We start from the raw sequence: 288,358 nt of genomic DNA on the forward strand, positions 1-288,358 counted from the left end.
CCTTCATTCCACATCTTTACCACTTCCCCTTTTTCAGCAGCATGTCATTTTCGAGTGTGGGGGAGTGTTCCTTTCATTCCTTTCTTTCTTATCACCACGCCATTCATATTCTTTATCATCCATTGCTATTCTTATTCACACTCAACACCTCCCTTATTCCATGTTGTTTTACACCAAGCATAGAATTCAACAGCTGGTAGCAACCACCTCTATTTGTTTTCTAGCATCGCATGAGAACATGCTAATTTTTCAGAGAGGGGGAGGAATTGCTATGCATGATGGATGTTTTCTACTTTCTTCCTTATTTAAGGCATACAATTTCATTTTCACACAGTGCAGAAATTGATTTCCACATATTTTTAAAACTATGAACTCAATTCTTGTAATTTTTGGAAAACACATACGTATCATTAATACAAACCCACACAATTTCAAGAAATATTGGTTCATAAAATTTCGGAAATCATGCACTCTCACCTACAACCATTTTGTTTATATCTCATGATCCATGCATCAAAACGATCTGATTTTTGGATCATAGAAGCCTTCATATATTACAAATCTACTTGCAACATTTCAACAAAATCTGGTTTGTAGTTTTTGGGAAAATGGTTAATGAAGTTTGTTGTTATCTATGTCATATTTTGCTGCAACTCCATACATATAGTTGAATGTCAATGTAAAAATTGTTATGCCTTCATCAAGATTACTAAAAGTGAATATTCATTAATTAAGGAAGAATTCATTTGTTCTATCCATTTCATGAGCTGAGATGAACATATTTTTTATCGCTTGGTTAACACATGGGTTTTTGTCTTTGGGTTGCATGAAGACATGCAATATATTCAGTTTTCGTTGCATGAGGACATGCAACATATTGAGTGTGGGGGTATGTTGGGCCATGAATACGACCACTTTGTAACACTTATTTCATCCATTTTTACTCTTCTCTATTATATCATCTATTATAATTTATCATTTAAATCCATTTTATAAATAATTTATGCTCTCATGAATGAATATTATTTATTCTCCTTTATTTATAATAAATTGATGATTATGCATTATTTTATCAATGATAGTTCTAATAAGTTGGTTATAACATTATTCACCATTTTTAGCCTCCAAGGTAACTTCCAGATTGAAGATTTGATTTTTAAATCTGCCAACTCAGAAATTCGTTGGTTTAAGGAGTGACAGTTTTGCGGTTGAGATTCTGAGCAAATGAAGACGAATTTGAGAAATCCGGAACATGGGTTTTGTCCAGAACGGGCCCAATTAACTTTAACAAAGAACAGTTTGCCCAAATTCGGCTTGTACAGAGAGAAACGTAGGGTTCTTTGAGCACGATTTTATCAGATTTGCTGTTGCGGTCGTCCTCCAAATCTCAGCTGCAAACCCAAATTCGTCTTGATTTTGTTGAGAGATGAAAGGAAATATATTTTCTTGTTGATCATCTGGTTAGAATCAACCCAAATTTGTAAAAGAAATCATGTTGTAATTATCTATGTTATAACTGCTCTCTGATCTTTCTCTATTTAAATGAAAACAAAGATCAGAGAGGGGGAGACTTTAGGATGACTTTGGGGATTCGAATGATGGCGAATTAATGATTTGAATTAGAGATTCAGAAGCAAGGATTCATGATAGGATAGGAGGAAGGAAGGATTGTTTTATGCTGTAAGTCTCAAAGCTTCAACTATTGTAATGATTTCACTATTTAATGATTAATACATAATTTGGGCGTTGCTGTTCACTCTTTTCCTTCTGAAGTAACCCAGCAGCGTCCGCTGGCGGCTAAGGGCCCAGCCTCTGGTGGAGTACGCTGCTGCCGTTGTGTATCATATCTTTACAATTGCTGCTGTATCATTATACTGTGATTTCTGTGTGGATTGTTTATATAGTTTGGTAATCTGACGTATTTGTTATATGTTGTTCCATGCTCTGTTACGACTAATTCATTAATGGTTTCATTCAGGAAGTTTATGTAAGTGACTCTATGTTGCGTAATGAATCTTTTCAGAGTTGATTACATGTTCACTATTTAAACCGACTGTTTCTGTTACAGAGCCTTCATATTGAATATTGTTGTATTGGATTTATCTGAATTCTTATTTGTGGGAATCTGGAGGCAATATCACTCTATCTGGAACATAATCATATTCTCTTGAATCATCAGATTACAATAGTAAGTGTGTTGTGTATATATGATAAATGTTGTTCCATAATTAATTTGTAAATATCTTCTCGTAAAGTAAAGATCATTGGAATTGCTTTTGCCGATTGTTATTTGATTGCGGAATGAGAGTTCAGTTCTAACTCGCGAGATTTAGTTCTTTTAATTGATGTTTCATTTACTGCTATTCTATTTCCTTTTGCTATTTCATTTTACTTTCTGCCATTCCATTTACTTGCAATTGCTGCTTTGGTGTGAGAGAAGGTCTAAAGCTGTAGTAAGCCAGCAAGTCGCTGCTTAGCTCCCAGACCTATGGTCCATGCTCTAATTTCTTTTCCATCAGTTTCTAGAGGGATGGGTTATCACTTCCGCACCCTTGACTGATAAGCTGTCTTTTGTGATTTTATCATTTTGAAGTAATTTAGTCATAGTTTAGCATCCGTCTACTCTTGTGTTCTCTGAACGCTGTACTACTAAACATTACTCTTGAGTAAATAGCCGCCTCAGACTGAGTACACTCTTGAAATAAAAAGTCGTCTCTGGGTTGATAATTAATGTGAAGGTAATTAGGAGTTCAAAAGACACCTTTTTATCGCTCCACACCAGGTACAGTGGGATCTTCCCACCACTGTCACCTTAGGAAGAATCCTAAAGAATATGGTCACTAAGGCTACCAACTGAGACAAATATACCTGGGGGAACAGTCTACGATCTGATACGCACGCAAGGGCAGAGTAGCAAGCTCAATCCCCTTGAAGGCTCCTTGACATAATCCAAGGTTTACCAACAAGTGACCCCAGGCTCCTCGACAATGGTTAATCCGAGGTTTACCGTTTTTAATACGTGAATATCTGGCGTCGTTCCCAATGAGGAAGGATTGATTCCCACACTGGTTTGGACATGATCTCGTGCTTCTCCTTTAAGAGGAGCTTTCCCAGAGCATAAATGCAACAATTGGATTTCTTCCTACCACAAGATACAGCTACTTGTTTGTTTTTATTGTCTTGGAGAGTTAATTACTCTCCTACTCCAAGACACTAGCCTAAGCTAAATTGGTGTATCAGAGCCCTAGAAATAAAATGTTACTAGGTGAATTTTACTTTAAGCGTTAATTTTAGTGGTTGTTGTTTAAGTCAAGAGGTGGCGGAGATGAAATTCGTGGTGTAAAGACTCGACTCGAAATCACTAAAAAGATGCACCTAAGATGATTTAAAAAATCTTTTCTCTTCGATGAACTTCTATACTAAGAAAGAGTTTGAGAATGCAAATACTTTGTAAAGACAAATCTTTCTCAATTAAACAAATTTAAAGAAGAGCTTTTTCCTTTCCAAAGCACTCAAAACGAGACAACTAGTTATTTCACAAAAATTTCCCTTTTCTTTTCAAAGCACCCAATCACTATAAAAACAAACTTTTTCCAAAAGAGATTTTTTTTATATTTTGTAAATAAAACACTTAAAACTAATGAAAATGACTAACTTTGAGAGCTACAAACTATAAAAAGCTACTTGAAGTCAAAGCCTCCTAAAAGTCTTTTTGAGGATGTTTTACTTAGCTAAATGTGAGCTAAGGACTGATTTATGCAGAATCACAATTAGTCAAAAAACAACCAATCTTTCGTTTTCTTTTTTTAAAAATGAAAATTCCAACTTTCAAATACAAGTTTTTCGAAATTTTGAAATGAGAAAACACAAAGCGGATTCCTCAACAAGGGGAGATTTCATAAATGGTCAGACTCATAAGAAGACTAGTAGACACCAAGGTAATCTGAGGTCCCTACTGCTTCTAAGCTCAGAGCCACTACACAACCAAAAACGAAAAACAAACCCAACAAGCAAAATTCCTAGGAATTCCACCTAAAACCCTAACACTAATGAAATTAAACCAAGGAAAGTTTTTGACAGGGAACAAGCAGGTCTGGGCAATGGCTAAAACCTATAAACAAATTCTAAACTGATAAAAAAGAGAAAAAATTAAAATTTTTCAAATTTTTGACAAGGTACGCAGGCAACCTGTTTACACAGGTGCGTCCACGCTCTGTGCACAAAGGAAAAGTGCGTACATGTACACACTGTGCCTAACTCAAAGGGTGCGTACCTCTCCCAAAACTATGAAAAATAAAAACTGACTCAAAATTAACTAAATTCACCCAATCCCACAATCATCAAGTCAAAAACAGAAACAGAAAATACAGTTTCTCAGGTCAAAGTATAAACAAGGAAAACAATCAAGTCCCTAGTATGGTCGCCATTTTGTCGCACGGAATGAGTCGATCTTGCGAACAAGATAGACCTTCCTAGAATCTAAAGAAGACCTAATGACAAGCAAACCAACTAGACACTATCTTTCTCTAAATATGCTTTAATAAACAATAGCAAACAAGTGTTTTTAGGGCCTACCTTTGGTCCAATGCAATCTTGTGGATGCCCTCGCTCCTTTGATCCAAATGAGCTCCTTTTCGCAAATCTGCAAACACAAACAAGGCAAATAAATTAAATAGCACCTGAAAAACCAATTGCATAAAACATATTTAACATGAAAGTCAAGGAGTCCATGAAACAAATAACATAAGATACTTGTTCAGAAAAATGAGTTTGATTGTATTAATTCAAAAGAAGAAGAACTTTACAACCTTTGCCTTGACACTGTACAAGCTCCTCCCAGGGTCCAACAAGATGTCTCCTCTACTTTGACAAGTTTCACTCACTCTCCAATGGAACCAAGAGGTATGTGATCTCTCCTCTCAAGCTCAACCAAAGAGTCTTAATTTCACCAGCGTTTACCCTCAAAATGTTCAACTTCTAACCTCTCTAGTCCTCACCCCAATGCCTGTATTTGTAGTGCAATGGAGGGAAGTTACTAGGTCCTCCTTCAAAGGGATAAAGCCCTCCTTCGAAGGGATAGCTCCTTTAGTCAAGGGATTAGCTCCTTCTCTTTTGGGATGCATGAACCACCTCAGAGCAAACAATCCACGTCAAAATTCCTTCTAGAAAACTCTAGAATTAACCCAAAGTGAGTTTTTTAAGATAAAACTTGCACCTTTTGACTTTCACAGGGGTCCGCACCTACACCGTTAGGGACAGAGTGGGTAGGTACGTAGCTTTTGTACACAGAAGGTGCGGGACCGCAGGTGACCATGAGAGAAAGTGGGGAACCAGAGTTACATTGATTTTTAATGTCTTTCTCCCATTTCCAAAGCTTGATTTGAAGAGCTGAGGTCTTAGACTTGCTTAGGAGGACAATACAAGTGATGATAGACCCATACTGATTGTAAATAATCATAGTGATGATATTTTTGTGTAACAGTACATGTTGTGTTTTACACTATGTATTTGTATCTGTTGTACAATGCAATGGGATAGGTAGGTATGGGATTGTTTGGGCCCTTGTTGTTGATATTTAGGGTTGAGACAATTTAGACACTGGATTCCCTTATTGCTGATATTGAGGGTTGAGGAATTTTAGTCTCTAGATGCCCTTGTTGCTGATATTGAGTGATCCAAAATCTTTTGCTTATACATGTGTTAAAGAATTACATGCATAAATTGTAGCTTAATAGCGAAAACTTAATGTGCACATGAGACAAGAGGAGAAACACATAAAGCATGAAAGAAGACAACAAGACTTGATAACGAAGTTTGTCCAACTTGGACTATGTCTCCCAACCCTGCTCGATCAATGCGGAGGCCTTCATTCATTAAGTGGCATGAAAAAGAAGAGTACAAGAATAAGTTACAAAAAGGAGTCTTATACCTCCATACTGAAAAATGGCTGAAAAATAAAAAACTCTAATGGAGAAACAGATAGCGCCATTTCGTTTGTGGCATCGAGAAGTGCCAAAACCATCTAAAAATTTTCAAATTCTGACAAAGTGAAATTTCACCTCTCCTGCAAAATTCTGCCTCGAACCATGTGCACTGCTTCATCTGCCTCAGCGCACTGAAAAATGCATTTTAAATAAAAATTGGGTGACAGATTTCCCAAGAAAGTTGTTAGCGGAGTTGGTTGTGATCTGGTTTAATAGGGAGGAGGTCGAGAGGTCAAACCCTGCCTCCTCCTTTTACATATAACAAATCCCCCTTTTAAAAATTTCATAACCAATTTTTTTTAAACTTAATGTTTGGTTGGGTCAGGCTTGCCTTTGGTGGCCCGCCCACCGTACCCACCTCCATTTGTTATGGGTTGGGTCTGCGCCCCAAGGGCCAGCCCACCCAACTCCCTCGTTACTCGGGCCATGGTTTTCGTGGATGAAGGTTTACATTAAATGGGTTGGGCCACCCAACTCCCATGCCCTCTTATGTATGGTGACTGTTGGGATGGATCCGTGGAGCGGGGAGTTCTGTAGTGTGAGGTGAGGGACTTGTGGGAGGGGCCAAGGGTCACGGCCCGCCCCTCTACCAATTACTTTATTTTGTGTGGATTTTCTTGGGAGTTGTGGTGGTGAGGTTGGTGGCCTGCCACCCCTTTTTTTATATTTTGTTTTGTTATATAAAACAAAATGTGCGTTTTTGGAAATTTGGTTATGGACCGAAGAGGTCTTTTTAAATAGGCAACGATTTCTCCCAGAATCTAGCCGGACTTGGCCGGATACCATCTACTGGAAAATGACAAATTGTGTCCTCGTTAAACTTACCCAGTCATCAAAAGTCAACCCAACTTTGACTGCTTCTATCTCATTCATCCGAACTCGAATTGGAGTGTCGTTCACACTGTTGGAATCAAGGTGACGAGCACTTCAATATGATGTCAAGTTCATTGCCTTTCCACTACTTTGAATTTTGAGATTTTCCCATGCCACTGTGTCTGAAGATCCACCTAGATCAATCCTCCCCATTGAGGATCTTTTGGACTGCCAAAAGCTTTATCAGTCAATTGGCAAGTGAGGGAATTATTCCCTCACTCTTTCTTTTTCTAGCCATTTTTCCTTGCTAGGGTGCATCCCCTTGAAACCAACTCGAAGGTATTCCACATCTCCTCGTCGTGAAGTCTTGGTTCTTCTGTCAAGGATGATGTCTTCAGGTAACTCATCGAGATACTCTGGTGCAAAGTCATCAACTATAGGAACTATGCCCACCTCCTCGGTGTCCATAATTAATGGTGGCTCATACAACTTTATGTTCTCCACATTCACTATGGAGTACATCTACATATATAATGGAAAATCGAGATAAAAGGCATTGTTTCCAATTTTCTCCAAAATGGTGAATGGACCATACCGGATTGGTCGCAACTTCTTCCCTTCTCCCTTCATCTTGTCCTTACTGATATGGAACCACACTTTGTCGCCCACTTGAAATTGATGGTCGACTTGGTGTTTGTCATGTTGAGCCTTGTAACAAGCTTGACTTTTCTCCAACTGCTCTTGTACTACTTGGTGAATCAACTGGATCCACTGAATGAACTGCTGCGCTTTATCCCTGTCATCACGTCCACTGGAGTCATCTTCCTTTCCAAAGACCATATCAAAAGGGTCTTTTGGTAGGTAGCCAAAACATGTCTCAAATGGTGAATGATGCATAGATGAGTGCACTGCTCGGTTGTAGGAATGCTACACATATGGAAGATGCTCATCCCACAACTTAGGATGTTTCCCACAATAGCCTCGCAACAAGTGTACCACGATGCGGTTTACAACCTCTGTCTGTCCGTCAGTCTGTGGATGGAATGTCGTGCTTCTTTTCAACTTGGTGTCCATCATCTTCCACAAGTTGGTCCAAAAATCTCTGAGAAAGCAAGAGTCCTAATCTAACACAATCGATGTGGGCAACCCAAAATGGACCCAAACATGCTGAAAGAAAAGATGAGCAGTCTGCTCTGCAGTGATCTGCTTTTTACAAGGCATTAAAATACACATCTTACTAAAATGATCAACGACGACATACAAATAGTCATGACTTTTTCTAGACAAAGGCAAACCTCCTACAAAATCCATCGACACACTTTCCCATGGACGACTCGGAATAGGGAGTGGTGTGTAGAGCCTGAGTTTTCTATTAGAGGGCTTTGAAACAGAACACATCACACATCCCTTTACATAGTGAGTCACAATGTTCTTCATATGAGGCCAAAAACAAAATATTTGTACATGACACAAAGTTTTTTCAATACCAAAATGACCAGACACAAGGGAGGTGTGGGCCTCTCGGATTACATGTACCCTTTCTCCTATGGGTATGCACAATTTACCAAGGTGATACAACAGTTTCCCCTGCAAGTGATAGTTGTCCACCTGTGAACCATGGGTTAGTTTTGCATAAATCTCCTTAAAGTCATCATCGTTAGCATATTGTTCAGCATAACTTTCAAAAGATAACGAAGCATTATGCAAAATAATAGAAGCAGAAATAGGAGGGAGAGATAGCATATTGGCCACTTTGTTGCTAGTACCCTTCTTATACTTTATTACCAGATGAAACTGTTGAATAAAACCCATCCACCTGAAACGACGAGATTTTTGCAACTTGGTTTGTGACTGAAGATACTGCAAGGGCTAATGATTCATATGGATGATGGTATCCTTACGGATCAGGTAGTGTTTCCACTTTTTCACACTCTGGACCAAGGCATATAATTCCTTGTCATAAGTGGTATATTTTATCACAGCCTGAGAGAACTTCTCTGAATGGTAACATATCGGCTTCTTTTGTTGCATTAGTACATCTCCCATGACATATCCGATGGCGTCTGTCTCGATCTCAAATTGTTTTTGGAGATCTGGTAAGGCCAAGACAGGTGCGGTGCTGATATTTTCTTTCATTGTTTCGAAGGACTTCTGCTACTTTCCTCCCCATTGAAAGACTTGCTTTACACTTGTCAATGCGTGTAAAGGTGCTGCAATAATAGAGAAATTGGCAATAAATCTCCTCCAATACTGCATTGCACCCAAAAAGTTGCGAACCTCGGTTACACTAGTAGGCTTAGGCCAATTTACAATTGCTTCAACTTTAGAAGGATCAAATTTAAACTGACCGTGACCAACAATATGACCTAGGTAAACCAAAGAGGTTTTCCCAAACTCACACTTTGACAATTTTACATTGATTTTTTCATTTTTCAATACATCAAACACTTTCTTCACATGACATACATGTTCATTCCAACTTCTACTAAAGACAAGGATATCATCTAGATATACAAGAACAAATTCATCAATGAAAGGCCTAAAGAGATCATTCATGACCCTCATGAAAGTGGTTGGAGCGTTGCAAAGTTTGAATGGAATCACCATCCATTTGAACAACCCCTATGTGGTCTTGAAGGCGTTTTCCACGCATCTTGCTCTGCAATTCGGACCTGATGATAACCACTACGCAAATCGAATTTGGTGAAATAGATAGAATTCTTTAACTGATCTAATAATTCATCAATATGGGGAAGAGGGTAACAATTTTTCACCGTGATGTTGTTTAGTGCTTGATAATCCACGCACATCCTCCATGTGCCATCTTTCTTCGGCACTAAGACAATTGGTGAGCCACATGGAGAAGTACTCGGTCAGATGATCCATTGCTTAAATAGTTCCTACACCTGCTTTTTGATCTCCTCCATTTCAATGGTCGACGTCCTATACATGCCAATATTCGGTAAAGGAGCGTCATGCTACAAATGGATCTCATGTTGGATTTCCTTCTTCAAAGGTAATCCCTTTGGTTCCTGAAACATCTCACCATAGTTAAAAATTAATTCACATAATTCCATTTTATGCACATGATCACAACCCTGGAAAGCATCGGATAATTTTGCATCTTTTCCCCTTACAATCATAAGCATCCAACCTTTACTGGAATTCACCAACCTCTTCATTTGTCCTCCACTTACAAGGTTGCCATTGATTTTAGTTTGATGAGCCCTTACAATATATTCTACCCCATCTTTTGTGATTTGGTATTTGTTTTCATGACAAAAGAAGATTGCCTTTCTATCATATAGATATGGACTCCCTAACACCATTCCACAGATATCCAATGGTATCACATCAAGTTTTACCTCATCAACTAACTTAGAAGCAATCACAAATTTAACCTTACACTACTTAGTTACATTTAGTTTTTCTTTATCATGTATCCATCCAAATGGGTAAGGTTTTGGATGTGGTGTAGTTTCCAAGCCTAGCTTCTTTACCAAGGACTCTGAAATTAAGTTTTCTTGGGATCTGGTATCAAATAGAGTTTCCACTTTTGTATGATTTATGATCTCTAATATGAAATAGTTCAATTCCCTTTCATTGATTAGGAAGAGACTCATCTATTGAACTAGTGCCTTCATGTGATTCAGAATTAACATGAGGTGTAGGAGTACCTTTTGTTCCTGCTACTGTGATGAATGCTTCATCTCCTGAATCGGATCCAATGTCTTGCTGCACAGTTGCCATTGTCTTATACTTGCCTTTTCGTCCATACTTCTTTGGTCTCTTTTCCATGTACCATTTCCAACAATGATTGTCGTCATGACCTTCCTTTTTGCAGTGATTGCAATAAGGTCTTTTTCCTTCATCTTTCTTGGTTGATGTCACCCTCTACTCCTTTCCTTTTCCTTTCACTTTGGTTTGCCATTTGGAGGTTTGAAAGGTGGTTTCTTGAAATGATCATCTCTTTCATTTTTGCCCCTGTTCTCAAGATGGATTTCCTTTACACTAGCGGAGTCAATATTAGTTGGTTCAAACAATAATAATGAATGTCTAAGGTAACTATGTAATGATCCAAGATACTTGGTTACTACTTTAGGTGAGTCAAGTGCAATGTCCAAATTAAGTGCCTGTTTTCTAAATTCCTCTTTAAAGCTTTGAACATCCTGACCTCTGCCTTGCCTTAAGTATTTCCAATCCATTAAGGCTTTTTGTTTGTAACCCAAGGGATATAATTGTTCCTTCAATGTAGAAATGAAGTTAGGCCATGAGGAAAGAAGATTACCCACACTCTTACTGCTTCACAATTTTCTCTCCCACCAAACGAGAGCGGTGCTACTCAGCTAAAGAGAGGCCAGTTGGATCTTTGCCTCATCCTCATCGATCTGCTGAATCCTGCAGTATATTTCAATCTGCCTAATCCAGTTATTAAGATTTTTTGCATTACTTTCACCATTAAACATGGGAAGATCAAATTTGACATCTAATCTAAAGAAAGGTTTCTTAGATGCATCCCTTGAATTTCTATGATTATGGTGATGAGAGGAAGGAACTTTCACTCATGGAAAGAGAAGGAGGGGGTTCTTCTCCACCATTTCCATGCACTGAACCTTGTTCTTCTGGTTTTCTCTCTTCTGCTTTCTCCAACCTTGAAAGCAACGGACCAACATTCTCTACCATTGAATAGAAGGTTTGCGGAAATTGTGCTCCTCTTCAAGACGAGCCTCTTCATCTGCCATGTTTCTCCTTCGATGTGCACGCCCCACTTCGGGATCGAAAGACTTTAGTTTCCCTTTGCCTCTTCGGAGCCTATTTCTTGTTAGCATACAAACATGCAATTCACATCTAAAAAAGACCCGCTCTGATACCACTCGATCCAAAATCTTTTTCTTATAGATGTGTTAAAGAATTACATGCATAAATTGTAGCTTAACAGCGAAAAGTTAATGTGCACATGAGACAAGAGGAAAAACACATAAAGCATGAAAGAAGACAACAAGACTTGATAACGGAGTTCGTCCGACTTGGACTACGTCTCTAGGCCCTGCTCAATCAATGGGGAGGCCTTCATTCATTAAGTGGCATGAAAAAGAAGAGTACATGCATCAATTACAAAAAGGAGTCTTATACATCCATATTGAAAAATGGCTAAAAAATACAAAAATTGGATGGAGAAACAGATAGCACCATTGCGTTCGTGGCATTGAGAAGTGCTGAAACCATATAAAATTTGTCAAATTCTGACAAAGTGAAATTTCGCCCCTCCTGCAAAATTCTACCTCGAACCACGTGCACTACCTCCTCTACCTGAGCGCACTGAAAACTGCGTTTTAAATAAAAATTGGGTGACAGATTTCCCAATAAATCTATTAGCAGAGTTGGTTGTGATCTGGTTTAATAGGGAGGAGGTCGGGAGGTCAAACCCCGCCTCCTCCTTTTACATATAACAAATCCCCCTTTTAAAAATTTCATAACAATTTTTTTTTAAACTTAAGGTTTGGTTGGGTCGGGCCCACCTTGGGCGGCCTGCCCATCGTACCCACCTCCGTTTGTTATGGGTTGGGTCCACGCCCCAAGGGCCGGCCCACCCAACTCCCTCGTTACTCGGGCCATGGTTTCCATGGATGAAGGTTTACATTAAATGGGTTGGGCCACCCAACTCTCGTGCCCTTTTATGTATGGTGACCGTTGGGATGGATCCGTGGGAGCGGGGAGTTCTGTAGTGTGAGGTGAGGGACCCGTGGGAGGGGCTGGGGGTCATGGCCCGCCCCTCCACCAATTACTTTATTTTGTGTGGATTCGGTTGGGAGTTGGGGTGGCGGGGTTGGTGGCCCACCACCCCTTTTTTTATATTTTTTTTGTTATATAAAACAAAATGTGTGTTTTTGGAAATTCGTTTATGGACTGGAGGGGTCTTTTTAAACAAGCAACGATTCCCAGAATCGGGCCGGACTTGGTGGGATTCTGTTTGCCGGAAAATGCCAAATTGTGTCCTCATTAAACATGCCCAGTCATCAAAAGTCAACCCAATTTTGACTGCTTCTATCTCCTTCATCCGAACTCGGATTGGAGTGTCATTTGCACTGTTGGAATCAGGGTGACGAGCTCTTTGATCTGATGTCAAGCTCATCACCTTTCCACCACTTTGAATTTTGAGCTTTCCCCATGCCACTGTGTCTGAAGATCCACCTGGATCATTGAGGGTTGAGGCAATTTAGACTTCAGATTCCCTTGTTGCTGATATCGAGGGTTGAGGAAGTTTAGTCTCTAGATGCCCTTGTTTCTGATATTGAGGGAGGAGGCGGTTTAATCTTCAGATTCCCTTATTTTTTTGAGAGAATAGAAGGCATTAGGTGCTTGCTGGGTTTGGAAAACCAAACCAGTGTGTATACATGATTGAAGAGAAGATAAGGCACTGGGTGCTTGTTGGGTTTGGCAAACCAAACCAATTTGTATGCATGTTTAAAGAGAAGAGAAGGCATTGGGTGCTTTCTAGGTTTGGCAACCGATTAAGTGTGTGTATGGAAAGGACAAAGAATAAAGGAAGAAGAAAAGAACCATTTGAAAGATAAGTATCAATCTTTTATTTTAGTTTTAATTATGCATGTGATTTATGATGGTTATATTTTGAGCTAACCAGATGTGATATGTTTATACATAATGATTTGATCGAAGAGATAGTTTGAATTGTTGTGACAGGAAGTAAACACAATTGAAAGTGTACCTTATTGATGGACCGTCAATGAGGTATGATTTGAATTAATTTCAACTCATTTTTAGTTTGATGGAAATTATTTTCTTGGTATAGGAAAGTAGGGAAATGCCTAGTTTGGGTGGTTGAAACCGACTGCAAGAATTAACAGCAGTGGGAAAAGGAATTGGAACATGCAATAGTATGCTAATAAAACATTCACAAGTAGGTCCATTGTGGGACACTAGTACCCAATGGTTTCCATGATTACCATGAGCATGTTATGACCGGTATGATGGTTTTGAGGTAGGGATATGCCTTGGTTTTTGGACCTTCTAATGTGAGGAAACTTGCCAATGGATGGATCACCTGAAGGATTGTGTAGTAGAGAAGGGGATGTCAATGGAACTTGGAAGGTGTGTGACTACACAGAAGGGGGTGAATGGATTTCCCAAGGTACTGTGTAGCAGAGAAGGGAAGGCTAGGTAATGAATTTTATTTGGTCGTTAGCATTACCAGATGGTACCATAATCACATTGGGAGTGTGCCTTGGAACAATGAGTCAATAACTATTCATTGAGGGAATAGGTAGCTAAAGGATCGTAACACTCAACATTGGATGTAGGTTTGATTTTGGTAGTGTATTTTGGAATTCCTTGGAAGGAGGTGAATCCTGGAACTACTTTTGAGGGTGGAGGTGTGAGCCTTTGGATTCCCTTGTTATGGATGCAGGCATCATATCCTTTTATTTATTGGTTAGAGCAAATGTGCATATGTATATATGTGTTTTTTAATTATGAATATTGTATCGAGCTGGATTTATAAAGATCCATGAACAATATGTTTATTTTCTAGTTGAAGCAGATGTGCATAAGTATATGTGGTTGTTATTGTAAATACCATAATGAGTTGTGCTATAAATCTCTAGTAAGCAGTATGTTTGTCATGTTGGTCATGGATTTCAGCAGTTATTTAATGTAAATACTGCATCGAGTTGGGTTATAAAGCTCCATAGGTAGTAAGTTTTATTTTCATTGGTTTGTTCATCATAGGTGTCATAGAACACCAAAGATGGTGTTCCCCTTAGGGGGAGGGGTTTGTCACAACCTCGGGTTAAGTTTCCATGTAAATAAAAATAAGACCAAGGTCATGGGACACATATTCCAAGTTGAATGGTGGGGAAAACATCACATTGCAGGTCACTTTTGGTTTATTAATGGCTATGGAAATTTGCAAAGGAATTCGCTAAGGAAAAGAGTCAAGAAATGGCATTTAATTATGATAAATAAGGAAAATAGAAGAGAAGGAAGGTGAAGAGACACAAATTTGTATGCTAAGGAAATTAGAGGAAAATGAAGGAAAATGAAGAAAAAGAGCGACATCAATGATAAAAGGCACTTGAGAATCAATTGACAGTTTTTTCCCACGTTTGGAGCAGGTGTAACAAAGGAAAGAGAACAAATGCTTAGACAAGCAAGCAAAGGAAAGAAAAAGACAGGAAAAGGAAAATCTAGGAGAAGGTTAGATCAACAACTTTAGCAGGAAGGTGGTGTAGGTAATAGGTTTCATGTGTGATTTCCTGGCCAAGGTGTGAATGCATGGTACATGCATTTGTTAATTGGTTCATTTGTTGTTAATAACATGGTTTTTTCCTAGTTTGACAATGGTTTCAGTCTTTCCTTGCCATTTCTTAGATATCTATGGTGTGATTGGATTCTTTTTTGGTTGAGTTTTGGAATGTTGGAAGGTTTTAGAACTAGGTGAGGTGGTCTTAGGAAAACCCGAGGATTGGGGGTGGAGATGGTTTAATCTTTGGGAATCCCTTGATAGGTGCGGGGAGATAGGAAAATTCTTCAAAGTAATTATGAAAAAACTCTCAGGCATGAAAGCTTGTTTTGGCTTTGTCATATCTTGACCGATTTTGGTGAGATCGCGGTAGCCTTAGGATCGAGATGGTTTAATATTTAGGAAGACCTAGTTGTTTATGTCCCGAGATCCCACATTCATGCTTGGAATATGACACGGGGGTGATTGGCTGAAGGAAAGATTTGGTTCAGCCCAATCTATGGTTGGGTAGTACATGGAAGTCCCTGACTTAGTTGGCTTTTGCATATGTTCATAATAGTTATTTTTCTATTGTAATATATGAGCACTTGTACTTGTTATTGTGGTGATTTGATGGTTGTTTTATCATGGTCAATAATATAGTTATATGATGATTATAAAGATAGATTTGTAATGTGCTCTAGCTATGACTTATTCAGGATTTGGTAAGTATTTGATGGTTAATGAATGCATGGGATAACAAGTGTTATTGCAGCTATTATGAGAGGGAATTATACCTTCTTTATTATTCTCATATAAGTTTCATATTCCTATGATTAGGTATGCATTCATTACTTATAGCTTACATGTTTACCATATGTTTGACAAAACAATTATCATGGTTAGGCCTGGCTAGGTCAAGTTATTGTTCAAGTTTTGTATGAATAACATTTTCATTATTCCATTTATCATTATAAGAAGTTACAGGTATTTTTGGGTAGTGATCTGGAGGTTGAGCTAGAAAGGTGGTTGAGATCTTGGGACCGTACTTTTTGAACTTGAGATTTTGGGATATAACTACATGGAAGCGGTGTCATGCATGCAGTTGGAGCCCTATAGTTGAACCCTCGCAAGTTTTCGCATGCAGTTGTGGGCCCGAGTCAAGGAAAAATAGTTTCAACTCAGGGTTTGGTCACTTGGGGTGGTTCCTTAGTCCCTGCGTGTTCTGTAATCCTTGAGGGATGTCCGTAAGTTTTTAGTTGTTGGCCCCACTTCCTTAACTAGAGCTAGGAAATTGGGTCATGTTATAGTAACTCTTTGTCTCATATTTACCCTAACAGGCTAGTGAAATTGGCTAAATATGTGATGGTGTGGCTACAATCAGTATCTCCTTTGGAGTACAAGCTTCTCTTTTTGACATTTTATCTTCTTTTATGATCATTAGATTTGAATTTTACTTCACCATCACTATTGTTTACTTTTACATAAACCATATAGAAGCATAGTGTCCTACTCTTCCATATTAGAAACATTTAAATATAGTCTTACCTTTGAAATTTTTAGTTCCCTTGCAAATTTGCCTTCCTCTTTGTCTGATTCATGATTGGAGTCTTCTTGAAACCCATGCTTTCTTCCTCCCTTGGCTATTTTGAATGCAACTTCTTTAGATCCCGTCTTCTCCTTTTCTATCCTCAGTTCATATGAAGTAATAATTACATGATGGTATACATTTTTAACTTTTTAATGTCTAATAGCCCCTCAATGGCTGAAACTTTAGAATTAAGCCTTGAGGGAAGAGATCGTAATATTTTATGAACAATATTAGCTTCTTTGATTGTTTCATTGAGACCTTTGATTGTGTTGACAATTTCATCTACTCAAAGGAAATATGAGACAATATTTTCATCTTCTTCCATTTTCAAAATTTCAAATTGACCTCTATAAGTTTGCATCTTGGCCTCATTTATTTTGTCATCCCCTCCATAACATCTTTTAAGCTTGTCTCAAAGATATTTGGCTACCTAGAATGCATCACTTTTACAAATTCAGTATCTGATAAATCATTTAAGATGCCATTTTTTTCTATGGCATTGAATGTATAGAGATTTTGACCAACTGCATCAGTGATATGAGTTGCAGGAACTTGGTAACCATTCTCAACATCCATCCATACATCAATACCTAAAGACATGATTGATGGGCCTCCAAATTAGACACAAATTAAGGCCCATCTAACCTTTGTTAGGCACATAAAGGTTATATTAAATATCTCCTTCTACACTTAATAGTTTTTTTTTAGCTTTAACATGTTCTTAGAAATATTTAGAGATAACTACATATTATGTGCCTAATATTATTTATTTTTGCATAATATTGAGAGAATATTGAGTAAATTCTGAATGAGATGATATAGGGAATTTCTCCCTACTATACGATGGAAAAATATTGGATAATAAATGAATAAAATATCATGAAATTATTGACAAATTCTAGAGCTCCACCGATTGAGAAAATCTAGGAATGTCTCCCTGTCATTTAATGAAGATTCCTAGAGTTGGGAACCAGATCCACTTTTTAAGATACTTTGGAGGGGAAGGCTACTTCATTTCAAGGAGAATTCTTCCTCAACACTTTGTATAAGTACCAATTCAAAATTTCCTCTAGGGGCATGCATTTCTTAGTCTTCTTATAGAGACAACTTGTTATTTAGTAGCTCCACTTTCATTTCTAGTAGGGATGTACTTGGATTGATTCAAATAATGAAGTTTCGTGCCATTTTTAGCTTCTAAAGCTTTGTTTCCTTCATATGAATTTGATTTTCCTTGGGCTTTTCCATCCTAGGAGCCTCAGAGCCCTCTTGTTCAATTTCTTTATTTCCTTTGAATGTCTTTTTTACTTTCATCTCTTATTTCTACATTTACTATTCATGCTTCTTTTGTTGTAGGTCATATTGGCTAAATGATTGCGGTGAGTTAATTGATAGGTTATTTACAGATCCATAATCATGATGCATCCTTATAATAACTTTGAAAATTCATATTCATCATTGAGCTACTTGGATTTGTTTACTAGTTTACAAGTCTAGAATTTCTGGAAGTCCCTTGTAGCAAAATAGTAGTAATTTTCTGTTATTTTTTAGAATGTGTTAATGAGATTCATTTGAGTTTATTCCACTTGTATTGGGTCATAAAAATATTATATTTAATAAAATAATTCACCCCATAACATTTTCACTTGATTAGGTTAGGCATTTGGTAGGTTAACTAGCTCACTAGTTCTTGAATTTCCAGTTTTAGAGTAGTAATTTTTTGTTATTTTTTAGCACGTGTTAACAGGGGTATTTTAGAGTGATTCCACTTGGAACAGAGTCCTAGGACATCCTAATTAATAAATAAAATTCAATCTCATTTTCATTTTATTTACTTGGGCATTCGACAAGTTATCTCACTCTTGTAGCAAAGCAGGGCCTTGTGTAGCACCTCCTATAATAGTCCTGTAGCACTCTTGTGGCACATGTAAACTTGACCAGATCTACTCCAAAAGCTTGGTTTTTGTCCCTTAGGCTTGAATACTTACCTCTAGGCTCAAAAAACATGATTGAGTAATACCAAAAACCTCTTAATCCTTGGCTCTTCTCCATTGCAATTCACCTTTGCGGTTATGGTTAGTGGACATATTCATGACTTGAAGAGCATAATGATGATTTTCATGATTACTTTATGAAACGCATTATGAACTTTGTTGAAAAAATACATCTTGAATGAAGTGATTGAAGAATTATTTCATTTTGTTTCATATATCTTAAGCTATGGCTTCCATTTCCAACATTTTTATTTCTATTGCATAGACTAGGCTTCCTTTTGATGTACCATTTACACTTTAAAAATAGGTTAATGTTTACATTTCTGAAAATAGGACTAAAATTTACATTCATGCAAAGTAAAATAGTCTTTCCTTTTTGCAAAATTAACTAATATTTCCTCTCTGCAAAAGTAATTAGGTTTCATTTCTACAAATAAAGTAGCATTTTCATTTTAGCAATTAGTTTAGGCTTGGATTTCATGGCATGCACTTTATTGAATTAGATAAATGAAACAAGGACACACTGAATGCTGCACATATAGTGTTGACAACTCTTAAGTTTGTATGAACCCTGGGTTGATAATTTAAGTTGGTAGCCTTGGGAGTTGAAACATTCTTGTTGCAATACTTGGGCTCATCACTTTTTGTGTCGTTGTCAGGGAGGTTTCATAGTAGGCATTGTTTTCCTCCATAGTGGATTCATTTATTTTACATTTTGCAAGAACAAAAAATTTCATTAGGCATACTTCATTTCAGAGATAGAAAAATTGCATTGCATTAGCATTCTTATTCAAAAATTTAAAACAAAAAAATACTTCTCCAACACCAAACCCCTGCATTTGATCACGTGGTGTAGTAAGAACCACATCACCATCCACTTATGAAAGTAGAAGAAGAAGAGGTGACAGATAAGGTAGAAGAAATGGATGGAGATTATGAAAATGAAGAAGATCCTCTTGGATTTCCCATTCAAGATACTAATATTGGTGTTCATGTGAACAACATCCCTCCATCTTCCCTTCCTAACTTCCATGGTATGATGTCAGAGGATCCGAAAACCTTTCTCTTTGACTTTGAAATCCTTTCTATATATTATGGTTACTTACTAAATACTCAAAAATTGAGATTGTTTCCAGCAATATTGAAGGATAGAGCTCTTAAATGGTTCATGAGTTTAGGGACTAATTCAATAAGATCATGGAATGATATGCAAAAGATATTTCTAGAAAAATATAAAGATCATGATCTTAAAGAAGAAATATTTAGAATGACTCAAAAATAAGATGAGAGCCTTGAGGATCTAATAGAGAGATTCATGTATAATGTTAAGAGGGAAAAATTACATCATTTAGGATTTGACACACTAAAAACCCTCTTACTTAGAACAATTAGGGATGAGTGGATTGATATCCTTGATCTCATGAGTAGAGGTGATGTATACCAATTATAATTTGAAGAAATTTGTGAAATATGCAAGCACATATCAAGAGGAAGGGAAAGAGTAAGTAAATCAACATCAAGATTGGTAAGTCAAGCTAAACTTGGAAATTTGCTTGATAACGTTAAAAAAGAAATTCTTAGCAATATAAGTGAACAAGTAGAAATGTTAAAAATGAAAAATGAGGAAAAAAAAGATGTTAATATTTGTGTTATCCATGCAAAATCACATGCTACTAAATATTTACCATCATTACCAAGGTTAAAAGAATTTTACCAAGAAGACAATGAACCAGTCAATCACCAAAGCAACTCTGTTATACAACTCCAAGAGACCATGTAAGCCTAGTCAACCTGGTATGATGCAAGAATCTAATTCACAATTTCAATCTCAAAGTAATTGGAACACACCCTTTCCTTGGAAACCTTGGCCATTTCAACCCCAAAACCAATCTTGGCAACAAGGTTGGTAAGAACCTTATGGGACAAATCCACAATATCCTCAATATCCTCCATACCCAACCCCATGCTATCCCTACCATCCACCTCCACCAAAAACACAACCTCAACCACATCCATCTCAATATCCACTCCCACTCAACTACCTATACAACCATTTACAAACTCACACAATCTAGTAACCCAACCCACTTACAATGTTGAGGTACAACACTTCCATACAACTCCTATTGATATAAATGGTATTCATCTTAGCTCAAGAAGAGTATTGAAAAAAAAAAGAGATTTTCTTGATGTCATTGAAGGAAAACATTTATAAAAGTAAGATTCAAATGAGCAGACTAATGAATCATGGGTTTTACTTGATGAACAACAGACATCATAATCAGATATTGAGAAAGTTTTATCATGTTTACCATCAAATCCTCCATGTGTTTAAGAGAGTAATCAACAAAAATAATAATACCTGAATTTCATGGAAGAAGAAGACATACATGATGATCTAAATCAGCAAGCAAACCATGGGCATCAAAGTTATATTGAGGTTTGGTTCCAGAAAATCAACAAGATGGAGCATCACTCCCTTCTTCAACAGTGCCCAATATCATCACAGTCAAAGCAGTTGGTCTCTAATATTTAGTTACATGTCAAACCATATGTTTTGAGCCTACACATGAGTTTATCTATCATCTTGTTATGCACATGTCTCCATTGGAAGTATTCCTATACTTGAAAGAGATTTCTTTTTTCAAGTAGGGTAGGATAGACGAATAAAAGAGAAAAAAGGTAAAAGGAGGAAAATGAAATAAAATAAGAAAAATAAGATCTCAAAACCTCCTTTGAGGTGCCTAATATTGGCTCATTGATTGAAAACCTCGATGAGGTGGTCAATGGGTTGGAAAAAAGAGAAAAAGAACAAGTCCTAGGTGAAAACCTCCTTTGAGACACCTAGGCAGACCTACTAGTTGAAAACCTCATTGAGGAAGCTAGTAGGCCTAAGAAAAAAATGAAAAGTAAAAAATTCTTTGGTCCACTTATCTCTCTCTGATGAATGCAGGTGCTTTCCAACCTTTGCAAGCAACAAGAACAAGTTAACACCAAAATAAAAAATTTGATCAAAAACCTAGTCAAAGAAAGTCAAACTTGAGCTTTCTCCCCCTTTTCTCAGATGCTCCAACAAGATAAATGCCATTTCAATTCATCACCCTCATCCATTTACATCATCCACCAATCATTCTAAATCATTTTCCATTCATTTTCCTCGTTGTCCTAAAATGCTATAGGAAGGTTTTGTTTTGCTACAAGAATGTCAAAATACACAGGGTAGAAATTATTTTTACCATAGCTTGAAAATCGTGCATCAATTGGCCGATTTGTTTCATAGGGAGGTTCATTTTCCATTAATTTTCCTCGTTGTCCTAAAATGTTATAGGAAGGTTTTGTTTTGCTACAAGAATGTCAAAATACACAGGGTAGAAATTATTTTTACCATAGCTTGAAAATCGTGCATCCATTGGCCGATTTGCTTCATAGGGAGGTGCATATGGATGATGGTAATATTCTTGAGAAATTTCATCAAATTCTAGTGCACACTTTTCGAGAAATTGGCCTCCATCACTTACAACCATTTTTATTTTTTCTTTAGATTTGTGCATCCATTGGCCACGATTTTTTATGGGGAGGTGCATAAGGATTATGGAAACATGATCAAACAAATTCAAGTCAATACAATCTACCATTTGAAATATATGGATAAAACAATTATGCCACAGGAGTGTTCCATAATTGCTACAGGAGTGACCAAAATTGCTACAGGATTGTGATCGACATAGAGAGAGGGTAAGATCCTATGTTTTCCTTGGGGAATGAATAAATAAGTCTACCAAAACTCCATAATTCACCCTCCACACCATTTAGTCACTTATCCATCCAAAAGTTCATCCCTATCCATGAAAAAACATGATTTTCACCCCTTCTTTCATTACTTTCACCACAACCAAGGCTTTTGATCCTTGTCCATAGATTGATAATTAATTATCAGTGTTTTTGGAAGAATTATCTATAGGATATTGTTCTCATAGAAGTTATTTTGTGACTTCTACAGGATGAAATACATTCATGTAGCAATATGCCATTACCTTATAATACCAAAATTGAGAGCACCAAAATGAAGAACCAATCATCATGAAGACATTGGAGAGTAATTTCCTCAATTATTGGCAGCTACAGGACCTCTGCAAAGTTGCTACAAGATCATTATTCATCTTCAACAACAACCTTTGATCCATGGTGGCAGCTATATTTTGATCACATGAATCATGGAATTTCAATCAGAAATAAGAAGATTCTATCCAATGAGAAACAATTGATGAAAGTGACATTTTGTTCCTCAAAGATAATTCCAATAGTTTCAGCAATGTTCCAACAAACTCATGCAAGCATCAACAAGTTGATCATTAGCCAACACTCACATCATGAGAATCTCAGTAGCAACATTTTAGCCAAGAATGTGAAGCATCAAGAACAACAACAAAAAAACCTAGAAGAGCTCCAGATTCAAGACTATCAGCAACAAGACCTCCAACAAATTATCACATGAAAATCCAGGATCATCACTAGCAGCTTCAACATTCATATCAACAACCTCAATATCACCTGCAAAAATACATCAAGGGTAATACTTAGGTATGCAATCCTATAAACCTTTCCTACGAACTTATTTTAGCTTGAAAAATATTGCAAGTATATGAAGGAAAAGGATTTTTGTAGACAAAATTAGTAACAAAGCAACCTCAGCCTTATCTAGCAGATAACTTCACTTTTCCACCAAGACACTTGCACGTGTGGGAGAGGAACAAGACAAAAGTGAAGAGGACTTGAGAAAGTGGGTTGTAATTATTTAGTCGTGATGGAGGACAAGGAGTGTGAAGGGATAAGTGAGGGCCAACTTAGTTAACAAAAAGAACTATGAGTTTATTTTGCATGCAATGAAAAAAGAGAAAAAAATAAATAATAATAATAATAATAAATATAAATATAAAATAAAAGGTGGACCCACCACCTCTTGGCATGCAAATATTAGTTGCTACATGATTCAGGTTGTGTGCTATAGGAAGGAACATAATTGCTACAGGAAGAACAAATTTGCTACAAGAAGGAACATCACTGCTACAGGAAGAACATATTTGCTACAAGAAGCTAATAGAGTGCTATAGGAAGGAAAATTTCACCCTAAAGCCTTGGGAAGCAAGGAAATATTCAAAGGAAATGGCAAGGGTGCAAACAAATATGCTACAGGAGAAAACAAAGTTGCTACAGGAAGGAACAGAGCTGCTACAAGAAAGAACATAAGTGCTACAAGAGTACCAACATTTCTACAGGAAAGCTCTTTTATAAAAAATCAGTTACTGGGGTGTTGGAAAATGATTAATTAATTGCTAAAAGGTGCAAAGAAACACAATAGAGTTGCAAAGGATTTTCTACAGGCATTATAGGCTGCATAATGGTAAATTATCCAAGGGTGAAAGGTATCCAATTTAGTGTGTTGGTCATCAAATCATTCTTTCTTTTGCTTTAGGTTATTCGCCATCATTTCTCCCTCTATAAAAAGAAAGAGCTTTGTTTTAAGTGTTTTTAATTCCATAATTTAATGAGCAAAGTATAATTTAGATTGCTAGTCAAGGGTGTTCATGAGAATTTGATGGATAGTATGATGTGTCATGGCCAAGAATAAAAAATTCACTCTTGAAATTGAAAAATGAGGCCACCATTGTCAAAATTATTCTTCTTTTAGAGCTACTACATGAAACTTTGTTTCTTGTAGCAACCTCTACTTGCCACTGGATTGATTTTTTTTTCCCGAGAGGAGTTCTACCAAAATATGGAAGAAAAAGAAATTGAGGGAAAACCTCAGTGTGTGTTGTGGGAGGTATCAAGGACACCTAGATTCATGTGAATTAAAAACTAAGTGGTGTAAGAAAAACCCTAGCTCTACACATAGAAATCACAATTTGCAAATATGGGAGGAGGATTTAACAAAAGAAGAAGTTGAAATTGAAGGGGAGAAATCAAAGAAAGGATCAGAAGAAAGGACAAAGGAAAAAATAGTAGAAATAAAGGTTGAGCCAAAGCCAAAGGAAGAAATTGAAGAGAATGCATGGTTCCATTCAGTAGAGGAAGCTACATCCACATTAGTGTGGGACATCAAAAAATTCATTTGAGGCACAAAATAATAAAAACAAGGCAAGAAGATGGATATGTTGCTCAGAGGATGAAAACAGTTTCAGTAGGGGAGTATGATGGGCCCCCAAATTAGACACAAATTAATTCCCATATAACCTTTATTAGACACATAAAGGTTATATTAAATCTCTCCTTCTACACTTAGTAACGTTTTTTTAGCTTTAATATGTTCTTAGAAAGGTTTACAGATAATTGCATGTTACGTGTCTAATATTATTTATCTTTGCAGAATATTGAGTAAATTCTTAATGAGATAATATAGGGACTTTCTCCCTACTATAGGATGGGCTAAGATTGGATAATAAATGAACAAAATATCATGAAATTATTGACAAATTTCTCGACTGATTGAGAAAATCTAGGAATGCATGCCCTGTCATTTAATGAAGATTGCTACTATTGGGAACCAAATCCACTTTTTGAGGGATTTTGGAGGGGAAAGTTGTCTCCTTTCAAGGAGAATGCTTCCTTGTCACTTTGTATAAGTATCAATTCAAATTTTCCTCTAGGGGCATGTATTTCTTAGTCTTCTTGTGGAGAAAACTTGTTATTTAGTAGCTCCACTTTCATTTCTAGCAAGGATGTACTTGGATTGATTCAAATAATGAAGTTTGGTGCCATTTTTAGCTTCTAAAGCTTGGTTTCCTTCATATGACTCTGATTTTCCTTGGGATTTTCCATCCCAAGAGCCTCAAAGCCCTCTTTTACAATTTATTTATTTCCTTTGAATGTCTTTTTCACTTACATCTCTTATTTCTACATTTACTATTCATGCTTCTTTTGTTGTAGGTCATATTAGTTAAATGATTGAAGTGAGTTGTTTTTTAGGTTATTTACAGAGTCAAAATCATGATGCATCCTTAGAACAACTTTGAAAATTCATATTCATCATTGAGCTACTTGGATTGGTTTACTAGTTCACAAATCTAGAATTTCTGGAAGTCCCTTGTAGCAAAATAGTAGTAATTTTCTGCTATTTTTTAGAATGTGTTAATGAGATTCATTTGAGTTTATTCCACTTGTATTGGGTCATAAAAATATTATATTTAATAAAAAAAACTACCCCATAACATTTTCACTTGATTAGGTTATGCATTTGGTAGGTTAATTAGCTCACTAGTTCTTGAATTTCTAGTTTTTATAGTAATTTCCTATTTTTTTAGCACGTGTTAACAAGGTCTTTTAGAGTGATTCCACTTGGAATAGAGTCCTAGGACATCCTAATTAATAAATAAAAATCCCATCTCATTTTCATTTGATTTACTTGGGCATTCGACAAGTTATCTCACTCTTGTAGAAAAACATGGACTCCTGTATCACCTTTTGTAGCAGTCCTGTAGTAGGTGTAAATTTAACTAGATCTTCTCCAAAATATTGCTTTTTGTTCCTTGGGTTTGAATAATGACCCATAGGCTCCAAAACCATGATTTAGTAAGACGAAAAACCTCTTAAGCCTTACCTCTTCTCCATTGCAATTCACCTCTACAGTTATGGTTAGTGGACATATTCATGACTTGAAGAGCATAATGATTATTTTCATCATTACTTTATGAAAGACCTTATGAAATTTTTTGACTAAATCTATCTTGAATGCAGTGATTGAATAATGCTTTCATTTTGTTTCATACATCTTAAGTTATGGTTTCCATTTCCAACATTGTTATTTCTATTGCATAGACTAGGCTTCCTTTTGATGTACCATTTACACTTTGCAAATAGGTTAATGTTTAAATTTATGACAATAGGATTAACATTTACATTCATATAAAGTAGAACAACCTTTCATTTTTGAAAATTTAACTAGGATTTCCTCTCTGCAAAAGTAATTAGGTTTCCTTTATGCAAATAGAGTAACATTTCCATTTCTGCAATTAGTTTAGGCTTGGATTTCATGGCATTCACTTCATTGCATCAAATCAACGAAAGAAGGACACATTGCATGTTGCACATATAGTGCCGACACCTCTTAAGTTTGTACGAACCCCAGGTTGATAATTTAAGTTGGTAGCCTTGGGAACTAAAGCATTCTTGTTACAATACTTGGGCTCACCAATGATGTAGGTTTCCATTCTTATTTTCGAGAAAACATAGTTTGTTACATCAAAATGAGGAGCCTTTCTAGAATATCTCATGAGATGACATGTTCCTTGTGATCAACCTTATAGTGATTAATTATTCTTGAAGGAACCTTCTCTGATACCAATTTTTAGGATTATGATTACACTTGGAGGGGGGGTGAATCAATGTAATGGCCAATTTAATCAATTTAAATAATTTCAAAATCTATCCTAACTAAAAGCATAACAATACATCGATAAAATTAATCATCATATTAATACACATGAACACTAGATATATGTGGCAACCCTTGGGGGAGAAAAACACAAATCTTTTTATCTTCTTAAACTTGGTGTAGGCTCTAACCTAACTTAGACTTCAAGTTGATGAGGCACCAACATCTGTTATAAGATCCAACCTGATTAGGCACCAACATCGTTCACCAAATCATAGTGGACCACTTTCACAATATTTCAAATTGGATCTACACGCTCAAAACAAAATAAATGTCCATTACAAAGCTAATCATATCAATGCAACCTCAACATGTTCTTGAGTCATCAATAATATCATCTTCTTTATTTCTTGTTCTAATATTCAAGACTAAACTTGTTCATAAGTGTTGAGCCCTGAAACTACATATCTCCTACACACTTTCCTAGACTTTTTCCCCTCACCTGGACCTCATAAGCTATCAAAAATCATTGCATATTGATTCTAAAAGAGCATTGAAATGGTTTTCTAACTATGTTTTGTGTTTGTTGTTTGAACTAGATTTTGCTCATTAGTTGCGGAATCCAGTCACTTTCTGCAGTTGATTCAACTTTCCGCAGCTGTTTTTGTTAAACTCTAGGTTGCAAGTCTCATCAGGCAAAACAAGCCACATGGGCAAGTTAGAAATGACCTGGACATGGATTAGGTCCTATTGGTTCAGCCGGATTCATCAAGGAAAGTCGTGGTCAACGGTGGTCAAGTGGTGGTCAAACAGAGGAGTCCTACAGCAACAGGACTCCATTTTCAAACACGTGAAGGATTCGTGGCTGTTCCTAGATCCCTGGGGTCATGTTGACAGCTGTAAACTACCCCACGATGCGAATCCAATAGCCACTTTCGATAGATTGAATAATCTCGGCAACCATTATGCTAAATTCATGGACGTTGTCTTTTACATGTCCTCTGTTGACGTAGTTTCACAGGAAAATAGTTATGAAGTTTTTGTTATAAATAACGCGTTTCCAAACGCATAGAGTTAGTCTTTTGTTGATGTAATTTTGTTGTTAAAGTTTACTATGTCGTGACACTAGTCCCACTGTGGTAACGAGAGGATTATTCATCTATTTTGAAATATAAAGAAGACTCTGTTTTTATATGACTGCGTGAGCATAATTCTGGACTAATAGTATGTTGACCGAGGCTGTGCAGAGGGCCCCTGCATTCTGAGGTTTTGTTTTCCTTGTTGTTGTAAATTTTTATGCATTGTTTCCTTATTTCCATTTCACATATTCCATATTTATCCACCTGTGTATATTTCATTTGTTATGGTATTAACATTTCATTTCTGTACATGATTTTTCAGCTATGTATATTGTTGATAACGCTGATCAGTGTGTGTGTGTTTCAGGATAGAGTAGGCCCGGGCATTTTCATACAATCTTTGCAATAACTAGTGACATGAAATTAGCCTCTCTGCTGACTTTGCTTTTCTTAGTTTTTTTAATTCCAGTTATGCTTTGATTTCAGTTTTATTTACTTGCTTTATTAGTTAGTTTAAATATCAGATTGCTCATATCATTGACGTTATCTCCTAAAGCCATAGCTTAGACTACCTGGCGAGCTCTCGGACTATGAATGATGTGATTTGATTTTAGCTTTACTTTTCTGCAATTAGATATCAACTTGCTCATATCATTGACATTATCTACTAAAGCCATAGCTTAGACTACTTGGTGAGCTCTCGGACTATGAATGATGTAATTTGATGTTAGTTTTACTTTTCTGCAATTAGATATCAAACTTCTCATATCATTGACGTTATCTCCTAAAGCCATAGCTTGGACTACATGGCAAGATATCGGACTATGAATGACGTGATTTGATTTTACTTTTATTAGCTTGCAGCTTTTGATTTGTTGGGTGCAGTAGCTTAACTCATTTTTCTTTCTATATTTAGATAAGCAGCAGAGATAATGATTCCATGATCAATAGTTCATTATTTGTTTGATTTGAATAGCAGCACATTTTCATTCCTGTTCAAGTATTAATTTCATCACTAGTATGTTCTAAGACCTTCTGAAGTGTTAAGTTCTGGAAATCATTATAGAGGACATAATTGCCTTAAAATTTATACCCAAACTTTCCTTCTAAACTACTCTTAAAACTTAGGAATAGGATTATCATTTGCATTAGAGACAAATCGAGATAAAACCCCAAAAACAAGATAAAATTGATAAAAAGTAAGAAAGAGATTGTCTTGCACATAGAGTGTGCCACACTTCATCAGTTTACGACTCCTGGATTGATAATTAATGTATAAATTTAGGACATACTAAATTGACTAAACATTTTGGCGCCATTGCCAGGGAAGTGTAACTAGGTAGCTAATCTCTTAAGAAAAAAACAACAACAAAAAGAAGGGAAAAATTGATAACTTCTTGAAGTATGCTCTCCTCTTGCACCTAGTGTGATCTGGAGGATCAGAAAAAAGAGTTATTAATTCAATAATTTCATGATTATGCTCTCTTCTTGCACCTAGTGTGATCTGGAAGATCAGAAAGAGAATTATTAGCCCAACTTAAAAATAAAAAATAAAATTAATTAAAAAATGACATGCATAGAGCAAGAGATTCTAGGGGAAGGTTTATAACAAGGGCCAAAAGTTTGATTTTCACAACTCTAGCTACTTCAAGACATAGAAAAGATACACCTCCATCATCTCCAACTCATACTCCCAGCCTTAGGATTCCTGGAATTCAAGGGGCAACATCCGAATTAGGAGGATCACCCACACTATCTACTAAATTTGATCTAGGAGAAGAACCTTTCTTCACTTCTACAGGGGGGCATATTGTAATCAAAGAAGTTGAATCACCTGAAGAAGAGGAGGGAAAAACTCTTCCTCGTTCACCATTAATAGAAGAACCACAGGACTCTGAGGACTCTAAAGAAACTATCATGACAGAGGAAGTAGTAGATGGATTTGGAGGAGGGGGTAGAGGTAGAGGTAGAGGAAGAAGAAATAATGGAGGAGGCAGAGGTAACAACGGGGGAAATAGGGATGGAGATAACTCATTTGGATTCCCTATAGCCGATGAGGAAACTCATACAACAATGAAAAATATTTCACCATCTGTCCTCCCAAACTTTCATGGGTTGAGAAGTGAGGATCCCGAAACATTTCTATTTGAGTTTGAAGTCTTTTGCCGAACCTATGACTATATGGAAGACTCTGAAAAACTCAAACTATTTCCTTCAACATTGAAAGGAGCTGCTTTGAAATGGTTCATGGGATTAGTCACTCAATCTATTAGGACTTGGAATGATATGAAACAAACTTTTTTGGATAGATACCTGGATTATTGTATGCCCACCAATCATAAGGATGAGGTATTCAAGATGATGCAAAAAGAAGATGAAAACTTGGAGGATTTACTTGAAATATTTCAATACAACTTAAAGAGAGAAAAAATGAGTAATTTATATGAGGAAACCTTGAAAGCCCTTCTATTGAAAGCCATTAGAGATGAATGGATAGACATTTTAAACATGATGGGGAAGGGAGATATTTCTCAACTTCCACTCCATGACATAGCAGAACTATGTGTCCATCTCTCAAGGGGAAAATCTAAAACTGCAAAAGGGCCTAGAGATCCTTCTCTGATTAGAGCAAAAAAATTTGCAACTAGTTCAGTAAGTAGGGGAAAGATTGGTAATATTCTTGATGAGTTCAAAACTGATATTCTAGGGAGCCTTAGTGAACAACTAGACACCCTTAAAATTAGAAACAAGCAGAAAACAGAAGTTGATGCCTTGGCCATCTATTGCCCAAAATGTAGAAAGAAACATGCTCTAAGGGAATGTCCCTTGGATGCAAAGGTTGTAGAAACATGCATGATTTTCTCAAAAAATCATGAGACCAAGGATTGTCCTTCAATTCCCGGGCTCAAAGCTGTCTTTCAAGAAGATCCAAACTTAGTAGAATCCCTTTGTTTTGTCTCAAGAAGACCTTGGCAAGGACAACAAAATCAAGGATTTAACAATCCTATGAACTTTTAGCTCCCGCCAAGCTAGAATTCTTGGCAACAACCTTGGCCCCAATCTCAAAATCCATACCAATCATGGGCACAAGGGATGCAAAATCCTTATGGGAGATTTGCTCAATTTTATCAATATCCTCCATCTTTTCCAAATCAACAAAATCCACCAATTCCAAATCAAAACCCACAACTTTCATTACCATTTCCACAAAAACAACCTTCTCAACAAAATCCAAATTTTCAACTCTTGCTTCCATTTCAACAAAAGAAAAATCAACTACCAACCCAGCCATTGCCAAATCCCAACAACAAAAATCCTCAGAATTCTTACATGATAGAAGGACAACAATTTCCTACCTATATGATTGTTCCTTTTAATGATGTCCAACTCAGATCTGGTAGAGTTTTAGAAAAAACTTCTATAGATGTTCAAGAGCAAGGTACCTCTGAGGAAGATTCTCTTCAAGTTAATAAAGGTTTTGAGGAAGCTTCTCTTCAAAACCCAATTATTCAAGAAGAAAAAGAAAAGGAGTCAACCCCCACAACTCCTAGAGTTGAGCAACCTGCATCCACGCCTCCTTTCCCTGAAAGATTACAAATTGAAAAAGGGGTGGAAAAACAAATCTTGTTGCCTGACTATGATTTCCTAGATGAATTAAAGAATGTCTGTATCAAGATTCCCTTGCTACAAGCCATTAGAGAGATTCCTATTCTAGCAAAAACAATAAAGGAGTTGAGTCTTAAAAGACCAGGAAGGAAACCAAGATACATAAGAAGAATCCACCTGGTAGGAAAAATTGCAGATATCATGATGGGAAAGATTACCATGCAGAAATATGTGGATCCAGGTAGTCCAATTGTCAAGACACATATAAATGGGATAGAAATTCCAAACACTTTGATTGACTTAGGGGCTGCTATCAACATAATGAGTAGACAGTCTATGGAACAACTTAAACTTCCTAATCTTCTTTTTACACCCACCTTACTGCAACTTGCAGATAGATCAATAATCAAACCAGATGGTGTACTAGAAGATATTTCAGTCTCCTTAGATTCTTGGGAATATCCAGTAGATTTCATGATTTTGACTCCTAAGAGTAATTTAGGAGGACATCCACTCATCTTAGGAAGACCTTGGCTAGCCACAGCTGATGCTTTCATTAGTTGTAGATCTGGAGATATGTACATTTCTGATGGTAGTTCAACAAAGAAATTCAATTTGTATCCTCCAGCAAAGGCAATTACAGAAGTAGGAGACAATGAATGGGTCGACGATGAAGATATTATACAACCTGTCTTTATTGTTTCTGAAATTAGTGAAGATAGTCAAATTTTGAACACATTAGAAAACTTTGAAACATCTTTAGAGTATGACCACACACAATTTCAGTTAGATTCTGATATTGAATATCTATCATCAAGACAAATGTCTCTTTACTCTATGGAAGAGTTTGGTAGCTCTACCATTGAGATTTTTCCAGGTAAAACATTGAATATCAACAAAAATTTGGAAAAGTCACAACAGGAATAGCTAACCAAAATCTTGCAAAAACATTCTACTTCATTTGTTTGGGAGTATACTGATATGAAAGGTATTGACCCTAAGACTTGCATCCATCACATCTATATTGAGGAAAACAGTAAACCAATCAGACAACCTCAAAGAAGGATGAATCCAAATATTAGGGAGATAGTGAAAGAAGAGCTCCAAAAACTACTCAATGTAAATTTCATTTACCCAATTTCAGATGGCCGATGGGTTTCTCCTTTGGTTATAGTACCCAAAAGAATGGTAAATGGAGAGTATGCATTGATTATAGGGAATTGAACAAAGAAACCTTGAAGGATCACTTTCCCTTGCCCTTTATCAATCAAGTATTAGAAACATTAGCAGGCAAAAAGTACTTTTCATTTCTAGATGGTTTTAGTGGTTAGAATCAAATTCAAGTAGCACCTGAAGATCAGGATAAGACCACATTTACCTGTCCATGGGGAACTTTTGCTTACCGAGTGCTTCCTTTTGGATTATGTAATGCACCTGCAACATTCCAAAGAGCAGTACTAGGAATTTTTTCTGATATAATCCATGATTGTGTAGAGGTTTATATGGATGATTTTACAGTTTATGGTAATTCGTTTTGTTAACACCCAGGTTGTTCCCTTTGACTCCCAAGGGAATACGGCCGGGGTAACCACTAACCAATCTTTGGATTACAGCTTCTAGCCAAACTGTAATCAGAGAGGGCTCTCTCTTTAAGGTTTGTCTCTGTTTTGTGAAGATTTTAGGCTAGTTATGAATTCAGGGTTTGGTTGTATGTTTTGGTTGAGGGATGTCTTCTATACCTAAGGTGGAAGTCTTCATGCAATATTAGTCCATTGGGCAATGGAGTCTGTGGCTACAGGTTTATCTGAAATATTAAGTTGAGTTGCTGAAATTGCAGGGCCATTCAAATACATCATGAAACAAATTTGAGATTAAGAATATGAAGTGTGTTTAACCTGTGAAAAGCAATTAAGAATTTTCCACTAAGCTGGGGTGTAAGAAAGAGATATATTGCACAGGAGCAAACTTGAATTCCTGAAACAACAGTCACTGTGAAAGATATAGTTTGGAGGTGCAGCAATTAAGAATTACACCTTATGACTATAACTGAAGAAAAACATTTATAACAGCATAGATTGAGTTCAGGGTATTATGTGAATAAATCCTGGAACTATTCTTTTTCTTTGCCATTAACTATGAAACATAGGAACATGAATGAGCTATGAAAAGATAATCAAACACATAACGAAGAGTTTTTAAGGAAAACTTATTGTGTCATGAAATACGCAGGAATCCTGTAACATTCAGCAAAACACCATAATGACTCAGATAACACAGAGCTTTGGAAATTCCATTAGCCTTTGCATTAATCCTCTAAAAATTTACAGCATAAGAAACTCTAGAAGGGCAATCAACAACAACCCCTGCAAACTTATGCGAGGGGGGAATATATACAAACGGTGATACAAAATATCTGAAGCGTTGAGTCATCTGAGAAATAAATATGTTCACCAACTTGCACAGAACAACAGATAAGAAGTTATTACAGCTTTGAATACAACATAAATGCTCTTCAATCTTGTCAGAAGACTTTTTGACCTTTGGAGGCCACTGAGTCGGTTGAATGTTCTATTATAAATGCTGGATGACGTGTCTTTGTAGCTCTGTCCTCCTGTATCTTTTTGGCCCTGTCACCTATGACTGTCAGTGCTGATTTAGTGGCCGAATAGTTTTGCTGAGTTGGCTCAGCCCATTCTTCTCCATGCATGCTGACTTTATCAAAATTTTCCTGTGTATGATAACTTATATATTTAACTGAAAAAACTTGAATACAGGCACTGGTTTACAGTATTGTCTGTATCATTTTGGTCCAGAATTCCTGTGTGGGAAACTGATGTCTCAGGATTGCCTCTAGAGTCTCATCTGCCTCTGTGTATTTGTAGAAATTTGGAGGCACTTCAAACAAATGTTGGATCTCATTCATAATGAAAAATAAATTCTCAACCCTGTTGTAGAGACTCTGCCCTGATGCTGGCCCTGATTCTTCTGAAGTGCTGGGTCTTTCTGTAATCTGATTTGTAGCAAATGTGTTGACCCTTTTGGCATAATTCTCATGAGAAAGTAGTCTTCCTGTGTTGTTCAGTAAGCTAGGAAGACCTCTGTTTTGCAATGCCACAAATTTGTCCGTGAACTTATTAACCTCTGTCTGCATATCCTGGCTTCTTCTTTCCAGTGTTTGTACCAGGTTTCTTAGTGTGAGGACCCTCTTTATCAGCTGGATGGTTTCAGTTCTACTGGAGATTCCCATTGCTGCCAGCTAAGCACTCGTTCTGTTATTAAGCACATTAATCATTCTGTCGGCAACATCAGGCATATTGCCTAGTGATGCCCTTGCTCTTTGGATTTCTCTATGTGCTTTCCCTATGAGCTCTATCTTCTCATGAATGGTCTCAATGTATTGCCATTGATCAGTGATTGATTGGCCAATGTTGGCCCATAAAACTGTCCTAAGCTCAGCTATCACTTTGTCAAGTGTGAGCTCCTTCTCCAGCTCCTTTATCTTATCCTTAAGGGCCTTTATTTCCCTTCCTTTTTCTGTTACAGTCTGCTTGGATTCGTCATATCTTTCATTGAGTTTAGCTAGACTCTCCCTGGCCTCATTTAGCTCTGCCATTTGGGCTTCCAGGGCTTGGATTTCATTCTTGAGCTTCTGCATTTCCAGGCTTGGAGCCTGCTCTGTTGTTGGTGCAATTGCTGATGTAGATGGTGCTGTCTGTTCAGTAGGAGGAGCAGTAGTTTGAGGAGGTTCCTCCAGGTTAATTATTTCTGGAGGAGGCTGAGATGTTTGTCCTCCTTCTTTTTGTTGTAATGCTGCCTGCAGTGCAGCCTGTGCAGCCTCTGATTCTCCCAAATTTTCCTATGTTTGGATCAGCTGTTTGTATAGGGACACTAGCATAGCTGCTGCATCTTGGTCATGTCTCAGCTGGGCAACTTCTCCAATTTGTGGGTGAATGGTTGCTGGGACTTTTACCATTTTCCTTAGTGCTGCCAACTCTGCATCCCTTAGCTTCAATAATGCTTGTATAGCCTTGATGTCCTTGGGATCATGCCCGAGTTCTATGATTATCTCCTCTAAGGCTTTGATTCTGTTGTCCTTTGCTTGAGAGGAAGCTCTCTCCAACTCCACTTGGGCAGCTGTATTATTTAGGCTATTTGCTAGCCTATAGTTCTCCAATGTCTTATCTGCCAAGGAGGCATACACCATCTCACCCGTTTGCTTATGTAATTCGATTTTATCCATTGGGTGGATGTCCTTGGCAAGGACCTCAAGGTTGGTCCTTATGTAATCTACAGCTGACTGCGGCTGCAACACGGCTGGCATAAAGTGGCTCATGATCATCTTGCCCTCCTGGACATCATATGCAGACATTAGTCTTTGCTGGTTAGTGGGAGCCATTTTCAACAAATGATTATATAGCTGTACTCTTATGGGCTCATTCCTCTTCTTTATGTCAATGAACTGCTACTTGATGCCCACCTGAGCTCCTCTTTGTTGGCTTGAGGAGCTGACTTCTCCTCCCACTGTCCTCTCTTGTTCCTGCTGGAAGGAACTTGCAGATGCCTCCATGCTAGGTGGGCCCATGCCCAAAGATTGCCCTATTGGCATTTCTTCCTCAGAAAGGGGATTCATTATGTGTCTTTTCTCCCCATGAGTTGTTGATGTTGTGAGGGGAGTCTCTCTGTCCCTCTTTCTGCTTATGTCTTCTTTTTGTGGGGTTTGGAGGACTGAGGCCTCCACTGTTGTCTCCTGCCTAGGAGGCAGGGTGTCCTGAGCTTGCTGCCCGGTGGATTCTGGGGCCTGTGATGTTTGCTCTTGCTGCACTAGCTGTTCTTTTTCTTGCTGCCCCCCTTGTTTCTGTTGTACCTGTGGCTGTTGCTGCACTTCCTGCTGCTGTACCTGTTCATGAGGTGGCTGCTCTGGCTCCATCTCTTTCTCTTTGCCTTTGCTAGAGGTTTGATCAGTAGCTTTGGCTGCTTGCTGATGTGCTGTGGAGGATGAGGCAGCTGCTCCCACTTGAGTGCCTGGAAGAGAAAATACCTGTGCACAAAGCTCTAAGTCAGCCATCTTTTGGATATTTTTAACTGCTCTTTGATTTAAATCTTCTTGTGTGACAACTTCCTCTAAGGTGCCTCTCCTCCACTTTATTTGATTTGCATATTTTTCTATATGAGGCAACCTTACGTGGTCATAACTGGCCAGCCTATACTTGACCCTTCTTAAAGTTATGAAGTGATTGGGGTCATAAGGTTTCCAAAGGAAACTGGTCTGTAGGCTAAGGGATTCTAACATTCTATCTGCTTCTTGCCAACCTTCCTCCCTTTTGTTGTAAATGAAGTGGCCTAATTGGTTTCTTACTTTGAGCTGTGCCTTCTTGCCTTTGCCTGAAAAATGTAGTATATCAGCATTCCCAAACTGCCTGAAGTATTCAAGGGCAAACAATCTCATGGGCACATATCTGGGCAATCTGTATGGGGGCAACTCACACCCATATATTCTGATGACTGTGTGGTGTTGGTAATAGTACCAATCCCCAATGCTGTATGCCTTGGACAGCTGAAGAATCCTCTGCATCTCATCAGTTAGTCTAGGAGGAGGTGAGCTCATAAGCAGAGACATGGCTGGGTGGATGAAGAGGTCTATAAACTCACAATAAGTATATGGAGAACAAGATCTGCAGTGGAAGGCAGAGGACCAATAAACCACTGACCTTGGATTTCCTTGTGCATCCACTCTCTTCATAGAAAAGTGAAACTTCTCATGTTGATAATACAAAATTAAGTGGTAGATGTAAGAGGTGTATCTAAACACCCTTTCTCTTGCCAAGTTCATGAATTGCTCATGTATTTTGTCAGATATGTAGGTGGCATAGTCATAGCAGATGGGAGAATTTCCAGGGGAAAACATGAGCATCATCACCAGCACAGTTTCATCAACAAACTCAATTGAATTATAGCCCAGAATGGGACTGATCATATCTACAAGGTCCCTGCCCAATTGGTTGAGGTAAACATGAGAAATGGGAGGGTACTTCACGGTGTCAGAGTCAATGTACAATTGATTTAGTTTGGTAACCTGAGCATCTGTCAATTTAGCTCCTTGCTTTATCAGATCAGCTAGTGATAAAGGGACTAATTTCTTCTCAGTTTTGAAGTGCAGCATCTCTCTGATGGCTTCAGGGGTGACATAGAAAACAACTGAGCCTGAAGGGTCAATCACAGCCCTCTGAGTGGCGTCGTAGCATTCAGCACATAGGTGGATTAAGTCAGGAAACTGGTTGACCTGAGGGAGCTTGAAGAGAGGGAGGAAAGAATCCCAAATGCCTAATACATCTGTTCCAGTCTCATGTTTAATCTTCAATTCGTTTAACAAGTGGATGTGGTACTTGCTGTGCATTAGCATTTCTTCTGATATCTGATAATCCAGGACTGCTAATGGTTGCCATTCCAATTCTCTCTGAGGGGCATTTAATGGAGCAATGTTCAAGGCTACAGGAGCTATTGGTGCATCCATGGTTACTTTAGGCTTCTGTTTGTATGCACTGGTGTTACTATGCAGAGCAACACAGAGGAGTATTTTTGCAATATAGAGGTGAATTGCAAGGAAGAGAGGGTAAATTGTAACAGCAGCAATTGGAATACTGCACAGAGGACTACTAGAGCAAATGCTCGGCCTTAAAACTCTCTTTAGGGTGAATTGGTGCGTCTTGGGTTCTTAGTTCACGAATGCGCGAACTAACTGTATGTTTTGTGAGAATTTGGCTAAACAAGGCTCTGCAGGTGAATTTCGACTTTACAATTGCAAATGGAGGCTAGCCACAGGGGATTTTCCGGTAAATTATAAGCTTGCCCACTCTTTTAACTTTGTTTCTGACAATTATGGACACAACCGAGCGCAGGGGAGGTAAATTTGATAAATACCTGGTGAATTGCTTGGCAAAGTTTGCAAATGTAGGTGGGATGGAAGCGTCGGCGGTCTCCTGGTTGATTTCAGCTGGTTGGCTACGTATTTGGACGTAAAATGCATGCAGGGGGAGCAACAGTCTTTTTTGCATAAGTAACAAAAAACATGAATTTTGGCCAAAATATAGACTTTTGCGTTATTTGGCGCTTTTTTGGATGACGTCAGCATGACGTCATCGAGACACGTGGCGGCTTGAGAGTGGTCCAAGAGGATGGTGAGGTGGCGGGCAGGTCAGAGCAGTGGTGGACAGGGGTGCTGATGCGGCAGTGATGTAGCAGTGACGTTGGCAAGGCGGGTTCACAGAAACCAGAAACGGTAAGCGGTTCCATATAGCACCGCTCTCTATACGGAAGCGGAATTGTCAGAGGGTGCTCCGATACGATTTGGGGGTGACGTGTGGCAGAGGCCTGACGTCACCCTCTGACAAATTTCAGAAGCTATCCTTCGGATGTCGAAGCCGCTCCGAAATGCATGACAGCCGTCGGATGAAAAGGGCCAGATCCGACGGTCGACGGATCGTTAATGTGCCAGGTCAATACGGATGTGGGCGGGGTTTAAAATAATATATTTTTTGGAAGATGCGCTCGGCAGGAACCTTTGGAGTTTGGAAAATTTATATGGTTTCCAATGTATTTTTATAAAAACGCGCATAGCGCCCAAACTTTGGGTAAAAATGAAAAATTCGGTTTTTCATGTGTTTTCGCAAATAAAGTGGGTTATGGGTGAAAATGGGATTTTTTTACAAGGTTCTTTTGCAAATGAAGGGGTTAATGGTTTAGATAACTTCTGAAGGGGAAAGAGGGGTTGGGTTTGGGTTCTTAAACTGACCAGATGTCAATTTAATCCCTGACTGTGAACATATGGCTATAATGCCAGGGGGGAGGGATATTTATAGAATGCGTGGGGTTTATACACCATAGTGTTTATAATAATAGGGAAAGGGTAACATAGGGGATTTAGATAATAAGAAGTTAGGGTTTAATATGAATGGAAGAGGTGAATGAGGAGTGATATCACTGAGTTTATATAAAAACAACTCAGCTTAGGGAGTAGATCAAAATGAAAAGAATTTTAGACAAGAAATGTGGCTCTTAAAGGAATAAGAACCAACATAAAACCTTAAATTCTTTCATGAACACAACTGATGAAGGGATGTTAGTAATGAATGTGAAAGGGGAGAAAAGGGAGTTAGACATGCTACTTTGCTTTGCTGCAACATGATGGAGAAGAGGAACTTCTCTATCCACTGATGTTCCTTTATGCTAGACCAGCAGATTCATTTGAAATGATTGACATTTCTGCAACCCCATCTACCTACCCATCTACTTGCCTAGCATTTTTTGTTTCTTCATGGAGGGTGCACTTAGACTTGCGGACCCTTATGTGCCTTTTTCTTTTCTTTGGCTTTTTCTTTTGACTTTCTATCTAAGGCTACCCTTATTGCTTCCAAAGTCCCAGATTAAGCAGTCGAGAACCTTACTTTCTCTACCTAGCTACTGGTCTGCCAAGATTAACCAGTTTGGACAGACTTCTTTCTTTATTCTACAACAGAAAATTGAAACATGGCATGATCCAGATTAGGCTATTGGACCATCCATCCAAAATTGAGTCAACACCAAGCTTTTGTACACACCTTGTTTTCTTATGGAAATATGGGATCTTTGAATCACCAAAGCAGAGCATATTTGGAACTTTTATTTGCCAATCTTGAAATATGAAACCTATTGGTATAGGTAGCTAACAGTGGCTCCACATGGGGATGGTTTTTCCTTTGAAAGACCAAGAACAGCAGGTCAGAATGCCTTGGTCCATGAGTTCTCTTACCAAACTTGGAGTACTTCTCTTTGAAATTTCAAAATTGTGCTCTTCCCCTCTTGGTGCATCTCTGAACTTATTTGCCTTTTGCTGATAACCAATAAAACTTGAGAAACTGCATTTTTACATGTTAACAGAAAGTAATATATACACCTGAATATGTACAAGGGAAACTTAGGCTGCAGTTATGGATAGTAGTCAAAATAGTGCTTCAACATCCTGCCATTTACAGGACCTTCATCCAAATCAGTTTCATCAAGATTCCTAAGGAAGTAAGTATTATTTCCTTGCACCGCTTGAACAGCAAATGGTCCTCTCCAAAGGGAATCAAATTTTCCATGTTTTCCTTTATCTTCCCTTCTTGAATCCCACTTGAGGACTTTATCACCTATGTTGAAATCTTCAGCCTTAGTCCTTCTGTCAAAGGCTTTCTTTAACTTTTCTTGTAAGACTTGAACTCTGCTATAAACTTGATCTCTAGTTTGCTGCAAACATATAATTTGATTTACCCTTCTTTGCACATCATTTGGTTCCGCCTGGCTTTCTTGAAGAAGTTTCATGACAGGGATCCCTAGTGATGAAGGGAATTTGGCTTCTAATCCATAGACTAATTCATATGGGCTGATCCCAATTGATCTTTTGGTTGTTAGTCTATCTGCCCATAGGGCATTGACAAGCTTCTTATGCCAATTCTTTTTATTTTCTTCCAACACCTTCTTTATGATGTTCACAAGGCTTTTATTTGATGATTCATCTAGGCCATTTCCTTGGGGATAGTATACAGTAGAATGGCCCAAGGTAATGTGAAATTTGTGGCAGAAATTCACCATCTTCTTAGATCTGAAGGCAGCAGCATTGTCTGTTATTATTTTATCAGGACAGCCAAATCTAGAAAGAATATTGGTCTCAAGGAACTGAATGATAGTGGAATCATTTGCTTGTCTGCATGGGACAGCTTCAATCCATTTAGTAAAGTAGTCTGTAGCTGTTAGAATCCATCTATGTTGGCCTGAAGATGAGGGGTGAATTTCCCCAATGAAATCCAAGCCCCATTGTTGAAAAGGTCTCTCTGTTGCAATAGGCCTCAAAGGAAGTGGCAGTAACTTTCTCTTTCCCTCAAACACTTGACATTTATGACATGAGGTGGTAAATTTCTTGACATCAGAGAAAACAGTGGGCCAATAGTAACCAGCCCTCAGTATCTTATCCACAGTGGACTTCCAATACAAGTGTCCACCACAGTCACCTGCATGAAATTCTTTGGTGACATTGTTAGTCTCATTCTCAATCAGGAAGTTTAACAATATACCCTCATGGTTTTTCCAAAGCAAATTGCCATCCATAACACAAAATCTTGAAGCTTTCATTTTTAGGAACCTACATTTAGTTCTGGACAATCTTGGGGGAGCACACAGGTTTTGTAACACATAACAGATATCAGAATACCAAGGGGATTGTTCAAAGGCTACGTTGATCTTTGGAGTCGCCAGCTCCGGTTCATTGTCCAGCTGGTTTATGTCTAAGGCTTGGAAGTTTGCTTCTGTAATTAGTTTGGCCAAACCTTGCCCTTTTATTAGTTTTGTAGGTTTTATTTCTATATCAAATTCCAAAATGTTGGCAATCCATTTTCCTCTTCTGCCCTCTAATTTTTCTTGAGTGAGTATGTCTTTCACAATGGGACTTGGCACATAAGCTATAACATGGGAATAAAGGATGTAAATCCTGAAGTCTTTGATGGCCTTGACCAAAGCATAAGCTTGCTTCTCCATGATCTGATATTTCAGAGGTGCATCTCTAGGAGCTCTACTAAAGAAAGCAATGGGTTTCTCATTTCCTTGGTCATCTTTCTGTAATAAAACGACAGCAATAGTATGCTGGGAGGCAAAAGAGAAAATGATAAATTCTCTATCAAATTAGGGATTTGTTAAGACTGGGGTTTGGGTAAGGGCCAATTTTATACCTTCAAAGGCTTGATTTGCTTCTACTGTCCATTTCACTTTTCAATCCTTCTTTAGCATGTTGTTCAATAATCTGATCAGCTTTGCTAAGTTTGGGATAAACCTTCTTAAGAAATTTATCTTCCCTAAGAAAGCTTGCAATTCTTTGATGTTTCTTGGGTGGGGCATTTGTAAGATAGCTTGTATCCTGTCTGGGTCAATTCTTATGCCATCCTTTGAAATGATATGCCCTAACAGCTCACCTTCTTCCAAACCAAATAGAGACTTCTTGGGATTCAAGGAAATTCCATATTTCCTACATGTTAAGAAGATCTGCCTTAAATGCTTCAAGTGTTCTTGGTCAGATTTTGAGAAAGGTGTGAGGTCATCCAAATAAATGACAAGAAAGTCATGAATCTCTTTGGCAAAAGAAATATCCATTGCCCTTTGAAATGTTGCCCCTGCATTTTTCAATCCAAAAGGCATTTTTACATATTTGAAAGTTCCCCATGGGGTTGTGAATGCAGTTTTGTCTTGATCATCAGGGTGCACTAGGATTTGATTAAAGCCTGAGAATCCATCAAGTAATGAGATCCTTGAGGCCCCTACTACTCTTTGGAGAATGTGATCCATCTTAGGTAAGGGATAGTTGTCTTTGAGGGACACTTGGTTTAGATTGCTAAGATCAACACAAAGTCTTATCTCACCAGTTTTCTTTCTTGTAGGTACCAAATTAGAAATCCAATCAGAAAACCTAATGGGTGCTATGATGCCAGCTTTAAACATTTTTTGCAGTTCTTTTTCAATTGAAGGGAGAAGCATGGGATTGATCCTTCTCAATTTCTGCTTGAATGGCTTTTGGTTAGGCTTGAGAGGGATGGTATGCTGGATAACAGAGGTGTCATGGGATTTTAAATCCTCATAACCCCATGCAAAGACATCTTGAAACTCTTTGAAGAGGTCAATGTATTTAGGTTTTTGATCAGGAGGTAAGGATGCAGACAATTTTATTATTTTGGGCTTCTCAATAGTTCCAATGTTGCATTCCTCAATGGCAGCATTAAGGGGTTGCATTTTTGGTTTTCTAGGGATATCATTTGAGTCAAAAATGTCCTCCAATGGAGTTAGGCCTGTTGGAAGAAAATTGTCTTTCAGCTCTATGATCTCAGCCTCTGTAGCAGCTATTTCTTCATAACTGGTTTGTTGAATTTCTTGTATGTTGTTTTTGTTAAAAATTGTTGGATGTAGGATTTGGTGAGCTGTCTTGGGTGATATTGGCTTGTTGTTATGTTCACTCTGTATTTGTGATTGACTTGCTCCCTCAGTGTCAATATTTAATCCTGCAAATTCTTGTTGCAATGCCAAGAAATTATTTATTTGTGTATCATCTTCAAATACTTGCCAATCTTTAACATTGTTTGGGACAGAAGGTCTGTGTTTTACCTCAGCTGTAAAGCAATGGCTAGGTTCAAAGGGTAGTTTACAGGTGCTTGCAAATGTGGCCAAACTATGGGCATGCAGGTTATGGGTTCTAGGGATTTTGGTAATTTGAAATTCGGTGAAGGACCTTAGTAGTTCAGCAGCAGCAGATCTATAAGATCTCAGTCTTTTGTCATTGGTGACAAAATTACCCTTTACTTGTTGGACAACTAGGTCTGAATCTCCTAGTATTGAAACTTTTATGGCTTGAAAGGATTTTACTAGTTTGAGGCCTAGTAAAAGAGCTTCATATTCTGCCATGTTATTAGTGCATCTGAAATTTAGCCTATAGGCTCGACCTTCTGCATGATTGTTCTGCTTGTTATGTATCCAAACTCCAGCTCCTGCCCCTAATTTGTTGACTAACCCATCAAATTCAAGGAACCATAGGATCTCTTGTTCTAGGGGAGACTTAATAACTTCTCTGTGATCTGGGATTGTGAGTTGAAGTTCTGGTTTTTCATTTAGTTTGTCTTTTAGGACAGTCTCATCACTTGGTTGAATCAGCTTTATTTCTAGAGCAGCAGCTTGTTCATTAATGTCCTGATCTTGTTTGAGTGTCTTGGTTTCATCATCATTTGTAAGACCTGAATTATCATTGAAGAGAATATATGAATCTATATCCGAATGGATAGCATATATGGGAAAGTTTTGAGGTTTTTCTTCACTGCTGACCATGTATTTCGTAAGTGACTCTCTATATAACCTCTTGGGTTGACCAAAGACTGAGATGGTTGCATACGACATGTCTAATTGTAGGGAACCTTGGAGTTTAGCCCCCCATGATCTTGATAACAGCATCCCATATTTGGGTGGGATATCAGCAACTACAACGTCCATTAGAATTGTTTTATTTGGGTACTGAACTAGGGACACACATAAGTCTTTTATTAAGCCTAGACACTTAACTTGGCTGGAGTCAAATGAGAATAAGTCCTTATATGGTCTGGTAATATCTAGATTCAATCTTTCCATGACTGATTTAGGCATCAAGTTGTGAGAGGCTCCTGAGTCAAACATTGCATTGTGTAGTATCTTATCATGAACATGCAGGCTGACATAGAAAGGTAAGATCCCTGTAACTGCTGTCTTTCCATCAACCTCTAGACCGAAAAGCAATTCTGGGGTGTCATCCAACACATTGACATTATCTTTATTACGAGTAATTTGAAGGGACTTCTTGATTTGTTGTCTATAAATGTCATGCTTGGCTAGTTCTGAAAGAGGAATAGCTACCTTCAATTTGCCAATTTCAGCTTCTAAGTCAAAAGGTTTATCGGGTTGGGTCTTGATATTTTGGTTAATAGCCATTTCCTTTTCAATGGAGTCCTTGATGTCCTCCTCTTGATTCTCTTTCTGATCTTGAGGCTTATCCCTTTTACTTGTCTTTTGAGAAATGTTGCTTGGGTTGTGTTGGAAGGGTGTTGTATCTGCTAGTTGCTATTTGGAGGGGGATGTTTCAGTTATTTCCTCAACGGTTACCTCATCTGTAATTGGACCAGTTTTGTCACTTGGTTCTGTGACAATAGCTTTCTTAGGCTGTGGAGTGTCCTTTGTCTTGTCAGGCTGTGTCACATTTATAGTTCTGCTTCTTAGCTTGTATTGTTTATGAACTTCATAAACAGCTGTGTCATATCCTTGTTTGAAGTCAAATGACTCACCTGACCTGGTTTGGAATTGCTGAATGTCATCATCCTTATGATCTTCTTGACTGAGAAAAACTTGCTGCTCATCATTCAGGCCCATCAAGTTGATGTGGGTGTCATCTGTTTGCTCATTCGGAGTGGATGCCTCAGTATAGTTTTCCTGGAAAGGAGGTCTTATGTCTGGATCAGAAGCGGCCTTGCCAACGTTTGGGTTTTGATTTCTCCTAAAATTGGGATTCCTGATAGGGTTATTTTGTGGTGCTTCCCATGATGACTTTCTCTCAACTGATTCTACCCTATCACCCAATCTCTTCATACCAGTGAGTATTGCATCTAGTTTTTTATCAAAGGCTGAGGGTTCTTCTTTGAAGGTGGTTCTCTTTTCCAATCTTGCCATGTTTCTTTTGGCAATCAGGTTAGCTTCTACTGTGACAGCAACCTTTTGGGCATCTTCAAGGGTTTTAGGGGCTCTTTCCTTCAACTGATATGCCATATCAGGGTCAAAACCTTCAGGAAATTTGTACAAGGCTAAATCAGGAGGAGGTCTTAAATTTTGTGGTATTGCATTATATACATTATTGAATCTTGCACAATATTCCAAAACCGTCTCTTGAGGACCTCGTTTGATTGTATCATATTCACCAAGTATGTGCAGGGGATCTTTCTTTTTCTCCCATCTGTTAGTAAAGGCTTGATAAAGCTCATCAGGAGTTGTAATGGTATTTATAGCCAGTGATCTAAACCAAGTTCTTACATCCCCTGTCAGGCTCTGAACAAAGATTCTCATTCTCACACTATCATCATCTATTTCATAGTTCTCAAAATGGTCTTGCATCCTTCTAGCATGCTGAATTGCTGTGAAAGGGCCAGTGGAGTCAAAATATGAGATCTTGGATTGGTAATCCTGAGGTAGAGCTGCAGCATTAGCAGGCAACTGCAGGGGTGCATATCTATTAGCCATAGTTACAGGATTTATAGGGTTGATAGGGATAACTGGGATAACATGAATGGTTGGTACAACAGGGGTAGTGGGAACGGTAGAAACTAGAGTGTTGGTCAAGGGAATATGTGTAGTGGATGGAGGTGTGAAAGGAGGGCTTTGAGATGTGGATGGTGAACTGGGGGAATCAAGGGTAGACCGAAATAGAACCTTGATTGGAGTTGGAACAGGGTTTGGATAAGCTGTCTCAGGACTTAAATCAGCAAGAGTTTCCTGTCCTTGCTGCCTCCTAATGATTTTAGGAATTGTATTAGGATTTTCAAAAACAGTTGGTGGGTTGGGGTCAGGATTTGACCTTGTATATCGCGGATTCTTCTTGGGAGCCAGCTTTTGAACTTGTTTTTGAGTATGTTTTTTGGAATATTTTTGTGTCTACAAGGGCCAGACAAGATTTTGGAGTGACTGTGTATATCTTAAAGCTAGCATGAAAATTGACTTGAAGCAGCTTAAAGAAATATACAGAAATTAGAAAATCCTGAGGAACTTCCCAGTGGAGTCGACAATTATGTTAACACCCAGGTTGTTCCCTTTGACTCCCAAGGGAATACGGCTGGGGTAACCACTAATCAATCTTTGGATTACAGCTTCTAGCCAAACTGTAATTAGAGAGGGCTCTCTCTTTAAGGTTTGTCTCTGTTTTGTGAAGATTTTAGGCTAGTTATGAATTCAGGGTTTGGTTGTATGTTTTGGTTGAGGGATGTCTTCTGTACCTAAGGTGGAAGTCTTCAGGCAGTATTAGTCCATTGGGCAATGGAGTCTGTGGCTACAGGTTTATCTGAAATATTAAGTTGAGTTGCTGAAATTGCAGGGCCATTCAAATACATCATGAAACAAATTTGAGATTGAGAATATGAAGTGTGTTTAACCTGTGAAAAGCAATTAAGAATTTTCCACTAAGCTGGGGTGTAAGAAAGAGATATATTGCACAGGAGCAAACTTGAATTCCTGAAACAACAGTCACTGTGAAAGATATAGTTTGGAGGTGCAGCAATTAAGAATTACACCTTATGACTATAACTAAAGAAAAACATTTATAACAGCATAGATTGAGTTCAGGGTATTCTGTGAATAAATCCTGGAACTATTCTTTTTCTTTGCCATTAACTATGAAACATAGGAACATGAATGAGCTATGAAAAGATAATCAAACACATAACGAAGAGTTTTTAAGGAAAACTTATTGTGTCATGAAATACGTAGGAATCCTGTAACATTCAGCAAAATACCATAATGACTCAGATAACACAGAGCTTTGGAAATTCCATCAGCCTTTGCATTAATCCTCTGAAAATTTACAGCATAAGAAAATCTAGAAGGGCAATCAACAACAACCCTTGTAAACTTATGCGAGGGGGGAATATATACAAATGATGATACAAAATATTTGAAGCGTTGAGTCATCTGAGAAATAAATATGTTCACCAACTTGCACAGAACAACAGATAAGAAGTTATTACAGCTTTGAATACAACATAAATGCTCTTCAATTTTGTCAGAAGACTTTTTGACCTTTGGAGGCCACTGAGTCGGTTGAATGTTCTGTTATAAATGTTGGATGACGTGTCTTTGTAGCTCTGTCCTCCTGTATCTTTTCGGCCCTGTCACCTATGACTGTCAGTGCTGCTTTAGTGGCCGAATAGTTTTGCTGAGTTGGCTCAGCCCATTCTTCTCCATGCATGCTGACTTTATCAAATTTTTCCTGTGTATGATAACTTATATATTTAACTGAAAAAATTTGAATACAGGCACTGGTTTACAGTATTGTCTGTATCATTTTGGTCCAGAATTCCTGTGTGGGCAATTGATGTCTCAGGATTGCCTCTAGAGTCTCATCTACCTCTGTGTATTTGTAGAAATTTGGAGGCACTTCAAACAAATGTTGGATCTCATTCATAATGAAAAATAAATTCTCAACCCTGTTGTAGAGACTCTGCCCTGATGCTGGCCCTGATTCTTCTGAATTGCTGGGTCTTTCTGTAATCTGATTTGTAGCAAATGTGTTGACCCTTTTGGCATAATGCTCATGAGAAAGTAGTCTTCCTGCGTTATTCAGTAAGCTAGGAAGACCTCTGTTTTGCAATGCCACAAATTTGTCCGTGAACTTATTAACCTCCATCTGCATATCCTGGCTTCTTCTTTCCAGTGTTTGTACCAGGTTTCTTAGTGTGAGGACCCTCTTTATCAGCTGAATGGTTTCAGTTCTACTGGAGATTCCCATTGCTGCCGGCTGAGCACTCATTCTGTTATTAAGCACATTAATCATTCAGTTGGAAACCTCAGGCATATTGCCTAGTGATGCCCTTGCTCTTTGGATTTCTCTATGTGCTTTCCCTATGAGCTCTATCTGCTCATGAATGGTCTCAATGTATTGCCATTGATCAGTGATTGATTGGCCAATGTTGGCCCATAAAACTGTCCTAAGCTCAGCTATCACTTTGTCAAGTGTGAGCTCCTTCTCCAGCTCCTTTATCTTATCCTTAAGGGCCTTTATTTCCCTTCCTTTTTCTGCTACAGTCTGCTTGGATTTGTCATATCTTTCATTGAGTTTAGCTAGACTCTCCCTGGCCTCATTTAGCTCTGCCATTTGGGCTTCCAGGGCTTGGATTTCATTCTTGAGCTTCTGCATGTCCAGGCTTGGAGCCTGCTCTGTTGTTGGTGCAGTTGTTGATGTGGATGGTGTTGTCTGTTCAGTAGGAGGAGCAGTAGTTTGAGGAGGTTCCTCCAGGTTAATTATTTTTGGAGGAGGCTGAGATGTTTGTCCTCCTTCTTTTTGTTGTAATGCTGCCTGCAGTGCAGCCTGTGCAGCCTCTGATTCTCCCAATTTTTCCTGTGTTTGGATCAGCTGTTTGTATAGGGACACTAGCATAGCTGCTGCATCTTGGTCATGTCTCAGCTGGGCAACTTCTCCAGTTTGTGGGTGAATGGTTGCTGGGACTTTTACCATTTTCCTTAGTGCTACCAAATCTACATCCCTTAGCTTCAATAATGCTTGTACAACCTTGATGTCCTTGGGATCATACCCAAGTTCTATGATTATCTCCTCTAAGGCTTTGATTCTGTTGTCCTTTGCTTGAGAGGAAGCTCTCTCCAACTCCAGTTGGGCAGCTGTATTATTTAGGCTATTTTCTAGCCTGTAGTTCTCCAATGTCTTATCTGCCAAGGAGGCATACACCATCTCACCCGTTTGCTTATGTAATTCGATTTTATCCATTGGGTGGATGTCCTTGGCAAGGACCTCAAGGTTGGTCCTTATGTAATCTGCAGCTGAATGCGGCTGCAACACAGCTGGCATAAAGTGGCTCATGATCATCTTGCCCTCCTGGATATCATATGCAGACATTAGTCTTTGCTGGTTAGTGGGAGCCATTTTCAACAAATGATTATATAGCTGTACTCTTATGGGCTCATTCCTCTTCTTTATGTCAATGAACTGCTGCTTGATGCCCACCTCAGCTCCTCTTTGCTGGCTTGAGCTCCTCCCACTGTCCTCTCTTGTTCCTGCTGGAAGGAACTTGCAGATGCCTCCATGCTAGGTGGGCCCATGCCCAAAGATTGCCCTATTGGCATTTCTTCCTCAGAAAGGGGATTCATTCTGTGTCTTTTCTCCCCATGAGTTGTTGATGTTGTGAGGGGAGTCTCTCTGTCCCTCTTTCTGATTATGTCTTCATTTTGTGGGGTTTGGAGGACTGAGGCCTCCACTGTTGTCTCTTGCCTAGGAGGCAGGGTGTCCTGAGCTTGCTGCCCGGTGGATTCTGGGGCCTGTGATGTTTGCTCTTGCTGCACTAGCTGTTCTTTTTCTTGCTGCCCCCCTTGTTGCTGTTGTACGTGTGGCTGTTGCTGCACTTCCTGCTGCTGTACCTATTCATGAGGTGGCTGCTCTGGCTCCATCTCTTTCTCTTTGCCTTTGCTAGAGGTTTGATCAGTAGCTTTGGCTGCTTGCTGATGTGCTGTGGAGGATGAGGCAGCTGCTCCCACTTGAGTGCCTGGAAGAGCAAATACCTGTGCACAAAGCTCTAAGTCAGCCATCTTTTGGATATTTTTAACTGCTCTTTGAATTAAATCTTCTTGTGTGACAGCTTCCTCTAAGGTGCCTCTCCTCCACTTTATTTGATTTGCATATTTTTCTATATGAGGCAACCTTACGTGGTCATAACTGGCCAGCCTATACTTGACCCTTCTTAAAGTTATGAAGTGATTGGGGTCATAAGGTTTCCAAAGGAAACTGGTCTGTAGGCCAAGGGATTCTAGCATTCTGTCTGCTTCTTGCCAACCTTCCTCCCTTTTGTTGTAAATGAAGTGGCCTAATTGGTTTCTTACTTTGAGCTGTGCCTTCTTGCCTTTGCCTGAAAAATGTAGTATATCAGCATTCCCAAACTGCCTGAAGTATTCAAGGGCAAACAATCTCATGGGCACATATCTGGGCAATCTGTATGGGGGCAACTCACACCCATATATTCTGATGACTGTGTGGTGTTGGTAATAGTACCAATCCCCAATGCTGTATGCCTTGGACAGCTGAAGAATCCTCTGCATCTCATCAGTTAGTCTAGGAGGAGGTGAACTCATAAGCAGAGACATGGCTGGGTGGATGAAGAGGTCTATAAACTCACAATAAGTATATGGAGAACAAGATCTGCAGTGGAAGGCAGAGGACCAATAAACCACTGACCTTGGATTTCCTTGTGCATCCACTCTCTTCATAGCAAAGTGAAACTTCTCATGTTGATAATACAAAATTAAGTGGTAGATGTAAGAGGTGTATCTGAACACCCTTTCTCTTGCCAAGTTCATGAATTGCTCATGTATTTTGTCAGATATGTAGGTGGCATAGTCATAGCAGATGGGAGAATTGCCAGGGGAAAACATGAGCATCATCACCAGCACAGTTTCATCAACAAACTCAATTGAATTATAGCCCAGAATGGGACTGATCATATCTACAAGGTCCCTGCCCAATTGGTTGAGGTAAACATGAGAAATGGGAGGGTACTTCACGGTGTCAGAGTCAATGTACAATTGATTTAGTTTGGTGACCTGAGCATCTGTCAATTTAGCTCCTTGCTTTATCAGATCAGCTAGTGATAAAGGGACTAATTTCTTCTCAGTTTTGAAGTGCAGCATCTCTCTGATGGCTTCAGGGGTGACATAGAAAACAACTGAGCCTGAAGGGTCAATCACAGCCCTCTGAGTGGCGTCGTAGCATTCAGCACATAGGTGGATTAAGTCAGGAAACTGGTTGACCTGAGGGAGCTTGAAGAGAGGGAGGAAAGAATCCCAAATGCCCAATACATCTGTTCCAGTCTCATGTTTAATCTTCAATTCGTTTAACAAGTGGATGTGGTACTTGCTGTGCATTAGCATTTCTTCTGATATCTGATAATCCAGGTCTGCTAATGGTTGCCATTCCAATTCTCTCTGAGGGGCATTTAATGGAGCAATGTTCAAGGCTACAGGAGCTACTGGTGCATCCATGGTTACTTTAGGCTTCTGTTTGTATGCACTGGTGTTACTATGCAGAGCAACACAGAGGAGTATTTTTGCAATATAGAGGTGAATTGCAAGGAAGGGAGGGTAAATTGTAACAGCAGCAATTGGAATACTGCACAGAGGACTACTAGAGCAAATGCTCGGCCTTAAAACTCTCTTCAGGGTGAATTGGTGCGGCTTGGGTTCTTAGTTCACGAATGCGCGAACTAACTGTATGTTTTGTGAGAATTTGGCTAAACAAGGCTCTGCAGGTGAATTTCGACTTTACAATTGCAAATGGAGGCTAGCCACAGGGGATTTTCCGGTAAATTATAAGCTTGCCCACTCTTTTAACTTTGTTTCAGACAATTATGGACACAACCGAGCGCAGGGGAGGTAAATTTGATAAATACCTGGTGAATTGCTTGGCAAAGTTTGCAAATGTAGGTGGGATGGAAGCGCCGGCGGTCTCCTGGTTGATTTCAACTGGTTGGCTACGGATTTGGACGTAAAATGCATGCAGGGGGAGTAACAGTCTTTTTTGCATAAGTAACGAAAAACATGAATTTTGGCCAAAATATAGACTTTTGGGTTATTTGGCGCTTTTTTGGATGACGTCATCAGGTGGGGTCAAGGTCGGATGATGTCAGCATGACGTCATCGAGACACGTGGCGGCTTGAGAGTGGTCCATGAGGATGGTGAGGTGGCGGGCAGGTCAGAGCAGTGGCGGATGGGGGTGCTGACACGGCGGTGATGTAGCAGTGACGTTGGCAAGGCGGGTTCACAGAAACTGGAAACGGTAAGCGGTTCCATATCGCACCGCTCTCTATACGGAAGCGGAATTGTCAGAGGGTGCTCTGATACGATTTGGGGGTGACGCGTGGCAGAGGCCTAACGTCACCCTCTGACAAATTTTGGAAGCTATCCTTCGGACGTCGGAGCCGCTCCGAAATGCATGAGAGCCGTCGGATGAAAAGGGCCAGATCCGATGGTCGACGGATCGTTAATGTGCCAGGTCAATACGGATGTGGGCGGGGTTGAAAATAATATATTTTTTGGAAGATGCGCCTGGCGGGAACCTTTGAAGTTTGGCAAATTTATATGGTTTCCAATGTATTTTTATAAAAATGCTCATAGCGCCCAAACTTTGGGTAAAAATGAAAAAGTCAGTTTTTCATGTGTTTTCGCAAATAAAGCGGGTTATGGGTGAAAATGGGATTTTTTTACAAGGTTCTTTTGCAAATGAAGGGGTTAATGGTTTAGATAACTTCTGAAGGGGAAAGAGGGGTTGGGTTTGGGTTCTTAAACTGACCAGATGTCAATTTAATCCCTGACTGTGAACATATGGCTATAATGCCAGGGGGGAGGGATATTTATAGAATGCTTGGGGTTTATACACCATAGTGTTTATAATAATAGGGAAAGGGTAACATAGGGGATTTAGATAATAAGAAGTTAGGGGTTAATATGAATGGAAGAGGTGAATGAGGAGTGATATCACTGAGTTTATATAAAAACAACTCAGCTTAGGGAGTAGATCAAAATGAAAAGAATTTTAGACAAGAAATGTGGCTCTTAAAGGAATAAGAACCAACATAAAACCTTAAATTCTTTCATGAACACAACTGATGAAGGGATGTTAGTAATGAATGTGAAAGGGGAGAAAAGGGAGTTAGACATGCTGCTTTGCTTTGCTGCAACATGATGGAGAAGAGGAACTTCTCTATCCACTGATGTTCCTTTATGCTAGACCAGCAGATTCATTTGAAATGATTGACATTTCTGCAACCCCATCTACCTACCCATCTACTTGCCTAGCATTTTTTGTTTCTTCATGGAGGGTGCACTTAGACTTGCAGACCCTTATGTGCCTTTTTCTTTTCTTTGGCTTTTTCTTTTGACTTTCTATCTAAGGCTACCCTTATTGCTTCCAAAGTGCCAGATTAAGCAGTCGGGAACCTTACTTTCTCTACCTAGCTACTAGTCTGCCAAGATTAAACAGTTTGGACAGACTTCTTTCTCTATTCTACAACAGAAAATTGAAACATGGCATGATCCAGATTAGGCTGTTGGACCATCCATCCAAAATTGAGTCAACATCAAGCTTTTGTACACACCTTGATTTCTTATGGAAATATGGGATCTTTGAATCACCAACGCAGAGCATATTTGGAACTTTTATTTGCCAATCATGAAATATGAAACCTATTGGTATAGGTAGCTAACACGGTTGAAGAAGCATTAGAAAATTTGGAAAAAGTCCTTATAAGATGTAAAGAAACAAACCTTTCATTAAGCAGAGAAAAATGATTTATGATGTTTACTGAAGGTATTGTTTTAGGACATCATATTTCAGGGGATGGAATTAAAGTCGATAGATCAAAAGTTGAAGTCATCTCCAAATTTCCCATTCCAAATTGTCAAAAAGATGTTAGAGGTTTTCTGGGATTTACTGGATATTATAGAAGATTCACAGAAAACTTCACTAAAATAGCATCTCCCCTCTTCAAACTACTTAAAAAAGACTGTGAATTCAAATGGGATCCTGATTGTCAATCAGCATTTGAAACTTTGAAAACAAGAATATTTGAAGCACCTATCTTGAGAGGACCAAATTGGAAACTCCATTTTCACATTTCTACAAATGCTTCAGATATAGCTCTAGGGGTTGTATTGGGACAGAAAGATTTAGTTCCTTATGCCATTTACTATACCAGTAAAAATTTAACTCCCATTGAGCTGAACTATACTGTGACTGAAAAAGAGTTCTTAGCTGTTGTTCATGCAATCAATAAGTTTAGACATTATATAACAGGCTATGAAACTTTTATTCATACTGATCATTCTGCAATTAGGTATCTAATGAACAAACCCATTACTAATGGCAGAGTTACAAGGTGGCTCTTCCTTTTATAGGAATTCAATATTACTGTGTTAGATAGACCAGGGAAACAAAACATAGTAGCCGATTTCTTGTCTAGGATTCAGAATACTAAAGAAGATTCTCCTGTAGAGGACAAGTTTCCTGATGAATGTTTGTTTGTAGTAACTACTAAGACCCCTTGGTATGCAGATATAGCTAACTATTTAGTTACAGAGAAACTACCTCCACATTTATTTCCTGGTGAAAAAAGAAATATTATTCAGGAGAGTTCAAAATATTCATGGATTTCTAACGAATTGTTTAAAACAGGGCCAGATCTTGTGATCAGAAGATGTGTCAGGGAAGATGAAATGCCTGATATCCTCAAAGCATGTCATGATGAACCATGCGGTGGACACTTTGCTGACAAAAGGACAGCCTATAAAATCCTCTCTTTAGGATATTATTGGCCATCCCTCTTCAAAGATGCAAACCAATATGTCAAAAGGTGTGATAGCTGCCAAAGAGTAGGGAAACCTACCATTTAAAATGAAATGCCATTACAACCATAGGTACTCATCGAACCCTTTGAAAAATGGGCTTTAGATTTCATTGGTCCTATTAACCCACCATCTAAACAAAGAAAGTATATATTGGTATGTACTGATTACGTCACTAAATGGGTAGAAGCCAAAGCATTATTTTCTTCTACTGAGCATGCAATTTTTAGTTTTCTTTATGAGGATATTTTTACTCGCTTTGGTGTTCCAAGAGAAATTGTGCCAAATCAGGGAGGTCAATTCACATCCAACCTAGTGGAGAAGCTGATGGAAGAATACAAAGTCAAGCACAGAAAATCTACTCCTTACCATCCGCAAGCAAATGGTCAAGTGGAGTCTACAAACAAATTTCTTGAAGGTATCATTACCAAGACTGTTCATCTACACAGAAGAGATTGGGCAGATAGGCTCCCTGAAGCCTTATGGGCCTACAGAACTACATGGATGAACACAATAGGACATTCTCCCTATGAACTTGTTTATGGGAAAGAAGTCGTGCTCCCCATTTAGTTCCAAGTTCAAACTTTTCAGTTGGCAGTTCAGTTGGGAATGGATCTATCAGAAGCCCAAAAGCATGGAATGGAGCAGTTGAATGAACTAGATGAGATCAGATAAGAGGCAATCCTAAGAACTGATCTAGTTCAATATCAAAGAGCTAAGTGGCATGACAAATACATCAAAGAGAAAAAGTTTCAAGAACGAGAATAGACATTACTATTTGATTCCAAGTTTAAAGACTTCAAAGATAAATTTCAGACTCATTGGCTTGGGCCATATGAGATTGACAAAGTCTTTAGTAATGGAGCGGTAAGAATCAAAACCATTGATGAACATCAAACTCCTCTTATTGTGAATGGCCATAGATTAAAGATCTATCATAAGCCACTCTCAAGGGAGGAATTTGTCAAAATCTTTCAAGACAATTCTGCAATAAGGCTGGTGAAGAAGAATCCTTTTTCTCCACCAGCCTAGTCCTTGTTCTTTTCTGTTTTTATAAAAAAAAAAGGTGTATAAGCCTGAAAACCAATCACTGATTGGCAGTCTTATACAGAAAATACAGGGCGAAAATCAAAAACTTCTGACGCCCTATATTTTCCAAAAAAAATATTTCCTTATTTTATTCATAGTTTCACTTCATTTCACCTCATTCCATTTCATTTCATTTCATTTCATCATCTCATTTCACCAATAAAATTCTTTTCATGACCAGTTTCCATATATCATCCACTCAATCATCATTCATTTCCGTCCATCTCCATTCAGTCATATGTGCACTATGTCAGTTTTTGCAGCTAATTTCAGTTTTCCTAGCTAGAAGCTGATTCCGCAGCTAACCCTCTATTATTCAACACTGGCAGTTAGAATGTTAGCCAAATGCAGGTATGAAAAAAAAAATATGTTGAAGCACCTAAAAGCATCAATGAGGAGCAGCTAATCAAAGGTTAAGGGATGAAAGTGGCAAAAATTCCAAGGTATGAGTAAGATTCATTTCAAATAGCATTCAAAGCACATTTTTATATAGTTATGAAACCATGGCTCCATTATATGTAATGATTGGTATTGATAGCTTCTATAACCGTCCACGACCTTTACATGATCCCTCCATGAACCTTGCATTAATTTTTAAACAACCTCATGATCAGCCTCCAGATTTAACTCGTGTTTTTTTGGTACGTTGGCATTCCACCTGCCAAACCGGGTAATTATGGGGACGTAATTGTTTTGATCATGGCTCTTCTCCGCCGCACAAATTCCGCAGCCATTTTGTGAGCATGTTAACGTCTACTCCATAGCCATCCAGTTTAAAACTCTGCCGGGCTCACTTTACTCCCCTACTATTCTATTGAAGTTACATTTGCATCTCTACCCTGTTCACATAAGCCTCCGCTCCGCTCCGTGAACTCGTTCCCGCTACCTGTTCTCTGTTTCTCCATTTACAATCACTGGATTTTTCTCCATAAACCTTGTCCATTCCCCGCTAACACAGTCGTTTCACCTCCGTTCATCCATTACTCACACAGACATATTTTAAGGCAGGAGGAAAGGAATGGGTCTTTTGTTGAGAGCAGAACCGGAAGGGCCCAAGTTCATGGAGGGGTATCCGCAATTGAAAAGCATACTAAAGAAGGCACGGTGGCTACAGTTCATTCAGAAATTCAGAGGCTACAATAAGGAAATTACGAAGAATTTTGCGAGGTCTTTTAATGGCATGGAGGTTGAAGTTGGAGACCTTAAATTTTCTGTCACAGAGGCATCTATAGTAGCTACAACGGAACTCCCACAGGAGGGAGAACGGTGGTTCAAGAACAAAAGCTTTGACGAGAGGGCCTGGAGGGTTATCCTACGCAATCCAGGTATGGATATAACTATTTTCAAACGAGGAATCCCTGTCTATGCTTTAGAAGAAAAGTGGGCCAGTCTATTATTGATAATCCAAAAGTTCATTACCTGTGAAGGACGATTTGGGTCCATGTATATGTACCACACCCAGTTGCTAATGAATTTCCTAGAAAATCAAACCCTCAATTTGCCTTACTTTTTATTGAATAGTCTGAAAAATATGTTCGTAATTGTCCAAAAGAATCTGGAGGACGTAGAACCCCACATGTACCATCACAGGCTTGTGAAAATTTGAATTGAAAAACAGTTGAAGGAAAAGAAGGACACATGGGTACAGTTTTTGGTTAGAAACTTCTTTCAAGATCCACCTGAAACACCAAAGAGCAGCTCAGCAAGGAGGAGTAGGAGGAAGAAAACCAGTGTGAGAATTCAAGACACTCCTACTAACATAGCCAAAGAAATTAATTAGGAAGAGGAGCTGTCTGAAAGTAGGAAGGAAAGAACTGAGGTTAGAAAGCCAAGAAAATCAAAAGGGAAAAGAAATATTGAGGTTGTCTATCAAACCCCAGAACCTTCCTCAGAAGAGGACCACCAAATACTGTCTAAAAGACTAGTTTATCTTCAGGAACAATTAGCTGTAGCAAAGAAGAAAGGGAAAGGAAAACAGAGTGTGGGGAAAGAAGACACTAGCTCACAAAATTTAAGGAGGAGCTCCAGGCTTAAAGGGAAATTGAGGACAGTACAAACTAAAGGGCCCCACTTCATTGATTTAGGAAGGGAAATACCGAAACAACCTTCAGCAATCTCTCCTGGCCAGAGCCCACACCATACTGCTATCTCTCAGCCAGATTTTGAGAACAGTCCTTCTCGGCCAGATTTAGAGATCAGTGTTTCTCAGCCAGATTTTGACATAAGTCCTTCTCAACTGGATTTTGGGGTCAACCCAAGAAAGACTACACCTGAGATAGACCCAAACCAGTAAGAAATGTATGATTATATCAAGTCATTGGAGAAGACTGCCACAGATCCAGGCACTTCATCCACCCAGCCTAATGCAGCACAGGAAGCTCTAACCCAATCATTGAAACAGGAAGTTTTTGAGCTAGAGGTCCTAAATAGACACATCAAAAGAGAAAATGAAGCATTGAAAGAACAGAAGAAGTTGGATAAGATTATTCACGATAGCACCATGTTGCATCTTGGGCTGTGGCAGAAGAAAATTAGAAAATTGAAGAAAAAGAGCAGGAGGTTGAGCAGAGCTCTCATCAACCTCAAATTCAAGTGCCTAATGAGGAAGCCAAGGATGACAGTGGTCCCAAGAAAGAAGAAAAGAAGGCTGGATGTGTTGGCAGAGGTCTCAGAACACATGAACTGAAGGGAGAATGGTCAAAGTTTTGGTTGCATGGGGACATGCAACACCTTCCTAGTGGGGGTATGTTGAGCCTTGAAACTACATATCTCCTACACACTTTCCTATACTTTTTCCCCTCACCTAGACCTCATAAGCTATCAAAAATCATTGCATATTGATTCTAAAAGAGCATTGAAATGGTTTTCTAACTATGTTTTGTGTTTACTGTTTGAACTAGATTTTTCTCATTAGCTGCGGAATCCAGTCACTTTCCGCAGCTGATTCAACTTTCCGTAGCTGTTTTTGTTAAACTCTAGGTTGCAGGTGTCATTAGGCAAAACAAGCGACATGGGAAAGTTAGAAATGACCTGGACATGGATCAGGTCCTATTGGTTCAGCCGAATTCATCAAGGAAAGCCATGGTCAACGGTGGTCAAGCGGTGGTCAAACAGGAAAGTCCTACAACAAAAGGACTCCATTTCCAAACACATGAAGGTTTCGTGGCCATTCCTAGATCCCTGGGGTCATGTTGATAGTTGTAAACTACCCCACAATGCGAATCCAATAGCCACTTCCGATAGATTGAATAATCTCGGCAACCATTATGCTAAATTCATGGAAGTTGTCTTTTACATGTCCTTTGTTGGCGTATTTTCACAGGAAAACAGTTATGAAGTTTTTGTTATAAATAACGCGTTTCCAAACGCATAGAGTTAGTCTTTTGTTGATGTAATTTTGCTGTTAAAGTTTACTGTGCCATGACACTAGTCCCACTATGGTAACGAGAGGATTATTCCTCTGTTTTGAAATATAAAGAAGACTCTGTTTTTATATGACTGCGTGAGCATAATTCTGGACTGATAGCCTGTTGACCGAGGCTGTGCAGAGGGCCCCTGCACGCTGAGGTTTCGTTTTCCTTGTTGTTGTAAAGTTTTATGCATTGTTTCCTTATTTCCATTGCACATATTCCATAGTTATCCACCTGTGTATATTTCATTTGTTATGGTATTAACATTTCATTTCTGTACATGATTTTTCAGCTATGTATATTGTTGATAACGTTGATCAGTGTGTGTGTGTTTCAGGATAGACTAGGCCCGGGCATTTTCATACAATCTTGCAATAACTAGTGACATGAAAGCCTCTCTACTAACTTTGCTTTTCTTAGTTTTTTTTAATTCCAGTTATGCTTTGATTTCAGTTTTATTTACTTGCTTTATTAGTTAGTTTAAATATCAGATTGCTCATATCATTGACATTATCTCCTAAAGCCATACTTAGACTACCTGGCGAGCTCTTGGACTATGAATGATGTGATTTGATTTTAGCTTTAATTTTATGCAATTAGATATCAACTTGCTCATATCATTGACGTCATCTCCTAAAGCCATAACTTAGACTACCTGGCGAGCTCTCGGACTATGAATGATGTAATTTGATTTTAGTTTTACTTTTCTGCAATTAGATATCAAACTGCTCATATCATTGACGTTATCTCCTAAAGCCATAGCTTAGACTACATGGCAAGCTATCGGACTATGAATGACGTGATTTGATTTTACTTTTATTAGCTTGCAGTTTTTGATTTGTTGGGTGCAGTAGCTTAACTCATTTTTCTTTTTATATTGAGATAAGCAGTAGAGATAATGATTCCATGATCAGTAGTTCATTATTTTTTTGATTTGAATAGTAGCACATCTTCATTCCTGTTCAAGTATTAATTTCATCACTAGTATGTTCTAAGACCTTCTAAAGTGTTAAGTTCTGGAAATCATTATAGAGGACATAATTGCCTTAAAATCTATACCCAAACTTGCCTTCTAAACTACTCTTAAAACTTAGGAATAGGATTATCATTTGCATTAGGAGACAAACCGAGATAAAACCCTAAAAACAAGATAAAATTGATAAAATGTAAGAAAGAGGTTGTCTTGCACATATAGTGTGCCACACTTCATCAGTTTACGACTCCCGGATTGATAATTAATGTAGCAATTTAGGACATACTAAATTGACTAAACAATAAGCCCCAAAACATTTTGACAACACAAAAGGAAATATAGCCTCTTGCCCTCAAAAAATTTCTTTCATGACTTTTTATGTCCCCCTTTTAGATCACAAAGAAATTCTTTCCATTTCTCCTTTTCAAAAATCAATTTGGGCCTTAAAATGACTCACAAAACATTATAAAAATTAATATTTCAACAAAATGACCTTAATGGGTTGATAGAATGCACCTTTCCAATCCGTAGTATATAAAATGCACTTCTCTAGTGTGTAATTATCAAAATGCACCTTTCCAGAGTGAAATTAATTCAACCAAAAATAATTCCAACCTCCTCTAATCTAACCGGACTCGAACCCATGACCATCTCAACACAAAAAAAGCCTGATACTAATCCAGGTGGATATTGGTGGCCACCTGCCAAGTCCACTTGGACCCCCACCATTGTTTCTTTCATCTTTTCAGTTTCCTTAATTGTAGCATAGTTTACTATTTTTAGTAGTTTTTCGGGTCTTGAACTTCCGGAGCCGTTTTGAGGCCCTAAACGACGTGTTTTGGGAAAACTGGGAGCAACATGGGTCCATGGACCGATGTTTCTCTTCCCAAAGTTGTATTTCTCGGATATATCTTTCTAACGAGATATTGTGCGCATCAAATGAACACCGTATGCCAAAGTTACAACCCCGGGAAGTGGATGTACCAATTTACCCAACTGGGGCCCACAGTTTGGCATTTCATCTTCTAGGGTTAGGTTTTTGGATGTTTAGGGTTTTCCATTATTTCTCAACAATAAATAGGCCTTTGAGCCTCATTGTAACACAGTTTAGAGGCATGTAGCCACCACATCTCTTCTCAGAGATAAGCTACCATCACCTTAGCTCGTTTATTTCCATTTCTTTTTGTAAGCATATTTCAGTATTTTACAGTAATGAAATGAAGTATTATTTCTACTACATCTCTATATGTATGGTTATATCTGTAATTTTTTGCATTCCTGTTTAAATCCAGATCAGTGGTATCAGAGCGGTCTGCTCTTTCTCTCTCTTTCTTTGCATGTCCCCAACGAGGTTGGGATATAAGGAGTTAGGACTTGAAATGGTCAAACCTTTGCAAGACCAGCCTCGCAAATCCCAACGGCCTCCCATGGCAGATGAAAAGAAAGATTAGGGGCCAGGAGATCCTATCAAAATCTTGCTCGAAGAGGCCCTCAAGCAACAAAGGAACGTAATGATGGACAACTTTGCCCGAATCCTTCAACGACTACCCAGGGATGACACATCTACTTCCAGCAGCTACTCTGGAAGTGCCACACCCTTTAAGGTACAAGTTAACTTTGACATTCCCATATTTGAGGGTCAGATAGATGCAGACATCATAGATAAATGGTTAAATCTGCTAGAAGGGTATTTTTATGTTCATGATTTTTCCGGCCAGGAAAAGATTACTTTCGCTCTTCTCAAAGTCACCCCCCATGTCAAGGACTGGTGGGAAACCTACTGCGAGTAGAAGGATGAAAGTACGGCCTCACTTTTTTCATCCACACCCACTTGGAATTCATTTCGTACTGCCATCAAGGAGCGGTACTATGCTTTCGGAAGCTATGAGGATCAATACATAAAGTGGACCACGCTGCGGCAGGGAAGGGACCAAGACGTCTTGGAGTTTACCAATATTTTCCATACCCTCCACACAAAGTTGGGTATTAAGGATTCGGAGCAGCATTTGGTACTCAAATACCGTAGCTGCCTGCACATGTACATCCAGGAAGAAATAGAATTCCTGAACATCTCCTCGCTCAGCACAGCATACCGATATGCCGTCAAGATCGAGAAAAAGTTTAAACAGAAGAAGAGAGACTTTGGATCTACGAATCTGAAGCAAGGGAAAGGTTCCCCCAAACCATAGGACAAAGTACAAAGCCAAGGCAGTGCGGTCCAAGACAACCTGCCAAAGCTGCAAGCAAAGAACAATACCGTGAAGCCGAAAAAGGACACAGGAAAGTGGTGTGATTTCCATAAGAGCTCCACTCACAACACAAGTGAGTGTCGGGACAAGCAGTCACTGGTGGCCGAGCTAAAGGTTTCAAAATCAAATGCATTTTCTGACTCTGAGTTAGAACTCGACAAGGGGAATGGCAAAGGGAAGCAGATTATCGATGCGGAGCCCAACCCCACCATTGCCACCACGAAGATCCAGAAGGAGGAACCTGAAGATCCAAAGGAGGAGGAGCATCTCTTCCACTCCTAGATGTGGGTAAAGGGCTTCCCGCTACGGTTCATTGTCAACAACAGGAGCCAAAAGAACCTCATTTCGATAGAGGTCGTGAAGCGGCTGGGCTTACCGACCACAGCACATCCACAACCGTACACCATTGAGTGGCTTCACCAAGGACGGAATCTTTGCATGATCCAACAGTGACGCCTTCCATACAACATCAAGCCCTTCACAGATGAGTTATTATGTGACGTTTCTCCCCTTGATGTTTGTGATGTATTATTAGGACAACCATACTTATGGAAGTGACATGTTGTGTATGAATCAAGGCCCCATGTTGTTATTGTTACTTTGGGAAATACATTGTACAGGATACTGGAGGTAGCACCACCTACCACCATCTCTTTGGTTACTGCAAAACAATGCAGTAATCTCATTTTAACCAGGAAATTTGTTTTCCTGATGATACGCCCTCAAGGAAAGAAGAAGACGGTGGCCACGACCTCTAGACAGGGCCCCTCCACACGACAACTACAGATGGACAAGGTTGTGGAGGAGTATGAGGACATCTTCACCTCCCCCATAGGGGTTCCTCTATACTGTCAGGTCAATCACTCCATCGATCTGACCCCAGGTGTGCCGCTACCCAATGGACCAATCTATCGGCACTCTGTTTTGGAGAATGATGAAATCAAGAGGCAGATTCAGGAGCTGTTGTAGAAAGGTCACATCCGTCTGAGTTCATCGCCCTGTGGGAGCCCGATCGTGTTGGTACAGAAGAAGGATGGGACTTGGAGACTTTGTATTGACTATCAGGTGCTGAACAAGATCATTGTTCGTAATAGGTACCTGATCCCACGGATTAATGACCTCCTGGACCAACTGAAGGGGGAAAAATATTTCAGCAAGATCGATTTGAAGTCAGGATATCACCAGGTACCAATCGAACCCTTCGATGTGTGGAAGACTGCCTTTAAAGCGAAGGAGGGACTTTTCGAATGGTTGTTTATGCCTTTCGGATTGACGAATGCTCCTACAACCTTCATGACGCTAATGGATGACATCTTGAGGCCATTCACCAACTCATTTGTAGTGGTATACTTGGATGACATCCTAATATTCAGCCTAAGTTGGGAAGAGCACCTCCACCACATCCAATAGGTTCTTTAAACACTGCGGCAACACAAGTTATGTGCCAATTTGGAGAAATGTACTTTTGGCATGACCCAGGCTCAGTGTCTGGGATACATTATTGATGAACGGGGGTGTTGTTGGGAAAAGTATCTATTCAAAACACCCCTATCCCACTCTAAGGTGTGATAGTGCCTTAGCAAAAAACGAGGAAAACTACTTGAGTATTCTTCTTTATGAAATGTAAATGAAGAGGAAGGATGTAACTAACCTATGTCTTTCGCTAGTTTATTGATCCAATCACTCCTCTCTTCAATAGCCCCCAGCTCCCTGCTCCCTTACCGGCCCAGCTTCACCGAATTCCTGCAAGATCACAGAAGAGAGAAACTACACGAAGATATAGATTTACATTCATAAAAAGCTCAGGATCAGATTAAGCTAAACATTCAAATATAACAAAACATCACTGATATACAAGCATGTAGGAGAAACTCAAATAATTTTATTGATATGATAAGAAAGTCGAAGAGGAGATACAACCAAGTGAGTCACGATCCAGCATCTACCTCCTAGCAAAGGAATCCCTTCCTCTCCTCCAACAAAGCATAAATCACCCAATGTACTAATCTCAATCTCAAACCAACAACAATTCTCTGCAAAGTACAAAATTCCAGCCTCCAGATCTCTGGGATGAGGGATCCATATATAGATGTAAGCAGAGAGGATGAGTCAGCTTATGTTTTGACTTGTGGCTTCTCTCTGTCAGTTCTTGCTTCCACTTGGAGACTGAGAGCCTCTTACTCATCACTTGGTCGAATTCAGTGAGGCAAGTGTCATTGGAGAAGATTCTAGAAGCTTCCATGGTCTTTCCACCTCGTTGAATGACTCTGCCACTTGTCATTTCCCGCTCAACGCACCTGGGTAGTGCATTCAAGTGCGTTGCAATGCACCTAGCCAGTGTATTTGGCTGCTTTGCAACGCAGGCAGCGAGTGGAGCTTCTGAATTGATCCTGATTTGACTAGTTCTGAGTGGTTTTTGGTGGAGAACTTCTGGGAGAAGCTGTCATTGGTTGACCTTATTCCTTTAGGAGCTGTAACACCATCTTTAGGGACTTTGGATCCCTTGGATTATGGACATTTCATGCTCAAAGCTGTAAGGCACAAAAATGTCTATAACAGTTGCCCCCTAAAGTATGAGGCCGTTTATCGGGTGAAATGCTTTATTAGGAGGATCCGAAGTTCTTTCAATGCTGGGAGGAGACCTGTAATAAGATACAATACAATACATTATTTTTCATACTGTTTTCATGATCTAGCTGAGGCGGGCATTCCCATGCTCAGCTTTATAAATTCATTTTTATGTACATAGGACAGACAATCGTCTGATGGTAGACTGATGATTCTGATGAAATCATCATCCTTTTAGTAGGATGATTATCTGCTCTGCAGTGCTGTACATGTCAATGTCTTTATTTTTCCTGAATATATATCGCAGCCCGGATGGATGAAACTAGATCCAGGGTCTTCAATCTCGTCCAATCTTCACTCGAAGTACAAGTCGATCCATGTGAGAAATGTTTTGAAGTCGAACATGGAAAGACATCGCTTGATTACCAGTCAATGATGTAAACTGTTAACAAGCGCGAGAGGAATCACCGATAAGGATGATGACCCTCAAGGTACTGCAGTACAATTCACGTGGTGTGAATAAAGGATTTGGCATCGAACACCACGCAAAATCTTTCGGTCGAAGGTCATTGATGTATACCTGTCGCCGGAAGTGAGAAACTTGCCATTGAGGCATGCAAGCTTCAAAGTACTGAATGGGGTGTTCCTAGATCAACTTCTTGGATAATGAGCTGATGTCGACAAGAAGCGATCCGTCAAAGGAGGGCCTTAATGTATCCCACATCAGTGACACGGAACGGAGCAAATGATTTTGATGGAGGTGAAAACGATCTAATGATATATGGTTCAGGGTGGCGGTCATGAAAGAATGAAGTATAATGTATGGTAGTGGATGGGACACGGTTGACTTCTCTGGATGACTTCTCTTGAACATATCGGCAACACTTATATGATGGATTGGTAGCATTTACCCCAAAGTTGGATGGTATGGTGAGACCATGGTGATGTGACCGGTGAATGAAACAACCCAACCTGACTCAGGCACGGAGTGGAAGTGTCATGTCCAAGAGCGACTTGCTACCAATAAAGGTTCTTTGAGTTTCTTCCCAATTTTTCCCCAGTCATTACTGACCAGTACCTCTTTATTTTTGTCAAGCTTGAGGAGGATAACATATGCTTGTTCTATAATTTGCCCTTCGGGCAAACCTATCGCTATGCTTTAACGAGCCTAGCGATAGTGAAACTCGTTCTCGTCTAAAGACAAGTTTGTCGCTATTAATGTTTTTAACGAGTCTAATGACAAAGATAACTCGGTCTTTTTCATTTTTAGAGAGTCTAAAATGGTACGTAAAGTTAACTCCGGAGTTCCTTTTTCGTCATCTAATCCCTTAAGTCCGAAAAAGTATAAAACAATACAGAAGGGATGAATTTTCGATAGTTTTAACGAGCCGAACAAAACAAGCGCTCGATCTTTTTGTGCAATAATCCCTCAGGTCCAAAAAGATTAAAATCTAGAGGAGGGATAGCTCTTCCGGTCGCTTTAACGAGTTGGAAGGCCAAGACTCGGCAATCTTTTCATATTTTACGAGTCAGATGAAAAGAGCTTAAAGAAGACTCGTCTTTTGAGGAACGAGTGATAAAATGGGTAGCAGCTGAGTCCAGGTAAGGGTTGGAATTTTCCAAGCACGGCAGTGTCATAAGGATGGCTAGTGAAATCACTCTTCACAGCTGTTCCTCAAAATGGGTAAACAATCAAATGGAGGTGAATGATCGGCCAATCGAAAAGTGGAGGTGACGGTGCAAACACGACCAAGGCTTTAATGGCTGATAATGTTACATTCACGGTGGTTATTTACCGGAGGATAGTTCATTTTTTAACGAGCTTAAACGCGGGTTGAAACACTTGCTCGATCTTATGTTTATTTTTTAACGAGCATGAACTATGCGCTAAAACTGCTCGATCTTATGTTTATTTTTTAACGAGCATGAACTATGTGCTAAAATTGCTCGATAATCCAGTCATATGATAAGAATGTCTCATGTAAGATGCCATTTTTTATGGAGCTTGCGCCTTACAAAGCTATGCCCCGCATCCTCTCGTTATGCAAGTTCGGAAACGACTAATCCTACGAGTTTAAAGGGTTAGAGGTCCTAAAAATTTAAAAAATCAATAGCCGCCCCTTGCTTGCACTCCAAAAGGTTTGCATGCCTCCAGGTATAAAATAGAGTTTCAAGGTTACCCCTCAATTTGCAGGAAAAACATTTGTTTAACCGGGAGAGGCCTACCTCTTTCAGGTTACCAAAGATTGTCTCATTTGCGCAGCAAACAAAACACTTCTTTGGCGATGTCTACCGAGATAGACAAAGGTGAGTGACAACGAGCGCCAAACACATAACTTTGACAAAAGAATCTTATTCTAGAACAACCCCTCTTCCAATCACGGACGGGGTACGGACTAGTCATATTCTCCCGCGGAAACCTACCCTATACCCGAAGTTTTCCTGCCGAAGCAGACAAGGACGCATGCCCCCTGGGTTCCAGTCATATCCCTCTGAATTACTCGCACTCATCGGGAGGACGGACCGTAGGTTGAGACATTTCTTGCGTGAAGAGACCATTTAGGGATGGTATATGACTATTTGCGATGCGTGATCCATGAAATGAAAGCTGGTCCACGATCTTGACCACTCTTCCTTCGTGCGGAAAACACATTACTCTAAAGAGTGAGGAGATGATGGCTCCCATGCAATATATATAGTCTCGTCCAAGGAGTAGGTTATAATCCAAGGGTCCTCGAATGACCATCACGTTCATTTGAACGGTCTTCCCTTTCAATGTTATGGGCACATTGGGGAGGATCCCTAAAGGTCGACTGGTTCCTTTATCAAAGCCTGTCAGATTTCTCATTTCAGGCAAAAGTGATGGCGAACCAAGCACTTTCCAAGCAGTAGAGGAAAGGATACTCACAGATGCCCCCTCATCAATGATGGTGCCAGCCATGACCAATCTGTATATTTGGATGATAATTCTGAATGGTATGCTTGCTGGTAAATGGGGTCTGCCTAGTTGATTCCAGTCAAAGGAGACAACTAGGTTGCTTGGAGGTGGGACCGAGTAGACGGCCGGGTACGACTCTAACGAACTTCCTTCCTGCGATAAAGGAATGGGTGGGTTGCCCCCGTGTTCGTTGGAGTCTGTGTTGATGAAGAGAATTTGGATGGTGTCATCCTTGTTCTCTTCAGTGACTATGTCATTCGAAGATAAATCCTCTGAAGGCAAGACCGGGTCAACTGCCGCCTCGACCTTTTGACTTTCGTCGGGTATGGATTCAGCTGGTTCATCTTCAATGACCGGCGCTTTATCTGACCACTTGAGCGGGCTAGCTGGATTCTCAACTAACGAAGGACTCGACAAGAGTTTTTTATATCCAGGAGAAAGTCATAACGGTGATACCGGACGATCATCCAAAACTCTTTTAGCTTCATCTAAGAAGGGACAACGGTGGATGGCGTGATTGCCTTCACACAGTTTACAAGGAGATCTAGTTCTCCCTTTTTGTCCTGGGACTTCACTTTCGCTAGTTGACGGTGTGCTTTCAACATGGCTATCAGAGGTTGACGCCACCGGATTGTGCAAACGGGGAGACCAGTCCCTTAGTATCCGAGGGATGCAGGGACAATCTCTGTGAAAGTGGTCTCCCTTGCAAATGACACATGGCGATTTAGGCCTGGTCAGTGCGGTGTGTGGATTTTCGTTAGACGACACTCGTTTTCCCCCAGTCGCTTTTGGCTCCTTCTTCTTCTTCTCTTTCTTCTTCTTTTCCTTCTTCTCCTTAGGAACTTGACTTTTGGCTTTGCTAGCCCCATCAAGCGAAGAGGAAGGAGGAGAGGAAGAATTATAGGAGGTAGAAGGCTGGTGGGTAACTCTGGACTGGTCTAATTGTTGATTCGACTGTTTAGGAATAGTGGTGTTCTGAACGACATTGGTTGAGAAGAGCCAGACCGGCAAGCCAATTGTTAGTCCTGGAAGCGACAATGTGGCCATATGGGGCGCACCAACATCTCCCCAAGAGGAGAAGGGACTAGGATTTCCACCAAGGGGAATTCCTTGGTTGGTAGGCTCCATTTTCTCAACCTAAAGATCAACATAGGAAAAAGGGTATGAATTTTCCGTTTAAAATAAATTTTAACAACGCTTGGACACAACTTGCTTTTTCAATTTTAAAGAGTCAAGAAAAAGCAAAAGATGACTCTAGTCTCCTTCGATTTTTAATGAGCCTGAAGTGACAAGTGCTCAGATGGACCTTTTCCGTTAAGGAGTCTGAAAAGGAACGAAAGGAACTGCTCTGGAGTTCTAGGTAGAGGGTGTGCCAAACCAATCGCAAAACCACAGAATACTTTTTAGGGTACGGGCGGTCAATCTTCCCGAATGCTGTGTTCAGTGCATTGCGATCAGTAGGGCGACCGACACGGCTTCCTATGGATCAAGGTTTTATGTCTATAGGGGTCTCCCAATATATATTCGACGATACGTGGGAGCACAATCCGTACTGGCACTTATCATCTCTCAGGAGGAATCACCCAACCATCAGTGAGGCCAACAGCAACCAGGTTTTACGACGCCAGAACACGTCTCTAGCCTAGACCTCTATGTTGTGCGTTAAGTTACAAAGCGTTGTTAAGTTCATTCAATTTATTTTAGGTTGATCTTTCTTAGAAGTTTGCCTTTTTGGATCACCACGAGATGTAGATACAATTCCTAAATGCAGTCTAAAGATGATAAGCAAGCTTTTATCTCTTTTCAACAATGAAAATCCTAGCTACAAGGGAAAAAGAAAGACACAATCTTTTCTCAAAGAGCATAGAGCACACTGTAAATGCACTTTTCCTAAATCAAACCATACAAACTATCAATTTGCAAATTCACAAATGCATGTATTTGTTTTCACTTTCTTAATATTGATGCCTAAAAAGAAAGTTGTTGTACAAATTTGAATTCGATTTCAAGTGAAAACACAAACAAGTTTCTTTTTGAAATCAAAAAGACGATTACGACACTTTATGATTTTGAAGTAAACACTTGTTTCGACACTAGAAATTCAAAAATTCAAACCAAAAGACAAAAGTAAAAGCGCAATCAACTGTCAACAGCAAACAAATTTACTCCTAAGATCAAAACGACACTTACGACAGGTCTAGATCTAAGGGCGACAATATGACTAGTTTACTTTTGTAATGGGAAACTGCAAATGATGTAACAAATACACAAAAACAAATACAGTTTCTTTTATACAACTGAGGCGGAATTAAGGCAGAGAAAAGGGGTTTTCAGATAGGTACACACACTGATAACAGGCTGCAAAAATCAGAGATAAAACTGAACAAAATGAAGCAAAGAACCACAGCTGCACAGGGCAAAGGCTGATCAGCGCACCTGTTGCACAGAGAAACTGAATTGCAGCGCAGGTAGCCCTCTCGGGACCTGCGTTGAAATGCAGAACCTCTTCACAGAGCCTGCGCTGAAGCAGAAACGAGAATTTTCTCTGGGTTCTGGGTCACGGTTTGCAGTTTAATCTATGGTTTTTGGCCGGATAAAAGCTATCAATAAGGTACAATTAGAAGGATGATTTAAAGGAGGACTAAGAGCTATCACAAAGGGCAGTTAGAGCATTTGTGGATCAGCTTTTCAGATCATAAACAGGCCCAGTGAATGGACTAGAGTAGCAGGTCTCTACTTTGCATTTGTAGATGGCAAATGCAGTTCGATTCGCCACTCCTAAGTTTATGAGAAGAAAAACAATAGAAACACAAATAAACTAACTAGATACGATCCCCAGTGGAGTCGCCAATTTTTTGTTGGGAAAAGTATCTATTCAGAACACCCCTATCCCACTCTAAGGTGTGATAGTGCCTTAGCAACAAACGAGGAAAACTACTTGAGTATTCTTCTTTATGAAATGTAAATGAAGAGGAAGGATGTAACTAACCTGTGTCTTTCGCTAGTTTGTCGATCCAATCGCTCCTCTCTTCAATAGCTCCCAGCTCCCTGCTCCCTTACCGGCCCAGCTTCACCGAATTCCTGCAAGATCACAGAAGAGAGAAACTACACGAAGATATAGATTTACATTCATAAAAAGCTCAAGATCAGATTAAGCTAAACATGCAAATATAACAAAACATCACTGATATACAAGCATGTAGGAGAAACTCAAATAATTTTATTGATATGATAAGAAAGTCCAAGAGGAGATACAACCAAGTGAGTCCCGATCCAGCATCTACCTCCCAGCAAAGGAATCCCTTCCTCTCCTCCAACAAAGCATAAATCACCCAATGTACTAATCTCAATCTCAAACCAACAGCAATTCTCTGCAAAGTACAAAATTCCAGCCTCCGGATCTCTGGGATGAGGGATCCATATATAGATGTAAGCAGAGAGGATGAGTCAGCTTATGTTTTGACTTGTGGCTTCTCTCTGTCAGTTCTTGCTTCCACTTGGAGACTGAGAGCCTCTTACTCATCACTTGGTCGAATTCAGTGAGGCAAGTGTCATTGGAGAAGATTCTGGAAGCTTCCATGGTCTTTCCACCTCGTTGAATGACTCTGCCACTTGTCATTTCCCGCTCAACGCACCTGGGTAGTGCATTCAAGTGCGTTGCAACGCACCTAGCCAGTGTATTTGGGTGCTTTGCAACGCAGGCAGCTAGTGGAGCTTCTGAATTGATCCTGATTTGACTAGTTCTGAGTGGTTTTTGGTGGAGAACTTCTGGGAGAAGCTATCATTGGTTGACCTTGTTCCTTTAGGAGTTGTAACACCATCTTTAGGGACTTTGGATCCCTTGGATTATGGACATTTCATGCTCAAAGTTGTAAGGCACAAAAATGTCTATAACAAGGGGGTGCATGTGGATCTAGCCAAGATCCAAGTCATTTGGGATTGGCCATCTCCAACCACTTTGATAGAGCTCCGCAGCTTTCTAGGTCTTTCCAACTCCTATCGCAGGTTCATGTTGGGATTTTCTCATATCACTTGGCCCTTGCGTCAAGTCACCAAGGGAGGAGCGAAAGCAAAATTCTTTTGGTCTGAATCTCAATAGAAGGCATTCACAGAGTTGAAATATCGCCTCTGCTCGACACCAGTGCTTGCATTACCACACTTGCAACAACCATGTGAGGTCGAGACAGATGCCTCTGACTATGCTATTGGAGCATTCCTTACTCAACACAGGCACCCAGTGGCATATCACAGTGAGACACTTTCAGACACAGTACGAAAGTATCCCACTTATGACAAAGAGATGTATTCCATTGTGCAAGCCTACCGACAATGGAAGCATTACATTTTGGGTAAGGAAATGGTCATCCACACAGACCACCGACCCTTTTAGTTCATACAGACCCAAGGGAAATTGCAGAATGATCGCCATCAGAAGTGGTCCACATACCTGCAACAGTTCCATTTGAATATCAAGTATAAGAAGGGTAGCACCAATAATGTTGCAGATTGCCTCAGTTGACCACCGATCACGGCGTTAACCACCATGCTCAACTCTTGTGGTCACGAGAATTCTGATTGGCCACTTCTCTAGAAAAGTGACCCAGAATTTGACCACACATACCAGACACTCTTGGAGGGTCAGCATGTTCCAGATTTTCAAGGATGCCATGTTATGCCACCTGGGTCACCTTTGTGTTCCTTCAAGCGAGCGTGCCAAGATGATTTGGGAAGCACACTACAGTGGGGTTGATGGGCATTTCAGGGTCGAGAAAATGGTGGCAGTACTGCAGAAGTATTTCTATTGGCCGAATCTTCGACAAGATGTTGGGAAGTACATCAGATCATGCACTTCCTGCGCCATTGCCAAACCGACCATCGAGAAGCAAGGCCTCTATACCCCATTGCCTACCCCTAGTCGACCTTGGGAATCTATCTCCATGGTTACATGTCAGGCCTTCCTTCTACTAAGCATGGAAACGGCTGTGTTTTTGTAGTCGTCGACAGGTTCTCAAAGATGGCCATTATGGTGGCCTGCAAGAAGTATATCACAGCAGAAGCCACTGCTAAACTCTTCTTTGAATGAGTGTGGGTACACTTTGGGATCCCACAGTCTATCATCTCAGATCGGGACAGCAGGTTCCTCAGTAAATTTTGGTCCAGTCTCTGGCCGATGCTGGACACCAAACTCACTAAGTCCACAACATTCCATCCTCAAACTGATGGCCAAACAGAGGTTGTCAACAGGATGATCGTACATTCTGCGAATGTACAACTCAAAGCATCCATGCGCATGGGATGAGAGCCTCCCCTATGTTCAACACAGCTACAACTGGGCTCTCCACAGCTTGACTGGCCACAACCCTTTTCAGGTGGGCTTGGGATTCCAGCCACTATGTCCCATTGATGTGGCCATGCCATTTACAGCTACTCACGCAAATTCAGCTCATGTCCAGTCCGAAACAGATAAGGAAAACAGCTTCATTGAGCACATCCAACATATTTGCTAGTAGGTCCATAACATTCTGGAGAAATCAAATGCCAAGTACAAGCAATGACATGATCAACATCGGGTGCCACACAAGTTTCAGGTGGGCGACAAAGTCTGGTTGCATTTGCAAAAGGAATGCCTTACTAGAGCCTATCGAAAACTCAGACCACTTTGATATGGTCCTTACACCATTACCAAGGTTGTGGGAGACAATGCATTTGAGCTCAACATTCCCCCATTCATTGGCCTGCACCCAGTGTTCAATGTGGACCACCTTCGACCACACTTTCCACCATTACTAGACACATCCGACATTGCATAACAACTCACACCCACAGAGTTAAATCCAGATTGCATGGAACAAGCTGCAACTGATCAGATCATGGACACACAGATCAAGCACACTCGCCAACAAAATATCCAACTGTATCGATTTGTCACAGGCCAACTCCTTCACCAGGGCAAGTGGCTCACCAGGGACCAAGTTCAACACAAGTTTCCTCATCTCATGAAGGAACTCAACGCAATGGGGACCAGTGCTTCCTAAGGGGGGAGGAATGATCCAGGTGGATATTGGTGGCCACCCGCCAAGTCCACTTGGACCCCCACCATTGTTTCTTTCAGCTTTTCAATTTCCTTAATTGTAGCACAATTTACTATTTTTAGCAGTTTTTCAGGTCCTAAACTTCTGGAGCCGTTTTGAGGCCCTAAACGACATTTTTTGGGATAGATATTTCTAATGAGATATTATGCGTGTCAAACAGAGATCGTATGGCAAAGTTACGGCCCCAGGAAGTTGATGTACCAATTTACCCAAACGGGGCCCACAGTTTGGCGTTTCATCTTCTAGGGTTAGGTTTTTGGATGTTTAGGGTTTTCCATTGTTTCTCAACAATAAATAGGCCTTTGAGCCTTATTGTAATACAGTTTAGAGGCATGTAGCCGCCACATCTCTTCTCAGAGATAAGCTACCATCGCCCTAGCTTGTTTATTTCCATTTCTGTTTGTAAGCATATTTCAGTATTTTACAGTAATGAAATGAAGTATTATTTCTACTGCATCTCTATATGTATGGTTATATCTGTAATTTGTTGCGTTCTTGTTTAAATCCGGATCAGATACCAACTTGACTATGTGCTAAGTTCACATAGCACAACCTTGTGAAATGTACAAAGAGATCATGAAATGAGAAATAGGCCCCAGACTCAACCTTGTGACATCAAAATTGCAGCAACACATTCGAGCTATGAAGCCACACATATATTTGTTTCACAACTATGTTGAGCAATTGATGTTCTATTTTCATTGATCATCACATATATATACATGTGGGGTGGGGGCCTACAGGGATGACCTATATCACCAACTACCAATGGATTTGACCCATATGACTACATCATATGATCGAGACCTGTCCATTTTTCTCTCTCATGTGAGTCCCATGCCATATGACTTGGGCCTTAAGTGCCCATGGTCAATTGAGTACAAACATAATCATGACATCACTATGCCACGTGGAAAACTTTCGATGGTGCCACTTATCACCCAAAATTGGCCCTGTTTTCCAATCAAAATGCCTATTCAACATGCCACATGTCCATGTCACCAGACTGACATGTCATATATTTTGCCACATCATCTAGTCTACATACGCCACATGTTTGGGTTCACCACATCATATTATGTATTATGTAGTGTCTCGTTGTTCATCACACTAGTAATATGGACCTGCCATGTCAAAAGCATATATTATGTCAAACTCACAATGTATGTCATATATTATGCCATGATAAGTATATCTTCCATGTCAAATATTACATCTGACTTACCACATATATGTCATCATTGGTCGAACCCACCATATATACGTTACCCCATATGTATATGGTATCAATGTGGGATGGGGGTCAAACCCTCATGATTCCCATGTGAAACCATAAGACAACCCAAGCACAACTATCAATTAAAGTTCTCGAAGGTTCAATCATCCACCATCATTGATCACCTAAACTAGACTAATTTGCCAGCAAAGATGTGCACTTGTTAACGAATATGGGGTTTAATTACCACTTTTTCTCCATTATGACCTTGTTTGTATTCAAAATAGTGTTTTACTTTATATGATGGGAGTTTGGAAAGCTCTTAAAGAGGACTATCCAACCAAACCATTTTCACACCTATTTCAATGATAAAATTCTAACAAATGCTCAACGACCTCTTAGGTATTATACCTCCTTTGACATTAATGACATGGCATTAGTTTTCATGAATGAAAACACATTGTCCAACATAGCTGATAAGTACACGTTCCAATCATACCTGGGAAAAGTCCTACAACTATCACCTTAACCCATGCCACGTCAAAAAAGTGCTATTTAGGGCCTCAAAATGGCCTCATAAGTTCAGAACCCAAAAAACCATAAATAAATTGTCAAGATCGAGAATTGTTCTTTGAGACAATGGAATAGGTGGGTGGCCACCAGTCTCTACCTAGATCAAGTAGGGAAGCTTCTTCACCAATGAAAGTGGCTCACTAGGAGATAAATTCAACTGAATGTTTCCCCATCTAAGGAGGGAATTTGACGCAATGGAGACCATTGATTCCTAAGGGAGGATGATTGATCTTGGTGGATATTGGTGGCTAGCCACCTCTTCCAGTATATCAATGGTTCTCTATCTTCTTGGAAGTTTTTTTATGATTTTTGGCTCCCAAACTTTCAAGGTCGTTTTGAGGATCTAAACAATGTTTTTTGGCAATTTTGTGGGTCGAAGGTCGTCATGGCATTCCTTGGCCTCAATCAAAATTTGTATTTCTCATATAGTTCTTTTCAATGAGATATCATCCACGTGAAACATATATTTTATGAAAAAATTTCACTCCCGAGAATTTTATGTACCAACTAATCACCTCAAGGCCCACAAACCTTTTGGCATTTCATCTTCTAGGATTAGGTTTTTGGACTTCTATGGTTCTTTATTTATGTTAAAAGGACATTCTTTCGACCTCTTGAAATAGATTTTGCGAATGCGCGTATCCACCATCTCTCTTTGTTTAGAGATGGCTACCACCATTCTAGCGAGAGTGTGTTCTACAATTTTCTGTTATTTCATTTATTAATAGAAGTTGGATTTTCACCATATTGTTGTAATTTGTGCTTATTTCTCTATGTGTGTTCCATTTACATTCCTACATATAATTTCATTCCTTGTACAACACGGTTCATGCTTAAGGATAAATGCACTCTAACACTATAAATATGCTATGCCCTTGACACAATGTACAAACCTATAATGACGTAAACCCTAATTGATAATTTATTAGCCATATGAATGGTCTTCATGGGGTTAGGATTGAATATGAATGGTAATCCATTATCAGATGATGATGTTGGAATGACATGGCTTATAACAAACATGAATGTAACCATGAGAAGTTGCTTAAAACATAGTTAGGTAAATGAACTAATTACATTGCTTGTAAGTTGTAACCTAGATTAAGAGTTATACAACATCCATCAATCATTTCCATTAAGGATTAATAAATAAAATAAAACATGGTGAGAATACCTTGAAATGTGTTTTCAAGCATTTTCATTGCTAAAAAATTGATAAGCTCATCATACTAGGTAAAAGACACAAGCTTTTGTAGATAACTATATGCACTAAGAAATTAACAAATGAAATTGAATTGTGAGTAGTATAAATATGTATGAGTGTGTATAGTGTTATACTTATCTCATTCCTTCCTTTTAGAAGAAATTTATTTAAAAAAAATTATTATAGAGGAGGAGAATTATATAGTAGGACTTTGGCACTTGCTCAACACTTGGATATTGAGTTTTCCTTGGTGTCATATGCTTTTCTCAATGACCTTGCCATATGGAATGTTCTCACTATGTTATTATAAGAAAGATGCTTACCCCACTTAACCTTGAACACAAGTCACCTTCACATAGGCTTATTCCTTTACATGATTTAAAATTTTGCAATGGATAAAATTTTAATCATACACCCCTAAATTATTAAGGAACATCCAACGAAAAAATGTCACCTAATCCTGCACAAATTTTGAGACATCCACCTCACTAGCAATGCAAAATATGGAGGTTATATTGTCACACAAAAGTGATCACCTAGCCAATCACTAGGTGGATTGAAATGCGTCATGTTAGTAAGGGTTTTACACATTAAAACTCACTTTCACCTAAAGAAATAATATAAAAAAACCACTTTTCCTTAGTTATTTACGTGATAATAGCACATAAATTCATTAATTTTATATTATTCTCATAATTTTACTCATATGAAAATATAATTATTTTCACTAATTTTATTTATTCCTATAAAAATAATTAATAAATAATTTATTTATTAATTATTTCTAAACGTTTTACCCTTTACCCATACAAAAATAATTTATTAAATAATTTCTTTATGAATTATAATTATTTGTTTATTAATTATTTTTAATTATTTTACACAAGTAAATAAAAACAATGTATAAATAAATAATTTATGAGATTACTTCAATTAGTTAATTCTTAAAGTATCATGTGTTTATCCAAAATAAATAAAATTAATGAATTGATGTATTAATTCTTAAAGTATCCTGTGTTTATCCAAAATAAATAAAATTAATGAATTGATGTATTTTGTACTATTGCAGAGTTTTAATTCTCTTCCAAATTTTTTAATGTAGGGATATATTTTGTACTATTGCATACATCCAATTCTCTGACAATGTAATATTGGTTCTCTGTTCTTCAAACTTTGGGTTGTGTGCCTAGAGTTCCTGTAATTTTGAATTGCAAATTTTGCAACTTGGAATTGGGTTGTGGGTGTTCAATTTTCACAATTGTTTAGTGTGGGGGTTCTATTCCCCGCAATGTTTGGTTGCACCCTTGTCAATTGCTTACTTTCTAGGCCAGATTTTTCATTCCGCAACTTGAAATTGCAAGCCTGTCATTTGCACAACCTAATTGTTCGAACTTGGCTAATGGGTTTTGGGTTGTAGGTTTCTTGGCCAGCCTTGCAGCATGATTTGTAAAACTGTCAGGCAAGACAGATATTCAATACAGGAACAGTGACTATGCATGAACAAAACTGATAACATTTCCCGATTGCAACGAAAATTAACTATGTCAGGATAAAATTTGAAAAGCTTTCCAGGCGTTTATTAAGTGCATTTATGAACTACAAAATAAATTTTATACTTTAAAAGATAAATATAGGTTCCCGCTGGACAGTGCATGATTTCAAGCGTTGTCACAAGATATGCAAGAGATAAATCATGGAGGAACTTCGTTGAAAGCATGGATATATAACATTGAAACTGCACATATTTTGAATAAAATTTGTAATGTTTTACGATTGCAAAGAAAATTAAATATGTCAAAATAAAATGTGGAATCTGAATTTGCTTTACAAGACTTAAATTATTAAAGATAATTTAAAGATAATAACAAATCTTCCCAACCATTCAAGATAAATCTGATTAACTTGAATGCACATATTCTTTATTTCCATTATCTAATTGTTTTACTGTCCTGAAAAATAGATATTTCCATCTCAACATATCCTTGCTCATTTGACATTGCCCTTGGTTAGTTTTTAAAGGTAATGGCTAAACATTTACAGAAGTTCTAATATTGTAAGCCTTACCATTGCCCTTTCATTTGTCAAGTTTAATTTCCACATTTTTTATTTCAATGAAACATTAAAGGCTGCAAACTTTGTGGTTAAGATCCAGCTGGTAGAAGAAGGATGACTTTCTATGAAGCTCAAACCACTCACAGGACCCTTTAATACCACCATGCTTATTTGGCATGCCCAGGGTCTACAGAATCACAAGACTGACATAATAGATTTCATGCTACAAGAAAACTGAAATACTTCAAGCTCGACTTCCATTACATTTTTCTACACGCATATATGGTCTACCCTGTCCTCTGAGATGGACAGAGGTTCTTTGTGAAGACACAGCAAATACAACTGAGTGATTTATGGCACAATGATTAAATAATGATAAGCCGACAAAATATGTACTATTCAGCATAAGATATGCTCACTGAAGGGAAAGATTACTGGCCGAGGATTTAGACTCCAAACACCTAATTGGAAGTTGGTTTATGTGGCTTCAAACCAGATGCACTTGGACTCGTATTTTTTCCTTGACTAACCAGGGGAATGCCCGAATGCTTTTCCCCTCTGTGAGGGCTATGTGTCTGTCTGAGCTCACTTATACGGGGGCTATATATTTGTTTAGCTTCTGCAATTCGGGGACTTAATGCAGACCTGGATTCATGAATTGGTGTGCAATCACTCGAGCTAGTTATCCGTGGACTATATGTGTGTTTGACCTCACCGCGACTTCGTGTAATCATCTCATCCAAAACTTCGCCATCATTTTCACCTGTCCCCATGCTTCCTAGGCCGAACCCCTGAATTCCAGCTTCCTGCAATCAATATATGTTACAGTTCAATTTATTACTGTTCATGCTGCAGGGGTTATGAAATAGAATTGAGTAATATTTTTAAAATTTGTTTGATATGTGTCTTGCACTCACTGTTATATTGCATGGCATTCCAGGGGCTTCTTCATACTCTGCTGCATCCAATTCTTGAAGATGTGCTCCTTTGAAAAACTTGGGAAGGATATACTGCCTCGCTGGGACTAACAACATGATCAGTAGTGGGAAGAGAACACCAGCTATAGGCACCCATGTGATACCAAAACATGCCAGCAAATAACATGTCTGGAAAATGGTGAAAGTGGCAATTGTCTTGAAAGGCACCGTTTCAAGAAATGTAGCATGATAATCCTGAAGTACTCTGTAACCATCAGTTCAACATTGATCAGCTTTGAAAACTATATTACAAGCATTAAATTCAATCACATTATAGTTTGAATAAAGTTCATACTTGTATCTACGGCTTGGAGCAGTGAAAAGAAACAATATCCTTTCCCAAAATTGATTTCCTGGCAAACTCTCTATGGCCATGAAGGCAAAGTAACCCCAAAGCACAGAAGTTGGGATCTTTCTAATGATGGGCATTGCTGCAAGGCAGCCAACCACCATCAGAGATTGCAACAAATTACTCAATCGCTGTTCTTTCACCTCAACAGGAAGCAGGTCATCCACGTCCTTGTCAACATTAAAAATTGATTCATCAACTGGGGCATCCATATTCCCAGTACTTGCGGCCAACTGAATTGTGGTCTCTTTCAATTCCTTAAGTGCCTGCACAAATGGTTGGGACATGACAAGACAAATAAATAAAGGGAGAGAAAAATTAGATAAAATGAAACACCCAGACTAAAAAATAAGACCATTACCAAGGCAGGTGGAGGCTGATAAACCAGTGGGGTCTGCATTTGCTCATAGGCTTCTTGCATGTTTCCGTATAATTGCCCTAAGGTTGAATTTTTCTGCATACTTTTCCGGACTGTTGTCACTAACTTGCTACGCACCAACTGTAACAAAAGTACTTGTAAGTTACTCATCTATAAAATGTCTGAATTGTGTCTTTGCCCTGAGAAGTTGCAATTGATAATTCCAATATATCGGTACCTGATGTTTGAGAGTAGCTAAGCTTTTCGTGTGCATGGGAGATTGAGGAATAACACCGTTTGAAGGAGGTATGCCAACAAGACCACATAAAATAGTCTGCCACAATAAAAGGAAAATTTATGAATCCACTAGTGATTTTTTATGGAGGTGAAAAGAAAGAATGAAGAGTTAGATCAAGATGTCTTCAGGAGAGCAAGAGCTCTTCCAGAATAGGGTAGCCAGTGACAGTTGAACCTAAACATGAACTCTGACAAAAATTACAACATAGTTCTAAATAATATATATATATAATGAGGTAATTTGCATACCAAAAATCCTAAGAGAAGTAAGTCATAATGGTATGAAGAAGGTTTTCTTAAGTTGAATTCCTTTTGTTGGGCAAGTTGGGATGCAACGCTGTGATCAAAATAATAAAGCACTGCAATCATTGTTGCCGGAATGAAAGCTCCAAAAATGTATAACAATGGCACATCAAGCATTTCCTGTGTGGAAAAATAAGTACTGTTATTGCATGAACACTACAGATCTTAATTGAAGACAATCTATCTTATTAACATGGTTGGTAAGAGAAATATAATCTTTGAAGATCGTTTAATAAAGGACAATGCATCTTCACTAAGGGCTGCTTATTTTTTCTATTGATTGTGAAGGCATCTTTAAACACAATTCATATCATCTAAGAAGAAAAAGTTCTCAAACTTTGAGATAAATACCTTAAAAACTGTCCAGTTGGAATAAGCACCATGTGACCATGGATTAGGAGTAGCAAGACGTCTAGGAATTCCACTTGGTACATTGCTTCCTGGTGCATAAGATACTCCAGTCCAGACAAGCACCATCAATGGCACCCCATAGTCAGCAACAAGACCTCGTAACCACCCTGCCAATACACAAGTATGTTCCTGTTTGCAGTTAGAAAAATTACCCAAATTACAATCTGTTTACTCCAGCCTATGTTGGAAAGTTATAGAAGGATGACCAGTGCAATCAATCCATTCCTTTTAGCCCTGGATTTGTTTGAGTTTAAAACAGAAGTATACAAATATACCTGTCCAATGTCTACTGCTACTGAGCATTAGTTAATTCATAAGAAAGTATGTAAACATACAAACATAAATTCACACATAAATTCACACTCATGAATATCCCAACTTTCTATCAAGTGTTATGACTACAGTGATGGAAATCACAATTATTTCAAAAGCCTGGAATCATGCCTAAGCATCCTCTATGAATGACCCAACGCCTTCCTGGTTAGCTCTCTACATTAAAGTTGCAACAAACAATATGACATTAGGCATGGCTTGAAAGTGGCAAACCGCTGCAGAACTCAGGCATAGATGGCAAGTGCAGACCGCGTTTCAAGATATTGGTTAGAAAATCCATATAGCATATAATAGCACAAATTTAGAAACTCATAATGTCCTCTGTCTGTTGAATATTGTAGCCAATTTTCTCACAGATTATACTGCAGAGCATAAAACTGCTCATAAATTAACCTAACACGCAAGGATCATAGATAGAGGGAAAACAAATATGTGTGAAAGGGAGTAGAGAAAACCAGAATGGGAGACAAGGTAGAGCAAAGTGATTGCTACTAGACTAAATTCTTTTATGTATACCTGTCCCATAACGCCAAGATCGTGCTTTGCGGCTCCTTAGCCCAGTGAAAAGGAGCGAAAATGTGAGAACTAGTGCAAACATCCCATTTCCAAAACGCCATGAAGGTTGGAACTGAGCAAGATTTGGATCTTCCCCGTGAGGAATACGGAATTCATCCACAGCACCCTGTAGCAGGTAGTTTAATGCACTGCATCAGTTATCTTCCAAAGTTAGTCTTGATCTTTCTTTACTGTATTCTAATATTGAAGGGTTGGAATGTTTCAGCTAATCTATAATTCACGTTTCGGATCTTATTAAATATATTCTCCCAAGCCACTGTAGAAACATATTATCAGGACTTTTTTCTCAGTTTTCTCAATCTGTAAGCCTTGGATTTAGAATTGACAGCAATTATATTTCCAAGTTATTGAATTCTTCACACATGAAAATGGAAGTATGTTATTAAAGATTTATAAGCGTTTGTATGTATGCTAGACTCTGAACTGTGTTATTCTTAAGATTGATAGGAATAGAACATTCTGTAATCTGCAATATCCATAGAACCTTACAGTTATTGCCTGTTGCATGAAGAGCATCGCAATCAGCATACCAAAAAGTTCACCAGCTATGCGGGTAAATCTGTTAATAATTGAGCATGCACCCAGGATTGCAAACAAGATCAACAAGAATGATGTCCAGACACATACCCTGCACACCAAAGAGCGGAGAAGTTATTTAGTAAAAAATACATATAATACACAGGAACTGACAGTTGACCCCTGAAAAGCTTGGCAAGATAAATTTATAGCCATCAAACATGATTCATCATCTTGTTTGACATAACAAAGGTCTACAGGGAGATCTAGATTCTATACCATGCTGCCCAAGCCAAAAACAATTTTGGGCCCAAATCTGCTCTGCCTTTGGCAAAATTATACATGAATGTATACATTATTACAGTTGGCTCAGCCACTCCAAGAATTAGCAACGGTTGACCTCCAAAAATTGAATGTATGATTCCACAGATGGCAGTGGAAGCCAAGGTCTGAGCTCCAGTCAGGATGCCATCTGCAAGAACCAAATTCAGATATTAAATTTCAGGTTGCTGAATTTTATTTAGTCTCGCGCTTAATTAATTAAACTGGTCCAAACATTTCTTAAACAAAATTGTCCCGAAAGGTTTGTAATTATGTGAAGGGCCAACAATCTCAAAATCGCTGCAATTCCTACCTGTACTCCTGTGCAGTTGCTCTCCAAATGATATCACGGGAATGGCTGATGCAAAGAATATGTAAGTTGTTGGAGCAAGGATTCTGAATATGACAAAAAATCACCAGTTAGTGAGTGCAAACAAATTTGTCTATCGATATAGATATTTTGGAATCAGTGATCCATTCTCATGTTTGTTAAGTGCTGTGACCAAAAAATTGAAATGTCTTCTCTTCATTTTTAAACCCATGTAGCTGTTAGATTGTAAGCTTCAAAGAGTTTAGGAGGCAGACCAAAACAACTGTCCAAGTAAATATTAACTTTCAAATTCCAATTCCAGAAAAAAGAGTTTTTCTAGCATAAGAGGCCAACAAAACAATCACATATTGCAATTCAAGTATTTCAATGTTTAGTATCCTCTTCAAATCAAGATATAAGCACAAAATGGAGACAATAAATTGCAGGGTGTGTCATGTAGGCACCTGTATCCTGCAGTGAAGCCACCAGTCCAGTCTTGCTTGTAACACAGTAATCTTCCTTTCAAATCATTCTTGATACCTCGAAATGGGACAAAAGTTTCCTCCATTTCAAGACGTAACAAGTAGAAGATGGATATAAATTCTTTTCTTCAGCGATTGAAATACGGAAAAAGGGTTTAAGAAAGTAACACGGAACCTAAAAACACCTATATGGAAGTCGAGCAACTGAGATGACAACTACATTGCTATAAGGAATTTTTTTGGACAGCAGTTCACCGTATTTGTTAAAGCCTCAATAACTACAGGGAAAAAATGACCAATATTAGCAGCATCAAAAAGCCTCTTATATCAGATACAGGACAAAACTTGGATCTCTATCTAGACATCAAAATTGAAAACTCAAAATATTTCAACAAAACTGTATAATTACAGACTGAATTGTATTCCTTGTACAAAGGGAACTCTTTGTATTATTTTGTTCCACAGAAGTATATCCTCTTTATATTGTTTCTGAAGCTAAAAGATCAGAAACATGACTAACCAAGTTAACAGCTGAAAAATGTTCTATACAGAAAATAATAAGCTTCTCCAGAGAAATTCTGGGGTCAAATTTACACTTGGGAACAAAACTGACCAAAGATGAAGGGGAGCATAGTGTCCTGAGCCATAGTGTGATTCAGCCAGAAAACTGTATGTGAATTTTCTAGAATTACTTGGATTCCATAGCTGAAGACATACAACAAGAATTTGACTCTCTATATTGGGCATCTGCTGTCTGAGACTGCAACTAACGAGAAGCCATCATGTCAAATTGTCTAAGATTGCAACTAACGAGAAGCCATCATGTCAAATACCATAGGCATGGATGCAGAGAAATTAAGAGGCAAAGATGTAGGCTTCAATTTTGATGGGGATAAGATTCAGACTGAAGATTTCTGTCCAAAATCCATTTTCCTTACCAACTCCATCAAAAGTACTGGATATGAAGTCCAGCTAGATTGGAAAGCTGTGGGTTTTACATGCTGATTTTTCTAAGAAAATGCAGAAGTCAACGTTTCACAGCTACTGAATTCTGAGGCATAACAGGGGAAGTTAAGGAGCCAGTTTATATGTCTCCATGACAATCTTTTCACATGTACCCAACAGAGAACATGATAATTTAAGGCGCAACGAACGTACTCTGCCCCATGGAGAAACGAAGGATGGATTCCTTATATCTTACTTGTTCTTATCAAGGCAGAGAAAAGGATTCAGTAGAAGGGTATCAGCTCACTGAATGAAACAGGAAAAGGCTCTGGCACTCAGTTTACATGGGTTTACCAACTAAAAGTTGGAAAATTCACGCCAGTAGGAAACAATGGCAATACAGAGAGCCACTGTAACTTATCCAATCACACTAGTTTCCACCAGATCTACAACCACTCCACACAGGTTCTTTCTATATGAGTAGAGAGGACAATGGTGAATATATAGTCCAATGGTGAATATATAGTCCTTTATGCCTGTGACATGTATGTTCCGTAATAATAGTGACGGGTTTGGTTTTAAAAAAGAGTCGAACAGTAGATCGTGCCCAAATGCAGAGGGTACCGACTGGTTCCCCTTTGCTTTTTAAATTATAGATGCATATACTCGATCATGATGGTGGTGGTGCTGATGTCAGCAGCCAGCTGTTAAGTGCCAAATACTTCACTTTCTGTGCGTCGAATGAGCAGGAAATATTGCGGCTCCATGTTGATAGATTCACTATAACTTCACACCTACACCAAATTGCAAAGGAATTATTTTAAAAAAACCTATGATATGCCAACCTTATCATGTACTTAACCTAGTATAAAATGCAAACCTTACCATGACAATAATGGTATATGTATTTAAATTACTATTATATATGTATTATTTATTAGTTCAATGGTTAGTAAATGCATATAATAATTGAGAGAGGTTAATAAGCATCTATCCATGATAGGTATCAAACCCCTTAATAATATATTTCACGTTGCTTAATTTATAAAAATAAAAAATTATAATTTTATTCGAATTATTATTTTTATTAACTAACAAATTAATATATGAGTTAATTATATAAACAAATTTAAAACACATCATAATATTTTTTAATTATTTATATTTATCTCACATTAATATGGAAATTTTTAATTTGTAAATAATTTTATTATAGTTTTATGGGTCAATATCACTTACCAATACCACATGCCCAATATAACACGCATTGATATAACATTTTTTTAATTAATTAATTTGAAATAAATTAACAAAAAGAGTATAAATAAATAAACTTTAAATGTGAATACTACTATCAATATTGGATCATACTCTTTGGAAAGCCTAATAATTATAAATATTTAATTTAAAATTTTGGAGAGCTTATTTTACAATAGACATGTCTATTAACATAATATATACATTAATCTTTAATACACATAAAGATACTCATCTCATTATACATTTCAAACTATCAAAAAAATTATAAATTTATTTTAAATTATTATTATTAAAATTAAGATATAAGTTATATATATAGTGAGAGATAGTTCAATTGGTCAAGTCTTCGTCCTTAAAGGGTTTGAAGTAATAAGAAATAACATTAAGTAATAAAAATTCAATATCATAAATAAAAATCAAATTGAATCTAAAATATGTGAATATGACATGTTTTAAAATTAAACTGAAAAGAAAATAAGCATAATTACATGTAAATAATTTGAAAAAAAAAACATAATTATATTGGAAATAAATCTTAATATTCTATCTATAATAAAATTATTTTGTGAATATTCCATAAAAATTAAATTTCGAACATTCATTTAATAAATATTAATAATAAAATTAAAATTTTGAAAATTTTATTGCAAAATGAATACATCTATAAACATAAAAATAAAAAATAAAAATAATTTAAAACTCCATTTAAATTTAAAAATCCACAAATTAAAAAAAAAAAAAGTTTATCAAAAACTAAAACATATCACCATATTTATATTTTTTTTTAACTTGTGCCATTTTATTTCATCACATAACACCTTGCCATTTCATCACTAACAACATATAGCCAATAAACATAACATTTAACATAACAACATCAAAGTACATGAACATAGAGGCATTATGATTAGAATATAGATAGTTGAACTCTAATTACTCAGCATATCAATTTTTAAAATTGTAACAATTAATTTACAATAAATATTACTTAAAGAATATATAAAAAAAATCAGAAGAAAAAATATATTTTGTATAATTATTTATTTATTTTAAATTTTTAAATTTGTTTAGAGTGTAAATATTTTTATGAATTGACATTATTTAAATATTTTGTATAGTTTTTTTTCTATTTTTATTTTTATTTTTGTTTGGGCCGACATGAGCAAAATTTCAACTTTGATGATGGACGGACAGAGTTACACATCATACTGGGTTGTAAAATGAGCTTCTCAACTCAATAATTAAAAATCTAATATATGCAACTATGAGAATATATCAGAAAAAACTGAGTGGCCAAGTAGGCAATAAGATGTGCACCAGAATCTACAACTGAGAGAAGATAGACCTATCAATATACAAGCAGAAATGCTTGTAGATCTGAATATAAACTTATCAATATATAAGCAAGGATGCTGGTAAATCTGAATAGAAGCCTATCAATATACCAGCAGGGATGTTTGTAGATTTGAATATAGGGATGTGTGTAGATCTGAATATAGCATATTTGTTTAGTCAATTTTTAATACACAAATCCAAAAAGCAAAAACAGAGCAAAAACTGAGATATCTGTCTGCCAATCAAAATGTTGCTAATAATAAGAAAATAAGTGAAACAAAATTCATTTTTATGACAAGCTAATCTGGCCTTCCTCTCTAATGAAATGATCTATCATTACTTTCTAATAAAATGATCTACTTGCATGATACCATATTACCCATAAAAGCCATTTTAGACCACCTCATTATAAAATCATGTAAGTAGTATGAATGTCAAAATCATTTAAATTTCATTCCGTCCCTATATGAATAATTGTGTTTATACGTATGAATAACAGTGTTTATACTGTACATCACTTTCAAATTATTAGATTTACCTTTTTTAACCAAGAAAAACCGATCCTTGTTTTTACGCAAATCCAGAGATTGTATTAAATTTCAACGAAGCATTGAAATGTTCTTTTACTTCTCTGTTTCATCTTAAGATTGGCATTTACTTTTAGAAGACACAGATTCTTCGAAAATCTCCAGTATTTTATCTTACAACTGGCATTCGCTTGTCAGATAGTAACTGTAAGCTGTTTAAAATATGAACTCTTATGCATTGACTTTATCTTACGCATTTTAAATAATATCAAAATCTAAACACTTATTGCGACACCTATCGAAAAATAATCTCTACCTATGGTTGCACATAGAGCTACAGGTTTATGTACATTTTGTCAAATATGTAATAGTACATCAATTAACCATTATTTTTTATTTTTTAAGCTATCTCATTAGCATGCCAAAAGTGTGTATCCTTTAAAACTGCTGTTTTGTCCACCGACGTACGCCATCCATGACCTCGTCTCCTTTCCTACTCACGCCTGAAATATCTGTCCATCCTTTGATTTAGAAATTGCCTGTATATTACTGTGCAGCAACTAAATTAAAAACAAAACGGAAGCAAACTTTGAGCACGACATTCATTGACATTTTGCAAAATAATACTGTTATCTTTTAAAGTTGACATTTACTATTAGAAATTGTAAACTTAGATTCTTCGAAAAAAAAAAATCAATGTTTATTATACAATGGGCACTCACTTCTCTATATTTAGAGACTGTTAACGAGATAAATCCGTAAGCAACAACTTTTAACTATGTCAAAATTACAATACTTTTTCCGAAGCGTATCAGAAAAGTAATCTTGACCTATGACTTTTCCATACAAATTTTCTGTACTCTGGTTAATAATTGAACTATGCAAAATAATATATAAATTAATTAGTATTATATTAATATATTAAAAATGTGACTTTAAAGTATATATCAGTCGATAATGAAGTATATTATTAAAACATTTTTTTATGATAGAGCTGACTCAAACATCTTTCTATTCTTCTATTTATAAAGTTATCTATTTATAATTTTTTGATAATATATAAGCAACTAAATTAAATAAAAAAATTGAAATAAATTTTATATTCAAATCACAAACACATATATTATTTTTCTATTTACAAATTATAATAAGTAGATTACATTGCAGCAATTATTAAATTCGTTGTCATTTGCAAAATATTATTTACTTGTAAAAATTATAAACAAATTATTGAAAGAGAACAAATAGAAGTGTAACTTTTGATTCAAACCTTAAACAATCATTTATCAATACTTCTATTTACAAATTGTGACGAGTAGATTACATTGTAGGAACTAAATTAAGTTAAAAACAAAATATAACTGAACTTTTGAGCATGACATTCATTGTCATTTTGTGAAATACTATTCTTATTAAAATTGACATTTACTTTTGGAAATTATGTACAGATTTTTCAAAAATTTCTAATATTTTATTTTACAATAAGCATTCACTTCTCCAATATTTATTAGACACTGTTGAAAAAATAAAATCTTATTTATTGACTTTTATCATAGCCATTTTGAATAATATAAAAAATCTCAATTCTTTTTTAACTTATCATGAAAACAATTTCTACCCCTGGCTTCACATGAAAGCTATAGCTTTTATGTATTATTTGTCAAAATATCTCAGGCATGTAATAGTACATAAACCAACTATTTGTTTTGGGTTGTTTTTTTATCTTAAAGATTTTTGGGCATTCTGGTCATTCAATTTTTGGGTTCTTAGTCTTAGGTTTTGCGATTGCCTATGGCCAATAAATTTGGCATGTGAGAGGGTCAAAGAACAATCAATACCTTTGAATAATTTAATACAAGAATTTAATTAACCAAAAATATATATTAAAGTCTGATTTTAAAGATATAGATTATTTCATAATAAAGTATATCATTAAAACATTTTTTTGTATGATATAACTGAGTCAAACCTCAAACATCCATCCATTCTTCTATTGATAAATTGTGACCAATAAATTACATTGCAACAACTAAATTAAATTCATTGTTATTTAAGAAATATTTTTCTTATCTTAAATTGACATTTTCTTGTGAAAATTATATACAAATTATTCAAAGAAAACAAAATAGAAGGGTAACTTTTGATTCAAAAGTTAAGCAAGCAAGCATCCATCCTTCTATTTACAAATTGTGGCCAGTAAATTACATTGCGGCAACTAAATTAAATTAGAAACAAAATAGAACTGAACTTTTGAGCATGACATCCATTGTCATTTTGTAAAATATTGTTCTTATTAAAATTAACATTTACTTTTCTAGAAATTATGTACAGATTCTTAAAATTTTCTATATTTTTATTACAATGGGCATTCACTTCTCCAAATTAAATATTAGACACTATTGAAAAGATAAAATCTTCTGCATTGACTTTTATTATAACTATCTTGAATAATGCCAAAACTCAATATATTTTTTACAACTTATCACAAAATCAATCTCTACTTATGACTTACAGAAAACTACAGCTTTTATATATTATTTGTCAAATATCTCAAACATGTAATAGTACCTAAACCAACTATTTATTTTTGTTTCCAAATAATAAAACTATGCACTCACTTGAGAAAAGGATGATGTAATAATTTTTATTTAAGAATTTGTCCGCTCATAATACTGACATACTACATGACATGGTGACTCACAAGATTTGCCCAGTAGATGGAGACTAAGTCACTAAACCACATCCTATTAAACATGCAAACAATTTGTATCTTACAATTTAACCTCTCACACACTGCTATTTTGTACCCCTACCCTACCCTATCCTACCCACCTCCTCTCCAATCTGGAAACTAATCACATCATGTTATAAAATGCCTTTTCCAGAAGTTTGTATCCTACAATTTAATCCCTCAGACTGCTATTTTGTCCACCAACCCTACTCCACCTCCTCTTCAATACTACTCAAGGCCGAAACATCTATCCATCCCTTTATTATACTCAAGGCTATTGGCTCCCCGTTAATGGCAGTGTAGAAGGATAATACAATGCTCCTCGTGTGTTTCACTTGTTGGAGTCACGATTGTCTTACACCAAAACCCGCAGGTGTTAGTAAATAGACACATTGATAGATTTAAGCACCTCTTTACAAGCTTCTATTTTTCCCTTTATTATACTCAAGGCTATTGGCTCCCCGTTAATGGCAGTGTAGAAGGATAATCCAATGCTCCTCGTGTGTTTCGCTTGTTGGAGTCATGCAAGTGTTAGTAAATAGACACATCGATAGATTTAAGCACCTCTTTACAAGCTTCTGTTGTTTTTGGGGGGCGGGAGATTGTTGGCTCTCCGTTAATGGCGGTGTAGAAGGTCAACGCTCCCCGTATGTTTGTGCTTAAATCTAGCTATGTGTTTGGCATGTGATTAAATCTAGCGATGTGTTTGTTTACTAACACCTGCGAGTTTTGGTGTAATGACAATAGTGACTCCAACAAAGGCCGAAACATCTATCCATCCCTTTATTATATAAATTATTCTCTGTATGTCACTATACATCAACTAAATTTAAAAAGAAAACAAAAGTGAACTTTTGAGTACGACATTATTGTCATCTTGCAAAAATGCTGTTCCCTTTTCTTCCCAATTTTCTTTCCAATTTTCTATGAAACATTTTTAGATTTAACTCACTACGTAAACCATTTGAGTGGGCTACAAAACCTTAATGATGTGAAAATAAATACTACTTAGTTCTGAAAACAGTTAAAGTTGGGAATTGATAAGGGTGGCATCACCCCTTCTTGTCAATTTGTTAGATGTCTATACTACAGAATGCCTTAAAATATTCATTTCCTCCACTGCTAAAACAAAAAAAACCAGAAAATTGCCCACTAGCCCACCCTCTCATGCATTAAGATATTGATATTTATTTCCATACGCAACTTAAACCAACTTTGAAAAATATCAAATAGCTGTTGAGAGCAGGCGTGGACAAAATGAAGGTCGACTTTATGAAGTCCTTAAATAATCGAAAGTAATATCGACGACGAAACCTACGGTCGTGGTCAATTTTCCTTACGTAACTGGATTCCTCTGATATAGTTTTTTTTTTTTCCCATTACGTGATAGTACACGACGTCGTGATTGCTTTTATTATTTGGAGTTGACACTGAGAGCCCAATGAACGCTCTTCATTATTATTTATTTATTTAATTTTTCCGAACTGAAATGTCATACATGTGCACGCTTTTGAGCTTATCGAACTTAATTAATATAATTAAGTATGATATAGTTTTCCAGCTAGTCTCAAGAGGTGGAGGAGTTGGTTAGAAAATTATGGAAATTCCTGTTATATTTATCAGAAAATCTGATAAGAATTTTTGTAAATCCAAGTTATTATTGCTAAATTTTAAAATTTTAAGTGTCTTAAACGTTTTTGATGGTGCTGAATCTATTTCCACCATCAAAAACACGATTCCAACACCGCCTCTACAAAATTTTTCGAAATTTTTTTACACAACCAAAAGTGACTATCCCCACAATTCCTCCGCACAACTCCATAGTTTTCTCCTGTTGTTTTTATTAATTGGAGTTAACCGTGAGAGCACGATGAACGTTCAATATTATTATTTATTTAGTTTAAATTACAATTTTCTTCCCCATGAAAGGGAATACACATGCACGCTCATTTTTAACTTAATTAAATATATAATTATATGTAAAGATATACCCCAGTAATCTCCGTTAACATCAATATTATATGCACGCACTGATAACATTAATACAATACACATCAATTTCTACGCAAGGCCCCTGAATGTGGAGTAAATGAAGTTATAAATTTTCAAACTGTGAAATAAAGGAGAGCACAAATTTCTAGGTTTCATGGATATGGCCATTTTGAATAATATCCAAAGTGGCATATAACAATGTCAGTCAACGCTACTACGTAAAAAGGTTATTGAAAAAATGATATGTTTAGTAACAATAATTAATTTTCAAGTAAGGCTTTAATGTTATGTCCATTGATATTAGTTGATATTTTGCAGTGCGAAAAATTTTCCATTTATATTTATAATTTTTTTAATAAAATATAAAATTTTGAAATATTATATTTTAATAATAATAATAATTTTTTTATTTATAATTTTTTTATAAAAATATATAAAATATAAAAGTTTTATATTTATATATATATATTAATTTGTTTTCTAAGTTAATATTTTATATTATTAAAATAACATAATTACGTTGTTGTAGCAGGTAGTCATTATAGGACATTTTTGTTCTTTATATGAACTCTCATGGATTCCAAATACCAACATTTCTTAAGAGATTCTATGACCCCAAAACTAAAAATTACAACTAAATTTGGATAAAAGTAGAGTGTACTAGAGCTCATATTCTTGGGTTGTCCAAGAAACAAACCAAACATACATTAAAAAAAACTAAAAGAATTGAGAAACAATCACTTAGACATTGAAGATGAGATACTAGTTGGAGCTCTAACAGGCGATCCCAAAGGTTCAACATATTAGATTCACAATGCAAGTGTCCCTCTACATGTGCAAGCCTTGCATCCATGTTTTCTAAGTTAATATTTTATATTATTAAAAAAACATAATTACATTGTTGTAGTGGCTAGTCATCATAGGACTTTTTTGTTCTTCATATGAACTCTCATGGATTCCAAATACCAACACTTCGTAAGAGACTTTATGACCACCTGGATCAATTTCAGACACAGGCAGAAGTCCAAGAGGACTTAGAAAGGGGAAAAAATAAAAGTGATCAGAATGTTGTTGAACCAGAACCAAAGCGTAGTTCTCGTCTTCCTTATCGCAACGGTGTGAATGGTTCATCAAACCGAGCTCGTATGCGAAAGTTGGACACAGTCAAAGTTTAGGGTTGACCGGGTGACTTGGCAGGCTTAAAGAAGGCACAATTTCACAGAAATCTGACCACCGGATTGTGGCCAACCTCCGAGCAAAATTGTGGCCTCATTAAATTGTCTCCTATGGTCAAATTTGGGAAATTTCAAAAAAATGACGTTTTGTTATATAACAAAAAAAACTATGTAATTTTGGCAAGGGTGGGATTTGATCCCCCAACCTGCCCACCTTGTCGCCTTCGCCATAACCAACGCACTATGGCGCTTCATTGATATTTTTGCCCACATTTATATATATAAACCTCACTTTCTTTTGCACGGGGAGGACGAAAGAGCGAGTGGGAGAGCGATGGAACGGAGGCATGGTAGCACAGAGGGGGTCCGCCTTGGGCACAGAAAACGAGGCAGATGCCCATAATATTCTAGGGAATATTCTTATGTAGATTCTTTGATGAATCTTTAAGATTCCATAGGAGGTAAAAATTCTTTTTATCAAAATGTAATCATGTTTACAGTCAATTTTCTTATATTTTCGCAGGGAATGCTATGGTGAGGTCAGATTCACCTTTTAAGCAGTAGATTTGCAAATCCCTAGCTGAGGAGAATCTTTAAGAATCTTGAGGGAATCTTCGAGATTCCTTGGAGGCTGAAATTCGCCAGAGTCCAAATGCAGCTAGCTTCAAACTCATTTTTCTCAGAATTTCGCAAGGAACTTGATGGTGCAGATAGAATTTTGATTTGAGTAGCAGATCTTTAGACGACCCAGAGGAGGGAATCTTTAAGGAATCTACGGGGAATCTAAAATATTCTTGTAGTCCCAGATTTTCACTTTGTCAGAATTCATAAATTTGACAGTCGATTTTACACTATTCGATGCCACAAATGTGATGGTACAATCAAATTTTCCATTTGATGATTCTTTCGGCCACTTTTTAAAATGGAGTGCAGGTGTCAACATTCGATGTGCGAGCAGTCATTTCCATGAGAATCGATGCCATGAGATTGATGGTGCATCCATTTCCAGCAGTTTATCATCCTCTTCTTCAGATAACTCCTTGATGTGAGGTATATGAAGTGTGATCATGTACTTCTTTGTCTCTTTGCTTGAGATACATTGTGCTGTATAGATCCCCATTTGATGTTGGATGTGGGATCTTGTTTTCTTCTTAATGTGAGATATACTTATTGTCATGTTTTGATTGAGATCCCTTTGTTGTCATGTTGATGGGATACTCATGTGTCGCCATGTATGTTTGAATTGAGATCCCTTTGATGCCATGTTGGCAAGATGCTCATTATTAACATACGTGAAATTATGTCATGTTGATAGCAATCCTTTTTTTGAATGAGAGTTCCTGCAACGGAACATCTCTTAGAGCCACTCCTGCATGAGGGAATATTCCTTGTATGATAGAGAAAACACATGCCTGTACATCATCACTCTTTTCAGCACTTAATGCAATGGCCTACACCATCTTGACACTGGGGCCCATAGACGTATTCCCTCTTGGACGAACTCCGTTATCAATGTCTTGTGTCTTATGTTGTTGATTCTTTTCATGTTCCTTCTTCTTTACAACATACATTTGCGTTCATTTATTCTCTTTTAAATGCAATTCTAATCACATCATGAAAGCAAAAGATCTTGGTTAAATTCGGAGCTGAGTTAACTCAGATCAATTAGATTCACAACGCAAGTGTTCCTCCACATGTGCAAGCCTTGCATCCAATGTTTTTTAAGTTAATATTTTATATTATTAAAAAACAGAATTACATTGTTGTAGTAGCTAGTCATCATAGGAATTTTTTGTTCTTCATATGAACTCTCATGGATTCCAAATACCAACACTTCTTAAGGGACTCTATGACCCCAAAACTAAAAATTACAACTAAATTTGGATAAAAGTAAAGTGTACTAGAGCTCATATTCTTGGGTTGTCCAAAAAACAAACGAGACATACATAACAAAAAAACTAAAAGAACTGAGAAACAATCAATTAGACTTTGAAGATGAGATACTAGTTGGAGCTCTAACACATGATCCCAAAGGTTCAACATATTAGATTCACAATGCAGGTGTCCCTCCACATGTGCAAGACTTGCATCGAATTTATCCAAGGTGAACCATTGGTTCCTCAACATTCTCTTAATGTCTTCCAAGTTGAAAAAGACATTGTACCTCTCAACTTGCTTATCCTTCAGAACCAACCCTAGCATAGTTTTCATCTGCCAATGTAAAGCCACTGAGTTCAAATACTGCTTTTTCCTTCCCTTGGTGTGCCTGTTGAAAATAGCAACAAAAAATGATAAAAATAGAATCCAGAAACTCCAATTTTGATTTGTCCTTGAATTAAAATTGAATTTAGTCTCAAGCTGCTTGGAAATAATTAATTAATTAATTATGGATTAATTAGTTGGAGAAATTCAAGTTAGAAGTCTTTCTGAAGTCATGCAAGACTTATACCTTAAATTAAGGAGATTATCCATTAATTAAGGAGATAAGATTGAGTTATATTTGAGTTATAATTAGTTAACTCAGTTTACCGAGTTAAGTCCAGTTAAATTAGTTCCAAACTGTTTGAGGATCTAATTGTGAGTTATCATTCAGTTGTTGCATGCATGCACTCAACCAGTGTCCTCCAGATAAATGAATATTCCCTCATCAAAAACTCATGCATGTCTATTCAGAGAAAGACCTAATTGAGGTTAAAGACAATGACTGTGTACTATCAGTTGCATGTTTTCTCCTATAAAGGAAACTCATGCATGCAGAAGGAATAAGGTTCCTTGAGGATTACACAGTTCTGGCAGGGTGTGAGAGATCAGTGTTCCACTTGGTAATAGGAGGATCACCTAGGAGAAATTACGCAAGGAAATAGGAGCTTGGAGGGTAGAGGAGAAGGCTTGTGAGAAGCTTTGATTGCTTGTGAGCATCCAGGAGGATTGTATTGAGAGTTGGCTAGTTGTGAGAGCTAAGGCTTTGTGTAATTCTGATGTATTTCCACCCTGTATGATAATATAAATAATGGGGTTTTTAGCTGAGGCTTTCCCCAAAGTATTTTCATGTGTCTCATGTGTATTGATTCTTCTTCTTCTGGTGATATGTGTTCAGCTCGATCTTGCTCAATTTTTAGGCTTCAGCAAATTGATAGTAGAAGTAGACTATAGTACTTTGCTTTGGTATATTGCATTATCGGGCTAATCTACAGTTAGATTTTCTACATGGTCTTAAAGGTAGATTTGTAGAGAATTTGTAGAATTTCTACATGGTAACAGAGCTAGCTGATCTATAGAGAAATTTCTACATGGTATTGGAGCCAAGTTTAATGGAGCTTTGAACAGTATACAAAAAAAAAAGAAAAAAAATCGAAGTTTGAAGTTCATGGTTACAGGTAAAAATCAAATTCATATCATACTTCAATGGAGATGGGACATTATTCGACTAATTTCCCATCAAAGAAGTCCAAGAAGGGATCCTCGAAAGGATCATACGGTGAGGCATTGGCCTCTGAGTTTGGAATGGACTTTACTCTCATTGCATACATGGTGTCATCGACGATGGGTTGTGGTTGGTATCTTTATAGTGGAGCCTCATTCCACATGACCGGTGATAAAAGTTTATTTAGCACCTTGGAGGAGAAAGACCTCAAGATGCACATAGAGATGGGTGATGGCGAATGGTATAATGTTTCAGGAGTGGGCACGGTTTCTTTTCAGAGGGAGCATGGACCTCCTATCACCTTGACAGATGTGAAATACGTGCATGGACTGAAGAAGAACTTGGTATCGGTCACGATGTTGGAGGACAAAGTCTACAATGTTGTCTTCAGTAAAGGAAAAGCGTTCCTTAGACATATCACCATGAGACAGGTGAAACAGATCGGTTCATGAGTTAAGAACTTGTATGCTCTTGAGGTTCAAGATGCATGCAAAGCCTTGAGGAGCAAGGCAAATGTTAGAGACTTGGTGGTTGAGAGGGAGAGTAAATTACCTCTCAACATGCAACCCCAGAAGAAGTCTCAGACAATTGTGGAGGAGCCACAATTGGAGAAGTGGGCAGAGGGATCACATGCAGCCATACCTCTAGGTGTGAGGTGGGGCGATGTGAAGTGATGGTGTCAAGAAGGCTGAAATTGGGCAGGGTCCATTGAGAGGTTTATCTCATGGATAGTACCTTGCTACAGAAGCCCAAAGTACATAGTAGTGGGAGGAATCAGTGGGATTGATGCAGTCAGAGATCAAAGTTACAGAGACTAGAGCAATCAGATACTGAAGAGCGCAGAGAAGGATTGACAACTGTGTAGAAAGGCAAAGTCATCATAAGCGCAAAGTTTTCAGTTGACAGAGGCAATAGTAGTCAGAGACTTTGATGACAGATGCATCATACTGATTCAGGTTGGATGTTTTTTTGTTTCTAGAGTTGTTGGAGCTACAACACTCGAGAGAAGTGTTGCATGCAGAACATTCCAAATGTCCAGGATCGGGATTGAGTTGAATTCCTTTCTTGTTGAGAGGGAGTGTTGAAAATAGCAACAAGAAATGATAAAAATAGAATCCAAAAATTCTATTTATAATTTTTCCTTGAATTAAAATCGAATTTAGTCTCACCAGCTGCTTGGAAATAATTAATTAATTAATTATGGATTAATTAGTTGGAGAAATTCAAGTTAGAAGTCTTTCTGAAGTCATGCAAGAGTTATCCCCTAAATTAAGGAGATTATCCATTAATTAAGGAGATACGATTGAGTTATATTTGAGTTGTAATTAGTTAACTCAATTTACTAAGTTAAGTCCAGTTAAATTAGTTCCAAACTGTTTGAGGAACTAATTGTGAGTTATCAGTCAGTTGATGCATGCATGCACTCAACCAGTGTACTCCAGATAACTGAAGATTCCCTCATCAGAAACTCATGCATGTCTATTAAGAGAATGACCTAGTTGAGATTAAAGACAAGGACAATGTACTATCAGTTGCATGTTTTCTCCTATAAAGGAAACTCACGCATGTAGAAGGAATAAGGTTCCTTGAGGATTGCGCAGTTTTGACAGGGTGTGAGATCAATGTTCCACTTGGTAACAGGAGGATCACCTAGGAGAAACTGCGCAAGGAAATAGGAGCTTGGAGGGCAGAGGAGAAGGCCTGTGAGAAGCTTTGATTGCCTGTGAGCATCCAGGAGGATTGTACTGAGAGCTGGCTAGCTGTGAGAGCTAAGACTTTGTATAATTCTGATGTATTTCCACCTTGTATGATAATACAAATAGTGGGGTTTTTAGCTGAGGCTTTCCCCAAAGTATTTTCATGTGTCTCATGTGTATTTATTCTTCTTCTTCTGGTTATATGTGTTCATCTCGATCTTTCTCAATCTTTAAGCTTCCGCAAATTGATAGTAGAAGTAGATTATAGTATTTTGCTTTGGTATATTGCATTATCGGGTTAATCTACAGTCAAATTTTCTACATGGTCTTAGAGGTAGATTTGTAGAGAATTTGCAGAATTTCTATAGTGTCCAGGGTCTGGAATCTAAGTAGACACTTCACCCATGATTTCAAAGTCAAAGTGGGATTGCCTCTCCACCCCAAATTGAGTTTCAAACTTACATATTTCTCTTATTATCTATGGTGACACTACATTAAAATACGTGGTAGTAGAATCATGAGCAAAGAGCCTCGCCCTCTGTTGTCCCTGTGGATTGCTACCTCCCTTATCCCCTTCCCCCTCTCTGATAACACATATTCTTCTTGGACAACATGGCAACAACATAGGGGGCACACCTATGGGAGTTGCTAGACCTTCCTCTACTTGCAAAGAAGCATGAAAGAACACCAAACATAGTCTCCCCCAGACTTAAAAACCGTCCCACAACATCATTGCCAACACTCATAACACAAAGCATGCAATAGCAAGGATTCTCTCGTAATTTCCCCCTAGGAGTGGAGACCCATTCCACACAAACCTCATACCCCAACACTATTAACCATAAACAAAACCACACAGTTCTTAATGGCCACCGTTTACAGATATCCCTAGGAGGTGGAAGGAAACAAGAACAAGAAAACACGTATGCCCCGACTCCCAATTTTTCGGACAGAAGCTCTATATATTCATAGAAAACCCAAACTATGCCAATTACTAGGTAGTTAAAACCAGACATCAATCGAATTCTTGCAAGCCCATTTGAAACCAAACTCTCATATTACTCCTAAGTCCCCCTCCTCATTGAAAAAACACTAAAATTCAGAGACCTAAGCCCAAAGAAGAAATACAAGCAACAAAACAAGAAAGTGGGAAAGATGACCTGCACAAATTTTTTGACAATTGAAGATTGAGCGATCCTTAGGCCGTCAAATGTTAGGAATAGACTTTGCGATCCAGCCTTCGCAAGCCTAGTTTTTCCACCCTCCCTCCATCGTAAGCATAGGAAACCAGTGAACCAGAACCTCTCCATCACATGATCCCACTCGAGCCCAAGTGCATTGAAACACCCCACACAGAACATATTAACCTCTAATAGCATGCAAGTTGAGGTCTCAACTTCACCTTTGCCCTTCCCTTGACTTCCTAATTCCTAAGGCTCCATCATAGGAGTGCATTTAAAACCAACAAAAACCATTTGGTGGCTTGCATGCTCATACATGCTAAGAAACATCATGCCCCTCAACATAAATGGTCATCACATCTGAGAATAGTGAATGCAAGCCCGAAAACACCCTGATTAAAACTATGAACACCCATTAAAGAAATTAAACTTTTATTTTAATAAAATTTAAGAATAATAACTAACTTTAAAATATTTTTCAAATTATATATAGTATCTTTGTTACGAAAAGTTCCATATATCTTGTGATAACAATGTTTTACTTTAAAATTCTTTTCAAATCATTTGACATCTTATCAAACACTTTATTTAAGAATAATAATTAACTTAAAAATATTTTCCAAATTATATAGTATCTTCGTTACAAAAAGTTCCATATATCTTGTGATAACAATGTTTTACTTTAAAATTCTTTTCCAATCATTTGACATCTTATCAAACTCTTTATTTTTCTTTACATATTATTTCAAATTGTAATTCACAAGGATTTCAACCTTTTCAACATATTTATATAAATAATCAAATATATTTTTATTAGGATGTTATTTTAGGTGACTTAACATCTTATCAAACACTTTATTTTTCTTTACATATTATTTCAAATGGTAATCCACAAGGTTTTCAACTTTTTCAACATATTTATATAAATAATCAAATATGTATTTTTATTAGGATGTTATTTTAGGGACGTTGTTACAATTTATGCTATTTTTGTTTTGATATTTATTACCTATTATTTTAATCTTAATATTTATTAGTGTTTTCAACTTGTAATTATAAATATTTTTTTATCCTATTTTTTTTTTATTACAAAATATATATTTAAGATTTATTAAAAAAAAAAATTTTTGGTCATTACTTTTTTATTAAAATTAAATTTATTAAGTTAATGGGATTTGTGATTACTTGTTTTATTAAAAATCTTAGCTATATAGCTTATTTTAAACTTTAAGATTTTGAATTTTTGTCAAATTTCTTATCTTTCTAGCTTGCATGGGTGTCCTAAGTCTATCTACATTAACTATTTAATTTATATGGTTAGACTAGTTTTTCAAAATTTTGAAAATGATATAATTATCAAAAAATTGTTAAAAAATGAATACCAACTAATAATTGTATGCAATAAAGCATTAATAACAATATAAATATGGAGAAACAAGAATCCATTAATTTACAAGAATGATTCCAAGTAATTTTCCAGCCAATTTAAGGGCAATCTAATAAATTAAATTGTAAGAAAATTAAAGTAGCTATTAGATATATAGATGACGATTTTTCTTTAAATAATATAGAACATTTCATTCTTGTAAGAGTTATTTTTTCTATATATATATATATATATATATATATATATATATATATATATATATATATATATATATAAATCATTATAACGTTGAAATTACAAGTTTAAGTATTATTATAATTTTCGAGATTCTAAATATGTTAAAATTGGGAATGAGATATAAAGATAAAGAAAGAATGAAAGAAACATCTACTTTATAATTGTTATATCTATCAAAATAAAATAAATTAAAATGATTAAAAAATATTATAATTGAAATTTGTACCAATTTATATGAGTGATTTCATTAGCCATAAATTTATATAGCATATAAAAGAAAAAAAAGAAAATGGAGTTGAGAAGCATTTCTAAAATTGGAGGCTTTGTTTTGTTAATATAGACCACATCAAAAAGGACCATTATATCAAATCTAAATGTAAAACAATCAATTCAACAAACATGTTAGAGAGTAGATTGTTGGTCGCTTTAATTGTTTTCACAATTCAAGCTCCACATAAATTGTCAACCCGAGAAGGTCTTTTTATTTCAAAGATAATCACGCACTGGATATGCTCAATTTCAAAAGCAGAATCAATGTTGTAGTAAAAGAAGGACACACGATTATTAATCTCATCAATCTACTGATTCACACTCTACTTAATCAAAGCTAAAGTCAATTAAGTTATAGCAGAAATGATTTCTCTGTTGCAGTTACAATCCAAACAAAGGAAAATCAATCTACAAGGAAAGAAATCAATCAACCACAGCAGGAACAGGACCCTATTCCTTAGTGAGGAACTTCAGCACCTGATGCCTGACACTTAATCACACTGTAAGAAAAGTAGCTTCAAGAGATCAAGACCCTATTCCCATGAACAGGAACCTCCAGCACTTGTTCTCTTGTTCCTAATCACACTGCAGGCAAAGGAAAACAATCAATGGGAGCAAGACCCTATTCCTTTATGCAGGAATCTTCAGCACATGCTTCCCAACATCATTCATTCATGTATTCAATACATGTAGTGCTAAAGAAACAGAGTATTACTAAACTGTGTAACTAGTGTCCAACAACAGAATTAAGGGAAGTGTAAACACACAAAGAATTAAACAAACTACAGGAACCAAGAGGGTGAATCTTGTGAGGAAGGCGGGCCCTTTCCTTCTCACAAGATTCCCCAAGAGAAAGAATTAAATTGGAACGCTCAAAAGAAGATTTTATTCATCTGTCAAAGTAACTGATACATTACAGATGGAGACTAGCTCCAGTTCTCACACAATACTCTCCTGTAGCTTTTACAAAAATAACTCCCCTCTAATGATGATGTCTCCTCTTTTTAAAGAGGAGACATCTTTTACAATTTACATGAGAGCGAATCTACATTATCTCAATTCTGTTCTCTTTCCCAAAACAGGACTATTCTATTCTTCCAAAAAAAAGATGCTATTACAACAGAGACCATGAAAGTGCTATCTTCAGAATAATCCAGGTAACCGTGTCTTCGTGCTGCTGCTACTATTCCACAAAAAGTTCTTCCAGAATCGCAAATTACGCATAACGGGATTTGCGTGCTTGACGGCTGTTTCAGCAACTGAGTCAGCTGTTTCAGCAACGGAGTCAGCTGTTTCAGCAACGGAGTCAGCTGTCTCAGCAACGGCCGCTTGTTCCCAACAAGGCATATAACTTATCTGCGATCTTTGGACTTGTGTTAGCAACAATACACTTCAATTAATGATAAAATATAAGAGTATTACGGAATTAAATGTAAAACAGATTAAACATATAATAAAGAAGAGGTTTCTATATACCTTGGGATAAAGTAGATGAAAAAGATAATGGAGTTCATGGTTATAAGAGTAGAATGGTGTCAAAATATATAGCAAAAATGATACATAGTGGAGTCCTAACATCCCCCCCAGCTAAAAATGTTGCATGTCCTCAGGCAACCCCTAGTCTGAATCAGAGTCTGAGTACTGGGACTGAGCATGCAAATTACTCAAGCAGTAGCTGGAGAAGGTGGCATCTGTAGGAGCTCTGAATCCGCTGTTGTTCTGCAAATGTTGCCATGCCAAGGCTTCATCTCTGTCAGTCAACTGGTAATGACATTGATATTTGTCTGAAGGCAGCCATAAAATTGGAAAACGGAAATGATACCCGATCCAGTTTACTCCACAATGTTGAATGCAACCAATGTACTTAGGGACCCTGGATAATGCAGCTTGAAGATTGTGAGGGTTAAAAGGGTGATAATCCTGTCTTTCTTTACATGACTGCTGCCAAAACATATCATTGGCCTTCAATGCAGCAGTACCCTTCATTCTAATGTGCTGTTGACACTTAGACAGTGTTGAAGCCTGTAATTGCTGCATATACTCGTGCATTCCTGGCTTCTGTAAGAATTCATAATATTGTGCTATGAACATGGCTGGGCCTAAAGGCTCTGGTCTAATCCATAGGAGTTTATTCTCCTCATTATGACTGCTTGCAGTGAACGCAGTTTGCCAAGTGAGCTGGTTAGACAAAAATGAAGCAAATGCCCTGATTTGTATATCTCCTGCAATTGGAATAAGATTAACTCTTCTATTTTCGGGAATGGCCTCATTATGAAGATAGAGTTCGCACAGCAGATGCTGGTCACTCTCGGAGGCCTCCTTAAAGGTCTCAACAAATTTCTCTGAAGTCATTAATTCATATGGTCTGCCATTTGCTATTGCTTTTAATTGGAAATAAACTAATCGTTCAGAAAGAAAGAGAGAGTAGTTTACAGAGGGTTTGCGCGTAGCCATCAACTTCTGGACTAATGAAAACATCAAGGCTATCTTTGCCTTAGATTCCTTGGCTTCCTTTTTGTACTCCCTGTGCTGTTGCATTATTTGATCCCAACTATCCCAGTTGGCATATACATGGTTCTGCCATTGTAACTTATGCTGTCGTAATATTATATCTTGTTCTTCAGCATATTGCTTCTTCCATTTGTTCATCTGTTCCAATTGATTCCATGGCAGGGTCTGTGTCTTGGCATCAGAAGTCGTGGGTTGGGACGTTGTTTCCTCTGTCTGGATGGCTGCATTAACCTGCAAAGGACGAGATATCTGAGGTTTGATTTCTTTTTCTTGCTTTATAGAGAGCCCTACTGGTTCTTGTGGAGCAGTAGGGCATTCCTCTTTTATTCCAGCTGACGTAGATGCCTCAGATAATTGGACTTTAACTATTTTGTAGCCTGCATCCTGGTAAATGCTGCCACACTCCTGGCACATGTATTCCTTGCATGGCTCCTTATTTTGCATTGAGGCTACGTGTGCTAATGTATGGAGATTCAGTTCTCTTTCAAAAGCCTCTCGAGCCATGGTTAGTTCCTTCTTGTAAGCTTCTAATTCAGACTTCAGGAATTCATTCTCCTCCAATAGAGATGTCATAGTATGTAACCCTTGTGCGCTGGTTGACTCTGTTGGGGTATTTTGTTGATGCACAGTCGTAGCTGGTTCTTGTACCACAGTGGCTGGTTCTTGTACCACAGTGGCTGGTTCTTGTGTTTCAGCCACTGGGCAAGTGACTGGTTCTTGTGTGACAGTCACTGCTGATTTCCCACTATCGTCCCGCTTGGTGTATTCTTGTACCCCAGTGACTGGTTCTTGTGTTTCAGCCACTGGGCAAGTGACTGGTTCTTGTGTGACAGTCACTTCTTGAGCCATAAACAATGTCGTATTATCCCGGGGCACTGGTTCTTGTGTGGCAGTGCCTCCGGACGAGACGGGTTGGGAGGTTTGAGATGGGGATAAAGGTTTTAATAGAATAGTGGCAGGGTCAGGGGAAATGGAGGTGAGTTTTGTCTCAACAGTCATTTTCATTTTTCTTTTTGGTAGGAAGGCAGCAAAATCACTGCCTTTCCTTTTCTTTGAAGGGGAGGGTTTCTTTCTGGGGACAGGGTTTTTCGAAGAAGTAAGAATTTGGGATGTAGACCTTGTCCATGGTCTGGAGACTACGACTGTTGGGGTTCTCTTCTTTTTATAAGTGGGTGGGGAAGGGGGTGTTAGAGAGTCGTCACTAGGGACAGAAATAGTAGGGACAGTTGGCTCTGCTAACTGAGGCGAGCTCGGGGTTGGGTCAACTGGGGAATGTGGAATCTCGTCCTGTTGTTCTTCATAAGGAATTTCCAGAATATCATGAGAACTTTCGGGTTGTTGGGACGCTTGAGCCTGCTGAGGAATTTCAGGCGGCTGGGGAACAGGGGGTGGGACATGCAGAGGGGGATTTTGCTGAGCAAAACCCCTCTGTATCAACAACTGGCATAAACGGTGGTGGGTAAGGGATAACATTGGGAATTTAGCGCGTCTACAATAATAAGACATGTTTTTAATACAGCCAAGCAGATAATAGGGGATATTAAGTATGGGGGATTTACGCAGTGCATTATATTAGATATCATTTTTTGGGATTCAACTGCGTTAAGTAAGTCATTCAAAGTATGACCATTTCCATGAGAGGTAGTCGTAAAGTGATTAATTTCTCATGATTTTTTGAATAGTTCACTTAGCACTCATTGCATCGGGTGATGAGTGCTAAGTGAACTATTCAAAAAATCATGAGAAATTAATCACTTTACGACTACCTCTCATGGAAATGGTCATACTTTGAATGACTTACTTAACGCAGTTGAATCCCAAAAAATGATATCTAAAATAGGGGATATTAATCAGTTGCCCATTTCTCAAATGATTCATCAAAACAAAATCATGATTGTACACTACCTGATAACGCCCCTCACACGTTAAGTAGTGTTTGATGAACTCTGCCACTGATGGCCATGGTTGAGGAAGTGAGTGCAGACTAACCCCGCGGCCTCTGGGTTCCACTTGCTCATCTGGGTGCAGAAATTCTTGCTGCGCATTGAGAACAACCTGCTTCCTGCTGAACCAGCGAGTACCAACAGCTGGCAACCCTGATACCTGAACTATGTCCTCCTCTGTTACTGAAATGCGAACCCCTTGGACCACTGAAAAATCGTCTTGAAGGTTTTGTGCAAACTCTAAGACTTGTTCCTGGTCAAATTCCCCCAATCTTTCAAAATATACTGTCCATCCCGCTTGTTGGAAAATCTGATAGACTTCGGGAAACAATTGAAGAAGATTTACGGAGCCGGGCTCATGTCTAACGGCCGACCCTCCCATGGCTGTAGCTTTGAGTTATACGCAGAGGCACAGACACAGTGAACACAGACCCTGATCGCGCTAGTTGTTGCAACAGAGGCTGCATGGTCTAAATGACGGCGGAAATAGATATGACAAGGGACGGAAGTTTGGTTAATGCGAAATGATTGTTCAATTTTCGGAATTCCCCCCCCTACGTATGGTGTAATAATGATTGGACGTGTGAAGATCCGTAATCATTATGAATGAAATCCTCTCTTTAATATAATTTAACTGAATTACATTAAGACCTCATACCTTACATTTTTACCTTTGGTTTAATAATTCGAAGTGTCGGTTGCTTCAAAATAGCTTAATGTACATAGAAGAATCTGTAGATTTCTCTGAAGTTTATAACAGGAGTGTAATTGGATCTGGTCCATGCTGAATAATTTTTCGCCGAGAGGATCTGAAGTATAATCGTGGAGAACCAAAAAGCTTATATAACAGCAAAGAGAAATACTGTTTTGATGATAACAAGTTGCTGAAACTGGTGTTTTAGCAACGGAAAAATGAACGATACGTTGCTGAAACAGGTGTTTCAGCAACGGGAAAAATCAATGATACGTTGCTGAAACAGGTGTTTCAGCAACGGGAAAAATCAGAGAAATGGGATAAATGACTTAGGTCTGTAAATGGGGAAAATATTTGATAGGGGATAATTTCAGTAGTAAGGGATGGGAAATACTGACTGAAGGAGGATATTTCAGAGATGGTAGGAGTAGGAATAGTGGAAAAAAAAATGGAAATAATGTGGTTATGGAGGGATATTGCTTAGGAAAAAAAAGGGTAAAATGATGGGAACAAGCTTCTGTGATTAAAGCTTCAGATCTTCTCATGATGAATCTGTCCTCCTTATTGCTTTTTCCAGAATCTGCAAAATTCAATTGTAATATGCCAATCCTTGACAGGGATTATTAGTGCTAAATCTAATCTAATACTAAAAATATAGTGCAGAAAATTAAGTGCTGTGAGGAGCAGAAGACTCCCCTAGAAAAAGATAATGAATATCAGTCATGCAAGCAGTCTTGAAATCCTCTTTAGAAACAGGGCGCTGATATAGACGGAGCCTATGGCCATTGACTAGTAGAGGTGTTTTAGCATCATCAATTGTTACAAGTCTTACCGTTCCGTTTGGAAAAACATCATCTACTTCATATGGTCCAAGCCAGCGTGTACGTAGCTTACCCTGAAAATTTTCAAACCGAGAGTCATACAACAAGGCCCAATTACCTTTTTGGAACTGCTTGTGTTTGATAATTTTATCATGCCACTTCATCCTTTGTTGCTGTATCATGTTTGTTTGATGAATGGCATCTAATCTCTTTTCATCCAACTCCAGAAGCTGCTGCAACCTAGCTGTCTGCACATCAGTCAAATCAAGATTAACAGCTAAGGCAGTTCTTAAAGTTTTAATTTCAAATTCCACAGGAAAAACAGCATTTTTACCGTAAACCAATTCATAGGGAGAAAAACCTGTAGTGTTTCTCCAAGTAGTTCTGTAAGCCCATAATGCCTCAGGGAGCCTTTGGGACCAATCCTTCCAGTTGTCCTTCACTGTTTTGGTTAGAATGGCTTCTAAAACTTTGTTTGTGCTTTCCACCTGCCCATTGGCCTGGGGGTGGTATGGTGTAGTCATTCTATGTTGAATATGATATTTGTGAAGGGTAGATTTAAAACCATGAGAATTGAATGGAGGTCCTCCATCAGTAACTAGCTCTCTAGGAATTCCAAATCTAGTGAAAATCTCTTCAAATAAGAAAGCTAGGACAGCCTCTTCATTGGCTCTAATAAGTGCTTTGGCCTCCACCCACTTAGTCATATAGTCTGTACAGACTAATATATAGGTTCTTTGATTGGATGGAGGGTTAATGGGTCCTATGAAGTCCAAGGCCCATCTTTCAAATGGTTCAGAAACTACCTGGGGGTTTAATGGCATTTGGTCTCTATGATTGGGTTGACCCATTCTCTGGCAGCTGTCACAAGCCCTTACATATTTCTTTGCATCCTTGAATAATGAGGGCCAATAGTAACCCATCCTCAGAATTTTGTGTGCTGTTCTCTTATCAGCGAAATGGCCTCCACAAGGGCCATCATGACAAGCTTTCAATATGTCATACACTTCATCTTCTCTAATGCATCTTCGGATCTCCTGATCAAGCCCAGTATAGAAAAGACACCCGCTTATCCAGCTGTACCTGGCACTTTGTTGAACAATTCTTCTCTTTTCTCTATATGACAGGTGTGCTGGTAATTTTCCTGCAACCAAATAATTAGCAATATCTGCATACCATGGAGAGTGAGCAGAGACTGCAAACAAATATTCATCAGGAAAAGAATCATCTACCGGAATATCATTGTCAGTTTTTAACCGTGAAAGGAAATCAGCCACCACATTTTCTTTACCAGGCCGATCTACAATTGTGATATCAAATTCCTGCAATAGTAATAGCCATCTGGTAACTCTAGCATTTGTGACAGATTTGTTCATTAAATATTTAATAGCTGAATGATCAGTGTGCACAAAAGTAGAATAACCAGTGATATAATGTCGGAATTTATTAATGGCATAGACTATTGCAAGAAATTCTTTCTCGGTAACTGTATAGTTAAGCTCAGCAGGGGTCATATTCTTACTGATAAAGTATATAGCATAAGGAAGATGATTTTCCTCTTGTCCCAAAACAGCTCCAATAGCAATGTCTGAAGCATCAGAAGATATGTGAAAAGGAAGATTCCAATCAGGCCCCCTCAAAATAGGAGCAGTAGACAACTGATGCTTCAGTTCTTCAAAAGCTTTCTGACAAGAATTAGTCCACTTAAATTCAACATTTTTCATAAGCAGTACAAATAATGGAGAAGCTATTTTAGAGAAATCTTTAATAAATCTCCTGTAATAACCAGCATGTCCTAGAAAACTTCTCACATCAGTTTGAGTTTTAGGAACAGAAAGATTCTGAATGACCAATATTTTAGATGGATCTACCTGAATACCTTGAGATGAAATAAAATGTCCAAGCACTATTCCTTCACTCATCATCATATGGCATTTTTCGGTACTTAAGGAGAGGTGAGCTTGTATACATCTTTTGAGTACTTTCTCAAGGTTTTGTAATGCCTCTTCGAAAGACACACCATAAGGGGTAAAATCATCCATAAATATTTCCATAGAATCATTCAGCATATCAGAAAAAATTCCTATAACAGCTCTTTGAAAAGTTGCTGGTGCATTGCACAACCCGAATGGAAGAACTCTATAGGCAAAAGTTCCCCAGGGGCCGGTGAAAGTGGTCTTGTCTTGGTCTTGGGGTGCAATTCTTATCTGATTATACCCACTGGATCCATCTAGAAAAGAAAAGAATTTCTTCCCTGCAAGACTGTCCAACACCTGATCAATGAAGGGTAAGGGAAAGTGATCCTTTTGAGTAGCTTTGTTTAAAGCTCTATAGTCGACACATACTCTCCATTTCCCGTTTTTCTTAGGGACAATTACTAATGGGGAAACCCATTCACTGTCAGATATGGGATATATAAATCCTGCATTAAGCAATTTTTGAAGTTCTTCCTTAACAATTTCTCGTAAATTAGGATTCATTCGTCTTTGGGGTTGACAAACAGGTCGGCATCCCTCTTTAATGTAAATTCGATGAGTACATAATTCAGAAGAAATACCTTTCATATCTGTGTAATCCCAGGCAAATGCCTCCTTATATTCATGCAATAACTTCATTAATTGCTGTGTTTCCACATCTGTTAGATCAGGATTTATGTTTAATGTCTTGCCAGGTTCAATTTCGACTGTTATGCTTTTAGATGAGATCGTGGTTAAAGTCTGAGATGAATCTTCAGATTCAATCTTTTCTTGTGCATCAGTTTCAAAAATTGCAGTTAATTGATTGTGTGTTTCAGCAATAACAGAAGAGGTTCACAAATAAAATTATTGATTATCTCATCCTCTGTATTGTCTTTAAGAGTTAAAGCTTGTCCTATAGTTAGAATAGGCTGAACAGCATTATCATCATAATCCATCCATATAGAATCTTCATTATTAACTACCGGTGTAGCATGAGGATAAAGAGTTAACTGTTTTGTTTCATAACCATTAGAAATTGTCATTGAGCTAGATCTGCAACTAATAAATGCATCAGCTGTGGCCAGCCATGGCCTTCTTAGAATTAAGGGATGTCCCCCCAGCTTTGTTTTAGTCTGCAATACAACAAAGTCAGCTGGATATTTCCAGGATTCAACTGAAATAAGTAGATCTTCAACAATTCCTTCCGGTTTAATTGTGGAACGGTCAGCTAACTCTAAAATGGTGGGTGTATCTCTGATTGTATTATTCAGCTGTAACAATTGTGAAGTTTCAAGAGTCATTATATTAATTGCTGCACCTAAATCTACCAGAACTCGGGGAATCACTGTTTTACCAATCTGAACTGTGACTGTAGGATGGCCGGGATCACCATATTTTACAGGAGGGGCTTTTCCGGACATTAATGCAGACAAGTCTCCCATCACATGTACTGTAAGGGGGTCCTTGGTTTTCCTACCAGGTTTCTTAACACAAATATCCCTTAATGTTCTGGCATAAATTGGTACATCTCTTAATGCTTGTAAAAGTGGAATTTTAATATACAAATTTTGCAATTCCCCTATAAAATTAAAAGCAGGTGTTTCAGCTGTTCTGGTTAAAACCAAACATTCGGGGAATGGTGGTTCTGTTATTTCAACATTCTTGTTAGGAGATGGTTGTGCTTCTTTTTGTTTCTCGGTTTCATTTTTATCTGAATCAGAAGAAGTTATGTCATCAATAATAGGCTCTACTATTCTTCCAGATCTCAAATGAATATCATTACATTGCATAGTAGGAAATATAGACTGATTCTGAATATCAATGACTTGCACAACTTTATTATTGGGGTTAGGATTTGGTTGCACAGGTAGCTGGGGTCTCATTTGGTTATTTGGCGGAGCATTTGATGGCAGAGGGAGTGGTTGTTGGAATTGAGGCAATTGATTTGGATACGGGAGTGGTTGACTATTCCAATTTGGATTCCAAGGATTGAAAGGAGATGGCTGCTGTGGAGGCCAAGGAGTCCACATTGAAGGATCGACAAAGGGAGGGTTTTGCATTTGCATGGGTGGGAAATTCATTTGATTGAAGGGTGGGTATTGCATTTGGTTGAAGGGGGGGTAACTTGTTTGGCCAAAAGCAGAATAATTGTTCCAACGATTAAATGGCATACTAGAGTTCATACCTTGTCCTTTTGGTTGCCATTGTCTTCTTTGAGTTAGCAGGTAAACTGCTTCAGCTTCTTCTTCCGTTGGCTGCAACGCTGCTTTTATTCCTGGTAGAGATGGACATTGTTCTGTCTCATGATCTTTCTCACAAAGGGTGCAAATTGGTATTTTGTCTCTTGGGCATTCCCTTAGTGGATGTTTGTCTCTGCATTTCGGGCAAAAGACAGCCAGAGTTGCTTCTGCTTCGGCCTGCTTCTTTTTAACCTGCAAAGTGTCAATCTGCGAAGCAAAAGAACTTAACATTTCAGTTTTAAATTCTTCAAGTAGATTACCTATTTCAGCTCTTGTTGCTCCTCCATTGGCTGATTTCTGCACTCTTGAATAGGTGGAATCTCTTATTCTGTTTCTTGCAGCTCCCCTAGAGCACCTCTTAGCAAGTTCACAAATCTCATCATATGATTCCTTAGATATATCTCCCTTAGCAAGCATATTTAACATATTTAAACAATCATCCCTTAAACCTCTAAGTAATATTGTTTTACGAATTTCCTTACTTATATCCGGATGATCAGATCTCTGTATATTGTACTGCAGCCTTTCTATGTAGTCCTCTAGACTCTCATCCGACTTTTGTGCCATATTGAATAGTTCATCCTTCTTTTCTCTCGTCCGGCAGTAGTCTTGATATTTAAGCAGAAATTTTTGTTTCATCTGCTCCCATGTTGTGATTACCTGACTTCCAAGGCTCATGAACCATCTTAAGGCATTCCCTTTTAAGGTGGCTGGAAACAGTTTCAACTTTTGAGCATTAGTAACATAATCGTAACTTCTGCATAATATATCAAATTCAAAAATAAATTCATCCGGATCCTCAGTGGATAAACCATGAAAGTTAGGTAAAGCAGACAATGGAATATTTTTCATTGTTCCTGCAGGAAGATCACTGATAGGAAATCCCAAAGTAGAGAGGGAATTTTCATCCCTTCTTTCTTCTTCAGGACCTGCACGTCCTCCACCAAAGAAACCATCATTGTTATCTTCCATTGTTGGCCCTCCTACTGCACTTTCTCGATCGTCAAGATCTTCTATTGGCTCTTCAATGTTCTCTACCGGTCGTCCAACGCTTTCTATTATTTCCTCAATGTGCTCTGCTGATCTACTAACACTTTCCTCTGACTCTTCAGTACTGACTGCTGGTTCTTCTATATTTTCAGGACCCACAACTTCCTCTGTTTTGTAATCTGACTGAGGGGAGCGCTGAAGTTTTGATTTTCGAGAACTTAATCTCTGTGATGATTCAGCCTTTGATACAATCTCGTCAATAAAAGTTTTTCGTCCTCCCCAGCCTTTGCCACCTGTGCGGTTATTTTTCTTCTGGTTTCCGCGTCCTCTCATACAATCTGCACATTTAAAAAAAGAAAAGATGAATGCTTTCGAAATCTATAATTACCTTCCCCGGCAACGGCGCCAAAATGTTGGTCGCTTTAATTGTTTTCACAATTCAAGCTCCACATAAATTGTCAACCCGAGAAGGTCTTTTTATTTCAAAGATAATCACGCACTGGATATGCTCAATTTCAAAAGCAGAATCAATGTTGTAGTAAAAGAAGGACACGCGATTATTAATCTCATCAATCTACTGATTCACACTCTACTTAATCAAAGCTAAAGTCAATTAAGTTATAGCAGAAATGATTTCTCTGTTGCAGTTACAATCCAAACAAAGGAAAATCAATCTACAAGGAAAGAAATCAATCAACCACAGCAGGAATAGGACCCTATTCCTTAGTGAGGAACTTCAGCACCTGATGCCTGACACTTAATCACACTGTAAGAAAAGTAGCTTCAAGAGATCAAGACCCTATTCCCATGAACAGGAACCTCCAGCACTTGTTCTCTTGTTCCTAATCACACTGCAGGCAAAAGAAAACAATCAATGGGAGCAAGACCCTATTCCTTTATGCAGGAATCTTCAGCACATGCTTCCCAACATCATTCATTCATGCATTCAATACATGTAGTGCTAAAGAAACAGAGTATTACTAAACTGTGTAACTAGTGTCCAACAACAGAATTAAGGGAAGTGCAAACACACAAAGAATTAAACAAACTACAGGAACCAAGAGGGTGAATCTTGTGAGGAAGGCGGGCCCTTTCCTTCTCACAAGATTCCCCAAGAGAAAGAATTAAATTGGAACGCTCAAAAGAAGATTTTATTCATCTGTCAAAGTAACTGATACATTACAGATGGAGACTAGCTCCAGTTCTCACACAATACTCTCCTGTAGCTTTTACAAAAATAACTCCCCTCTAATGATGATGTCTCCTCTTTTTAAAGAGGAGACATCTTTTACAATTTACATGAGAGCGAATCTACATTATCTCAATTCTGTTCTCTTTCCCAAAACAGGACTATTCTGTTCTTCCAAAAAAAAGATGTTGTTACAACAGAGACCATAAAAGTGCTATCTTCAGAATAATCCAGGTAACCGTGTCTTCGTGCTGCTGCTACTATTCCACAAAAAGTTCTTCCAGAATCGCAAATTACGCATAACGGGATTTGCGTGCTTGACGGCTGTTTCAGCAACTGAGTCAGCTGTTTCAGCAACGGAGTCAGCTGTTTCAGCAACGGAGTCAGCTGTCTCAGCAACGACCGCTTGTTCCCAACAAGGCATATAACTTATCTGCGATCTTTGGACTTGTGTTAGCAACAATACACTTCAATTAATGATAAAATATAAGAGTATTACGGAATTAAATGTAAAACAGATTAAACATATAATAAAGAAGAGGTTTCTATATACCTTGGGATAAAGTAGATGAAAAAAATAATGGAGTTCATGGTTATAAGAGTAGAATGGTGTCAAAATATATAGCAAAAATGATACATAGTGGAGTCCTAACATAGATATGCTTCTTTCTGGAAGAAAATTGAATTTCGAATGGTTACGCGTATTTTAGAAACATGCACACACTAATAAGACATTGCACTATATTCCATAATATGTGTGTTGTTTTTAACATAAAATTTGTAATTACTTTTTACTGTGACATTCCATTTTAAAGTTATTTAGCTCATTGGAAAGGTTTTGAAGAGATTTACCATGTTTGCATTATGATGTTTTTATCTTTCATAATATACTTGTGGGATAAAGGTTCCACTTATAGGGCTTATGTGGTGGTTCAAGACCTTATACATGGTCTATTGACCATAGGACCATCTCTTAATACTTGGACAATGGGTTGTGTCTCTAGAAACATCTAGTGTGAAAAAAACCATAATGGTTTCGACATGATCATGGCCAATGTCTTGAGACCCAAACCTAGTGAGCAAAATCTCTTATAGTGTATGTATCCCACTTGGTGGCTAAATATCACTTGTAATTGATGTGTTGTTGATGGTGCTAGAAATCTATCAACTAAGAAGGTCTCCCTGGTATGAAATCCCAACTAGACCTCACATCGTTTGGAGTAAGAGCCCCATTCGAGTATCAACCTAACCAACATAATTCAAAGGTTTTCCTTGGCTTTAATGGGAAACATAAGAGATTATACACATAACCTTTGAAACAAACAAGTAAGTTAACACTGTGAATCACACATTGCAATGTATAAAAGGAGACTTCCACGAGAGAGAGAGAAAGAGTGAGCCTATAGAAAAAAAGTAATATTACTATTCTAAGAGAGACACAAAAGAGCAAGGCAAGATTTGTTAATTAACCTGCAAATTAGTTCACAAGATAATAATGATTTGAGAAAGCACATACGACACACATTCAACAAGATGAATACTAAGCCAACGAAATAGTTCATTTTCTTTATTACTTATGAACACAACACATACCATAAACATCTAAAGAATAGTCTTGCACCATTCACAATACATGAATGAAAGTGTGTTGGCTCAATGAGTTTATGATAATTAGGTGAAAGTTCCAAGTACACAATTACAATGATGAAGCACTAGCTCCGATAGCGGAGCTTTAATCTCCTCCAAGCTATTATTTTCTCTCCTATGCCAAGCTAGAGGAGCCAAGACTAGCTCTCAAAGTTCCAAGCCTCCAAAAAATCCCTTTACTTAAGTTATGAGGTTTCTTTTATAACAAGAGGAATGAACTTTCATATCCCCTATGTCTCTTGAGTTATCCTCATGACTCTTGGACTTCCTAAGTCACCTTTGAACTTCTATTGAATGTTTGATCCAAATGTGAATCTTGGACTTCCACATATTTAAATTTTGTCATTTTTTGGAAAGTACATAAGTACACTCCACATCATGTGGCAAGACCCATTAACACATATGACATTGTGATGGCACTTGTATAAGCCATAACTTGGCAATGATGACATGTAACTTCATGATGATGTGGCAATGCCAAGTTACTCTCCTTGATTCTTTGACTTTGACTTCTCCATGATAGATATTTGCTTGTTCTTCATTTTCGCCCTCTAATGGGTCTGGATTAAATTTGGAGCCTTCCAAGGCAACATGAGATGCCATCACTTTGTCATGATCCAATATTTCTTCAAATCTTCATAATGATTCTTCTTTGTTATTCTTCTCTACAAGTGCTTCCCGTATTCTCTCCTTGACATCTTCCTTGAGCATTATCTTGACATTTTTAGATGGTACACCTGCAAATTATTTTCACTCATGAAAAGGAAAAATCAATCTATAAAGCTTCTATTCTACCTCTACTTTGCTCATGGAAGAGCTTGATTGTGATGGGCCTGAGTAAGAGCTGAGAAAGAACGGATTTTTGGGAATTGCATAGTTGAGATCAACAACATCTAAGGGAAGACACCACTGATTACTAGAAATGTGTAATGATTTATAAGGATGGGCTCTTCAAGGTCATATATAGTGGGAAATTGCAAGAGACAAGGTTGACCAACCTGCTGACTGAAAATGCACAATGTGTGGTGCTCAAGGGAGAGGGAGATAATGAATGTAGAGGTGATATTCAAAATGACTGAGGGAAGGTATCATTGTGAACTAGAACTACACAATGCACAAATGAGGCGAAGCAAGTCAAGATTATTGTGCAATGAGGAGTTCTAGTCAGCAGAGGAGGAAAGAGTAGAAACTGCAACTGTGCAATGTGTAATGCTTGAGCATTAGAATCCTATGTTTGCAAAATTGAGGGATGGAGTGGCTTAGAGGTGGAATCATTGTCCACTATAAATGCATAATGCATAGAGGGAGGCTCACTGGAAGAGAAATTGTGCAAATGGATGAGGTAAGCAGAACAAAGTCAAGTCACTTTGCCACAAAGGTGCTCACTAAACTATGAGGGAAGGAGGACCTTTGCATTATGTAGTTTTCTATTGTAAGGAGATGGAGAAGGTCCTTGATGTCAATTAGAAGTGCTCCATGAACTATGCAAGGTAGAACCATTCAAGGCACAATATAGTGAGTTAGTATAAGAAACAAGGGTTAGTGACCATACTTTGAAGGTTCGTAATGTGCAATTATACGAGATGACGTTAAAAAAGGTCAATGCACAAGTATAGGAGGGAGATATTTCATCAATGATGCTCATGGATAGGAAATTCTCATCACCTGGTGAGAGAATAATGCCTTCATAACTTGCACTGGAAAACAGGACCAAGAAGAGCTCCAAAACGATTAAGTGTGATACCAGTGGAGTAAGAGAGGAAAAGACATCCAGTCAAGTCCAAAACTCAGATCACACACATGAATTCCATCAATACAAGGAAATGGGATGCACAGGGCTCATGATCAACAATCAAACCTTGAAGTGACAACAAAGAAACACTTATTTCTCTGACAATTGGAATGTATCATTGCGACACTTAGAACACAAGTTGCAACAAAAGTGTTGGCTATGACCAGAAAGTGCACTATGCTATAGGAATATGCCTAGCTCATATTCTTATGATATATAGAACCATATAATGTGGAAGAGTGTGCTATAGTTTCCTCTAATGATGAGTGAAGGTGCGACACATATAAGATTGGAAATAGTTTAAAGTGACACTTGTGATAATAAGAAAAATTGAAAATGACACTTGTGATAATAAGAAAAATTGAAAATGACACTTGAAAAAGCTAAAGAAAGTGAATGTGACACATGTGAGAGTGAAGAAAAGGTGAAAATGATACTTGTTAACGTCAAAAAAGCAAAAAAACAACTGCAAAAGTGAAAGCGACACATATGAAAGGAAAGGTGAGAAAAAGAGACAATTGAGAAAACTCATTGAAATAGTAGTATAATTACAACCAAAGTGAGAGGGACTGTCAAATGATATTGTGCACTTCCTGTCAATATAGGTTGTGCATCTTACTGTACTTAGCATTGATTGCACACGCCTTACTTTCAGAAGTTGTGCAATACCCATCTAAGCTTGCATAGAAATAAGGGCATTTATGAAATCATAAAAAACTGAGCATGTATGAGCAAGTGAATTTGACACTTAGAATTTGAGAAGAAGACTAGAATTCTTAAAAAAACATCAACTGAACATGAAGTGACTATGATTCATTTGGAACAACAGATTGTAAGATCCTCAGTAGGCTCCAAAATTCAAGTGTAGGAATATTTTTGGAGGGTGTTTATCGTAAGGTCAACATGTGTATAATGATTAAAGATATATTTTTTTCCCATGAGCGCTAGAAAACTAATTTAGGTCACATTTCCATTTTTTTAGTTAATCAAATGTAGTCATGATCTTAGGATCCATCTCTAGTATGAAAAACCTCCTATAGGCACTTATATCCAATTTAGAGGTCAAATATCCCTTTTAAAGGGACTATATGGGGCTTTGATGCCATGCTATTAAACTAAATCCTTAAAATAAATTAATGTAGGATTTAGGGCCCTTTAACTCCTCCCTTTATTATGATTAGGAATTTGAGGCTTATCCTTGATGCACAAAACTTCTTAATGGAACACATATATTAGTAGTCAAACATACCCTTTGAAGGGCATTTACAGTGCTTCAAGAACTCATTCATGGCTCATGAGCCTTAAAAGATTTATTTAGGTTCTAAATGGGTTTGTTATATCCCATGACCATAGTCAAGGTCTGAAAATCATCCATTTAATCTAAAAGTTTTTAATGGTGCCCATATTTGGTTCAAAGGATAAAGTTATGAGCCTTGGAAGACTAATTTAGAATGCATGACTCTTGTTTTCCTTCATCAAACATCCTCATGGTCCCAAGACCTATGCTTGGCTCACAATTTTTTTAATGATTCACATATCCCACAAAGAAGCCAATGATTTCCACGTCTATATGTTATTTTGAGGCCTAGTTTAGGGACTAAGGCCTTAGAAGATTAATTTTGGGCCAAAATCTAGAGAGTAATCTCTTGTGTTCAAAAAAATCTAATGGTACCCATATCCCATACAAAGACCGTTTTCGGGATTAATGTTGACCCCACTAAGATAAAAGTCTTATCCTAATTACTGGTTCCTACAATATAGAAGGAGGTAAAAAGTTTCCTTGGTTTTGCAGGATATTATAGATGCTTTATTGAAGGATTTACAAAAATCACCATTCCATTGTTAAAATTGTTGTCTAAAGATGATTTTTTTCCTATGGAATGACCAATAATAATATGTGTTTGAGACCTTAAAAGGAAAACTTTCAGTTGCACCCATTTTGAGGGGGCCCCAGTTGGGCTCTTCCCTTCCATATCTCCACAGTTGGCTCAGACATGGTTTTGAGTAATGTCCTTCGGAACAAGGATGACCTATGTTATTATGCCATTTATTACAATAGAGAAAATATAACCCCTACTGAGTTGAATTATCTTATGAAAGAGAATAAATTCTTAGTTATGGTGCATTCCATAAACAAGTTCAGGAATTATATTATTGGTTATTAGGTTTTCATCCACACATACCATACATCTATCTAATAATTCAATGTTATGATTGTGGATCGACCTAGTAAAGGTAATATAGTTGTTAATTTCTTTTCTAGGTTGCAACATGAAAGTAATGATATTCCAGTAGATGTAGATTTTACCGATGAAAAGTTATTTATAGTTTCTACTCACATACCTTGGTTTGCAGACATTGCAAATTATTTAGCTATTGTTGGCTTGAGGGGGCCTAACCCAGGTTTAGAGTTATTTAGCCAAACAAATCCCTGTACTATGGCCCTTTCAGCAATAGTCTGTAGAGATGTTGGAACCAAGTTTCTGCACCCTTGAGATGTGCTGAGGGGTCGATTTAGTCCAACAGTGAATACCTTTGCACAAGTCACTTCCTGCACTTTCCTGACCTGTGAGGCCTTCACGCCCTGTGATACTCATCACTAACAACATATAGCCAATAAACATAACATTTAACATAACAACATCAAAGTACATGAACATAGAGGCATTCTCACTAGAATATAGATAGTTGAACTCTAATTACTCAGCATATCAATTTTTAAAATTGTAACAATTAATTTACCATAAATATTACTTAAATAATATATTAAAAAAATTAGAAGGATAGAGTTACACATCATACTGGGTTGTAGAATGAGCTTCAATTAATTTACCATAAATATTACTTAAAGAATATATTAAAAAAAATTAGAAGGATAGAGTTACACATCATACTGGGTTGTAGAATGAGCTTCTCAGCTCAATAATTAAAAATCTAATATATGCAACAGTGAGAATATATCAGAAAAAACTGAGTGGCCAAGTAGGCAATAAGATGTGCACCGAAATCTACAACTGAGAGAAGATAGACCTATCAATATACAAGCAGAAATGCTTGTAGATCTGAATATGAACCTATCAATATATAAGCAAGGATGCTGGTAGATCTGAACAGAAGCCTATCAATATAAAAGCAGGGATGTTTGTAGATCTGAATATAGCATATTTGTTTAGTCAATTTTAAATACACAACATAGCAAAAACTGAGATATCTGTCTGCCAATCAAAATGTTGATAATAATAAGAAAATAAGCAAAACATAATTCATCTTTATGACAAGCTGATCTGGCCTTCCTCTCTAATGAAATGATCTACTATTACTCTCTAATAAAATGATCTACTATTAATTTGTAATGCAGGATACCATATTACCCATAAAAACCCACTTTAGACAACCTCATTGTAAAATCATGTAAGTAGTATGAATGTCAAAATCATTTAAATTTCATTCCGTCCCTATATGAATAACTGTGTTTATACGTATGAATAACAGTGTTTATACTGTACATCACTTTCAAATTATTAGATTTACTTTTTTTAACCAAGAAAAACCGATCTTTGCTTTTATGCAAATCCAGAGATTGTATTAAATTTCAACGAAACATTGAAGCGTTCTTTTACTTCTCTGTTTTATCTTAAGATTGGCATTTACTTTTAGAAGACACAGATTCTTCGAAAATCTCCAGTATTTTATCTTACAGCTGGCATTCGCTTGTCAGATAGTAACTGTAAGCTGTTTAAAATATAAACTCTTATGCATTGACTTTATCTTACACATTTTAAATAATATCAAAATCTAAACACTTATTCCGAGACCTATCGAAAAATAATCTCTACCTATGGTTGCACATAGAGCTACAGGTTTTATGTACATTTTGTCAAATATGTAATAGTACATCAACCAACCATTATTTTTTATTTTTTAGAAATTGCCTGTAGATTACTGTGCAGCAACTAAATTAAAAACAAAACGGAAGCAAACTTTTGAGCACGACATTCATTGACATTTTGCAAAATAATACTGTTATCTTTTAAAGTTGACATTTACTATTAGAAATTGTAAACTTAGATTCTAAAAAAAATCAATGTTTATTATACAATAGGCACTCACTCCTCTATATTTAGAGACTGTTAACGAGATAAATCCGTAAGCAACAACTTTTAACTATGTCAAAATTACAGTACTTTTTCCGAAACGTATCAGAAAAGTAATCTTGACCTATGACTTTTCCATACAAATTTTCTGTACTCTGGTTAATAATTGAACTATGCAAAATAATATATAAATTAATTAGTATTATATTAATATATTAAAAATGTGACTTTAAAGTGTATATCAGTTGATAATGAAGTATATTATTAAAATATTTTTTTAGGATATAGCTGAGTCAAACATCTTTCTATTTTCTATTTATAAATTTATCCATTTATTTTTCTATTTATAAATTCATTTATTTTTCTATTTATAAATTTTTGCTAATAGATAAGCAACTAAATTAAATAAAAAAATTGAAATAAATTTTATATTCAAATCACAAACATGCATACTATTTTTTTATTTACAAATTATAATAAGTAGATTACATTGCTGCCATTATTAAATTAGTTGTCATTTGCAAATTATCTTTCTTATTAAAATAAAATTTTACTTGTAAAAATAATAAACAAATTATTGAAAGAGAATAAAATAGAAGTGTAACTTTCATTCAAACCTTAAATAATTATTTATCCATATTTCTATTTACAAATTGTGACTACTAGATTACATTGTAGGAACTAAATTAAGTTAAAAACAAAATAAAACTGAACTTTTGAGCATGACATTCATTGTCATTTTGTGAAATACTATTCTTATTAAAATTGACATTCACTTCTAGAAATTATGTACAGATTTTTTAAAAATTTCTAATGTTTGCTTTTACAATAGGCATTCACTTCTCCAATATTTATTAAACACTGTTGAAAAGATAAAATCTTATTCATTGACTTTTATCATAACCATTTTGAATAATATAAAAAATCTCAATACTTTTTTAACTTATCACCAAAACAATTTCTACCCCTGGCTTCACAGAATGCTATAGCATTTATTTATTATTTGTCAAAATATCAAGCATGTAATAGTACATTAACCAACTATTTGTTTTGGGTTGTTTTTTATCTTAAAAGTTTTTGGGCATTCTGGTCAATCAATTTTTGGGTTCTTAGTCTTAGTTTTTGGGCTTGCCTTATGGCCAATAATAAAAGCTTTTAACTAACCAAAACTATATATTAAAGTGTGATTTTAAAGATATCGATTAGTTCATAATAAAGTATATCATTAAAACATTTTTTTGTATGAGTCAAACCTCAAGCATCCATCCATTCTTCTATTCATAAATTGTGACCAGTAAATTACATTGTAACAACTAAATTAAATTCATTGTTATTTGAGAAATATTTTCCTTATCTTAAAATTGACATTTTCTTCTGAAAATTATATACAAATTATTCAAAGAAAACAAAATAGAAAGGTAACTTTTGATTCAAAAGTTAAGCAAGCAAGCATCCATCCTTCTATTTACAAATTGTAGCCGGTAATTAGAAACAAAATAGAACTGACCTTTTGAGCATGACATTCATTGTCATTTTGTAAAATACAGTTCTTATTAAAATTAACATTTACTTTTCTAGAAATTATGTACATATTCTTAAAATTTGCTAATATTTTTATTACAATGAGCATTCACTTCTCCAAATTTATTAGACACTCTTGAAAAGATAAAATCTTATGCATTGGCTTTTATTATAACTATCTCAAATAATGCCAAAACTCAATATATTTTTTACAACTTATCACAAAATCAATCTCTACCGATGTCTTCACAGAAAACTACAACTTTAATATATTATTTGTCAAATATCTCACAATAAATTACATTGCAGCAACTAAATTAAATTAGAAACAAAATAGAACTGACCATGACATTCATTGTCATTTTGTAAAATACAGTTATTATTAAAATTAACATTTACTTTTCTAGAAATTATGTACAGATTCTTAAAATTTGCTAATATTTTTATTACAATGGGCATTCACTTCTCCAAATTTATTAGACACTCTTGAAAAGATAAAATCTTATGCATTGGCTTTTATTATAACTATCTTGAATAATGCCAAAACTCAATATATTTTTTACAACTTATCACAAAATCAATCTCTACTTATGACTTACAGAAAACTACAGCTTTTATATATTATTTGTCAAATATCTCAAACATGTAATAGTACCTAAACCAACTATTTATTTTTTTGTTTCCAAATAATAAAACTATGCACCCACTTGAGAAAAGGATGATGTACTATTTTTTTTTTAAGAATTTGTCCGCCCATAATACTGACATACTACATGACATGGTGACTCACAAGATTTGACCAGTAGATGGAGACTAAGTCACTAAACCACATCCTATTAACCATGCAAACAATTTGTATCCTACAATTTAACCTCTCACATACTACTATTTTGTACCCCTACCCTACCCTATCCTACCCACCTCCTCTCTAATATGGAAACTAATCGCATCATGTTATAAAATGCCTTTGCCAGAAGTGTGTATCCTGCAATTTAATCCCTCAGACTGCTATTTTGTCCACCAACCCTACCCCACCTCCTCTCCAATACTACTCAAGGCCGAAACATCTGTCCATCCCTTTATTATACTCAAGGCTATTGGCTCCCTGTTAATGGTGGTGTAGAAAGATAATCCAACGCTCCCTATGTGTTTCACTTGTTGGAGTCATCATTGTCGTTACACCAAAACCCGCAGGTGTTAGTAAACAGACACATCGCTAGATTTAAGCACATGCCACGAAACACACGAGGAGCGTTAACCTTCTACACCGCCATTAACGGGGAGCCAACAATCTCTTCCCCCCTCCCTCCCACCAACGTCAGCCCAGTGTGTTTCGAACTCGAGACCTTTGGCTCTGGTACCACTTGTTGGAGTCACGATTGTCGTTACACCAAAACCCATAGGTGTTAGTAAACAAACACATCGCTATATTTAAGCACATGCCACGAAACACACGGGGAGCATTGACCTTCTACACACATAACACACAACAGATTTATACTCAGAGACTTAGAAGGCAAAAGTAGAGAATAATTTCAGAGATAGACAAATGGAGAAACAACAAGATTACTCAATCAGAAGCAATGGAAAAGATAAATCAATCACTGGAGAACATAAATCACTTTGCATTACATTATAGGCTTGGGCCTTAGCTTGCTTTCCTTGGCCAGAGAAATTACAAATTTATAGAGGCAGAAGAAGGATTTAGAATCCTGTATGTGATTCAGTTGGAGATCTGGAATGATCTAGAAACTAATGGAGGTGTTGAAGAATCTAGAATCCTGCATGTGATTCTAGAAACTACTAGTGGTGTAGAAGAATCTAGAATCCTGCATGTGATTCATGAATTTGGCTTCACACTTAACATTCTCCCACTTGAAGCCAAATAAGAGTCATCAAGTCACACCGAGTCCTACCATGCCTCTACATAACTCATGTTTATTTCGTGGTAGAATCTTAGTGAGCATATTAGCAGGGTTCCTATCTGTATGGAGCTTTTCCAAGGATAACTGTTCTTCCTCCAACACATGCCAGATCCAATGGTACCTTAAGTCAATGTGCTTGGTTTTTGAATGAAATGTTGGGTTTTTCGCCAAGTGAATGGCACTCTCACTATCAAAATATAACACATACTTGTCCTACTTTATTCCTATCTTTCCTAGGAATCTATGCATCCACAATATCTCTTTACAAGCTTCTATTGCATCTATGTACTCTGCTTCTATTGTAGAGAGGGCTACTATTATTTGTAGCCTTGACACCCAAGATACTGCTGCACTTGCAAATGTATACAAATAACCTGTAGTGGACTTTATGGTATCCATATCTCCATCCATATTTGCATCTGTAAATCCTTCAAGCACGGTCTCATCATGACCAAAACATAAACAGTAATGACTGGTACCCTTGAGATCCATTTTACTGCTTGCCAATGTTGTTTGCCTGGATTGGCAAGGAACCTACTCACTACTCCCACTGAATATGCAATGTCTGGTCGTGTGCATACCATGGCATACATCAAACTGCCAACTGTTGAAGCATAGGGAATCTTGCTCATCTCTTGTTTCTCCTTGTCATCACTAGGACATAATTCAGTACTCAGCTTGAAGTGGGCTGCAAGGGGTGTACCAACTGGCTTGGCATCCTTCATATTAAACCTGTCAAGCACCTTCTTGACATATTTTTCTTGTGACAATCACAACCTTTTGTTTTTCCTGTCACGCATAATCCGCATGCCCAATATCTGTTGTGTTGGTCCCAAATCCTTCATTGCAAATTTTCTACCCAAATCTTTCTTCAATCTATTGATCTTATTCTTATAATGCCTAACAATCAACATGTCATCCACATATAAAAATAATATGATATACTTTCCTTGATCATACCTCTTGATATAGACACAATGGTCAGCTTCCAACCTCTGAAAACCATGTTCCAACATGAATGAATCAAATTTCTTGTACCATTTTCGAGGTGCCTGTTTCAACCCATAGAGACTCTTCTTCAACCTCCAAACAAGGCCTTCTTTGCCTTTTTCTATGAAACCTTCTGGCTGCTCCATATAAATTTCTTCCTCCAATTCACCATGAAGGAATGTAGTTTTTACATCTAACTGTTCACATTCTAGGTCTAAAGAAACAACTAGACCAAGAATGACTCTAATGGATGACATTTTAACAATAGGTGAGAAAATTTCAGTGAAGTCAATACCTTATTTTTGGGCAAAACTTTTCACCACCGGCCTTGCTTTATACCTCTCCTTCTTTTCGTCACCTTCATGCTTAATCCTGTAAACCCATTTGTTTTGTAGAGCCTTTCTACCTTTTGGGAGGTTTACCAACTCCCAAGTTTTATTTTCCTGCAAAGAGTTCATTTCTTCTTCCATTGCTTTCTTCCATTCTTTACTGTGCTCGACTTTACAGGCTTCTTGAAAACAATTAGGTTCACCTTCATCAGTTAACAAAATATAGTTTGAAGGAGGATACCTTTGTGAAGGCTTATGAGGCCTAGAAGATATGCGAACTCACTGTGGTGGTGCATTATCAGGTTGAATCTCCTGTAAAGGTTCCTGCAAGATTCCTTCTTCTTGTTGTTCATCGTTTTCCACTTGTTGTTCTTCATGCTCCTGAATTTGCTGTTCATTTTATTGTATTGGTGGTATATTTTCCTGCTACTCTTCAACCTGTCAATAACCTTCTTGACCTCCAACTCACCTACAGTCCTCTTGAACATTTCTAACTCATTAAATATAACATCCCTGCTTCTAATAATTTTATGTTTGACTGGATCCCATAGAAGATAACCAAAATCTTCATCCGCATATCCCAAAAAAATACATTTCATAGATTTATCATCTAGCTTAGTTCTATTTTCTTTGGGAATATGTACGAATGCTTCACATCCAAAGATTTTCAAGTGAGAATAATTCAAATTCTTACCGGTCCAAACTTCTTCAAGGATACTGCCATCCAAGGTTGTAGTTGGAGATGTATTTATGAGGTCGCAAGCGGTCCTGACTGCTTCAGCCCAAAAATTCTTCTCCAAATCGGAATTGGACAACATACTTCGCACCTTTTCCATAATGGTGTGATTCATCCTTTCTGTGACACCATTCTATTGAGGAGTACTAGGCACGGTCTTCTCATTCTTTATGCCAAACCTGTTACAATATTCCTTAAATGCATTTGAGCAATATTTTCCACCATTGTCTGTTCTTACACACTTCAGCAATTTGTTAGTCTCTCTTTCAACAACAACATGGAATTTTTGAAATATTCCAAACACTTCACTTATATTTTTCATAAGATATGCCCAAACCTTCCTGCATGCATCATCTATAAATGTTACAAAATATGATGCTCCTCCTAATGATTTGATGTTAACAGGCCCAAACACATCTAAGTGCACCAATTCTAACACATTTTTCTTTCTGTCATGGCCATCTCTAAGGAATGAAACCCTTCTTTGTCTACCACATATACAATGCTCACACAGATCAAGATTGTAGGATTTCAAACCTGGTAATAAATTTTTACCAACAAGGATTTTAAATCCCTTCTCGCTCATGTGACCCAAATGCTTATGCCACAGATCTGCTGAATTTCCTTCTTTTGTGACAACAGCCAAATCTGATTTTCCTATCAGTGTCTTCAATGTGTATAATGTTCCTGTCTTGGGTCCTTTGGCCATGACCAATGCACCTTTGCTAATTTTCCAGCCTCCTTTTCCAAAGCTTGTCGAATAGCCTTCATCATCCAGTCATCCCATAGAGATTAAACTCATGCGCATTTCTGGTACATGCTTGACCTGTTTCAACAATATACCTTGTCCATCTTTCATCTTGATCTAGACATCTCCCACTCCAACAATACTGCAAAAATGATTATTCCCCAAATGCACTCTACCATAATCACTGGGATTATATGAAACAAAACTATCTTTTCATGGGGTTACATGGTGAGATGCCGCAGAGTCAAGGATCCAATCAAAACTACTGCTAGATGTATATACACAAGCATCCTCTACTGAAACAGTAAACAACACATCACCATCTGTGGCTACAGTAGTGGTCTCACCTTCATTTGTGCTGGATGACTTGTGATTTGTATTAGATGGTCTCTGATCCTTTTGTCCTTTCTTCTAGAATCGACATTCTTTCTTCATGTGCCCTGGTTTGCCACAATGAAAGCAAATGATTCTGCCTCTCCTTGATTTTGATCGACCTCTCGATCTTGATCGCCCTTGTCGGCCTCGATCCATTCTCCTACCATGATCAGCTAGAGCTAGAGCCTCTCCTCCCTGGTTTTCTGCAATTGACGTGCGTCGCAGCTCCTCATTCATTAAACTGCTGCTGACATCATCAAACTTCAGGGTCCCTGTAGTTGCTAAAGTGCTCATAGCTATAATTAAATTTTCCCAACTGTCTAGCATAAAACACATCAACAATATGGCTCTAATTTCATCATCTGAAATGATTTTAACAGAGGCAAGTTGATTAGTAATAATATTAAATGCATTCAAGTGCTCAACAACTGAAGCACCCTCCTTCATTTTGAGATTATAAAGCTTTTTCATTATGAACACTTTGTTTGATGTCGTGTTCTTCTCATATAGATCATGGAGCTTCTTCCATAATCCTTCTGCTGTCTTTTCTCTAGACATATTGAAATAAACATTCTTTGCTAAATATTGGCGGATTGTTGCAATCACCTTTCTATCTAGCTTATTCCACTCTTCATTTGTCATTGATGAAAGTTTCTTTGTTGTGCCCTCAATCGGAAAATACTAATCCTTTAAAATCAGTATATCCTCCATCTGTGATTTCCATAGGGCAAAATTAGCCCCGCTCAACTTCTCCATATCTGTAACTGTTGTCTCCATTTTTAATCAAATTCACGCCCCAAAACACAAAAACTCCACTTAAAAATAAAATTTTAATTATTACTCTTTAAAATTTAGTAATAATGACCTTCCTCCTTTTTAAAATACTATTTTCAAAATTCCCGCTCCTTTTTAAAATATACTTTTCAAATTTCCAACATATAATTATATATGTTTCATAATAAATATAAAAACATATATAATGTTTTAACCTTTTCACATTTCACACATACATATGTTGGTTTGAGAAAAAAATTGACGTATACGTGCAAGCTTGATGTAAAAAAAAACTTGTGAACACCACGTTTCAACTCCAATCTCCATAGATCTCCACTTTTCAAACTCCAACAACACATACGGATCTCCACGTTTCAATATAGGTCCACGACCTTGTTTTTCTTGTAGCAACTGTCTTTTAGTTCCAGCGTTCCTAAGCTATTTCCTGGACAGATCCTTCAACGACTCCAGGGGTAATAACCAATGTTTTAGCGAACGCTGCCAGAGTAAGGCGATGGCATTAAGAGGCTTGCACAGTGCATATTCGACCCTAGCTCTGATACAGATTGTTGGCTCCCCGTTAATGGCAGTGTAGAAGGTCAACGCTCCTTGTGTGTTTCGTGGCATGTGCTTAAATCTAGCGATGTGTCTGTTTACTAACACCTGCAGGTTTTGGTGTAACGGCAATTGTGACTCCAACAAGTGGTATCAGAGCCAGAGGTCTCGAGTTCGAAACACACTTGGCTCGCGTTGGGGGGGGGGGGAGATTGTTGGCTCCACGTTAATGGCAGTGTAGAAGGTCAACGCTTCCTGTGTGTTTCGTGGCATGTGCTTAAATCTAGCTATGTGTTTGGCATGTGCTTAAATCTAGCAATGTGTGTGTTTACTAACACCTACAGGTTTTGGTGTAATGGCAATTGTGACTCCAACAAACGCTGAAACATCTATCCATCCCTTTATTATACAAATTGTCTATAAGTCACTGTACACCAACTAAATTTAAAAAAAATATAGAAATGCGGGTTTTGGTGTAATGGCAATCGTGACTCCAACAAAAGCCGAAACATCTATCCATCCCTTTATTATACAAATTCTTTGTAAGTCACTATGCATCAACTAAATTTAAAAAAAAATAGAAGTGAACTTTTGAGTAGGAAATTCATTGTCATCTTGCAAAAATGTTGTTCTCATTTCTTCCCAATTTTCTATGAAACATTTTTAGATTTAACTCCCTATGTAAACCATTTGATTGGGCTACAAAACCTTAATGATGTGAAAATAAATACTACTTAGGTCCGAAAACAGTTACAGTTGGGAATTGCCAAGGGTGGCATCATCCCTTCTTGTCAGTTTGTTAAACGCTGCATGTCTATACCACAAAATGCCTTAAAATATTCATTTCGTCCACTGCTAAAACACACCGCTGAAACAAAAAAAACCAGAAAATTTTCCACTAGCCCCCCCTCTCATGCATTAAGATATTGATATTTATTTCCATACGCAACTTAAAACAACTTTGAAAAATATCAAATAGCTGTTGAGAGCAGGAGTGGACAAAATAAAGGTCGACATTATGAAGTCCTTAAATAATCGAAAATAATATCAATTTTCCTTACGTGACTGGATTCCTCTTATATAGATTTTATTTTTCCGTTACGTGATAGTACACGACTTCGTGATTGCTTTTATTATTTGGAGTCGACACTGAGAGCCCGATGAACGTTCTTCATTATTATTTATTTATTGAATTTTTCCTAACTGAAATGTCATACATCTGCACGCTTTTGAGCTTAATCGAACTTAATTAATATATATTTAGTTTCTCCTGTTGCGTGATATTACATCGACGTCATAAATGTTTTTATTAGTTGGAGTTAACAGTGAGAGCACGATGAACGTTCAATATTATTATTTATTTAGTTTAAATTACAATTTTCTTCCCCATGAAAGGGAATACACATGCACGCGCATTTTTCACTCAATTAAATATATAATTATATGTAAAGATATACCCCAGTAATCTCCATTAACATGAATATTACATGCACGCACTGATAACATTAATACAATACACACATCAATTTCTACGCAAGGCCCCTAAATGTGGAGTAAATGAAGTTATAAATTTTCAAACTGTGAAATAAAGGAAAGCACAAATTTCTAGGTTTCATGGATATGGCCATTTTGAATAATATCCAAAGTGGCATATAACAATGTCAGTCAACGCTACTACGTAAACAGGTTATTGAAAAAATGATATGTTTAGTAACAATAATTAATTTTCAAGTAAGGCTTTAATGATATGTTTAGTAACAATAATTAATTTTCAAGTAAGGCTTTAATGTTATGTCCATTGATATTAGTTGATATTTTGTAGTGTGTAAAATTTTCCATTTATATTTATAATTTTTTTAATAAAATATAAAATTTTAATAATAATTATTTAGTTATTTATAATTTTTTTTAAAAATATATAAAATATAAAAGTTTAAAGTTATATATATATAAAAATTTGTTTTCTAAGTTAATATTTTATATTATTAAAAGAACAGAATTACATTGTTGTAGCAGGTAGTCATTAGAGGACTTTTTTGTTCTTCATATGAACTCTCATGGATTCCAAATACCAACACTTCTTAAGAGATTCTATGACCCCAAAACTAAAAATTACAATTAAATTTGGATAAAAGTAGAGTGTACTAGAGCTCATATTCTTGGGTTGTCCAAGAAACAAACCAAACATACATAACAAAAAAACTAAAAAAACTGAGAAACAATCACTTAGACACTGAAGATGAGATACTAGTTGGAGCTCTAACAGGCGATCCCAATGGTTCAACATATTAAATTCACAACGCAAGTGTCCCTCTACATGTGCAAGCCTTGCATCCAATGTTTTTTAAGTTAATATTTTATATTATTAAGAAAACAGAATTACATTGTTGTAGTAGCTAGTCATCATAGGACTTTTTTGTTCTTCATTTGAACTCTCATGGATTCCAAATACCAACACTTCTTAAGAGACTCTATGACCCCAAAACTAAAAATTACATCTAGATTTGGATAAAAGTAGAGTGTACTAGAGCTCATATTCTTGGGTTGTCCAAGAAACAAACCAAACATACACAACAAAAAAAACTAAAAGAACGGAGAAACAATCAATTAGACTCTGAAGATGAGATACTAGTTGGAGCTCTAACACGCGATCCCAAAGGTTCAACATATTAGATTCACAACGCAAGTGTCCCTCTACATGTGCAAGCCTTGCATCCAATTTTTTTTAAGTTAATATTTTATATTATTAAAAAAACATAATTACATTGTTGTAGTAGCTAGCCATCATAGGAATTTTTTGTTCTTCATATGAACTCTCATGGATTCCAAATACCAGTACTTCTTAAGAGACTCTATGACCACCTGGATCAATTTCAAACACAGGAAAAAGTCTAAGTGGACTCAGAAAGGGGAAAAAATAAAAGTGATCAGAATGTTGTCGAACCAGAACCAGAGTGTAGTTCTCGTCTTCCTTATCGCAACAGTGTGAATGGTTCATCAAACCAAGCTCGTATGCGAAATTTAGAGGTAGTCAAAGTTCAGGGTTGACCGAGTGACTTGGCAAGCTTAAGGAAGGCAAAATTTCACAGAAATCCGACCACTAGATTCTGGCCAACCTCCGAGCAAAATTGTGGCCTCATTGAATTGTCTCCTATGGTCAAATTTGGGAAATTTAAAAAAATTGATGTTTTGTTATATAACAAAAAAAGCTATGTGTAATTTTGGCAAGGGTGGGATTTGATCCTCCAACCTGCGCACCTTATCACCTTTGCCATAACCAATGCGTGCTTCATTGATATTTTTGCCCACATTTATTTATATAAACCTCACTTTCTTTTGCACGGGAAGGACGAAATAACGAGCAGGAGAGTGACAGAATGGAGGTGTGGCAACGCAGAGGGGGTCCGCCTTGGGCGTAGAAAATGAGGCAGATGCCTAGAATATTCTAGGGAACATTCTCATGTAGATTCTTTGAGGAATCTTTAAGATTCCATAACTCAGATTTTCACAGGGAACGCTATGGTGAGGTCAGATTCACCTTTTGAGGAATAGATTTGCAGATCCCCAGTGGAGGAGAATCTTCAAGAATCTTGGGGGAATCTTTCAGATTCCTTGGAGGCTGAAATTCACCAAAGTCCGAATGCAGCCAACTTCATACTCATTTTTCTTAGAATTTCGCAAGGAACCTGATGGTGTAGATAGAATTTTGATTTGAGTAGCAGATCTTCAGATGACCCGGAGGAGGGAATCTTTGACGAATCCAGGGGGAATCTAAAAGATTCTTATAGTCCCAGATTTTCAATTTGTCAGAATTCAGAAATTTGACAGTCGATTTTACACTATTTGATGCCACAAATCTGATGGTGCAATCAAATTTTCCATTTGATCATTCTTTTGGCCACTTTTTAAAGTGGAGTGCAAGTGTCAACATTCGATGTGTGAGTAGTCATTTCCATGAGAATCGACGCCATGAGATTGATGGTGCATCCATTTCCAACGGTTTATCATCCTCTTCTTCAGATAACTCCTTGATGTGAGGTATATGCAATGTGATCATGTACTTCTTTGTCTCTTTGCTTGAGATGCATTGTGATATATAGATCCCTGTTTGATGTTGGATGTGGGATCTTGTTTTCTTCTTGATGTGAGATGTACTTATTGTCATGTTTTGATTGAGATCCCTTTGTCGTCATGTTGACGGGATACTCATGTGTCGCCATGTATGTTTGAATTGAGATCCCTTTGATGCCATGTTGGCGAGATGCTCATTATTAACATACGTGAAATTATGTCATGTTGATAGGAGTCCTTTTTTTGAATGAGAGTTCCTGTAGCGGAACATCTCTTGGAGCCACTCCTGCATGAGGGCATATTCCTTGTATGATAGAGAAAACACATGCATGTACATCATCTCTCTTTCTAGAACTTAATGCAATGGCCTACACCATCTTGACACTGGGGCCCATAGAGGTAGTCCCTCTTGGATGAACTCCGTTATCAACGTCTTGTGTCTTATGTTGTTGATTCTTTTCATGTTCCTTCTTCTTTACAACATACATTTGTGTTCATTTATTCTCTTTTAAATGCAATTCTAATCACATCATGAAAACAAAAGATCTTGGTTAAATTCGGAGCTGAGTTAACTCAGATCAATTAGATTCACAACGCAAGTGTTCCTCCACATGTGCAAGCCTTGCATCCAATGTTTTTTAAGTTAATATTTTATATTATTAAAAAAACAAAATTACATTGTTGTAGTAGCTAGTCATCATAGGAATTTTTTGTTCTTCATATGAACTCTCATGCATTCCAAATACCAACACTTCTTAAGAGACTCTATGACCCCAAAATTAAAAATTACAACTAAATTTGGATAAAGTAGAGTGTACTAGAGCTCATATTCTTGGGTTGTCCAAAAAACAAACGAGACATACATAACAAAAAAACTAAAAGAACTGAGAAACAATCAATTAGACTTTTAAGATGAGATACTAGTTGGAGCTCTAACACACGATCCCAAAGGTTCAACATATTACATTCACAACGCAAGTGTCCCTCCACATGTGCAAGACTTGCATCGAATTTATCCAAGGCGAACCATTGGTTCCTCAACATTCTCTTAATGTCTTCCAAGTTGAAAAAGACATTGTACCTCTCAACTTGCTTATCCTTCAGAACCAACCCTAGCATAGTTTTCATCTGCCAATGTAAAGCCACTGAGTTGAAATACTTCTTTTTCCTTCCCTTGGTATGTCTGTTAAATAGCAACAAGAAATGATAAAAATAGAATCCAGAAATTCCAATTTTAATTTGTCCTTGAATTAGAATTGTGAATTAAAATCGAATTTAGTCTCACCAGCTGCTTGGAAATAATTAATTAATTCATTATGGATTAATTAGTTGAAGAAATTCAAGTTAGAAGTATTTCTGAAGTCATGCAAGAGCTATCCCTTAAATTAAGGAGATTATCCCTTAATTAAGGAGATAAGATTGATTTATATTTGAGTTGTAATTAGTTAACTCAGTTTACCAAGTTAAGTCCAGTTAAATTAGTTCAAAACTATTTGAGGATCTAATTGTGAGTTATCATTCAGTTGTTGCATGCATGCACTCAACCAATGTCCTCCAGATAACTGAAGATTCCCTCATCAAAAACTCATGCATGTCTATTTAGAGAAAGACCCAGTTGAGGTTAAAGACAATGACTGTGTACTATCAGTTGCATGTTTTCTCCTATAAAGGAAACTCATGCATGCAGAAGGAATAAGGTTCCTTGAGGATTATGCAGTTCTAATAGGGTGTGAGATCAGTGTGAGAGATCAGTGTTCCACTTGGTAACAGGAGGATCACTCAAGAGAAATTGCGCAAGGAAATAGGAGCTTGGAGGGTAGAGGAGAAGGCTTGTGAGAAGCTTTGATTGCCTATGAGCATCCAGGAGGATTGTACTGAGAGTTGGCTAGCTGTGAGAGCTAAGGCTTTGCATAATTCTGATGTATTTCCACCTTGTATGATAATACAGATAGTGGGGTTTTTGGTTGAGGCTTTCCCCAAAGTATTTTCATGTGTCTCATGTGTATTGATTCTTCTTCTTCTAGTTATATGTGTTTAGCTCAATCTTGCTCAATATTTAGGCTTCCGCAAATTGATAGTAGAAGTAGATTATAGTACTTTGCTTTGGTATATTGCATTATCGGGCTAATCTATAGTCAGATTTTCTACATGGTCTTAAAGGTATATTTGTAGAGAATTTGCAGAATTTATACATGGTATCAGAGCTAGCTGATCTATAGAGAAATTTCTACATGGTATCGGAGCCAAGTTTATCGGAGCTCTGAACAGTATACAAAAAAAAAAGAAGAAAAAAAATCGAAGTTTGAAGTTCGGGGTTGCAGGTACAAATCAAATTCATATCATACTTCAATGGAGATGGGACATTATTCGACTAATTTCCCATCAAAGAAGTCTAAGAAGGGATCCTCGAAAGGATCAGAAGGTGAGGCATTAGCCTCTGAGTTCGGAATGGACTTTACTCTCATCGCATACATGGTGTCAATGACGATGGGTTGTGGTCGGTGTCTTGATAGTGGAGCCTCATTCCACATGACCGGTGATAAAATTTTATTCAGTACCTTGGAGGGGAAAGACCTCAAGATGCACATAGAGATGTGTGATGATGAATGGTATAGTCTTTCAGGAGTGGGCACAGTTGCTTTTTAGAGGGAGCATGGACCTCCTATCACCTTGACAGATGTGAAATATGTGCATGGAATGAAGAAGAACTTGGTATCGGTCACGATGTTGGAGGACAAAGGCTACGATGTTGTATTCAATAAAGGAAAATCGTTCCTTAGACACATCACCACGAGACAGGTGAAACAAATCGGTTCATGAGTTAAGAACCTGTATGCTCTTGAGGTTCAAGATGCATGCAAAGCCTTGAGGAGTAAGGAAAATGTTACAGACTTGGTGGTTGAGAGGGAGAGTAAATTACCTCGCAAAATGCAACCCCAAAAGAAGTCTCAGACAAATGTGGAGGAGCCACAATTGGAGAAGTGGGCAGAGGGATCACATGCAGCCATACCTCCAGGTGTGAGGTGGGGCGATGTGAAGTGATAGTCTCAAGAAGGCTAAAATTGGGTAGGGTCCATTGAGAGGTTTATCTCATGGATAGTACCTTGCTACAAGAGCCCAAAGTACATAGTAGCGGGAGGAATCAGTGTGATTGATGCAGTCAAAGTGACAGAGGGTGGAGCAGTCAGATACTGAAGAGCGTAGAGAAGGATTGACAACTGTGTAGAAAGGCTGAGTCATCATAAGCGCAAAGTTTCAGTTGATAGAGGCAATAGTAGTCAGAGACTTTGATGATAGATACATCATAGTAATTCAGGTTGGATGTTTTTTTGTTTCTGGAGTTGTTGGAGCTACAACACTCGAGAGAAGTGTTGCATGCAGAACATTCCAAATGTTCAGGATCGAGATCGAGTTGATTTCCTTTCGTTTTGAGAGGGAGTGTTGAAAATAGCAACAAGAAATGATAAAAATAGAATCCAGAAATTCCAATTTTAATTTGTCCTTGAATTAAAATTGTGAATTAAAATCGAATTTAGTCTCACCAGCTGCTTGGAAATAATTAATTAATTCATTATGGATTAATTAGTTGGAGAAATTCAAGTTAGAGGTCTTTTTGAGGTCATGCAAGAGTTATCCCTTAAATTAAGGAGATTATCCCTTAATTAAGGAGATACGATTGAGATATATTTGAGTTGTAATTAGTTAACTCAATTTACTGAGTTAAGTCCAGTTAAATTAGTTCCAAATTGTTTGAGGAACTAATTGTGAGTTATCAGTCCGTTGATGAATGCATGCACTCAACCAATGTACTCCTGATAACTGAAGATTCCCTCATCAGAAACTCATGCATGTCTATTTAGAGAAAGACCTAGTTGAGATTAAAGACAAGGACAATGTACTATCAGTTACATGTTTTCTCCTATAAAGGAAACTCATGCATGCAGACGGAATAAGGTTCCTTGAGGATTGCATAGTTCTGACAGGGTGTGAGATCATCGTTCCACTTGGTAACAGGAGGATCACCCAGGAGAAACTGCGCAAGGAAATAGGAGCTTGGAGGGCAGAGGAGAAGGCTTGTGAGAAGCTTTGATTGCCTATGAGCATCTAGCAGGATTGTATTGAGAGCTGGCTAGCTGTGAGAGCTAAGACTTTGTATAATTCTGATGTATTTCCACCTTGTATGATAATATAGATAGTGGGGTTTTTAGCTGAGGCTTTCCCAAAAGTATTTTCATGTGTCTCATGTGTATTTATTCTTCTTCTTCTAGTTATATGTGTTCATCTCGATCTTTCTCAATCTTTAAGCTTCGGAAAATTGATAGTAGAAGTAGATTATAGTATTTTGCTTTGGTATATTGCATTATTGGGTTAATCTACAGTCAAATTTTCTACATGGTCTTAGAGGTATATTTGTAGAGAATTTGCAGAATTTCTATAGTGTCCAGGGTCTGGAATCTAAGTAGACACTTCACCCATGATTTCACAGTCAAAGTGGGATTGCCTCTCCACCCGAAATTGAGTTTAAAACTTACATATTTCTCTTATTATCTATGGCGACACTACATTAAAATAGGAGGTAGTAGAATCATGAGCAAAGAGCCTCGCCCTCTGTTGTCCCTGTGGATTGCTACCTCCCCTATCCCCTTCCCCCTCTCCGATAACACATATTATTCTTAGACAACATTGCAACAACATAGGGGGCACACCTGTGGGAGTTGCTATACCTTCCTCTACTTGCAAAGAAACATGAAAGAACACCAAACATAGTCTCCCCCAGACTTAAAAACCATCCCACAACATCATCGCCAACACTCATAACACAAAGCATGAAATAGGAAGGATTCTCTCGTAATTTCCCCCTAGGAGTGGAGACCCATTCCACACAAACCTCATACCCCAACACTATTAACCATAAACAAAACCACACAATTCCTAATGGCCACCGTTTATAGATATCTCTAGGAGGTGGAAGGAAACAAGAATAAGAAAACATGTATGCCCCGACTCCCAATTTTTCAGACAGAAGCTCTATATACTCATAGAAAACCCCAAATATGTCAATTACTAGGTAGTTAAAACCAGACATCAATCGAATTCCTGCAAGCCCACTTGAAACCAAACTCTCATATTACTTCTAAGCGCCCTCCTCATTGATAAAACACTAAAATTCAGAGACCTAAGCCCAAAGAAGAAATACAAGCAACAAAACAAGAAAGTGGGAAAGATGACCTGCACAAATTTGTCGGGAATCGAAGATTGAGCGCTCCTTAGGCCATCAAATGCTAGGAATAGATTCTACGATCTAGCCTTCAAAAGCCTAGTTTTTCCACCCTCCCTCCACCATAAGCACAAGAAACCAACAAACCAGAACCTCTCCATCACACGATCCCACTCGAGCCCATGTGCATTGAGACACCCCACACAGAACATATTAACCTCTAATAGCATGGAAGTTGAGGTCTCAACCTCACCTTTGCCCTTCCCTTGACTTCCTAATTCCTGAGGCTTCATCATAGAAGTGCATTTAAAACCAACATAAACCATTTGGTGGCTTGCATGCTCATACATGCTAAGAAACATCATGCCCCTCAACATAAATGATCATCATATCTGAGAATAACGAATGCAAACCCCAAAACACCCTCATTAAAACTATTAACACCCATTAAAGAAATTAAACTTTTATTTTAATAAAATTTAAGAATAATAATTAACTTAAAAATATTTTTCAAATTATATAGTATGTTCGTCACAAAAAGTTCCATATATCTTGTGATAACAATGTTTTAGTTTAAAATTCTTTTCAAGTCATTTGACATCTTATCAAACATTTTATTTAAGAATGATAATTAATTTAAAAATATTTTTCAAATTATATAGTATCTTCGTTACAAAAAGTTCCATATATCTTGTGATAACAATGTTTTACTTTAAAATTCTTTCAAAGCATTTGACATCTTATCAAACACTTTATTTTTCTTTACATATTATTTCAAATTTTAATTCACAAGGTTTTCAACTTTTTCAACATATTTATATAAATAATCAAATATATTTTTATTAGGATGTTATTTTAGGTGACTTAACATCTTATCAAACACTTTATTTTTCTTTACATATTATTTCAAAGTGTAATTCACAAGGTTTTCAACTTTTTCAACATATTTATATAAATAATCAAATATGTATTTTTATTAGGATGTTATTTTAGGGACGTTGTTACAATTTATGCTATTTTTGTTTTGATATTTATTACCTATTATTAATCTTAATATTTATTAGTGTTTTCAACGTGCAATTATAAATATTTTTTCATCACATTTTTTTTGCTAAATTTAATTTTTGTTTTTTACAAAATATATATTTAAGATTTATTAAGAAAATATTTTTGGTCATTACAATTTAATAAAAGGTTGAAATTAAATTTATTAAGTTACTTAATTTTATAAATGGGATTTGTGATTTCTTGTTTTATTAAAAATCTTAGCCATATAGTTCACTTTAAACTTTAAGATTTTGAATTTTGTCAAATTTTTTGTTTTTCTAGCTTGCATGGCTGTCCTAAGTCTATCTACATTAACTATTTAATTTATATGGTTAGGCTAGTTTTTCAAAATTTTGAAAATGAAGTAACTATCGAAAAATTGTTAAAAAATGAATGCCAACTAATAATTGTATGCAATAAAGCATTAATAACAATATAAATATGGAGAAACAAGAATCCATTAATTTACAAGAATGATTCCAAGTAATTTTCCAACCAATTTGAGGGAAATCTAATAAATTAAATTGTAAGAAAATGAAAGTAGCTATTAGAAATATAGATGACGATTTTTCTTTAAATAATATAGAACATTTCATTCTTGTAAGAGTTATTTTTTCAAAAAAAAATATATATAAATCATTATAACTTTGAAATTACAAGTTTAAGTATTATTATAGTTTTCGAGATTCTAAATATGTTAAAATTGGGAATGAGATATAAAGATAAAGAAAGAATGAAAGAAACATCTACTTTATAATTGTTATATTTATCAAAATAAAATAAAATAAAATAAAATGATTAAAAAATATTATAATCAAAATTTGTACCAATTTATATGAGTGATTTCATTAGCCATAAATTTATATAGCATATAAAAGAAAAACATGAAAATGGAGTTGAGAAGCATTTCTAAAAATGGAGGCTTTGTTGTTAATATAGACCACATCAAAAAGGACCATTATGTCGAATCTAAATGTAAAACAATCAAGTCAACAAACATGTTAGAGAGTAGAAATGATTCTTTCCAGAAGAAAATTGAATTTCGAATGGTTGCGCATATTTTAGAAACATGCACTCACTAATAAGTCATTGCACTATATTCCGTAATATATGTGTTGTTTTTAACATAAACTTTGTAATTACTTTTTACTGTGACATTCCATTTTAGAGTTATTTAGCTCATTGGAAAGGTTTTGAAGAGATTTACCATGTTTGTGTTATGATGTTTTTATCTTTCATAATATACTTGTGGGATAAAGGTTCCATTTATAGGGCTTATGTGGTGGTTCAAGACCTTATACATGGTCTATTGAACATAGGACCATCTCTTAATACTTGGACCATGGGTTGTGTCTCTAGAAACCTCTAGTGTGAAAAAAACCATAATGGTTTTGACATGATCATGGCCAATGTCTTGAGACCCAAACCTAGTGAACAAAATCTCTTATAGTGTATGTATCCCACTTGGTGGCTAAATATCAGTTGTAACTGATGTGTTGTTGACGGTGCTAGAAATCCATCAACTAAGAAGGTCTCCCTGGTATGAAATCCAAACTAGACCTCACATCGTTTGGAGTAAGAGCTCCATCCAAGTATCAACATAACCAACATAATTCAAAGGTTTTCCTTGGCTTTAATGGGAAACATAGGAGATTATACACATAACCTTTGAAACAAACAAGCAAGTTAACACTGTGAATCACACATTGGAATGTATAAAAGGAGACTTCCACGAGAGGGAGAGAAAGAGTGAGCCTATAGAAAAAAAGTAATATTACTATTCTAAGAGAGACACATAAGAGCAAGGCAAGATTTGTTAATTAACCTGCAAATTAGTTCACAAGATAATAATGATTTGAGAAAGCACATACGACACACATTCAACAAGATGAATACTAAGCCAATTAAATAGTTCATTTTCTTTATTACTTATGAACACAACACATACCATAAAAATCTAAAGAATAGTCTTGCACCATTCACAATACATGAAATGTGTTGGCTCAATGAGTTTCTGATAATTAGGTGAAAGTTCCAAGTACACAATTACAATGATGAAGCACAAGCTCTGATAGTGGAGCTTTAATCTCCTCCAAGTTATTATTTTCTCTCCTATGCCAAGCTAGAGGAGCCAAGGCTAGCTCTCAAATTTCCAAGCCTCCAAAAAATCCCTTTACTTAAGTTATGAGGTTTCTTTTATAACAAGAGGAATGAACTTTCATATCCCATATGTCTCTTGAGTTATACTCATGACTCTTGGACTTCCTAAGTCAGCTTTGAACTTCTATTGAATGTTTGGTCGAAATGTGAATCTTGGACTTCCACATATTTAAATTTTTTCATTTTTTGAAAATACATAAGTACACTCCACATCATGTGGCAAGACCCACTAACACATATGACATTGTGATGGCACTTGTATAAGCCATAACTTGGCAATGATGACATGTAACTTCATGATGATGTGGCAATGCCAAGTTACTCTCCTTGATTCGTTGACTTTGACTTCTCCATGATAGATATTTGCTTGTTCTTCATTTTCACCCTCTAAAGGGTTTGGATCAAAGTTGGAGCCTTCCAAGGCAACATGAGATGCCATCAATTTGTCATGATCCAATATTTCTTCAGATCTTCATAATGATTCTTCTTTGTTCTTCTTCTCTACAAGTGCTTCCCATATTCTCTCCTTGACATCTTCCTTGAGCATTACCTTGACAGGTTTAGATGTACACCTGCAAATGATTTTCACTCATGAAGAGGAAAAATCAATCTATAAAACTTCTATTCTACCTCTAGTTTGCTCATGGAAGAGCTTGATTGTGATGGGCCCGAGTAAGAGCTGAGAAAGAAAGGATTTTTCGGAATTGCACAGTTGAGCTCAACAACAACTAAGGGAAGACACCACTAATTACTAGAAATGTGTAATGATTTATAAGGATGGGCTCTTCAAGGTCATACATAGTGGGAAATTGCAAGAGACAAGGTTGACCAACCTGCTGACTGAAAATGCACAATGTGCGGTGCTCAAGGGAGAGGGAGATAATGAATGCAAAGGTGATATTCACAGTGATTGAGGGAAGGTATCATTGTGCACTATAACTACACAATGCGCAAATGAGGCCAAGAAAGTCAATATTATTATGCACTGAGGAGTTCCAGTCAGCAAAGGAGGCAAGAGTAGAAGTTACAATTGTGCAATGTGTAATGCTTGAGCAGTAGAATCCTATGCTTGCATAGTTGAGGGATGGAGTGGCTCAGAGGTGGAATCATTGTCCACTATAAATGCATAATGCATAGAGGGAGGCTCACTGGAAGAGAAGATTGTGAAAATGGATGAGGTAAGCAGAAAAAAGTCAAGTCACTTTGCCACAAAGGTGCTCACTGAACTATGAGTGAAGGAGGACCTTTGCATTGTGCAGCTTTCTATTGTAAGGAGATGGAGAAGGTCCTTGCTGTCAATTAGAAGTGCTCCATTCACTATGCAAGGTAGAACCGTTCAAGGCACAATATAGTGAGTTAGTATAAGAAACAAGGGTTAGTGACCATACTTTGAAGGTTCTTAATGTGCAATTATATGAGATGACGTTAAAAAAGGTCAGTGCACAAGTATAGGAGGGATATATTTCATCAATGATGCTCATGGATAGGAAATTCTCATCACCTGGTGAGAGAATAATTCCTTCATAACTTGCACTGGAAAACAGGACCAAGAAGAGCTCCAAAACAGCTAAGTGTGATACTAGTGGAGTAGGAGAGGAAAAGAAATCCAATCAAGTCCAAAAATCAGATCACACACATGAGTTCCATCAATACAAGTAAATGGGATGCACAGTGCTCATGATCAGCAATCAAACCTTGAAGCGACAACAACGAAACACTTATTTATATGACAATTGGAACGTATCATTGCGACACTTAGAACACAAGTTGCAACAAAAGTGTTGACTATGACCAGAAAGTGCACTATGCTATAGGAATGTGCCTAGCTCATATTCTTATGATATATAGGACCATATAATGTGGAAGAGCATGCTATAGTTTCCTTTAATGATGAGTGAAGGTGAAACACATATAAGATTGGAAATAGTTTAAAGTGACAGTTGTGATAATAAGAAAAATTGAAAATGACATTTGAAAAAGCTAAAGAAAGTGAATGTAACACATGTGAGAGTGAAGAGAAGGTGAAAATGATACTTGTTAAAGTCAAAGAAAGCAAAAAAACAACTGCGAAAGTGAAAGCAACACATATGAAAGGAAAGGTGAGAAATAGAGACAATTGAGAATACTCATTAAAATAGTAGTATAATTGCAACCAAAGTGAGAGGGACTGTCAAATGATATTGTGCACTTCCTGTCCATATAGGTTGTGCATCTTACTATACTTAGAATTGATTGCACACACCTTACTTTTAGAAGTTGTGTAATACCCATCTAAGCTTGCATAGAAATAAGTGCATTTATGAATTCATAAAAAAATGAGCATGTATAAGGAAGTGAATTTGACACTTAGAATTTGAGAAGAAGACTTGAATTCTTAACAAAACATCAATTGACCATGAAGTGAATATGATTCATCTGGAATAACAGATCGTAAGATCCTCAGTAGGCTCCAAAATTCAAGTTTAGGAATATTTTGGGAGGGTGTTGATCGTAGTGTCAACATGTGTATAATGATTAAAGATATATATTTTTTTCCCGTGAGCCCTAGAAAACTAATTCAGTCACATTTCCATTTTTTAGTTAATCAAATGTAGTCATGATCTTAGGATCCATCCCTAGTATGAAAAACCTCCTATAGGCACTTATATCCAATTTAGAGGTCAAATATTCCTTTTTAAAGGGACTATATGGGTCTTCGATGCCATGCTATTAAACTAAATCCTTAAAATAAATTAATGTCAGATTTAGGGCCCTTTACCTCCTCCCTTTATTATGATTAGGACTTTGAGGCTTATCCTTGATGCACAAAACTTCTTAATGGAACACATATATTAGTAGTCAAACACACCCTTTAAAGGGCATTTACAATGCTTCAAGAACTCATTCATGGCTCATGAGCCTTAAAAGCTTTATTTAGGTCCTAAGAGCCTTTGTTTTGTCCCATGACCATAGTCAAGGTCTGAAAAATCATCCATTTAATCTAAAAGTTTCTAATGGTGCCCATATTTGGTTCAAAGGATAAAGTTATGAGCCTTGGAAGACTAATTTAGAATGCATGACTCTTGTTTTCCTTCATCAAACATCCTCATGGTCCTAAGACCTATGCTTGGCTCACAATTTTTTTAATGATTCACATATCCCACAAAGAAGCCAATGATTTCTAGGTCTATATGATGTTTTGAAGCCTAGGGACTAAGGCCTTAGAAGATTAATTTTGGGCCAAAATCTAGAGAGTCATCTCTTGTGTTCAAAACAACCTAATGGTACCCATATCCCATATAAAGACCATTTTCGGGATTAATGTTGACGCCACTAAGATAAAAGTCTTATCCTAATTACTGGTTCCTACAATATAGAAGGAGGTAAAAAGTTTCCTTGGTTTTGCAGGATATTATAGATGCTTTATTGAAGGATTTAGAAAAATCACCATTCCATTGTTAAAATTGTTGTCTAAAGATGATTTTTTTCCTATGGAATGACCAATGGTAATATGTGTTTGAGACCTTAAAAGGAAAACTTTCAGTTGCACCCATTTTTAGGTAGCTCCAATTGGGCTCTCCCCTTCCGTATCTCCACAGATGCCTCAGACATGGTTTTGAGTGATGTCCTTCGGAACAAGGATGACCTATGTTATTATGCCATTTATTACAATAGAGAAAATATAACCCCTACTGAGTTGAATTATCTTCTGAAAGAGAATAAATTCTTAGTGGTGGTACATTCCATAAACAAGTTCAGGAATTATATTATTGGTTATTAGGTTTTCATCCACACATACCATACATCTATCTAATAACACATGCATAAACCAATAACTAACAATCAAACCATGATATTAATTTTGTTATTGCAAGAATTCAATGTTACGATTATGGATCAACCTAGTAAATGTAATATAGTTGTTAATTTCTTTTCTAGGTTGCAACATGAAAGTAATAATATTCCAGTAGATGTAGATTTTACCGATGAAAAGTTATTTATAGTTTCTACTCACATACCTTGGTTTGCAGACATTACAAATTATTTAGCTATTGTTGGCTTGAGGGGGCCTGACCCAGGTTTAGAGTTATTTAGCCAAACAAATCCCTGTACTACTGGCCCTTTTAGCAATAGTCTGTGGAGCGTGGATTGAAGTCTCATTCGAAGCAGTATGGGGGATGTTGGAACCAAGTTTCCGCACCCTTGAGATGTCTGAGGGGTCGATTTAGTCCAACTGTGAATACTTTTGCGCAGGTCACTTTGTGCACTTTCCTGACTTGTGAGGCCTTCACGCCCTGATATAATCACCTTCGCGCAGCCCTAACCAGGGGCCAAGAAGCTTTCCCGCTGCTAAAGCAATGATTTGCACTATTTCCCCAAGTTACAATTCAGATCTTACTTATCTTCTTATAACAATTAGTTATTCACGTAAACAAATGCTTTATCTTATATTCACTTATTCAACACATTCATATAAGTTTGTGCAACAAATAAACATTAAACTTGCAATTCATACCCAATATACTTCAATGCATAAAATAAGAAAAGATACACAGAAATAATGTAAAACTTCTCTTTATTAATGCTTCAACTGGTTACAGACTCAACCTGCCCTGCACACTCAGCTGAGGACTACTAAGCCTCTGCACACTTAGTTGCAGAGCCTTCTCCTACTCTACGACCCAAAGACACAACTTCACAATTCAACTTAGATTATTCGATTCTTCCATTCCATCATGACTCTTTACACTTAGAGCCTTGGTCTATTTATACAATCCTAGAACTCTCAAGCTGACATTACATTACTAAAGTAAGGGCGGACAACCCTATGACTTAATTACAACTTCGCACTCCGCACCCACAAATCGCGGAGTCTTTACATTGGACTTAGTCAAAACTTGGGCTTTAAGCCCCAAAACTTGCCTTGGGGGGATCCCGCACCCAACAAGCCCCCAACACAAACATCATGACTTGCCCTCGAGTCACTCTGTCGGTGCGGAGACCTCCCACTCTGCTCGAACTATTGCAAGGTCATCAACGCACTGAGCGACTGCCTATTGTATCTCTTGGACATGCTGTTAAGAGATTGGGGTATCTAAACTGCTTCCCTGTATCTGCTCCTGCATCCCCTGCATCTGTTTATAGTCCCGCACCGCTTTTCAGCTTCTTGGAGCACTAAGACTGTGTTTTTGTCAGCTAGTTAGAAAGCGGGGCCACCCGTGTATGGCTTCAACCGATTTCCATTCACTTTTCCTAGGAAAGGTTCTCCATTTAGCTTTACCAACTACACCGTGCCTCCCTCTGTGATCTCCTTAATAACATACAATCGCAGCCAATGCTTTCTAAACTTTCCCAGGAATTTATCAAACTGACTATCATATAGTAACACCAAATCGTTCACCTTGAAGGTACACAAATTAATATTTCGATCGTGCCAGGCCTTTTGCGCATTGCTTTTGTACCTGCTGATGGAATCTAGCCAAAATCCATTCCTCTTCGAGTTCCTCCAACTGTGCGAGCCTCTCCTCTAGAGCTTTGCAGTCCATCATACCTATGAGCACTGCTATGCATAGACTAGGCACGATATACTCCATTGGAATTACCGCTTCCACTCCATAGACTAGCCAGAAAGGTGTCTGTCTCGTCAGTTTCTTGCACGTTGTCCTATAAGCCCATAATATTGCAGGTACACGTAGGTCCCAAACACTTCGCTGCGCGTTGCATACTTCGGTCAACGCAGTCTCCAGTATTTTGTTAAATGCTTCTACTATCCCATTGTCTTGTGGCTGATACAGTGTGATTTTCTGATGATACACTTGAAACTCTTTTGTCAGCGCGCTGATTGTTTCATCCAGGAAATGTGTACCGCAATCGCTAATCAAGATCTTCGGACATCCAAATCGTGTCAATACATGTTCAAACAGAAACTTCACCGCCATGGCGGCCGTGCAATATTTTACTGGTTGCGCTTCTGCCCAATGAGTAAGGTACTCTGTTGCAGTGATAATGCATCTTGTGCTCATTTTTCCTTGAGGTTTGATAGGTCCTACGAAGTCGATCGCCCATTTTTCAAAGGGCTGCAGTGTCAAAAGGCATCTCATCCCTTCGCGATGGTTCACCTATTCTTTGACATACATCACAAGCCTTGCAATGTGCTTTGAATCCTGATGAAGGGTCGACAACCATAACCCTGCGTGGAGAATCTTTTGTGCGGTTGCTCTCCCTGCATAGTATCCTCCCACAGTGGCCCCATGCGTGTCCACAAGGATATGGCTTCCTTCAAATTCAAGTACATACCTTTGTAGTATCTCATCATTTCCCATCTTATATAGGTGCCCCACAATGACAGAAAAACCTGTCGCGTGCACCACCAGTTCCTTCTTCTACTAGACAGAGTACTCTTTTAGCGTAGTTCCAGTCATGAGAAAGTGGATTATATCTTCAAAGTGTCCATCCGCTACGTGCATAGCAAAGAGCTGTGCATCAGGTAATCCTTCCTCCAGACGAGTAGGTTCCTCTCATGTATCAATGACAGGTGATCCAGTCCCATGTTCAGTCATCCAGGATTCACAACAACCTCAAAATCATATTCTTGGAACAATAAAATCCACCTGCATATGCGCCGCCCCAACGCAGGCTTATTGAACAAGTATTTCAGCATGGAATGATCTGTATACATCTTGAAGTGTCCCCCTAGAAAATAGTGTTGATATTTTTGGAGTGCGTACACCATAGCCAATCCCTCTCATTTAGTGGTGGAATAGTTATTTTTTGCTTTAGAAAATCTGCGACTCGCGAACGCGATAAGGTGATCCAAGCCCTCTCCACCATCCTATGTTAGTACCGCTCCCAGTGCTATACACGATGCATCGACATGGACATGAAACTCCTTGTCCAATTTCAGGAAGACCAGGATCGGCATAAAGGCCATCTTTTCTTTTAATACATCCAGGATTTTCTTGCAGTCATCGTTCCAGTAGAACCTGACATCTTTTTTCAATAGCTTCTCCATCGGCACGGTGATCTCGGAATAGATTTTGAGGAACTTCCTGTAGTACCTTGTATGTCCCAGGGTAGTGCGTAGTTGTTTCACACTTCATGATGCTTCCAAATTTAGAATTACCGCAATCTTCGTGGGATCTACCATTAGTCCCTATCTGCAACCACATGTCCCAACAGGTTCTGTTAGGGTCCCACCCTAACCCCCTTATTTAGGTAATGGGATCGAGTCATAGTCAAGAGTCCATAAATCCCACATTAATAGTTGTAAGTGGCTAACCCGCAATTAATGACGGGACCACAGTTAGTTGCAAATGGGCCGTAGTATTAGATAGATGGTAATAATAAAACCCATGGTATTGATCCTTGGTATTGCATGTATGAGTCATATATAAAGGATAGAGACTCCCTGCGAGGAGCATCATGTCTTATTTTTGTATCGAGCTCTGCTCTATTGGAGGTTGCCCCCTCGAAGAGGCCAGTGAACATTTCTTTCTCAATAATAAAGTATTTGCTGTTGTCTCTCACTGTTCTATGTTCTGGGTATCTTTCTTCACATATTCTGTATTTGGGTATCTTTTGCAGGTTAAGAGCATAACAAGTGGTATCAGAGCACTTTCCAGGGACGGTGGGATCTCTATTTCGTAGATATTTTTTTTTTTTGGCTAGAGACATGTTCCGGCGTATTTAAACCACGGGATCTGTCATTGAGCGCATAAACCTGCGGATTTGGGGAGGCATGCACGCAGGAAATACAAGAGGTGGTCACACTTGTTGGACTCCCTTGTAACCCCTGTGGGTACCCCTTCGAGTAGTAGCGCATTAGACAGAACCGCGTACGGACTGTCTTCCAAGTACCTTCTAGGTATATCGGAAGCCCCTTAGCTCCTCTGCAACCTCGCCATAGATAAACCTTCGGCCGTCTTGCTGCTATAGTACACCGAGAACAGCACTCGGAGAGATTACTCGCCCGTATGATAGGGTAGTCAGGTTGTACGACTAAGGGTACGGTTGATCCTCCTTAGTTAGAGCCCTAAAACATTGGGCCGAGTACTACTGTCAGACCCTTATGTATATTGCGATCTGTAGCACCTGACACTCCTCGAGACCATAGTTCCCTTTTCTATCTGGGGATCACGCATCATATATGACAGATCAGCGTGCAAAGAGGTGCAGCAGCAACAGACATTAGTCCCGCAGTTCTGAGTTAGCAGACCAGCCACTCCGATCTATTAGATCCATCAGATCCACAGCAGCAGTCTGTTCCGCTGCCTAGAGCTATCTGATCCGCCATTCAAATCTCTCAGATCCACCAGATCTGAGTCGTTGTGAAGGGTTCCTATACTGGGGTATAATTTTCCCAGGACTTTTGGCCACATTGACATTTTGAGGATTTGGCGACTGCAGTATTGGTGATCTAGCCCATCAGAATCAGGACGACGAGCTGAGCACGGTGGTACCATTCAATTCTTAGTGAAAAATTTTTTTAGGCGGTCCCAATTTTAAAAAAACATCAGGTCGGTGCATGGTAGAAACTAGAGCTCAAGCAATGGCCAATGAAAGGATGGACAAACTTGAAGAATCCGTGCAAACCCTCCACATTCAGCTTAATCGACTAACTAGCCTGGTCGAGAGCATAATCCCGAAGGGCAAGGAGCAAGCCCACGAGGAGGCGTATAATGGCAACGGACACAGTGAGGGTGAGTCTAGCCACTCTCCTCACATCTGGCACACCCACCAACAACCCCGTCAGCGACCCCCCAAGTTGGATATGCATAAATTTGACGGTTCTCACCCGTTAGCATGGATAGCACAAATGGAGCAGTATTTCAATTTGAATAACATCTTAGATGATGCAAATCAGCTGATGGTGGGGAGCATGTACTTGGACATTGAAAGGTGGAAATGGTGGGAATGGTATCAACGTTGCAATGGACCTTTTCTGACTTGGACCAAATTCAAAAAAGCTCTTCAAGACCACTTTGACCAGGAATCTTCTTTTTTGGGTCATCTTACTAAGCTCCGACAGACTGGTACAGTGGATGAATATATTACAGCTTTTGAAGCCTTAGCCTTTCACACTTGGGGTCTCTCAGATGTGTTCCACATGGAATGTTTTATCAGTGGTCTTAAAGAAGCCATCAAAGCCCAAGTCCTACTGCACCACCCTCCCACATGGACGGAGGCTTGCAAGGTAGCTCGTAATGTGGAACGTGCATTAGCAGCCCAGTACAGTCGCCCAAATTTCTCCACTAAAGGTCGCCCCCCACAGGCTCACAACACGACTCAAACACTTAAGGTCCAAAATGTGTCACCTGCGGAAATGGCCGAAAGAAGAAAGCAAGGACTATGTTACAACTGTGATGAAAAATACTCCCCAGGTCATAAATGCAAGGAGCCAAATTTTTTCAAATTGATGCCACTGACTACAGCTCAACAGAGGAAGATCCACCACTTGAGGAACATGAGGCGCTAGAAGAAGACAACCAAAAGGACAATGTCTCTGACGAACCAGTTATTTCGCTGCATGCTTTGGCAGGGATTTCTTCACCTCAAACTCTCAAAATTAGAGGTTTTAATAAACATCGCCCAGTAGTAGTCTTGATTGATAGTGGAAGTACACATAATTTCATCCATCAAAAAGTCGCAGAAGTAGTGCATTGTTTTGTACGAGCAGTTTCTAACTTCCAAGTCCAAATTGCGGATGGGGGCACAATGAAATGTGAAGGCCGCTGTGAAAATGTCAAACTTCAAATGGGGGATTATCAATTGAAAACCCACATGTTTGCCATACACATGGGAGGTTGCGACACTGTCCTTGGTGCTAAATGGCTCCGCACTCTTGGGCCAATGACAATGGATTTCCATGATCCAGGTGGATATTGGTGGCCACCTGCCAAGTCCACCTGGACCCCCACCATTGTCTTTCTCAGCATTTTCATTTTCCTTAATTGTAGCACAACTTACTATTTTTAGCAGTTTTTCGGGTCCTGAACTTCCGGAGCCGTTTTGAGGCCCTAAACGACGTTTTTGGGAAATCTGGGGCAACATGGGTCCATGGACCAATGTTGCCCTTCCCAAAGTGGTAGTGCTCGGATAGATCTTTCTAACGAGCTATTGTACGCGTCAAACAGAGATCGGATGCCAAAGTTACGACCCCGGGAAGTTGATATACCAATTTACCCAAACGGGGCCCACAGTTTGGCGTTTCATCTCCTAGGGTTAGGTTTTGGAATGTTAAGGGTTGTCCATTGTTTCTCAACAATAAATAGGCCTTCGAGCCTCATTGTAACACAGTTCAGAGGCATGTAGCCATCACATCTCTTCTCAGAGATAAGCTACCATCGCCCTAGCTAGTTTATTGCCATTTCTGTTTGTAAGCATATTTCAGTATTTTCCATTAATGAAATGAAGTATTATTTCCGCTGCATCTTTGTGTATATGGTTATCTCTGTAATTTGTTGCGTTCCTGTTTAAATCCGGATCAGTGGTATCAGAGCGGTCTGCTTTTTCTCTGTTTTTCTTTGCATGTCCCCAACAAGGTCGGGATATAAGGAGTTAGGGCTTGAACTGGTTGAACCTTTGCAAGACCAGCCTCGCAAATCCCGACGGCCTCCCATGGCGGACGAGAAGAAAGACGAGGGGGCAGGAGATCCCATCAAAATCTTGCTCGAAGAAGCGCTCGAGCGACAACGGAACGCGATGATGGACAACTTTGCGCAGATCCTTCAGCGGCTACCCAGAAGCGGCGCATCGGCTTCCAGTAGCTCCTCTGGAAACACCACACCCTTTAAGGTACAAGTTAATTTTGAAATCCCCATATTCGAGGGTCAGATAGACGCCGATGCCGTAGATAAATGGTTAAATCTGCTAGAGGGTTATTTTTCTGTTCATGAATTTTCGAGTCGGGAAAAGATTGTTTTTGCTCTTCTCAAAGCAGCCCCCCACGTCAAGGACTGGTGGGAAACCTACTGCGAGCAGAAGGATGAAAGTACTGGCTCACTGTTTTCAGCCGCACCCACCTGGGATTCGTTCCGGGATGCCATCAAGGAGCAGTACTACCCTGTCGGAAGCTATGAGGATGAATACATAAAGTGGACCACGCTGCGGCAGGGAAGGGACCAAGACGTGCCGGAGTTCACCAATCTTTTCCATACCCTTCGCACAAAGTTGGGTATCAAGGATTCGGAGCAACATTTGATACTCAAATACCGTGGCTGCCTGCACAAGTACATCCAGGAAGAAATACAGTTCCTTAAACATCCCCTCGCTCGGCGCAGCATACCGGTATGCCGTCAAGGTCGAGCAGAAGTTTAAACAAAAGAAGCGAGACTTTGGATCTGCGAATCCAAAGCAGGGGAAAGGTGCCCCTAAACCACAGAACAAAGGACAAAGCCAAGGCGGGACAGCCCAAGACAACCAGCCGAAGCTGCAAGCAAAGAGCAACGCCGCGAAGCCGAGAAAGGACACTGGAAAATGGTGCGAGTTCCATAAGAGCTCCACTCACAACACAAGTGAGTGTCGGGCCAAGCAGTCACTGGTGGCTGAGCTAAAGGTTTCAGAATCAGATGCATGTTCCGACTCTGAGTCAGAACCCGATAAGGGGTATGAAAAAGGGAAGCATATCATTGATGCGGATCCCAGCGCCACTGTTGCTACCGCAAAGATCCAGAAAAATGAACCCGAAGATCCAGAGGAGGAGGAGCGTCTCTTCCACTCCCAGATGTGGGTAAAGGGCTCCCCGATACAGTTCATTGTTGATAGCGGGAGTCAAAAGAACCTCATTTCGGCAGAGGTCGTGAAGCGGTTGGGCTTACCGACCACAGCACATCCACAACCATACACCATTGGGTGGCTTCACCAAGGGCGAGATCTTCGCGTGAGCCAGCAGTGTCGCCTTCCATACAACATCAAGCCCTTCACGGATGAGGTATTGTGTGACATTGCTCCCCTTGAAGTTTGTGATGTATTACTAGGACAACCATACTTGTGGAAGCGACATGCTGTGTATGAATCAAGGCCCCGTGCTGTTATTATTACATTGGGAAATAAGTTGTTCAGGATACCAGAGGTAGCACCACCTGCCGCCATCTCTTTGATTACTGCAAAACAATGCAGTAAGATCATTTCCAAAACCAGGAAATTTGTTTTCCTGATGATACGCCCTCAAGGGAAGAAGAAGACAGTGGCCGCGGCCTCCAAACGGGGTCCTCTGCACGGCAGCTACAGATGGACAAGATTGTGGAGGAGTACGAAGACATTTTCACCTCCCCGGCAGGGGTTCCTCTGCACTGTCAAGTCAAGCACTCCATCGATCTGACCCCAGGTGCGCCGCTACCCAATGGACCAATTTATCGGCGCTCCGTTCTGGAGAACAATGAAATCAAGAGACAGATTCAGGAGCTCCTGCAGAAAGGTCACATCCGTCCGAGTTCTTCGCCCTGTGGTAGCCCGATAGTGTTGGTACAGAAGAAGGATGGGACGTGGAGACTCTGTATTGACTATCGGGCACTGAACAAGATCACTGTCCGTAATAGGTACCCGATCCCGCGGATTGATGACCTCCTAGACCAACTAAAGGGGGCGAAATATTTCAGCAAGATCGATCTGAAGTCAGGATATCACCAGGTACCAATTGAACCCTCAGATGTGTGGAAGACTGCCTTCAAATCCAAGGAGGGCCTCTTCGAATGGTTGGTCATGCCTTTCGGATTGACGAATGCTCCTGCAACCTTTATGAGGCTAATGGATGACATCTTGCGGCCATTCACCAACTCCTTTGTAGTAGTATACTTGGATGACATTCTGATCTTCAGCCAGAGTTGGGAAGAGCACCTCCACCACATCCGACAGGTTCTCCAAACACTGCGGCAACACAAGCTATGTGCCAATTTGGAGAAATGCACTTTTGGCATGACCGAGGTTCAGTATCTGGGATACATCATTGATGAACAGGGGGTGCATGTCGATCCAGCCAAGGTCCAAGTCATTCGGGATTGGCCCTCTCCAACCACTCTAACAGAGCTCCGCAGCTTTCTAGGTCTTGCCAACTTCTACCGCAGGTTTGTGTTGGGATTTTCTCATATTTCTTGGCCCTTGAGTCAAGTCACCAAGGGCGGGGCGAAAGCAAAATTCTTTTGGTCTGAATCTCAACAGAAGGCATTCAGGGAGTTGAAGGATCGCCTCTGCACGGCACCAGTGCTCGCGTTACCAGATTTACAACAACCATTTGAGGTCGAGACAGATGCCTCTGACTATGCTATTGGGGCAGTCCTTACTCAACATGGACATCCAGTGGCATATCACAGTGAAACACTTTCAGACACAGTCCGGAAGTACCCCACTTATGATAAAGAGATGTATTCCATTGTACAGGCCTGCCGACAATGGAAGCATTACATTTTGGGGAAGGAAACGGTCATCCACACAGACCACCGACCTCTGCAGTTCATACAGACCCAAGGGAAATTGCAGAATGATCGCCATCAGAAGTGGTCTACATACCTGCAACAGTTTCACTTGAATATCAAGTATAAAAAGGGCAGCACCAATAATGTTGCAGATTGCCTCAGTCGACCACCGATCATGGCGCTAACCACCGTGCTCAACTCTTGCGGGCACGAGACTTCTGATTGGCCACTTCTCTACAAAAGCGACCCAGAATTCGGCCACACATACCAGACACTCTTGGAGGGTCGGCAAGTTGCAGATTTTCACCTCCAGGATGCCCTATTATGCCACCTCGGTCACCTCTGTGTTCCTTCAAGCGAGCGTGCCAAGATGATTTGGGAAGCACACTACAGTCGGGCTGCTGGGCATTTCGGGGTCGAGAAAACAGTGGCAGTACTGCAAAACTATTTCTATTGGCCGAATCTTCGACAGGATGTTGGGAAGTACATCCGATCATGTACTGCATGTGCCATTGCCAAACCGACCATTAAGAAGCAAGGCCTCTATACCCCGTTGCCTACCCCTAGTCGACCTTGGGAATCCATCTCCATGGATTACATGTCAGGCCTTCCTTCCACTAAGCATGGAAATGACTGTGTTTTTGTGGTCGTCGACAGGTTCTCAAAGATGGCCATTATGATGGCCTGCAAGAAGAATATCACAGCAGAAGCCACTGCTAAACTCTTCTTTGAACGAGTGTGGGTGCACTTTGGGATCCCACAGTCTATCATCTCAGATCGGGACAGTCGGTTCTCAGCACCTTTTGGTCCAGTCTCTGGTCAATGCTGGACACCAAACTCACGAAGTCCACAGCCTTCCATCCTCAAACTGATGGCCAGACGGAGGTTGTCAATAGGATGATTGTGCACATTCTGCGCATGTATAACTCAAAGCATCCACGCACATGGGACGAGAGCCTCCCCTACGTTCAGCACAGCTACAACCGAGCTCTTCACAGCTCCACTGGCCATAGCCCTTTTCAGGTGGGTTTGGGATTCCAGCCACTATGCCCCATTGATGTGGCCATGCCACTTGCAGCTACTCACATGAATTCAGCTCATGTCCAGTCCGAAACAGATAAGGCCACCAGCTTCATTGAGCGAATCCAACATATTCGCCAGCAGGTCCATGACATTCTTGAGAAATCAAATGCCAAGTACAAGCAGCGACATGATCAACATCGGGTGCCACACAAGTTTCAGGTGGGCGACAAAGTCTGGTTGCATTTGCAAAAGGAACGCCTTACTGGAGCCTATCGAAAATTGAGACCACTCCGATATGGTCCTTACACCATTACTAAGGCTATGGGAGACAATGCATTTGAGCTCAGCATTCCCCCATTCCTTGGCCTGCACCCAGTATTTAATGTGGACCGCCTTCGGCCATACTTTCCACCATTGTTAGACACATCCGACATTGCAGAACAGCTCAAACCCACAGAATTAAATCCAGATTGCATGGAACAAGCTGCAACTGATCGGATCATGGACACACAGATCAAGAACACTCGCCAACAGAATATCCAACTGTATCGAGTTGTCAAAGCGGGCCAACTCCTTCAGCAGGGCAAGTGGCTCACCAGGGAACAAGTTCAGCAGAAGTTTCCTCATCTCATGGAGGAGCTCAACGCAATGGGGACCATTGCTTCCTAAGGGGGGAGGAATGATCCAGGTGGATATTGGTGGCCACCTGCCAAGTCCACCTGGACCCCCACCATTGTCTTTCTCAGCATTTTCAGTTTCCTTAATTGTAGCACAACTTACTATTTTTAGCAGTTTTTCGGGTCCTGAACTTCCGGAGCCGTTTTGAGGCCCTAAACGACGTTTTTTGGGAAATCTGGGGGCAACATGGGTCCATGGACCGATGTTGCCCTTCCCAAAGTGGTAGTGCTCGGATAGATCTTTCTAACGAGCTATTGTACGCGTCAAACAGAGATCGGATGCCAAAGTTACGACCCCGGGAAGTTGATATACCAATTTACCCAAACGGGGCCCACAGTTTGGCGTTTCATCTCCTAGGGTTAGGTTTTGGAATGTTAAGGGTTTGTCCATTGTTTCTCAACAATAAATAGGCCTTCGAGCCTCATTGTAACACAGTTCAGAGGCATGTAGCCATCACATCTCTTCTCAGAGATAAGCTACCATCGCCCTAGCTAGTTTATTGCCATTTCTGTTTGTAAGCATATTTCAGTATTTTCCATTAATGAAATGAAGTATTATTTCCGCTGCATCTTTGTGTATATGGTTATCTCTGTAATTTGTTGCGTTCCTGTTTAAATCCGGATCATTCCAGGAGTTATATATGAGTTTTAAGCAGAACAACTACACACATACCCTCCGTGGACTCCAGGCGGGAGCCCCCTCTATCATCAGCTCGCATAGGATGGAAAAATTGTTAAAAAAGGGCAATCATGGAGTTATAACTCAATTTAATGCCATCTAGGGTGTCGAAACCACATCTCTGCCAATTCATCCTGAGATGCAACAGATTTTAAATAACCATCTGCCGGTCTTTGACAAGCCTCATGAGCTTCCACCCTCACGAGGGGAACATGATCGTAGCATCACCTTGGTTCCAGGGGCCCAAGCCCCAAATGTGCGCCCATACAGATATCCGTTCACCCAAAAGAATGAAATAGAAAAAATAATCAAGGAACTTTTGGAGCAGGTGTCATTCGTTCCAACATTAGTCCTTATTCATCCCTAGTGGTCATGGTGCTCAAGAAAGATGGGGAGTGGCGGATGTGTCCCGACTTCAGGGCCCTCAATAAGTTGACAATCAAAGATAAATTTCCCATTCCGGTGGTTGATGATTTGCTGGATGAACTCAATGGGGCTCAATTCTTCACTAAGCTGGATCTTCGCTCAGGCTACCACCAAATTCGCATGAAGGAAGTCGACATTCCAAAGACTACTTTCAGAACTCATGATGGCCATTATGAGTTCCTGGTCATGCCATTTGGTCTTTGTAATTCCCCCTCTGCTTTTTAGAGCCTTATGAACCACATTCTCAAACCATATCTCAGGAAATTTGTCCTTGTCTTCTTCGATGACATCCTTATCTATAGTTGCACTTGGGCCGCACATCTTCAGCATGTAGATCTACTCTTGCAACTGCTCCGCAAGCATAAATTATTTGTCAAGATTTCCAAGTGTTCGTTTGGCATGGAAGAAGTTGAGTATTTGGGCCACATTGTGGGGTGTGAAGGTGTCAAGGTGGACCCCAAAAAGATCCAGGCAATGCAGGACTGGCCTCAACGTAAGACCTTGAAGAGCTTGAGAGGATTTTTGGGTCTCACAGGCTATTATCGTAAATTTGTCCGCAACTATGGTCGCATAGCGAAGCCCCTCACTTAACTCCTAAAGAAAAATCCATTCTTCTGGAATGAGGAAGCACAACAGGCATTTACCGCTCTAAAAAATGCCATGTGTTCCACTCCAGTCTTAGCACTACCTGACTTCACCAAATCTTTTGTCATTGAATGTGATGCTTCGGGTACAGGTATTGGGGTGGTCTTAATGTAGGAAGGGTGGCCTTTGGCCTTCACAAGCCAACAATTAAGTGGGAGGAATCTGGGCCAATCTACCTACGAGAAAGAAATGATGGCCATCATACATGCAGTAGAGACTTGGCAACCTTACTTATTGGGGCGACGTTTCCAAACCTGCACAGATCATCATAGTCTTAAATATTTTTTGGAGCAATGCCTGTCCTCCCTACAACAAAATAAATGGCTCGCCAAAATGCTGGGATATGATTATGAGATCATTTACAATAAAGGGAAAGACAATAGTGTAGTAGATGCATTATCTTGCCAATTTGAGGAGGAAAGTACTCTACTAGCAATTTCCCTCCCCATTCCAGAATGGATTGAAGAGGCTCGCAAGGAATGGTTTTCACATCCCGGGCTCTCCCAACTCATTTCTCAATTGCAGGTAGATCCAAATTCCACCAAGGGCTACTCGTGGCAGGATGATATTCTTCGCTACAGGGACAGAGTCGTAATATCACCAACATCCACCCTCAAAAGTCGCATTTTGGCAGAATTGCACTCATCTCCCATTGCAGGACATTTGGGCTTTCAGAAGACGTATGCTCACACCAGAAGATCATTTTTTTGGATAGGCATGAAAAAGGACATCCTTACTTTCGTAGCAGAATGCGATGTCTGTCAACGCCACAAAGGGGAAACCATCAACACACCAGGCACATTACAACCATTGCCCATCTCGGCATCAATTTGGATGGAGGTTTCTATGGATTTCATTACAGGTCTTCCAAAGTCAGGAAAGAAGTCAGTCATCATGGTGGTTGTGGACAGACTTTCGAAGTATGCTCATTTCTGTACCCTACCCCACTCGTTTACACCAACTTTGGTCGCTCAATATTTCATGGATCAGATCTTCAAATTGCATGGCATGCCCACTTCTATTGTGTCCGATCGTGACCCGATCTTCACTAGTAATTTTTGGCAAGAAATCTTCAGGATACAAGGCACTCAACTAAAACTCAGTACTTCCTATCATCCGCAAACGGATGGTCAAACTGAAGCCGTCAACAAATGTCTGGAAACCTACCTTAGGTGTTTCACTTCAGAAAAGCAACATCTTTGGGTACAGTGGTTACCTCTGGCTGAATGGTGGTATAACACCAACTATCATGCCACCACCAAAATGACTCCCTATGAAGCAGTATATGGTCAACTCCCTCCTTCCCCTACTTCTTATCTCAAGGGGTGCTCAAAAGTACAAGAAGTGGATCAACTCCTACAACACTGCGCAACCATGCTCGCCCATCTTAGAGAGAATCTTCATCAAGCTCAGAACCGCATGAAGTAATAGGTAGATTAGCATCGCTCAGAGCGCCAATTTCAAGAAGGGGATCAAGTCTTTTTGAGGCTGCAACCATATAAGCAAACATCACTCAAAGACAAGGGTTGTCAGAAACTATCTCCAACATTCTACGGACCATACCAAGTACTTCAGCGCATTGGAGAGGTGGCTTACAAGTTGGCTTTTCCACCTACTGCAAAAATCCATCCAGTTTTCCATGTCTCGTGCCTCAAGAAAGTGATTGGGAACAATTGCAAAATTTAAACCAGTCTACCTGAATTGGACGAAGAAGGTTCAATCTGGCTCCAACCTGAACAAGTCCTAGACACACAAGACAGGCATTTGCGGGGCCGCATCATTAGGGAAGTCCTCGTCAAGTGGAAAGACACCTCTCCGGAAGATGCAACTTGGGAACCAGCCACTATTCTTCAGCAGTTTCCACAGCTTCAGCCTTGAGGACAAGGCTAGTCTTAAGGGGGAGGGCATGTTAGGGTCCCACCCTAACCCCCTTATTTAGGTAATGGGATCGAGTCATAGTCAAGAGTCCATAAAGCCCACATTAATAATTATAAGTGGTTAACCTGCAATTAATGACGGGACCACAGTTAGTTGCAAATGGGCCGTAGTATTAGATAGATGGTAATAATAAAACCCATGGTATTGATCCTTGGTATTGCATGTATGAGTCATATATAAAGGATAGAGACTCCCTGCGAGGAGCATCATGTCTTATTTTTGTATCGAGCTCTGCTCTATTGGAGGTTGCCCCCTCGAAGAGGCCAGTGAACATTGCTTTCTCAATAATAAAGTATTTGCTGTTGTCTCTCACTGTTCTATGTTCTGGGTATCTTTCTTCGCATATTCTGTATTTGGGTATCTTTTGCAGGTTAAGAGCATAACAGGTTCCCAAAAGGAACAAGGAATGTACACTTCTTGAGGTTCAGTGTGATTTGGTGTCTTCAGTAGGTATCCAACATCAAGCGTAAGCTCGCTACATGGTGCTTAATGAGCCCAAACACAGTCCAATCATTAAGATAAACCTCGAGGAACATGTGGATATATTCCTTGAATGTTGCAACAACTATGTGCGAAAAGATGGCCGGTGTGTTCTTCAACCCAAACGACATAACAGTGTTACATTGAAAGTAGGCCCAATCAGTCGCGAAGGTTGTCTTTCTCCTATCTTCTGATGTGATTTTGATCTGGTGGTACCCTGAGAACCCGTCAGTGAAAGAATATGCTTCCTGCCCACTGACATTTTCCAATAGTTCATCTATGAATGGAGTTGGGAATGGGTCATGCACACACACGTCATTCAATTTTATGAGGTCCACACATATTCTTATCTCACCCTTCTGCTTCTTTTCCTACACACACCATAGGGCTTACCCAATTGGATTCTTCCATCGGCTCAAAGATTCCTGCTGCGAGAATTTTGTCTAATTCTACGCGGACCTTCTCCTTGTATTTCGGTTTCAAGCGGTAAGCCCTCTGCTTAACTGGCTTCGCGTTGGGCTTTAATGTGATCCTCATCATTCTTAAATCTCTGATGATTCCTTTTAAGTTCGTGATATTGGTCGAGAATAATTCCTGGTACTAACGGAGTAAGTCAATGACCTTATCCACCATCGCGTCATCCCAGTAGTCACCGAGCATTGCATACTTAGGTTCGGCCTCCATACCAATGTTCACCTACTATGTCTTTACCAACGCGGTTATGTCAAGGTCTTCAATCAGTGGTCCTTGAACCTCATGATGGCCTTCTGTTTCTGGAATGTTAATTTTCCGCGGATCCTCGTCGTCTTCTTCAACATTTACATTATAACATTCCAGCAGGAAACTCAGTTGAGCAGCCCATTCAGGCTGAATCGACTCTATTGGATCCTATGGTACCCTAAAGATAGCTGCTTTTATCACTTGTAGCACGTCATCAACGATGTCCCACCAGCAATCCTCAAAAGTGAAGGTTATCAGGAACCCTTCGCGTAGGATATCCCATTCACTCGTCCCATGGTGGAGCTCCGTCTCTATATACCAGTTCATGGGTATAAAATCTAGGGTATGAGAAAACAGGTGCACCCACTCGGGTTGTGGCTCTTCTCCATAGACCTTTTTCCACTTGGCCAGGTGTGCGCGTGGATCATCCCGTCTGTCATACTTGTTTGTTAGTCGCATGTTAGGCTTTCCAAAATGCATGCACATCATTCTTCTGCATTCGTGCCAGTCCTCAAAGCTTCCTTGGTGCGTACCCCACCACCTCGTGGGTGTAGCACGCAGTACCCACTTCAAAGTCTCGAAACGTTGCTGTTCCGACACCTCCCTTTCAAAGTCCAAGAAAGCATTTACCTCACTTAACCCATCATAAGTAGGCTGATCCCTCATTTCCATCAATACGCAATGCAATGATCTTGTCATCATATTATAGTTCAACGTGGTCACCTCATGCAACTAGTTTTGCCATCGCTCTATCTCCTCATCAAAATCTGATGTACAGGAGCTTTCGGGCTCCCATGAGATCGGTCCATCTGCGATGGGATTTACCTAGTCTTTCTCTTGCGCAGTTATCTTGTAAATGCAGTCCAAATCATCATCGCTTTCATAGTCATGCACCAGCTCAGCATAGTGCGATCCTTCCATATGGTCCAAGGGTACAACTATGCGTAGAGAATTATTCTCAAAAATCATCTTGCGCTTCTTCAGATTTATCACCCTGTTCATGTCAGTGGCCCAATCAATTTCAAAGAGCGCAGGGTAGGGATTGCTGTCATCAACAATCTCTATCACTTCAAAGTCTGCTAGCGTGCTCGCTACTTCAATATCCACGTGATTCCCTGCAATCTCCCCATAGGTATTATCTTTTGTTGGTTTTCCATTCGTAGTTGGATAGGAGACCATTGCAGCGTAGGCCTCCCCATCTGGTCCCATGTCTGCTTCAGAAAAATGTTCGCGTCCAATCCTAAGTCCAAAATTACTCGGTCCATCTCATACTCTCCAATCTGCGCGGTCAACCTCATTTCTCTTCCCGACCACGTCGCATGCTTTCCAATCTTCCATACTACATGCGGTTCTCCTGGCGTGGTCCCAACACATCTGTTAATGAGTTCCTGTAGTCCTTTTATAGCCTTATTGTCGCTTAGTAGCTTCATGCATGTTTCTAGGAATGTCGTAAGCATATATAGGTCCATTTCCGGCTCCGATCTATCTTTGCTTCCTAAAGTGGAGGCATCAACGAAGCTCTTCTTAGCTTCATGAAGGTTTCCTTAGCGTGCTCCAAATCAAACTATGGTTCTTTCGTTGGAGCCTTGCGAACCCATGTACTATCTTCGAGCTATTTGCCTTTATCATCTCTTGTCGTAATTCCACTTTGGAGAAAAATGTTCACATTTAGATCTTCCTCGCGAGGCTCAGACCTCATCATCTGTAGGTTTTGAGTTGAGGGAGGTTGGAGCGCTCCCTTGTTGCCTAGCCTAGCTATCAATGTAGGACAATCCTCCATCTTATGATCAAACAAGGTATAATACAGACATGATGGATGCATTGGATTCGTACAATCACGGGCATAATGTCCTGGCCCTCCGCAATTGTAGAATATCAGCTGTCCACGACCTCTTCCAGGTCCTCCTCCACCTCGACCTCATCCGTGCCCCTGAAATCTAGTTCACGCCACTCCCACATTCTGGTCAAGGGGCTGCGTTTCAGCCTGAACCCTGTAGGTGGGAGTTTTATCCATCATCAACTCATAGCTTCTACAAGTGTGCTCATCGTGTCCAACCGATCTACAAAAATTTAGAACAACTATTGCAAATTTTGTGTGTACTTCTATAACAAATGGCAATTTTCCATAGCATGCTTTCCTCCTATTTGACAAATTACGCACCACAAAGCAAGCACTGCGCTAGATCCTGCTTGTGCCTCCGGTCTTAACGACATCGACCCTCCTCCCGTGAGGTAATTCGCGAACACCGGGCAATGGTCCTTGTCATGACCCTCACCCTTACATTTAACGCACCATAACTCTTCGCGCACTTCTGGTCGAGCTGTCCTGTCCTGTTTCAGACTTTGCATCTTAAGGCATAAGTTTTTCAACTGTGCATGAATCTCCTGAACTCCCAAGTTAGGATCCTGTATTGGGGTCTCATGTAGCCTCATCACAATCTCCAAGGCCCCTTCCTGAGTCGTTAACCTCTGTTGTCACAACATGTTCCTCAAATGCGGCGTTAACGAGGCTACAAATCATTCACGGTGCTGTCCATCCGTCAAAGTCATATTAGCTTTGCGAATTGTGCACTTCAGTCTCTAATCCAACTCCCTTGGAGTTTCACCTGGTAGCATTGTGATCTCTTTGAATCCAATGATTGACTGTGCCTCTGACCTTGGCCTACTAAATTCTCTGTTCAATGCAATTTGGATATCTGTGATCCCCACATTCGGATTGCCATTAGAATGCTTAATATACCAGGTCAGCGAGCGATCTGTAGAGCACTAGCAAGCGTTGCTTTCTTTATATCATCATCTGTAACTCCCTGCGCTTCCCATATGGCTCTTATCACGAACCAAAACTTGTCTGGATCTTCATTTCCTACTCCCTTGAACACAAGAAACTTTATCACGCTTGCCCTATTGACTCGCGATGGTGGCAGAGGTGGTATGGGTGAAGATGGAAGTGAAGGCGGTGAAGCTGGTGGTGGTGTGGGTGGGGGTGATATGCACGGAATCCTCTGCCTTATCAAATTGATTGCACTTCGTAGCGAGACCTTTGCGATCTCTTCTTTGTCCCTTAGCGGAGGTGAAATCAAAGGGCTATTCTCTGGTCCCTTGCTTCCTTCGTTTCTGTAGGTTTTTCCACTTCGTGTGGCTCTAGACATCAAGGTAATTGCATAACCCTCTTTTCACACAATAAAATTTAAATCCAAGTGTTCAGAGACTTTACGTACTTACCTCATGGTCATTTGAGAAAGCGTCGCTTTGCCTCACTATAGTTGACCGAAGTATCTACCGCAAACTTAGTAATGAATCCTCCTATAATCCGATTGAGCCAGTGATCAACAACGCACACAATATTATCCTCCGATGCTTCCAATCTGCGTACCAACTCTAGGGTCCACACAATAGGATTGTCGAGTTTCCACCTTCCTTGGCTATCTGATAGCTTTGAGATCCACTTGTATAGATCAGTAGGGAAAGGTGTGAAGAAATTTTTGTGGATCTCTATGTATAGGTAGCATTATAACCACTCTTCCTTTGATAGTTGCGGATTCTTATTCTCCTGCGCCATGAACTCGTGAATCCTCCTATCCAACCAACCTTCAATTTCGTTCTTAGTTGGATTCCAATGATACGACATCAGACATATCTATGCAGATTCTGGTCTCGGAAACAGAACCATTTGTTGGCTTGAGAAGGCCTAATCCAGGTTCAAATTTATTTAGCCAAATAAATCCCTGTACTACTGGCCCTTTCGGCAATAGTCCACGGAGTGTGGACTGAGGTCTCACCCGAAGCAATATGGGGGGATGCTGGAACCAAGTTTCTGCACCCTTGAGATGTCTGAGGGGTCGATTTAGTCCAACTATGAATACCTTTGTGCAGGTCACTTCATGCACTTTCCTAACCTGTGAGGCCTTCACACCCTGTTATACTCGCCTTTGCATAGCCCTAACTAGGGGCTGAGGAGCTTTCGCGTTGCTAAAGCAGTGATCTGCGCTATTTCCCCAAGTTACACTGCGGATCTTACTTATCTTCTTATAACAATTAGTTATCTTCACATAAATAGATACTTTATCTTATATTCACTTATTCAACACATTCATATAAGTTCGCACAACAAATAAATAGTAAACTTGCAATTCATACCCAATATAATTCAATGCATAAAATAGGAAAAGATACACAAAAATAATGTAAAACTTCTCTTTATTAATGCTTCAACTGGTTACAGACTCAACCTGCCCTGCGCACTCAGCTGCAGGGGTCTGCACACTCAGCTGTGGACTACTAGGCCCCTACACACTCAGCTACATAGCCTTCTCCTACTCTACAACCCAAAGACACGACTTTACACTTCAACTTAGACTGTTCGATTCTTCCATTCCATCATGACTCTTTACACTTAGAGCCTCGCTCTATTTATACAATCCAATGGTTTGCGGACCATGGGTAGAACTCTCAAGGTGACATTACATTACAAAAGTAAGGGCGGACAACCCTATGACTTAATTACAACTTCGCACTCCACGTCCACAAATCGTGGAGTCTTTACATTGGACTTAGTCAAAACTTGGGCTTTAAGCCCCAAAACTTACCTTGGGGGGATCCTGCGCCCTACAGCTACTGGAAAACTACCTTAAAATTTTCTTGCTCGTGAGAAGCACAAGCTATTAAACAAAAGTGCCTATTATTCCTGTTGAAAATTTAGCAAGGAATGGTTTCTTTGACTTGAGCCTTAATCAAAGATGCTAATTTGAATTAAATCTCATAGATTCTTGAGTTAGTTGTCAGTTTACATGTGTGATGTGGTGTATCACTAAGTTATTGTCAATTAATTTGAGTTAAATGGATTTTAGTGAGTTGTGTACTAGTTGATAGCTAAAATTTAGCTAACTAGTGGAGTTAAATCTAGTTCCTATTGGATACTTGATCTCTAGTTCTATAATAGAGATAGTTATGAGTTTAGTTGGGTAGTTGACTCTTTGTTAACTCAACTTACTCTCTATTAACTAGTTGCAGATACTAAAACTATCCCTAGTAGGTCATGTAATTTGAATTTCCTATTGAGATTGAATGAAGGCACAAATCTATTTATTCATTATACACAGGTTTTTGTGTGTAGGGCCTGAGGATCAAGAAGAGAAATTTATCTTGGTAATTGCACAAGGAAATAGGGGAAATTACTATTTTTTAGGGGCAGAATTGCGCTAGGAAATATGAACTCCTACTAGGCCTTATTTTCCTAAGGGTTGGGAAAGTCTTCAGAGGAGTTGATTAGTGTTGCAGGGGCTTTAGGCTTGAAGCAAATTCTTTGTAATAGATCATGTTTCTAAGTTGATAATACAATCAAGAGGGTTTTTTCCTAGTTGGTTTACCTAGATAAATTTCTATGAGTGATTGATCTATGTGTGATTGTGTTTATATTCACTATTTGATTTACACAACATTTTGGTAAAGAAATCTTGTGTATTTTACATATCAGTTTGCTCTTATTAGCGATTTCAAGGTTTCAAGGATTTTCTACATGGTATCACAGCTGAAAACAAGATAGAGACAAATTTCCTCGATCATATTCAAAGTGCATTGAAGAGAATATCACTTGGTGTAGGAATTCGACAAGTGTGGGAATCAAGTCAGTATATGATTTGAGGACAAAGCATTCCCTAGAAGGGACTTCAATTTTTTGTGCATGCATGGAAGGACATGATAGAGGTTTCGTTATATGATAATGAAGTTTTGGAATACATCAAGATTGATATTCCTAAACCTCCTGTATCGGATGTACAACAACTAACTCAACGAAGGAAGGATATTGACAAAGCTAGGAGGATGATCCTAGAAGGAGTTAAAGACCATATTGTTCCAACTTTTCATAGGAAGGAGACAACATTACAGATGTGGAAGGCCCTTACTAATCCTTTTGAAAGTAGTAGTGATGCCAAAAAAATTGCTTTGAAGAATAAATTGAGGAGCATTTGAATGGGAAAGGATGAGCCCATTGTTACATATCTATCTAGGTTAGCTCAAGTGAGGGATGATCTTGGACATGTTGAAGAGACACTTCCATCATCAGAGTTTTTGAGCCTTTCTCTTCTTGGGCTTCACAAATATTTGAATAGTTTTTATGATGTTATGAATGGTAGAGATAAGCTCCCTGAATGGGAGAGACTGTGGTGAAACCTTGTGCAGGAAGAGAAAAGGAGGAACACAAGGGATGGAGTCTCATTTGGGACAAAAGAGGAAGAGAAATTTACTTTAGCTGGAAAGGGGAAGAAATCCAAGAGCAAGAAGACCCAAGGCCAAACCGATTCTAGCCAAAATGGAGGTAAGGAAAAGAAGGATCTTAACAAGATCAAGTTCATTGTCATTAGTTTAGATGTTATGCTACAAAATGTCCAAACAAGAAATCTAGCAAGCATATTACAACAACATGGGGAGGAGAAGCACTCTCTTCTTAGTTTGAATCATATTTCTCTTTTATATCTTACATGGCAAGCCTGGTAGGAGGTAATGTGTGGTATATTGACTTAGGGGCTTCTTTCCACATGACAAGGAATAAATATTTCTTCATCAATTTGGCGGAGAAAGACATGGAATTCCATACTAAGCTTGGAGATGATGGAAGATACTTGACCAAAGGAGTTGGTACAATGATCTTTAAGAGGGAGTCTGGTCCCTCATCCATCTCAAGAATGTGATGTATGTTCCTAGATTTAATAAAAACCTTGTCTAAGTAGTAGTCCTTGAAGACAAAGTGTATGATGTAGTATTATACAAAGGGAAGGCTTACCTCAAGCATTATTCTCCAGGATAGGTTAAGTAGATTGGTGTTAGGATAAAAAAACTCTACAAATTTAACGTTAATGCATGTGTAGCCTTGAGCATCAAGGTAGAGAGTTCTTAGAGTAGAGATGTGGTGGTTGAGCGAGAGCAGGATAGAGATCTCAAGATGGAGCCTCAACTAGTATCTCAGTTTCAGTATGACCTAGTGGGAAATTGGGTTGACCAACAAGACGATGATGAGTACCATAGCCTAGGGTGAGTGAAGGCAACCACTTAGTTAAAGACTTCCAGTATCGGAAAGTTTGAGACAAGTGGGAAGAGGATTTGGTTAAAGGAGCTCATAAGAGAGTTGAGTCTCCCAACACTAATAAGCAGACACCCATATACACAGGGTACATGACTCTTTCTAGTTTAGGGGGAGCAACTGCAATAGTAGAGAACTTGGCAGAGCTGAAGACATATCTGGGTGGACAAGGCTCTTCCAAGAAACCCTTCCTTGCTAAGAGGGAGTGTTGTATATATATAACAAGCAATGGCTTCTTTGAATTGTGTCTTAGTCAAATATGATAATTCAAATTCAATCTCATAGATACTTGAGTTAGTTATCAGTTAACATGTGTGATGTGGCCTATCACTAAGTTATTGTTAGTTAATTTGAGTTAGATGGCTTTTAGTGAGTTGTGTACTAGTTGACAGCGAAGATTTAGCTAACTAGTGGAGTTATCTATATGTCTATCATTTAACTAATCTAGTTCTAGAATATAGATAATTATGAGTTTAGTTGGGTAGTTGACTTTCTATTAAATCATCTTACTCCCAGTTAAATTATTGTAGTTGCTAAACTTAGCCCTAGTAGGTCATGCAATTTGAATTGACTATTGATATTGAATGAAGGCACAAATATATTTATTCATTGCACACAAGTTTTTGTGTGCAGGGTTTGAGGATCAAGCAAAGAAATTTCTCTTGGGAATTGACAAAGGAAATATGAGAAATTCCTATTTTTTAGGGGCATAATTGTGCTAGGAAATAGGAGCTCCTAGCATGCCTTATTTTTATTAGTGTTGGGAAAGTATTCAAAGGAGTTGATTAATATTGCAAGGGCTTCAGGCTTGAAACAAATTCTTTGTAATAGGTCAGATTGGTCAGTTGATAATACAAGCAAGAGGGGTTTTTTTCCCCAGTTTGGTTCCCTAGATAAATTTCTATGTGTGATTGTGTTTCTATTCATTGTTTTCTTTCCAAAGTTTTTTGGTAGAGAAATATTGTGTTTTTTGTAGATCAATGTGCTCTCATTAAAAATTGCAATGTTTCAATCATTTTTTACAATTCCCAGATCAATAGTTATTTTTTATACAAGTGTGGACCTTATCATTCGACAGTGTGTTTAGGATGATGAGGTACTAAAAATATTAAAGGCTCTCCACAATGAGCCTTGCAGATGTCATTTTTTGATAAACAAACTTCCTATAAGGTACTATAATCTGGGTATTATTTCCCCAAATTTTTTAAAGATGCCAAGAAGTATGTGTGCCAATGTGATATTTTTCAGAGGATGGGGAGACTAGTTTAAGAAAATGAAATTCCATTACACCCATAGATGTTAATGGAGCCATACGAAAAATAAGCTTTGGATTTCAGAGGCCCAATCAAATTGATGTCAATGAAGAATAAATATATTATGGGGCGCACTTATTACACCACAAAATGGATTAAGGGCAAGGCGTTGATTTGAGCTAATGAGAAAGCAATTGTTGATTTCCTTTATGAATATACCTTTACCAGATTTGGCATGCCTTGAGAGATCCTCACAGACGAAGAAAATTTATTCAAGTATAAACTTATTAATTATATCATTTAGTAGTATCAAATTAGGAACAAGACTTCTACCCTGTACCATCCACAAGCAAACGAGAAAGTTGAGTCTACCAATAAGGTACTTGAGGCCATGCTCGCCAAGACCATTTAGATTCATCATAAAGACTAGGAAGATTGGTTGAATGAGTATCTCCGGGCTTATAGTGTTAGAGAATAAATCTACCTCAGGCTGAGAAAGGTAGGATCTAGGGTAACATCAAGCCACGCTTAACCTGGTAGCTAGCCCTAGCAGGTCGGGAGAGGGCTCTCTCCTGGTAAATCTCAGCAAAATATGATCAACGAGGCTTGAGATGACTGATGTGAAGACTGATCTTAGGCTAGGTATATGTGCAAAAGAGTTTGATTGAATACAATGATGCTTTGTTGGCTTAAATGTGAAAGGAAGATTTTGCGTCTTGGGAATGAGGCTCAGTTTTGCAAAGGTCTCAATGGGGCAAGGTAGGCAAGTGATTTGGCACTTCAAAATTGAATGAAATGGAGAGATTTAAATAGGTGAGGAGTTGAAGAGGGCAAGAAAACCTTAGGGATCCTCTTCAAATAGCTGAAAACATCAATAACTAAGCAAACCCTAGGTAGAGCACTGCAATTTCAATAGATTCTACCTATATCCTTGTTTGTTTTAGTTAAGAAGAAGAAAGATAGATAATGGCATACATAAAACATAAATGAAACTCATAATTACAGAAGCAAGCACAATACTAAAACAAGATGCCACATGAATCCCAAAGAGTGCTGCAAACCCTGGTCTATTCCTTAGCCAAAACTGCTGATATGAGTATACAATCAAGCTACAAGCTTTCTCAAAAGTCCAACCATGCTAATGACTGAAAAAACATAAGATATAGGTAAACAACAACTCATCATAGCTTCCAAGGGTCGAGCTCATGAGTTTAGAAGTTGTTCCAACTAATTCTAAACTGAGAACTACAAATTAGGCAGTGGAACAGCATGCCTCTAAAAACTAGGGAACTGATTCATTTAGTTGCAAACTAACTTCTTATGGATGAATCTACCTTCATGAGTGAAAATTTGACATAATTACATCAAGATCTATCAATTTACATTAGATTACATCATAATTTTGACATCAAGAAAGAGAAAAGTCAAACTGTCAAAGAACTAGGCGAAAAACAGAGTATACTTGGTCAAACTGAGCAAAATTTCCCCTATGCACCGCGCTGAATTCTCTATGCATAGCACCTGTTTGCAGCCACTTTTGGAGGCCTTCTCGGTGTCCAAAGTTTCTCCAAGTGTGCTTGTTGGAAAGTTCTACCTGTCTACTTTCCAACCCAAGTGGAATTTTTTCATTTGGCCTCCATTTGCCCCTCCAAAATTGAGTTCTCCCAACACTGCTTCCTATGTGTCAAAAGAGGGGCCGTAAGGTCATTTTTTGAGTGTTTTTGACCTTTTTTAGGGCTCAAAACCTATCAAAATTTCTTGGCCATTGGTAGGAAAGCATATTTTTTCATGCCAAATCCAAAAATGCTGAGTTTTTGTCATTTGGAGGCTCCCATCAAAATCGAGTGCCGGGTGGCATGGCGCATTGGGTAGAGAAGCCTGTTTTTGCTCAAAAATTTCTAGTTCCACACTTTCTCTTAGTATTACCTGTGGTCTCGTACCCATGTCTCCAGCGCACCTGACCGCACTTTTTCTTTGTTAAAGGTGCGGACCACTGAGTGCGCCACGCCACTACCCAGGTGCGTTGCGCCTTTTTGCAGGAGACTTTTGGAGGCCTTCCCAGTGTCCAAATTGGACGCGGGATAGCTCGTTGGAAATATTATTGAGTATACTTTCCAACCCAGCTTTAATTTTTCAATTTGGAGTTCATTTTCCCTATCAAAAGTCAAATCTCCCAAGAATGGTCAAAATGTGAAAAATGAGGCTACCTCAAGGCAGAGTGATGTTGCAGTCAACTTTTGAAGGTCTTACTCAACTCCACATTGAGCTCATGATAGCTCATTGGAAATATATTTTTGTCTAGTTATCGTTTGTCTTATCAAGCAAGTCATTTGGCCAACGAAGCTAGGAGAAATATTCATTTTCCCAAGGTCACTCCATAGGTGCATCAATTCTCCTTAGGCAACTATATTTTTGACATTTCTATAAAACCATGAAACTTGTGTAAAAAGTGAAGGAGGTTTTTATTCCTTGGCCTATTTTGGAAAACATCCTCTCTCAATTTTCCCAAATTCATCTTTTCTTGCTTAGAAACATCATTGGAGTAAAACCTATCCCGATGGTGTGGAACATGGGATTTGTTGAAATGAAGTGAAATGAAGGGGATAAGGGGCTTCTAAATTCTTGAGAAAATTTTGGGAAGTAGGGAGGGATATTAGGAAGTAGTTCAAAGTGGAATTTCAAATATTGAGTGAGGGGAAGGGTTCCAAAAGGGAAGAACACAGGCCTAGCCCAGAAAATTGTCAAGTTGTAGCAAGAAACTAGGGTTTGTGCAAAAATGAGGAATTTGAGGGATATCAGTGATGGGAAGTGTTTAATAAGGTGAATTAAGATAGGGGAAGGTGCATGAACATCAAGATACAAGTTTTTCTGATGATTTGACCATCCAAGAGAAATTGCCTTCAAAACCCTAGGAGAGGGAATGAACTTTACCTAGGCACAATTGAAGCATGAACAAGGTGTAAAATGACCCATTGGAACTTGACATGATGATGAAAACCCTCTAAATGATAGTACACCCAGCTAAATGGTGACATGGACCGACATTTGGATAACTTTGAAAGGAGTGAAAACAAACCCTAGACCTAATACCTAGTGACCAAATTTTACTTGAAGACTCACTAAAATGACACAATTTGAACTTGACACCTTAAAATCACTTTGTAAGAGCATGCTTGATCACTGGAGGAATGCTACAAAGACTGACACTAACATTGGCTCCAATGGGGATGGTAGCTCCTTGGAGGTGCCAAGAACTACAGATCTTTGGAAAGCAGACAATGCCTTCATCCATTGGGCAATGGAGTCAAAAACTCAAGCTGAAATGCATGATTGAAAACTGATGACTTGACGACACAAATTGACTCTCACTCAACTAAAAACTGACTCGATACAACCGAAAAACTGGAAAATATGCTCAAAATGGATCTTATTCAATACAACCTACTCTAGTTGTTCCCTTCATCACCTGATCAAGTGAAATGAAACAACCAATGCAACAAAGTAAGTATTCTGGCTGCTGTTTGAATTCTTCGCAAGTGCTCACTTATGAACAACAAGAGAGAACTACTGAAAGGAAACTCCTATGAAAACTTGTGAATAGATTTGTTGAATACTACAGATTCTCTGTCCACCTCCAAAAACACTGCATAAGGATCTTGAAGTTCATGCACACTGGGACTTAGCTCATCCAATTGATTACTTCTCTTCTCTTCATACCATGAATGCAAACTTTGATCTAAGCTTTGTGACGAGATTCCTGCTGAAAATGACAAAGAAACCGGCTATCGGATCAAGTTTGTATCAATACTTTTGTCAAGCTCACAGATAGTAGAAGGACTTTGACTACAGACATTATCCAAAACATCAGCTATTGGATTGTGAAAAACTTGAAAAGACTGCTGCAACCCATTTTCTCTTGGCTCCGATGAGATTGCATGATTTCTTATAGGCTGCTCATTTGAAGATATACTATGCAATTTGCCCTTCAAAAATTGAAATGATTCAAAACAAAATGGCACAGAATCATCTTGTATCATTTGATCATATGTGCCAGCTTCCAAGCCTTCATCTGCAACTCGACAATCAATGGGATTCGGGGAATGCAACGCTGGATATGAAAAGTCTTGAACAATGTTTTCATTGCTCTCAAGATGGTCTAGATCAAGACTTATCGACGATTGACTTCTGATTGCATGAATGTTGTCTCTGATGAACTGAAACGAAGCAAAACGAAAAGGCAAAGATCCTTCACTTACTTCAAAATTTGCTGCACTTTCCTTGTCAATTCCATAGCTGATATGTGATGGCTGAACATTATATTCGAGCTGCTAAAAGTGAACTTCTTCCTCCCACAAACCAGCTGCTGATTTTTCTATAAGATTAGCTTCTGTTTGGAGAACATGATCATCATCATACTGATCAAACTAAGGCAAATCATCAGTATAAAACACATCATCAAGCATGCATGTCATATCAACAGATCTCTCTTCTCCAAGATGATCTACAAAACAATCAATATCAGATCTATGACAACTGGGATAAGAAACAAAATGTTTTGGATCAGCAACTTGTTCTTCTTCAATCAGTGTGCGATGGGCTTGAACACTATACTCATTCCTTGTAGTGATATTTTTCATCATCTCTTCCACTGCACTTACCAAAATGTCAAGCTTTACCTCTAAATATGTCGATTCTTCTGGATCTATGTTCTTCATCTCTTCTTCCTTCAGCTTTGCCCTTCGGATCAGTAAATGAGCCTCTACATCTACTACACTGTTGTACATCTCTTCAAGTGTTTCAAGATTCCTTTCTCTCAGTTGAAACTCCATTTTTGGATCAAAAGCTTGTGGGTAGTGAAAGAGAGCCGATCCAGGAGGAGGTCTTATATTAACTAGCATCGAAAAGTAGACTTGATTAAATCTAGCAGAAAACTATTGTACGATCTCCCCTGGAAGTCTTTTCAACTGGTTATACTCTTCTATAATCAAGAAAGGGTTTTGTTTGACCACCCACCTATTGAGGAAAACTTTGACGAACTGCTGTAAATCTGAGATGCTCACATCAGGCATGGTTTTGAACCAACTCTTGACTTTGCCTTGCAAAGAAAGAGCAAAAAGCCTAATACTGACATCTTCTTCTTCAACTTCAAAAAGGTCAAGAAAGGACTCAAAATTCAGTACGTGTCCTTAGCAATGATGTTATTGCATTCACCATCAAATCTTGGTAGATATAGGTCACGATTTTTAGGGAAAGCATGGGATATAGGAGGTAAAATCATAGGCTTGTATCGATCGAGAATTTTACAAGGTAGTGGGGTATGTACAAAAGGTGTAGAATCAGTCTTGGTCTCTTTAGGCTCATCAGTTTGAAGACGGTCATCACAAAATTCAGAAGAAAGGTCTTGATCCAGCTCAAAAACATGCAAATCTTTGGTATTCACAATATTCAAAGGGAAGGAATCAAATGCAGGCTGAGGATCTTTTATCAAATACAATATACTTTGCAAAGCCTTCTTGACATTCTTGGGAAAAGAGAAGAAATAATTTATGACAAAGAACAAAATTTCTTGGATGAAATTCCAACTTGAATACCTGATCTTTCCATATTGTCCTTTCATGTTTCTGCTGGTTAGGTTCATCCTCTAGTGGAGTCTTTTGGATCTGATCTCGAAAATGATTAGGAATCACCAGGTGAATGATTTTAGCCTTTTTGGTGTCTAATCGTTGTCCACCATCAACAATAAGATCTGAACTTGATACATGTTACTGGGGAAATTTGCAAGTCAGGTGTTCAGCTTATAAGACTAGACTGGAGATTGATTGAAGTAGCTTTTATCTACTTATGCGCTCACAAAGAAATGTGCAGTTCGAAGGCTTCCTGGCATAACTTCAGGCTCCATCTGTAGTTTATAAAGTAAGAAAACTAAAAAAAAATAAGCTTTTCTTCCCCAGTATGGTCGCCACTATGTTAGAGCCTAAATCTACCTCAGGCTAAGAAAGGTAGGATCTAGGGTAACATCAAACCACGCTTAACCTGGTAGCTAGCCCTCCCAGGTCGGGAGAGGGATCTCTCCTGGTCAATCTCAGCAAAATATTATTAATGAGGCTTGAGATGACTGATGTGAAGATTGATCTTAGGCTAGGTATATGTGCAAAAGAGTTTGATTGAATATAATGATGCTTTGTTGGCTTAAATGTGAAAGGCAGATTTTGGGTCTTGGGAATGAGGCTCAGTTTTGCAGAGGTCTCAATGGGGCAAGGTAGGCAAGTGATTTGGCACTTCAAAATTGAATGAAATGGAGAGATTTAAACAAGTGAGGAGTTGAAGAGGGCAAGAAAACCTTAGGGATCCTCTTCAAACAGCTGAAAACATCAATAACTAAGCAAACCCTAGGTAGAGCACTACAATTTCAATGGATTCTACCTATATCCTTGTTTGTTTTAGTTAAGAAGAAGCAAGATAGATAATGGCATACATAAAACATAAATGAAACTCATAATTACAGAAGAAAGCACAATACCAAAACAAGATGCCACATGAATCCCAAAGAGTGTTGCAAACCCTAGTCTATTCCTTAGCCAAAACTACTGATATGAGTATACAATGAAGCTCCAAGCTTTCTCAAAAGTCCAACCATGCTAATGACAGAAAAAACATAAGATATAGGTAAACAACAACTCATCCTAGCCTCCAGGGGTCGAGCTCATGAGTTTAGGAGCTGTTCCAACTAATTCTAAACTGAGAACTATAAATTAGGCAGTGGAACAACATGCCTCTAAAAACTAGGGAACTGATTCATTCAGTTGCAAACTAACTTCTTATGGATGAATCTACCTTCATGAGTGAAAATTTGACATAATTACATCAAGATCTATCAATTTACATTAGATTACATCATAATTTTGACATCAAGAAAGAGAAAAGTCAAACTGTCAAAGAACTAGGAAAAAAACAGAGTATACTTGGTCAAACTGAGCAAAATTTCCCCTATGCGCCACGCTGAATTCTCTATGCATAGCGCCTGTTTGCAGCCACTTTTGGAGGCCTTCCCGTTGTCCAAATTTGCTCCAAGTGTGCTTTTTGGAAATGTCTACCTACCTACTTTCCAACCCAAGTGGAATTTTTTCATTTGGCCTCCATTTGCCCCTCCAAAATTGATTTCTCCCAACACTGCTTCCTGTGTGTCAAAATAGGGGCAGTAAGGTCATTTTTTGAGTGTTTTTGACCTTTTTGAGGGCTCAAAACCTGTCAAAATTTCTTGGCCATTGGTAGGCAAGCATATTTTTTCATGCCAAATCCAAAAATGCTGAGTTTTTGTCATTTGGAGGCTTCCATCAAAAGCGAGTGCCAGGTGGCGTGACGCATTGGGTAGAGAAGCCTATTTTTGCTCAAAAATTTCTAGTTCCGCACTTTTTCTTAGTATTACTTGCGGTCCCACACCCATGTCTCCAGTGCACCTGACCACACTTTTTCTTTGTTAAAGGTGCAGACCATTGAGTGTGCCATGCCTTTTTGCAGGAGACGTTTTGAGGCCTTCTCGGTGTCCAAATTGGGCGCAAGATAGCTTGTTGGAAAGCTTATTGAGTCTAATTTCCAACCCTACTTTAATTTTTCAATTTGGAGTTCATTTTCCCTGTCAAAAGTAAAATATCCCAAGATTGATCAAAATGTGCAAAATGAGGATGCCTCAAGGCAGAGTGATGTTGCAGTCAACTTTTGAAGGTCTTTCTCAACTCAAAATTGAGCTCATGATAGCTCATTGGAAAGATATTTGTGTCTAGTTATCATTTGTCTCATCAAGCAAGTCATTTGGCCAACCAAGCTAGGAGAAATCTTGATTTTCCCAAGGTCACTCCATAGGTGCATCAATTCTCCTGAGGCAACTATATTTTTGACATTTATATAAAACCATGACACCTGTGTAAAAGGTGAAGGAGGTTTTTCTTCCTTGGCATATTTTGGACAAAATCCTCTCTCAAGTTTCCAAAATTCATATTTTCTTATTCAAAAACATCATTGGAGTAAAACCTATCCCGATGGTGTGGAACGGGGGATTTGTTGAAATGAAGTGAAATGAAGGGGATAAGGGGCTTCTAAATTCTTGAGAAAATTTTAGGAAGTAGGGAGGGATATTAGGAAGTAGGGGAAAGTGGAATTTCAAAGATTGAGTGAGGGGAAGGGGTCCAAAAGGGTAGAACATAGGCCTAGTGTTAACGGGAAAAGTGTCTATTCAGAATGACCCTATCCCACTAAGGTGTGACAGTGACCTCAGAAACAAATAGGGAAAACTACTTTCGTATTCTCCTTTATGAACTATAAACGAAGAGGAATAGGATGAACCAACCTGTGTCTTGCGCTAGTCCTTTGATCCAATCTCTCTCCTCTTTGACAGTTTCCAGCTACCTGCTCCCTTACTTGCCCAGCTTCACCAAGTTCCTGTAAGATCACAGAAGAAGGAAACTACACAAAGACATAGATTTATATTCATAAATAGCTTAGGATGAGATTTAAGCTAATTGTAAACAACATCAATGATATACAAGCATGTAGGAGAAACTCAAATAGTTTTATTGATAAAACAAGAAGATCCAGGAGGATTTACAACCGATGATTCCTGATCCAGCATCAACCTCCCAGCATAGAATCCCCTCTTCACCTCCAACAAAGCATAAATCACCCAATACTCTGATATCTATCTCAAAACCAACAGCAATTCTCTGCAATGTACAAAATTCCAGCCTCTGGATCTCTTGGTGAGGGATCCATATATAGATGTATGCAAAGAGGATGAGTTAGCTCATGAATTGATTAGTGGTTTCTCTCTGTCAGTTCTTGCTTCCACTTGGAGACTGAGAGCCTCTTACTCATCACTGGTCGAATTCAGTGAGGCAAGTGTCATTGGGAAAGATTCTGGAAGCTTCCATTGTCTCTCCACCTCGTGGAATGACTCTGCCACTTGTCATTTCCCGCTCAACGCACCTTGGTAGTGCATTTGGGTGCGTTGCAATGCACCTAGCTAGTGTATTTGGGTGCTTTGCAACGCAGCTAGCTAGTGGAGCAGCTGAAATGATCCTGATTTGACTAGTTCTGAGCAGTTTCTGGTGGAGAACTTCTGGGAGAGGCTGTAATTTGTTGACCTTGTTTCTTTAGGAGCTGGAACAACACTTTTAGGGACTTAGGATCCCTTGGTTTATGGACATTTCATGCTTAGAGCTGTAAGGCACAAAAATGTCTATAACAGTTGCCCCCTAAAGTATGAGGCCGTTTATCGGGTGAAATGCTTTATTAGGAGGATCCGAAGTTCTTTCAATGCTGGGAGGAGACCTGTAATAAGATACAATACAATACATTATCTTCATACTGTTTTCATGATCTAGCTGAGGCGGGCATTCCCATGCTCAGCTTTATAAATTCATTTTCATGTACATAGGACAGACAATCGTCTGATGGTAGATTGATGATTCTGATGGAGTCATCATCCTTTTGGTAGGATGATTATCTGTGCTGCAAATGTTGTACATTTCAATGTCTTTATTTTTCCTGAATATATATCGTAGCGCGGATGGATGAAACTAGATCCGGGGTCTTCAATCTCATCCAATTTTCACTCGAAGTACAAGTCGATCCATGTGAGAAATGTTTTGAAGTCGAACATGGAAAGACATCGCTTGATTACCAGTCAATGATGTAAACTGTTAACAAGCGCAAGAGGAATCACCGATAATGATAATGACCCTCAAGGTACTGCAGTACAATTCACGTGGTGTGAATAAAGGACTTGGTGTCGAACACCACGCAAAATCTTTCGGTCGAAGGTCATTGATGTATACCTGTCGCCGGAAGTGAGAAACTTGCCATTGAGGCATGCAAGCTTCAAAGTACTGAATGGGGTGTTCCTAGATCAACTTCTTGGATAATGAGCTGATGTCGACAAGAAGTGATCTGTCAAAGGAGGGCCTTAATGAATCCCACATCGATGACACGGAACAGAGCAAATGATTTTGATGGAGGTGAAAAACGATCTGATGATATATGGTTCAGGGTGGCGGTCATGAAAGAATGAAGTATAATGTATGGTAGTGGATGGGACACAGGTGACTTCTCTGGATGACTTCTCTTGAACATGTCGACGACACTTATGTGATGGATTGGTAGCATTTACCCCAAATATGGATGGTGTGGCGTGACCATGGTGATGTGACCGATGAATGAAACAACCCAACCCGACTCAGGCATGGAGTGGAAGTGTCATGTTCAAGAGCGACTTGCTACCAATAAAGTTTCTTTGAGTTTTCTTCCCAATTTTCCCCAGTCATTGCTGACCAGTACCTCTTTATTTTTGCCAAGATTGAGGAGGATAACATATTCTTGTTCTATAATTTGCCCTTCGGGCAAACCCATCGCTATGTTTTAACGAGCCTAGCGATAGTGAAACTCGTTCTCGCCTAAAGACAAGTTTGTCGCTATTAATCTTTTTAACGAGTCTAACGACAAAGATAACTCGGTCCTTTTCATTTTTAGAGACTCTGAAAAGGTACGTAAAGGTAACTCCGAAGTTCCTTTTTCGTCATCTAATCCCTTAAGTCCGAAAAAGTATAAAACAATACAGAAGGGATGATTTTTCGATAGCTTTAACGAGCCGAATAAAACAAGCGCTCGATCTTTTTGTGCAATAATCCCTCAGGCCCAAAAAGATTAAAATCTAGAGGAGGGATAGCACTTCCTGTCACTTTAACGAGCTGGAAGGCCAAAACTCGGCAATCTTTTCATATTTTACGAGTCAGATGAAAAGAGCTTAAAGAAGACTCGTCTTTTGAGGAACGAGTGATAAAATGGGTAGCAGCTGATTCCAGGTAAGGTTTGGAATTTTCCAATCACGACAGTGTCACAAGGATGGCTAATGAAATCACTCTTCGCAGCTGTTCCTCAAAATGGGTAAACAATCAAATGGAGGTGAATGATCGGCCAATGGAAAAGTGGAGGTGACGGTGCAAACACGACCAAGGCTTTAATGGCTGAAAATGCTTCATTCACGGTGGTTATTTACCGGGGGATAGTTCATTTTTTAACGAGCTTAAACGAAGGTGGAAACATTTGCTCGGTCTTATGTTTATTTTTTAACGAGCTTGAACTATGCGCTAAAACTGCTCGATTAATCCAGCCATATGATAAGAATGTCATATAAAAACGACAAACTTTTAGATTTTTGCCCCGCATCCTTTCTTAATGCAAGTTAGGAAACGACTAATCCAAAAAACGGATAAATAATCGCTCTTTGCTTGCACGCCAAAAGGTTTGCATGCCCCCAGGTATAAACAGAGTTTCAAAGTTACCCCTCAATTTGCAGACAAAACATTTGTTCCATCGGGAGAGGCCTACCTCTTACAGGTTACCCAAAGATTGTTCTATTCGCACAGCAAATAAAACACTTCTTCAGCGATGTCTACCGAGATAAACAAAGGTGAGCTACGGTGCTCGCCAACTCACATAACTTTGACAAGAGAATCTTATTCTAGAATAACCCCTCTTCCAATCACGGATGGGGTACAGAATAGTCATATTCTCCTGCGGAAACCTACTCTATACCCGAAGTTCTCCTGCCGAAGCAGACCAGGATGCATGCCCCCTGGGTTTCAGTCATATCCCTCCGAATTACTCGCGCTCATTGGGAGGACGGACCGGGGATTGAGACATTTCTTGCGTGAAAAGACCATTTAGGGACGGTATATGACTATTTGCTATGCGTGATCTAGGAAATGAAAGCTGGTCCACGAGCTTGACCACTCTTCCTTCGTGCGGAAAACACATTACTCTAAAGAGTGAGGAGACGATGGCTCCCAAGCAATAAATATAGTCTCGTCCAAGGAGTAGGTTATAATCCAAGGGTCCTTGAACTACCATGACGTTCATTTGAACTGTCTTCCTTCTCAATGTTATGGGCACATCGGGAAGGATCCCTAAAGGTCGACTGGTTCCTTTATCAAAGCCTGTCAGATTTCTCATTTCAGGCAAAAGCGATGGCGAACCAAGCGCTTTCCAAGCAATAGAGGAAAGGATACTCACAGAAGCCCCCTCATCTATGATGGTACCAACCATGACCATTCTATATATTTGAACGATAATTCGGAATGGTATGCTTGCTGGTAAACGGGGTCTGCCTAGTTGATTCCAGTCGAAGGAGACAACTAGGTTGCTTGGAGGTGGGACCGAGTAGACGGCCGGGTATGGCTCTGACGAACTTCCTTCTTGCGGTAAAGGAATGGGTAGATTACCCCCATGTTCGTCGGAGTCTGTGTTGATGAAGAGAATTTGGACGGTGTCATCCTTGTTCTCTTCAGTGACTGTATCATCCGAAGATAAAACTTCTGAAGGCAAGACCGGGTCAACTGCCGCCTCGACCTTTTGACTTTCGTCTGGTATGGATTCAGTTGGTTTATCCTCAATGATAGACGCTTCAGCCGACCACTTGAGCGGGCCAGCTGGATTCTCAACTAGTGATGGACTCGGCAAGAGTTTTTTATATCCAGGAGGAATTCGTAACGGTGAAACCGGACGATCATCCAAAACTCTTTTAGCTTTGTCTAAGAAGGGACAACGGTGGAGGGCATGGTCACCTTTGCACAGTTTACAAGGAAATCTAGCTTTCCCTTTTTGTCATGGGGCTTCACTTTCACTAGTTGACGGTGTGCTTTCAACATGATCTCCAGAGGTTGATGACACCGGATTGTGCAAACGAGGAGACCAGTCCCTTAGTATCCTGGCGATGCAAGGACAATCTCTGTGAAAGTGGTCTCCTCTGCAAATGACACATGGCGATTTAGGCCTGGTCGGTGCTGTGTGTGGATTTTCGTTAGACGACACTCGTTTTCCCCCATTCGCCTTTGGCTCCTTCTTATTTTTTTCTTTCTTCTTCTTTTCCTTCTTCTCCTTAGGAACTTGGCTTTTAGCTTTACCAGTCCTGTCAAGCGAAGAGGAAGGAGGAGAGGAAGAATTAGAGGAAGTAGAAGGTTGGTGGGTAACTCTGGACTCGTCTAATTGCTGATTCGATTGTTCAGGAATAGTGGTGTTCTGAACGACATTGGTTGAGAAGAGCTATACTGGCAAGCCAATTGTCAGTCCTGGAAGCGACAATGTGGCCATATGGGGTGCACCAACATCTCCCCAAGAGGAGAAGGGACTAGGATTTCCACCAAGGGGAATTCCTTGGTTGGTAGGCTCCATTTTCTCAACCCAAAGATCAACGTAGGAAAAGGGGATGAATATTCCATTTAAAATAAATTTTAACACGCTTTGACACAACTTGTTTTTTCAGTTTTAAAGAGTCGAGAAAAAACAAAAGATGACTATAGTCTCCTTCAATTTTTAATGAGCCTGAAGTGACAAGTGCTCAGATGGACCTTTTCCGTTAAGGAGTCTGAAAATGAATGAAAGGGACTGCTCTGGAGGTCTAGGTAGAGGGAGTACCAAACCAATCGCAAAACTGCAGAATACTTTTTACGGTACGACAGTCAATCTTCCCGAATGCTGTGTTCGGTGCATTGCAATCCGTAGGGCGGCCGACACGAATTCCTATGGATAAAGGTTTTATGCCTATAGGGGTCTCCCAATATATACTCGACGGTACGTGGGAGCACAAGTCCGTACTGGCACTTATCGTCTCAAAGTGGAGGAATCGCCCAACCATCAGTGAGGACAACAGTTACCAGGCTTTACGACGCCGGAATACGTCTCTAGCCTAGACCTCTAAATGTTGTGCGTTACGTTACAAAGCGTTGTTAAGTTCATTGAATTTATTTTAGGTTGATCTTTCTTATGAAGTTTGCCTTTTGGGTTCACCACGAGATGTAGATGTAATTCCTAAAATGCAATCTAAAGATGATAAGCAAGCTTTTATCTCTTTTCAACAATGAAAATCCTAGCTACAAGGGGAAAAGAAAGACACAATCTTTTCTCAAAGAGCAAAGAGCACACTGTAAATTCACTTTTCCTAAATCAAGCCAAACAGACTGTCAATATGCAAATGCACATGTGCATGTATCTGTTTTTCACTTTCTTAATATTGATGCCTAAAAAGAAAGTTGTTGTACAAATTTGAATTCGTTTTCAAGTGAAAAACACAAACAAGCTTCTTTTCGAAATCAAAAGGTAGAGACGATTACAACACTTTATGATTTTGAAATAAACACTTGTTTCGACACTAGAAATTCACAAATTCAAGCCAAAGGCAAAAGTAAAAGCATAATCGACTGTCAACAGCAAATAAACTTTCTCCTAAGATCAAAATCGACACTTACGACAGATCTAAATCAAAGGACGACAGTATGACTATTCTACTTTTGCAATGGGAAACTGTAAATGACGTAACAAACACACAAAAACATATACAGTTTCTTTTATACAACTGAGGTGGAATTAAAGCAAAGAAAAGGGGCTTTTAAACAGACACACACACTGATCACAGGCTGCAAAAATCAGAGGCAAAACTGGAAAAAATGAGCAAAGAACCTCAGCTGCACAGGGCTAATCTGATCAACGCACCTGCTACACAGAGAAACTGGATTGCAACGCAGGTAGCCCTCTCGGGAACTGCGTTGAAATGTAGAATCTCTTCACAGAGCCTGCACTGGGGCAGAAACGAGAATTCTATCTGGGTTCCGGGTCACGGTTTGCAGTTTAATCTATGGTTTTTGGCCGAGTAAAAGCAATCAGTAATGCACAATCAGAGGGTTGATTTAAAAGAGGTTTAAGAGCTATCACAAAGGGTAGTCAGATCATTTGTGAATCAGCTGTTCAAATCATAAACAGATCCAGTGAATGGATTGAAGTAGCAGATGTCTACTTTGCATTTGTTAATGGCAAATGCAGTTCGATTCGCTACTTCTAAGTTTATGAAACAAACAACAAGAGAAACACAAACAAACTAACTAGACACGATCCCCAGTGGAGTCGCCATTTTGTTAACGAGAAAAGTGTCTATTCAGAACGACCCTATCCCACTGAGGTGTGACAGTGACCTCAGAAACAAACAGGGAAAACTACTTTTGTATTCTCCTTTATGAACTATAAACGAAGAGGAATAGGATGAACCAACCTGTGTCTTGCGCTAGTCCTTTGATCCAATCTCTCTCCTCTTTTACAGTTTCCAGCTACCTGCTCCCTTACTTGCCCAGCTTCACCAAGTTCCTGTAAGATCACAGAAGAAGGAAACTACACAAAGACATAGATTTATATTCATAAATAGCTTAGGATCAGATTTAAGCTAAACATAAAAATGTAAACAACATCAATGATATACAAGCATGTAGGAGAAACTCAAATAGTTTTATTGATAAAATAAGAAGATCCAGGAGGAGTTACAACCGATGATTCCTGATCCAGCATCAACCTCCCAGCATAGAATCCCCTCTTCACCTCCAACAAAGCATAAATCACCCAATACTCTGATATCTATCTCAAAACCAATAGCAATTATCTACAATGTACAAAATTCCAGCCTCTGGATCTCTTGGTGAGGGATCCATATATAGATGTATGCAAAGAGAATGAGTCAGCTCATGAATTGATTAGTGGCTTCTCTTTGTCAGTTCTTGCTTCCACTTGGAGACTGAGAGCCTCTTACTCATCACTGGTCGAATTCAGTGAGGCAAGTGTCATTGGGAAAGATTCTGGAAGCTTCCATTGTCTCTCCACCTCGTGGAATGACTCTGCCACTTGTCATTTCCGCTCTAAACGCACCTTGGTAGTGCATTTGGGTGCGTTGCAATGCACCTAGCTAGTGTATTTGGGTGCTTTGCAATGCAGCTAGCTAGTGGAGCAGCTGAAATGATCCTGATTTGACTAGTTCTGAGCAGTTTCTGGTGGAGAACTTCTGGGAGAGGCTGTAATTTGTTGACCTTGTTTCTTTAGGAGCTGGAACAACACTTTTAGGGACTTAGGATCCCTTGGTTTATGGACATTTCATGCTTAGAGCTGTAAGGCACAAAAATGTCTATAACACCTAGCCTAGAAAATTGTCAAGTTGTAGCAAGAAACTAGGGTTTGTGCGAAAATGAGGAATTTGAGGGATATCAGTGATGGAAGTGTTTAATAAGGTGCATTAAGGATAGGGGAAGGTGTATGAACTTCAGGATACAAGTTTTGCTGATGATTTGACCATCCAAGACAAATTTCCTTCAAAAACCTAGGAGAGGGAAATGAACCTTACCTAGGCACAACTGAAGCATGAACAAGGTGTAAAATGACCCATTGGAACTTGACATGATGATGAAAACCCTCTGAATGATAGTACACTCAGCTAAATGGTGACATGGACTAACATTTGGACAACTTTGAAAGGAGTGAAAACAATCCCTAGACCTAATACCTAGTGACCAAATGTTACTTTAAGACTCATTGAAATGACAAAATTTGACCTTGACATCTTAAAATCACTTTGTAAGAGCCTGTTTGATCACTCGAGGAAGGCTCAAAAGATTGACACTAACATATAGGACAACATGGAGGAGTACTACAAGTTGCACACCATATGAATTGTTTTTTGGGAAATAGGTCCTTCTCCCAATTGAGTTTCAGATTCATTCTTTTTGGACCACTTCTCAACTGGGAATGGATCTCAGTGAAGCATAGGAGTAGAGGTTGTTGTAGTTGAATTAGCTCGCCAAAATCCAGAATTACGATGTCTAGCGGATTTTACTTGTACAAGAACACAGAAAGAAGTGTCATGACCAATTTATTCAACAAAAGCAATTGAAATAGGGGTACTAGGTTCTCCTTTTTGACTTAAGATTTAAATATTTTAAAAGGAAATTCACAACCCATTGGTTGGGACTATATGAGGTGGAGACAATTTTTGGCAATGGTTTAATTCAAATTAAGAATATTGATGAAAGTTAGGCATCTTTTGTTTTGAATGAACATAGGTTGACGTTTTACTAGAAGCTGATGTCTAAGGCATAATTCATAGTAGAAATTTGTAAATACAATGGGATGGAGGTCGTAAAGTAGGAAGATTCTCTTCTCGCGCACATTTCCTCTTCTTGAATTCTTCTTTCTATCAAGAGCAGAAAAAATGAGGCCTAATTATGATAACCACCTTGTGGCATGGTCAGGTCGATAAGTTGTTGTTGTTGTTTTCTTTCTCTAATAATGAATATTCATTTTTTTGTTTATTCTTGGGTTATTTCATGAGGGATTCCTTAATGCCCTCTTATAACAAACTTTTTCCCATCAACTTCAGCACATCATTTGGGACAAAAGGCTAGAAATTATTTATAGTACCTTGAGGCTTGCATACATTAATGGAAGGTTCATCATCATTGATCAGTTGGAATAAATTTATGTTTCTTGGTCACTGGATCTTGCAGATGAATCAACTTCATCACATTCATTAGTATCTCGCAAGGTTTATTGACGTACCTTGGATCTCATTGACATCAAAGGTGAGTAGCCTTGCATTGGTTAATGACATAATTAATGGTCAATAATCCGATGATTCTCTCATATGCTTGAATTCAAATCCTTTATTCACATAATGAGAGATTGTACCTGAGTTGGATAGGACGTGTAAAGACTCATGATTTCACTATTGTTACAATAGCTAGTGATCAGAACTACTGGAACTTATTTTTAGAATATATAACCAACCCATATTGGAGAACAATAGTATATTTTGAAGAGAATGTGAATAACAAATAAACAAAGAACATTAGAATAGTAGCAAAATGAGATCTAACATAGTGCAGGAATGTCGTTTGGAGTCATCCAGGACAATTTCCTTCTAGCATTATAGTGGTTACCAAATGTAGAGATCCATTCTAGTAGTATGTACCTTCTGGTAACCATGAACTAGAGCAACGTAAGACAAGGCATTATATTCTCATAACTATTGAGCATGCACTAGATAGGTGGACGAAGTTTCATAGGTCTTGACAACGGTTAGTACTACACCAAAATTGGGTACTAATATGTTTTGGTAAGTGTGAATTGAAGGAATTATGGTAAGACAATTGCAATTTAATAGATGAATAATTAATGAAATGTGCATTGATCAATAATGATCATCATACTCATAACTCTTAATTAGTTTCACCACCACCCTATCCAATCATTATATATCGCACATGTGCAATCTTTTCCATGCATTGACATGATGTGAACCCTGTTAGCTTTTTGGCATTTGGCCCAAAAATGGATCCAAAATACTCCCAAAGTCTCTAAAGTTTGCTTAAAATCATGCAGAGGGATCCAAAAATGCTCTTCGAATCTTCAAAAGTTCTTATGATCATCCCAAGATCGAAACAAGCCAGGGAGGAGAGCCCTTGGAAGGGCAAAAATGCACTATCAAGAGGCTAAAAAACTTCAAAATCAATCAAAAACCCTTATCACAGGCTTAAAACCCAAGAATGCATAGCTACTGTTAGATCTGGTCAATCAACGGCCCAGATCTAAGCGGAAAATCGCAAATTACTGGTCCCAAGCAGTGGCAATCGGAGCTGGACATTGTCGATCATCAATCGCCAATGATTGCTATCGGTGAGTCACATCAGCGGAAGTATCGACGGGGGTATTGGTGGAGTATCGGCACAGGTTGTGTGGAATGAGTGATAGCGATTATCGATTCAACATGGACTGTCGATCATGCACGCAGATCGATGGCCCACATCGCATCGAAGGATCGCTATTGGCAGAAACCATGGGGCGGGGCCTTTTCATATATGTGCGCTGATTGTGATGAGACCCGGACCCAATGGGTTTCGGAACCAAAATGTATAATCTTTCAGGTCCGCGCCAAAGCCATTTTTCAATGAATTTTAGTGTATTTCATTATATAACGAAATGCAATGGGAAACAAGGCAGTGCTGATTGCGATGAAGTCTGGACCCAAAAGGGTCCCAGAAGTGAAATACATAAAATTTGAGGTTCGCGGAAGGCCCATTTTCAATGTTTTTTCGCAGTTTTAATGTATTTTCGTTGTTCAATGAAATACAAAGGGAGCGGGCTGAATGCGACTTGCGATAACCCCAAGGGCGGACCCGATAAAGGAATTAATCATTTTTTAGGGCTGTTGAAGTCCAGAAAGGACAGAGAGGGGTGGGAATTCTCAGTGCTGCTGACTTTTCTGTTTAAAGCAGAAATATTCATTATTTTAACAGAGGTCCACAAGAGGGTAGTGTTGTTCTGCTTTAACAGAATGTATGCATTGTTAAATCATAGAAAGGGCCACAACACGCGCAACTCCTCCCCAAACTGACATAGAGGCCAAGAAGAAGCACAACGCATCAATAGCCCAATGCAGCTCATCAAACAAACATCATGGAGCATCAAAAATCCTGCCAGCGCAGCCAAAATATCTGAATGCAGTTACTTTGCTTTCAGAAGAATAATCCTCCAAGCCATGCTTGCCTATAGAGGGAATCAAACAGTTAAGGGACAGATCAGACAAGATTAAGACTCTGAGCCTCTTAGAGCTCAGGATCATTGTAAACAAGATATAAATAGCTAAAAGTAAGATGTAATATGGGTTCAACCTTTGGAGACTGTGGAGACTCTACTCCTCTAGCTTCTCATCTACATTCTTTAGTAATACAAGCTTCTTTTGCTGTTATATTTTCAATTTCCATTTCTCTTATGTTCTAAGCTTGCACTTGGAGAGTTTATTCATGTTTCTTCTATACCTAATGCCATATAACAGTAATCTTATATCTACGTTGATAAATTAGACTTGCAAGCTTCTTTACTACCTATAGCTAGCCATTTATATATGCTATTATATATGCATATGCTAGTATAGTCAGTAAGCTCATTTGCTACCTATAGCTAGCCATTCATATATGTTCATGTATGCAATCTGTTGGTACTGTCAATATTCTCCATCTATCCATTAAATCTACAAACTATTGACCATTAGTGGTTTAAAGCCTTGTGTTGTTGAGGGTGTTCATGCATGTCTTGAGTGAGAATAGAGCTGAAATGGTTATCTAACTTGATCCAAACCATCATCCATTCCAATAGTTCTGAGAAAAATATTGAATATTATATGTTACCAGGCATCTCCAAGCTGCAACCTATATATATCGCACATGTGCAATCTTTTCCATGAATTGACATGATGTGAACCCAATCTAATTTTCATAATTCTCACCTCATATCATCATAATAGAAACATACCATCCCATTCACCATTCACCACCCTTTGCATTTAAGGAAAATTTTAATAAATTTTTGGCCCGCTTTAATAAATTGGATTTGTTTGTCTTGGAGGAGTCAATTGCACAGAGCCAAAACCTTCCTCAGGGAGGAGAACCCTAGTTTAAGAGTGTCGTGAAGGAGTTTGAGTGTAATCAGTTCCTGATACTAGAGAACTGGAATCCAAATTATAGTAAGGGTATTCCTCATGCATGTGGAAAGGAGGAGTGGCATGAAGACTTGTGCTTAGTGCAAGAGTATATCATATGTGAAGGTAGACACACTATAAATTTTAGGTATCACATGAGAATATTTTTTGTGTATTAAGGACAAAGAAAGGATGAATCTTCCTTTTATTTGTTGAAAATATTGAATAAGATGGCTAGGAATGTTCAAGCTCAGCCTGAGCATGCGGAGACTAGTATGTTTCATCACCAACTCATTAAAATCCTGGTGGAGGTAAAAGGTCATACTTGGGACAATTTCCTCTTCTGAGGAGGATTTGGACACAAATCCCTATCATCCTCTGTAAAAATGGGGAAAACTTCTACATCTAAAAGGAAAAGAAGGGTTTTAGAGGATGAATTCTCATATGAAGACTTGGTCTTAGAAGAAAATCAACAAGTCTCTCATGAAGGTAAAGAAAACAATGTCTCAAATAGAATAAAAAAATCACATGAGGAAGAAACCCTAGTTAGTAAGGAGAGGGAACCCCTGGATGAAGAAGAAGAAACCCCAGACAATAAAGAGAAGGAGCCCTTAGCCAAAGATGAGGAAGTTTCAATCGAGGAAGAGGAAAATTATAAGATAAAGGACCAAAGTAAGAAGAAGAAGAAAGGGGTTGTGTCAATGAAAAGAAAAAATTGGGAAATAGAGGAGAAATTTGAGTCAGGTGAATATTTAAATGATGTGGTCATCATGAAGATCCTTCCTCACCATCTACTTTCTTGATAAAATGTTGAATTTGATAGGAGGAGACCTTTCAAAGGTAGACAATGAGGAGTCCTATATCAATTGATGTGAAACAAGACAATGTGGTTTCTTTTGGAGATAGTTTAGTACAATGGGATGAACTGACCCAGGGAAAAATACGACATATGAGAAGATGGTTGATATAAGAAGCAGAGAGAAGGCTTATCCCTTGAACAATAAAAGGCATGACACTAGGAGGACCAAGAAACTTAGACTATAGAACACCAAGAGGAGCTAGAAACAAATATGCAGGGACATCTAGGTATCACAGAAAGACTCATAAAAAGGCAGGGTTCATGGAGAAGATGACAAAAGGACGAATATGTGGAGAAAGTTCCATTTTCGAAGGATTTACAAGGCAATGTTGCCAAAACTTACTTTAAAATATAGATAATGCAACCATAGTTCTATCCAATTTTTCCCAATATGTTTAGGCTTAATGAGTCCAGAAAGGGTAAAATCGTTGGTCTTTTCACATTTAGAGAGTCTGAAAAGAATGTAAAGACAACTCTAAGGGGGTTCCTTTGTCATGGTTGATGACAGGGTGCAAAAAGGGGTTAATAGTATACCTGACACAATTCCTTTTCTGTAAGTAGTCCATTCAATATAGATAAAGTGAGAAACCTATGCTTAGTAAGCATCTTCCTCATTTTGTTACGAGTATGAGGAGACGAAGTGAACTCGATATTCTTCGTAAAAAAGTTAACCGAGTCCTACTAGGTAAAATTGTAATATCTTTTTCAGTTTAAAGAGTGAGAATAAGACAAAAAAATAATTGCTCAAATATATTTCATAGAAGTTTTACGAGCTCGAAATAGGTAACTTAGGGTTTTTTTGTTTAATGAGTGAGAAAAAGTCCTTAAAAAGAAGGATCAATCTTCCTCATGGGAGTTTAACAAGCTCGAAGAAGTAAACTCGAGGTTTTTTACATTAATGAGAAAGAAAAAAAGCATAAAAAGAATGCTTCGTCTTATTTGTGGGAGTTTAACGTGCCCGAAGAAGCAAACTCGAGTTACAAAGAACCATCTAGCAAGGTGATAGATGTAGCACCTTTTTGAGTGGGTCCCCATCATAATCCTTAAGTGTATAGGCCCCTTTAGCAAGGACCCAAGCGACACTGTGTTGAAGGCTCAAAATTCTCTGCCTACAACATTATAAGGGAGACCACCTGGTCCGGACCATAAAGAAAATCCTTTTCAGTTTGGAATGGTGGTTCCGACTAGTTAAAATAGGCATAGTTACCTTTTCCCTATTATTATCGATTTAGGATGTGTCTTTAGTTACCAATAGGCAAGGACATTGGATTGATTCTTCTTACTGATCAGGCAAGAAAATGACCCTTAAGTTGTTTTAACAGCACAACCAAACCACTCTAAAGGTTTTCCTCTTCAAAAGAGGACTTCTAGAATGCAAAAAAACTATGATAACACATGCAAGGTATAATTTAAGATGCAATTAATCTAACCTATCTCGATTGAAGGAAAGGGAAATCATTCTCTTAATCAAGATCCAATAAACTTAATGAGGAAAAGAAGCTTTAAAGAATTGGAATTAAGATTAAGGAATTAGATCAAGGAGATAGCTCATAAGATTTGATTCCTCATTAATAAAAGTACTAACAATTAAACACTTAGTAAATAGTTACACAAGATCCTATTGAAAATATATCTAATTCCTTATTTATCATATACATAAGAACTAAAAGGATTCATGATGAATTACTGAATTAGTTCGAATAAGACATCATGTATGAATGCAAACAATTATTATCCTAAATCATAAGATAGGTTTCCGATCTAAGATTATAACTATTTGTTCCTATGAAAACTTCAATTTTTATATTATATCTAAAATTACACGTGTAGAATAGTCTAAGCATACTTTTAAATGAATTAACACTCAAGGTTCAACAATAGTGCTTGAATCTGATTATTAACTCATACATTTGAAATATAATTTGAAAAACTAAAATAAGAATTCATTTCAATTAAATCCTATAAACAATAGTGCTAAGCATCATTAACTAAAATAAACCTTTATTAATAAAGGAAATCAAATTACACATCCTCACAATACGACAATAGTGCAAAATTATATGGGCCTGTAATTGATCTCTGCTTGCAGAAATGACCTCCTCCTTACAATAGTAGTACATAATAAAAAATAGTTTCTCAACAAACAGATGAAAACACAGAAATATCGATACTCCTTTCATAGATTCCTCTCACCTACAACTCTAAATACCCATTACAATAATGCTTTTAACAATTCAAGGATTGCAGAGAAGAGAAACCCTTTATACATTCTACAATCTCCTATTTATATTTTTACAAAAAAAAATTCTAATAAGGAATCTTTTGAAGAGTACTTTTTCTCAATCCATTTTCATTGGATCAAAATCTCATTCTTCTCTTGATAGAGCATTCTCATTGATTGAAATCTTCTTCTCCTTATCTCTTCAATTGTTTCCCTGCAAAAACCAATCAAAATTTAATTAAAATGCAAAATAAAATCAAAATGCCAAATCTAGAATTAAAACATATCCAATCAAAACTTAATTGCATAATTAAAATAAAAAGAAATATAAGCTTTCTATTGATGCCTGTGAAGATCTAATTGGTCAAGGAGAACATAGATGAATGGATGTGCACTCAGTAGAAGCTGTGGGCAAATGAAAATGCAGAAAATTAAACACAGAAAATTTAATTTTGTTTAAAAATTCAGAAATTGATCTTATGCTAAATTTTAGGCCCATTAAATGATTAAATCTAGTAATGAAACTACTTCATAAATATTCTCCATGACGTTTTCTATCCAACGAGCCATACTGGGCCTTATTTCGCCAAGTAAAACTCAACTTATGAGCTTCTAAAATTGAAAAATGAAAACTGCTAGAATTTTGGAAAATTTGTTGCCTAGACAAAAAATATAAATTTTTAATTAAAATCTAATCCTAAATTAAATTACAATTATTTGTTAATTAGTGCTAATTTAATAATAACTATGTTATTAAACTTAATTAATTATAAACATAATTTAATTAATCTTAAAAATTATTTAAAAATTATTAAAATTAAAATTATAATAAAATTATAATTAACCTATAATATATTATAATATTAACATAATATTTTAAACCTTAAATAACCAAAATCCCAAATTTATCACCATATGTGGGCTTTTGGAATTAATGGAGTGAAGGTCTTAATGGAGGATGAGGTAATGTTGGTGAAGTGGAGTGATAAGGAGGAGAGGATGAGGTAGGGTGATGTAAGCGGGAGGATAGAGGTGAAAACCAAAACCATGTGATAAATGAAAATAGTTGTAGTATAAAATTTCAAATCGCAAATCACAAAATTTTAAATGAGCATTCAAAATGTTTTGCGATATGCGATAATGTGATATCACATATTTTTAGATCACAAGTTTTTTAGATCGCATTTTTTATTTTGGTATTTTTAAATCCGGATTTGGGAAGGAAGGAGGTGATGGAAGTGGGGTCCATGTGGAATTAAAAATTCTAAAATATACTACAACCACTTTGTAATTTTGAGATTTCAAGTTTGACAATTTCTTATAAAATAAAAAAATTGGAATAAATTACCGAGATCTCGAAAACACGTTTTTTTAACTATTCTACAATTTGGCTGGGTCATTTTGTAGGATCGTTAGTGAGAAATGAAAAATTAATAAAAATTAATCAAGGGTTATTTTTTACATTGAATGACTATTTTAATTGTAAAAAATTAAAATATTATACATTTTATACATTTTTTAACCTTGGCAGCAAAAAAATGATCAAACTTCAAAGGAGAGCCATTTACAAACTGGCTGACCAAATGAGACAAAACAAGTATCGATCGAAATTTTGCTAAAACTTGAATTCAATGAAATAGTCAAAATAGAAATCCGAAGAAAATGAAAAAATTGGAAAAATTGTAGGACAATTAACTTAATAAAAATGATAAAAGGTGTTTAGCCAAAAATTAATAGAAAGGGTCCCCATTATTTAAGGTAAATGAATGAAAAATGCGGGGTTGTTGGGTTTACCCTACAACACATTGTAATGACTAAGGAATATGGGTGGAAATATTCATGCCCCTAAGAGGTTTCCTAAGTTTCCTTCCGATTATAACTCTTGAACAAGTGTCAAAGAGGAAGAAACAAGGTCAGATTGATTAAGGGACAATAGTTTCAGATGATTTCATGTTCAGTGCAGATGGAAATGGGACTAAGACATGAGGTTAGAACTCATCCAAAGGATGCTCAGCTAGATATGTGATGTCCTCAATAACCTCATTAGAGGGGAGGACAGGGGTAAGAAGGTCAATAGAGGGAGTGTCAATGGGAGAGTTCATAGGACCATGGGCCCCAACCAAGGAAAGAGGAGATTCAAACATAGGTTGAATAACTTGACCAACTAGTTTTTCAGTGAAAGTGACATCTGGTCTCCACAAGAATCTAAGATGGAAGGGCTCAAGAGGATCCATAGATCTAGTAGGTATAGTAGAGACCATAAAAATGACCATAGGAACCTTAGGTGGTGGTAGAGGGAAACACCCCAGAAGAGAGGAGTATTTCAAAAGATCGGTACCAAGACCAACGAAAGGTTTAGGAGTACCACCCACTAAAGGAACATTGCTAGAAGTTATGGGTGAAGAAAGATAGCTAGTCCAATGTCACAATTTTTTCTTGGTGATGAAAATAGATAAATTGGAAGACCAAAAAGAAAACAAATTTCACGGCATAGATCCAACTAGACTCTAAAAGAAGGTTGTAATGGAGCTAGAAATAAACAACTTCAATGTCAACAATAACTATTTTCCCTCCAAGACTAATGGGAAAAGCAACAAGATATTCCTTAGGGATGAAAGTATGGCCATCAAAAGCTTTAAGGGAATCTGACGGTGGTGAAAGTGTAGGTGAACCCAAGGTGAGCCAATAGGAAGTTGCCATGAAATAGGTTGACACACCTTCATCAGTGATAGGTGAATGATTTTTCCTTTCATCGTAACTTTTACTTGGAATGCAAGATGATGGGAGAGGTGAGGTATACTTTTCTCCATGTTGAAAATCACTAGATTGGAATCCTAAGGATTGATCCCACCTATGGATAAAATAAAAGCTTTTCGTTGTGCTGGGAAAGTTTTTTATACTTTGAGTGCCGACATAGTAGATGGCACTTGCACCAGATCCTCTACAATACTATTGTTCTGGGACATGTGAGTAGATGGATTGTGTGTCATGTGTTGAAGTGTCCCTTTTGAGGGACGAATTACAGTGTAAAAGAAAGCCTTTCAATAGGTAGATCATTGGTGGTGGTGGAATGGAGCTCGAGGCAGTGTTTGGGAAAAGATTTCCATAGTTTTTGGCTCATGTTTACAAATCAACTGTTTCAAAAGTATAAACAATTGATGATCCTTCTCTAGAAGGAGGGGGATATGAATCGTCATTACACCCTTGCAGAGGTGGTGGTGGGTTCAATACAAGATGTTGTTGCTGTTGAGCATGAAAAAGGTTATTTAGGACTGCAGGGGTCTGACTAGTTTCATTTTGCACAATGAAGTTTGTGCATTCTTGGATATGAGGACATTTATAGGTCAAATGGTCCTTAATGCATATCTTGCAAGGGAACTTGAAAACTTTTTCTTTTCCTTTCTTAGATTTGGTGTTAGCTATAACTTTCTAATTCGGGTAGTTTTGAGTCATCTGCTGCTCTTTAGAAGGAGAAATCGTTTTCTCATTCTTCTTGTTATTACTATCGGGTTTTTGTATAGAATGCATAGAGTTGATCAAAATGGTTGGAGGAGTAGAAATTTGGATAGTAGGAACGAGATCGATAGTAACAGACAAATATGTATCTTTCCCACTCAAATGTTTTATAGCGACCCAAAGGTGGTACCAATGATACCATTATCATGAGCACTAGGCTCTTGAGGATTAGGAGCATTAGAAGTTCTAGGGGCATTAGGTATCAAACCATATATTGTGCCATATTGAAAATATATCATATCTAAATGGTGGGCACATCGAATAGATTGATCTTTAGTAACCACGCCAACCATGGCAACATTCTTTGCTATGGAGTTAAAAGATATTTGTAGAACTAGTCTACTAAGAGGTAATCCGGAACGAGGGCCTTCATAAGCCTCCATCAATGTATCCATTCATGGATGTGATCGAATATGTTGGTGGAAGTGCCTTGGCATAATGTAGTAAGAATTTATGTTCTATTTTCATAGAAAATAGGTAACTGAAATTTATTTAGGAATTCCATGGCAAGGGATTTGAAATTATCCACTGAACCTCATGGTAACTTAATGTAACACTTGGAAGTGTTTCTAGTCAAGATGTAGGGGAAGAGTTTGAGCTAGATACTATTGTCAATCTTAGATTTTGACACACCAAAGGTGGTAAGTTGTGACATGTGTTGTCAGGCCATCTCCTTGTTTTCCTTCTAACTTTAGGATATATGCAGGAATATTATGTGGGATCAGAGGCCAAATTAAGTTATGGTTGATGGGGTAATTCTTTAGCTTGTAAAGATTCAAGATGTATAAAGTAGCCAAGAAGGGAAAAGGCATAGGTTACCCAGAATCAGACTAGGGTTGAGCAAGATGACTTGAGGGACCAAGAGGCCCCCCTATCAACTGGATTCTAGCATGGTAAACAGGTTGCAATGAATAATAGTTTCTAGGTGGTGGAGGTGGGGTCATATAGGGTGGCGGGCCATAAGGCATACTAGGCTAGGTAACAAAGGACTAGTTTCCCCCAAGATAGATGTTACCCCCTTGATTCAATTTCTATTGAGCACAAGGGGGCCCCGATAGATGTAGTGGACCAGGTTGAGGGATATTATTGACCACATAAGGCATAGTGGATGCAAGAACAACACTGGTAGTATGTCAACCTAGAGGAAACAAATCAATTAACAAAAGACTATATTGTACTGTATGATGTGTAGGGACTATAATTCCCCTAATGGGTATGTACATGGTGGAAAAATTGCCCCCAAACATAATGACCTGGGGGTTAGATCTTAACAAAGGGTTCCAAACAAAAGGGTTTTTGAAGGTATTCATATTAAGAAAACAAATAGGGGTGATAGCTGAAGGTCCATGAGCTTACACAAAGGGGGTAGAGATAGGAAGGTATTGAACTCCACCTGTAGAAAGTGTAATTGGAATTCCTTAACTTGGCATAGTCTAAATAGTAGGATAACCAATCAACTATTTTGAAATAGTTGTAGGTGGGGGAAGTGGAGGTGGATCAAAGGTGTCCAAAAAAGACCATGACCCACTGGTATCCATCAAGATAATGGGAGTTAAAACTAACAAAGACATGATAGGAAAGTGTTGGGCGCGGGATCCCCCAAGGGCAGTTTTGGGGTTAGAGCCCAGATTTTGGTCCAAGTTTTGTAATTCCAATGTAAAGACTTCGCATTTTGTGGGCATGGAGCGTGTGGTTATTAAAGAGTCATAGGGTTGTCCACCCTTATTTTGATAATGTAATGTCAACTGTAGAAGATCTACCCATGGTCCGCGGACCATGGGATTGTATAAATAGAGAGAAGCTCTAAGTAGTTAAAATAATGAAGAAACAAAATGTCTAAGGAATGATGATGTATGCAAGATAGCTATGAAGTGTAAGTCTAAGTTTTAGGTCATAGCGTAGGTAGAGGCTTTTCAGCTAAGTGCGCAGAGACCTAGTAGTCCGCAGCTGAGTGTGTAGGCCCATGCAGCTGAGTGCACAGGGCGAGTCGAGTCTGTAATCATCTGGAAGTATTAATAAAGAGAAGTTTTTATCATTTCTATGTATTATTTCCTGTTTTATGCATCTATTATATTGGGTATGAATTTCACTTCTAATGATTATATGATGCATGAATGTGTATAAATATACTGGTTAAGTGAACACAAGTTAGAATATTTGCTTACGCGAAGATAATTAAGATCTATCACTAAGATAAGTAAGATCCTTAGTCTAGTTAGGGAAATAGCGTAGTTCGCTGCCCTAACAGCGCGAAAGCATCTTAGCCCCTGTTTAGGGCCTTGATGCCGAAAGGGCAAGTAGTGTAGGGATTTGTTTGGCTAAATAACTCTAAACCTGGGTCAAGCCCCCATAAGCCAACAAATTGTTCCGTTGCTAGGAGCGGAATCTACATGAGAGATGTGTGATGTCGTATCATTGGAATCCAACTAAGAAAGAAATCAAAGGCTGGTTGGATAAAAGAATTCATGAGTTCGTGGCACAGGAGAACAAAAATCCGCGACTATCAAAATAAGAGTGGTTAGACAAATACCTATATATGGAGACCCACGAAATATTTTTCGCATCCTTCCCCACTAAGCTATACGAGTGGATCACGAAGCTAGTGGATAGCCAAGGAAGGTGGAAGCTTGATGGTCATATTGTGTGGACCCCAGAGCTAGTGCAAAGATTGGAAGCATTGGGGGATAAGATCGAGTGCATCGTCGATCATTGGCTTGATTGTATTATAGGAGGATTTGTTACTGAGTTCACAGTCGACACCTTAGTCAGCTACAACGAGGCAGAGTGACGCTTTCTCAAAGGACCGCGAGGTAAGTACGTAAAGTCTTTGAATACTTGGATTAAAATGCTATTGTGCGAAAAGCGGGTTATGTAGTTACCTTGATGTTCTGGGCTACGCGAAGCGGAAACATTTATAGGAACAAAGGAAATAAGGGTCCAGAAAATAGCCCCTTGATTTCACCTCCATGAGGGGACGAGGAAGAGCTCGCGAAGGTCTCTCCGCAAAGTGATATTTAGCTGATAAGACAAAGAATTCCACAAATACCATCTCCACCCACACCTTCACCAACTTCACCGCCATCACCTCCATCTTCACCCGTACCAACTCCACCACCATTGTGATTCAGTATGGCAAACATAGTGAAGTTTCTTGTGTTCAAAGGTTTGGGAAATGAAGATCCAGACCAATTTTGGTTTGTTGTAAGAGATGTATGGGAAGCAATGCGTTATAGATGAACATATAAAGAAAGAGACATTGGTTAGCACCCTGCAGGATCTCGTGCTGACTTGGTATATTAAGTACTCCAATGATAACTTGAATGTGAGAGTTGCGGATATCCAAACAATGCTAAATAGAGAATTTAGCAGGCCTAAATCTGAAGCACAGTTGATTGTGGGATTCAAAGAGATCATGATGCTACTAGGTGAGACTCCTTGGGAACTAGATCAAAGGCTGAAATGTACGATTCATGAAGCCAATATGAATCTGACAGATGGACAACATTGTGAGTGGTTTGTAGCTTCACTACTACCACATTTAAGGAGTGCGCTATCGCAGCAGAAGATAACAACTCAGGCAGAGGCCTTAGAGATTGCTATGAGGCTACATGAGACCCCGATGCAGGATCCTAACCTAGGAGTTCAATAGATCCACGTGCAGTTGAAGAATCTGTGCCTTGAGATGCCGATTTTAAAACAAGATAGGATGGTTCGACCAAAAGTGGGCAAAGAAGTGTGGTGCGTAAAATGCAAGAGTTGGGGTCATGACAAAGACCACTACCTAGTTTTTATGAATTACCTTGCAAGAGGAGGACCAATGCCTTTAAGGCCGGAAGCTCACACAGGACTTAGCACGACACTTGCTTTGTGCTGTACAATTTGTCAAATAGCCAAAAAACATTCCACAGAAAATTGTCACTTGCTACAGAAGTATACGCAAAATTCGCAAAAGTTGTTCTGCAGATTTGGTAGGTTAGTGGGACATGATAAGTGTACTTGCAGAAGCTATGAGTTGATGATGGATAGAACACCCAGCTACAGAGTTCAGGTTGGAATGCGACCCCTTGACTAGAATGCAAGGATGGTGCCGACAAGATTTCAGGGGTGCGGACGAGGCCGAGGAGGAGGAGGACCTGGTAGAGATCACAAACAGTTGATTTGCTACAATTGCAGAGGGCTAGGACACTATGCCCATGATTGTACGAATCCAACGTGCCCATCGTGCAAGTATTGCACATTGTTTGATCATGAGATAGAAGATTGTCCTACACTGATAGCTAGGATATGCAAAAAAGGAGCGCTACCGCCTCCTCCGACTCAGAACCTGCAGATGATGAGGTATGAGTTGTGCGAGGAACATCCGAATGTAAACATTGTGCTCTGAAGTGGAATCGCGACGAAAGATGACAAAGGAAATTAGCCAAAAGACAGTACTTGGGTTCGCAAAGCCTCAGCGAAAGAGGCTGAGTTTGATTTGGAGTGTGCTCGAGAAACCTTCATGGAAGCTAAGAAGAGCTTTATTGATGCCTCCACTTTAGGAAGAAAAGATAAACCAGAGCTGGAAATGGACCCATCCATGCTCACAACTTTCCTGGAAACATGTATGAAGTTACTGCGCAACAATAAGGCTGTCAAAGGGTTACAAGAACTTATCAATAGATGTGCTGGGACCGTGTCAGGAGAACCGTGCATAGTCTGGAAGATTAGAAAACATAAGACAAGAACAGGATGAGAAATGAGACTTACCACACAAATCGAAGAATACAAAATGGATAAAGTCATCCTAGATTTGGGATCTGATGCGAATGTTCTGCCAAAACAGACATGGGAGTGAATGGGGAGACCTATGCTACAATGATCTCCAATTCAGCTAAGGATGGGGAATCAGCAGAAAATAATACCCATGGGGAGATTGCAAGGAATAACTGTGGATATTGAGGGAGCGAGCGCACTGGCAGATTTTGAAGTAATAGATATTGTTGATGACAACAATCCCTACCCCGCGTTCTTGGGAATTGACTGGGCCACTGAAATGAATGGGGTAATCAATTTGACGAAGCGCAAGATGATCTTTGAAAAGAAGTCACTATGTGTAATTATATCCTTGGACCCTGCTGAAGGATCGTGCTATATGGAACTGTCCATGACTATGAGAGAGATGATGATTTGGACTGCATCTATAAGATAACAACACGAGACCAAGACTGGGTAAATCCCACTGTAGATGGATGGATTACATGGGAGTGCGAGAGCTCCTACATTTTGGATTCCAACAAAGAAATAGAATGGTGGCAGAATCGGTTACATGAAGCAACTACGCTAAATTATAATATGATGACCAGGTCGCTTCGCTGCGTGTCGATAGAAGTAAGAGATCTCCCTACTTATGATTGTCTAAATGGGGTAGATACCTTCTTAGATGCATTTGAAAGGGAGGTGTTGGAAAAGCAACGCTTTCAGGCCTTGGACTGGGTGCTGCATGCTACGCTCGCAAGATGGTGGGGTAGGCACAAATGAAGCTTTGATGATTGGTGCAACTGTAGGAGAATGATGCGAACACAATTTGGGAAGCATAAGGTGTGACTAATAGACAAGTATTATGGGCAAAATGATCCACGTGCGCATCTGGTCGAGTGGACGCAGGCCTATGGATAAGAGCCCCAACCTGCACAGAGGCACATGTACTCCACGCTAAAGTACATGGTCAATAAGCTTGTGTTAGGGGGGCACATCTACAGATGGATTTTATTATTCCAAGAATATGATTTTGAAGTTGTTGTGAAGCCCGGACGATTGAACACGTGACCAGATCACTTGTCGTGCATCGAGACAGGGGAAGAACCTACTAGTTTGGAGGAAGGATTACCCAACGCACAGCACTTTGCTGTGTGCATAGCAGATGGGCATTTTTAGGATATAATTCACTTTCTAACAATTGGAATTGCACCGGAAGGATACTCTATCCAACAAAAGAAGGAATTAGTGGTGCGCTCGATATATTTCTCTATCATTGTTGGGCATCTATACAAGATGGGGAATGATGAAATACTACGAAGGTATGTACTTGAGTTTGAATGAAGTAGCATCCTTGCGGATGCTCATGGGGGCGCACGGGAGGACATTATGCAGGGAGAGCAATTGCACATAAAATTCTACACACAGGGTTGTGGTGGCCAACCCTTCATCAGGACTAAAATAATATTGCACGACATGTGATGTATGTCAAAGAATAGGTAAGCCATCACGGAGGGATGAAATTACTTTGAATCCACAAATGACGTTGCAACCTTTCCAAAAGTGGGCAATATATTTTGTAGGAGTTATTCAACCTCAAGGAAAGACAGGCGTGATGTATATTATCACTGCGACATAGTACTTAACTTGTTGGGCAGAAGCGCATCCAGTGAAGGATTGCACGGGTGCCACTGTCGTGAAGTTTCCATTTGAACATGTATTGATGCGATTTGGATGTCCGAAGATCTTGATAAGCAATCATGGTACACACTTCCTGAACGAAACGATCAGCGCACTGACAGAAGAGTTTCAAAGGTGTCTTAAAAAGAGCACATCATATCACCCACAGGCTAACAGGACAGTAGAAGCATTCAACAAAGTACTGGAAACCACGCTGACCAATGTATGCAATGTGCAACGAAGTGATTGGGACCTACGCGTACCTACAGTGTTATGGACTTATCGAACGATGTGTAAGAAACTGATGGGACAGAGACCTTTTAGGCTTGTCTATGGAGTGGAAGTTGTAATTTCTAGGGAATACATCGTGCCTAGTACGGGCATAACAACACTCACAGGTATGATGGATCACGGAGCCCTGGAGGAGAGGCTCACACAGCTGGATGAGCTCAAAGAAGAATGATTTTTGGCTAGATTTCACCAGCAGGTCCAAAAGCAGCGTGAAAAGGCATGGCACGATCGACATATTAAGTTGCGCACCTTTAAGGTGAATGATTTGGTGTTGTTGTATGATAGTAAGTTTGATAAATTTCTAGGGAAGCTCAGAATGCATTGGCTGGGACCATATGTTATTAAGGAAATTACCGATGGTGGCGCGGTCCAACTGGTTAAGTTAAATGGAGATCCCTTCCCAGGAAAAGTGAATGGCAGTCATTTGAAGCCATACACAAGTGGCCCGACCATATGAATAGCCAGCAAAAGTACAGTCCTAGCGGTCCAGGTAGTTGAAAGGAGGTGTGGGACTATAAGCTACTCTGCCTAAGAATTATGCGATGTCAGGACTACGCACAGTAGCGAAGTGTCACAGGGTCCGCAACAGTGCAAGGACAGTTGTGCTGCCACGCGGGTCGGTCGAAAAGTGACCGTTAAAGTCACTATTCATGATGTGATGCTTGGTTTGAGGCCAAATGGAGCGGGTGACATGAAATTAAGGCAAAATTTATGGGCTATATTCCTAAAAATCTGCCACCAATCTAGCATTAATAGACCGAATTTCGTGGGAATGGTCGAATTCAAATTCAAAAGGCGCTATAAATTACAAGTGGATGTCCAGCAAACAACACTTAGCAATTTGGGAACTGAGTTATTGCACACTCAGATATTCATGAATCGAGACTTATTTGATATTTGAAAGCAAATTCATTGTTTGAGCAATTACCAGAGACACTGAGAGAACTGTGGAATAGCACTATGTCAGCACTCGAAGAAGCCATGGACATAGGCGTAGTGACAGCCGAGGCAACCACACAGGAAATTGTGGAAGTATAATCCTCATAGAGCACTAGAATAATCGCAGAGGTCCCTAAATCACAGCGCATGCCAAGACCTAAGAAGGATAAGAAGGCCATGATACCGGTGCCCGCCTCGCCTAGAAATCCACTAAGGACCAAGCTCATATTGGAGGAAAAGGGAAAGGCCATTAATTTGGAGGCTGATGAGGAGGAAATTTTGAAGAAATCCTAGTGGAGGAGGAGGATGTAGAGATGGAAGTCGAAACCCAGGGTGCAGACCCTCTCACCAGGCTGCTTGCATATGTTCCTCCCTAGAAGGTTAAAGCCAAGGTGCCCAAGGATATAGATGAGAGCAAGAGCTCTCTACAAACTCCGCTGCTCCAGGACGATATTGTGTTTGAGGGAGCACACTTGGGACGGGTCCCCGTGGTAAAATTTGAAGATTGGGACCTCGCAGACCACGAGAAGTTCTTGTATTTAGCGACAACGAAGCTAATGCACCAAAATATGGACGTGTCAGCCAGAATGATTGAATTAGGGCCACACAAATGGCTTAGAGGTGTTGAGAAAGCAGGGTTTCTAAACCATCTCTGGGTACCGCATTAGCACCATGCCCCAGTGATCGTTTTTGTCATCAGGGAGCTGCTCTGCTTGGTGCATGATGGGTTCTTGTGGATGGAGGAGCCCATCCCCATCACAAACCATCTGATTCATCAGATTACATAGCTGCCTTGCACAGGGGAGGAACCAACAAACATTCCAGAGGGAATAAGTGACAAGTTGGCCATCGCGGAGGCAATGAAAAAGAAGTTGAAGTTGGAGAAGAAGAAGCGAGAGTATGCCATATCCAACATCAATAACCCTGCAGTCAAGGTCACGACACATATATTGGTAGGGAAGGTGATGCGAAAGTGCTGCGCGGATGAGGTGCCCACGCTAGTGGTTGCACTAGCAATGCAATGCGCAGAAGAGGTCCAGTTCAACTGTGCAAACTATCTATGTGGTGAGTTCCTTGTGAACTATCGCGAGGCACAGGAGCAAGGAAAAACATTCCATTATGCATGGCTCCTATTGTCAATAGTCCTGGTGGCATGGGAGTTGCCCGAAGATAGCCAATTCCCGTCAATCACGCAGGACCTTCCAGAGGCAGCGAAGTACACTTCGTTGTGAGCGACCAGGGATGCGCAGAGGATAAGGGAGAACAATATGTTTTGCGTGCTAATGGAGATGAACATCAGGATGGGGATCAATCGCAAGCCGTAGTTATCATCCAATGTCTATAAGAGTATACCGAGCTTTGTGCAGTTCAAAGAAGATTTCCACCATGTCTTCATTAGGGCGCAGAAGGACCCCACGAAGACATGGCATGAGTTACCATATTTGGCAACTAACGATGTGATATTTGCAGTCCTTGAGTCTTGGGTGCCTAAGTGGCATGCTCTGGCTGGCTCTGCAGTGGAAGCAGAGAAGTCCGCCATGCAATAGAAGAAGGAAGAGACAAAACTGCGAATGGAATAGCTAGTGGAAAAGCATAGGAAAGAAGAAGCATCGACTAAGGCCCAAGCAACGCGCAATGCTGCATAGTTGGTAGAGTAGCAAAAAACAGCGGAAGAAGAGTGCGAAGGACAGAAGTCACCTTTGCTAGAACCAGAGACTGATACAGAATAAGGTGGCGTGGACTCGCAAACAATGTCCACCCAGCTAAAACATCCATGACCATGAGAGTAGGTAGGGCCATGAAAGAAAACAAAGGCCTTGAAGACATCTTTCAACCCTATCACCCTTAATGAAGGGGACTTGCATGATATCAGCGAAATGGTGAGGGATGTCACTGAGAAGGCTCTCCAGTACTTTGAGGAACAACACCAGTTGGTATTGGGGCTCTCCGGACACAAATACAGGAGTTGTAGGTGCACACTCCATAGACTGGCACAATGTCAACTAGCCTCGCAGTCAACACTTTAGCTTCTGAGGAAATGTTGCACACCAAGATGACCAACAAAATATTGATGGAGCACTCATCGTAGAGAATGAGGCTGATAGGCTTATGGTGAGCAGTTTGAAAGGAGTCGAGTCAAACATGGCTGCACTCCCTCAGGAGACGCTCTATCTTTTGCAGGATGGAGTCACCGTAGAACTTCAGGCTAGGGAGAGCCATGCTATACAGGTAATGACCGAGCAACACATCAATATTGAGAAGTTGAGCCTGTAGCGCAACAAGGCAGTGGAGTAGAACAAACAAATAGTGCAGGTTGTGGAGGAAGCCTACCAGATGGTCCCAGAGTTGGCCATCCAAGCAAAGGAACCGGTGGAGGCGCACGTTCGAAAGTTAGCCACAGGGATGCGCGACGCAAGAGCAGAAATGGCCAGGGTTCAGCTAGAGCTGAACCTTCAGATAGAAGAACTACAGTGGAAGGCTCAACCTTTAACTCTGCTAGAGGTCAGAGAACAACATACCACCATGGTCACAACAACAATGGCAACAGTGGGCAGTGCAGTGACAGACTGCATGAAGTTGTTTGAACAATCATTCGAGGTCCTCACCACCTTGAAGGAGGACCCGAAGATAGAGCACATAGAGACAGAGGCACGCGAGCTACACCAGAAGTATGATGAGGTAAAAGGGACTGTGCAGACAATTTTCCTTACACAGAGGCTTGCAAGGATGCAGCAGGCAAAGGCGCTCAAGGAACAAGTGGATGCCACTTGGCATAAAGAGGCAGTTTTGAAAGCACGCCTACAACCATGGATCGACGAGGCTTATACCATTACAACCTCCATTGAAGCAAATATCGTGTAGCTGCAAGAAGCTCAGGAGAGAATTCAGGGAAAAAGTTCAACAATAGCAATCACCAAACATCATGTAGAGGAACTTAATTTGGCAGCCGCTTAGTGCGTTGTTGAACTTGCAGTGATCCAAACAGAGCTAGGAGGTCTTCGTGCTAAGATCTCCACACCTACAGAGTGACTTGAGGGTGAGTCATGATGTTTGTGTTGGGGGCTTGTTGGGCGTGGGATCCCCCAAGGGCAGTTTTGGGGCTTAGAGCCCATATTTTGGTCCAAGTTTTGTAATTCCAATGTAAAGACTCCACATTTTGTGGGCACAGAGCGCATAGTTATTAAAGAGTCATAGGGTTGTCCGCCCTTATTTTGATAATGTAATGTCAGCTGTAGAAGATCTACCCATGGTCCGCGGACCATGGGATTGTATAAATAGAGAGAAGCTCTAAGTAGTTAAAACGATGAAGAAAAAGAATGTCGAAGGAGTGATGATGTATGCGAGATAGCTCTGAAGTGTAAGTTTAAGTTTTGGGTCATAGCGTAGGTAGAGACTCTGCAACTAAATGCACAGAGGCCTAGCAGTCTACAATTGAGTGTGCGGACCCCTGCAGTTGAGTGTGTAGGGTGAGTCGATTCTGTAATCATCTGGAAGTATTAATAAAGAGAAGTTTTTATAATTTTTCGTGTATTTATTTCCTGTTTTATACATTTTTTTATATTAGGTATGAATTTCACTTCTAATTCTTATATGATGCATGAATGTGTATAGCTGTATTGGTTAAGTGAGCACAAGTTAGAATATCTACTTACGTGAAGATAATTAAGATATGTCACTAAGATAAGTAATATCCTAAGTCTAGTTCGGGAAATAACATAGTTCTCTGCCCTAGCAGCAGGAAAGCATCTCAACCACTAGTTAGGGCTGCGTAAAGGCCGATTGTAACACATCGCGAAGGTACTAAAGGGTGGAATAGAGCACGAAGTGACTTGCACAAAGGCAGGTCTAGTTGGAATAAACCAACATCACATCCATCTCAAGGGTGCAGAAACTTGGTTCCAGCATCCCCCCATACTGCTTCGGGTGAGACTTCAGTCCACGCTATGTGGGCTGATGCTGAAAGGGCCAATAGTGTAGGGATTTGTTTGGCTAAATAACTCTAAACCTTGGTCAGGTCCCCATAAGCCAACAAAAGGGGTGCAACCTGAACTAAAATAGGCCCAAGAGGATCAGTAAGTGGATGATTAAAATAGGCAAAACAACTTCAGTAAAGAATTCCTTTTGGTAAACAAGTCTCTTCGGAAGTAATGCGTGATTCAATATTTGATATTAGAGACTTATTCCCATGTGTGAAGGGGGAATATGAGTCACTGAAGTTGGACAATTCCTCCACAGTCAATGGAGGATGGCGTTGCCATCACTAAGATAGATGGCGAGGGCCGAAGATAGCAACAGTGAATGATATATTTTAACAAAATTTTAGATTAAGTGTGATACATATATTAGTCTCATTAGCAAAGAGAACACACCTAAAAAAAAAAAAACTCTAAAAGAGATCAACAAGCATCCAAGGGAAAATTCTTGTTTGATAGCCACAACTAGGTAGAGATGAAACCTAATATTGAAGGGCTATAAGAGAGTTTTTCTAATGTAAAAGTTACGATTACTCCTAAGCTTCAACTGAAAATCCATAAGAATGGGACAAGCACTCATGTGAAGATGAGTACCCTCCCAAAAACCAAAATGCAAAGTAGGTTCGTCTGTTGAGTTACCAAGGTAACCTACCCTAGTCACCTTGTGTTTGTCCCTAGAAGTATGGCCACTAAGGTCACCTCAAATCACAAACACCACTGGAGGGGTCACAATGGTGGGTAGTATGCTATGTAGCTGAGTCTCCGACTCAGCGTTGATATCCCTGAAAGGATCCCTGGTACATAGCATACCCACCAAAATGCAATTGAAGGTGGGCTACCTTCTTTCACACCTTGATGTTGCCTCACACTTAACTCCCTCGTTAGAGGAGTAGTCCCAGATGATGTGCATGTAACATGATTTTCTCTCACTAATCACACTAGTTCAAGTTTTTCAGTCTTGGGCAGTTAAGTCACATAGCCTATCCTAAGACTCTAGTCTAAACCAATATTTGTGTAATCTAAAAAAGAGTTGCTGATCAATTTTATTATGAGGTTTATTTTAAGGTTACTTGATTAATGTCTTCAAAAGGGGTGTTTATGTATGGAATTTATGAGACCTAAATCAAACCATGCAGAAAATATGCTTTTTAGTTTTAGTTCAATGAAGAAGGCTTTCTACAAGGAGAGATAATTGTATGCTTTTTCTGAAAAAAAAACCAATCTTAATGCATCTCTAACATAAAGAAAATAAATGCATGCATGCAATGCTCAAATAGCAAACCTAAATAAACTTGAACTAACCAACTAAAATGATATATTTTTTTATTTTGTTTCAAAACTAATGCAATTAAGCTAATTTTTTCGAAAGAAAGATATACATGCATGCGACCAATAGCAATAAAGCCCAATAGAATAGATCCAAGGATCAACCCACAAGTGAGACGGTAAAATAGTGAAATCCATAGAAATGGGAGGATAATAGAGGTTTGGCCCTATAACGCAGGTCTATAGATCACACAGGGCATTATCAGCAGGGGTAATTCTTTATATTAGGTAGAGAAGGGCGTTATAACACTCTGAAAGACACACAAAGTGTGTGTTACAACAGTTTCACTTAGGAAAAGGGAAAATATAGGTCAAAACAAGGGCTGAGAATAGAAGTATTAGATGAGAGCAGGTAGAATGAAAAGAACTTAGGTTGACAAGAATAGATAGAACTAGAGGGAGCCAAAGATCTAGGATATAGGAGATCAAAATCGGGAATGAAAGAATGGTCCCTAGTGGAGTTGCCAATTCTGCTATGGGATTTGTGCTCGGATGAACAAACACAAAAACCTCTTAGGTTCTCCAAGAAACCTAGGGAAGATAGAGAAAGGGACCTAATGTTTTGAGGCTAGACACATTCAATGGTGCAAGGGAGAAGAAGAGATTGAAGAAGAAACGTTGGGAGAGAACTTGCTTATTTTTTGTGTAAGAGAGTTCTAGTTGCGAGTGTAGTTGAGAAGTTCTCCTAGCTAGCTCCAAAGGTTAATCCTGGACATAAAGGAAAAAAAAATCAAAATGTTCATAGCATAATATTATAATCAATCAAATTCATAGTAAGTAAACCATTACATATTAGAGAATGGACAATTATAAACCAAGACTTCCAAAAAATAACTAGTTAGACACAATAACTAAGATCATGAACAATAGCTTAGAACAAAGGACAACAAATCTATATTATTAAATCTGAGATGGAAGACTACAACCATAGTATTGAAACAAGCCTTCCTTTAGCTCCTAGCTCCTCTCTTTCTCTCAACTGTATATTGGCAGCAGAAAAATACTCGAATATCAATCTTGGTTACAGCAACCTAGCCTCCGATATATAGGTAATGGAAGGCTCAACATTTTCCATTTTCTTCACCAGTTCACTTTGGGAAAAATATAGAATTTTCCTTTTTTAATTGCTCTCTACCTGCATCGTATCCATTGTTAGGATAGGAAACTTCTAAAGATGAGTTTGAGTTGATCCTTTCTAGATTTTTAGAGTAAACCTTGAGTAAATGACAGAGTCACAGTGGGTTAACTTGATATTTTCCTCCATGAGCTCATGAAATTTAGGTAACATAACCTTTCTAAAGATACAAAACATGCATTCCTAGGTTAACATGGTCTACTGGTCCACTAGGCCACGTTAGCATGCCTTCTGCTAGTTTAGGGGGTGCGTTACCATGGAAAATAGGCCTGCAAATTAGGCTTTTACTTCAATCCAAGTTGATCTTCTCCTCTAAGCTGACGAGGAGGTATTTTCTAGTGTAACACACAACAACACTAAAAGGAACTTGCCACATAACGATGTTGTGTGGCACACACATAAGAGCTAATCCAAAATTAGTCTCCAATTCACCTCTAATATTTTGAGATTAAGAAACTTAACCTTAATTAACACACAATTATCATATTACACAATTTCCTCTATTATTTTGTGAATTCTTCCACAACTCATTTGCAAATCTAGGTAGATATCCCTTGGCCTGAGAATATCCCTATCACTCCACTATAGTCAAATTGGAAATCTAATAGCTTAGCTAAACCTTTCCATGGTCGAGTGCTACTTGAGCATTAACCCCTACAAGAGTAAAATTCCCATGTTCGAGCGCAATTCATTCAAGGAAATCAAGATATTTTTTCCAAATGGAATTGATTCAATGAATCAATCATTCAAACCATATAGAGTTCATGGTATACTCAATATAACATATATTAATAATCAACCATAATGAAAATTAATATATAACATAAAAAATAATTTGAGACTATATAAATAGTACTACAATTCAATCCTTATATTAGCATCATAGAGGCCTTCAAGCCCCTCAAAATTAGGAGGGTCAATCACACATATTTCTCATTGCAACATATAGGAATACACATTGTTCCTTAAAAGTGTTGAAATACTTTTATTACATAAAAATATTAATCAATATAAAAAATGCACAGATATACATAACAATACAAGTAAGTCACTTATCTTAATAGCTAGTTGACTGGCAGTTGAGACATGTACTTCAAATCTACTCCCAACCACAGGCCAACTGCACTATCATTTCTTCTTTTATTTAACTACCCTTGAGCTAGATACAGTTTCCAAGGACTAAAGTGCTCATGGGAAATCAACACCATTCAAGTATACAATCACATGGGAATCTAGAGTCTTCAGTGCATCCACCTAACAACCAGGAGTCCAAAGTACACAATGTCTTCACCCAAACAAAACTTGAGGGAATCCATAGAACCTAGATCCCCACCTAATCACACACTACATGAATCTAAACTTCTAAATCATCTCCACCTTCTTCACAATTTAGGAATCTAGAACTAGAATTCCTCCACCTATCTTCCATAGGAATTCAAAGCACACTATGACTCCACCTGGTAGGATCCACAATAATCCATAGATATTCTCCTCCACTTGTCAAACAAAACATAGGAGTTCATAGAACTATTCGAGGCTGAACCTAATAAAATCACTTAGGAATATATAGAGCTAAGTATCCACCTGATTAAGAACACATAAATACAAATAACTCTGAATATGCTCCACCTGTTATTCCTCTTCTTTGAATACTTTTTCCTCTTCACTGTTTATACTTTCTTAATACCTCTTCTATATACACCTTTTTTCTTCCTCATATGTGAATCACAATATAATTTTCTTCTTCACATTTCTCTCCTTTCTCATTGCATACTATCTGCATGACCATTCCTTTTAGATTGCATGTTGACCATATTTAACATTCTCTCATGCGAGCGAGCCATTTTTTCCTTTCATTCAAGAACCCATACACAATTTTACGTCTGTACATTTGATATTTAATTCAAAAGGGATATGGTGGGAAGTTAAGTACTGTCGTGGCGGAAAAAGTCGTTTGTGCGGACACAACTGACCTCCCTAGGAGTCTAAACTCTCTAGCGACAAACAAGACAAAATGGAGTGATCTTTCTCTAAATATACCTTTTAAAACATGAAAACTACAAGTGTTTAGGCTTACCTTATTCCAAAACGCGGTTGTTGTAGTCCGTCCTTGCCGATCCGGATGAGCTCCTCCTTCAAGTCAATTCCTGCAACCACAAACAATCAAACAATTACCAAGCACTTGCATTTCATATAATAAAACATATATTCAACATGCAGACCAAGGAACACATGAAATAACTCATTAACACAAGCTATTGAGAAAAATAAACCAGTTTGTATTAATAACGAAACAAAGAAACTCTTACAACCTGGCCTTGGTGTTGTGCAAGTTCCTCCCAGGGTCCATCAAGGGTTTTCCTCTACTTTGACAAAGCTCACCCACTTCCAAGTAGAATCAAGCAAAGACAATCTCTCCTCACAAGGTTCTAAATGGGAGTCCTAATTCCTGCAGCATTTACCCAAAGAAAATGTATAGCTCCAACCTCTCCTCCCTCTGGCTCAATGTCTTTATTTATAGTGCTGTAAAGAGGTTATTCAGGTCCACCATCAATGGGATAATCCCCCTCTTTGGGTGGGATAGCTCCCTTATTGATGGGATAAGTTCCTCCTTAATAGAGATACATGAACCAACTGGAGGCGCATCCAATTCATCAAACCGACCTCTAGAAAGTTCTAGAAGTAACCACAAGTAACTTTTTTAAGATGAAACTCGCGCATTTTGCCTTTTACAGAAGGACGCACCTGTCCCTTAACATACAGAGCGTCCAAGGACGCACCTTTTGTAAACATTGTGAGCGTCCCCGCAGGTAAGGCTAGAGAGAACCTGCGACCCCAGAGATAAACATATTTTTGACAAGACTTTCTCTCTTCTTTGAGTTTGAGATGGATAGCAGAGGCATAAGACTTGCCTAAGAGGGTAGCATGACTGTTGATTTGAGCCATACTAACTGTAAGTGGTCATGGTGACATTTTTTAGTGTAACAGATTGCCCCCTAAAGTGCGAAGCCTGGAATAGATTTAGGGTTTTGTAATTCTAGGAAGGGTGAAGCGCTTTATCATTTCAAGGATTGTCTTGTGGATGACCCGGTTGGAACCTGCAATTTTCAACACAAAATACATGTATAAGATTATATCATCACTGAGGTAGGCATTCCCATACTCAGATTCAAAACTTTAACTAATGGACTAACTATTCTGATACAGGAATGATCTTGCAGTACATCATTTTTATAGACTTTTGTAGACACAGTATGGACGCAGCCATCTGTTTATGATTAGTCTACATAGATAATGAATACAAAACTCCTTGCAGCCTGGATGGTAGAAACTAGATCCAGGGTCTTCACTTCTACTTCCCGAATTGGTACGATTCTAGCCATGTGATTAAATGATTCGATGTCGAACATGTTAGAAACCACTTGATTACCAGTCGATGATGCAAACTGTTAACAAGCGTGAGAGAAACCACCAGTAATGTCAATGGTTCTCAAAGTACCAAGCACAACCCGTGAAATGTGAATAGATGTTTTGATGTCGAACACTTCACGGAATCCTTTGATCGAAAGTCAATGATGTAAAATAACGTCAAAGGCGAGAAACCTGCCATTGATGCATGCAGACTTCAAGGTGCTGTCGATTCCTAAGTCATCTTTCTAGATAATGTGTCGATGTCGATAGAAAGCGACCCGTTGCAGGCAAGCCCGCAACACGAAATCATTGTTCAAGTTGAAGAAATGTTGTTGTAAGGACTGACTCAGGGATGGTCAAATGGATGACAAGTATTTTGCAGATGAAAGTTTTTGCTTGCAGACCTCTTGAACACATAACGACACGACAGATGGCTTGGTGACGAATAACTCAAAGTTAATCCCCGGAACCCGGTTAAAGACTTTCAAAGTGGTTTGGTCAACTGTGAGGTAAAAGATTTCCCAACCCAGGTGAATGAAAAATTGTCGTGTTCAAGAATGGTAATAAAGTTTCTTTTGAGACAAAAGGTAACAAACAGGTTCATTCTTCCCTCTTTTCCCCCACCATTTCTGGCAAGTACCTCTTTATTTTTAACAAGCTTGAGGAGGATAACATATGCTTGATTATAAGCTCATCCTTCGGACAAGTCCAACCTAGTTTAAATTCGAACCCTAGGAAGGAGTGGTTCGTTCCTGTTTGTAATTGAACAGGTCCTTTACTGTAAAAGTTTAACGAGTCCAGTATAGGATAAACTCGGCGTTTTTCATTTTTAGAGAGTCTGAAAAAACAAAAGGAGACTCCACGTTGAACTTTTTCGTATATTTGTGTCCCTCAAGCCCGAAAAAGTATAAAATAATACCTGGGGGAACCGCTTGATCTTGCGACCAAGGAGTACTTTCATAATAGTGTCGTTGACCTGAAAAGTAAAAAGCGATCAAGGACACGTCGTTTTATTTCCTTATCGAGTTTGAAACGACAAAAACCCGGCAATCTTTTCCTGATTTTGCGGTCAGAAAAGAGCTAAAAGGGGACCATCTTTTAATTCCGTTTTAACGAGTGTAAAAGAAACGCTCGGCGATCTTTTCATGTTTTAGGAGTCAGAAAAGGGCTTAAAAGATGACTCTGATATTTTTGTTTGCGAAAAATTACAATTTCCCTCGAAACCCCTTTGTCCTGCACAAAAGCAACACATTACTCATACCTGTTTAAAATAGGCAAAAATACATCGAAAAACATCTTTTCATGGTAAAAAATGAACTAATTCATCCAAAAAACCTATAAAAAGACCTTTTACCATGTCATTTTTACCGTTTCACTGTTGAGGTTGAAAAAGGAGCTTTTGACAAGAAACTTCCCGTGGTCGCTGCGGAAAATCCGACCGTCGGAATCGAACGCCGTCTTATCCAGGTATTTTACACATCCTACTCTGCATTTCTATCCGTTTAGAATCAATTTTTAGGTCTTAGTTTCATTTTTTGGGGGGGTTTTGGTTTTGGAATGCGCCTCTCGGCGGACGCGGGTGCCCTTTGGGTGACCCGCGTCCCCCGACTTTTTCTCATATGGGAAAAAGGTCGGAAGACGCGGCCCGCCTTTAGGCCAGCCGCGTCCGGGCGCCCTGTGCTACAAAGCCGGGGTGCGTCTTCCGAGAAGTGCGCATTTCAAAACCCCAACTCCCTCAAAAAACCACCAAAAATTCCCAAATCAATTTCTAATTGCTATTTTTGATGTGCAGGGTATTAACCATGTTAGATTGGAGAGAAAGAGAGCATGTAGAGGATGATGAAGTTGCAATAAATCATCAACCTTCCCTGGATGCCCTAAGAGCATGCGGATTATACAAATATTGGACCATACCGGGCATGAGGGGCCAGGTAAGATTCTTGGAATGGCTGGTTGAGCGATGGAACGTTCAAGAACAATGCTTTTACATAGGAGGGCACCAGCTCGAGATAGAGCCCTCGGATGTATACTTTCTCACTGGCTTGCCGAACAGAGGTGAGCAACTCAGTCTTGCGGGGACTAGGCCGGGTGGCCAATCCCTTGATAGTCTCCGCGGCGAGTGGTGCACACCTGGGGCTCACCATTCAAAAGGCATAGAGATAAAACACATCACTTTGCCGGAACTCAAAGTCATAGCATTCACGGTTACCAGAATTTGCGGCGTGGCCACTTTACACATTGCTTCCGGATCCCAAATGCGGATGGCAATTGACTGTTACCAAGGCACCATTTTCAACTGGTGTGAAGCTGTGTCGGCTCATATGAAGAGCCAACTGACCAAGGCAAAGAACGAATGACTAAAGACTTTTGGATATGGGCCTCTAGTCGTGAGCTTTGCCTTGGAGAGAGTTCCAATGCTGATCCCTCAGCAACTCACTGTTGATATCTTGGGTCCTCGGGAGCCAAAGCTGATACGATGGGTTGCGGTGATGTCCCGGCATCCTGACGAGGGTGCGACAGTGGTTCGATTCTCAGATAGTTATTTTCACTGGTTAGAGGACCAGGTTTTTTCGATACAGGACTTTCCGTATGCCGGAGTGGATTTTAGAGGTGATCCGGACATGGTTCTTCCACCGGGAGAACAATGGGATGACAGAGGTACTTTTATTTTCACAAGTTTTCTAATTATGTATTTTTTATTTTTCATATATATCGTCTCAAAAATAACAGTAAAATTTTCAAAATGCAGATGTTGGTCCACAGCGTCCAGCCAACCTCCGGCCTTTTGATAGACTACATCCAGCTGCACCGGTACCGGCCCCACAGGACGCGGCTGCGGAAGTACTAGCTGAGTTGGAGCATGATCTAGAGCGTCTCACGGCAGATATACCTGAGACTACTATGGATGACATTCCTACCCGGCTTCAGCGCTTCGTAGTCGCGGTCCCTGGACCGTTTAGGAGATTTTTGCGTAAGGTAGCCCGCGCAGTGGTGTCATACAGAGAGCACCACCAGTGATTGACTAGTCACTTTTGTAGTCACATGTGACATTTTGACTTTTTGTACTATCATTTTGCCGATCATAAGGTGTTTTCAACCTATGATCGAAGACGATGTATATATTTTTTGACACACTTCTATCTATATATATCACTATTACCGGCTTATCTTGTTTAACATATGTGATGAAATGTTTTTAAATTTACTTGCATGATTATCGTAAATGTCTGTCCAACATTCGAGAAGCAATTGCATCTGCTAATGTATTCAAAGACCTTGGAATATGTTGATATTCAATGTAATCAAATTCACGTTCCAAGAGACGCACTCTAAAAAACAACCTTAATAACACAGGATTCCTAATGGCATAAACTCTATTAAGCTGTAATACAACAAGTTCAGAATCTAACCTCACTGCCAAACGTCGAATTCCAAATGAAATAGATTCGGATAATAATTCAATCACTGCACTGTATTCTGCAATGTTGTTCGTTGTTTGACCGAGGCTTACCCCATGCATAGAAACTAACTCGTCAGAGGGCGAATAGATAACCCAAGCTGCGGAAGAGATGTTCCGTGTACTACGACAAGCACCATCAGCAAATCCAATATATGTTTGGAGAGGCGTCGACATCTGCAATATCAAGAGTAAAACCAAGATAAGCCAAAATAACGACGAAAAACCACACTCTCTAAGCTAAGCACACTGACTAAACTAACACACTTGCTAGCTAGAAAGAAAATCTAACCTATCTAAAAATTTCTCCATTCCCATCATTTAAGCATAATACCTCTTTAAGTAAAGTCCATTTCTGGGTTTACCCAAAGAGTCCCCATCAAAGTCAACTAGCTCATAAGCCCCTTTTGCTAGCTTTCGCTTTACAATGTAGGGCCCATGCCACATGGGAACGAATTTTCCGGCACCTAGCTTATCGTTAGCTTGATCATATAATAGTACTAGGTTCCTTCCGAAAAACTTCGAGGGGTTACATTTCTATCATACTGAGCTTTCATTCGTTTCGCGTGAGTCTCGATTGCCAATGTAGCGTCACGTCGAGTCTCATCTAATTTAGCCAAGTACAATAAACGTGTCTCCTCTTCGGAAGTAGCTGGAAGTAATTCGACAGCCATTTGAAGTGATGGGATTTCGCATTCAATGGGTAACACAGCTTCTAAGCCATAAACTAGCTGGAAAGGAGTGAATCCTGTTGAATTTTTCACTGAGGTTCGGTATGCCCATAGCGCTGAAAATAACATGTTGTGCCAATTCGACCGATGAACACCAATGGTTCGTCGGATCATGGTAACTAGAACTTTGTTGATAGACTCAACCAAACCGTTGGCTTGCGGATAATAAGGAGTAGAGCTATCGTGGCGCAAACCAAGCTGGCTTGTAAGCTCAGTCATCATGACATTTCGAAAATGGCTCCCATGGTCAGTAATGATTGCTTGTGGGACACCAAACCTAGTTATGATATGATTGAATACGAAAACTGCAGCTGTTTTGCCGCTTGCGTCGAATGTAGGCATCGCCTCGGCCCATTTAGTAAAATAATCAACCGCAAGGATGATATACGCATGCCCCCCGGCCGAGTGAGGGTTACAAGTAATAAAGTCGATACCCCATTTGGCGAATGGACCAACGGCAATTATAGGGTGGAGAGGAGCAGGTGGAGCGCGCATCTTGCGATCAAACACTTGACAGTTGTGGCACTTCCTGACTGCAATGATACAATCTTTAAACATAGACGGCCAGAAATAACCAGCGCGCAACACCTTCTGAGCTGTGGCATACCCAGACATATGACCGCCACATGCTCCAGAGTGACAATCATTCAAAACCCTCTCAGCCTCTTCGTGAGTTAAACAACGTCGAAAAACTAAGTCTGCCCCCCGGCGATAAAGTGTATCTCCAATAATTTTGTATGGCTGGGATTGAAACCGAATTTTTCGACGTTCCACTTTGGAAGCTTCAGGCCGAAAGGTTTGGGTTTGGAGATAAATGATTATATCCCCGTACCACGGATCTACAGTACTGATAAGAAACAAAGATTCGTCCGCAATGGACTCCTCTGCCACAGTCTCTGTGTCAGCACTCGGGAAATCACACATCAATTCCGCAAAAACTAAGGATTTCTTAGACTTGGACTTCTCGAACTCCAAGTCGAACTCTTGCAGGATAACAATCCATTTAGAGTACTTGCCCCCTAGCAGTTGTTTTGTCAAAATATAAATCATAGGGTTGCAATCCGAAATAACTGTAGTTTTGCGGAGAAGAATGTAGTGACGGAAACGCTGGACAGCTTGAACGGCTGCCAGGGCCAATTTCTCCACATGCGAATATTTTAGCTCAGTTGGATTCAAGGTCCTACTAAGATAATATATCACATGCTCCGCTCCGAATTCATCTTCTTGAACTAACACCATTCCAATGGTGGAATGCGAAGCTGCGAGGTATAAGAAGTAGTCTTGGTTGTAGTTGGGAGGATGCAATAACGGTGCATGGGTCAACGCGTGTTTAAGTGCATCAAAAGATTGTTGGGCAATCTCGTCCCAAAAGAATTGTGCATTCTGTTTCAACAACCGTGTAAAACCTTTAGTGACCTCGGCGTAGTTTGGGATGAATCGGCGTAAAAAGTTCGCTTTCCCTTGCAAACTTTGGAGTTGGCGCAAACTCGAAGGAGGAGGCAATTTGATGATAGCCTCGACTTTCGAGGGATCGACGCGAATGTCGGCTTTTGAAACAACAAATCCCAGCAATCGACCTGTTTCTATACAAAAAACACACTTGTGGGGATTCAACCGAATTCGATAATGCCTACACCTCATAAAGATTGCTCGTAGGTGGACAAGGTGATCAGCTCGATGTAAAGAATGAGCAGGCAAATCATCGAGATAGGGTTGCACAATGTGCTTGATATCATGAAATGCATAAGACATCGCCCGTTGAAAAGTGGCCCCGGCATTCTTAAGCCCAAAAGGTAACTTGCAATAAGCAAATGTCCCCCATGGACAAATGAATGCCGTTTTTGGTTGGTCGGCAGGTAGAATATTGATTTGATTATAGCCCGAAAAACCATCCATGAAGGAAAACATTTCACTTCCGGCACAATCATCAATAATTTGATCGATATAAGGCGTAGGATAGTTGTCTTTTGGACAAGCTCGATTTATATCCCTATAGTCGATACAGATTCTTATTGTTCCTTGTTTCTTGTTGACCGGAACAATATTCGATACCCAATCCGTTAACGGGATCGGATAAATGAAACCTGCTTTCAACAGCTTTTCGACTTCTGCTTTAATCGCAGCCGCTTTTCGAGGGTGAATTTGACGCAACCGTTGCCGGACGGGTTTAGCATCCGGGTAGGTCTTTATTTCATGAATAACAATGGCAGGATCAATTCCCGGCATTTCCTCGTAAGACCAGGCAAACACGTCGCGGAATTCTTGGAATAGGGCCTTGTAAGTTTGGATTTCTTCTTCAGTACATGCGGCACCTATATGAATGTTTTCCTCGATTCCGGGCTTCACTGAAATATCAATGGGAATAGTACGAGAAATATTCCCTAAATTCAACTCTGAATCAGAATGTTTCGTTGGATCCTGAGCGTCTTTGACATATTCAGCGGTATAGATAGATGAAAAATCATTTTCAAATGCATCATCCTTAGGTAAAAACGAAGATCTGTGATGGAGATCTTCCCATGGTAGATCGTCTACACTTAGGATTTCGCGAAGTTGTTCGTCAGATGACACGACTTCGGGAAACGTTATCCGTTCTAAGGGTGAGGTAAAAAGTGACTCTTCACTGACCACATTCATTTGGTTGACTTCGGTTGAATGAAAGTCAGTAAAAGACATGAGAGCTTCATAAGCAATTTCATATGGACTCAAAGGCATAACATCACCGAGTGAGTCTATCTCAGAGTCAGATGGGACGAACCAAGGATCATCATAAATAATGTTTTCTGATGTAATCATATGAATGGTTGCAAATGAAGGATCTGCGTTGAGTGGAGGGAGAGGAAAAGTTCCCAGTAAACCGGAATCCTTAACTAAACCTACACCAACATCCCTATAAGGGATTGTCGTTTTACCAACATGCTGGATACTCTCTGAAGAGGCTGGGTCGGATGAAAAGTATGTCAGCTGATCAATAGTCACGATCTTACCGTTATGTGGAAACTTAATTACTCTGAAGACTGATGAAACGACCGCTGTCATAGCATATGACCAACTTCGACCCAAAAGAAGGTTGTAGTCTAGAGGGGCATCAACCACTTCCACATCCAGACTAACGGTTTTACCTTCAACCCCTATAGGCAATTCTTGTAGAATACCAAACGGACGGAACCCACGGCCATCAAAGGCCTTAAGGATGGTGGGGGATTGGTTCAACGAAGGAGAACCAAGTGATCTCCAACATTGAATCGACATAATACACGTAGAAGCTCCCTCATCAATCACAGTCCGATGAATAGGCCTGTTTTTGACTATCACTGGAATTTGGAAAGCCATTTGATGGGGGAGACGTGGTGTACTATTTTCTAGATCAAAGATCATTAGGTTCGGGTCCTGAACATCGACAGCTCCGATAGCCGACAAAAGCAATTTCCGTTGTGCTGGGCATGATTGCAGCACTTCGAGTGCCGACATTGCTGAAGGTGAAACAGCTAAGTCCTCAACAATGTTGTAATTCTGGGCTGCTCTCGCATGTGGATTGAAAGCAGACCTTCGAAGTACACCCTTGGCGGGCGGCTTAATCACTAAGTCTGGGTTAGGTTTTTCGATCTGTAGTGGATCGGAACCAGGAGCTGAGGTTGATGGGTTAGAGTGAGAAGATTCTGCTTCCTTGCCATCAACAGGAGCCTTACTACCATAATCTTGCGATCGAGTCGCAATCCTCACATGAGACATCATCAAAATGGGTTCTTCACTGGCATTCGAAGAAGAACCTATCATCTTATTCTCCTGCTCTGGAAATGGATTCTTTAACACAGCAGGAGTGGGAGAACCTTTGACTATTTTTACAACCTCGGCCCGATGAGGGCAATCTCTCGTAAAATGATCCTCTTCACAAATAAGACAAGGATATCGAGGTTTGCGTTTTTCGTCATTGGTTTCCGACTTTTCAGTTTTCTCCTTTGGAGCCTTGTCTGCTTTAGCCTTCTTCTTTCCTTTCTTCTTTCCACCGTTTTTTGATTTGGCCGTAGATGACTCTACAGCGTGAATGTCGGCGGTGAGTTCAGGAGAAGACTCTCCTGTCGGAGAATCAGGCAAAGTGATAATTGGAGTAGTTGAAGCCTTGGAAGACTTCTTCTTGCTCTTCGTAGTCACGATACCAATCATACCATCAGCGGCATGAGATCCCGAAGGAGCAGCAGCGATTTGATTCGACTTTGGAAGATCCGGAATTTTCTCGTGTAACGTACCCGACTGAGTGTAAACTAAGTCAAGGTATTGTGCCTGAGCAATGACTTGCTCCTCAGTAACTACTCCGGCCTTAGCGACATCTTCAGTAATCTTCGGTAATAATGATTTGACAAACCATTCAGCTAAGATTTGGTCCGGGATAAAAACTTTCACTAATCGCCTTCGACGTCTCCACTCATGAATGTGATCAGAAATATACGTGGACGTCGATTGTTTTAGTGAAGTTAATAACTCCGTGCCGTTATCGTATCTGACCGGCAACTGAAAGTGAGTTAAGAACGAGGTAGCTAACTGGCTAAAGTTGTAAAAAGAGGCCAGTGGTAACTCAATGTACCACTTGGCCGCGAGACCAATGAGTGTACGCTGGAAAAGACGTAAGCGGATGGAATCATCTGAGATAGAATTCAAAGCACACCAGAGGTGGTAAGTCATCACATGATTGGACGGATCCTCTCCAGACTTACCTTCGAACTTGGGTATATCACTGGGCAACTTATTTGGCATTGGCGGCCAGAACTGAAGATATTGAATTGGATCGTTCGTTAGGCGCGTCAAGTCTGGTAAATCCAAAGTTGCAATAAACGGTAACTGCCGGTTAGGATCTCTAAAACTCTGGGTCACAATACCAGCCCCAGGAGGAGGATATCCAGGATAACTAGGAACAGGAGTCGCATTTGGGATATTATATCCTCCTGGAAAACCAGGATTAATCGGACCGTACTGGGGTTGTTGAGGTTGTTGATAAGTGTACCCAGGATACGGTTGATACTGGTAAACCGGTTGTTGGACAGCTTGCCCAGGTTGGTACTGTCCCTGGTACGGAGGTTGAACAAATTGAGGTTGAGTAGTCACAACCGTACTTATACCAGGCTGACCTACAGGCATCTGGACCGTGGTTTGAATCGTAGATCCAGACAACGGTAAAGATATCTGAGGTGTGGTAACAGGGATAGTAGAAACTGGAGCCGTCGATACTCCAGAAGTAAGTATGGTAGATGTAGCGATAGTTGCAGCAGCCATTTGAGATGGAGTACTAGGTGCAATTGACGGCTGAGTAACTACCGAAGCTACAGAAGTTTGAACATTTGGCTGGACAGGTTGCGGTTGCTGGGTTGGACCAGAAACTACGGGTTGTCCAGCTTGAGGAAGCATCTGTACACTTGGCTACAACACCTGTTGACCCTGTGAGGGATCCCACACTAACATTCCAGGGTACTGACCCGTAACAGGTTGAGGGTACTGAGATCCATAACCAGATTGAGGGTAGGATTGATAATTGTAAGGTGCAGTTCCCATACTTGGAACATATGACTGACCTTGAGGCGGTTGATAACCTTGACTTGAGTATTGACCTTGAGGTTGATAACCTTGAGGTAAATACTGATACTGGGGTTGACCTTGACCTTGAGGTTGGTACCCTTGAGGTTGATAACTTTGGGGTTGATACCCTTGAGGTTGCCATCCTTGAGGTTGATACTGATACTGAGGGTGACCTTGGGGTACATATTGAGGCTGAGGTTGACCTTGAGGCAAGTATTGCACCATAGGTACATACTGACTTTGAGGTTGCCCCCCGGACACGATTTGTGTACCTTGAGGTTGCCCCCCAGGCGTTAACTGCGGTTGCCCCCCAGGCGGTAATTGGCCACCTTGAGGTTGGGAAACGGGAACTGAACCTGACATCATGTAAATGTCTCCTACACCCAATGGTATATTACCACTATTTCCAGCAAATAACCCATGATCAATGGGTTGAGGAGATGCCCCCGCAAAGGTACCAGAAAGTGACTGATACCCAGTGGGAACAGAAGGACCGCCGTGTAAAAAAGATTCGGGACTTTGTGTAAACACGGACGACTGACCAGACATATTTACGGGAGTATGAATACCTCCGGGTGGAAAAGGAGTACGAGGTGTGGAAAAACCGACTGAGTTGTCTAAAAAACTGGTTAACGCAAGGTACCAAGAAGTACTTCTAGGAGGACTGTAAAAGATGGATTCACGCTCCCTTAGATCAATAGTAAGTTGACCTTCAAGGTGAGAGACACCTATATCTTCTCCTGGAGCAAGTTCTTCTATAGCAATCAAACCAGAAGGTAGATTTTCGGTGATAATTCTTTCTATTCTCGGTGAATCAGGGACACTAGAAGTTGGAGTAACAGGTTCGGAAATTTCAGGTTCTTCGCCTGTTTCACTGGCAGATGAAAAACTACCAGCAAGCTCGGAAACTGTAACAGTTTCGGGATTGTAACCTGTTTCTAAACTTTGGTAATCTGGATGGACTACCAAGGAAGATTCTCCTTCTTCAGGTGAACCTACTCTACTGTCACTAGGAGGAGTTACAAGGACCTTTAACCCTTCTAAATTACCCGAGTCGTCTCGAGGAGGGGATCCCCTAAGTCTACGGGATCTTCTCAACAATTCGGCCACAGAAACAACTTCAGGAGACTGGCCCCGAAGTCTACGGGACTGTCTCGGTAATTCCGCCACAATTAAAGATTTTTAACTACAACACACGAAAACAAAGTAAAAATTTCAAATCAAACCACCTAAAGTCTTCTAAAGAAGCAAACAAATTTGAAGCACACGCCTAAATAATCTAGAGCGTCAAACCACACACAAACAGTAGTCTTCCGGACCAAAAGCGCTAGTTGGTGATTAGGCCCAACCTCGCAGGATTCAGTACAGAAATGGCGGGTGGAACAGTTACCCCGGCAACCTGCTTAATGAATAGACCGGCACAAGTTCCTCCACTTTAACCGTCTCGAAGTGAAGTGAACCCCCCGGAAAATCCAAGTGAGTATAACCGACGTCTGCTCCAGGTACAGTGGGACCTTCCCTCCACCGTCACCTCGGTAGAACCCTAAAGATTATGGTCACTAAAGTTACCAATCACAACAATTACACCTGGGGGAACAGTCTAAACTCCGACAGCACGCAAGGGCAGAGTAACAAGCTCAATCCCCTTACCGGCTCCTTGACAATAATCCAAGGTTTACCGATAAGTGACCCCTGGCTCCTCGACAATGGTTAATCCGAGGTTTACCGTTTGTAATACGTACTGTCTGGCGTCGTTCCCAACGAGGGAGGAATGATCCCCTCACTGGTTCGGACACGAGCTCGTGCTTCTCCTTTAAGAGGAGCTTTCCCAGAGTATAACTGAAACAATTGGATTTAATCTACTCAAGATAAACTATCTGTTTGGTTTTGTAGTCTTGGAGAGTTAAGTACTCACCTACTCCAAGACCCTAGCCTAAGCTATGTTGGTGTTTAAGAGCCCTAGAAAAATAAAAATTACTAAATTGATTTTAATTTAAGCGTTACTTTTAAGGTTGTTTCTTAAGTCAAAAGGTGATGGAAGTGAAACCAGTGGTGTGTTGACTCGACTCGAAACCACTACAAAATGCACCTAGGATGATTTACCCACTACTTTACTTTTTCGATGAATTGCTTAACTAAAAAGTTGAGAGAATGCAATCTTTATAAAAGCAACTTCTTAATTGAAGACAATCAAAGAAACAATTCGTTTGTCTTTTCCAAGCATAAAAAACATGACCGCTCTTTACATGCACGAAAAAACTCTTTTTCTCTTTCAAAAACAAAAAGCTACTTGAAACAAGACTTTTAAAGAAGATGTTTTTGTATTTTTCTTTTAATAAAGCAAATAAATCTAGTATAACCAAAAATCAATCTTAACAACTATTAAAATCTATGAAAATGCACTCATAAGCAAACTAAAAGGTAAATTTACTCTAAGCAATCTTAACGAGGCCAAAACCAACAATGATTATTCTAAGGTGTTTTACTTGATCACAATCAAATCAAGGACTAGCTTATTGCAGAACCAAAAACTAGTCAAAACAAAACTCTAATCTTTTTGTTCTTTTGTAAAATGGAAATCAACACTTTATAAACAAGTAATTCGAAATTTGACCCAAAACAACTTAAATGGCAAGCTGCTCACACAAGGAGACTTTTCGACAGGCTCGACTTCTAAGAAGGCTGACTAACCAGAGAGATCTAAGGCTGGACAACTTTCTACCGTCAAAGTCACTACAGGACCTATTGAAAAATCAAACCCTAGGCCTAAACTTCGTTGAAATCCACTAAAACACTCAAAGCTCACAAAACAAGTTCAGGTGAAAATTCTTGACAGGGTACTAAAGGATCTGGGTAGAAAACACTAAGAAAAATCAAAATCTAAAAGCAATTAAAGCCAAAAATGGAATTTTCCTAAATTTTACAGGAAGACGCAGGCAACCCGTTATAACAGGTGCGGGCCCGCTTTGTGCAAACGGCAACAGCGCGTCCAAAGACGCACTGTGCAGTACTCAGAGGGTGCGTCCTTCTGGAAAAGTTGAGAAAAACCAAATCTAACTAAATCTAAAGCTAAGCCACCCAAATACTAATTCTCACAGTCAAAAACCAGAAAATAAAAGTGATTTTCACAGAGCAAAGTTCACAAAAAGGAAAAGACTCTCTCATTAATGGATTCCCCAGCGGAGTCGCCAATTTGTCGTGGCGGAAAAAGTCGTTTGTGCGGACACAACTGACCTCCCTAGGAGTCTAAACTCTCTAGCGACAAACAAGACAAAATGGAGTGATCTTTCTCTAAATATACCTTTTAAAACATGAAAACTACAAGTGTTTAGGCTTACCTTATTCCAAAACGCGGTTGTTGTAGTCCGTCCTTGCCGATCCGAATGAGCTCCTCCTTCAAGTCAATTCCTGCAACCACAAACAATCAAACAATTACCAAGCACTTGCATTTCATATAATAAAACATATATTCAACATGCAGACCAAGGAACACATGAAATAACTCATTAACACAAGCTATTGAGAAAAATAAACCAGTTTGTATTAATAACGAAACAAAGAAACTCTTACAACCTGGCCTTGGTGTTGTGCAAGTTCCTCCCAGGGTCCATCAAGGGTTTTCCTCTACTTTGACAAAGCTCACCCACTTCCAAGTAGAATCAAGCAAAGACAATCTCTCCTCACAAGGTTCTAAATGGGAGTCCTAATTCCTGCAGCATTTACCCAAAGAAAATGTATAGCTCCAACCTCTCCTCCCTCTGGCTCAATGTCTTTATTTATAGTGCTGTAAAGAGGTTATTCAGGTCCACCATCAATGGGATAATCCCCCTCTTTGGGTGGGATAGCTCCCTTATTGATGGGATAAGTTCCTCCTTAATAGAGATACATGAACCAACTGGAGGCGCATCCAATTCATCAAACCGACCTCTAGAAAGTTCTAGAAGTAACCACAAGTAACTTTTTTAAGATGAAACTCGCGCATTTTGCCTTTTACAGAAGGACGCACCTGTCCCTTAACATACAGAGCGTCCAAGGACGCACCTTTTGTAAACATTGTGAGCGTCCCCGCAGGTAAGGCTAGAGAGAACCTGCGACCCCAGAGATAAACATATTTTTGACAAGACTTTCTCTCTTCTTTGAGTTTGAGATGGATAGCAGAGGCATAAGACTTGCCTAAGAGGGTAGCATGACTGTTGATTTGAGCCATACTAACTGTAAGTGGTCATGGTGACATTTTTTAGTGTAACAAGTACAACATTCAAAGTTTAGCTACTTTCCCATTTCATTCCCAAGTAGCTTCACCTCCATAGAATCTGAATCTGTGTCCACTCTTATTCGAATCATCGTCTCACAATTTACATCAATTTTCATGAAAATTTCACTTAATAATATTTACAAGAGGGGTATGCTACCCTAACTTATCCATCCATCTCCCAAGTGGCTTCATTAGGCTCAAAGTGCATCCACTACAACTTGACCTACTCAATTACTTAATTCCAGAGTGCGATTTTCCCCTGGTCTAGTATGCATAGTGACTTTCATTGAAACTCTCCCTAGGGTTCCACCTGTATCATAAACTAGTCAAAAATGTTATTAACATCATGTACATACTTCTTAAGTAAGTAAACATGAAAAAAAATTTGTGCATTCACTTTTGGGTGGCAAGGCCAATCTATAGGCCACTGGCCGCACTCTTTCCAAGATATGAAATGGCCCACAAAATCTGGGTGCCAACTAGGCGCAAGACCTTACTTTCAACGGGCTCTTCCTTAGTCTAATTTAAAGATACACATGATATTCTACCTAGAACTCCTTGTGTATCCTCTGCTAGTACATTACTCTTTTACCTATCATTTGTTTCCTTTAATTTATAATTGATATCGACCACTTCCTACGCCATTTTGTTATCATCCTATTTTAACCCCTAGGACCAGTGTTCATTAGTCCTCATGGTTGTTTGACATTTCCAAATCTTAGACCTTATTTTTTCTAGTCATACTTTCCAGTCGCATGGATGGAGACCTATGCGAGAGATTGGAGCCTCCCAGTCTCTCTTAGTCCTTCCTTGTGCGAGAGACTATGGCCTTTTTCACTCTTTCCTATGCCTGCAACTGGGGATCTCTTCTAGAATATCTTGGTCCCTAGGAGATCAATTCGACTTATCACTTATTCAAGATGGAAAAGGCTTATCATTTAGAAGTTCCATGACTTCTTGTCATCACAAGAATCTAAATTCATCCTGTTGGGGCCTCTTTTCTGCCTATTTATACTGGATCATTTGAGAGGGTTAGACTAGTTTTGGACCAGAGAGGTTTTGGAGAGGCAATTTTGAAGAGCCACAGTTTTAGAGAGTGATAGTTCAGGAAAGCTAGAGATCTAGAGTCCATGTTGTTATATTTCTACTAGAGAGAGAGTTTCTAAGCTTATTATTACTTGAGTATTTCTCTTCATGATCCTTTCCTCGTTATAGTGGGGAGACTCTACTGGATCGTGTAGAGGAAGATTTGAGGTGAAGGTATATGATTGTAATATGATTTTTCATGATTAATAGAAACATATGTTCCTTCCCTGTATCTATTTGTATTCAACATGCTTTATGGGCTTTTTTATTATATTTTGATATAATGATCTTCCGAGGAAGGTCACTTCTTGTATATGTTTGTTTGTGGTTGTGTGTAGGGATTGAGATCAGGAGCGGACAAGATAGACCGCTCAAGTGGAGCACAATAATTTGCATCAGACCCAAAATCCTTCCTTAATATGTGAGGAGGTCAGGTGCACACATATTTCCTTGTATTATATAGAATCAACTTCCTTATGCATGTTTAATCATTTGGGTTAAGACACTATTATATCTCTATTGGCCTTTACTTTTGTTGTCTGGTGATCTAATTTGAATACAAGATCACGAAGCAATAGCTCCTTGCATGCAAATTTTGATGCAACAAAAGTGGTGCTTTCAATGAGAGCATTTTTTCTTTGTGTCCACTTTGCCTCTGGTTTCTATTGATTTCTCTCCTATCTTGGTTTGCTGAGTTTTCCCCAATTTTTCCGACTCTTTGCGAATAGTTTTAGGGTTTATTTTCTGAATATTTTCTTTATTCTTGGTTTGTGCATGAGTTTTTTGGGAATTCTTAACTCTTCCCCAAATCTCTACCATAGGAAGTCATTCGTGCAATGAGAGAATCTCATTCGCTCGCTTACAGTTAGCAACAGAGCGACTGGGAGAATTTAGCCTGTCTTGTGTATGCGACCAGGCTTCTAGTCCCAAAAATTCAATTTTGTCCTCAAAAGTTTCTATTTCTATCCTTGATCTATCTGACCTCCCTGTTTAGTGGCTAGATCCGGTCTAGATCTATTTTATTTTGTTTGATTTCCTTAGATTTTTTTCCTTCATTGGGAGAAGGTTTTATGTCTTGTATTAGACATTGATATTCTTACTTTTTTTTGACCTATTGGAGATTTGTTGGATCTATTTGTCTTTGTTTTTGTTAGCTGCTGATCTCTATCAGATTTGAGCCATTTCTCATTCATTAAATGGGATCTTGCATTTCTTGTGTTTCCTCCTGGTTCCCTTAAAGGATTGTTTGTGTGATTTGGTTGAGGACTAGTGTTCTCATTTCTAGATCTCAATTTAGATCTGTTTGGATGCTTTCGATGACTGCATGGATCAACTTCATATCTCATTTTACGATCTTTGTGTCCTTTGTGTACTTTTGTCACTTATTTTGAGTGATCTTTGTCTTCTTTTGGTTATTTTTGTCACAATTAGTGGTTTTGTGATTGGTTGTGCAACTGTCACCTAGGAAAGTTCATTTGGGTGTGTTTTGATAGTCTTATATCGCTCTCGTTCAATCTTGTGTAGGAATTCTTGCCTCTAGGGTTTTGTGTTGACCTTTGTAGAACATTGGCCTTAGTTGATCCATTGTGCTACAAACCTAATCTGTTGACATTTCCTTCGTTCTTCCTTTTTCGGCTTTCGGTTTGATCGCTTTGAGTGTGTTTGTTTGTTTGGATTTATTTTCCTATCTTTAAAACTTTTGGAGAGATTTGCATCATTTCTTGGGAAATTTTCTTTGGTCTCTTCTCGGTTACTTTGGTTTTCCTTTTTGGTTTGCTTTCGGGTCATCAATCTAAAAAAAAAATGGGATAATTTTCATATTAGAATTTAGTGAGAAGTGCATCGATAGGCATTGATGTGTTGTGTGGAAAAACTCCTACCCTCCTGTAGTTATAATTCATCGAACTAAAATGAGAATTTACATATAGCTGCATCAAGGTTAGTAACAAGAGTCATCCACACCATCTAAGTTTCACACAATAAAAACCACTTAAAATTGACATGATAATAAAAGAAACTAGACTCATCTTTTTATTTTACTGGTGGTACACCAACACTAGCTTTGACTAGGGTCTTGGAGATAATTGTTTGATTCAACTACTCTAAAACTACAAAAAAAGCATAGCAACTTGCGGTAGTTAGTTAAATCCATTTGCAGTAGTGTGGTCTAGGAAGCTCTTCTAACAAGAGGGTTAAGTACAAAGTCACACTAGGGCTAGGCAGGGTAACATGGCCAATTTTGCTTAGTTTCAAGTGGTGCAATATAGCAGAATTTGCATGCATACAAATGGCGTTATTAGTGTTTGTTATAGCACTTGGGGACCACTTAGGAGACAACTCTCAAGGGGGTTTCGATCTTGCCTCCCTAAGTTAAGTGTCTTGCCCTTGCGTGTGGATTTGTCCTGTGACTATCCCCCCAGGTCATGTTATTGCCGGTGGTGACCATAATGGCCTATATTTTAGGGCTCATTATTACATAGTATTTTGTCACCGACCCTTCATCCCCTGATCCTGGATAGAGTCGGTCCTTGAATGACATCTGCTCTTTTTCATATACCAAAATATGTGTCCAAATATTCCATATTACTCAATAAGATTGCCTAACCTTATTAATCCTGAAGTTGACCCCTTTTTACCCATGTTTCAAAATTGTCACAGGTCATCAATATCCTACCTGCAATGATAGCCCTGAATGAACTAACACCTTGCGATGTCATCTCTTAGTCTCAATTTTTGACCCGTGACGACCCAGATGTGGCGAATTAGTTCAAACAAAATACTTCTGGGTGGTTCTGCCGCTGGTTGTTGGGTCAAAGAAGTTCGTCTCTCCTCATTTGAGATGGTGGTTCCGCCTTTTGAGTAACCTCCCATGAAGGTAAGCTTCCTCTCCCCTCATTTATGGAGGCTCCTCCTCTTATAAAAGCATCCTCCATGGCTATGATCAGCTAGTTCTTGGTTTGTTGGATTGAGAGCTTACAGTTTGGATTGCTGATAGCCTAGCAATAGATTGTGAGGTATGAGAATAGCCTTTCATGTTGTGGATTCATAGTGTAAAATGGTTTTGTAAGAAGGAAGCCTTGTCGTGATTTCCTTAGTTTCATACTTGTGCTTTTGGTTGAGAGAGAGTCATCATCCTTTCTGGAAGACCTTTGAGAGTGAATGCTTATGGAGACATACTGATCAGACCCTTCAAGGAAGCTTGCAATGTGAAGGTGTGGTTGTAAGCTTTACTGTTGTTTATATTAATACAATCAATAGTTATTTCCTATATCATGTCTGAAATGTATGTTTATAGCTTATGGTTCCTTGACTCTATAAGTAGATAGTTCATTGTTGTGCTCTATTATGTGTTTTGTCATTTTTATATGTTGTTTCAGGTGAATCATTCATTAATGAGAAGGAAGCGATAGTTGAAGAGACGTGATGAAGACTTCATCAAACACTGGTATAAGGTAGGCCTCTTTAATGATAAATATTTAAGGAATTAGCTATTTTCTTTGTCTTTTTGTGGCTAGACCCACTCTATGGCTAGAGGGGTTGTCTCTATCCGCAGAGGGAACATACCTGCATCACAAGTTGGCGACAATACGACGGAGCGATTTGTGTGTTGTCTCTTGATTTTTCTCTTGTTGTTTTCGATTGAATTACATAGTGTCTCTTTGTTTTGGGATTGAACCATCAGTGATTTGGAACACTTGAGTAGATCTGGTAGTCCACTTCACTGTTTGAGTGATAACCCTGGTATCTTTCCACTGTTTTTGCCTTGTTTTCCCTCTTTATTGAGATTGTCGTTGTTTAATTCCTAATAGCTACGATGAATTGATCATGTTCTCTTTACCCTCGTTGTACGTTGCGAATATCCCATCATACAGTTGCGACAATTCCTGAAATCAGACCGTCACTAAGAACATGTGTACCCTTGCAATGACGTTGCTCAGTTGACCTTGTTGTGCATGCGACGATTAGTAATCGTCTCATGTTGTCAGTGTTGCACTTGTGACGATTCCTGTAGGGTTAATTTCTATAGACTTGCCTCCTAAATAGACCAGTGTAGCTTGTCCTTTGCTATTTCTTTCACCTTGTTAATCTTGTCTTGATTGTGTTTATTGAGGCATGTCCTTCTTGGTTCCATTTGTATGAAATTTGGCTTTTTGGACTGTGTGACCTAGGTCTTTTAGGGTTCCATCAAGAATTCACTGGTTCTTGGTTGCTTGTCCTTTCAAGTTTCTGAATTGCATCCACAACAGTCTTGTTGACTTGTTTGAAGCTGTTCTCTTGCTACTTGCCCATATTCCTGGTTGATCCATAGTGATTGGTCATCAAACTAATTTGATGTGTTGATTTGATTTCCATTCACTATTGAAGCATAGATTACATTTGCCTTTTGATCAATCAGGTTGTGCATTAGCTTGTTTGTTATTTATTCCAAAAATAAAAAACAATTTCACTCATATAGTATACGAAAATGAAAGCATGTTTGCATTAGTAGATTCTTTATGATTAGGAATTGAAAAGCAAAATTCAAATCTTTCATTTTTTGTCATAGTAGTTGTGAGATAAGCGGAAATCGATGCATTGTGTTTCCTATTGATTGGATTACTTGCTTGCACTGTTGTTCTTACATTTGCTTGTTATTGTCTTCGTTCGCTTAGAAATGAACTCCTTACCATCATTTAGGTAGTCGTTCATTGAAAGGAATGGTTTTTTGCTCATCTAGTTGCATTCTAGGAGCGTTAAAGATACATTCTATAGGGCCTTGAAATCAAGACTTAATTCAATATTAACTGTTAAAATCTATTGAATGAACTTAAAAATGCATTGGAACCTAACATTCACATATCTAGAGGTCTAGCCTAGAGACATGTTCTGGCATCATTAAACCTAGTTCCTATTGTTCTTACTAAGGTTGGGTGATTCCTCCTTTTGTGATACAATAGATGCTAGTATGGATTTGTGCTCCCCGTACTGTCGCATATATATTGGGAGACCCCACTAGGTTATCATCCTATTATCCATAGGAAGCTGAGTCTACCACCTTACGAGTCGTAACGCACCGAACACAACATTCAGGAAGATTGACTGCCATATGGAAAGTCCTTGGTCATTTCTCTTTCATTTTATTACCAAGGTGTATATGTAGTTTTACGATTTGTCTGGTAAACCTCTTGCCTAGAATTCTAGAGCAGTCACTTTCGTTCCTTTTTCACTCTTTAAAAGTAAAAGGATCATTTGAGAACTTATCCTTTCAGGCTCATTAAACTTCGAAAGTGATAGAGTCACTTTCGTTCCTTTTCGACTCTTTAAAGTAAAAGGATCATCTAAGCACTTGCCCTTTCTGGATCATTAAACTTCGAAAGTGATAGAGTCACCTTTCATCCTTTTCTTGACTCTTAAAATATGAAAAGGCAAAGTTTTGTTTCAATGTTGAAAAATTAACTACCCATGAAATATCCCTGGTTACAGTTAGTGTTTCTTTCAAAGTCAATTCCAATGGCAACATTTCCAAACTCTACCAGTCAAGGTCTCCTCCTGGATGGGAATCCTGGTCCTTTTCCTTCTTTTGGAAATGTTGGTGCTCCTTATATGGCAATGTTGTCCCTGCCTGGGTTAACCATCGGCCTACTTGTTTGGTTGTTTTCAACCTCGGTGGTCCCGAGCATCCCAACTCCTGCTCCGCTGTCTCCTTCATTTGAATCACGTCACGATGATTCTAGGGTTGACCCTTCACCTTCTTCCCCTATTTCTTCACCCTCCTCTTCTACTTCACCTGGTGAAAGTTCCAAATCCTGTAACCAAGAGGCTAAGAAGAAGAAGAGGAAGATGAAGAAGAAGAAGTTAGATAAGCGAGAGGCCAACCATGTGATTATTACTCTGAGTGCACCTCTGGTAGAAAAAAATTCTGATCCTCCACGGAAGGTTCAATTTTGCTGTAAGCTGTGCAAGGGTGACCATTTCCTTCGAGATTGTCCTAGTATTCCTAGGATCTTAGAAGTATGGTCTCTAGATATGATTAAACCATCCTTATCGACCTCTGAAGATCATGTCGATGTTACACCTTCAGCTAGCAATGGTAAGAAGAAAGGGAAGATTAGATTCCCCTATAGGTTATGTGAAGGCGAACAACCTCTTCACCTTTGTACTCTCATGGATAAAGCTTCCACAGTTTTGGAAAACCTTACAGCTCCTCAACCCCACCTTCCAGTTGGTTATTAGAGGCTTTATTCTGATCCTCCCCAGATTGGTAAAGAGATTGAATTGGATTCATCTCTTGCCCATCCTACTCTTCATGAGCTTGAATGTGTTATGTCTGTTCCTGACCAACCATTGGTCAAAGAGAGTGTCAACTTGGTTTCTCCACTAGTTGTTCATTCTATTCTGGAAGAGCATAATGATCATACTGCTCATGTTCTTCTAGTTTCTTCAGATTCTCATGAATCCAAAAGTAACCCTCCTATCCCTACTGCCTAGGAGAGTCCTTCTTCTATTCCTGCAGTGCATGGGGGAAATCATACGATACCCCACCAAGTCATTCTATCGTTTCCTTCGATTGGAGTCATTTGACTACTTTCTGCCTCCCATCTTATGTGCATTTCTAGATCACCATACACACCTCTAATATGGCAGTACCTGGCACTCTATTGGATGAAGATGCATCTATTAGCTTCATGTCTTCCACTACTTGGCAAGCTTTGGGCTCCCCACATCTTGTGCTTATCAACCAGAATCTGTTGGCCTTCGACGGAGGAACCAGTCAACCTTTAGCGATCCTTCAAAAGTTTCCTATTACTTTGGGAGGAAAAACCGTCTATATAGATGTGATGGTCATCCAAGGTGCGTTGGATTTCAATCTTCTCCTTGGCCATGACTATATTTGTGTCATGGGAGCTCTTGTTTCTTCGTTTTTCCATGTGGTTTGTTTTCCGCACGATTGAAGAATTGTGACTCTTGATCAATTGTCATTCATTAGTCACCAGATACCTCCTTTACAATCATCGTCCCTTATTGGCTCTTGTTTGCAAGCAGTACCTTCCCTGCCACGGGTCAATTATGTGGCTAAACGTTCTGTCCCCACATCTGTTGATGATCACGCAGATGATCTAGTACATCACATACTGGGGGCATTGGGACCCGATCTATCATTGGTATCCAATGACTTGTATTCCTCTCGAAGTGTGGTCCTTCCATCTAGTGAAGACCTATTGGTAGCCCTATTCTCATATGGTCCATGGATAGTTTCGTTGAGGATAGTTCCTAATCTTGTGTCAACCTTGTTAAAAAATGAATCAAGGTGTCTTGAGGAGAGTTCTTGATCTTGTGTCAACCACGTTAAAAAATGAAACAAATGCCTTGAGGAGAGTTCCTTTTTCTTGTGTCAACCTTGTTAAAAAATGAAACAAGAGGCAGAGCATAGTTCCTTTTCTTGTGTCAAGCTTGTTAAAAAATGAAACAAGAGGCGGAGCATAGTTCCTTGTCTTATGTCAAGCTCGTTAAAAAATGAAACAAGGGTTATGAGGATAGTTTTTTCATGTGTCAACCTCATTAAAATACGAAACAAGGAGTATGGAGCATAGTTCCTTGTCTTGTGTCAAGCTCGTTAAAAAAATGAATCAATGCATCTTGAGGAGAGTTCTTGATATTGTGTCAAACTCATTAAAAAATGAAACAAATGTCTTGAGGATAGTTCTTTCATTGTGTCAACCTCGTTAAAAAATGAAACAACTCCCTTTTCCCAATCGAGTCTTTTATTGAGATCTCATAAAATCCCAGTTGAGTCTTTCCTGGATCTCGAAGGTGAACCTTCATTACATCCACCTAGTTGAATGCAATGAAGCTTGGGGGGCATGTACCTTGATTGAATCATTACATTGGGGGCATGTGAAACTTATTCAAGCATAGTTTTTCATTTCAAGCTTGTGTAAACATGAAACCGAATCTAAACAGAGTTCTCCATGGTTTGAGCTTGTGTAAAAATGAACCCATGTGCCGATGTATCTTGTTGGCTTGGTGTGTAAGAAATTTATTGCTTATTGTGTCCTTTTTACTTCTTATGCAGATGTCTGTCGCACCTTATATCAGTTTTGCTGATGGTGTCTGTCGCAGTACCCAGAATCTTTCCTCTGCGGCGTGGGTTATCTACAATCCTCACAGTGAGTTAGTGGATCTTCAAGGTGTTTGTCTAGGGTGTACCATAAAAAATGTCACTGAATATAGCGTTGTCATCGAATTACTGGCTGAGGCTGTTATCCTCAATATTTGCACATGGATTGTGAATCTAGACTCCCAGCTTGTTGTTCTTCAACTTAATGGGCATTATTCCGTTAGAAATACTAAAATTTTAAGGTTGTATTTATGTGTTCACTTACTAGAAAGGAATTTTGATTATATCACATATAGACACATTCCTAGATGACTAAATACATTAATTGATGCATTAGCGAACCATGTATTAGATAGGAATTTGTGCAATTTATAAAAATCATAAGAAAAGCATTCAGACACAATAAGTAGATACATTAAAACATAGATAGGTATATATCATGTGTTGTGCACCGTGGCGCCCAAATATATATATATATATATATATATATATATATATATATATATATATATATATATATGTCTAAAAAATATATGTGTGTTCAGTAGCATCGTGAGACACATGTCTCTCAAAATCTGCGGAAAAAGAAACCTAGAAGTCTACTACGCATTATGCTCTCGGTAGCAGACTGCTGCCCGGATCATGCGTCTAGGCAGCTGGTGCATCCTATTCGACACCCCTGCAGTATGTTGCTGGTACTGCCCAGGAATCTCCTTGAATCCTGCATAGTCTGGGATTCCCTCAGTTAAGCCCTCTAGGTTATGGGCTATCTCGTCCTTGGCCTCTCCACCTGGAGGTGGTAACTCAATCTCCCTGTCAACCCTCCAGGTGATAGGAGATAGACCTATGGGTCTCTCAGGTCCAACATCTGCAAAGATTGAACATAATAGTTAGGACATATATATTTAAAAACCCAAAAAATTATGAAAGATTTGTCGGTCAAACTGAGTATCTTACCTCTCAAATCCCACTGTTTGCCAGGAGGAAGCAACATGTCCGAATCGCCCCTGAAGTCCATCCCAGCATATGGTTAATCCTCAACTATAACTTGTTGATGGGTCATCCACTCAACAAATTCTAGACCCCATTACACAAGATGGCCACCGCCTCCTCACAGCATCATGAGAGCCCAATGAGGAATCCGTGTCTATCATAGTCCTGGCCATCCCGCTACTATGTCCTATCTCCAGAGGATTGGTACTCGTTCCAGTATGAGCAGTACTAAGATTGAACTGTAGCTGAACTATTTCGTCTCGCCCCGATGGCACTTGGTCAGTTGTCTCTTCATATTGAGAGACACGACCTCTGCCCAGTTAAACATGGTAGGATTCAAACAGTCTTGGGCTAACTATAGTTGAGTCTTGGTCACCTCATGCTAGGCTTAGGAGCCAGCTGCTCTGGTAATGTTGAACAACAATATCTGTAGTGAAAAATCACTAATAGTGGCAATTTATAGCTTTCCACTTGTTGGTGATTTCCATGCTCCTTAGGGGCACACTCTTGCAATAAGTGTGTCCAAAGAGTCTCTGGTAATCCGAGTTCTCACCATGCAAGGTATTTCCCCTCTCCGTGACAAGCCAATCAAAAAGTAGATATTCATGGCATCGAACTCAATTTCTTGCCCGCGGATTATGAATTTTCCTTATGTTGGATTCCATGTGTTGGCATTATGGCACAGGATTCGAGCTATGGCACAGGTGTTGTCCTTGATGGCAACTCACTCTGGTGACAGATCACAGTTTAGGCACTCAGAAAGAAGAAAAATATATATACGTAGGTTAACCTTGACGAAGCCACGTATACATGCAGGTTAGACGTTCTGAAGTCGCGTATGTGTATACACGCACTTTCACGCAAGGAAAAGCGCGTACATGTGGGGGAACTTATTTTTGGTACGTGGTATTCAGTCCTTGGTATTTGAACCTATGGTTTTGGGCCATGGTATCTCGTCAAAAGTGTTGATCCCAAGTATTGGGTCCATGGTATTGTTTTGTTATGGTTTTGGACTGTGGTATTGTGAAAGGCCTAAGACTATAAAAGAGGAAGGAGATCATTTGGCAATAGTTCATCGAAATTATTGAATATTTGATAAAGTGCTAGATCTGGAATATTGGTGACTGGGTTATGGTGCAAATCTGGATCTGAATGAAGGAGGAACCTGAGCGCAAAGAGAAGGATAAGTTCTATTGATGGGTCATAATCTTAAGGCTTGAATAATAATATCTTTGTATGATTTTGATCCGTTATATGTGGCGCATGCTTGATCTATAAATCTGGTAATCTGGGTTAATTAATGTCTGAATATTTGAAAGAGTGAATTATCCTTTATAGATCTGTACGCAAGTTCAGTGAAGTGAAGGTGCGGATACACGCTGGTTCTGTGAGTAAAAACAACGTATACACAAGTTGGTCCAAACACAGAAGCGTATGCACATAGGTTTCGGGTTATTGAAGTAGCTTACATCTCTTGAGTTGTGTTCTAGCTGCTTCTATTTATTGCTGCAGTGTTCTGGGTTCAGAATTTGGTGTGTGGTTACTGTTACTATGTTCTGGGTACAGCTATCAGAGAAGTGTCAACTTGATTCAGTTCTAATTGGTGAAAAGGAGATTGTTTGATGCAGAAAATTCTTGATGATTGATTGATGTTCATGGATCCAGTCTGAAAATTTATGAAACGTGGTCCCTGGAAGAAAGAGAAGGTTGTAGCCTTCTGTATGCCAGCACCTACGTACTAGTATCTTGGCTAGTGCAAGAGCAAAGGGGGTTGTAGCTCCCTTACAGGATAAGCTGGAGAACGAGAGAGGGTTGTAGCTCTCTGCAGGTAGCAGCCTATGTACTGGTAAAAGACTGCACCAGTACAGAAACATTGTAAAAAGAAGTTTCTAATTAAAAGAAGATAGATACGAATTGCAGCAGGTGGTTTTCACCCACATTGGGTTTCCACCTTATATCTTGTGTTCTTGTGTGTGATTGTCTTCTACTCTGCTTCATTGTTTCTGGTTACTGTTTATTTGATTCTGATACATAGATTAATGATCAACATCTGTAAGATAAATTAAATTATAAGTTTGCATGGTATACAGGGGTTTCCTTATACGTAGTTGCGTATATACGCGACTTTCACTAACTGAAGTAGTGTATATGATCTGGGTTTGAAAAAGGAAATAATTGACTTGATAATACTGATTCACCCCCCCTCTCAGTATTATTTCCAACAATTGGTATCAGAGCACGTCCTTCTGAAGAGGCTTGATCTCTTGAAGGGAGATCTATCATCATGAGCAACTATAAAAGGGAAGCATCGATCAGGCCACCAATTTTTGATGGGACCAACTTCGTCTATTCGAAGGTAAGAATCACAGCCTATCTTCAATCTCTTGGTATAGAAGTCTGGGATATCATAGATACAGGGTACACTTTTCCATCAGCAACTCCTACAGATCCGGCTGGTAAGAAGCAGTATGAAACAAATGAAAAGGTTGTCAATACTCTATTAGGATGTCTATCTCAATCAGAATTCGTCAAGATTATGCAGTATAAATCTGCAAAAGAAATATGGGACAAGATTTTTTTGAGCTATGAAGGAGATGAACAGGTAAAACGAGCAAAACTTCAAACCCTCAGAATTCAGTATGAAAATCTCAGAATGCACAATGATGAAAGTGTGGCTAACTATTTCCTTCATATAGATGAGATTGTTAATTGTATGAAAAACTTGGGTGAAGAAATAAAAGAGGCTGTTGTGGTTGAAAAGGTTCTAAGATATTTGCCCTCTAAGTTTGAATCTAAAGTTTCTGCAATAGAAGAAAAAGAGAATCTACGGAACCTTACCATGTCACAGCTGCACGGAATTCTAACTGCTTTCGAACTGAGGAAAGGAGGACCATCAGACAGGAGAGAAGCTGCATTCAGGGCTTCAGGCAAAGGAGATTACTATGAGTCAGGAGATATGTCAAAGGAAGAGGAAGAATCAAATTTTGTCAAGAACCTTCAATGGGGTGCTGGAAGATTCAGAGGTAAGTTACCTTTCAAATGCTTTGCTTGTGGAAGAGTCAGTCACTATGCTACCAAATGTCCTCATAAAGATAAACTTGACAAGGGTAAGGAACCTGTTAGATGGAACAAGAAACAAAATGTAACTAAGAAAAGCTATTACACTCATGAAGATAGTGATGGACTTTCAAATAGTGATGAAGATGAACAAGGTTATAATTATAAACTTTCAATGGCTTTTGAAGATGATGATTTTGTGGATGTTATAGATGAAGAAGGTCTTTATGAAGATATTTCTAGACTCAAAATTTGTTTAGAAGAGAAGAATGTGATCATAGATACTCTACAATTCCAACTTGCTAAAATGAAAAACATCATGTAAAGTTAGAATGTGAAATTGTGGGACTTAGAAAAGAGATTGAGAAAGCAAAAGCTCTTAATCTTAGATTTGTTAAAGGATTTGACACTTTAGATGAGATTATCAAAGTGCAATGTTCTCCACTAATCAAGACAGGTCTGGGATATAATGAAGAATCATCTCAAGCGCAGAAGCCATCCACCTCCAAAAGTTATCTTGATGCAGCAAGGAGAAGTGAAAAGGTTGAAAATCAACAACAAAGGCACAATGCAGCTCACTAGGTAAATCAGGGACAATTTACCTCAAGAATGAACAAAAATTAGGGGCAATCTACTTTAAGGATGGGCAGAAGCTACAACCAGCCATAGGTAAAACCTTCTCAATTTGCCTCAAGAATGGATATCAATAGAAACTACAATCATTTGGCTAGTAGATTTGATAATCGCAAGAATTTCTTCAATGGCCAATGTTTCTCTTGTCATAACTTTGGACACAAAGCAACTCAGTGTGTTGCCTACAAAAATATCATGACTAGAGAAGCTCAAAAATAGAGGAGTATGACTGGGATCATGAAAAGGACCTACAATAACTTTTCTGCTCTTGAAAATGAAATAGAATGTTCTATTTGTAACAACTTCGGTCATGAAGATTCTGAATGCAGGAGCAAGTTTCGGCAGACAACTCAGAAGGAGAAAGCGTCAAGTGCAAAAACATGGAGAATGAAAGAACCGCAACCAGAAAGATGTGGTATAGCCTTATATGCAGAAGGGCAGGAAAATCAATGGTACATCGACAGTGGATGTTCGAAACATATGACAGGTGATAAAGAAAAACTTCAGTCATATAGTGCCTTAGAAAAGGAGAAGAAGGTGTCTTTTGGAAATGACACCCTTGCTCTCATAAAAGGTAAAGGTTCTGTTTAGTTGAAAGAAAGGGTCAAAGCTGGAAATGTCATGTATGTTGATGGCTTAAAGCATAATCTATTGAGTGTCAGTCAGATGTGCGATCAAGGAACTGAGGTAATATTTCGATCAAATGGATGTAGTGTTCGTGATCTTGATACAGGAAAAACAATGATCAAAGGCGTAAGAACTCCAAATAATTTATACATATTCAAAGAAGGACAACATCAATTCTATCTAAGCAAGAATGATGAACACTGGCTATGGCACAAAATATTGGGGCATATTAGCTTCTCACAAATAAGGAAAGCATGGAAATACCAGGCAGTTCGTGGTCTTCTAGACATAAGAATTCCAGACAATACAATATGAAAATCATGTCAATTTGGTAAGCAAACTAGAACTAACTTCCCTGAGAATGAAGGATCAGCTAGCAGGCCACTTGAACTTGTCCATACTGAAGTATGTGGTCCATCAAGGAAAAGGTCACCCCAAGGAGAAGAATACTTTATATTATTCATTGATGATTTTTCCAGAATGTGTTGGATAGGACTTATGAAGCACAAAGACGAAGCCTTTGAAAAATTCAAATCATTCAAAGCCTTGGTGGAGAACGAATCAGATCACAGAATCAAATGCCTCAGGTCTGATCGAGGAGGAGAATTTACCTCGAATGAATTTTTTGGATTTTGTGAAGAACATGGAATAAGAAGGGAATTCTCTACAGCTAGGATTCCTCAGCAAAATGGAGTAGTGGAAAGGATGAACATAATGGTTCAACAAATGGCTCGTGCTATGCTTGATGAGTCTGGAACTCCCGCAACCTTCTGGGGTGAAGCCGCATTTGTTTCAGTTGTTATTCTCAACAAGACAAATGTCCGGGTGAACAACACTCAAACTCCTCATGAGCTCTGGTATGGTGAGACTCCTACAGTAAAACATTTCAAAATTTTTGGAAGAAAATTCTATATTAAAAATAATGATGAAAATCTTGGCAAGTTTGAACCTAGAGCAGATGAAGGCATTCTCCTTGGTTATTCTCCCCACAACAAAGCATATAAGTGTTACAACAAAAGACTTGGAAGAATTGTTGACAACATTGATGTAGTGGTTGATGAAGAAGGAAACATTCCTAGGCAAGTGAATTCCGAAGATTTCGAAGATGATGAGGACTATCATTCAACATCAAATCAGACATATGATGAAGAAGAAGCTCAAGAAGCACCAGAGGAACAGATAAGGATAGAAGAGAAGACTCCATCCAGATACATTCAAAAGAATCATCAAGAAACTCAAATTCTGGGGCAGAAAGAGGCAGGTATACAAACAAGAAGAACAATTGCAGAAGCCTCAAGCTATTTGGCATTGCTCTCCTCCAATGAACCACAAAATGTAAAAGAGGCATGCAAAGATGAATGCTGGGTCAAGGCAATGGATGAAGAACTTGAGCAGATTGAAAAGAATAACACTTGGGAGTTGGTTCCTAGACCAAAATATAAGAATGTCATAGGGACAAAATGGATATTCAAAAACAAGTTGAATGAAAATGGGGAAGTTATTAGAAACAAGGCCAGACTTGTTTGTAAAGGGTATGCTCAACAAGAAGGAATATACTTTGAAGAAACTTTTGCTCCCATTGCTAGACTTGAGGCCATCCGAATGTTCCTTGCTCTCTCAAGCTTTCAGACGTTCAAAGTGTTTCAAATGGACATGAAATCAGCTTTTCTAAATGGAGACTTAGAAGAAGAAGTGTATATTGAACAACCAGATGGATTCATCCTTGGAAATGACCAAAACTTGTATGTAGACTTAAGAAGGCTCTCTATGGTCTTAAACAAGCTCTAAGGGCTTGGTACTATCGTCTCGACAAATATCTTCATCAACAAGGTTTCTCAAAAGGATCAGCAGATAGCAATATTTATATAAAAATTGAAAATAAAAAATTGCTAATACTTGTTGTGTATGTTGATGATATCATCTTTGGCAGCAATGAAGAAGCTATGAGTCAAAACTTTGCCTTGGTGATGCAAAAAGAATTCGAAATGTCCTTGCTTGGAGAACTGACATATTTTCTTGGATTACAAATCCAATAAAATGAAGGGGGTATCTTTTTATCTCAAACCAAGTACCTCAAGCAGATTTTGAAGAAGTATGGCATGGAAGATTCGAAACCAGTATGTACCCCTATGGTTACTGGATGCAGCCTCAATGCAAATGATGAATCAACAGCAGAGCATCAACCAACTTATAGATCCATGATTGGAAGTCTGCTCTATTTAACAGGTACCCGACCAGACATCATGCATGCAGTTGGAATGGTTGGAAGATTTCAGGCAAATCCTAAGGAAACTCATCTTCAGGCAGTAAAGAGAATTTTCAAGTATCTTCAAGGAACTCAAAACTATGGCCTATGGTATCCTAGAGATACAAATCTCACTCTTCATGCTTATACAGATGCAGATTGGGCTGGAAGCGTGGATGACAGGAAAAGCACTAGTGGTGGTGCATTCTTTATGGGTTCCAGATTAGTATCTTGGTTCAGCAAGAAATAGAGTTCAATTGCTTTATCTACAGCTGAAGCAAAGTATGTGGCTGCCGCATATTGTTGCACACAACTCCTTTGGATGATGCAAACTTTGCAGGATTTTCAAATCACTTGTACTCCACCTATCTCCATCTTTTGTGATAATACAAGTGCTATCAGTATCTCAAAGAATCCTGTCATGCACTTAAAGACTAAACACATACTGATCAAGTATCACTTTCTCCGGGAACAAGTGTTGGAACAAAAGGTCAAATTGGAGTATGTTCCCTCTAAGGAACAAGTTGCTAATATTCTCACCAAACCACTGCCCAGAGAAACTTTTGAATACCTCAGATAGAAGCTGGGAGTAGTTGATGCATCATCTTGCTGTTGAAACTTGTCTGTTTAAGAGAAAAGTGGGTGTATGCGAGTTTCCTGAGAAGGATCTGCATACATACACCGGTTTATACAGAGACAGTTGCATATATGGTAGTTTGAAAGAAATCAGTAGGGAAAGACTTTGATTGAAGAGAGTTTGATATGGGTCTGACAAAGACCATCTGGCACAGGTTCAGGGGGAGTAGATAATCTTCTAATAATGCATTTTTTGCATTATCTTAGAAGTTTTTGGTTCTAGTACACAACTGTTGTTGGTTTCAGGTGGAACAAATGTAGAGGGAGAACAAAAAGAAAACATGGTTGCAGATCTGAATAGTGATTGACCGATGTTGCTGATATCAGTTATTGGTGACTTTCATAAGTCTTTCTCTAGATATTTCGTATCTATGTCATGTATCTCTTTTATGGTGTCAAGGTCATGTAACGGCCTATTTTGGTTTCCCCACTATGCCTGGGATGAATGATGTAATGTACTTGGTTGTCATATGAAAATTTCTGATGTACCCCCACTTGGTAGGGTGGATGATCCCCACTTGGTTGGGCGATGGATGTATGTATAGAGTCTTTGGGTGATAGGAAGGTCTTTTATGATGTATAAGTCATGATTCTTCTTGAAGAACATCTTTTTGCAGATCTTGCCTACAGTCAGGGGGAGCATGGTCAGCACGACAGAGCATAGATTTCAGCATGTACTCAGGGGAAGCACAACCCTTTGCCCTTGATGACAAAGGGGGAGAATGAGTTTGAGGATCTTGGGGTTGCCATCAAGTCCAAAGGGGGAGATTGTTGGCATTATGGCACAGGTTTGGAGCTATGGCACAGGTGTTGTCCTTGATGGCAACTCACTCTGGTGACAGATCACAGTTTAGGCACTCAGAGAGAAGAAAAAGATATACACGCAGGTTAACCTTGACGAAGCCACGTATACACGTGAGTTAGACATTCTGAAGTCGCGTATGCATATACATGCACTTTCACGCAAGGAAAAGCACGTACATGTGGGAGAACTTATTTTTGGTACGTGGTATTCAGTCCTTGGTATTTGAACCTATGGTTTTGGGCCATGGTATCTCGTCAGAAGTGTTGATCCCAAGTATTGGGTCCATGGTATTGTTTTGTTATGGTTTTGGACCGTGGTATTGTGAAAGGCCTAAGAATATATGATAAAGTGCTAGATTTGGAATATTGGTGACTGTGTTATGGTGCATATCTAGATCTGAATGAAGGAGTAACCTGAGCGCAAAAGGGAAGGATAAGTTCTATTGATGGGTCATAATCTTAAGGCTTGAATAATAGTCATAATCTTAAGGCTTGAATAATAGTATCTTTGTATGATTTTGATCTGTTATATGTGGCGCATGCTTGATCTATAAATCTGGTAATCTGGGTTAATTAATGTCTGAATATTTGAAAGAGTGAATTATCCTTTATAGATCTGTACGCAGGTTCAGTGAAGCAAAGGCGCGTATACACATTGGTTCTATGAATAAAAACAGCGTATATGTAGGTTGGTCCAAACACAGAAGCGTATGCACGCAGGTTTCGGGTTATTGAAGTAGTGTACATCTCTTGAGTTGTGTTCTAGCTGCTTCTGTTTATTTCTGCAGTGTTCTGGGTTCAGAATTTGGTGTGTGGTTACTGTTACTATGTTCTGGGTACAACTATCAGAGAAGTGTCTACTTGATTCAGTTCTAATTGGTGAAAAGGAGATTGTTTGATGCAGAAAATTCTTGATGATTGATTGATGTTCATGGATCCAGTCTAAAAATTTATGAAACGTGGTCCCTGGAAGAAAGAGAAGGTTGTAGCCTTCTGTAGGCCAGCATCGACGTACTAGTAACTTGGCTAGTGCAAGAGGAAAGGGGGTTGTAGCTCCCTTACAGGATAAGCTGGAGAACGAGAGAGGGTTGTAGCTCTCTCCAGGTAGCAGCCTGCGCACTGGTAAAAGACTGCACCAGTACAGAAACATTGTAAAAAGAAGTTTCTAATTCAAAGAAGATAGAGACGAATTGTAGCAGGTAGTTTTCACCCACATTGGGTTTCCACCTTATAACTTGTGTTCTTGTGTGTGATTGTCTTCTGCTCTGCTTCACTGTTTCTGGTTACTGTTTATTTGATTCTGATACACAGATTAATGATCAACATCTGTAAGATAAATTAAATTATAAGTTTGCATGGTATACGCAGGTTTCCTTATACGTAGTTGCGTATATACGCGGCTTTCACTAACTGAATTAGTGTATATGATCTGGGTTTGAAAAAGGAAATAATTGACTTGATAATACTGATTCACCCCCCCTCTCAGTATTATTTCCAACACCATGCTTGGATCAAGTACTCTAAGAGATCCAATTGTGCTCTCAGAAGTGGTGTTAGGAAGAATTTTAACAACCCACAGTTTCGCAAGATGTTCAGACAATGAGGATCTACCACTCCCATCACATCATCATTGTCATGCGTACGTTCTTTCCATGTGAAAACCATTTCTTGTCCCTGCATGCACAAAAATACCTTTATCAAATGCCATCCATCCATTTTCATCCTTTGAAACTGATTATAAATGAAACTATTTTGGTTCTGACGCTCGTCGCAACTATTATTAAAACAACTGCGATGAGCCGATTTTCACAGTGTAAAAACTTTCGTGTCATCGCAGGTGTACATCAATCTCTTGTGACGATCCCATTTTTACACAGTGTAAATTTCTCAGTCGTCACAATAATGAGAGGGAAACTTGCGACGACTGAGGTAGATTTTTAATCCAAAAAATCCCTCTAAACCACAGTTCAAAACATGAAATTGAATCCTATTTTGGCATAAAAACATTGGTAAGGCTATGGCATTTACTTGGAAGTAGCATGAAGAGCAATGGATCCCTAAGCCTCCTGGAATCAGTCGCCAAATTTCACGAGGTATGCAATGGTAGAAGTTTTTTTTCCATAGTAAAAACACAAGTAAATCAATTTTTTACCATAGTGTTCCTTTTATAACCTTTTTTTTCAAAACTTAGGGTTTTCTTTAGGGTTTTGAATTAGGGTTTTGATCTATATTCACGTATTTTTGTGAGACAGATCTTATGCTTGAGTTTTCTTGTGCATCGACAGGTGTTTCAAACATTGGCGATGATTGATCCATGAATTATATACTCATTAAATACTGAAAAGTCCTTTCTGAGTCAACTTTAAGCTCTTTTCTGACTCTTGAAACGTGAAAATATTATCGAGCCCTTTTCATTTTGAGCTCGTTAATGATTGTGAAACATCTTGTATGTAGTAAGTTTTTTAGTTTTTCAGACTGGAGGCACTATTTACGAAAATTACTCCTTGATTGAAATGGTCAAGAGGTTCTCTCAAGTATCGTTTTATACCTTTTCGGGCTTGAGAGACACAAACATACAAAAAGGGCCCATCTGGAGTTTTCTTTTCCGTGTCTTTTTCAAAATCTCTAAATATGAAAAAGACTCCGAGTTTTACCTATGTTGGACTCGTTAAACCTTGATGACATTGGACTCGTTGCCATGATGAGACTCGAGCTTCTCCTCCCTAGGGCTCGTTAAAATTTCACAGGGTTGGATTTGTCCAAAGGACACATTTATATTGCAAGCATATGCTATCCCCTCCAAGCTTGTGTTTCAAAATTAATTGGGGTACTCGCTAGCAATGGTGGGGGAAAATTTGGAAATATTCTGTTGATTATCTATGGTAGCTTGCCGCTCTTGAACATCAACACCTTTTTGTTTCTCGTCAGGTTTGGGATATCCTCACTTTGTCCTTGGCCTTCTAGGATTTGGATTCTTCATTTTTTCTCATTCCATTCAATCCCTGCTGTCTCCACATGACCTTCAGTCCCTTGGTACCAAAATGTTGCTGCATTCTAGAGTCGTGTCGCCGATATGTTCAAGATCTTAATCCTTCTATACTTTGCACCCTTACATCATCCTCTGACTCTCTGTTTCATCCATCTTCATCTTGTTCCTTTGTCTTGCGTCGTTGATGTGGGAAATATTATGGCCCCCCTATGAGGGGTTGCTTCATATCGACATTAACTAATTATCTAGGAAGTTGATCTAGAGACTCCTTTTGGGTACCTTGGAGCTTGCATGCCTCAATGGCAAGTTCTTCGCATTCAATGACAGGCTTGCATAATTGGTCTTCGATCGGGTGATTTCACAAGTGTTTGACTCCAGATCATTTTTCAAACTTTGTGGATTATACTAACAGTACGTTGAGAACCATTGACATTACTAGTGGTCTCTCTCGCGCTTGTTAACCGTTCACATCATTGGCCGGTAATCAAGTGATTTTCTAGTATGCTCGAATTCAACACATTTATTTGCATATTAGAAATTGTACGATGGATAGGTCGGGATTCAAGACCCTGGGCTCCGATTACACAAGTCCAGGTTGCATGGATTATTTATACATGACTCTTTTGACTGGATGGCTGCGACCATACCTATGTTTTCATATGGTCTTTTTGACTGGATGGCTGCGTCCATACAACAGACTAGTTCTATTTGTATTTTGTATGGCTATGCCCATACCTCAACTACATGTACTTTTTTCATTATCAGAGATATCAGTTGTACTTGCATCTGCAGGTTCTTCACAATGGTGTTCCGATTCAGTTATGGTTTCATAAAGCATTTCACCCCTCCCACTATTTCGACCTTCATGTTTTAGGGGTAATCTGTTACACTGTATTTTGTCACCGAGCCTGCATCCCCTGATCCTGGATAGAGTCGGTCCTGGAAAGACATCTGCTCTTTGTCATATATCAAAATATATGTCCAAATCTTCCATATTACTCAATAATATTTCCTAAGCTCATTAATCGTGAGGTTGACCCCTTTTTACCCATGCTTCAAAATCGTCATAGGTCATCAGTATCCTGCCTGTGATGATAGCCCTCAATGAACTAAGGCCTCACGATGTTGTCTCTGAGTTTTAGTGTTTGACCCGCGATGACCTAGATATGGAAAATTAGATCAAACAGAATACTTCTGGGTGGTTCTGGAGCTGGTTGTTGGGTCAAAGAAGTTTTCCTCTCCTCATTTGAGATGGTGGTTCCGCCTTTTGAGTAACCTCCCATGAAGATAAGCTTCCTCTCCCCTCATTTATGGAGGCTCCTCCTCTTATAAAAGCATCCTCCATGGCTATGATCAGCTAGTTCTTAGTTAGCTAGTTCTTGGTTTGTTGGATTGATAGCTTACAGTTTGGATTGTTAATAGCCTAACAATAGCTTGTGAGGTATGAGAATAGGCTTTCATGTTGTGGATTCATAGTGTGAAATGGTTTTGTAAGAAGGAAGCCTTGTTGTGATTGCCTTAGTTTCATACTTGTGCTTTTGGGTGAGAGAGATTCATCAGCCTTTCTGGGAGACCTTTGAGAGTGAATGCTTATGGAGACATACTGATCGGACCCTTCAAGGAAGCTTGCGATGTCAAGGCGTGGTTGTAAGCTTTACTGTTGTTTATATTAATACAATCAATAGTTATTTCCTATATCATGTATGAAATGTATGTTGATAGCTTATGGTTCCTTGACTCTATAAGTAGATAGTTCATTGTTGTGCTCTATTATGTGTTTTTTCGTTTTCATATGTTGTTTCAGGTGAATCATTCATTAAGGAGAAGAAAGCGATAGCTGAAGCGACGTGACAAAGACTTCATCAAACACCGGTATAAGATAGGCCTCTTTAACGATAACTATTTAAGGAATTAGCTATTGCCTTTGTCTTGTTATGACTAGACCCACTCTAGGGCTAGAGGGGTTGTCTCTATCTGCAGAGGGAACATACCTACATCACACTCATACACAGGTGTAGGGTTAGGGTCGCCTTCTCTATACCTAGGGAAGATATTATTCATACTCTCTCAGTCCTCTCGGAGGCTACTCCATGGCTAATGAGGGCACTTGTACCAAGTTCGCAGCTAAAAGGGTTGGGAAGCAGGTCGCTAATATAACTATTCCACCACCAACTTATTTTTATTTTGGTTTGCATGTTCTATATTTTAGGACATTTCTAGTGTGTGTTGTTTGGTCCAAGTCAATATTATTGGCCATAGGGTGTTTGCACTAACACAATTGTGTTAAATTATACTTTTTCACCCTAGCTAAATTTATTCGCCGTTAGTTGCGATGTCTTTGTAGAGTCTCCAAATTGTCTTCAAAATATCATCCACTTTCAGCTTTATCGCCACCATTTCACTCACACATCGCAACTCCTATCCATATAATATTTCATTAGCCTCCATTTTCATGATTACATGGGGTTACCTTTGTGTTTTCCAAAAGCTAATGATTTCTAGCATTTTAAGTGAATTTACAGTTAAAATTTAGAAAAATGACATATACTTGCTAATACTTAAAAGTGGTTTGAGTTTCATGACATGTGTAGGTCATTTGGAAGCTTCCAAGGCACCCTTATGTGGCCTCCAATGGTGAAATTCGGATTCCCTTCAAGATATGGAAGAAGATTTGGATAAAGGTCAAAGAGGATATGTGTCTCATCATTACCTATTTGAGTTGTAACTCTATGAGATTTTCTACGGATCTAGGGAGAGAATAATGGACCTCCATTAATGAGGTAGCTTCTTTTGTTCTTGTATAAAGAGGAGAGCCTTCTCCTTTCAAATGCATGTGTAAAGTTGGAGATATTCAGGTGTACAAGTTAAGATTACTCATGTTTGAATGGAATTTACATTTAGCACCATGCTCATGAGTGATATTCACCTCTTTCTGGTAATGCTTGCATAAGGAGCCTCTCAACTTGTCATCCTTCATACTTTTGGATTGGCCACCTACAATGTGTGAGATTTATTATTTTTCATAGATTAATATTTATTTCTTTCATATCTTTTCCCGTGTGAGAAGTTAAGAGTGATTGTTTTTATTTGCTTTCACATCTTTTCCTGTGTGAGAGGTCAAGAATGATTTTTTTTGCTTTCATTTCATAGGATATTGATTTGATAGTGCACACATGATCCCTTAGAGTAGTTTTGTAATTTCAATTCTTGCAAGTGTGGTAGATTAAGATTTCAATTCCCGCAAGTGTGGTAGATTAAGTTTTCAATTCCTTCAAGTGTGATAGATTAATATTTCAATTCTGTGCAATGTATTATAATTTCTTTTGAATTGATTGTTGAATTAGAATATCTGAATTTGGTTTTTCATTATTTAATTTCGTAGTTAGATTTATATAAATTGGAAGTTAATTTCTAGCATATATAATGCATGCATGCTTCGCAAGTTTTACGAAACCGTTGACAATTAAATGATAGGTAATTAATTTGCCTCAACATTTTGGCATCGTTGCTGAGGAAGTGTGCATAGGAACTAGCTTTCAGTCTAGAGTTATTTTTTTAGTTTTTTTCCTAGATGCATGATTAAAGCATGTGCATGCATAAATCATTTAGCTGCATATAATTTATATATAAAAAAATAAATATAAAAAATTTCGATACTAACCATTTATGGACAAAGGATCTAGAATGCAGATCAAACATTCTTTGGAGCACAAGGACTACATTGAGGAATGGTATTGAAACATGATTGCACCATGACATTCATCCGTTCTTCAAGAGATATTTGTGACAAATCTAAAGGTCAAAATGATTTCTCATGTCCTCATACACAATCAGGTACATTTTGCAAATTTGGATATGAACATTTTAGAAAGTCTAATCTGTTGGGTGTCGAGCTTGATTATCTTCTATATTCAAAGGTTTCAGCCAGATATATACCCCAGGAAGACTATACACCCCTCCACGTGGGGGGACTTGTCCCCCTCGTGGGGGCCAGGGGCCAGCGATCCCCCGGCGAGGGTTTGGGGGCAGTGCCCTCGAAGCTAAAAATAGATGTAAAATTGCCTTGTCAAAGTCTAGTAATTTCTAGTCAATCTGGTCTGTTCATTAGGTGGATGATCTGATGGTAGAAATTATGTTTAATTTAGGGTTTTTTTCCCTAGAAGGAAACCCCTCACTATATATATGAGGGAATTGTATTGCGTCTATATATATCTGTATTCCGAGTGAGGAAGAGAGAGGAGATTGAGAGCAAAGAGGGTGTTACAGTAGATCTGCTGTAGGTTGTATCTCTTCAGTTTGCTGGATAATATAATAAAAGAAGGACTGGCTATTTCTCCATGGATGTAGCCCAAACTAGGTGAACCATGCATATCTATGTCTCTCTTGTTTTATGCGTTTTCTGTGTTTATATTTCTAGAATATTTTATGTGTTCCATTATTCTGTAATATATAATTTTCTAACAACTGGTATCAGAGCCGAAGGTCTATTTGGATGATAAACTTGCAGGAGAGAAGGGTTCCTGGTTCGAGTGGGAGCAATGGCGGAAGATGGTAGGTTTAGGGTCAAAAAATTCAATGGCCAAAAATACCAGCTGTGGAAGATGCAGATGGAAGATTATCTATATCAGAGAGATCTATACCTACCATTGAGCGGAAAGAAAAAGAATTCGACGAGTATGACAAACACAAAATGGGATATTCTTGACAGAAAGGCACTTGGAACAATACAGCTGTGCCTAGCGGCATCAGTAGCGTTTAATATTTCAAAGGAAATGATAACATAGGGTTTAATGTCGGCATTGGCAAAACTATATGAAAAACCCTCGGCCTCAAATAAGATATTTCTTATGAAGCATTTATTTAATATGAAGATGTCAGAAGGTGGATTTGTTGCAGACCATTTAAATGATTTTAATACAATTACAAGTCAGTTAAGTTTTGTAGGGGTAAATTTTGATGATGAAGTTAGGGCTCTGTTAATTCTGTGCTCATTGTCAGAAAGTTGGAATGGTTTAGTTATGGCCATTAGTAATTGGATCTAATACTTTAACATTTGATGATGTTGTTGGTGCAATCCTTAGTGAGGAAATGTGACAGAAACGCTCCTGTGAGACATCAGGTAATGCTTTGACTGCAGAGACTAGGGGAAGAAAAATGGAAAGAGGAAAGAGCTCTGAATATCACAGTAAGTCAAGAAAAGGAAGATCAAAGTCCAGATCGGGGATAGTGTGCTAGAAATGCGGGAAGAAAGGACACTTGAAGAAAGACTGCAAGTCTCGGAAGGGAAAAGAAGGAGACACGCAACAAGAAACTAATGATGAAGCGAATGTAATAGGTGATGTGTTGCAAGATGCTTTGATTCTTTCATTAGAAAATATTATTGATGCCTGGGTGGTAGATTCAGGGGCCTCATTCCGTTCCACACCTGATAGGAAATATTTTCATGATTATGTTCAAGGAGATTTTGGATAGGTTTGATTGAAATGAAAAACCCTGTAAAATCATTGGAATGGGTACAGTTTTCATAAAACAACTGAATGGAAATCAATGGCTATTGAAGGAGGTAAGGCATGTTCTAGATCTGAAGAAAAATATAACTTCAATAGGATAGTTGGGAGGTGAAGGTTGTGTAAGTACTTTCACAAATAAAACCTGGAAGGTCACTAAAGGATCTCTAGTAATAGCGAAAGGAGAAAAGGTTTGTACATTGTATTTATGCAATGGTATTTCTAATTATGTTAATGATTTAACCTCTACAGGAGAAGATATGACATTGTGGCATCATAGGCTCAGGTACATGAGTGAGAAAGGTATGCACATTCTTCACTCAAGAAATTTGTTGCCAGGTTGGAAGCATGTTGATTTAAAATTCTATGAGAATTGTGTTTATGGAAAACAGAAGTGTTATCGGGAAAACTAGTGTCTATGCAGAGCTGCTAGTCCCACTAAGGCTGGTAGCCATCTTAGAAACAAACAAACTAAAACTACTTTTGTTTTCCTTTATGAGAAATAGATAAGATGGGAATAAAGGAGACCAACCTCTGTCTTGCGCTTGGTTCCTTGCTTGATTCCTCTCCCTTTCGATAGATCCTTGCCACTAGCTTCCTTGTCTACCTAGCTTCAAAGAGCACCTGTAGAATCAAAGCGGCATACCACTATCCAAGAACATAGATCTATTATCATAAACAATATAGGACCAGATATATATCGACCACACAAATGCATATATCATCAATCATACAAGAATGTGGAGGAAAACTTGAATAGCTTTATTGATAATCAAGAAATAGCAAAGAGGATTACAACCAATTGTTCTGACCCAGCATCATCCTCTCAGCAAGAAAGCCCTTCTTCACCTCATGAAAAGCTTAGATCACCCAACACTATGATATTGCACCAAGAAACCAGCAGCACTTCCTTACAAGATACAAAATTCCAGCCTCCCAACCTCTGGATCTTTGGGATGAGAGATCTATATATAGATATTTGCAGAGGTGTGAGTCAGCTCTGGGTTTTTGATTAGTGTCCTCTCTTTGATAGTTATTGATTCCACTTGGAGATCTCATTGACCTCTTACTCATCCTTGGCGATTCTGAGAGGCAAGTGTCACAGGAGAAGTTTCTGGAAGATTCCATGATCATCCACCTCACAAACTATCTCCGCCACTTGTCTATTCTCGTCTATCACACCCTATAGAAGGGATTTTCAGTATGCATTGCACCTCCCGTGTGCATTAGGTGGGATGCATCACACTTTGACAGTGGAGCAGGTGAGATGGTCCAGTTTTGACCAGTTCTGAGTAGTTTTTCATGGAGAACTTCTGGGAGATGATGTAATCAGCTGACCTTGTTCTTTTAGGGGTTGGAACAAAACTTTTAGGGATTTAGGAGCCCTTGGTTTATGGACATTTATGATTGGGGTTGCAGTGCCCAAAAATGTCTATAACAGTTGCCCCCTAAAGCATGAGGTTGTTAATCTTTTGATGTCGGGTGAAATGCTTTATCATGAGGATCCGAAGTTTTTTCAAGCTGGAAGGCAACCTGTAATAAGATACAATACAATACATTATCTTCATAATATTTTCATGATCTAGCTGAGGTGGGAATTCCCATGCTCAGATTTATAAATTCATTTTCATGTACATAAGACAGACAATCGTCTGAGTGCAAACTGATGATTCTGGTAGAGCCATCATCCCTTGGATTGGATGATTATCTGTGCAGCAATGATGTACATTTGATGTATTTATTTTCCTGAATATATATCGCAGCCTAGATGGATGAAACTAGATCCAGGGTCTTCAATCTCTTTCGATCTTCACTCAGAGTACAAGTCGATCCATGTGAGAGATGTTCTGGAGTGGAACATGGAAAGACATCGCCTAATTACCAGCCAATGATGTAAGCTGTTAACAGGCGTGAGAGGAATCACCGATAATAATGATGACCCTCAAGGTACTATAGTATAATTCACGTGGTGTGAATAAGGGACTTGGCGTCGAACACCACGCAAAATCTTTCGGTCGAAGGCCATTGATGTAAACCTGTCGTCAGAAGTGAGAAACTTGCCATTGAGGCATGCAAGCTTCAGAGTACTGAAAGGGTTGTTCCTAGATCGACTTCCTGGATAATGAGCTGATGTCGACAAGAAGTGACCCGTCATAGGAGGGCCTTAGTGAATCCCACATCAATGACACGGAACAGAGTAAATGATTTTAATGGAGGTGAAAACGATCTGATGACATAAGGTTTAGGGTGGCGGTCATGAAAGAATGGAGCTTAAATGTATTGCAATGGATGAGACAGGCGAATTCTCTGAGCGACTTCTCTTGAACATATCGGCGACACTGAAATGATGGATTGGTAGCGTTAACCCCAAATATGGATGGCGTGATGGACCAATGGTGATATGACCAGTGAACGGAACAACCCAACCCGACTCGGATGCAGAGTGAAAGTGTCATGTTCAAGAGCGACTTGCTACCAATAAAGTTTCTTCAAGTTTTCTTCCCAATTTTTCCCCAGTCATTGCTAACCAATACCTCTTTATTTTTGTCAAGCTTGAGGAGGATAACATATGCTTGTTCTATAATTTTCCCTTCAGGCAAACCCATCACTATGTTTTAACGAGCCTAGCGATAGTGAAACTCGTTCTTGTCTGTATGGACAAGTTTGTGGCTATTCTTTTTTAACGAGTTTAACGAGAAAGATAACTCGGTCCTTTTCAATTTTAGAGAGTCTAAAAAGGGACGTAAAGAAAACTCCAATAATCCTTTTTCGTCATATAATCCCTTGAGTCCGAAAAAGTATAGAATAATACAAAAGGGATGAATTTTCGGTAATTTTAACGACCCGAACAAAACAAGCGCTCGATCTTTTTGTGTAATAATCCCTCAGGTCCAAAAAGATTAAAATCTAAAGGAGGGATAGCATTTCCAGTCCCTTTAACGAGCTGGAGAGGCCAATGGATCGGAAATCTTTTCATATTTTACGAGTCAGTTGAAAAGAGCTTAAAGGAGACTCGTTTTTTGAGGAATGAGTGATAAATTCGGGTAGCAGCTGATTCCAGGTAAGGTTTGGAATTTTCCAATCACGACAGTGTGAAAAGGATGGCTAACAGGATCACTCTTCGCAACTGTTCCTCAAAAAGGGTAAACAATTAAATGGGGGTGAATGATCGGCCAATACAGAGTGGAGGTGATGATGAGAACACGACCAAGGCTTCAAAGGCTGATGATAATACATTCACGATGGTTATTTACCAGAAATTGGTTCATTTTTTTAATGAGATTGAACTCTGTGGGAACATTTTCTCATTGCTTATGTTTATTTTTTAACAAGCTTGAATTCCGAGTTAAAACTGCTCGAGGCAGGTTTATTTTTTAACGAGCTTGAACCCTGCGGTAACACTGCTCGTGGAAAGTTTATTTTTTAATGAGCTTGAACCCTGTGGTAACACTGCTCATGATAAGTTTGCATGCCCCCAGCATAATAACGCAAATCGAGGTGGATGCCCCTCAAGCTTCATTGCATTCATCTCGGTGGTTGGAATGAAGGTTTACCTTCAAGATATTCGAAAGACTCGATTTGGATTTTACGAGATCGTAATCAAAGACTCGATTTGGAAAGGGAGTCGTTTCATTTTTTAACGAGGTCAACACGAGATAAGAACCATCCTCGAAATCCACCGTATTTACAATATTTGATAGAAAATCAAAACTGAAGGATGATTAAGGTTACTGTAATAATCTTCGTGGTAATCCAGAAGACGGGAACGATGGTGGTGATTTTCCCATGGTGCCTCTCCTATCATCATTGATTGAATGATTCCTTCGTCTGTAGAATGTACATGCGACCAAGGATCTGAAGAGGTGCCATATTCCTTGATAGTCGATTACACTGTTACTCTTGTATTTGATTTGAATTAGTAGTTTTTCAAGTGTCGAAAGCAAGTTTTCAATTCCAAATCGCAAAGTGTCGTCATTGTCCTCATTTTGTCTTGAAAAGAAACTTGCTAGTAATGTCGATTTGAAAAATAATTCAGATTTGCACTTAGCTTTCTTTTTATCATTCACACATTAAGAAGGCTGAAAAAAATACATGCACGTGCATTTTGCATTTGGACTGTTTGTTGGTTTGATTTAGGAAAGTGCATATAGTGTTTTCTCTCTACTCTATGTTGAAAGAATATCATCTCTCTTTCCTTAGTAGCTAGGATTTTCATTGCAAAAAGAAGATTAAATGACTGTTTATCATCTTAGATTGCATTTTAGGAATTGTACATCTACATCACGCGATGAACCTGAAAGGAAAATTTCTTAAGCAAGATCAACTGTAAAATAAATTTAATGAATCTAAAAATGCTTTGGAACCTAACGCACAACATCTAGAAGTCTAGGCTAGAGACGTATTCCGGCGTCGTAAAGCCTGGTAACTGTTGTTTTCATTGTTGGTTGGGTGATTCCTCCACTTTGAGATGATAAGTGCCAGTACGGACTTGTGCTCCCATGTACCGTCGAGTATATATTGGGAGACCACAATAGGCTTTATCCTTTATCCATAGGAAGCCATGTTTGCCGCCCTATTGATCGCAATGCACTGAACACATCATTCAGGAAGATTGACTGCCGTACCGTAAAAAGTATTCTGTAGTTTTGCGATTGGTTTGGTAATCCCTCTGTCTAGATTTCCAGAGTAGTCTCTTTCATTCCTTTTCAGACTCATTAAAGGAAAAGGTCCATCTGAGCACTTGTCACTTCAGGTTCATTAAAAATCGAAGGCGACTAGAGTCATCTTTTGTTTTTTCTCGACTCTTAAAAATTGAAAAAACAAGTTGTGTCAAAGCGTCTAAAATTCATCTAATTCAGAAACATACTCCCCCTTTAATTTTTAGTTGATTGAGTAATCTGAAATCATGGAAGAAATTCAATTGAAACCCCATCATTTGTGGAGGCTTATGAGTCAACAATCTTTGTCTCTAGAATCGAAATTGTTACGGACAAAGCGAACTCGTTTAACTGGTTCCAAATCCCCTGGTAAAGTTAGAACAAGTGTTCCAACACCATCAAAGAATCTGGTTACTCCAAACATTTCTGGTATCCCTACCTTTACAGAAGAAGTTCAGCAGCCACCAAAGGACAGTGGAACTGATCCTAGTGTGAAAGTAAACACTTGTATTACTGAACCAGCTCCATCTACAGCTGATTCAGAAGGTGTTATTCCCCAAACATCTGTCGCTGTAGATTCTATACCTTCTTCGGCACCAGAAATATTTTACGGACCTGACGGTCTACCTCTTCCACCTGGTCTGATTGCTATAGAAGAGATTGTGGAGGATCCTCCATCTAGTACTCCATCGCGATTTGGAGTTGGGATCACTCTATATCCTTCTTCATCAGAAATTAGTCTACCGTCATCGGAAGCTCCTGTAGAATTGCTAGGCAATCTTTTGGATAGACTAGAAATGTCTGAACAACCGTCGACATCTAGGACTGTGTCATCCAACACAGCGACGGCAGAACTTCCTGTTGTCACTCCAACAATGTTCGCCGGCATACCATCTATCCCAACTAGCTCTCAATCGCTAGAAGGGGCCCACTTAGGGGCTATTTCAACAGTATGGTCCGTTCCTGTTTGTTCATCCGGAATAGTATCTGGGAACTCTTATGTTGAGTCTCAGTAAATTGATCCTTCAGGGTGTCAATTTGGGCAGTCCGATTCTCAAGGACAAACAATTCCTTTGAGTACTGGATTACCGCTGTATGGGGGGCAGTATACCCTTTCATTGTCTCCTCCGGGAGGACAACCATACAAGAATTCACAACAAAATTCAAGTTATGCTGGAATTACATCTAGCGGTTAGGTGCCAATACTGCCTCAATAACCAAGAGTTGTATATTCGATGCAACAATGTTTACCTATGTCAAATATACCAACTACGCTGGCTATTGTGACGGTGTCGCAAGTACAAGCGTTGCCTGTTGTATGCCAACCTCAGGTTTCTCAGGCTGTAATGCAACAACCTCTTGTCCCTGCGACTCAACCAGAATCGCCAACTAGTGGAATGGCATAGGCCCAAACGGGTACAATTACCCCTCATCTTGGTCAAACGGTCAGTATTGGACAATAGCACATGGCTTCGCAACCATGGCTGGTGCAATACCAACAACCGCAATTCCAACAAGTATACCAAGGATCTGAGCAACAAATATTTGCAAATAGCGGGCAGCCGTATATTCAAAATGGTCAAAATCAACCGTTCTACAATGGTTATGCCCATCAACCTTACCAAAGTTACCAGCATCAAATGCATTATGCTGGTATGAAAAGACCAACTGCTCAGGCCATTCCATCGTACCCTGGGTATGCTTTGCCAAACCTGAATCAACAGTTAGCCTTCGTCGCAACTTTAGAGTTACCAGATCTAAATCGACTAACGAACGATCCAATTGCTTACGCCCCTTGGTGGCCAGCGATTCCGCATAAACTTCCGTCAGATATTCCTAAATTTAATGGAAATCTGGGTGAAGACCCGTCGAATCATGTGATGAAATTTAATTTGTGGTGTTCATCAAACACCCTAAACGATGATTCGATTAGGCTTCGCCTTTTTCAGAGGACGTTAACTGGTTCGGCAGCAAAGTGGTATATCGAGTTACCCAGAGCTTCGTTTGACAACTTCAGTGCCCTAGCCACAACCTTTTTAACCCATTTTCAGTTACTGATAAGGTACGAAACGGGAACAGAACTTCTTACCAATTTCAAGAAAACAACGACCACCCACATATCCGATCATATTCATGAGTGGCGACGTCGTCGTAGAATGGTAAAAACGTATGTTCCTAATCAGCTTTTAGCTGAATGGTTTATCAAGTCATTATTACCTTCCATTATAGAAGATGCGGCAAAAGGAGGAGTCATCACTGAAGAGCAAGTCATTGCTCGTGCGCAATATTTAGACTTGATTTATACCCAGTCTGGCACACTCTATGATAAAATCCCTGACGCTCCCAGACCAGAATTTTCCATCCCTCCTCCTCCTAAATATAACAATGACTCTCATGTCGAAGATGGCATGATTGGTACGACAGACACGAAATCGACAAAGGCTACATCTAAAAAGGCACGTAAGATTTCCAGTCAAAATGCAAAAGAAGAACTTCTTGCCTTGGAAGTAAATGTTGTCTCGACTGACAAAGGCAAAGAAACAAAGCAACCAGGAGGCAAGAAGAAAAACAAAGGGAAGAAGAAGAAACAGGAGGAAACATCACCTGAAAATTCTTCTACAAACCCTCCTGGAGATAGGAAACCCAAAAGTCCATGCTTAATATGTGATGAGGATCATTTGACAAAAGATTGTCCACATAAAGCTAAGCTTAAAAGATTCTTCAAGAATTCAAAAACCTCGGTGGGATTGATATATCCATTTCCAAATCCAGGAACGAATCTGGTTGCTAGTGAAAATGCTTCCCCGTCCCAAGTGCTGATGTTGTCGGTTTCGAAACAGCAAAATGATGCTTTGATATCGACAAGGAATAAAGATTACGGGAATCAAAAGCTGTCGAACAACAAGGATAAGGATCAACCTAGTAGTTCGACAGCAACTTCAACAGAAGTTGCACCGCCCATCATTCCAGAGCTAACAATAAAACCGCTAAAGGGAGTAGTACACAAGTCGAAATTTAATCCTCGTGCCAGAGCAACATAGCATTATAACATAGTGGAAGATCTGGCCCAATCACCATCTGCTATGTCGACACTTGAAGTACTAAAAAATTTCCCATCCCAAAAGCAGGCTTTATTATCAGCTATAGGTGGGATAGACCCAAAGGATTCTAATCTTGGGTCGTTTAATCACAAATGATCTGATCCTCAGTTACCAGCTCAACTAGCTTTCCTCATTCAGGTGAAAGCCCTCAACAAAACTGTTCGTAGAACAATTATTAATGAGGGGGCATCTACATGTATTATGTCGATGAGTTGCTGGAAAACTTTAGGATCTCCAACCTTGTCACGATCTTCGACGACATTAAAAGCATTTGATGGATGAACATATACCCCATATGGTATTCTAAGTAACTTGCAAGTTGAACTAGGGGGAAAACAGTAGAAATAGATGTCGAAGTAATCGACGGAAACCTCGATTACACCATCCTACTAGGAAGACCATGGATATATGCTATGGTCGTGGTTGTGTCGACCTACTTTAGGAAGATTGAATTTCCTTTTCAAGGAGGAATCACAATCGTCGACCAACAAACATTTCTCCCCAATAGTTCCCAAGTTACGGGAAGCATTCTGATGATCCATGGAAGCCCCCATTCGATTCAAAATATCGGAGTAGGTCTACTAAAAGACCCTATATTAATGGGGACTTTTGCCCTCCTGCCTCCAATCAATCTGGCGGAAGTGGCGACAGTAGGAACCTGAAATATGATATCTTCGACTCAAAAGATCACAGAAAACGATATTAACATGGATCATTCGCAGGTATTGCCTCCAAGCCCAATAGAAATATTGTAGCAATCAATGTTTTCGGCATGGGAGGCAGACCCGAATCAACGCTCATCGAGCATTTGGATAGATAGGTCTAAGGAATATGGCACCCCTTCAGATCCTTGGTCGTAAGTGAATTACACCGACGAAGGAATTATTCAGTCAATGATAATTGAAGGAGCACCATGGGAAGATTACCACCATCGTTCCCATCTTCCTAATTGTCAAGAAGATACTCTTGATGACCTTCATCATCCTTCAGTTTTTGATTTCCTATCAAATACTGTAAACACGGTGGATTCCGAGTGAAACTTGTCCAATATTGAAGAGACTATCGCCATAAATATCTCGACCAAAACGGATGTTGTAGAAAATATTTATGTTGGAAAATGTTGTTCTCCTTCAGAACTGGAAATATATAACGCTCTTTTTCGTGAATTCAGAGATGTCTTTGCTTGGTCATACGATGAAATGCCAGGCATTGACTCGAGTATAGTTGAACACGAAATCAAGATGTATCCAGATGTCAAACCAGTACGACAACGACTACGGCAGGTGCACCCCAAGAAAGCCGCTGCTATCAAGGCAGAAGTTGAGAAACTTCTCCATCCTGGTTTTATTTCCCCGGTTCCTCTAATCGTTTGGGTATCGAACATTGTTCCTGTGATTAAAAAACAAGGAACAATTAGAGTGTGCGTCGATTATAGGGATGTAAATCAAGCTTGTTCGAAAGACAACTACCCTACACCCTTTATTGACCAGATAATTGATGAATGCGTCGGATGTGAAATATTTTCATTTACGGATGGATTCTCTGGGTATAATCAAATAAATATCTGCCCACAAGACCAGTCAAAAACTGCATTTATTTGTCCGTGGGGCACATTTGCATATCGCAAATTACCCTTTGGTTTAAAGAACGCAGGGGCAACATTTCAGAGGGAAATGAATTATGCCTTCCATGACATCAAAAACATCGTTCAACCATATATCGACGACCTTCCGGCTCATTCGTGAAAGCGGACCGATCATCCGCAGCATTTGAGAGTGATAGTTCTACGTTGCTGACACTACAAGATACAACTCAATCCACACAAATGTGTGTTCTGTGTCAGTTCTGATTGTTTGCTTATATTTGTAGTCTCAAAAGACGGGATTCGTCTCGACCCATGTAAGGTTCAGGAAATCATAAATTTGCCTCCACCTTCAAATTTGCTTCAGATTCAGAAACTCCAAGGGAAAGAAAACTTTCTCAGGAGGTTCATTCCAAATTATTCCGAACTTGCTAAAGGTTACACACGTATATTGAAAAAGGAAGTACCCTTCGTTTGGGATCAGGTCGCGCAAGCTTCCTTTGATGCTTTAAAAGAATCCCTAATGAAAGCATCATTAATGTATGCTCCTGATTATCAAAAAGACTTTAACCTGTATTTGGCTGCAGTGGATACAACCATCGCAATGGTTTTAGTTCAAGAAGACAACGGAATTGAACATCCTATATATTATTTGAGTAGGAACTTAAATGATACAAAAAGCAAGTATTTTGTTGTAGGGAAAAGTATCCGATTCGGATGACCCTATCCCACTCTAAGGGTGATAGTACCTCAGCAACAACTGTAAAGAAAACTACTTAAGGTTTACTTCTTTATGAAAGCAAGAGAGAATGAAGAAATGCACTAACCGTTGTCTTGCGCTTAATGTCGAATCCAAACTCTTCTCTTTGCTTGCTTGCTCCCAGCTCCTTGCTCTTTTGCTGGCCCAGCTACAATGAGATCCTGCAAAATAACAAAGAAGGAAACTACAAGAAGCATGCAATCATAACTGATTCAAGGATTAGCATAAATCAAATATACAATTATCACAATACATCATTGAAACAAGTGCATATAGAAGAACCTCAATAGCTTTTATTAATGGAAGAAGTAAAGTTCCGAGAGTGTTACAACCATTGAAGGCCCCAATCCAGCAACACCTCCCAGCAGAAAGAATTTCTCCTCTTCACCTCCTTCAAGCAATCACCCAATAGCTCTATAGTGAAACCAACAGCATATCATTACTTTGCACAAAATTCCAGCCTTCTGAGCTCATAGGAGAGAGCTCAATATATAGATGAATTGAGAAAGGATGAGTCAGCTTGCAACTGATGTGTAGCTGCCTTGTGTCCTCTCTCTCTTCAGTTGATCTTCAGTTCTTGAGTCCACTTGGAGAACCTTGCTTCCACTTGGAGAAACAGAGCCTCTGACTCATCACAAGGCGAAATCCCTGATCCAAGTGTCATTTTTGGAAGATTCCAGAGCAATGACTCAGTGTGCCACTTGTCCCATCTCACTCAGCGCAGGTGGCCTTTGTTCTACCTGCTTTGAAACGCAGGTACACCATGGAGGAGTTTAGTCTCGGCGCAGAAGCCTAGTGGAGCACCTGCTTTGATTTCAGGATTGCTTGTTTTTGAGTGTTTTCAGGTGGAGAACTGATCTGAGAGCTGTTGGTTTGCTGACCTTGTTCCTCTAGGGGTAGGAACATCATGTTTAGGGACTTTGGATCCCTTGGATTATTGACAATTCATGCCTGATGCTGCAAGGCACAAAATTGTCTATAACAGATGCCCCCTAAAGTATGAGGTCGTTTATCGGGTGAAATGCTTTATTAGGAGGATCCGAAGTTCATTCAATCTGCTGAGAAGTGTCCTGTAATAAGATACAATACAATACATTATTTTTCATACTTTTTCATGATCTAGCTGAGGCGGGCATTCCCATGCTCAGCTTTATAAATTTATTTTGGTACATAGAACAGACGATCGTCTGATGGTAGACTGATAATTCTCTGCTGAAATTATCATCCTTTGAGAAGGATGATCATCTGCTGCAATTATGTACACATCAAATGTCTTTATATCCTGAATATATATCGCAGCCCGGATGGATGAAACTAGATCCGGGGTCTTCAATCTCTTCCGATCTTCACTCAATGTACAAGTCGATCCATGTGAGAATTTCTTGAAGTCGAACATGGAAAGACATCGCTTGATTACCAGTCAATGATGTAAACCGTTAACAAGCGCGAGAGGAATCACCGATAAGGATGATGACCTTCAAGGTACGGCAGTACAATTCACATGGTGGGAATAAAGGACTTGGCGTCGACCACCATGCAAAATCTTCTGGTCGAAGGTCATTGATGTATACCTGTCGCCGGAAGTGAGAAACTTGCCATTGAGGTATGCAAGCTTCAAAGTACTGAAGGGGTTGTTCCTAGATCAACTCCTTGGATAATGAGCTGATGTCGACAAGGAGCGATCCGTCAAAGGAGGGCCTTAATGAATCCCACATCAGTGACACGGAACGGAGCTAGTGATTGTGATGAGGTGAAAACAAACTGTGATGTATGATTCAGGGTGGCGGTCATGAAATGGATGAGGGACAATGCATGGCAGTGGATGGGACACGGTTGACTCTTTGCAGAACAACATCTCTTGAACATATAACGACACTGATGTGATGGATTGGTAGCATTACCCCAAATGTGGATGGTGTGGCGAGGACCATGGTGATGAGACCGGTGAATGAAACAACCCAACCCGATGTGATACGGAGGACAAAGTGTCATGTTCAAGAGCGACTTGCTACCATTAAAGCTGTGAGGTTCTCCCAATTTTTCCCCAGTCATTGCTGACTAGTACCTCTTTATTTTTGTCAAGCTTGAGGAGGATAACATATGCTTTTTCTATAACCTGCCCTTCGGGCAAGCCCATCGCTATGTTTTAACGAGCCTAGCGATAGGGAAACTCGTTCTCGTCTAAAGACAAGTTTGTCGCTATTTAATGAATTTAACGAGTCTAACGACAAGGATAACTCGGTCCTTTTCATTTTTAGAGAGTCTGAAAAGGTACATAAAGTCAACTCCTGAATTCCTTTTTCGTCATCTAATCCCTTAAGTCCGAAAAAGTATAAAACAATACAGAAGGGATGAATTTTCGATTGCTTTAACGAGCCGAACAAAACAAGCGCTCGATCTTTTTGTGCAATAATCCCTCAGGTCCAAAAAGATTAAAATCTAGAGGAGGGATAGCTCTTCCGGTCCTTTTAACGAGCTGGAAGGCCAAAACTCGGAAAACTTTTCATATTTTACGAGTCAGTGAAAAGAGCTCAAAGAAGACTCGTCTTTTGAGGAACGAGTGATAAACAGGGATAGCAGCAGATTCCAGGTACAGGTTGGAATTTTCCAATCACGGCAGTGTCACAAGGATGGCTAAGTGAAATCACTCTTTGCAGCTGTTCCTCAAAACGGGTAAACAAACATATGGAGATGAACGATTGGCCAAATGAACGGATGGAGGTGATGGCTTATAAACACGACCAAGGGTTTTTAATATGGCTATCAAAGGTTATATCTCTCAAGGTTATTTACCGGTTCATTTTTTCTGGGTGAGCTTGAACTGTAGGGGAAGATTGCTCACAACTTATGTTTATTTTTTAACGAGCATGAACTATGTATTAAAACTGCTCGGATTCTTGCGTTTATTTTTTAACGAGCATGAACATTGCTAAAACTGCTCGATCTGGATGCCCCCAGCATAATAATAATGCAGATGAGGCATATGCCCCCCTAAAATTGAAGGGGCAATTCATTTTTTAACGAGCTTGAATGCGTTCAAACCTTGCTCAATTATACCAGTCTTAATACAAGGAACGCCTCAGATGAGGTATTCTTATTTAAGGAGCTATACCTCACTAGCTACTCCAAATTGGCAAGTTTTAACTTTTGCCCCACATTCCTTTTTATATGCAAGCTGGAAACGGCTAATCCTACGAGTTTAACGGGTTAGACCTACAGGTTTAAAGGGAGGACCTAAAAATTAAAAAAAATAAATAGTCGTCCCATGCTTGCACTCCAAAAGGTTCGCATGCCCCCAGGTATAAAGAATAATTTCAAGGCTGCCCCTCCTCTGTCCCACCTCTGTTTTTCTAATTGTCGTCTTGCTATATTTTTAACGATACTTGTCTTCTCGTTATTTTTCGGTGCCGACGGTACTTGTCTTCCCATCAGTTCACTTTTTGATTTTGCAAGATCGCAACAGATAAAACATTGGTGTTACGGAGGGAGGCCCTCTTACTTATTATCCGAAAAATGGTTTTGTTTGCTGCCGCAAACTAAACTCTCTTTTCGGCGGTGTCTATCATTAGGTTGCTAAGGATGGTGACTACTTGTTGCAGCAATTTCATCTCTTTCTTTGGAGACTGCCCCTACTTATCCTTCAAAACATATGTTTTAATGGGTGAGGCTTGACATTCAAAGATGGTGGCTACTTGCCGTCACAAATGGATCTCCTCCCTTAGGAGAGCCTACTTTTTTAGACAAAGGGAGCGATTCTTCTGCTCACATAACTTTGACGAAAGAACTTTATCCTAGAACAACCCTCTCTTCCTTTCTTCGGACGGGGTACGGACTAGTCCATTCTTCTGCGGAAATTAACTTTATACCCAAGGTTTCCTCTGCCCAAGGCAGGCCAGGGTGCATGCCCCCTGGGTCCTAGTTCTTTCTTTCTGAATCACTCGCATTCATCGGGAAGTAGAACCGGGGGTGGAGGCATTCCTTGAGTGAATAGACCGTTAAGGGATGGTATTTGACTATTTGCGATGCGTGATCCTGGAAATGAAAGTTGGTCTACGAGCTTGACCATTCTTCCTTCGTGCGGAAAACACATAACTCTGAAGAGTGAGGACACTATCGCCTCCATGCAATATATATAGTCTCGTCCAAGGAGTAAGTTATAAACCAAGGGTCCCTGGATGACCATGATGTTCATATGAACTGTCTTCCCCTTCAATGTAACGGGAACATTGGGGAGAATCCCTAACGGGCGACTGGTTCCTTTATCAAAACCCGATAGATTTCTCATCTCAGGTAAAAGCGTCGGGGAACCCAGTGCTTTCCAAGCAATAGAGGAAAGGATACTCACAGAAGCCCCTTCATCAATGATAGTTCCAGCCATCACCATTCTGTAGATTTGGACGATGATTTTGAATGGGATACTGGCTGGTAACCGGGGTCTGCCTAGTTGATTCCAATCAAAGGACACAACCAGGTTGCTTGGTGGTGGGACCGAATACACGGCCGGATACGACCCTGACGATGTTCCTTCCTGCGATAAAGGAATGGGCGCATTGCCCTGATGCTCATCAGAGTCTGTGTTGATGAAAAGAATCTGGATGGTGTCATCCTTATTCTCTTCAGTGAGGGTGTCATTCGAAGATGAATCTTTAACGACGGTGTCATTTGAGGATGAAACCTCTGAAGGAAGAACCGGGTCAACTGTCGTTTTGACCTTTAGACTTTCGTCTGGTCTGGATTCAGTAGGTTCATTCTCAATGACGGACACTTCAGCTGACCACTTGAGGGGGCCAGCTGGATTTTCAACTATCGAGGGATTAGGCACGAGTTTTTGGTATCCAGGAGGAAGTCGTAACGGTGATACCGGACGATCTTCCAAAACTCTCTTCGCCTCATCTAAGAATGGACATCGGTGGATGGCGTGATCGCCTTCACACAACATACAGGGTGATCTTGGTCTCCCTTTTCGTCCTTCACTCTCGCTAGTTGATGGACTGCAATCAACATGACTACCAGAGGTTGATGCTACTGGATTGTGCAACCTGGGGGACCAGTCCCTTAGTATTCGGGGAATACAAGGACAATCACGATGGAAGTGGGTCCCTTTGCAAATGACACATGGCGATTTAGGCCCGGTCGGTGCAGTGTGTGGATTTTTGTCAGATGTCTTTTGCTTGCCCCCAGTCGCCTTCGCCATAGGCCCCTTCTGCTTCTTTTCTCTCTTCTTCTTTTCCTTCTTCTCCATGGGAGGCTGACTTCTGCCGGCTCTACCCTGCGAAGATGAAGGATCAGAGGAAGAATTGTAAGAGGTGGAAGGCTGGTGGGTAGCTCGAGACTGGTCTGACTGTTGATTCGACTGCTCAGGATTAGTGGCGATTTGAACTACATTAGTTGAAAAGAGCCATACAGGTAGGCCAATTGTCAATCCTGGAAGTGACAATGTGGCCATATGAGGCGCACCAACATCTCCCCAAGAGGAGAAGGGATTGGGACTTCCACCAAGGTGACTTCCTTGGTTGGTGGGCTCCATACTTTTTAACTGAAAGATCAACGTGGGAATAACAGGTGATTATGTTCCGATTAAAATAAATTTTATTAACGACGCTTTAGACACAACTTTGCTTTTTCATGTTTTAAGAGTCGAGAAAAAGCTAAAGATGACTCTAGTCTCCTTCGATGTATTAACGAGCCCGAAGTGACAAATGCTCGGATGGACTTTTTCAGTTATAGAGTTTGAAAAAGGCCAAAAGAAACTGCTCTGGAGTTCTAGGCAGAGGGTGTGCCAAACTTTTCGCGAAACCACAGAATACGTTTTACGGTACGGGTGGTCGATCTTCGTGAATGCTGTGTTCACTGCATCGCGATCAGTAGGGCGGCCGACACGGCTTCCTATGGATAAAGGCTTTGTTCCTATAGGGGTCTCCCAATATATACGCGACGGTACGTGGGAGCACAAGTCCGTATTAGTGCCACCGACTCTCAGGAGGAATCACCCACCTTCATAGAGATCGACAGTCACTATGTTTAACGACGCCGGAACACGTCTCTACCTAGACCTCTATGTGTTTGCGTTATGTTTCAAAGCGTTGTTATGTAAATTGAATTTATTTTAATGTTGATCTTGCTTAGCAGTTTGCCTTTAAGGATCACCACGAGATGTATATGACAAATTCCTGATGCAGTCTAAGATGAGAAGCAAACTTTTCAATCTTTCAACTTTGAAAATCTTAACTACTGAGGGAGAAGAAAGGCAAATCTTTTCACATAGATCATAGAGCACACACTAATGCAAAATTTCCTAAATCGTCATGCAAGCAGTCAAATGCAAAATGCACAATGCATGTATTTTCTTTTCCCTTTCTTAATGTTGATGTATTACAAAAAGAAAGTTGTTATATAACTTTGATTTCGATTTAAAGCGAAAGTAAACAAGCTAGTCCAAAATCAAAAGACACCTTAAGATTTACTTGTTTAATCACTGGAAATACATGAAATCAAACCATAATGACGAAAATAAAAAGACTAATCAGCTATGGACAGCAAACAAGCTAACTCTTTAGACCAGCAAAATGCCTAACACAGGTTCAGATCTAAGAGGCCAAAGCAAGACTAGTTCACTTTCGTTATGGGAAATTGTAAATGATGTAAGAAATACAAAAGAACAAGTACAATTTCGTTATATAACAGAGGCAGAATGATGGCAAGTAAGGTTGGTTTTAGAATAGGTGCAAGACTGGTAACTGGCTGCAAAATCTATAGTGAAAACAGGCAAGAAAAAGGGAGGAAACCCCAAATGCACAAGGCAAAATTGGGCCAACGCAGGTGCTGCACAGCCAGTCTGGCTCTCAGCGTAGGTAGCCCCTTCGGGACCTGTGTTGCAAAGCAGGTAGCCTGTGTACTACCTGCTTTGGAAAACGAAAGTTGCGTTTTCTCAGTTTCCGGGTCACAATTTTCTCAAAAATTCACAGTTTTTTCTCAAATCAGAAGCAATCAGTCAAGCACACACAAAGGGATGATTAGGAGGATGAAAAGCTATCACTAAGAGCTTACAAGGATCCTTGTAGATCAGCTCTTCAAATCATGAACATGCTCAGAAATGAGCTAGAGTAGCTGCCCTCTACTTCGCTTTTGATATAGTCAAAAGCTTTTCGATTTGGTACTCTTTTGTTCAGGAAATGAATAGCAAAATACTACAAACAATCAAACAGATACGATCCCCAGTGGAGTCGCCAGTTTGTTGTAGGGAAAAGTATCCGATTCGGATGACCCTATCCCACTCTAAGGGTGATAGTACCTTAGCAACAACTGTAAAGAAAACTACTTAAGGTTTACTTCTTTATGAAAGCAAGAGAGAATGAAGAAATGCACTAACCGTTGTCTTGCGCTTAATGTCGAATCCAAACTCTTCTCTTTGCTTGCTTGCTCCCAGCTCCTTGCTCTTTTGCTGGCCCAGCTACAATGAGATCCTGCAAAATAACAAAGAAGGAAACTACAAGAAGCATGCAATCATAACTGATTCAAGGATTAGCATAAATCAAATATACAATTATCACAATACATCATTGAAACAAGTGCATATAGAAGAACCTCAATAGATTTTATTAATGGAAGAAGTAAAGTTCTGAGAGTGTTACAACCATTGAAGGCCCCAATCCAGCAACACCTCCCAGCAGAAAGAATTTCTCCTCTTCACCTCCTTCAAGCAATCATCCAATAGCTCTATAGTGAAACCAACAGCATATCATTACTTTGCACAAAATTCCAGCCTCCTGAGCTCATAGGAGAGAGCTCAATATATAGATGAATTGAGAAAGGATGAGTCAGTTTGCAACTGATGTGTAGCTGCCTTGTGTCCTCTCTCTCTTCAGTTGATCTTCAGTTCTTGAGTCCACTTGGAGAACCTTGCTTCCACTTGGAGAAACAGAGCCTCTGACTCATCACAAGGCGAAATCCCTGATCCAAGTGTCATTTTTGGAAGATTCCAGAGCAATGACTCAGTGTGCCACTTGTCCCATCTCGCTCAGCGCAGGTGGCCTTTGTTCTACCTGCTTTGCAACGCAGGTACACCATGGAGGAGTTGAGTCTCAGCGCAGAAGCCTAGTGGAGCACCTGCTTTGATTTCAGGATTGCTTGTTTTTGAGTGTTTTCAGGTGGAGAACTGATCTGAGAGCTGTTGGTTTGCTGACCTTGTTCCTCTAGGGGTAGGAACATCATGTTTAGGGACTTTGGATCCCTTGGATTATTGACAATTCATGCCTGATGCTGTAAGGCACAAAATTGTCTATAACATATTCCTATGTTGAAAAGCTGGCTCTGGCAGCTGTTCAAGCGATACAGAGATTTCAACACTATGTCCTCTTTCGAAAAACTACCATTTTGTCAGATTGCAACCCCATGACTTATATATTGTCGCGACAATTGTTGGGGGCAAATATTCAAAATGGATAGCAATTCTCCAAGAGTTTGATCTGGAATTCATAAAATCCAAATCAAAGAAATCCCTGGTTTTCACGGAATTACTATGCGATCTCCCATTGTCATGCAACGATGAAACATTCGAAGAAACCATCGTGGATGAATATTTGTTTCTAATATCTTCAAGCAATCCGTGGTATGGAGATATAATCATCTATCTCCAAACCCAAAAATATAGGTCTAATACCTCTTGCTCGGAACAAAAACGTATTCGATACCAATCAAAAGACTGCATGATTGTCGGTGATACACTTTACCTTCGTGGTGTCGATACAGTCCTGAGGGGGTGCCTCACCCACGAGGAGGCCGAAAAAGTCCTGAATGATTGCCATTCAGGCGCGTGTGGGGGGCATCAATCTGGTTACGCTACAACGCAAAATTTTTTATGAGCAAGATACTTCTGGCCAACAATGTTCAAAGATTGCATAACCACAGTCAGAAGTTGCATGCATGTCAAATTTTCGATAGCAAAACCAGAAAACCACCCACACCTCTGCAACCGATAGTTTCTGTTGGGCCATTCGCCAAATGGGGCATTTATTTCATGACATGTAACCCCACCTCGACCAGGGGGCATGGGTATATCATAGTCGTAGTAGACTATTTTACCAAATGGGCCGAGGCGATGCCTACATTAGATAACACTGGTGAAATAGCTGCCCTTTTCTTTTTCAATCATGTAGTCCCCGATTCGGCGTTCCACAGGCTATAGTCACAAATCATGGATCACATTTTCGCAATCACATGATGGTCGAATTGGCTGCCAAATTAGGGTTGTCCCATGACAGCTCTACTCCGTATTACCCGCAGGCCAATGTGTTATAGACATTTTTGTGCCTTACAGCATAGAGCATGAAATGTCAATAATCTAAGGGATCCAAAGTCCCTAAACAAGTTGTTCTTACCCTTAGAGGAACAAGGTCAGCAAACCACAGCACTGCAAGTCAGTTCTCCACTGAAAAACACTCAAAAACAGGTCAGTTTTGGATCATTGCAGCTGCTCCACTAGGCATCTGCGCTGCATAGCAGGTACAACAAAGGCTACCTGCGTTGCATAGCAAGTAGAACAAAGGCTACCTGCGTTGGGCGTACTTGGACATGTGGAGGAATCTTTTTCTCAAAGTGCCAGTGCCCAGGAAGCTTCTAAAAAGACACTTGATGATAATATTCGCCTAATGATGAGTTAAGAGCTTCTAAAACTCCAAGTGGAAGACAGAAACTCCAAGTGAAGAACTGAAGAACAACTGGAGTTGAAGAGGACAACAAGTCACACATCAAGCTGACTTATCTTCACTCCAAAACTCTATATAAGGATCTCATCCCATGGGATCTAGGAGGCTGGAATTTTGTGCAAAGAATTGCTGTTGGTTTACAGTTGTGAGCATTGGGTGATTGCTTGAGGGAGGTGAAGAAGAGATTTCTCTCCGTCGGGAAGGTGATGCTGGATTGGACCTCTCATGGTTGTATCACCGCCTGAACCTTACTTCCATATATTAATAAAGCATTTGAGGTTCTTCTATTCGCATGTGTTTCAATGATGTATTGTCTTACTTGCGTATTTGATTTATGCTAATCCTTGAATCAGTTATGAATGCATGCCTCTTGTAGTTTCCTTTCTTTGTCTTGTTTGCAGGATCTTGTGTAGCTGGGCCCGTGAAAAGACTTGGAGCTGGGAGCAAGTGGCGAATAGAGGAGATTGGATCGAACATTTGCGCAAGACATCGGTAAGTGGATCTCTTCCTTCTATCTCTTGCATATCATAAAGAAGAAACTTTAGATAGCTTTGCTTTCAGCTGTTGCTAAGGAACTGTCACCCTTAGAGTGGCTTAGGGTCATTCCGAGTTGGATACTTTCCCCCACAATAGACTGGCGACTCCGCTGGGGATCGTGTCTTGTTGGTAGCTTGTGTTTCTTGCTATTCATTTCTTAAACAAAGGAGTACCGAATCGAACTGCATTCGAGTTCTTCGAATGCAAAGTAGAGGGCAGCTACTCTAGCCCAGTGCTGGGCATGTTTATGATCTGAAGAGCTGATCCACAAGGACTCTTTTTAGCTCTTTTTGATAGTGTTCTTCTTCCTTTAATCATCCTCTAGTGTATACTTGACTGACAGCCTCTGATTTGGCCAAAAACCGCTCATTTTTGAGCAAACTGTGACCCGGAATCTGAGAGAGACGTGACTTGTCTCATCAGTGCAGCTGCCACAAAGGCTACCTGCACTGCAACGCAGGTCCCGAAGGGGCTACCTGCGCTGCATCTCAGATCCACAGTGCAGCACCTGCGCTGATCCAGTTTTTCCTTGTGCAACTTGGATTCTCCACTGTCTGTTGCCCAGTTTTCAGTATTGTTTTTGCAGCCAGTTGTCAACCTGTATACCCAGCTGAAACCACTTCTCTTTGCCTTCATTCTGCCTCAGTTGTATGAAGAAACCATGATTGTTCTTATTGTATTTCTTGCTGTCATTCACAGTTTCCCATAGCGAAAGTAAACTAGTCTTGCTATGACCTCTTGAATCTAGACCTGTGAGAAAGTGTCGTTGTGATTCTAAGAGTTAGTTTATTGCTGTTCATAGCTGCTTGAGCATTTGCTTTCGTTATATGGTTCGAATTTCAGTATTTCTTGTGTTGAAACGAGTGAATCTTAAGGTGTTCTTTTGATTGTTGGACAAACAGTTGTTGCATTCGCTTGAAATTGAATTCGAAATTATACAACAGCTTTCTTTTTGTAATACATCAACATTAAGGAAGAAGAAAAGAAATACTTGCATTGTGCATGTGCATTTTGACAGTTTGCATGTCGATTTAGGAAAAGTGCATCAGTGTGTGCTCTATGATCTGTTTGAAAAGATGATGTCTTTCTTTTCCTTCAGTAGTTAAGGTTTTCATAAGTTGAAAGAATTGAAAAAGCTTGCTTATCATTCTTAGACTGCATTTAGGAGTTGTATCATACATCACGTGGTGATCCGTAAAGGCAAACTGCTAAGCAAGATCAACCAAAAAAGAACTGAATTTATCTAACAACGCTTTGAAACATAACGAAACACAGTAGAGGTCTAGGTAGAGACGTGAACCGGCGTCGTTAAACATAATGACTGTTGATCTCTACGAAGGTGGGTGATTCCTCCTGAGGGACGATAGCACTAATACGGACTTGTGCCCCCGCGTACCGTCGCGTATATTGGGGGACCCCTATAGGAACAAAGCCTTTATCCATAGGAAGCCGTGTCGGCCGCCCTACTGATCGCGATGCAGTGAACACAGCATTCACGAAGATTGACCACTCGTACCGTAAAACGTATTCTGTGGTTTCGCGAAAGGTTTGGCACACCCTTGCCTAGAACTCCAGAGTAGTTTTTTTTGGCATTTTTCAAACTCTATAACTGAAAAAGTCCATCCGAGCATTTGTCACTTCGGTCTCGTTAATACATCGAAGGAGACTAGAGTCATCTTTAGCTTTTTCTCGACTCTTAAAAAGTGAAAAAGCAAGTTGTGTCTTAAAAAGCGTCGTCATATAAAATTCATTCTAAACAGAACATAATCACCCCTAATTCCTACGTTGATCTTAAGGTTGAGAACATGGAACACACCAACGAAGGGATTCCACAGCATGGGACCCCTAGCCCTTTCTCCTCTTGGGGAGAAGTTGGTGCGCCCCACATGGCCACATTGTCGCTTCCAGGACTGACAATTGGCCTGCCAATTTGGCTATTCTCAACCGCTGTAGTTCAGACCACCACGGTTCCTGAACAGTCGATTCAACAGTTAGACCAGTCTAGAGCTACCCTCCAGCCTTCCACTTCTTGTGAGCCTTCCTCCGATCCTTCTTCTTCGAAAGGTCAAGCCGCCAAAAGCGGAGCTCCCATAGAAAAGAAGAAGGAAAAGAAGAAGAAAGAAAAGAAGCAGAAGGAGCCAAAGGCGCCTGGGGGCAAGCAGAAGGTATCTAACGAAAACCCACACACCGCACGGACCGGGACCAAATCGCCATGTGTCATATGTAGAGGGAACCACTTCCACAGTGATTGTCCCAATATTCCCCGGATACTAAGGGACTGGTCCCCTCGTTTGCACGATTCGGAAGCATCAACCTCTGACAACCAGGTTGAATGCTTACCGTCGACCAGCGAAAGTGAAGGTCCTAGACAACGAAGGGGAATGAGATTCCCCTGCGAACTGTGTGAAGGCAATCACACCCTTCGCCGTTGTCCCTTTTTAGACGAAGCCAAGAGAGTTTTGGAAGATCAACCGGTGGCACCGGTGCTACTTCCTCCTGGATATCAAAAACTCGTGCCAAGTCCTTCGTTGGTCGAAAATACAGCTGCCCCGCTCATAGGGCCAGCTGAAGTGTCAGTCGCTGAAAGTGAACCTACTGAATCCGGACCGGATGAAAGTCCAAAAGTCGAAACGGCAGTTGACCCGGTTCTCCCTTCAGAAGTTTCATCTTCACATACCACAGTCGCTGAGGATTCATCTTCAGTCGACACCCTCACCGAAGAGAGTAAGGATGACACCGTCCAGGTTCTCTTCATCAACACCGATTCTGATGAACATCAGGGCAATGTGCCCACTCCTTTATCGCAGGAAGGAGCATCGTCAGGATCATATCCGGCCGTATATTCGGTCCCACCACCAAGCAACCTAGTTGCGTCCTTTGATTGGAACCAACTAGGCAGACCCCGGTTACCAGCCAGTATACCATTTAGAATTATAGTCCAAATATACAAAATGGTGATGGCTGGAACTATCATTGATGAAGGGGCATCTGTGAGTATCCTGTCCTCTATTTCTTGGAAAGCACTGGGTTGCCCGGCGCTTTTGCCCGAGACAAGGCGTCTCTCGGGTTTTGACAGGGGAACCAGTCGACCATTAGGGATTCTACCTAATGTGCCTATTACCTTGAAGGGGAAGGCCGTCAAGATGAATTTGATGGTCGTCCAAGGACCCTTGGATTATAACCTACTCCTTGGACGAGACTACATATATTGCATGGAAGCAATAGTCTCCTCACTCTTTCGAATAATGTGTTTTCCACACGAAGGAAGAATGGTCAAGCTCGTAGACCAACTTTCATTTCCGGGATCACGCATCGCGAATAGTCACATACCTATCCTCAATGGTCTTTTCGATCAAGAAAGGTCTCTTCCCCCGGTTCTTCTTCCTGATGAATGCGAGTGATTCAGGAAAGGAACACAGGAGCCCAGGGGGCATGCATCCTTGTCTGCTCTGGAGGCAGAAAAAACCTTGGGTGTAAAGTAGAATTTCCGCGGGAGAATATGACTAGTCCGTACCCCATCCCCCCCTTCATCTTTGAGAATCTTCCTCTGAGCCATCTTCATGGAGAAGAAGGACAAGAAGACAAAGAGAGACTGGGAATCTCAAAAGGGGCTGTTAGGAGTGGGGTTGTTCTAGAATAGGATTCTTTTGTCAAGGTTACTTGTTTGACAAAGGTCATTCACCTTTGTCTAGATATGTAGGCTCTACCAAAGAAGGGGATCCGTTTGCAGCAGCAAGTAGTAACCATCTTTGGGTAAAAGGCAAGCCTCACCCATTAAAACAAATGTTTTAGAGGATAAGTAGGGGCAGCCTCCAAAGAAAGAGATTCTATTGTTGCAACAAATTGTAACCATCTTTGGATAACCTAATGATAGACATCGCCGAAGAGAGTTTCTGTTTAAAATAATTAACAGAACAATCTTTGGGTAACCAGAAAGAGGTAGGCCTCTCCCGGTAAAACAAATGTTTTACCTGCAAATTGAGGGATAACCTTGAAATTAGACTTACACCTGGGGGCATGCAAACCTCTTGGAATGCAAGCACGGGCGGCTATTTTGTTTTTTAGTTTTTTAGGTCCTCCCTTTAAACCTGTAGGTCTAACCCGTTAAACTCGTAGGATTAGCTGATACCCAGCTTGCATAAAGAGAGGATATGGAGCATAGCTTCGTGAGATAAAGCTCCATAAAAAATAGCTATCTCACACGAGACCTTCCTACTTTATGACTGGTAAAACGAGTAGTTTTGGCAAAGTTCATGCTCGTTAAAAAATAAACGCAAAACCGAGCAGTTTTCGCAAGGGTTCATGCTCGTTAAAAAATAAACACACATGTGAGCAGGCTTCCCCCCAGTGTTCAAGCTCATTCAGAAAAAATGAACCGGTAAATAACCATTTGAGACCGTAAATTCATTAGCCATAAAAGCCTTGGTCGTGTTTGTGCACCGTCACCTCCACTTTTCCTTTGGCCGATCATTCACATCCACTTGATTGTTTACCTATTTTGAGGAACAGCTGCGAAGAGTGATCCCATTTAGCCATCCTTGTAATACTGAAGTGATTGGAAAATTCCAACCTGTACCTGGAATCTGCTGCTATCCCTGTTTATCACTCGTTCCTCAAAATACGAGTCTTCTTTGAGCTCTTTTCACTGACTCGTAAAAAATGAAAAGTTTGCCGAGTTTTGGCCTTCCATCTCGTTAAAAGGACTGGAAGAGCTATCCCTCCTCTAGATTTTAATCTTTTTGGACCTGAGGGATTATTGCACAAAAAGATCGAGTGCTTGTCTGGTTCGGCTCGATAAAGATATCGAACATTCATCCCTTCTGTATTGTTTTATACTTTTTCGGACTTAAGGGATTAGATGACGAAAAAGGACCCCTGGAGTCCACTTTATGTACCCTTTTCAGACTCTCTAAAAATGAAAAGGACCGAGTTGTCTTTGTCGCTGGGCTCGTTAAAAATATTAGATAGCGACAAACTTGTCTTTAGACGAGAACGAGTTTCCCCATCGTTAGGCTCGTTAAAACATAGCGATGGGCTTGCCCGAAGGGCAGGTTATAGAACAAGCATATGTTATCCTCCTCAAGCTTGATAAAAATAAAGAGGTACTGGTCAGAAATGACTGGGGAAAATTGGGAAGAACCTCAAAGCTTAATGGTAGCAAGTCGCTCTTGAACATGACACTTTTGCCTCCGTAAATATCGGGTTGGGTTATTATCATTCACCGGTCCCTTCACCATGGTCTCGCCATAACATCCAAATGGGGTAATGCTACCGATCCATCACATCAGTGTCGAGATATGTTCAAGAGATGTCATTCAGAAAGTATCAACCGGGTCCCATCCACTACCATACATCATCTTTCATCCTTCCATGACCGCCACCCTGGATCATATTTCACAGATCGTTTTCATCATCATCACTAGTTCCGTTCCGTGTCACTGATGTGGGATTCATTAAGGCCCTCCTTTGACGGATCGCTTCTTGTCGACATCAGCTCACTATCCAAGAAGTTGATCTAGGAACACCCCCTCAGTACTTTGAAGCTTGCATGCCTCAATGGCAAGTTTCTCACTTCCGGCGATAGGTATACATTAATGACCTTCGACCGGGAGACTTTGCGTGGTGTTCGACGTCAGATCCTATATTCACGCCACGTGAATTGTGCTGCAGTACCTTGAGGGTCATCATCATTATCGGTGATTCCTCTCGCGCTTGTTAACAGTTTACATTATTGACTGGTAATCAAGCGATGTCTTTCCATGTTCGACTCCAAGAAATTCTCACATGGATCGACTTGTACTTAGTGTGAAGATCGGAAGTTTGAAGACCCCGGATCTAGTTTCATCCATCCGGGCTGCGATATATATTCAGGAGATAAAAACATAGACATGTGCAGCAGATGATCATCCTACTAAAAGGATGATAATTAAAAGCAGAGAATTATCAGTCTACTATCAGACGATCGTCTGTTTATGTACAGCAAATGTATTTATAAAGCTGAGCATGGGAAATGCCCGCATCAGCTAGATCATGAAACGAAAGTATGAAAAGATAATGTATTGTATTGTATTTTGTTACAGGTCACCTCCCGGCGATTGAATGAACTTCGGATCCTCCTAATAAAGCATTTCACCCGATAAACGACCTCATACTTTAGGGGGCAACTGTTATAGACATTTTTGTGCCTTACAACATAGAGCATGAAATGTCAATAATCTAAGGGATCCAAAGTCCCTAAACAAGTTGTTCTTACCCTTAGAGGAACAAGGTCAGCAAACCACAGCACTGCAAGTCAGTTCTCCACTGAAAAACACTCAAAAACAGGTCAGTTTTGGATCATTGCAGCTGCTCCACTAGGCATCTGCGCTGCATAGCAGGTACAACAAAGGCTACCTGCGTTGCATAGCAAGTAGAACAAAGGCTACATTCGTTGGGCGTACTTGGACATGTGGAGGAATCTTTTTCTCAAAGTGCCAGTGCCCAGGAAGCTTCTAAAAAGACACTTGATGATAAGATTCGCCTAATGATGAGTTAAGAGCTTCTAAAACTCCAAGTGGAAGACAGAAACTCCAAGTGAAGAACTGAAGAACAACTGGAGTTGAAGAGGACAACAAGTCACACATCAAGCTGACTTATCTTCACTCCAAAACTCTATATAAGGATCTCATCCCATGGGATCTAGGAGGCCGGAATTTTGTGCAAAGAATTGTTGTTGGTTTACAGTTGTGAGCATTGGGTGATTGCTTGAGGGAGGTGAAGAAGAGATTTCTCTCCGTCGGGAAGGTGATGCTGGATTGAACCTCTCATGGTTGTATCACCGCCTGAACCTTCCATATATTAATAAAGCATTTGAGGTTCTTCTATTCGCATGTGTTTCAATGATGTATTGTCTTACTTGCGTATTTGATTTATGCTAATCCTTGAATCAGTTATGAATGCATGCCTCTTGTAGTTTCCTTTCTTTGTCTTGTTTGCAGGATCTTGTGTAGCTGGGCCCGTGAAAAGACTTGGAGCTGGGAGCAAGCGGCGAATAGAGGAGATTGGATCGACCATTTGCGCAAGACATCGGTAAGTGGATCTCTTCCTTCTATCTCTTGCATGTCATAAAGAAGAAACTTTAGATAGCTTTGCTTTCAGCTGTTGCTAAGGAACTGTCACCCTTAGAGTGGGTTAGGGTCATTCCGAGTTGGATACTTTCCCCCACAACACAATGGACAAGTTGAAGCAATCAACAAAGTCCTAAAGCGGATGCTGCAAAGGATGATTGGAGTCCACAAAAGGAGTTGGCACCTGATCCTGTACTCAGCCTTGTGGGCATACCGAACATCAGTAAGAAATGTAATCGAGTTTACACCTTTTCAACTGGTGTATGGCCTAGAAGCAATCTTACCAGTTCAGTGTGAAATCTCGTCCCTCAAATTCGCAGTCGACTTTCTCCCCGGAACTTCAGAAGAGGAGGCTCGTTTCTTGGAACTAATCCAATTGGATGAAACCCATCATGATGCCGCTTTGGCTAATGAAGCCCATAAGAAACGAGTCAAGGCGCAGTTCGACAAGAATGTTAAACCCCGTGTCTTCTCAAAAGGTGACTTGGTCTTACTTTATGACCAGGAATCCGATAAATTGGGAGCAGGTAAGTTCAAGTCTTTATGGATGGGCCCCTATATTGTTAAGCAAGTGTTAGTAAAAGGAACCTACGAGTTAATGGATTATGACGAGATTCCATTGGCGCAACCCCATAACGGGTTGTACCTTAAGCGTTACTACGCATGATTCAGTGTGGTAACCTATATGATTTTGTTACATTTTTGTTTTCAATAAGAGTAATTGTTTTGGTCAAGTAATCCGCTTTTTACATTTTTCGCAGATGTCGAACCTAATGGAATCTTTTGTTGGATATGCCAACGGAGCGAGTCGTAGTTTGCAGAATCTATCTTCTGCGGCCTGGGCCATTTTTTCCAAATGGCGAGTTGGTAAGTTTCAGAGGGGTATGTATTGGTCGGTCAACAAATAACATCGCTGAATATAGCGTGTTGATATAACTTCTCTCTGATGCCATCACACATGGCATAAGCCGACTCGTCGTCAGGCTAGACTCACAGCTCGTCATACTACAACTCACCGGTATCTACTCCGTCCGAAATCCAGCTATCTATCGCATGTTCCTAAGGGTCAAGATTTTGGAAAGACAATTTGATTTTATTCAATATCAGCATATTTCCAGAAACTTAAACACATCAACAGACTCATTGACAAATTATGTGTTAGATAGACATTTGCAACATTTATAAAAAGAAGCATTTCATCAGTATTTGCATCAGGATCATGTAACTTAACCAAAATAAAACTTCGAAAACCAAAAATATATATATATATATAACTGTTTATGGTTTACATATAATGTTCTGTAACCAAGAAAAAATTGGTCAAATGACCCAAAACTCAAAACGCTAGGGGGCACCCTAGTCTAATGATGCTGGTGATAACAAGTCACCGCCTATGCAATCATGCGTAAAAGCCTAGTCCACCGACTCGGTACACCAGTACTATGTCGCTGCAGCCACAGGGGCAGCTCGTCGGTCCTCACGTCTCGAATACCAAGAGTAAGGCCTTCGACCTGATCCTACAATGCTGAAAGAGTCTCGACCACATCAAGGTCGCAAAGGATAGCCTTTCCCGCACCCTCTCCTGCTGGAGCGGCAGCTGGCACTCTCAGGCATACTACTGGTCGAACTGGTCCAACATCTGCATGGGCACATGAGTTTTGATTAGTCTTGATAGAAGAAAGCACAAGAACATTATAAAGAGAAACGATAAACAGAGATATGGTAAGAGAATTTACCGATGACACCCCACTACTCGCCAGCAGGCAGTACCAAATCTGGATCACCCCGAAAATCCATACCGGCATATGGATACTTGGAAAAAACCATCTCCTGACGGTTGAACCACTCGAAAAATGTATCAAAAAAGGAAATCTGGGACTGACCAGCATGTCTGGCCATAAGGTCGACCCATCTCTGCATCCGTGGCTCAGTCGGTGGAGGTAAACCAAGTGAAACATACTGCGGCTGCATCAGCGAGATCTTTTCCAAGGCAAAAGCTGTCAAGATAGAACCATATCCAAAGTTCTTCAATCTTCCATTTTTCACCTTGGTCAGTTGTTCTTTCATCACATAGAGTACTGCATCACACCAGTTGAACACCTTTGGTTCAAGGCATTCCAGGGCGTACTGCATATAAGACCTGTTGGCCATGTGAAGTGCCGCACTACCAGCCAGTCTAGAAAAAGTGAATAGAATGCTCATCAGGGACCTGTTAGTGACATCTCGAATAATGATCTTTCCATCTTTACTCGGCTGAGATCCCTCTCTGCAATACTTGCAAATGTAATCTCTCACAGATTCACCCCCACGGGCCGAACCTGATAATGAGATAGGGGCACCCTACCTCGATAAGCCGGTCAAAAAATAGATGTCCACGACAGTCAAGGGGATAGATTTTCCCCTAATCTAGAACACCTGGGTGGTAGGATTCCATGCATCGAGAAAATATTGCAACAGGTTGATTTGTTGCCTCATGCAAGAGATGCGGAAAAACTTGAACAGGCCACAGTTCCGCAGTGCATTTACCATAACTGGATCATGTAAAGCAAGCATGTCCTCTTCTTCATGCTCACGTTCTCACCATGTAACAGGCATTTTTCTCCAATGAATCTCTGAAACAAATAAGAGAAGAGTCAAGATCCTGATTTGGTGAAAAACAGGCAAAGATTTCCATAAAAAGCTGTGCATAAATGGCCCTCTTTGCGCCCATCGCACCCCCAGTAGTGTTCTAGGTGGGATGCATGCTGACTGGCCAATGGCCAAGCCAGCACACATTGCACCTTTCGATGTAAAAGAGGTGCGATGGAGCCAAAGTGAGTTTTTCAAACCCCAGAGGCTCAGAAAAAGTAGAAAACATGCTTAGAATGCAAAAGGGAAAGGATGAAATTAAAGAGCTCAGGTTTAGCTCCTACCTGGTCCAAACGGTGCCGAGAATCGTCCACAGAATCTCCCAGAATCAGCTAGTGAAAATCAAGGGGGAAAGCACCTCCAAAGGGCTTTCTTGCTAAGAGGATGATGCTAGGTCAGAACAATTGGTTGTAATCCTCTTTGCTGTTTCTTGATTATCAATAAATCTATTCAAGTTTTCCTCCACATTCTTGTATGATTGATGATATATGCATTTGTGTGGTGAATATATATCTGGTCCTATATTGTTTATGATAATAGATCTATGTTCTTGGATAGTGTTATGCTGCTTTGATTCTACAGGTGCTCTTTGAAGCTGGGTAGATGAGGAAGCTAGTGGCAAGGATCTTTGAGAAGGGAGAGGAATCAAGCAAGGAACCAAGCGCAAGACAGAGGTTGGTCTCCTTTATTCCCCTCTTATTTATTTCTCATAAAGGAAAACGAAAGTAGTTTTAGTTTGTTTGTTTCTAAGGTAGCTACCAGCCTTAGTGGGACTACCCTAAACACATTAACAGACTCATTCGCAAATTATGTGTTAGATATACATTTGCAACATTGATAAAAAGAAGCATTTCATCAGTATTTGCATCAGGATCATGTAACTTAACCAAAATAAAACTCCGAAAATCAAAAATATATATATAACTGTTTATGGTTTACACATAATGTTCTGTAACCAAGAAAAAATTGGTCAAATGACGCAAAACTCAAAACGCTAGGGGGCACCCTAGTCTAATGATGCTGGTGATAACAATTCACCGCCTATGCAATCATGTGTAAAAGCCTAGTCCACCGACTCGGCACACCAGTAGTATGTCACTGCAGCCTCAGGGGCAACTCGCCGGTCCTCACATCTGGAATACCAAGAGTAATACCTTCGACCTGATCCTGCAATGCTGAAAGAGTCTCAACCACATCAAGGTCGCGAAGGATAGCCCTTCCCGCACCCTCTCCTGTTGGAGCGGCAACTGGCACTCTTAGGCGTACTACTGGTCGAACTGGTCCAACATCTACATGAGCACATGAGTTTTGATTAGTCCTGATAGAAGAAAGCACAAGAAAATTATAAAGGGAAATGATAAATAGAGATATGTTCAGAGAATTTACCGATGACACCCCACTGCTTGCCAGCAGGCAGTACCAAATCCGGATCACCCCGGAAAT

The 288,358-nt window shown here is 39.2% G+C and overlaps 1 protein-coding gene across 1 annotated transcript; it reads right to left on the reverse strand.

Annotated features, from left to right (window-relative positions):
* Window positions 1-79,946: 79,946 nt before the first annotated feature.
* Window positions 79,947-86,384, reverse strand: LOC149249708 (boron transporter 1-like). The gene is made up of 12 exons (XM_089458766.1): window positions 84,922-86,384; window positions 84,461-84,543; window positions 84,106-84,298; window positions 83,800-83,938; window positions 83,251-83,416; window positions 82,342-82,508; window positions 81,937-82,110; window positions 81,629-81,724; window positions 81,394-81,531; window positions 80,979-81,298; window positions 80,624-80,888; window positions 79,947-80,512 (listed from the first exon to the last, which is right to left on the reverse strand). Exons 1-12 carry the CDS (start codon window positions 85,023-85,025, stop codon window positions 80,168-80,170), a joined length of 2,190 nt encoding a protein of 729 aa, XP_089314892.1. The 5' UTR covers window positions 85,026-86,384; the 3' UTR covers window positions 79,947-80,167.
* Window positions 86,385-288,358: the final 201,974 nt, after the last annotated feature.

Source organism: Pinus tabuliformis, chromosome 7 (assembly GCF_031772625.1).
Source record: "Pinus tabuliformis cultivar Carrire ecotype Pingquan chromosome 7, CPIR1, whole genome shotgun sequence".
Classification (NCBI taxonomy): domain Eukaryota; kingdom Viridiplantae; phylum Streptophyta; class Pinopsida; order Pinales; family Pinaceae; genus Pinus; species Pinus tabuliformis.

Bases quoted from the DNA above. Each gene is read 5' to 3' on its own strand.
- LOC149249708 (XM_089458766.1), bottom strand. From the start codon at position 85,025: ATGGAGGAAACTTTTGTCCCATTTCGAGGTATCAAGAATGATTTGAAA. The intron at 84,299-84,460 runs GTAGGAATTGCA...TGGTTCTTGCAG, and splicing joins GCAACTGCACAGGAGTACAG to ATGGCATCCTGACTGGAGCT. The intron at 81,725-81,936 runs GTATGCAAATTA...TTATTGTGGCAG, and splicing joins TACTTCTCTTAGGATTTTTG to ACTATTTTATGTGGTCTTGT.